This window comes from Gopherus flavomarginatus, chromosome 3 (genome assembly GCF_025201925.1).
Source record: "Gopherus flavomarginatus isolate rGopFla2 chromosome 3, rGopFla2.mat.asm, whole genome shotgun sequence".
Classification (NCBI taxonomy): Eukaryota; Metazoa; Chordata; order Testudines; family Testudinidae; genus Gopherus; species Gopherus flavomarginatus.
In genome coordinates, this window is record NC_066619.1 from 197,700,217 (window position 1) to 197,963,035 (window position 262,819).

At 42.0% G+C, this 262,819-nt stretch overlaps 3 protein-coding genes across 12 annotated transcripts; 2 read left to right on the forward strand and 1 right to left on the reverse strand.

Annotated features, from left to right (window-relative positions):
* Positions 1–3,262: 3,262 nt before the first annotated feature.
* On the forward strand, positions 3,263–20,641 carry MMAA (metabolism of cobalamin associated A). 6 transcript variants are annotated; one of them, XM_050946562.1, is made up of 8 exons: positions 3,263–3,333; positions 9,355–9,837; positions 11,344–11,466; positions 12,896–13,066; positions 13,445–13,530; positions 14,172–14,321; positions 16,371–16,458; positions 18,250–20,641. In XM_050946562.1, the coding sequence occupies exons 2-8, from the start codon at positions 9,411–9,413 to the stop codon at positions 18,267–18,269; spliced, it is 1,065 nt and encodes a 354-aa protein (XP_050802519.1). In that variant the 5' UTR covers positions 3,263–3,333; positions 9,355–9,410; the 3' UTR covers positions 18,270–20,641. The 6 variants fall into 6 exon arrangements, with proteins under 6 accessions (XP_050802519.1, XP_050802517.1, XP_050802518.1 ...); XM_050946560.1 differs by lacking the exon at positions 18,250–20,641 and having other exon boundaries at positions 16,371–16,731; XM_050946561.1 differs by lacking the exons at positions 12,896–13,066; positions 18,250–20,641 and having other exon boundaries at positions 16,371–16,731.
* A 1,197-nt stretch (positions 20,642–21,838) lies between these two features.
* On the forward strand, positions 21,839–48,499 carry C3H4orf51 (chromosome 3 C4orf51 homolog). Its single transcript, XM_050946691.1, has 6 exons — positions 21,839–22,124; positions 25,239–25,315; positions 29,102–29,160; positions 33,894–33,972; positions 34,093–34,163; positions 46,591–48,499. The coding sequence occupies exons 1-6, from the start codon at positions 21,889–21,891 to the stop codon at positions 46,684–46,686; spliced, it is 618 nt and encodes a 205-aa protein (XP_050802648.1). The 5' UTR covers positions 21,839–21,888; the 3' UTR covers positions 46,687–48,499.
* Positions 48,500–48,919: 420 nt separating this feature from the next.
* ZNF827 (zinc finger protein 827) lies at positions 48,920–184,321 on the reverse strand. 5 transcript variants are annotated; one of them, XM_050946223.1, is made up of 14 exons: positions 183,934–184,314; positions 159,167–160,177; positions 153,974–154,140; positions 138,235–138,715; positions 127,110–127,343; positions 105,766–106,005; positions 104,989–105,046; positions 96,930–97,033; positions 71,073–71,210; positions 69,309–69,477; positions 67,679–67,845; positions 57,904–58,095; positions 57,634–57,811; positions 48,920–52,455 (listed from the first exon to the last, which is right to left on the reverse strand). In XM_050946223.1, exons 1-14 carry the CDS (start codon positions 183,974–183,976, stop codon positions 51,648–51,650), a joined length of 3,990 nt encoding a protein of 1,329 aa, XP_050802180.1. In that variant the 5' UTR covers positions 183,977–184,314; the 3' UTR covers positions 48,920–51,647. The 5 variants fall into 5 exon arrangements, with proteins under 5 accessions (XP_050802180.1, XP_050802179.1, XP_050802182.1 ...); XM_050946222.1 differs by having other exon boundaries at positions 153,974–154,146; XM_050946226.1 differs by having other exon boundaries at positions 52,382–52,455; positions 57,621–57,811; positions 153,974–154,146; positions 183,934–184,321.
* Between the last annotated feature and the right edge of the window lie 78,498 nt (positions 184,322–262,819).

Genomic DNA, 262,819 nt, shown 5'->3' on the forward strand with positions numbered 1-262,819 from the left:
CTGGTTGAACAGTACAGATTTATGATCATGATGTAATTTATAAAAATTCCAAATGAAATCAGGGTACATTCAAGCTGTATTAACAAAGATATAGCACTAGCTTCCCCTTCTGGCCAAAGGGAGCAGCACCAGTCTTTCAATGCCAGCACAGCCCCAATAGAGACGGAGTGAACTGGATTTTATTTCTTCATGTACATCATCATTCTTCCTACCTTGCCCCCATTCCCTCTTATTGTTGTTCGCACCTATTTATTGTATCTTGTCTTTGCCCAGGAGATCTTGGTTTTCTAACCTGGTGAACATGTCAATAAACCCATCATTTTTCCTGACTCTAGGTGTGGATTTGTTATTGTATGGACCAGTTCTTCTGCAAGTTAAATCTAGCAGCTTGGCATTTGAAAAGAAGTTTGTTGTGCTCACTGCAGGGAAGACGGCAAGACACACGATAATGGTTTTAATAGGCAGCAGCTTTATTAGTTAAATTATATCCAAGGTTCCTGTTGAGGGACAGCCTCGTCACTTGCACCCCATTGATTCTCTGACAATTCTTGGGGGCTTCCACTGCCGGGGAAGTCCATCACATTATGAGGGTCTCTGGGCACCTTTCACTCCCCCACTAGCATCTCTCCCCCTTTTAGGGTGTTGAGGTCAGAGAGGACCTTGACCCTCAGCTTGCACCGCCACCAAGTACGTTGGCTGGGTGTCCCCATGCCTCTGGTTTGCACTTTCCCCCAGGAGGTTAGTCATAATGTCCTAATGAGATGGAGGCATCACCTTGGGATGCCTGCTACATTATCTGTTTGTATCTGGAGTCTAAATCATTGATTTCCTGCATTGGGAATCTGCTACAAGTAGGCACCAGCATCAGGTTGACTGCCTTCATCCCCATGTCCCTGCAGCAAGTTACCTAGAAATTCAGCCAACCCACTACTGAGATTCATCCAGGAACAAATCTGTACCTGTATCAGAAAAAGTTCAGGTACAGGCTGGGCGTATGATAACTAAGCTGCCTCAGGACTCCAGCCATGTTAGTACTTTCCAGCTGGCCCACCTCCAGGCCCTATCTACATTTTTTGTGAGTGGATTGCAGTCTGCCAAACCCTGCAGACTAGTATCTCCAACTATATTATCCCCACGCTAGGAAACATGTTCAGCAGCCATCCAATATCCTGCTTAGCCTTCCAAATCAGTTGGAGCCGGGAGCACGTTCCCAGGTCATTCTTCCCTAGGGGATTAATAACTTGTGGTATATCCTTACAGGGCACCAGTCAATGCAAAAGAGGCATTCCTCCCACCCCTTGGCCTTGCAAATGGAAGAAAAGCTAGGGTGTGTGGGTAAAGCAGCCAAGGGGGAATCTCAGGCTTTTCAGTTTTCCATTATAAACAGGTATTCACACATTCTTGTCTTTTTTCACAGGGGGACAGCATGTTGGTGAATGAGTGATTTGTTGTGGGGGTGAAGTTGTCAGGGGAAGGTAGAAATCCCACTGTTTGGAGTCTAACTGAGGGTTATTTAGCAGTGGTCAGGATAGTATGCTCTCTTCACCCTACCTGCTCTTCTTTGTGGCTGTTCCCATGAGATATGCTGGCCAGGACTAGAATGTAATAGCAGAACAGTACGGGGGGTGGAGGGAAAAGGCTGTGGTTGTTGGGGTGTCTGGGTATAAGTTGTCTATATGTGTGTGTATGGGGAAGTCTGTGGGTGTTGGGAGGGGTGTGTGTGGAGGTGTCTGTTGGAGGTGTTGGGAGAGGAGTGTATATACAGGGAGGGGTGTAGGTGCATGTGTGTATGGGGGATGTCTGTGTGTGCTGAGAGGTGTGTCTGTCGGGAAATTGAGACAGTTATTTGAGTGGTGGTGTGGCTAGGGGTGTTGGGAAAAGTGTGTGTTGGTATTGGGAGAGGTGTGTGTACAGGGGTGTTTGTTGGGGGGTGTAGGAAGAGGTGTGTGTTGGGAGAGGGGTGTGTACAGGGTAGGATTGCCAACTTTCTAATTGCACAAAACCAAACATCCTAGCCCCGCCCCGACGCTCATTATATTTCCTCTCCCTCTGTGGCTTGCTCTCCCCTCATTTTCACTGGGCTGGGGCAGTGGGTTGGGGTGTGGGAGGTGTTAAGGGCTCTAACTGGGGTGCGGGATCCAGGATGGGACCAGAAATGAGGGGTGCAGGAGGGGGCTCTGGGCTGGGGCAGGGAGTTGGGATGTGGGAGGGGGTGGCTCTGGCTGGGGTGTGGGCTCAAGGGTGGGGCTGAGGGCTTTGGAGTACAGGAGGGGGTTCCAGGCTGGGTCGTGGGGCCAAGGGATTTGGTGTGGGGGGGAGGGGGCTGTAGGTTGAGGCAGAGGCTTGGGATGCAGTAGGGGGTGTGGGCTCTGTGGTGGGGCCAGAGATGAGGGGTTCAGTGAGTGTGTGTGGGGGGAGTTGGGGTGAAGGGGTGACCCCTACAGCGGTGGCTGCCGGTGTTGGGGTGTCTGCTGAGAGAGGTGTGTGTACAGGGGGTGTAGGTAGTGCTGAGCTGCCAAAACCTTAACAACTGGTTCCCTATAAAGAGTTCTGATTTAAGGGAGGGAGCAGGGGAGGGGCCAGGGGAGACATCCTCGTGGGGCCGGGGGCCCCTGCAGGGCCTGGGCCAATTGCTCCACTTGCCCCTTCCCCTCTGCTCTGGCCAGCCCTGGAGCTTGCAGCAGCCCCCCCCCCCCACCTTGCTGGGCCATTCAAAAAGAGGCAGCAGGAGGACTCCAAAGCTCAGCTGAGCTGCCCAGCTGGTGCCCAGGGGAGCCTCAGCCTCCCCAGCTGGGAATCCTAGGAGCAACAGGATGGTCCGGCCTGCGGGCCGGAGTTCTTTGGCCACCCCCTGGCCCTTTAACAACTGGTTCTCCACCGAGGTCTAATTTTAGCAAGGGGTTCTTGGAAGCCTGTGGGAACCTGCTCCAGCTCACCACTAGGTGTAGGAAGAGGTGTGTGTACAGGAAGTGGCTGGGGGATGTCTCTTAGGGGTATAGGCAGAGGAGTGTGTGTTACAGGGCGAGTAGGGAGAGGGGTGTGTGTGTGTCCAGGGGGTGGCTGGGGGTGCACGGAGAGGGGTTTGTCCAGGGGGTGGCTGGGGGTGTTGGAGGACATGAGGGAGCGGAGGGAGAGCGGGCTCTGCTTGTGGGGGCGGGATTGTTCTGTTCTTTGTGCACACGAGCTCCAGAAACCTGCAAACATTGCTCTCTAATGCACACTGCGCATGCCTGGAGCTAACCCCCCCCCCCCCCCCCCCGGTGTCCTTTGCCCCGGATGTCCAGCTCGCCCTTGTCGAGAGGCGGGGAGGAGCCGGAACCTGCTGCTGGGCGGGTAAGGCTGGACCTTGGGGGGGTCCATGGGTGGTGCGCGGGGGGCTGTGTAGAGTGACGCATCGGGATTGTTCTAGGGCGGCGGGTGAGGTGTGTGGTGCGTTACACACGTCAGTGTTCACCCCTGTGGAACTAATGGGCGCGGCTACACAAGTAGCCCCCTAGAGACCAGCGGTTCTTTACCGTCCTTGTGTTGCGCGGCGCGAGTGCAGCGGGCTCCTGGGCGCTGTGGTGGTGCAAATAATGGTACGTTCTGACCTGCGAGCGCTGAGGGAGCAGAGATCTCTGGACGCGATGGGGGTGGGCTTGATAAATGGTGGGACCGTCACACAGTCATGGAACAGGCTGATGAATTAAACAGTAGGAAGTCCCCAGGCCAGATGGGATTCACCCAGGAGCGCTGCAGGAGCTCCCATCTGAAATGCAGAACTACTGACTGTGATACGTAACTTATCACCTAAATTGGCCTCTGTACGGGATGACTGGGGGATTGCTAATGAGTAAGGCTAAGATTCGGTCACAGATATTTTTAGTAAAGTCAGGGATGAGTCATGGGCAATCAACAAAAATTCAAAGAGTCCCTTGACCCATCCCTTTTCCTGAAAATACTGAGGGGGGAGCAGAAACAGTCAGAGCGCTGTTAGGGCCTGACCTCTGGCAGCTGCTCCAGTCCTGCCACTGCTCCAGCCCCCAGGGGGCTGACCCAGCCCCTTCCACTGCCTGACCCCTGGGGTTGCTGGTCTGCGGGGGCATCCTGCCAGCAACCCTGGGGCTGACCCTTGGTTGTTGCTCCAGTGTCCTGGGGACTGCTCTGGTGGCCTCTGCTCTGGAACCAGGGGCCTGACCCAACCCTGACTGGCTTCTGCTTCAATGCCAGGGGCGGGGCTGACCCAACCTCGGCCACTGCTCCACCCTGGGCCACTACTCCGGCAGTCTGGGGCTGCTAGCTGTTCATCCTTGCCCCTGAAGAAGTCATGGAGGTCCCAGCAATATGCATCTGTGACCTCTGACAGAATTGTATCCTTATGAATGTGTTGCCAACTTTTAGAAAAGGCTCCAGACGCATTCCTGGCAATTACAGGCCAGTAAGCCCAACTTCAGTACCAAGCAAATTGCAATTATAGTGAAGAACAGAATTATCAGGCACATAGATGACTCTTCCCAAACAAATCATGTTCAGCATGGCTTTTGTAAGGGAAATCATGCCTCATTAACTTACTAGAATTATTTGAGGGGATCAACAAATGTGGACAAAGGTGATCCAGTGGATACAGTGTACTTGGATTTTCAGAAAGCCTTTGACAAGGTTCCTTACCAAAGACTGTTTAAGCAAAGTAAGCAGTCATGGGATAAGAGGGGAAGGTCCTCTCATGGGTCATGGTTAAAAGACAGGAAACAAAGAGTAGGAGTAAATAGTCAGTTTTCTGAATGGTGGGAAGTAAATAGTGGTGTCCCACCGGAATCTGAACATGGACCAGTGCTGGTCAACATATTCATAAGTGATCTCGTAAAGGGGCGAACAGAGGTGCGGCAAAGTTTGCAGATGATATACAGTTACTCAAGATAGTTAAGTCCAAAGCAGACTGCAGAGAGTCACAAAAGGATCTCATGATACTGGGTGCCTGGGCAACAAAACAGCAGCTGGAATTCAGTTTTGATAAATGTGAAGTAATGCATATTAGAAAACATAATCCTACCTATCATACAAAATAGAGTATAAATTAGCTGTGACCACTCAAAAAAGAGATCGTGGAGTCGTGCATCAGTCTCTGAAAACATGCACTCAATGTGCACTGGAAGTCAAAAAAGCTAACGGAATCAGGGCCAGCTTTAGGAAGTGCGGGGCCCAATTCATACATTTTCGGCAGGGCCCTGGCAGGGATGACTTAAAAAAAAAAGTGGAAAAAAAAGCCTTTCATTTCTTTCATGTATTATTTACTTTTCATAACTATATGAATAATAAAATTATATATTATATACATTACATCATATATGCTGTTGATTGGCTATTAATGACCGCCATTTCACATGTGTGGGTCCCTGCCACTCCCTGGGGGTTTGCACATGTGTTGGTCCCAGCTGCTCCTTGCCCCCCTCATTGAAGCAGGTGTGCAGGGTTACTGCCCTGGGAACTGCAGGGCAGCAGTGGACATGGGGCTGGCTGGAGGCAGGGCAGGGGCTGACTGGAGGTAGGGTCTGGCTGCAGGCAGGGCAAGGGGTGTGGGGCTGGTTGGAGACGGGGTGTGGGGCGAGCTGGCTTCAGGCAGGGCCACAGAGGGGTGCAGCAGGGGTTTGCAGGTCTGGAGACAGTGGAGTGTGGAACTGGCTGGCTTCAGGTAGTGGGGTGCAGCAGGGGTTGACTGGAGACAGGGCAGAGGGTGCGGGCTGGGCAGGGTGTGCAGGGCTGGTGCGGGCAGCAGTGTGTGTGGGGCTGGCTGGCTTTGGGCAGGGCTGCAGGGGTGTGTGGCAGGGGTTGGCTGGAGACAGGGGGTTTGGCAGAGGCTGGCTGTGGGCATGGGGTGCAGAGCTGGCTGCAGGAAGGGGGGGCCGGACTGGTGTGGGCAGGTCAGAGGGTACAGCAGAGGCAGCTGGAATCCCAGCCCTGTAAGTAGCCCCCAAACCCCCTTCTACCCCGCCCCAGACCTTTTATATAGCCACGGGAGCGCTGGGGAATGCATGGGGGAGGCGGGGCTCCGGCGGCTATTTAAAGGACCTGGGTGGCAAAGGCAGCTGGAGCCCCGGCCCTTTAAATAGCCCCCGGAGCCCCTCACTGCCCCAGGGCTCTGGGGGCTATTTAAAGGGCCCAGAGCTCCAGCCGGGGTCACGGGGATTGCCGCGCTGCAGCCGGAGCCGCCAGGCTTGCCGCACTCCGGCCGGAGCGCGGCAAGCCCTGCCGCCCCGCTCTCCCGGCTGGAGCCCCGGCCGGAGCGCGGCAAGCCCTGCCGCCCCGCTCTCCCGGCTGGAGCCCCGGCCGGAGCGCGGCAAGCCCTGCCGCCCCGCTCTCCCGGCTGGAGCCCCGGCCGGAGCGCGGCAAGCCCTGCCGCCCCGCTCTCCCGGCTGGAGCCCCGGCCGGAGCGCGGCAAGCCCTGCCGCCCCGCACTCCCGGCTGGAGCCCCGGCCGGAGCGCGGCAAGCCCTTCCATCCCGCACTCCCGGCTGGAGCCCCGGCCGGAGCGCGGCAAGCCCTGCCGCCCCGCACTCCCGGCTGGAGCTCCGGCCAGAGCGCGGCAAGCCCCTCCACCCCGCACTCCCGGCTGGAGCCCCGGCAGGAGCGCGGCAAGCCCCTCCACCCCGCACTCCCGGCTGAAGCTCCGGCCAGAGCGCGGCAAGTTCCGCCGCCCCGGCTGGAGCTCTAGCTGGGAGAGCGGGGCCGCGCCGCGCTCCCGCCACCGCTTCACTCAAAGGAGCGGGACCATGGAAGACCCCGGAGCAGACCGCAGCCGGGGACCGGGGTAAGTTTAAAAAAAAAAATTAAAAAGGTGCCTAAGGCGCGGGGCCCTCTTAAGCGCGGGGCCCGATTCCCCGGAATCGGTCGAATCGGCCTAAAGCTGGCCCTGAACGGAATGTTAGGAATAATTGGGAAAGGGATAGATATAATACCACTATATAAATCCATGGTACACCACGGGTCTGGTTCGGTGTGCAGTTCTGGTCACCCCATCTAAAAATATTAGAGTTGGCAAAGGTACAGAGAAGGGTGACAAAAATGATTAAGATTATGTAACAGCTTCCATATGAGGAGAGATTAAAAAGACTGGAACTATTCAGCTCAGAGAAGGGACTAATGGGGGATATGATAGAAGTCTATAAAATCATGAATGGTGTGGAGAAAGTGAATAAAGAAGTTCTGTTTAACCCTTCACATAACGCAAAACCCAGGGCCACCCAACAAAATTAGGTTTAAAACACAAGGAAGTATTTTTTCACACAGTGCACAGTCAACCCGTGGAACTCATTGCCAGGGATAATGTGAAGGCCAAAACTATAACGGGGTTCAAAAAAGAATTAGATAAGTTCATGGAGGACAGATCCATCAGTGGCTGTTAGCCAAGGTGGTCAGAGATGCAACCTCATGCTCTGGGTTTCCCAAAGCCTCTGACTGCCAGATGCTGGGGGACTGAATGATGGGATAGATCACTTGGTGATTGCCCTGTCCTGTTCATTCGCTTGGAAGTACCTGGCATTGGCTGCTGTCAGAAGACAGGATACTGGGCTAGATGGACCATTGGTTTGACGCAGATTGGCCATTCCCATGTTCTTATTTTCTAAATTTCCATTGTCAGAATAAGTTAACAATGGTCACTTGGTGGTTCAGTTTCCTTATGTCATCTGTTAACAAACTGGATGTTTTGCAGAATCCAGGAATTCAGAATGGCCACCATTTTTGAATTTGTCTGCCCAAAAGTTAGGTTCCTAAATCCATGTCAAGGCCCCGATTCTGCAATGACATCTGTGCGAGTTCAGAGATCAACCTGCACAGATGTCATTGCAAGACCTGGGCTGTACGCCTCTAAATAGAAGTGGACTGATTTTTCAGAAGTGTTGAGCAAACCAGCTTCCATTTAAGTCAATGAGAATGTCAGATGCTCAGTCCCTCAGAATAAGGGCTACTTTGCTTAGATGCCTAAATATTGATTTAGGAGTCTAACTTTAATCCCATAGATTTGAAAACTTTGGTCAATGTGTTTCCCAATCACAGTGAACTAGTTGTACAGTTTTGTCTCTGGGTTTTTAAATGAAGATTTGCTGCAGTAAAAATAAGCAGAATACATAGTACACTGTATAAAGTAAGTGTGCATGCTATGGAGTGTAGTCAAATCTTGTCTTATTGCTAAAGCATCTAATTTTGTCTGAAGCTACTAGAGTTACAGTAGCCCAGTTAAAAGACAACCCAGGTGCCTTGGAAAAGGCACGTTAATACAGTTCTAAGCAGGGGGAGCCTGTTTGCTGAAACTCACTGACTGTAGATGTGTTTGGAGCCCTATGCGGATACACATCTGATCGGGAATCTGCAAACATGGTCTGGGGATACTGCAGATTTGCAGGGCTCTAGAAGTGTGCTGCTTGTGAAATTTACAGGGAAGTGAAAATAGGATTATAGAATGGAATGTCTTCTGTATTGCGAGGCTATTTCTACATTAGACTTCTTTCTGAGACAGTTCCCATCATTGCTAATTTTGGCATAACTCCACTGAACGGAGCAGTAGTATAGATGCAGCTTCAGGTGGTTGCCAGCATTTTAACCAGTGTCTAAACCTGAGTAGGTGTTGTAGTGCTTCTGGCAACTTGTCTATGAGAGTGCAGTTATGGGACCTTCCCCTCCCTCCCCCTGAAAATAACCTTCATGTAGATGAGACCTAAAAGGCTCCATCTTAAATCCTCAGAGTTATTAAATTATTTCCAAGTTCCCCACATTTATTTAGTGCATCTAACTACATCTACTTCTGGAGAAGAGGTACAAAAGTTAAATTCCAGAGGGTTGTTTTATTTGATTTTTTTATGGGCTTCAGAGCAGAACAGATCTGAGGAAACTGTTGGATAAACAAAAGGTGTGTTGTGCCAAGAGCACAGAAGGGGAATGTGCATGAGAGCTTTCTTACCTGCTGAGGTGAACTTTTTTCGTGGTTCTTGTTTTTTTGTAAAAAAAAAGCTTTCTGGCTCTCAAGAGGATAGTGTTATGATTTTTTTTCTCCCTATAGCTAGAGTACAAACGTTTTTTAAACAAATGGTTTAGTTTATTAACTTTCGCTTTAAAAATGAACAATTGTGTGTCTTCCTAAATCCACCTAATGGGAGATTTCACATGGTGATATTTCTCCAACAAGAATGAAATGCCATCTTTTAGCGAGAGTACTTAACACAACTATTTTATGTGCAAATCTCCTTTGTACATGTTATGGACACAGGTGTGGATAAAGTAAAATCTAATGATTTGACTGAAAAGATTGATCATCTACATCTGTTAATTTCAATATTTAGAGGTATTTTGAAGAAACTAAAGTGTGTGTTTTCTCTCCCCTTAGGCTGGCTGCAAACACAGTTGAACAGATACCACTGATACTCTCTGATTCCAGACAAGATGAACACAATGTCATTGCTGCTAAGATTCCCTCACTACCGTTTTCTTAGAAAGATTTCTTTCAAAAGCTTCCACTCAAATTTCACTCCGGGATCATTATTTCCATATATTCAGTCTTTCAATTCAGTATGCTTGAATTGTACAAAGTGGATGTTGCCAGCAAGTGATTTGAAAAGAGGGATGTGCTATCAAGCAACCGTAGACCAACAAACACAGGGACTTTGTGACAAGGAACAGAGACTTGTAGACAAACTTTATAGTGGATTAATCCAAGGGCACAGAGCCTGCTTGGCAGAGGCCATTACTCTTGTAGAATCAACTCAGAGCAGGAAAAAGGAGATAGCCCAGGTGCTCATTCAGAAGGTATTATCCTACCACAGAGAACAAGAAAAGTTAAATAAAGGAAAACCACTAGCCTTTAGAGTGGGTCAGTCCTCTTTTGTCTGTCCAGTAACTGTTGTGATCTTATAATGATATCACCTCTTGTTTCTGATATTTAGCATTTTTAAGCAAATATGGAGTTTAGTCAGAAATCATTGGGCTATTAATAGTTTGTAACCATCTTTGAGTCACTTGTATTGCTCATAAGAAAAGTTTCTCCACAATGCTGGAAAATTCTCTTGTGGAGACTTTAAGAATGGCCCCTCAATTTCTGGGAAGAATAAAGGGGAATTTCTCATGGATGATAGGGTTAGTTTTGTTGAGCTGAAGAATGTGGGGGGGGGGGAGGCTAGAAGGCATAGCTGCACCAGCTATTCAAAGTTTAGACGAGCATTGCCAAATCCTTTTTCTTGAGGTGCATGTGTTTCCCCCAAAAAGGGAGGAGAAAAAATTGTTTCAATTGTTTTATCATTAGTAAAGGCCCCACCTTAAAGCAACCTACCTTATAGCTGAGGAGAGGTGGGTGACATTCCCTTTACAATCTATCAGATGCTTCAATATCAACTGGAAGGATCGCTGTAGAGTGATGTAGTGCACAATTGCCTTATGCATTTGTATGCCCAAAGGAAGCAAGAACTGGAGCCATGGCATCTTAAAGTTAGTGAAGAGCACAAACCCCAAAGCAATAGGCCAGTCCTAGTTTAGTTGTCTTAAGTTAGCATGCAAGTCACCCATCTTCTTATCTGAAACAGCAACTCTAAATACTGAATTTCTGAAAACTGTAGATTTGACATGTTGCATTTTTAAATTTCTGCAGTGCAAACCAATATGGAGAAACCTCTGTTTAGGGAGGGGAGAAGAGGATAAAGAAATCAATCTTATGTTGCTTTGAGCAAAATGAATAAGTGTTAGAGAAGTGAATGATCCCCTCCGGAGTAGACTCATATAATACACTGCAAATCCAAAATGAGAAGGTTTGGATTTCTTCATTAGACAAAAGCAGCAAAGAGTCCTGTGGCACCTTATAGACTAAAAGACGTATTGAAGCATGAGCTTTCATGGGTGAATAACGTGGCTACCCCTCTGATACTTCATTAGACAATTCAATATTAACATGTAATTCTAATTGCCTTAAGAGGAAGATGAAATCCACCAGTATGTGGTGATTAATTGTAGCAATTGGTTGCATTTTGTGATATATCTGGAGGCGGGAAAGGGGGAAGTTACTTTTTCAAACAAATATAAATAAATAAAAAAAACCCCCACCCTTCTATTAGTAGGGGGTTTTGTGTGGAGTTGAGGGTGTTTGCAAAAGAGGAGGGTTAATTTACTAGCAGTGACAGGCCTCAGATTATTTGTAGTAAATAACTGGAATAGGGTCTCATACTATTTTTCTTAAATATATTTTTAAGACAAATTATTTCCTTCACATTATTGTCAAAGGAATGTGTTGGGGATTAGTTCATAACGTGAAGGTCATTAAGAAGGAAAGATTAGTAGAGGCTATTGCCTATTTCATTAAACTAGAGTTTTTTGTCCCTCTACTATTTAGGATTGTCTGGTCCCCCTGGTGCCGGGAAATCAACATTTATAGAATGCTTTGGGAAAATGCTTACAGAGAGGGGACACAAAGTGTCTGTGCTGGCTGTGGATCCGTCCTCTAGCACAACTGGTGGTGAGTATATCTTAAGTTTTTTGTCAGCTCTCTAGCATTTAATCTTGACAATATCTGGAGCTTCTGGTGTGTATGGTTGAAATTTTATCCTATAAAGTTACGTCAATGAACTATATATTGCTTTTTAGTCATTTTTGGTGTGCTATGGAATTAGGCATAATAGTCCCAGTGTTGTGAGGTCCCCAAACTTGTGCTGTCTTCTGGTGGCTTGTATAGTCTGTCTCTCTCCTGTGTGAAATTACTTTCTTGGTATTGTAAGGGGAAAAGGAAGACTTCCTTTTCTGTGATCAGTACTGTTGTTGTTAAAACTTTGCAATGTAGACTGAAAGTGATGCCAAATCTCTTCATTTAGAGGCCATCAGAATACACTTGCAACTCAGTCCTCCTCCCCCCTTCCCCCCCATCCCCAAATTCCTGCTTTGCCTTGGATCTTGGAAAAATACACTATCATCCTTGAATGGGAACAAATTGTTTAACTTCTGTGGGACTATCTTGATTCCAAGATAGACTCTTCTGTGTAGTAAGTCATGGTGATGTTGCAATGTCACTGAACTTGACTAACTTTTGTTGGCCACCTGCTCTTCAGTATCAGGCTCTCCAAACCCATGTTGCTTTCATCTGCAAAACCCTACCCCTCCCAAAATTTATGTTCTGTGGGGCAATGCTGACTAAGCTTGATTTAGAAAACTTACCTGGGACCTAACCAGCAGTAACTAAGATTTTAATCCTTTTGTCATATATGGCTGTATCTGACTAATACGTTATCATTTTCTGTATATCTGTCCTCTTGAAACTTGTTATAATTCTACTACATGGAGATGTTACAAGTTAACTATGAATAACAACTGCAATTAGTTGTGGCTAGAAGGAATATTCCTTGAATGTGTAGTGGAGACAAAGACTTATAGGTCACCAGAGAAAGGGGTCAGGATAAGGAACAAAGAGGACTGAGAGGGTCTGTCTCTTTTTAAACTTTAGCAACACTTGTCATACTAATAAATTCTCATTAAATTCAAATAAAAATTGACTATCGGAGAATTTCTTCTTGGGAGGACACTGCTTATCTTTGGGCAGTTTGCTTTGGGAGAGGAGACTTTGTTTTCAGGGAGGGATAACAGATAGGTAAGAGTTTGCTGATGCAGCTGTGCTCAGGTTACACAAAGGGGTTTGGGACTTGCAGAGTCCGTGCTGGCATAGAGGAAGCCCTCTGAGTTTAGGGACAGTGGGCTGCAGTATCTTGCTGTTATGCTTCTGTGATATTCTCACATCTTGCAAGCTAAAAGAGCCACACAGGAACTTGCTAGCACACAACACTGGGAAATTCTCATTTGATTCTTCATCAGAGACACTCACCTGCACCTATGTTACTGACTATTGAAAATAACTGACTACTTGCCCTTTTTGAAATTGTTAATGTTAAATGTTTAAGGCTCACTCTTGGGTGATAAAACACGGATGACTGAGTTGTCAAGGGACATGAATGCTTACATCAGGCCATCTCCAACCAGGGGAACGTTAGGAGGTGTGACCAGGACCACAAATGAAGCTATTCTGCTATGTGAGGGAGGAGGCTATGACATCATTCTTGTGGAAACAGTAGGTATGTGATTTAAATGTAAAAATCCAAAATTTAGCACTTGCACCCCACTGTACTGTCCAGGCCAACTTATAGCACTAATGATGCATATTTCCTCTGGCAGCTTTTTTTCTTCTTTGTCTGTTTCTGGTACTTCATCTTTTCTGTTCCATTTGGTCCATTCCTTTCATAAGTGTGTGTTGACTTCACCAAATGGGGCCTTACTGTTATGTCTTTAAGCCTTGAAAGTTCTGAGAGACAATTTTCTAAAACTAGATTTCTTACTGACCTTCATTGTATCCAGCTCTGTTCAGCCCAGAAAGAGAGGGAGCCACAGTAGGACCTCCTTAGTACTGTTGTTAGAATGGCTGTGAAAGGTCAATTCTGGTTTCAATTTTTCAGGTGTGGGGCAATCAGAGTTTGCAGTTGCTGATATGGTTGATATGTTTGTTTTGCTGCTACCTCCAGCAGGAGGAGATGAGTTACAGGTATTTATCTTTTTGAAATGCTAATTGTGACCTAAAAGTTAAGTCTGAATTTGGAATATGTGTGTGCATTAAATCTGAGTAATCAAGTATTAGAGCTTGGCGTTGTCCTAGCTCTTCTCCCACTGAAGTCAGAATCTTACCAACTTGATCCACAAAATTTGGATCAGAATTTCCCAAATGTTACAGGTGTTAGGATTTAAAGTTTTGGGTCTGGCCAGTCTCTTATGATTCATATTACTCATTAGATATGATTAACTTTTTCTCACTTTGAATGCTAGTATAGGTACATGGCAACAACAATCAGTTGTGTAATAACTGATTAGTTTAGCAAACTCAGTTATGCTCCTTTCAAGTAATATATGCCAACGCATGCTACACGTACATGAAGGATGTTAGTTTCTCATGGTAGAGGAATAAATATGTGAATTAATGGTTCAGAGAGTCATCATAACTGCCTATCTACTAATGAAACCTCGGACATTCCTAATATTAGGAAATTCCTGGTGCCTAAAGATTAAGAAGAAAGCCAGGGGGTAAGATAATGCAACAAACAAGCCTCATTAGTTTATCCGGGTTTTATGACTGACCATTAACAGTTTTTCTAAGCATTCATTATTTTCCCTTTTCCTTGTTTCATTCAGGGTATTAAACGGGGTATAATTGAGATGGCAGACCTAGTTGCTATAACTAAAGCTGATGGAGATTTAGTTGTGCCTGCACGGCGGATACAAGCAGAATATGTTAGTGCTATGAAACTACTTCGCAAGCGCTCTAAGGTTTGGAGACCAAAGGTTTGTATGTTTTCACAATTTTCTTCTCTTTATTTCAGAAGAGGTGGTGTGTAGGTTACAGGACCTAACTTCATCCTAACTACTAACAACCACCTGGACATTTACGTAAACATCTCTCCTGCCCCACTTGTGCCTGAAACATCTGTGCTGCTTCTTTCACACATCCCTTATTTATTGGGTACCCTCCTTGAATTAGTTTGGAAAGGCATTACTCTCTCTCTCCTCCAAATCCTTCCTCAAAACTCACATCTACTATGATGTCTACAGCAAACTGATAATGGGTAGACCGAGGGTCAGTGGGGCTTCCTGATTTGTAATAATTTCTATACATTTTTAAGAAGTTTGGGAACTATCTTGCTGTAAACCATACTAATCTATGTAACTACTATGATCCATGTTTTTTTCCTCCTTGTTATACCCACTTGTGATGTCTCATGGGATTTTAGTGCAATGACGTTGTCTTCCTGTGTGTGTACAGCACCTAGCACAATGGGTCCCTGATCCTGTTAGCCTTTAGGTGGTACTGCAATACAAATAATTAGAATTTATAATTGAGGCGAAGAGACAGTAGTAAAATGCTTTTTATATATAAACGAGGCTTCTTGAACACTGGATAAAATGGACTGTCAGACAATTTGATCCAGCTGGACTGCCTGAGGCTTGGTCATGGCTTTCTGTTCCCATTCTCCCCTCTACACTTACAGTGCCTCAACTTCCAGTCATGTGAAACCCAATTAGTGATTGGATGTCACTGCAGAAGGCAGGACAACTGCTATTTTGCTTCCTGATCAGATTTTTCAGCCCTCTGGCTTATCCCTTTGAAACAAAAATCAGGAAGTTCTGCAAACTGACCTGAATGTGCCCTTCTACCAAGCAGTGGTGTTGCTTTTTTTATGACTGTATTGACTGCTTTTAACATATTTACATAGGTGGCACATACATTTGTGCTTTGCAGTGTCTAGTGATGAATTTGTTCAAGCGGCAGAGCAATTTACACAGAGCTGAAATCTTTACCCCATAAATTTTAGTAGGGAACGTAGCCTTTCCCTGTCTAGTTCAGTTCTGCTCCATATAAACACAAAGCAAGAGGGCTGACAGGTGACTTATATCAACTGGCAGAAGCCACTCTCTCCCTTCAGCATTGCTGAGCATAAGTTTAGATCTAGATGCTATAGAGAGACATTCTTTTTTATGTAGGAAATGTTAAAGAGTTTACAAATCCTTGCCCTGGAAATATCAGCAGCAAAACAATTCTTACAACAGTAAGCCTCAGTTTTTAAAGAAAGAAATAATATACAGGAGTAGAGTTAAGAGTATTACTATATTACAGAGTGAACATCATTACAACATCTATTTCTAGAGATTTTATTACATTGTGTGAAAGCTCTCTATACACATTTAACAGACCAGGCATCTCGGGCAAGTGTTAATAGTAAAAGAAAAAAAATTGGACAGGTGTGGGGTTTTTGGCTGAATATTGAATAAAAACACTTCTCTAACTGGGCTGTTTTTAGAATTTGTTTCAAATGGCTTTGATGTTTGCTTTCTAGCCTACAATCACTCTTCCAGGGTATGAAGGGAAGTTAATACTGTTCTTACTATAATACTGAAACCACGCAGGGTTTCATATTAATGTTATACTGGCTTTAAATGTGGTTATGCAAATATCCAATTGACTTTCCGTTTAAGTAGTAATATTGTATATTTTACCTTTAATTTGATAGGATCCTAAAACCTTATATTACTGAACTGCAGCAACTACTTGGGTGTAAGCCATCAGATAGTACGGGGGGGAACTTTGTTCAAGAATATTTAGGCAAACCCTCTTTGTCACAAGTAGTATAAGATGAGAATATCATTTTGGAGGTGGCAGAAGGACACACAACATAAGCTGTGGGGGTCGGGAGGGGAGGAGTTTACGGTAGCACTTAAGGATGAGTTTGCCTTACTAGGATTGGAACTTGTGATTTTAATAGAATCTAGCTGATGCAGAACCCTCCCCAACCCACTTAGTTTCTTTTAAAATGTCCGTCCTCCTTAATCCAACAGGTAATGCGCATGTCTGCTAAAACTGGAGAAGGCATTTCAGATATGTGGGATAAGATGACAGAATTTCATGATCTCATGCTTACAAGTGGTGAGTTGATCACCAAACGACAGAAACAGCAGAAAGTGTGGATGTGGAATCTAATCCAAGAAAATATGCTGGACCATTTTCGGAGTCATTTAGCAGTGAGGGATAAGATTCCACTTTTAGAAGAAAAGGTTCTCAGTGGTGTCTTGGCTCCAGGGCTGGCAGCAGACCTATTACTGAAAGCATTCAAAGACAGACCTTAAGATACTATGTTCTACTGTGTCATTGATCAATTTGCACAAATTATTTAAAGATTAAATAAAATTTTCCAAAGCATGGCTTCAAATCTTTATTACTGCAGCATACTTGAATGTAGCCCTAGACTAAATTTATTTTCTGACTCGGGCAAAGATAACACACATGACGAACAAAGCTAATTTCTGGGACTACCACAGATTATATTCAAAAAGAAAAATGTACGCTTCTAAAACTGTTATTTGAGTACAGCATAGTTAAGGATGGTGGTTGTTTTAAAGCTTTTAATGAGATTGTAATAGAAATTATTAAAACAAAATAACTTTGTGGTACAGTAAGCTAGTTATTTGTTTGCCTGTGTTCCAGATATTTCAGCACTTGTCCTGCTATATTTACCAACAACCCCCCCCATACAAAACAAGGATAGGTGTAACTAAAAGTGCTCTTGGGCTCACCTAAATGTCTTTTACTGGAGGGGTCATCTGTTTACATAACTGTTAAATTTTACAGTGCATACATGACCTATCAGTATAACTTACCAAAAACCTGATTCAGTCAACACTTACAGCAGTAAGCACATTAAAGGATGAGTCTCCAAAGTCTAATTTACACAACAAAAATAATTGTTTAAACATGGCTATGGTACAACACAGTTTACTGCTGTTGGAGCCTACTGTGATTTAAGCACAGTTAGGGCCACAATTAGATTGTGTCCATGCTACAGATTTCAGCTCTGATATAGCAGTAGATGCTGCAAGGGGAGCTGTTGCCCCTCTCCTCACTGTGAGTGACAGCAAAAGCATTGAGTGATGCATAATCATCTAAGCAGAACCTGTTATTTGTGTTACAAACAAACAGAGCATTGAAGCAGCCCTGCCTGGGAGCTATATTTATCCAAGGAAACAAACACCCTACTGGTGCCTCCTGAACAGAAATTTTTTAAAACAAAAAGGTGAAGTTACATTAGGTATCTTTTCTTTAATATAGCTAATGATAAAATACTTCAAGTGGAAGCCGCATCAGAGTTATGGAAATGGCTATCTTTATAATTAACACACAACTTTGTCTGTAGCGGTTTAAGGCCATTTGGCTGGATGAAAGAGCTTCAGTTTCTAAACAAAATGACTTTCTCCTGTTAAATTCAACTTAAATACTTCAACTATCCAGGAGCTATATGTACATTTTGGTATCCTTTAATAATGAATTGGAGGGTCTTCTAAAATATTATTTGGAAAACATGGTCTATTTGGCAGAAATTTATTATTATAGAAAAAAATGCCAATTTTGGAGACTGCAGAAAAGCAATAAAACAATAAGTGGAGTTCTATGAAGAATTCTTTGTATCTTGTATAGGTAAATTGAATTTTTGAATTACGTTAAAAGCTGTGATATTTGTTTTCTTGGCTTCCCTGACAAACTTGATTTTGCATCTATATTTCTCTAGATCTTCAGGGTTTTTTTTTTAAACTTCTAGCTAAATTGTAATACATCAGAAAAGTTACCTTTAGCTTTTGAAGACCCTAGGAGGCTTTTTTATCCTTATCTAACAAGGATTCTTCTTCTTTGTCTAACTCATGCTACTTTAATTCTTATTACCAGGATTAAAGTTAGTTCTCTGACAGTTGTTGCCTTATTTTCCTGTACACTTCATTACGGTTAAAAAAAAAAAGGATAAAATTGGATGGAAGAACCCCATCCTGCAAATGTGCATGTGAGTAATCTGTTCACAGGACTAGCCCTACTAAAGTACATTTTCAGGGATGTATTATAGTACTGAATAGCAGGACAACCATGGTTTGGCAGGTGAGGGGCAAAAAGCAGTTTCTGTATGTAACTGATTTTAGTTATACTGGTGCAAACCACTAATGTAGTTTGACTGCACCCGTGTAAAATGATGCTTAAACCACTGCTGGTAACACATGAAATAAGTTACCACTGCCTAAGAGTAACCATCTACACTGGAGCTAGAGCCTTAATTTCCAGCTTGAGTAGACATCTTCACAGTAGCTCTGCTCAAGCTAAGGTGCTAGACATATCCAGGGCACAACAGCTAGCTGCCCTCTGTATGATCCTGTCAGAAACCCTAGGTATGTATTTAGGTGGCTAACCCCTACTGCTGCTCATGCCATTGCTACTATTCGTAGCGTGTAGGCTCTATCAGAGTTAGCATGGGTCTGCTGGAGCTGGAAATTGTACCTTCTAGCTCCAGTCTAGATGTACCCATGCTAAGTCTGAGAGGAGGAGGAGGAGGGCAGAAACACAAGTGCTTTACTATGACATCATCATTGGTCACAGTATAATGCTCAGTTGCACCCATGTGAGAGGAAGCCGCATCAGCTAGAGCATGCCCCAGATCAAAAGCCAGGGCTTTAAACCCCCTGAAATGCAGTGAAGTTTGCAGCTGAACTTCATTCTTTGGGTTCATCTCTAACATACACTGTTCATTTACTAAATATGCTGTTTTGATCACACTTTTGTGATTATGTACATACTTACAACATTAAAATCTAAATTTCAGGCTGGCTGAAGGCACCTACCTTGTGGATGGACTAATATGCTATGTAACTTTCAGTTGGAAACCGGCTTGATCTAGAAAGTGATGAGAACAGCATTTAGAGTGGTTTTCTCAATATTTTTCTAGACCATCTATGTGATGAAAAATAGTGGAGTTCATCCATGCTAATCTATTAAAACAAAACTTTACCCTTTTGACTTCTTGTTTGAGTGCTCCAGGGGTTCCATTTTCCATCTCCTGGGAAAATCTGAAACTATTCTACTTAAAAAGTCAAACCTGCTAAAAGGAATCTGCAGCTGAAGTGCCCTCAGCAAATTCAATCCCCTTCTCCTAGCATGGATAATTCTTTTCGTATCTAATCTTTGTTTTCAATGATAGGGCCAAGTGACCCATGCTTGGTTGGCTGCTCCACTGTCAAAATTGTTGCATTTGTAAATTTATTACCTCCCGTTTTACATGCTCCTCAGCCTTTAATAAGTCTTCTCTTCATGTATGTTTCTTATTTGTGTAGCACTGACTCGCTTCCTTTTTGCTGAGGCTACTGCATGTAAATAAAATTTTTTTTTTAACCTTGGAGAACTCCCTTCCTAATGTTTGCTTTTAAACAGTAGCCAACTCTTGCTATGGTATCAGCTCCCTCCACGCTGCAGTAAACATGATCACTTCCTCAGTTTTCTCCATAATACCACATTTTTTATTCTATTTTTCATGGATGTTCAGAGAAAATCTGTATCATCCCTTTTCTGTTTTTTTCCAGGTTTTGGAATAAGAAATAGCTCTTCACATAGTTTAAGACTCTGATAGCAATACTTTTCCTTGGATACATATTTTCCCTAGCAGATAATAGATTTCATACAAAACATTGGCAAAGCAATCACTTAAATCAGGAAATTACAAAATTGAGTGTGAATGTATAACTTTAACTCCAGCCTCTTTAGCAAATACATTATAATTCAGTATTATGATGTCTCATACCATTTCTCAAATAACACCTATCAGTCCATTTTGAAGCTCTGAATACACATGAAGCATGTTGCAGCCTTTCTGATCTTTTTGTGCAATGGGGCTATGATCTCAGTTGGGGCATCTGCGTACTACTGTAATATAAATAACAATGAATAATAAACTATTTTTTGTAAAAAATACAATTGAACATGATGTGCCACTATTTGCTAGGCAGCAGAACAAGGCTTTTACACACACAAGCACTCAGTGAGGGAGAAGCCCTGCCTTTTTCCTATGCACCTTCACATAGAGGAAAGTGGACAGCATTCCTCATGAACTCTCCTAACATAGAATGTATGTGCAATGTTGATAGAGCGGGGGCAGACTGCTACATGAGCATGTTTATTTAATAAAATCAGAGTGCAGGCACAAAGTATGTTTTTAAACCTTTATAGCTTTGACAGTTCACAGCCAATTTTCACCAAACTACCAACAGATAGACAACTCTGTCCCTGCCCAATGTTCAGATTCTAAATCTACAATTCAAAAGATGTTGCAAAAATATTTTTAAATCATGTTCCTAGTTCCTTTAAAAAGTTGATAACATTTTTTAGAAAAGAAAAAAGTTGTAAACAACTGAAAATAACATTTTAGAGGAGAAATGCACTATACCTAAAATGTTCCTTGTTACCTTTACAATTTAAGATCTTGCTAAACAACAAATAGGAAGAAAAAGACAAATAAGGAGAAACATGACATGCACAGTAGCCTGAAACAAGGGAATGTTGTGTAACCAAATATGAAAATCTCTGTTTATGGTGGTGGTAGGTTTTTTTTTGTTTTTTTTTTAAATGGGACTCTAGTATTTGTGAAAGATGCCTGATTGCCAACACTTAGAGAGTGATGTAGTTTACTGTGAACATGCTTCAGTTCTGGGCTGCATGGACTACATTAAAGATTGAAGGTTATTTCAGTTTCCACACCTAGTTAGTCCTTATTTCAGCTTACCTAGCGGCACAGTTGCGAAGAAAATATTTGTCCTTTAGGAACCAAATGGAGATTAAAAATCACGATCTTGCTAGAAAGAGACCGAAGTTCTCACAGATCTTAGATGTTTGAGTAAATGATGTCTATTCACTTGTAACAAAAATGAGAAACTTTACAATGTGTGTGTTACACACTAGTTGACACTGAAAAGTAAATACTTCCCTTATTGCAATACTGTTGTAAAGTAATTAGCTAAGGCTTTATTCTTATTTACATAAGCTCACTTTAAGGCCCTTACTTTTTTTTATCAGTCACTGTATACATTCCTACTACATAGCTTTATTTGCTATTTTACCACCACCTTCTGCATTTTTGCTATGAAAAAATAAACAATTAAAAGGAAGTGCCAAAGGGGAGACTATTCAGCTGACCTGTCCTTTGACTGATTGTGATGCTAGTACACATAAGAATAAAAAATTGTCACTGCACGCATAGACAGTGTCCTAACATAAGTCATATGTCTAAATATTTCCTCCCAGCGGGTATATAAATATATACAAAAATCCAGTTCGTAGTTTGCTAATTACTTTTTCTTCTTTTGCTGGTTGTAGTGCTGGTAGAGGTTTTTATGACTTGTTGCTTAGCAACTTTTATCAACAGCAGCAAAGCACTTTCCCTTTCCTTAACCTTGTTAAAGTTAGGCTTGGTCACCTCTAGCACTCATCAGCAGAGGAAAATTATTTCTAAAGTAAGGTAAAGTTGCTGCTCAGAATCTATGAGCTGCATCCAGGATGAGCTATTTCTTCTTAGCTCCTGAATTGCCTTTGCCCTTTAGTCCTCTCTCTTCTCAAGCTTTTGAAGAAATTCAACGCCATGCCGAGGAAGCCTGGAGACGGGAGGCTCAAAGAGAGGCCAACTGTGCAACAACATATTCTGCTGGTTATGGAAAAAAGGAGCTGGCTGAATCCGCAAGGTGCAGAACCAAACCCTCCTCTCCTACCAGGATAAATAGACCTCATCCACCAGAGTAAGGTTTATTCCTATTGAGTGGAGCCTAAAATATGTAGTTTTTTGAGTGGAAAAATAAATTCCTCTTAGAGGTAGAGGCTAGGAGAGGCTTATTATACTAGGTCTGTCTTATTTTTCATCTCTTCTAAGAGGAATCTGAACATACTGAACTGGAATGAAACCTGACTGCTATAGAAAATGAGTAGGATGAGTTTAGAAATCAAGAATACCCTATAAAAAGATCAGGTAATCAAATTTGGCAGGTTCTGTTTAAGACCCAGGATTAAGCTAGCCACCCTTCATGTTCAATCCTGGAATGGGAACAGCTAGTAAATAACTGCAACAAGGATTTCTAATGAGATCATAAACTACAAGGGCTCATATTCTTTATGATGTCATCAGAATCCTAACCTAGAATCATTTTATCATTGCCTTGCCACTCAGTTTTGAGTACTTTAACTTATAAAACAGAGCTAGATCTAGACTCAGAGATACATGTGTATATATACACTACAGCTTGTCTATCCATTTAATGATGAAGACAACTTTCACATTTCAGGCATTACATTCAAGAATTGATGGGGCAGGCTGTAGCTTCTCCCTATTCCTTTCTGCTTTTTTGGCTCCTGTCCTCTAGCAGAGTCTCTGGACCTGTTTGTTAGTAGAACTGCAATTAGCAGCAGTGCTATACTGAAGAACAGTTGGTGATACCACTCACACATCTTAGCGTACTAAAGTTTACACAATGCTAGAAGATGGAAACATTTGCAGTGTTCATGCTTATTATAAAAATCCATTTTTGATGAAATCCTTATTCAAGTCTAACAAGAAACAGGAACCATCCATCAAGAAATCTCAAGAAGTACTTGAAGGTAAAAAGAAAAAATTGCCTCCTTTGGTTCAGTATCCCTACTTCTTGGTGGAAGCAAACTTAGTTTGCCACAGCAGCATGCTTTTGCAAGCTGTTGAGAGAATGTGATGTCATTGTTTATCCTGATTAATATTAGGTCTGATGGAAAACATCTGTTAGTATTTGTTGTCTGATAGAGCCAAAACATATATATGACTCATGTCGTTAATCAAAAATACAGTATAGAAAGACATTCAGTAACTTTGCAATTGCCTAAAGTCTGAGTTTGTGATAAGGGAGTTGACACCTCAGGTGTCACAAGGTTGCAACCATCTTGGCCTTCCCATATTGTTAAGTCAGAAGGGGGATCCCAGCTAGATGGGACCAAGATCTTGGTATGAAAAAGGGGTCCCAGTCTGGAACCACTGGCCTAAGTATAAGATCTAAAATATATACAGTGTTGTTCCTTTTAAAAAACAAGCAAAAAACCCCTTATTATGCAGGTTAAAAGTAAAAATATATTGCCTTACAAAAAAACTAAGGGTGAAATCCTAGCCACACTGAAATCAATGGGAATTTTACCACTGTCTTCAGTGGGCCTAGGATTTCACCCTAAAATATGCTACATTGTTATAGGTGAGACTTTAAATGCCTAAATGTTATGAATTCTCAAGTACAGCTGTAACACCAACCTAATTTTTGCTGCTCTTGAGTCTCACCTGCCATACATGGCATATGCAGGCCCTCTCCCTACTCATTGTAAAAACAACCATAATTGTGCTCCACATATCATGGACTGTTCTCCACCCTGCATCCTCCTGTCACTCAATATATGGGCCCAAAACACTCTACATACATATATGAGCAGTTGTTTCTTCAACTCTGGACTCCATCCCCTACATTCCCAATATAACTTCGTTCTAACTGAGGCTTTTCTCTAGTTCCCATCCTGGAAGTATCTAGATGCTTCCCGAATAAATTAAATTTGTGTTAGATCGGGAGAGCAGGCAGGGATATGTCTGCACATAGGTGAAGAATGCATCAGAATGGAGTACCAATGGGGAAGAGTTTGGACTGCATGCAGGGGGTGGGTTGGAGTAGTACAGGGTTTGGAAATGAAGTAGGTTCTGGAACATTAATTGAAAGTTTTCTGACTTTACGATGTGTATATTCCTTCCTTGCATAATGTTGTAACATATTTGGGGTCTGTCTTCTCCTGTACTAGTTCCCAAGAGGAGGAGGCAGAAGATGTAGTGAACAACTTTCCCTCACCCAAGCAGCAGAGCAGGATCTTTGAGAGAGTGAGGAGGAAGGCTTGCTGGCCTGTGCACCATGTCTCTAAGGGAAAGAAGTTTACCATTTGGTTAATGGGGGTGTCTTTCCAACATACCAGGCAGCTAGTGCTTTCAGTACCATGCACTGAGCTCCCATTACTCCCATTCACACACTGACATTATCCCTTCTGGCAGCTGAGAATCTTGCCCTGGCTGGCAGGGTTTTGTAGTAGATCACTATTCAATCTCACAATGCCAGACACAGCAGGATTTAGGGTATTCCAAAACACCTCAGTGATTTAGGCATTTAAGTCCCATTTTCATATTCCTTGGGGATAGTTAAGCACTTAAAAAGAGGTTTTTCACAAGTCAGCCACCTACACTAGCCAGGAATGATATGCTGAGAAGAGAGGTGGGGAGAAAGGGGCGGGAGGCAAGTCTAAGGTGCCTAAGAAGCTGACCTCCTATGACTGGCTGATGAGCCACAGATAGATTCCTTCTTCCACTCGGGATCCTTAGCTGCAAATGGTCTTCAGGAGTTAAGAATTGTCTCCTGCAGTCCTGCTCCTAGAGACATACAAATCCTGTAAAACAACTATAGAACTAGAATGGCATCTCCCATGTGACATTTTGAAAAGCTATGCCTTATTGACCAGCTAGAGCATAACAAATGTTCTAAGTGCCAGGGGAAAAGAACAGGCCTGTTTTGGTGCCTAGTTCCCTAATGTTTCTTCCTCTGAAGCAGCTTGTACTGGGCACTGTCAGAGACCGGATACCCAACCAGATGGCCCATTGGGCTCTTGTTCTTGTGTTGATGGGCACGGCATAAGAACCTAAGTAAAACAGATTTTTAAAAACACCTGCATAACTTACTGTAAATAAAGAAAACCGACCAATGACAAGGTAAAGATTCTGCAAATTTATCACATTGCGCAAGCTTATAGAAATAAAACAGCCTTTTGTTTGATCTAAAAGACTTAAATGTTCTCTCTCCATGTGTGTTCTCTAGAGTGTTTATGGTAAACCAGCTTCATTATATACCTGGATATTACAACAGTGATAAACAAACTGCTGCAGATGACAAAGGTAAATCTAACATACTTGGTTATTCCGAGGATGATTCCTTAGCCAATCTGGTAACCTCTGTGATTTCTAGATTCTTGTTACTGATGGAGCAATGACAATGATTTAGAGGTAGGGAGAGACTTAGGTTTGGGGCGGGGGGCGGGGAGTGAAAACACTTGGAAGGTTTCATCTAGGTGGGAGGCAAAGAGTAGGAGACATAATAGAGTGACTGAGAGCTGGCCAGAGCAGCTGCAGGATGACTGACCCCGGGCTATGTGGTGCTGTGGAGCAGCGTTCCTTTGCCCTGCAGCACCAGCTAGCCAGTGTTTGGGCTGGTCTACACTACAGGGGGAAATCGATCTTAGATATGCAACTTCAGCTACGTGAATAATGTAGCTGAAGTCGAATATCTAAGATCGGATTACTCACCCGTCCTCACCGCACAGGGTCGATGTCCGTGACTCCCCCTGTTGATTCCGCAACTCCGTTGGGGTTGGAGTTCCGGAATCGATATAAGCGTGCTCGGGGATCAATATATCGCATCTAGATGAGACGCAATATATCGATCCCCGAGGAATCGATTTTAACCCGCCGATACGGCGGATAGTCTAGACGTAGCCTCTGAGGCAGTGACAGCTCAGCCTTCTCAGTATGTCTGTGCACCTGCTGGGGGTGCTCCCTCTAGCTAGTCTGGTCAAATGGGCCAGGCAACCAGGCAGTTACCAAGTAGGCCAACAGTCCAGGACTGCCACAGAAAGATAAACATTTGTTTCAGGGAACTGTCAGGTGAAAGACAAGCAGTTGCAAAATGGCCCCTGGACAACAGATACAAACAGGGGTTGACTGAAACTCAAAGGAACCTGGATCTGATCCAACCGAAGTCCCTCCTCCTCAACCTCCCCAATCAAAACTTTTCCCTGGAAAATACCTGGTTCCTGGCCCAGCCAATGCTACCTCCAGCACTTTCTGGGTAATGTCCCCCCATAGATCCAAAGTTTGTGGGTCCATAGGCCCCCTCTGATCCCAAGTCCCAAATCCATGGAGGCTACGTTAATTCACCCATGGGAACAAAGAAGCAGTAGCTGCAGACACCGTTTATTAAGGTCACTAAATGTCACCTGTCATTAGACACATTTTAATATTACATTTGAACATAGACTGCAATAATTGCTAGAATTTATTCCTCCAACTAAACAAACCATGGTATGTTTTAGTATGTCTGTCTATACATGTGTAAGCAGCATTACTTTTGAATAAAACACTCACAGCAGTTCATTAATAGCAGCATAAGATTTGGGGATCACAATTACAGAAGTATAGTATTAACTCCTGGAGCTTCCTCACATAATTATAGTGTAGTATCATCACTTTTAACATCAGTCTTTCTCACTGTATAACACAATTTATTTCTGAAGTTAGAGTTCATGGATTGGGGATCTAGACTGGGGACTGGAGACATGCCAACAAATTAGGGCTATATTAAATGACCTTAATTAAAACTATATTAAAACTAAGATCTTTTTCAGCAAGACAGAGTTCAAGCTGTAGTTGTTATATAAGTATATTTTGAAGCTGTTGGTGAACTTGTGAAAGGCAATTGTACTCACCGTCTACATTATCAGTAGTTCATAAATACCAAATACCTGGCTGTCACTTCTGTAATGAGGATGAGGAAAAATGAGCTACAATAAAAGGTGGAGATTTTTCTTTGTGAGAAGGTAAAAATTAAGTTTGTTATGGTTAGGGAATGTGACTCACTACAGTATAATAGGGTGTTCTTCCTGGTTTCTAACATGTTGAGATATTTCAAATTCTTTCTAAACTTGCCCAATTCAACAAGATACATAAGCACAAGTACTCTGACTGAAGCTAATTATATTGATCTAATATTTAAAAAACACCTTATTGTTGTCTCAATCATTTTGTGTGCAATAGTTAATATTAAAATACTAGTTAAAACCTTCAACATTCTTTGTGATTTCCTATAACCATAGTAACAACAATTGAAAGGTAAAGACTATGTAACTCGGAGATGTACCGTAAGTTCTCCTCCTCCCAAAGCCTGCATACAGGGAAGAAGGGATAGCTCAGTGGTTTGAGCATTGGCCTGCTAAACCCAGGGTTGTGAGCTCAATCCTTGAGGGTGCCATTTGGGGATTGGTCCTGCTTTGAGCAGGGGGTTGGACTAGATGATCTCCTGAGGTCCCTTCCAACCCTAATAATCTATGATTCTTTATTTTTATATGGGCCACATTATTATTGCCCTCATTCACTTGAATGAGAGGTGCCAGCACGTAGCTGGGAACAAAATTTATCTGTCTTTTGTCTCTCTCTACCTTGAGAAACTGTATTGCCAAAGTCTCTGACTGACAAAGTGTTAAATTACTAGGTTAGTCTCCTTCATTCGTCTCCTCCTGAATTTTTTTTTAAAAATTACCAAAGAAACCTTCATGATGTTTTTCCACCATACCAATGAAAAGTGCCACATCAATGGTCCGTCAACGACTGGGAAGTCCCACTTCTACACTGGCCGTTTACCTCTAGCTATATCTGAGTGTTGCAGAATTAAAATCCTTAAACAACAGTAACAATATTTTGCACTGATCTAGCACTTTGCATCTTCCTCATGCTGTTCAAATCTTTAACTCAGTAATTGTCTACATACCACTGTGAGGGAGGCAAGTATCACCTTGATTTTACAGGGGAGGAAACAGCCAAGGAGAGGTTAAAGTGACTTGCCCAATAGTACACAGCAAGTCAGTAGTACAGCTGGGATTACAGCTCAGAAGGTTCCGGGCTCTCACTAGACTGCACTGCTGTTTAAAAAGGTCATATCCCAGAACAGTGCATAAAGTTAGTTTTTTATTGATAATGATCTAATAAAGGGCTCTAGCTGTATTAATGAGTCATTGTATAGCATCTTTAATAATCCAGAATTAGCAACTCAATAAAAGAATTCTAATCTTCCATTGTTATGGGGCAGCAATGCATCCATAGTTATTTCTCATTGCTCCATATATGCATTTTTTGTGCTGGCTGTTTCAATAGAGTTTTAATTAAAATAAAGTACATTCAAAAAGTAGATGTAAATATTTGCAACTAACATGTATATTAGATATACTTAGCTCTCAGATCTTGTTTAACTATTTTAACCCAGACTGTGCTTCTTGGACCCACCACTGCAGCGGCCACCTGGCATGGTCCATGCTCTGCACAGGTGGAGTGGGAGGGACTGGCCAGGTTAGGGGAAGGATGCACATTGCCCCCCATCTGACCAAGTGGACATTTCTCTGACAATTTAAAAAATACAAGCCCAGGTTGTAGTATTTTTCTGCTGGAGTGTGCTGGAGACAGCCATGGTCAGAGGAGAACCTGGTATTACAGTTCCAATGGACTTGTCGCTGGGGAGCCAGTGAGTGGGTTGGGAGAAGGTGGCTGCTGATGAGACACAAAGCCTCCATGCAGATGGACCTCATCTCCTTCAGATCCCTGGAGAGTTGCCAAGTTTGGGAACAGGCCTTGGGCCTTTCATTCAGGGAGGAAAAGCTGCTCCTCACATGGCAAAATGTGGCAGGGGAAGTAAATAACTGCAAGGAGATCACCTCCTCTGTGGCCTCATCCCGCAAATATTCCCCAGGAGGATGTGCTGGGCAGACAGTGTTTAATTTGGTAGCCTAATTTTCCTCTCTGTATATATATGTGTATTGTAAAATTCAACACATTATCAACTTGATTATCATTTTTATCAAGAAATTGAACTGAACATTGTACTTGCTATAAGGCTTCCATTTCTTGTTTTCCTTCCAGGCAAATACTATGAACATCCAGGTTACAGAGAAGATTCTAAATATGTCAGACAACAAGTAGTAAGTACAGAATTTGAAGTTAATTTGTACCTGATCATTTAAATCTATTGATCTTGTGTTGACAATAGAGGGCACCAGCATTTTATCCTAGTCAAAAGATTTATTAAAAAATGGTTACCTGCCTGTAACTGTTGTTCTTCGAGATGTGATGCAGATGTGTATTCTGTGTGGGCATGTGCACGCCCCACTCACTTGAGCCAGAGAACTTTGCCTAGCAGTACCCGGGGGGGGGGGCAATAGTGCCCTGCAGCCGTAACCCCTCTCCTGCTCATATAAGGATGGCACTGCCCCAAACCCCTCAGTTCCTTTGCACTGAATATCAGGAGTATAGACTCTGATGCAGACGGGATGGAGGGTGGGTCGTGGAGTACATGTCTGCATCGCATTTCGAAGAATAAAAGCAACAAGTGGGTGTTTTTTCTTCTTCGAGGAGATGCAGCTGTGCATTCCATGTGAGCGACTTGCAACCATACTAACAGGAGGTAGGGCTCTGAGTGTACTTACGGAAGGACCATAGGACTGCCTTCTCAAAGTTTGGGTTTCCTCTGGATGCAACTGTAATGGCATAGTGGTTTGCAAATGTATGCACAGAGGACCAAGTCTGGGCTACTTCATGCTGTCATGATACAGTTATCCACCTGCAGAGTGTCTGTGAAGAGACTGCTTGACCCTTCATTCAGTCTGCATATGAAACAAACAGAGGAGGTGAGGAACGGAAAGGTTTAGTTCTATCCAGATAAAAAGCTAAACATTACTTGACATCCAATGTGCAAAGATGCTGCTTCTCTGGGATTGAATGCAGCTGAGGGAAGAACACTGGTAGATATTAAACTTGGTTCAAGTGAAATTGGGAAATCACCTTAGATAAAAACTTTAGGGTGTGGCTGCAGGGGTCCTGTGTCTCTGCAAAACTGCATGTAAGGAGGCTCTGCCATCAAAGCCTGCAACTCACGCACTCTCCTTGCAGGTGTTATCGCCACAAGGAAGGCATTTCTCTGACACAGAAGGGGGAAAGAAGAAATTGCCAGAGGCTCAAATGGAGGTCTCATAAGAGCCTCTAAAACTGAATTAAGGCCCTACAAAGGAACCAGCTCTTTAACTGATGTATGGAGATGAGCGACTCCTTTCAAGAATCTCACTGCCATGGAATTTGAAAACACCAACTCTGACGCATAGCTGGATGAAATGCCAAAATTCCCACCAGGTGGACTTTCAATGAACTAAATATAAGACTGGAAGAATGAAGGTATAACAGATTCTGGCTTGTATCCAGGATATCTTGAAGTGTCGGTTGAACTCCCTGGGCTAACCATCATACCGAGAATCACTTCCATTTGGCTGAATAGTTTGATCAGTCGAGAGCTTCCCCCTGTTAAGCAAGACCTGCTGGACACACTCCGAACATCAGTTCTCCTCCTCATTTAGTCATGCAGTCACTACCAGGGAATTAGGGGCCTGGTGAGAGTAGAAACCCTCAAACCCTTGCATGGGAATGAAGTATTGTTTCTCCGAACGCTTTGCCAAAAGTCAATGAAGTGGGGGTATTCCAGAGGACATTTGCAGACCTTTCATTTATTAGGAGGGCTACTATCTCTGGAGCTGATAATTGGAGAATATCCAGCAGTTTATATATAATCTCCTGCAGGAATTCCCTGTGGATGCCCAAAGTAGTGGTCATATTCCTCAAGAGGTCCTGAAACATGTTAAAGTCCCCGGGCACCGAGGAAGAGGAAGATTCTGGCATGGTAGAGTCATACAGGGAGGATGAGGAGGCGGTTCACTGTGCCAACAATGGATCATAGGATCGGGTCAGAAGAGCCCTATGGGTTCCGAGGGAATGAACTCAGTGGTCACTTGCAGTTGAGACAGTATGGGAGCAGGAGTCATTGTTGGGACCAGTGATATCTCTCTCGATTAGGTCAAGGAGTAGGACACTAGGGACTGTGGAATGTCCCAGGGATTTCAAAGAAACACTAGGCATACAGATAAGGCACTGGTGGTCAGTAAGCACCAGACCAAGAGCCCTTATCCTGATCTCAGTATCGATAGTGATCCAAGGGCAATCTGGCGAGGACGACAACACTGAACTGGATCTTGAGGAATCTTGGAGGTTCTGTGGTGACAAATGGGGGAGCCAGCACTGATGGGCCAAACAACTGATAAGACTTATCTGAAGCCCAATATGGAGGCAGCATCAGTGCTGAAGAGGAGTGGGGAACTAGCACCAGTGGCACCAAATGGGACCCACTCCTGCTTGATACTGGGAGAGGCGCTGGCACTGAGGCCAGTACTAAACTGGATGATGGGATCTGCCACTATGACAATGACAAGACCCAAGGATGCACGACATTAAGTGGGCCTTCGGTGCCAGACCCAGTCTCGATGCCACAGTCTGCAGCCCGGGTAGTCTGCAAACCTTCTTTAGAGGTCTTTAAGCTCAGGCTTGACAAAACCCTGGCTGGGATGATTTAGTTGGGAATTGGTCCTGCTTTGAGCAGGGGGTTGGACTGGATGACCTCCTGAGGTCCCTTCCAACCCTGATATTCTATGATTCTATGATTAATGCAAGCTGTGGTGCTGACAGACCTGGCAGCTCTGCAACATGGCCAGAAGGTGCTGGAGGCACAATGGAGGAAGAGCCGGTTGAAGTCATAGCACTGGAGAACTAGAGTCCAGGACTGAGAGGCAAAGAAGGTCTGCTGCTGCCTGGTATGCTGTTGGCATGGAGATGGTTGGCTCTGGTGCCAATGTCATCGGTACTGGACTCAATGGATGCCCCATGGCTGGAATCGCCGGGGACCGCTGTCTGGAACCGCAGACTGCGGCTGCTCTGGCTGGTCCGGGACTGGTGCCTGGGGCTGCCCGAGTAGTGGCTGGTGTGGCTGTCCCCAGGGCGACCTAAGTATCTGCACTGGAGCATTTGCTTGGGTGGCCCTGGGGTCAGCCACACTGGCCGCTGCAGAAGTCACGGAGGTTGCAGAAAGTCACGGAATCTGTGACTTCTGTGACCTTCATGACAGACACAGAGTCCTTCTCACAGCCTGCTCCAGAAGGTGCTGCTTCAACCACAAATCTCTTGTCCCGAGTCCTCTTTGTGAATGACTTGCAGATGGAGCACCACTCTTTAATGTGTCCCTCATTAAGACACAACAAGCACTTTGGGTGCGGATTGCTGTTGGGGATGGCCCCCCTACATGATGTACAATGTTTGAACCCCGTGAGGGCATCTCACAGGGAAGTCAGCTGCTCTACTAACAGTAAACTAACATTTAAACTACATCTAAGCTACTATTACTATATACAAGCAAAGTTCTCAGAAGACTGAGGATGGAAGTATGAGGTGAAGACACCACACTGCTCTTACTCTAGCCATGGGCAGTGACAAGGAACAGAGGGGTTTGGGATGGCACCACCCTTATTTGGCCAAGGGAGGGGATACATGGGCAGGGTGAGAGCGCTTTCCCTACATGGGCTGCTAGGCAAAGTTCTCCGGCTCTGGTGCAAAGCATGTGCACATGCCCACATAGAATATGCGGCTGCAACTACTTGAAGATGATTATAAGTTATGATGGGAGAAACACACATAAAGCAAACAGGGGTAATTAAATCAATCTACTCAGCATCAATTTCGCTTCAGTTAGGCAAATGTGTTCATTTTGGGACAGCCCATTTTGGCAATCTGGAAAGAGAAGTTAGGAGAAAGCAACAAAGATACAGAGGTTTGGAAAATAAAACCTGTGAGGAAAGAGTTAAAGACTAGAGCATGTGTAGTCTGCAGAAAAGACAAGCGAAGGGGTAAGAATGCTGTGCTCTTGCCTTTATTGTAATATCTGCAGATATATGTATCTGAATTAACAAAGCAATAAAGGCTTTTGGTGCTGCATTTTCTTTTTAATGCTTATTGGTTGAAGTAATTGGATCTGTTATTGTGTTCATTAGGAATACCAGCTGGGCTTCTATGGCCAATGACTTGTGAACAAGACCTATTGGAGGTCAAAACATTGGAGGGCCTGCTCTGAATAGCTCCCAGTGGGCAATACATTTAAAATGGGTATAATGTTTTACCACTTTTAAATACTGTTGTGTTTTTCCCCTCTATCGGGCCTGCCTTAGTATTGCATTTTTGATTGTTTGGAGTCTAACTAGCCATTTGGAGATGGACTTGGAAGATGTACACTCGTTAATTTAATTTGTGACTTCTTTTTAAAGGCAAGTTATTGCACCACTGAAGGCAATGGAAATTTTGACATTGACTTAATTTGGAGGAAGAGTGATCCCTAAATGCTAGCCTGTATTTTTTTGAATGGCACTGAGGCATTTGCTCAACCATCCTATCCTCATTCTGTATGCTGAACTACACACACACACACACATTCTCTCTCTCTCTCTCTCAGAAGCTATACCTGCTAATCATAGATGATACCCAGAGACAGTGGGCCTGATTTTCAGAAGTGCTGGCCATCCATAGCTCCTACTGATGTCAGCAGGCGTTGCGAGTAGGCAGCTCTTCTTAAAATCAAGCCCATATAATAAAACATGATTGGTTACAGCAGGTCTGCTTGTTTTCACATTCACTGCAGTGCTCTCATTTCCGTTTGCTGCTGCTCTGTGGAACTGTTAGGACAGCATCACACAGTAGATCTGAATATAGACACTTGCTAGCGATTTATTGTGATGTGCTCAGATTGGCAGCCTGGAATAAGGAGCAATGATTTGTTACTATCTTTTTACAGGTGTATCAAAATATGTACTCTGGTGGTTCAAAGTCACATCAGGCAGCTCAGAACTGGATAAAACATGCCAGTGAAAATGGTGAGTGTAACCCTAAATCACTCCCCCGAGCCTCATTTGCTTCCCTAAAATATAAATCTTCCATGTTTCAAATTCTTTGCTGGTTTTCAGCCTATTTTTTTTTCCACCACTTCATGACAGAGGGCAGAAATATTGAGAAAATGAAAAATTTTGCAGCAGAAAGTCAGAAGATGCAGACTATACCACACAAGGTAAAGACCTATAGCTGTTACGTAAGTAGCTTTCATTGTATAACTTTTCTAGAACAGGCCCCTTGTGTGGCCTAGGCAGAAGACCTGGGTTCTAGAGCTACTCAAAACCAGCCATCTTCTCTGAAGGCAGAAATTCAGATCCCTCTTTATAACACCTCTGTGCCTTCTTCCAGGCAGCCTCCAGTACACAGTATGCCTAGGAGCTGGGCAAATTTTCTGATCAAAACTTTTTTCAGCAACAAATGCAGATTTGGGTGAACTGAAACATTTTACAATTTCATGCAGAATTCACCAAACTGTCAGAAATTTTTTTTTCCCCAAAAATCCAACTGTTTCACTTTAACATTTAAAAACTGAAACATTTTTAAAAATTTCCTTTAATTAAAAAATGCCTTAAAAAAAGCTCAACATCAAAATGAAACATTTAGAAACAAAGTGTTTATTTCCACTCCAGACAATTTTTTTGGAATTGCCATTAAACCAAATAATATCAGTTATTTGCACAACTCTAGGTATGACCTTCCTGAACTCATCCACAGAGCCTCCACCCTGTCCATATTTAAGTCCCTCTTAAAGACCCATTTTTGTCATGTTATTTACAGTGAATCAAGTTGATTTGTATAGCAATTGCCTATTGTTCCCATTTTCTTAGCCTATTTACTTGTCTATCTGTCTTTATATTGTGATCTCCTCTGAGCAGGGACCATCCTTCTCAAGTATTTAGAAAGTGCCTAGCAATGCCCATTATGTGCTATAAATAAACAACAAATAATCCCATTTTTACAAAGCCCTTTCGTGCCAATTTCTTCACTGACCATATCTTTGCACCTTCTTTGAGGTGAGCCATCTACCTCTTACTAACATTGCAGTTGCTTCAACTTTATTGTGTGTTGGAATCTCCTACCTTGTAAATTCTGACAGATCTTTCTCCAGTGCTAGAATTGCCAGGCAAGATAGTGATCTTGACGGAAAGACACACCTGTCCGATGTTGTAATCTTCTGTACCACTGCTGAAGATGGTAAGCAGGGCTGGCTCCAGGCCACAGCGCGCCAAGTGCGTGCTTGGGGTGGCACACCGCAGGGGGTGCTCTGCAGGTTGCTGGGAGGGCGGCAGGTGGCTCTGGTGGAGCTGCCGCAGGCGTGGCGGCAGACGGTCCACTGGTCCTCCGGCTCCGATGGAGCTCCCGCAGACACGCCTGTGGCAGCTCCACCGGAGCCGCGGGACCATTGGACCCTCTGCAGAAACGCCTGCGGCAGGTCCACCGGAGCCACGGGACCAGCTGACCGTCCGCAGAAACGCCTGCGGGAAGTCCACCAGAGCCGCGGGACCGGCGAGCGGCAGAGCACCCCCCGCGGCATGCCGCCGTGCTTGGGGCGGTGACATTGCTAGAGCCGGCCCTGATGATAAGGGAAATAATGACGCATCACCTACCACTTAAAATCATGTTGTTGGATAAGGTTTCCCTACCAGTCCACTGTCAAAATGCTTGTGGCTTCTCCAGCATACATAGAACTTCCTTCACAAGTGTGAGTGATACTTCAGTATAAAGTCCTAGCTTAGAATCCCAGGACTTCCTGATTCACACTATGTTTTTGGGGTCTGTCTCATCACAATGAGGCTAAATTATGTTGATCCAGATGTAAAGACACAAAGAGATTAAAAGCACCCACATAGTATGGTGATTGGTGCCCTAAAGATACAAGATATAGGTCTTTGGCACTAATAGAACTTCAATATCACCAGATAGGTAAATCTGTTCTATAGAGTCACGAAACAAACTTTCAATCAACTTAATATTAAACTTGAAGAAAAATCTCTTTTTTTCATATCTGATGTAGAAGCAATTAAAATATAAAAAGCAAATCAAACATCTACTCTCTAAAATATATTCCATTATATACACACATTTCTCAGAAACTTAGAGTCCAGCAAACACCGAGAGACTAAAATACCAAGAGTTAAAAATTCACAGAATCCATAGAAGGTTCACCTTTGTGGTTCAGAAGAGACACCACTTTATTCTGTTTTGCCTTCTGATCTGGGTTTTTTGAAGCCATCTTCCTGCAGAGAAGAAGAAGAAAAAGATGTTGCCACTAAAATAAAAAAGCAAAGTGATTTACTGCTATATGGTATTTAACTATAATCTGGTATTTGCATTATTTCATATGCTAAATAAAGGAAACAATGTAGTATAGTAAACTTATGTGTCTTGGCAACCTAAACAAAGCAGGAAGAGTAGATGTATTTGATCAAAGGATGGGAAGGGACAATTAGTTACCTATAATTTATCTTCTCTGAAGATAAAATTTGACTGAATTCCTGCTTTTGAGTCTTGTGCTTTTAGTGTGAGAGGGAGAGCTAGTGGAGTTCTTTGCTTAAGTTTTTTTGCTGCAGGTACGTGAGCATCATGAACAGACTCTCAGGGCTTGTCTACATCAGAAAGTTGCAGCGCTGGTGAGGGAGTTACAGCGCTGCAACTTAGGAGGTGTACACATCTGCAGGGCACCACCAGCGCTGCAACTCCCTGTTTGCAGCGCTGGCCGTACTCCCGTTTTGTCTCGGGTGTAGAGGATCCAGCGCTGGTGATCCAGCGCTGGTAATCAAGTATAGACACTTACCAGCGCTTTTCTTGACCTCCGTGGAATAAGCAGGTATCCCAGCATACCTGAGGAAGCCTCTGGTAATCAAGCTGGTCTCCTTCCCCGGCTTGCTCTCGCGTTCCCCGAACCCCGAGCAAGCAGGTCTCCTTCCCTGCGGTTTGCAGGGTGGTTCCGGGAACGCGAGAGCAAACCGGGGAAGGAGACCAGCTTCGCCGCGGTTTGCTCTCGCGTTCCGCGAACCACCCTGCAAACCGCAGGGAAGGAGACCTGCTTGCTCGGCGGTTCGGGGAACGCGAGAGCAAACCGGGGAAGGAGACCAGCTTCGCCGCGGTTTGCTCTCGCGTTCCCCGAACAAGCAGGTCTCCTTCCCTGCGGTTTGCACGGTGGTTCGCGGAACGCGAGAGCAAACCGCGGCGAAGCTGGTCTCCTTTCCCGGTTTGCTCTCGCGTTCCCCGAACCCGAGCAAGCAGGTCTCCTTCCCTGCGGTTTGCAGGGTGGTTCGCGGAACGCGAGAGCAAACCGCGGCGAAGTTGGTCTCCTTTCCCGGTTTGCTCTCGCGTTCCCCGAAACCCCTTGAAGCCGCCCAACAGCGCTGCAGTGTGGCCACATCTAACACCACTTGCAGCGCTGGTTGCTGTAAGTGTGGCCACTCTGCAGCGCTGGCCCTATACAGCTGTACTAATACAGCTGTAACAACCAGCGCTGCAAAATTTTAGATGTAGACATGGCCTCAGTGTCTCAGCAGCAAAGTGCTTCTAATCCCCTCTGAATAGTTTATGCCAGAAATATACATTTATGTGATAGTATGATCAGAAAGAAAGTAATCAAAATCTTTTACTTCCCAAGTCTCAGTAGAAGTTGAGTGGGCAAGCAGGGAAGCAAGTCAAATGATGATAATTGCAGAGAAGCTAACTTGCAGGTTAATTTTCCCTTCTTTGAACATACTAAATTGACTGGATTTCTACTCTTAAGCCTGGTCTACACGGGGGGAGGGGTAGGGGGGAGAGGGAGGGAGAGGAGAGATTGATCAATCGATCGATCTAAGTTGACATACTTAGACCTACTCACTGTGGTGTCTTCACTGTAGTGAGTCAACTGCTGCTGCTCCCCCGTCGACTCCGCCTGCGCCTCTCATGGCGGAGGAGTACAGGAGTCGACAGGAGAGCACTCTCATTCCCGTAACAGAAAAACTGTTGGAAAAGGAACACCTCAGTAAAGAATCTGCAAGGACTCTTCCCTGTGGAAACTACTTTGGGGATTTGATTCAAAGCCCATTGGTCAGATGTATTGTTGGTAGTATTGGCCAGGAACCAAAATTTCTCTTCCATGTGAAATTCTGACATTTTTTGGGGGAAAATTTAATTCAGAATCTGAACAAAAAAGTTTGCTTTAGTTCAGCGAACCTGTTTTATTTCATTTCTATGTTAACTTATTTTAATTCTATTTTAAACTGTATTATTTTATACATAATATAAACTAATTTCAATACAAAGTCATTTCAAAATTAAAAATCAAAATGTTGCATTCTTACAAGCTTGAATTTGAATGTTTCACCTTTATCAAAATACTCTATTTTTTTTCAAAACGAAATTTCAGCAAAATTGATGTGTTCCTGTAGAACATTTTGATGTCAATGGACTGGCATTTTTTGCTTGAAAAACACTGTCAGAAAATTTTCAGTCAGCTCTAATTGCTGGCTTTTATTTTTGCTTTCTTCTGAGTCATCAGAAGGCATTTAGTGGAGCAGGATACCAAAACTGAAGAACCAATGATGTGATCCTGGCAGGACAAATCCTGTTTCTGCATAAGGTACAGAAGATACTCATGTATGAATGCCAATTATTTCACTGGATACAGCCTATGAGGAAACACAATTGTAGACTGTTCCATAAACTACCTGTCATATGAGTTGGAATTTGGCTAGAATACTGGAAAGTGCCAAGTGATTTTTAATCAATACAAGTAGCCATGATGCTGACTGCAAAGATGGAACCTCCAGCAGCTGTGTTCAGCACCACACAAGGCAATGGTTCATTACTAAAAGTATGTCCATAATGAAGTCACAGGGTGTGATTGGAGCCTGAGCAGACATACTGGAGAGCTAGATTTAATCTAGTTAGCTCAGGTACTGGCAGGATGCACTGACACATAGGATAGCCTCATGAGTAATTATCCAGGGTCCTGCATGGCTTCACTGCTTTGCTACCTAAGCTAGCTAAATTAAAGGTAGCTTGGGTATGTCTATGGGAGCTGCAGTCACATCCCATGACTGCAGTACAGACTAGTGGGAGGAGTGCCTCCCATTGAAATACCTGCATCAGCTACCACTGGAGGTTCTTGTGAGATCTTCTATTCAAAAATTAACCTGGCCTCATACTGTTGAGTTTTATGAGAGTGGACAGGATAACACCACAAGGTGATATGGCTGCAGTCATGTTACTGAAGTGTTAAAGCAATTCATACATATATAAGCTTTTATAATGCACTTAGAATTCTCTTCTACTAATAATTAGATGTGATTTAAATTTTATTATAAAATTACTCACCGTATCAGACAGACCACTGAAAAACAACAACAATCTCAAAAGGACTTTTATGCGTAAAACATGATATCGAGAGATGTCTGAACTTTGGGAATGTGATCTGTTTGTGGACCCTTAATTATGTACAGCTGCATGGTTTGAATGGAAAGAGAAGATTGCTGCTTCTAGTTCTCTCAAGAGAAATCTGTCACTTTTTGAATAAGAATACACTTTGACTGATGAAAATGAGATCTTTGCACTGTATCACCATGTAATGGGTTTTATTTATTTTTAATTGAAATGCCCACATAAAAGATAGTGCATATTCCTTAATTACATTAACATTTTGTTTGTCTTTTTCATTAGGTTCTACTTACATAATCACATTAGAAATAGCTAGCTAGATATACAAAACTCTTAAAGATTATTATGTAATAACTATTTAGAGTGCAAACAGGCATCAGTCTAGTTACACAAGAAAAAAGAGCTATTCAGTTACATTTAAGAAATGTCTCTTGTATGAGTGATAGAGGTCAATACATGTCTAGTGCTTTATTCCACAGCATCATGTTTGTAGAGCAATAACTCCTGCAAATATTGGTCCATATTTACACTCCCATACCAATTTAAAAAAAATATTATTCAGCAAGAGATACTAATGGTTTATAATTAGCAGGACAACTGTTCCTAGTTATAATGCACTACAATTTTATGTTGAATATTGTAATAGAATTTTTTCAAATATAAGAGATTTTAGTCATATGAATTAATCTGTTCCTAATAATAATCTATTCTGCTGGATCTACCAGGAGATTCTGCATTAGCTTTTCAGCTTGTTTTAGAGTGATTTTTATAGGAATCCCAGATTGCTTTTTGCCTTACATCCATCCAAGAGCAGCTCTAGGTCTCCAATGTAGATTCCCTTGGAACTTACTGTTCACTTAGATTGTTTTTTTTCACATGAATGAAGGGCAGAAAGTTGTGTTTTTTTTGTTTTTTTTGTTTTTTTTAACTAGGACGCAATCACTGTCAGTACTTCAATATCTCAGCTGATGGGCTATGGTATAGTGAAATGGCCTTTCCTCTAAGGCCTACACTCACCTGAAGTCAGGATTTGCCGTTAAAATGTGGGTCTCCCAAATCACACCAGAATATCCTGGCCACCTTCAAAACTGTAATTACAGAAGTGAGCACAAGGATGAATGGGAAGTAATAGAAAATATGCCCCACTTTTTGGCATCTTTAAACACTGAAATATGTGATAGGTTCTCAAACCCAAGTCAATTGCCACTGACTGAGGCAAATGTTTCTGTGAAACTCCCAATTGGATATTCTATTAAACCCTTTTAAAAATCAAATATTTTGTTCCAGCCCTTGGCTGAAGATTCCAGGCTTCAATCAAAAATAGCAAACAACTTCAGAAGTCCTTACCTATGGTCTAGTCAGCCACAAAATGAGACCTTTTTAGTGTTCCTGGTCACATCAGGCCAGAAAGAACATCAGTGTGGGGAGTATGAGCACAGTAATCAGAGCTAAAGAGCACTTTGTTGCGCTTTATTAAAACAGGCAACTTCCCAGCAGAGTAACAAGCCCACGTTTGTCATTTCAATGAATCATTGGTTGAAGAAAGCTGGAAAAGAAGGTACATGACAGAAATTACCTTTATAGATTTTAAAACTAAAGCTTAGTGGGAACACCAGGTTTCTGTACTGCAGAGGACAATACAGGAACATGGGCCACCATTTCAGTAACTCCGTCCTTAGTCCATATTTTTCATATTTTCGAAGGGGCATCTTCAAATATTAGACACAATTGGGGGAAGTTGTCACGAATTATTTGAAAGTAGGCAAGCAGACTGAAGAATCAGATAGTTCAGTAACTGCTGCATCTCATCAGTATTGTTACTGTACAGTAGGCACTCATGGAATTCAGTCCCTCTTATAGATATTCTCACATCCAACTTGTAAAAATCAGCTGCTGTGCACATGCATGCAAGCACAATAGCTGGATTTACGTGCAGCATAGCCATATCTCTAGCCTATGTAGTATTAGTATTCCAAGAGCTGTGCAACATGTTTGTAACAAGACCACAAGCCAAGTAAAACCATGCTCTTACAGGGTTCAGATACAAGCTCTAAACTTAGCTTAGATTTGTCAAAACATTTGTGATTTGAGCACATTTTTGGTTTCATACAAAAAATCCACCTGATTTTCATGAGAAGCCAGTTGAAAGTTAGTAATCTCAACTGAACTTTGCATTGAATTTTTAGGCACAGGAGGTGCAAACCCATAGAAAGTAAAACTGACGGAAAGGTTTTCATATGAAACAACTGTGAACTGAAGCTACTGAGTTTCAACACAGCTCCTAGGGCATGATCCAATTCCCATTCTAGTCAATGGAAATCTTTTCCCTGACTTGAATAGGAATTGATGTGACTCTAAACCACCTTAGTACAGCAAGTAGTGGAAGATTATTTACACTGATCCCTCTGCAGAGGGATGAGAGTATGTGACAAACTTGAGTTTTATTTATACTGCTGTAGAAAAATGACAGTAGTTGCTATTAAAATCTTTACAGATGTTTGGCAAGTAAATATTACTGTTACTCCCTAGGTATTTCCTATACTAAGTAGAAGGGTTATTTCTGTATTATGATCTTTTTTTTTTTTTAATATTACAATGGTGATGACTTTATGTGTATTTAAAAGATTCATCCTGACAAAAAATCACAAGGCACAGGCCAGACGGCATCCCAGCTGAGGTTTTTAAAGCTGGTGGAACAATATTTCAGCACAAACTTTGCCAACTTCTCGACAAAATCTGGACCTGCAAAGAAATTCCACCTGACTTTAAGAACACCAACATTGTTACAATATTCAAGAAAGGAGACAAATCTTTGTGCAGGAACTACAGAGGTATTGCCTCCTCTCCATCACAGGAAAGGTCCTTGCCCAGATCCTACTAAACCGCCTTCTCCCCCTTGCTGAGGAACTCCTCCCTGAATCACAATGTGGCTTCACAAATGACATTATCTTCGTGGCACAACAGATTCAGGAGAAGTGAAGAGAGCAACACCCGGAACTGTTCATGGCATTCATCGACCTAACCAAGGCCTTTGACTATCAATCATGATGCCCTATGGAAGGTGCTGCGTAGGTTTGGCTGTCTGCAGAAATTTATTTCCATCATCAGACTACTCCACGATGAAATGACTGCCACCACTCTGTGCAATGTCTCAGAGACCAAACCATTCATCATTTGCACTGGTGTCAAGCAGGGCGGTATCACTGCTCCAACACTCTTCTCCATTTACTTTGCCGTGATCCTGATTCTCATCCATGACTGCCTTCCTGATGGAATGAGGATTGAGTATCGTATGGATGGTCAACGCCTCAATCTCTGACAACTCCAAACAAAATCTAAGATCACAAAAATTGGCATCACTGACCTTCAGTATGCAGATGACTGCGTCATTCTTGCACACAGAGAGGCTGATCTGCAAAGTACCCTAAATCTTTTTGCAGATGCCTATGTCTCTCTCTCAACATTGGGAAAACTAAAGTACTCTTCCAGCCCTTACCTGCACAAACTACTCTTCATACTCCACAAATCACTATCAGCGGAGAACCCCTGGAAAATGTGGACCATTTTCCATACCTTGGCATTCACTTCTGCCAAACAGCCAGTATTGACACAGAAATTGAATACAGAAATTGAAAATGTGTGGTGCCAGCACATCCTTTGGAAGACTACTGAAACGAGTTTTCAATTATAAGGATCTGCAAACAGGCACCAAGATCTTGGTTCACATGGCAGTTATCATCCCCACCCTTCTCTATGGATGAGAGACCTGGGTAACCTATAGATGACATCTCAAGCAGCTGGAGTGGTTCCAACAGCACTGCCTCAGGAGGTTTCTCAGGATCAGCTGAGAAGACCGATGAACTAACATCAGCGTTCTCTCTGCAGCCAACATCAGCAGCATAGAAGTGCAGGTCATGAAACACCAACTCCGCTGGACTGGTCACTGTGCACATATGCCTGACACTCGCCTCCTGAAGCAAGTACTCTTCTCTCGGTTAAGTCAGGGAAGAAGGGCTCGCCGAGGGCAGTGGAAGCACTTCAAAGACATACTGAAAGTACATCTTAAAAGTGAGGCATCAACCCAACAAACCAGGAGGACTTGGCGAGGAACAGAACACAGTGGCACCACACATTACGCCGAGCCACAGCTCACTTTGAGGAGAACAGACATGCTCATGAGACAGAGAAGCAATGAAGGAGGAAAGAAATGGCACAACAGTCCAGCCAACAACTATGTCTCCTCCAAGATCACAACTGCCACTTCTGTGGGAAAATCCACAGGTCATGTATTGGGCTTCTCAGCCACTTAAAAACCTATCAGCTAACCGAACCCCCTTGACAGACATCATCCTCACATCAAGGGACAGATGAAGAGAAGAGATTTAAAAGATATTATAGTAATTTTCCAAGAAGGTTGTTTCTACTCTATCATTGACCTTTTGCAGCATTTTCATAGCTGTGTTGGTCCCAGCAAAGTAGCTGAGGTAGTATCTTTTACTGGACCAACTTCTGTTGGTGGAAGTTACAAGTTTTCGAGAGAGCTTTTTCTCAGGTCTGCAGAAAGAAGACAGACACTCTGCTTCTTTCCCAAAATCTGAACAAGAGCTATGTGTAGTTCAGAAACTTGTACTTTCCAATAGAAGATGGCCCATTCAAATATATTACCTCATCCACCATGCCTCTCTCATTGGCTTGCTGTGTGATTTACAGCAAGTTATGTCACTCTATGGGCTTCAGCTTCTCCCATACTTAACCTGGGTATTAGAATACTGACCCCATTTTTGTCACGTTTTTTGCGTTCTGTGGATGACAAGGGCTGTATACAAACCAAGTATTAATAAAATACTGAATAAAACATTCCGGCCAGCTTGGGAAGCTGAAAAATGAACATGGGTCAAAAAATGGGATTCCTGCCTCATGGGAGCATATTGTTACTAGACAGCCAATCAAGTGTGTGGAGTAGAGTTGACTTTAAAAAAAAAAAGTGAATTAAGTGTTTGCAAAAGGTACTGAATTGACAGCCCTGGAGAATACATCCTTTATTAGCCCACAGAACAGGTACTGTTTGAAAGGTACAGTGCAACCTTCTGCACACTGGGCCTTGGTCCTGACCTGGGAGAAGGACCTTTTCTTTTGTGTAACCATAATAATGGTTTGTGCCACTACATTTTCATTGAGTTTGCAAATATTGTTGCATAACTGACTTTCAGATGTTTGACTAAAATATGTAGTTACTTCATCAAGACTGTTTAGTTTTTACCTTTTCTGATAATGTTTGACTTGAGGAAATATTTTTTATACTTAGTCAAATTTCTTTGAGAGGACAAAAACAGTTCAACAGTCTACAATATCTCACTGGAAAGTTAAGACCCTTGGCCTTCCTCATGTTCATCATGTGATCAAAGGTTTTAAACACAGTTTTTTGATCTGCTAGCACTAAGTCATGATGGGGGTCTCTATTTTAAGTTAGTGTCATTCTTCAAAACCACAATACAGCAAAGTATAAGGAAACCTAGTTTTTGTAATTTGGGAAATTACAAAATTTGATGGGAGGGATAACTCAGTGGTTTGAGCACTGGCTTGCTAAACCCAGGGTGGTGAGTTCAGTCCTTGAGGGGGCCATTTAGGGAACTGGGGTAAAAATCTGTCTGGGGATTGGTCCTGCTTTGAGCAGGGGGTTGGACTAGATGACCTCTTGAGGTCCCTTCCAACCCTGATATTCTATGATTCTATGAAGGGGCCATTTCTAGGGGTGAGATAGTAGCTTACTTTCACTACCAGTCTTTAACTTCTCTGCTGAGACTTGCCAAAAAGGAAGCTAATTAGCACCAAATATGATTGCAATTGTTGTAATGTGGACACTTGTTCACTCTAGGAACAAATGATATATTAAAACCAAAACACACACACACACACACACATATATATGTGTGTGTGTTTTGGTTTTAATATATCATTTGTTCCTAGAGTGAACAGGTGTCCACATTACAACAATAATTTTTATATATATATATATATATATATATATGAGAGAGAGAGAGATATGCGCAACTGATATGATCTATGACAAAAATCTCTACAATTAGCATCAATTTATATATGGATATAGAGAAGCTGTCCTAGGCAACTGTTATAGGTTTTTAATGTCTCCTTTGGAGCCCTGTACTGTTGGATTCCTCGTGACTAAGGCACTTGGCTTTACAGTCTGATAGGTAGAGGATTACAAGAAATAGTGCCAATTCAAATGTTTAAAACTCTCTACAACTTTTCTAAAATAGCTTCTCTGTAATATATGAGGCATATGCAGTATACTCAAAATCTTTGTACTATACCGTCAGGTATTTGCTCCCTCTAATTTTAAATGAGGGAATCATCCCATCTGTGTACCACTAGCCTTTATATCACCACACAAACATATTCCGTACATGTCAGAAAAACTAATTCAATAAAGTTTTAATAACCTAAATCAAACCATGCAGGGTTCCAAGGGAGACAGAGATCTTTAAAAAGTGATCTAGCTTTTCTAGATATGCAAATATCATATTTTGATCTCTCTCTTTCCCCATACCAAACTTTTATTAATTTTAGTCTTACTATTTGAGTATTTACTGTTCTCATAGACTTTAAGGCCAGAAAGGACCATCATGATCATCTAGTCTGACCTGCACCCACTCTCCTGTAATAGACCTATGTTCTGTATGTATGTATGTTCTGATCAATGTGTGGCTTGGTAAGATATAGACTCTGCTGTTAGTCATCTATAAAACCCTTTTGTCACAAATTTGAGTCCAGAGGGACCATAAGATTTGTGAAACTTTGGCCTTGTTTGGTGGGTTTAGTTCCATCTCTAATTAGGAATAAATGTTGTCATTTTAGTTAATATGTCAAATCTGGCAAACAGGACTTTTTCTTTCTGTCTTTAAATTACACAAAATGACCAGATCCTCAGCTAATGTAAATTGTGACAGCTCCACCGACTTCAACTGAGCTATGATAATTTACGAAAGCTGATGATCTGGCCAAAATGTTTATTGTAAGGGAGGGATTAAGACATAATGAGGGTCTGACAGATCAGTCTCTGGTATTGTATATGAAAGATATTACAGAAGCTTCCCAGGGTCTAGCTTACCCTCCATCTTTACACGCTTGATGAAGATTTATTAATATTTGTAATTCAAAGTATAAGAAGAAGAACAACATTTTACCTTTCTTTGTTATAGAAACAGCTGAGGTGGAAACTGCGAGGCAATCTTTTCTCAAACGTAACTGATTATGCAGCCAGGGCCATGGAAAAAACAGAAGTACCTTTCCTATAACATAACCAGTTACCAATTGATGCAGGAGCAGGATTAAACACAAGACTGAGAAAGCATGATACAGCATTGTCGTATTCACTACGAGGTGCTCAAGGATTAGAATATTTGTTCTAGGAATACAACCAAGAATTCTTCAGCTAATTAGAAGTTTATACCAGGGCTTGATTTGCACTGAAGATTGCTTTGAATAAGATAATTCCTTCATTACAGTGGTTCAATATTCTATTCTAACTTCATTTCAAAGTGTCAAGCTCTTGTTTTGATAAGTAGTGCCCTCACCTCCATGACTCTTGGCAATTTGTCTGACCTTGGAGCTGTGTAGATGTTTCCTCTCTCTCCATCTCTCCTGTGCATCTGAATGTCTTAATGGCATTATCGTTTTTTTATGCTGATCTTTACAAGACGTTGACAAAACATACACGCTGTGTTGGATGACAGAAAAATTCACATTATTTCACCAAAATGTACTAAATGGGAATTAAAGGCCAGATTCTACCACCTTTACTCACACAAAGTAGCACCTTACTCCACAATTAGTTCCACTGGTTTCAGCTGGGCTATCTGTGGAGTCAGATACTACTCAATATGAGTAAGGGTGGCAGAATCTGGTTGTAAATGAGAATTTCATAGCTCTTAAAGGGATTATGATAATCTAATCTGATCTAATCTCCTTATCATTGACACTATTTCTTTATAATTTACCTAAAGGCTATCATGAATAATTAGTCAGACTTTTACAAGGAATGCTAGGAGGGACCTTTATTAAATTCTGTGTTGTGGCTGTCACAACAAGGCTTTCATTTATACACCCAACCTACAGTCTGAAGGATCTCAAAGTACTTTATAAGGAAAATCATACAAGGATATTTAGGGATCACTACTAAAATACCTGTGGTGGAACACAGCAACTTTTTAACAGTACACAACAACGCTACACATTAGCTTTAGGAAAGGAAGTGAAGAATGCTGTATTCAATTAAAATACAGGGGGAATATTTGGAAGGTAGATAGAATGTAGTTACATAAAGTTCCATTTGGCTAGCAAGTACAGATTCTATTTTTGCTCTTACAATGCCTCAGAAGGTCAAGACCATGCATATATCTCAGCTGAAAGACAGCACTTTCAGCCGCACAGTATGCCCCTGAAAAATATACTGGCGCATTGGTCATTATTGAATCAAAGGAAAAAGTGCCACATCCTGAATCATGCAGCACCACTTCAAACAGTATATAAGTGCTTTGGAGGTCTCGCATCCCAGTACTGAGCAGGTCCCACTCTGCTTAGCTTGTGAGATTAGAAAAGATTCCAACACAAGGCAGTATGGCTGAAGGCCAAATAGTCAATTATTAATTTCCTTACATTTTCCTACTTTTGATCAAGAAAGACGTAAAATGTAACAACAACTGGAATTACAAAAAAATCGCAGAATTTTCTCCTGGTTAAAACTGAATAAAATGTCTGTCTTACCTTTTTATGTCTGTTACTCCTGTTGGGAAAACTTCCCTATCCGCATTTTTTAAAAATCCTTAAAGTTAGATAGATTAGTTAACAAACCAATGGAGGGGGAGAGGAAAAAAGAAAAGAAACCAGAGTATAGCCAACCATTTTTAATTAGAGTATATTGTACTTCCAAACTGGATACACTAGAAATTGGCAATGCAACATAAGATGCAAAAGAATATACCAGTTACTGTCAAAATGACCCTGTACAGCCTTATAATGCAAAAAGCTTTATACAATACAAATTTTTATTAATGTACACAAACCTTGACAGTGTGATATTTGAACATAATACAAGTAAAAAAGGACAGGAGAAAGAAAGAAAGTGCTGAGAACTTTAACTGAATGGAAAACCAAGTCAACCTTCATTTAAGAATGCATAGTGAAAACGGCTATGAAATCAGCTTTGGGGTGGTGGACATTTACCAGAACTTTTAGTCTTTAACAGATCAGAGATATCTATGGAGAACATTCCTTTCCTTAGCTTTGAACTGCAAACCAATTATTGTATATGCCAGAGCTCTGATAAGTACTGTATATTTTTCTTAACAAAAATAAAACACCTCCAAATACATCTTTTCTCCCTCACCAGAAAGAAGTAAATGGTTTTTTTTTCCCAAAGTGCTAAACAAAGTTGCTCAGTTATATCAAACGTTATTGTAATTCAAATAAAGGTTTGGCAGAAAACCTAAACACAGGGGATTAATATGCTGACAGCTTCATAACACTCATTCTTGGGAGTTCCAGCTTCTTATAGTGCAATTTGGTTTACAGAAAATATTCTTTAAACATTCCTACTTCTTTGCTCTTATACATCGGTAGTTTATTCACTGATGCACATGTGGGCTTTTTTCTTTTCTTTTTTTTTTTTTTAAAGTGTCTGCTCTATTGTAGTAGGGTCAGCCAGAAACACTGGGAATGTATTTTTGTAACAGTTGTATTAACTGAAATGTAGATTGCATAATTCAGGGGGTAAAGAAACTCACCTTTTAATAGCTCTTATTCTGAATGAGTTATTAATGGAGAGCCCTACTCGGCACTCTCTGTTTTTGTCAATACTCTCAAAGAAGGCAAAGAGGGTTTTGATGACGTAGGTGCAATAATATGATAAACAGGGCTTGAATTGTTTGCCTTGCCTATTAATAGATTTAGACAGAGATTTAGAACAGATGACTTATATTAATAGCTTAGCTAGAATAGCCACATGCTCACAGGACCAAAAATATCTGATGGAACTTAAACAATTAGGTGGGAAATACATCCTCATTATTACTTTACTTTTAAATTGGTATATTACAGCCTGCTAACATGTTAGGTTCTCCTCATTCAGTGTTTTCTCATTGCAGACAGTTTCCAATATTTTAACATGTATTAAAAGGTGTGGAAACTTACAAATGAGCTTAATGACTTAATGTCTTAGGTCCTGGCTCAGGAAAGCATTTCACCATATGCTTAACTTTAAGTACAACAGAACTTAAGAATATGTTAAAAGTTAAATATATGACTAAAAGCCTTCCTTGAACAAGGAAGCTTTTCTGAATTGGGGCCTTACTTTGGTACAGTCCTAGACAGCAGGCCTGATTCAGAGCCACTGAAGTTGTTATGAGTCTCCCCACTGATTTCAAGGAGATTTGGATTAGATCCGTAACCCTGTGTGTGAGAGGATGCTTTCAGATAGGGAAGATGTGGGGGTAGAAAATTAAATTTGATTAGGGCCACTTCTTTTAAAGCTTGATTGGGGGAAACCCTGATGAACACATGATGAAACAAAGATCTAGCCCAAATGCCAATACCATGGAAAACAATAACACAATAAGAAAGCATTCTAGTACATCCACTAATTTTAAGAGAGAAATAATTGTTAAAGGTTCAATACTTTATACTTCAAATTTCAATAGAAAGACTCTTTTACTCCTGACCTTTCTGTCTATTTTGCACTGGAAACTGTTATCTTAAGAAATAGAGATCTATTAACAGGCAGCCAACATTTTTTCCTCTCTCTTTAAGATCACTGTTTGCTTTTTAAGATTAACAAAGGTTATACAACCAATCCACTTTTGCTTCTTACTGCAATAAAGTGCTACATATAAATTTGTCATTTTAATGACCACAAAATAAGAGCATTAAATAAGTATAAAGTTAGCCTTCTAGCAGTGTACACTCTATCAGCCATTAACAAAAAGGAATAAAATAGTATTAATAACATGGAGGTTAATATTGATAGGACCACGTAATTTGCAGATACAACCAAAAAGCTGAGGGTATAAAAAGAGAACTGTATGATTGAACAGCACCTTTTCATATCTTTCTCTTTCAAAGAAGTTGCCGGTACCTTATCAAACATACAATCTGATATTACTTCATCCTGTAAAAGAAATGTTTTCTTCCTTTTTTTTTTTTTTTTTTTTGCAAGTGAGGAACAAACTAGTGCAAGACTAAAGCACTGTGCAAAACTGCCTTTTTTAGTCTGAGCATTTATACCCAGAATTTATCCATATCCTTTTTTTTTTAATCCCCTTTGCTGGATTTAACCACCATAGAATTCTAGTTATACAAGTTGTTCCTGCAAACTAAAGGTAACCACTGCATTAATACAGTATAGATATATCTATATATATATGCCCTTTTAAAACAAAAGATGTACACTATGGGCCAGACTCTGATCTTAGTTACACCAGCGTAACTGTAAAGGATCTGGCCCTTTAAATGTGTGTATATATAATGCACACACTACAGGCATGTATATGTATACACACACACACTTCAATTTCACACTCTCATTTTACAGTGCTGAAAGTAATTTCTTCCAGACCTGTTCCACCTTAATCCTCAAATCTTTACAACTGATGATCTGAGGACAAGGCACCAAACACACTATAGAAAACTGCAAACAGCACTGAGCCAATATACCAATCCTCACTGAACCAAGCATTGCTCTTCTTAACAATCACAGAGTTACAAAATTCTAAAATGAAAATGAGGGTTGGGGGAGGCAGAAGGAAGGAGGAAAGTAAATGAAAAGGGAATTTAAAAAAAATAATTATTAAATAAGCCAATACAAAGGATGTGCAAAAGCAATGTCATGGCACACTACAGACAGGTTCTCTTTCACACATTCTCACTCACACACAAACCAAAAATAAAATGCATCAATATGTAATCTTACAAGTGCTGATTGCCATTAAGGACACTCTTGTTCAGCTTAACAAGACAAAATTGTTTCTTAGATAAGAGTATTGGGAACATGCCTCTGAAGGTAGAAGTATGCAGTAGGTTCACCTCTCTGAAGATTTAATAAAGCAGCTTTCAGGTCAATGCAATAAGTATACACACAGAGCCATTTTCTAAATCTTACTAATGATATATAGTACAAGTGTTCATACCTCTTCAGTCTAGGTTTTGCAGCAATGTATACCTGCTGGGTTTGTTGGGGTATTTTTGGTACAGAATGTAATTGTCCTCAGACAGTTTCTGCCCTTTCTGTTAGTCCAAGGTAGGCGAGGAAGGAGTGTTTAGGTGAGGTGCCACCTAGAGGTGCAGTCTGAGGTCTGGGTGGATGGAATGTGATATCAAAGTGGTTCTTGGGGAAAAACATTGTTAAGGGAATGAGATGGGCAAAATCAGAGTTCCAGTATTTATCAAAACACAAAGAGGTGCCATTTATGGCCAAGGCCTTCACTCCCAAGTTTGGCTCTGCTCCACTGCTGTGTGCAGCTGACATGGCCACCGTTTGCAGAGCCTGGGAGGCAGACATGACTGAGAGGGGTGACAAGAGGTTCCTAGAGCTATTGACTGTTAGGAGAGGGCTGGCGTGCTTAGAGGTTGAATACTGGCCCTTCTTCTCTTCTTCGGGGCAGTCCCCATTCTGGTGCTTCTTCACGTGGCGGCTGAAGACAAAAGGGTGGGTGGTCTTGAACAGGCACTCATCACAGCTGAAAGTCTGGCGTGGAGCATGCTTCAGTTTCTTGTGCAAGTTGAGATTGTCTTTGCGTTTGCAGCTGTAGCTGCACTGGTCACAGTGAAAAGGGCGCTCCCCAGTGTGGACACGCACATGCTCTATCAGCTTGTTGGCTGTCTTTGAAAGATAGCCACACTGGTCACACTTGTAATGGTTGCCAAGACGATGTTCCCGGATGTGCATTTCTAGCTCCAGCTGATTTGCTTTTACTGTCTGGCAGATCCGACACTTGTACTCCATCTTGTAGTGGGTCTTCAGGTGGCATTCCATTGCTGCAGGGCGATTAGTGGAGTAAATGCAGAATGGGCACCTATCAAAAGAACAAAACCAAAGAAAAGACTGACAGTCAGTTCAGAATAGAATTTTTTCACCTTTTTCTATCCATTGACATTCTTGATTTAGCTTCTCATTCAATCCATTTGAGTCTAAATACAGGGCAAACAAAATTATTTTTCAGTTCATTTTAGTATATTTTGCTCTTCTTAGCCTATGCCTCTAGAATAAAAATGTATGAGCAGGATGATTTACTACAGCAGGGCTAACTTAATCCTAGGAAAACATTGATTCATCCCACAAAAGTGCATGTCTAATCTTACTTCATCTCTTAATGGAAAGGGAGTTTGTGCAGAAATGTATGAATGTCCACTTGTGTAAAGTAAGAATAAACTTGCCATGCACAAAACCAAACACATACAGAAAGAGAATGTCGGGAATTCCTTTAAAATAGCTTTCAAGGATAAACTGACAGTGTACCAAAAGAAACAACAGAAAGTTGGTTTGTTAGTGGGAAGTTCAGTCAGTACCTACTCTGTTTACCACACAAACGAAAAGATAATTTACTAGTAACTGTAGTTTTTTTTTTCAAGTAGATTGTACTGATCCCCATTCTTGGCACTGAAGACAAAACTCAATGCAGAACACACTGAAGTCAGTAACTACTCCCTTGTGAAACTGAATGTCACAGCTCCACTCCCTTCACTTCCTTCCACTTACTCAAAATCTTTGATAATAGGACTAAAAAGAAGTGGGGTAGAAGGTAGGTCTATACAATCTATGCAAAGAACTACAATTTCTGGTAAGTAAGCTCTCTCATTTGTGTAGTGTCTGTAATTGGGAAATTAATTAGCAGCACTAACTCAAAAGAGATGGGTAAAAGTGGCTGGCAGTGTTTGCCTGAAATACTCCTTGTTGGCAGATCTTGATACTGCTGGGGAAAATTGAGTGGGTTCTGCTGACTCATTGAAGCAAGTGACTCATTAGTCCACCTGGATATTAGGGAGGTGGTGGTGGTTCACTATAAAGGGAAGATCTAGGTTGTGGGCTGAGTAAATCAGGAGAGAGGAACCCTGAGGAACAACCCTATGTGGCTGAAGGTTGGTTTAAACATTGCGATAGTTAATTTCTTCATCAATAAAACCAAACCAAAGGAAGTGGATGAGTTTTGACTCTATTTAGCATGTGTACTGTATTTGAGAGGAGGCTGGAGAAGGTAGCTGTTTGCAGTGGCTCTGAAGTATATTAATTAAATAAAGATTGCAGAACTATTCTCCCAAACTTGTCTTAGATCTACCTGCCAAGCTAAAAAGAGTAATGCTAAGTAAAAGTATGACTAGAGCTCCAGGTAGCAGCCTTACAGATACACAGAAAATGTATTCCATTTAGCACAATCGCTGAGCAGATACCATCTCTCCCATAGACTTGTTAAATCTACAATAAAAAATCTAGGAGACATACACAAGTTTAATTTTATCTAACCAAGTCACCTTTAAACATAGGGAGGAAGATGATGACTAATAAAAAGACAGATGGATAGTAGCAACCAATCAATATTCTTGGTCCATAAAAATATGCTGATCCAAAAAAGCAGCCTTGCAATGACGATGCCAAAGCAATTAACTGTATTAGAACCAAGGATTCTGATGTCAAGGCAGCACTCATATTTACCTCTCTTGGTGCTGACTTCTCTTTGGATCAGAATCTTAAGATTTCTTTCTGGATAAAAACTGGAGGAATAATGGTTTTCCTCATCTTTCGCTCCATCCTCGGTGTTGAACAGGAAGCAGAAAAGTACAAACCTATTTGATATTTAGACCTCTTTGGGTTTCTTGAATGCCTTCAGAACAAAGCTTTTTATCAGATTCAGCTCTCAACTTGCCTCTATATTGTGTAACTGAAGAAGGACAAGGAGATAACTTAGCTGGACTGCCAGAGCTAGCCTCAGGTATGCAGTATGTAGCTTGTCTCTTTCACTATCAGAAGTTGGTCCAATAAAAGATATTACCTCGCCCACCTCATATGTCAGAGCTAACCTGAGAAACCTTCAAAGCTCCTTACATCAGGAACACTTGAGTCAAGATTCGCGATCTTTCCTGGCACAGAGAATAGATTCAGCATAGATTACACCCAGGGACAAAAGGCAACTGGTATGTGCAGCCGAGACAGACGTCGTGTTCTTGCAAGATGCATACTGTCTAAATCTGGTTTTCTTCCCAGATTCAGTCATCACATCAGAATCAAATACAGACCCCTGATTGATGGAACTACTGAGCTTGATACAATAGTTTGATTGGCAGATGGAACCAATCCACCAAAATGCGCAATGCACAGATTTAGCTAAACTAAAAATGGTTTACCTTATTGCTAATGAAAACTAAACCAGAAAAGTATTAATGTAACATTTACAATACACTAACATTAATTTGGTCAACAAATACAACAAAAGGAGAGATGCAGGGAGTGCTTGTGTGTTGAACCTTACAGTTGAAACAGTTCTAACCTTACTGCCTGAAGCGGCTAGAACAAACAGAGGACTGGGACGTGAGTCCTTATATAACATCACATTGAATGTTTAGCTCCAGGAGGAGCATGCATGCATACCCAACAGTCACTATTTGCCTGAGCGTTCCAGCTTTGACACAAAGGTTTGTGTGCACTCTAGAAATAGGGGTCTATACAGACAATTCTCAAAGGACAATGCTTATTTCTTAAAACTAATGAAGGTTCTTAAAAGGAAGATTGGTAAAAGGAACAGACAAATTGCAATTTAATGCAGTAACCTATGACCAACTCAGACACGCCTACATAAATCTGTACTTTTCCTGGACAATTCTGAAACTCTTTCAATGTCCTCAGCTATGCACACAAATTGTATTATCTACATTATGAACAGGAAAAACAGCACAAGTAGTTCTATCACAGAAAAGTAATTTAGACACTTACAGTCTGTTACATTGTAAGGACATTTCTGTGACCACTGCTTGGTCTCTCAATTGCAGCTCAGGCAAAGACAAAGTTTTTTTTCTGACTCATTACCAATATCTTTTCAAGCAAGTTAATCCACTTAAATGGTTAAAGAAAATGCTGTATTAGCAGAGGATATCAGAATATTTTGAAAGTACTGTATATACTCGTTCAAAAGCCAATTTTTTTTAGTAAAAAAGGGACGCACCAGAGAAGGGGGTCGGCTTATGAACAGGTATAGAGAGGGAGACGTGGGACACCGCCCCTGCCCCCAACAGAGGGAGCAAGGAGAGGCAGCACAGCCAAAAAGGAAGAGGCGGGGCCAGAGTCTCTCCGCTTCTGGCCACGCTGCTCTCCCTGCAGCCTCCGAAGCAGCTGCAACTCCGGGGCTGGCAGGCTGCAGCCATGCCCCTTGGCCCCACCCACCAGAGCAGGCTGCGGCTGTGCTGCCTGGCCCAGCCTGCTGGAACATGCTGCGGCCGCGCCGCCCAGTCTGGCCCGCCAGAGCAGGCTGTGGCCGCGCTGCCCAGCCTGCCAGAGCAGCTCCAAGCAGGCCAGAGATATCCTCCCCTGGTCCTCCCCAGATAAGGTGGGAAGGGATGGGAGGGGGAGAGTGTGGGGGTCCCCAGCTAGGGGTGGGGTCATGTGGGGGTGGTGGTCACAGGGGTTACTCCCCTGACCCCCAGCTTCTCTTCCCCGCAAAAATTTCTGCACCAGTTGCTGTCCCAGCCCGTCGGGGTAAGCAGCTGGCGTGCTGGGACACTTTGTTTACTTAGATTTACCTCTGTGCCTGCAGATGCTTGAGGTAAACAAACCAACTCGTCCATCAGCGGCTTATCCTGATGGCCTGGGAGCCAAAGTTTGCTGACCCCTGAATTATAGGGTCGGCTTACGAACGGGTCATAAAAATTTTCCATTTTTATTTATCCATCTTGTGAGGGTTGGCTTATAATCGAACCAGCTTATAACTGAGTAGATACAGTATTTGTTAGTGGTTACCTTATAATTTATAAATTAATTATTAAAGCCTGTGACTAGCCTATAATTGAAAAACAATATTATAATCTAAGAAATGACTGAGGGAATATGTATACAAATGTACAGCTAAACTACTTCCTTCCTTGTTACATTTACAGAATCTGTATTTTTACAACAGAGAACACAAAATTAATAATATGAAATAAAAAATACTGACACATCAATGCATTCAATACTCATGCAGCTAGAGAGGACAACAAAAATTACCCAGAACTGAAAAGATACTTGGAGAGGGAAAAAAAACCAAACCAAAACACTGGAGAATATCTGCTTATGTTATTCACCTGCATTTGTAAAGAGGACATTTCTTCAGGTATTAACAGGGAAAAAAACAGGGGTTCTGTGTATTCACTATGAGAACATCACTTCTTCCCACTCCCCCAAAAAACCTTTAAAAAGGAACAAAAATTAGGGATACAGAGTCTTGGGATACAAAAATCTTTTCCACTTTGAAAACAAAAATATGCATGATTACTGGTGAAGATTGCCTTTGCATTAGGAACTGAAAAAGGCAGTAGATAATTGGGAAAGTTAGAATGACTTTATACTTTGTTACATAAACAAAAGCTTGCAGACTGTATCTGAGCTAGCCTCAGTGTAAGCGCCTTTGATTTTTAGTTTATTTTTCTTTTTCACTTTTCCTTTGAAAGGCAGGCTGCAAACTAAGTGGAATAATTTTGTCTCCCATTACATTTGTGGCATCCACTGACCACTGCTTTCAAACCCAGTGGTTGGTTCTAAATTATCCTTTGCCTCATACCTACAATACACTTGGCAACAATTAGGCTGCTGGTGTGTGAGACCACAGCCTACCATCATGTCCAACACTGGTTCACTGTTTCCTTGTACTCCTCTGTCTGTCTTGTCTTTCTCCAGTTGTTGTCTCTTGTCTTATATTTATATTGTAAGCTCTGCAGGGCAGGGACTGTGTTTGCACAATGCCTACCACATTGGGGTCCTGGTCCATGACTAGGGCTTTTAGGCATTATGGTAACACACATAAATAAATAAATAAATAATATAATAAATTAACTACATTCAACCGAGAGGGCTGGGGCTATGTTACCCAATTAAAGATAAAAATGGTAGCCCTGACTTTGGATCATCAGACATTAACTAACCCCTTCTAAATTACTTCCTTTATTACCTATCCCCACATAGTACTGGAGGTGCTTAACACAGTAAAAGTTTGTGTACTTGCTTTCCTTACTTGAGCCCACCGGTGGGGACAGTGTGGCATTTCTTGTGCTCCAATAATTGCTCAGGTGTCTTCATGAACTTATGGCACACGTCACATTCAAACATCCGTGTAATCAGGTGGATTTGCAAATGGCGCTCAAACATGTTTTTTGTTTTGCAGACAAAGTTACAGAAAACACATTCAAAACCTGAAAAATGAAAATACGGACACATATTACCCAAGTTCCATCCAGTTCCCTTGCTTGGAAGAAAGGAGTCTGTCTGTTTAACCAGCTTTTACCTTTCTCCGATTTCTCTTCAGTGTTCAATAAGGTCTGGCTACCAGGCACTACGGAAATTACTAGTAGGTTATTTGAACCCTTGGTTTTTTGGGTAACATCTGCATCTTCTTTGCTATTGGCAGAATCACTAAGTGCTGACAGAGATGATGAAGAAGGGCTGTTTGATTCACTGAGTGTTTTCCGCTCTTCACCTGAAAAACAAGAATAAAGTCCACTTGCTCATTAGTATAAGGGGAAAAACTCAACCTCTGTGATAAATTTCCAGTTATCCTATCCTATGTATTCATAGGTTCAAAAAAAGTGACTTGTGTTAAAAAGAGATGCAAAGTTATTTTGAACTCACAGGTGAGCTTGTTTAGTATAAATCAATTTGTTCTTAAGCATCATGGCTACATTGCCTCCCTTCTGCAGGGTCCTTACATATTCAGATAAGCACCTTTCCATTTCCAGAAGTGCTTAGGTGTCTTACTCCTATTGATTTCATCTTCATCTTTAGGTGCCTACATATCTGTAAAAATTCGGTCCTCTCTGCTTAGGTGCTAGTGCACTTAAAACTAAAAGTACCATTGCCATCTATTACATAGCACAACAAACTACATTTGAGATAAATTTGGGTTGTTGACAGCTGTGTAATAGTTTGTGTTATAAAGATGGAATTTATAGAAGACTTCTGTGTTGCTGGATGCATGAAGTTAGTAGTCTTCTCTTAAGGATTGGTTATCATTAGAATCTTTTAATGAGGAAAAACTAATTTTAGGAAAAAGCACACACACACACAGACTTCACTCAACTGGATATAGAGTTTGAATCAATCAAGGATTTCATGTGTGTACAATAAGCACATAACATTCCAAAGGGTGCCAATTCAGAAGAGCAATACATGCTAGGTTAGTATGGAGATTAGGTTGTCTAGATGTTATAGCATTGGACTGGGAGCAAGGAGGATTTGGGTAATAATCTGCAATGAATCTTATTTGGCAATAGGCAAATTATTGAACCTGTTTATGCCTCAGTCTAATCAGTTGCATAAAAAGCAGAACCTAACTAAAATCCTAATCCTAATATGTGATAAGATTTCTTAACTAAAGTCTGCATCCTGCAAACAGTAATGGACAGGCTTAACTCTAAACAGATGAGTAGTTTCATTAAGTCAGAGTTAGGTTACATACAAGGATCAGAGTTTTCTTAATCAGCAGCTAAATAGCTGAATTCAATATGATGAATGGAAAATATTTTAAGATAAAGAGTCATCAGAAGACAACAAAATACACAAATATTTGTAAAACTGGATTTGATATCCAATACTTGAAATATTTAAAACAAAAAATCAAAGAACCAGACAGAAAAACTCATGGTTTGGTCCTGTCCAAAGTTTTATTCTTTGCCTTTTCAACTGCTTTATTATCTTTTATATCTGTCTAAAACAAACTGTTCAATTTACACCATGTTTCTCTTAGGGGTAAAATGGTGATTCCATTTAACTGGAAATCAAGCCCAGAATAAAGCACATCTGTGTAAAATGAAAGCCTTCTTAACATCTGTGCCATAAGCATCACTTACTGAACCCAAAACAGAAAGTTCAAAGCACAATGACTCCATAAAGAAAAGTGCTTCATTTTCACACAGAACAAAGACCTGCAGAATGCAGAGATGCCAAATTCTGACTCTTGGATACGCACTCTGGAAACGTAATTCATGGATGAGATCTGAAATTATTTTTTAAAACAGGGTACGTTAGAGAGGCCATCCTTAGGGTGTGAGTTTCCCCTGAAACCCTCCCACATTTAAATTTACTAGGAGACTCCTCTCCAGCTTTACCCAGTACAGATTAAGTTTTCGATGAAATGCTGCAGTGATTGACCATAAAATATATAACTAAAAATAAGTACCTATAACCAGTGTTCACAGAGAACAGTCAGAGATGCATATGGATGCATAAAGCAATTTCTAAGTTTGGATTTCTTAAGCTCTACAAAGGTTTGCAGAAACACCACGTTGGATTTTTTTTATGGGCTTCATTTTAAAAAATGGAAGCCCTTAGTTCTTCTTCAAGTGATTGCTCATATCCATTCCAGTTAGGTGTGTGCGCCGCGCGTGCACATTCGTCGGAAAACTTTTACCCTAGCAACTCAGTGGGCCGGCAGGTTGCCCCCTAGAGTGGCGCCGTCATGGTGCTCGATATATACTCCTGCCGGCCCACCCGCTCCTCAGTTCCTTCTTACCGCCCGTGTCGGTCGTTGGAACAGTGGAGCGCGGCTTAGCTGACCTCCACTTCCCTAGCTACTCGTAGTTCTCGTATATAGTCATGCAGTTATAATCCTTTTATATATATATTTGTATAGTTATACGTTTTTTCTTTGCTAACATAGTTAGTTTAGTAATAGTTAGCGGGGTTCAGGAAGTAGCCCCTTCCCTGCACCCGGTGCCGGAGCCCATGCACGGCTCACCGGGTTTTAAAATGGGCTCGGCCTGCCAGAAGCCGATGCCGAAGGGAGATCCACACGACTCCTGTTTGAAGTGCCTCAGGGAATCACACTTGACAGCTAAGTGCCCCATTTGCAAGGCTTTTAAGCCGAGAACAAAAAGGAGCGGGACTTTCACTTACCCCTCCACCTTTGGCACCAAGCGATGATCAAGCGGCTGGCAGAAGCGCCTCCTCGGCACCGGACCCCGCCGGTACCGCCAAGGCCTTTCGGCACCGGACGTCGCCGGCACCGAAGTCGACTCGGCACCGCTCCCTTCCTCCGAGGTCGAGAAAGCCTACAATTCCTGCTGGTGCCTGACGGCTCCCCGGCACGCGCCGTGGTTGAGCCCCCTGCTCCTGCTGCTTCCGTGCCACCTGCATCGCAGCCAGAGAGCTCGTCTAAGTCGGATTGCCCGGCACCGACACCTGAAGAGGCACCGATGACATCGGCACCGTCGATTCCAGTCCCCCAGGGCCATTGAATCCAGTGCCTGACAGCTCCCCGGCACGCGCCATGGTAGAGCTTACTGCTCCCGCTGCTTCTGTGCCAACTGCACCGCAGCCAGAGAGCTCGTCTAAGTCGGATCGCCCGGCACCGACACCTGCTGAGGTACCAACGACGTCGGCACCGTCGATCCCGGTCCCACAAGGGCCGTCGAATCCGGTGCCTGACGGCTCCCCGGCACGCGCCGTGGTTGAGCTTACTGCTCCTGCTGCTTCCGTGCCAACTGCACCGCAGCCAGAGAGCTCGTCTAAGTCGGATCGCCCGGCACCGACACCTGCTGAGGCACCGACGACGTCGGCACCGTCGATCCCGGTCCCACAAGGGCCGTCGAATCCAGTGCCTGACGGCTCCCCAGAACGCGCCGTGGTTGAGCTTACTGCTCCTGCTGCTTCTGTACCAACTGCACCGCAGCCAGAGAGCTCGTCTAAGTCGGATCGCCCAGCACCGACACCTACCGAAGCTCTGACGACCTCAGTACCGTCGATCCCGGTCCCACGAGGGCCGTCGAATCCGGTGCCTGACAGCTCCCCAGTATGCACTGTGGTTGAGCCTGCTGTTCCCTCCACGCTGGAGACATTACCAACGGCGAGGGATCTCATTGCCATGACAGAGTCGATGCTGCCTGACCCCGGCACCGCCGGTGTGGGTAATACAGTCTCTTCATATGACCGTCCTCTGCCAGCACAGCAGAGCGGCACCGTTCATGATCACGGTCCCGCAGACGCTCCAGGTCCCGTCGGCACACTCGACATCACTTGCAGTCCCGGTGCTGTTTTCCTCATCGGTACTGGTCGCACTCGCCGCACCGGTCGGTATCCCGTTCGCCGACCCGCTACTATCGGCACCGTTCCGACTCCTGGCACCGCGACAGGTACCGTGACTCCCATAGCCTCTCCCCGAGCCTCGAGATCTCGGTCGACCTCCCAGCACCGTTCTGGTTGCAGGTCTGGATCTCGTTCCAGGTACCGGTACGCCTCCCGGTGCCGATCCCCGGTGCCGAGTTGGGCAAGGTCCGATAGAGTCAGAGACTCTGCCCATGCCTTTTTTTTTTTTAGTACCTCCACAACCTGAGGTGGAGGAGGTCCCAGAGGTAGAGGACCTGGTGTGGGGCCCTCTAAGGGGTACGACTACTCGTCTGTCTGCTCTCCTCTCTGCTCACTAGTCTTTCAGTCGGTTAAGGAGAGGTATTGGCATGGCCAGCGGGCGCCAGCCCCGAAACCAAAGGAGGTTTGGCGAATGAACCTACTTGACCGCCAGGTGTACTCTGCAGAGGCCCTGCAGCTTTGGGTAGCAAAGCAACAAGCCTTGCTTAGCTGCTATAATTATAGCACCTGAGTGAAGGTAGTTTAGTTTATGGAGTTTCTCCCTCAAAACTCCCGCCAAGAGTTCGCTGCCGTCTTGGAGGACGGGGGAAAAAGGTACCCAGAGCGTCCCTCCAGGCCTCGTTGGACGCAGCAGACTCAGCAGCCAGGACTCTGGCCTTTGGTGTCGCCATGAGGTGCATCTCATGGCTTCAGGTTTCAAACCTCCAGCCGGAGCTGCAGTATGCCATTCAGGATTTACCCTTTGTTGGTAAAGGCCTCTTCGCGGCAAAGACAGCCCCAGGCTGCGAAGCCTATGGTCAATAGGGTCCTAATGCGCTCTCTCAGCATGCATATGCCAGCGACCAAACGCAGGCCTTTCTGTCCCCAGCCACCATACTCTGTGCCTAGCCAAAGACAGGGCTTTGGCAAACGGTGAGGCCAAGGTGGTCGCAGACGAACGTCAGGACCCCTAAAGAGCCAAGGTCAAGGTCCCTCGCAATTACTACTGGGACCAAAGACGAACCTTCCAAGGTGCGCCTGAGGGCGGTGTACCAGTCACAGGCTGGGATCCCAATCCCGCTTTCTCCTGGCGTGGCCCCAGTTAATTTCAGATCGCTGGGTCCTGCGCACGGTGGAGCATAGGTACCACCTCTAATTTGTTCCAGCCCTGTCCCCCTTCAGGGACCCCTCTCATGAGCAATTCCTCGTACAAGAGGTGCAGACGCCAACTGACGAAAGGGGCAAGGGGGTCTACTCCTGTTATGCCCTAGTCCTCCACTCGAACGGAGGTCTCAGACCTTCCTAGTCCTGCGCGGACTCAACCAGTTTAGGATAAGGTTGAAGTTCCGCATGGTATCCCTGGGAACCATTATTCCATCCTTGCCTCCTGGGGGCTACTATGCCGCCCTCGATATGAAGGACGCATACTTTCGCAACGCCATCTTCCCTCCGCACAGGAGATACCTCCGCTTTCTAGCCAACCGTCAGTACTTCTGGTTTACAGCCATAGTCGCCGCCTACCTTTGGTGATGTCGGATATGCGTTTTTCCGTATCTGGACGATCCGCTTATCCGAGGAGACTCCGAGACACAAACCACTCAGCACGTGGGCATGGTCACGGTCTTATTCACAGGTCTAGGCCTGATGATTACTATAGAGCAATCCACTCTGGTTCCCACGCAGAGGTTGGACTTACTAGGGGCTATCCTGGTCTCTAACCTAGCCGGAGCCTGCTTATCACAACTGCGGTTTTAGGAGATGGCAACAATCATCCGAGGTCTGCAGACTTTCCCAACGACCTCGGCTCGCACTTGTTTCAGTCTCCTGGGTCCATGGCTGCCCGCAAGTTTGTAACCAAACACGCCAAGCTCCGCCTCCGTCCTCTCCAAGTCCGGCTCACCTCGGCGTACCACCCGGACAGGGAGCCAATGGTCATGGTAGTCACCGTTCCCTCGAGCACCTTAGGCTCCCTAGAGTGGTGGCAAACTCCCTCCCTGGTGTGGGCAGGGATGCGGTTCCATCCGCCCCAGCCCTCACTGCCTCTGACGACGGACGCATCATCTCTCTGCTCAAGTGCTCATGGTCACCTCCGAGCTTAAGGCCTTTGGTCTTCTCGGGAGCTGGCATTCCACATCAATGCCCCAAAAATGAGAGTAGTCCACCTGGCGTGCCAGGGGTTCCAGCGGCAGCTGCGAGGCCGTTGTATCTCGGTGTTTACAGCCAACACAACGGCCATGTGCTTCATAAATAACCAGGGAGGGACATGGTCCTCCCCCCTTTTGTCAGGAGGCCATCCATTTCTGGGACTTTTGCATGGCCCACTCGATGGAGCTGGTGACGTCCTTTCTCCCAGGCGTTCGGAACGCCTTGGCGCTTTGACTCAGCAGGTCTTTCCTGTCTTACGACTGGTCACTCTGCCCCATGTGAGGCGTTCTGCTTTCCAGAAGTGGAGATTTTTCCTCACATAGACCTGTTCGCTTACTGCGAGAGCAGAAAATGCCAGATGTTCTGCTCCTTCCAAGGTCTCTCCTCGGGATCGATCTTGGACGCATTCCTGATGCCGTGGAAAGGCCAACTCCTTTATGCCTTCCCACTGTTCCCACTGGTTCATTAGGTCCTACTCAAACTCCGCAGGGGCAGCGCGCGCATCATCATGATCACTCCAGCGTGGTCCAGGCAGCACTGACATACCACGTTGCTCGGCCTGTCAATAACCGACCCAATTACCCTGCCAACCCACCCAGACCTCATCACTCAGGGCCACGACAGGCTTCGTCACCCGGACCTGCAGCCTCTTCGCCTCACGGTGTGGCTGCTGCGTAACTGAGCCGGGGTGACAGGAAGCCTTCCACCTGGTCGACATACCGGGCCGTGCGGAAGCGCTTCTTCTACAGGTGCAATACACTCGATCTTGCTCCTACTGAGGTCTCGATCCCCTCTATTTGGCCTGCCTCTGGCCTTCAGCGGCAGGGCCTGGCGGTATCATCGCTGAGGGTACACTCGGCAGCCATCTCTACCTTCCAGCCAGGCTAAGGTGGACGTTCCGTGTTCTCACACTCTATGGGTTCGAGGTCCCTCAAGGGCTTGGAGCGCTTGCACCCTCGGGTGCGCCGCCCAGCCCCAACCTGGGACCTCAACCTAGTTTTAACCAGACTTGTGTCTCCCCCATTCGAGCCGTTCGCGACCGGCCCTCTGCTATACCTGTCTTGGACGACAACTTTCCTCGTAGCTGTTACATCGGCCAGACGAGTCTCCGAGCTCAGAGCTCTTACGGTGGTTCCGCCGTACACTAGGTTTCACAAAGACAAGGTGCAGCTATGACTGCACCCGGCTTTCCTCCCTAAGGTGGTTTCGGCCTTTCATGTTACCCACAGCTCAACGCAATGGGCGCAACAATTGCACTCCCTGGACATCTGTAGAGTGCTCGCATTTATATTGCGCTGACAGAACCATTTCGTAAGGTGCCCCAGCTCTGTCACGGTAGCAGACCAAAGGGAAGGCTTGCTTGTTTTCCTCTCAGAGGATCTCATCTTGGGTGATGGCGTGCATCCGCACTTGTTATGATTTGGCTCATATTTCCCCAAGCCACATCACCGTGCATTCTACCAGGGCTCAGGCGTCATCTGCCGCCTTGCTGGCTCGTGTTCCTACCCACGAGATCTGTCGCGTAGCTCCATTGGTCCTCGGTCCATACCTTTGCTTCGCAGTATGCCCTGGTTCAACAGTCAAGAGATGCTGTAGCCTCTGGCTCAGCAGTTTTCATTCTGCCACATTTCACTCCGACCCCACCGCCTACGTAAGGCTTGGGATTCACCTAACTGGAATGGATATGAGCAATCACTCGAAGAAGAAAAGACGGTTACTCACCTTTGTAACTGTTGTTCTTCGAGATGTGTTGCTCATATCCATTCCACACCCGCCCTCCTTCCCCACTGTCGGAGTAGCCGGCAAGAAGGAACTGAGGAGCGGGTGGGCCGGCAGGAGTATATATCGAGCACCATGATGGCGCCACTCTAGGGGGCGACCTGCCGGCCCACTGAGTTGCTAGGGTAAAAGTTTTCCGACGAATGTGCACGCGCGAAGCACACACCTAACTGGAATGGATATGAGCAACACATCTCGAAGAACAACAGTTACAAAGGTGAGTAACCGTCTTTTCTCATACAAAAATGCAGGTGTAATTTGTCATCTGCATATTGCAGAAATTATATGCACAAATTGGGCAAATATGCCAAAATGGCTAATTACCTATCTATCTGCATTTACCCGAACCTATTTGCACACCGGTCTTGGGCCTCAAGTTTTTAAAATATGGGTCCAAATGGCTACAGTATTATTGGAAACATAGAGGAAGCAGGGGGAAGGAAGACGTGAAAGAGTGAAAACTTGCTCTATGAGTCATTGATCTCCTTAGAGAACAAAAAATGTGTAACAGAGGCATTTCCTAATTCTGACTCTAAAATGATATGAGCTTTTAACACAAAGACTACTGCACAGGATAGCTGATTCCAGAAGGTGCAGAAGCATATAAATCTCCAGAAAGTCTTTGCTGATGTCTAAATTGAGAATGCTACACTCCTACCATTTATGACATCAGCAGTAAAGCCCTAGGAATAAATGCAGGCTTATATAGAAGAATAATGGATACAAGCAAAGTTACTTGTGCTTACTGCATGCATATATTTTAAATACAGCTTTTCAATATTTAACATTTTTAAAGTATATTTTTCAGCACTGGACACAGCACACCAGGAACTCATCTCCCACTAATTAATGAAGGTTTCACACATCACTTGTGTAGAGCTAAAACTGTACACGTTACGGGTTGTCTGGTCAGAACAGTGAGTGTTTGAAGGCACTTTCTTCATCAACAATATATATGCTTTCAGCATACTTTCAAGTCATAGTGTTTAATTTCATCAACAAAGGCTCCAATCCTTAAGACACTAGAATGGGACTCAGCAGATCTGGATTCAATTCCCAGCTCTGCTACAGACTTTCCATGTGACCTTGGATGACAATCTCCATTTGCCTCACCTGTAAAAGGGGGATAATTATAAGGGTTTTGTGAGGATAAATTCATAATGTTTGTGAGGTGTTCAGATACTATGAAGATGGGAATCATATCAGTACTTTGCACCAGCACAGAACCCGCTGTGGACTTTCATTGACTTAATGCAACAATAGAAATATGAAGTGCATCTATTTGCAAGTTGAGGGGAAAAAAATCCAATTGTATTCCTCGTAGAACTGCAAAGCCAATACAGTGATGGAAGAGACAGCTGAATTCATTCTCCCTAATATAACTGTCTACAAAATTGTCAGCTAGTTTCTGATGACAAAATCCTTATGATGGGTGATACTGAGAGAGAAATTAAGAGTTTTCTAATTTTCCTCTCCTTATATTATGCCAGGCTTCATTAGTTGGAATAAATATATGTGGTTTATTTGAAAATTGTCATTAATCAGAGGTAATGTATAAGTTCTTTTCTTCTGCTGGTAAGTGAACAGAACCAGAGAAACACAGAAGTCAAAATCACGACCTGTTCAATTATTTAATATGATGTCGGGACAGTAAAACAACAGCTGATCAGAGCTCTAGCAACAAAGTGGGGAGTGGGGAACAAACTCCAAATATTGGCACAACTCAGTACAATTTTAGTATATTAACTACATGCCCCAGATTGCAAGAGTGTAACACCCAGAAATCACCATACAGCTACTGAAGTCAAATTACATTTTAATAAACCAGCAAACAAATAAATAATAAGTAAACCAATAACCTGTGATCTTGACAACTTTAACTTCATAGAAGTCCTTTATTTATGGCCCCTGACTGCAAAGTGATCTCCCCAAGCAGACTTCTCAACTTTGTGGGGTCATGACCATAATTAGTAAGAATTTCAGCTGAGGAAAGGAGTGTTGATATAAGTGTGAATGATTGCACTGAAAAATGGGGGGGAGAAGAGAGATCACAGGAGCAGAAAGTGTTGTATTGTCACCTGTGTGCTTGGTGCTGACATGAGCCTTCATATCTGACTCTTCCATGGTGACAAAATCGCAAGCTGTGCAGCAAATAGAAAACATCCACTGCTCTTTATCCACGTGAAGGGACATATGACTGACAAACTGGACATTCATCTCTGTCTCAAATCCACACACATGACAGCTGCAGACAGAAGGGAATTAAAGAGAAAAAGAGTAAGAAACATTAAAAAAAAACCCATAACAAATGTACAAAGCTTTTACTCATTTTCATAAGAAAGCTCTTGCTTCACTAATCTCTTCTCCACTGTTGAATTTTCAATGGGAAATTCTTTTGCCGGCTGAACTGAGGGCCATGCCAACCCGATTAAAGGGAGGCCCAATGCAACAATCCCAAACATGCTATAATGATGCTAAATAATCATAAAGTTAATTAAAAACTACGGATTCCAGATGCTGCACATCACCTAGCTGAATCCTTCGGGCAATAAGATGCGCTGCAGTCTTGCCAAGATGTTTAGGAGGGCTGGTACACTGACAAACTGAGAGCTTGCTGCACTCTCCAGGAGCCATTCTCAAGCCCTGGAAACAGTTCCATGTCAGATCAGGATCTCCTGCAGAACTGCCTGACTTTCAGAATACAAGCAAGCAAAAATGGGATCAGGGATTCCTTCTACTTGACTGGACAAAAGCAATTATCATCTATGCAAATAATGAGCACTGATGCAAATTTTACAACCAGCAGATAACAACAATGATGTTCAGAGGTAATAGAAAGGAACTTATAGTTTAACTTTCTTTACTGTCTTCCTCTTGTTTTAATTAAGGCATTAATATTTTAAACAAAGCCAGAACACTGAAAACAGTCTTGTACTTGCAGAGGGAGGGACGAGATAATCTAACAGGGCTTGTGTATTTCTGATTTCTGTGACTGTAATTAAATCTGTTCCCACCACTTAGATTGAAATAAGACTGATTTTGTAATCTATATGTACACTAGGGTTCATATCAAAGCTTGAAGAACATGTGATAGTGCTTACGTCAATAATAAATGCTTGAGCAACACAATTGTATCTGTACCATTCTTTTATCACTAATGCTCCTATTCTCGCCTCCATAATTTTGGCCTTCTTTATTATACAGAAACATTCCTTCACAAGTAGTTGAATTATAAAACATACCTGCTTAAGGCAATCAAAGAGAGAAATCAAATAGAGGAAATGTTTATATGTATTACAGAAATTTTAGTTGCAATGATTGAACTAATTGCATCAAGTAGAAGGCACTATAAATTACTGCAAATGTGTGTATACACCAGTAAATTCACATACGTAAAAGGGAACTTATTAGAAGTATGTTGAACATGCAATAAAAGTTCATGAGGTATTTAAAGGCCTATCTGCCTTTCAAAGCCATTTAAAAAGTGCACAATCTTTCAAAGTGCCTACCAAGGCCTGGAAGCATGACATAGCCAGCTGGGTTTTGTTGCTGAACATAAAGTCAAATGTGGCTAAGCCAAATACTTCAGTCACATTCTATCTTAGAACAAAAAAGGATCATCCTCATAATCTGTCTTTAGCATGCAGACAGGCATATAAGACATTTGGATTCTGGTCTCTCGTGTATGGCCCTCTACTGGGTCCTCACCTGTAATAATAAGGGTGCTTCTTTCCACTGCCTTCAGAAGTGACAGCGCTGACAATGTCCTCAGTGTCTGTACTCACTAACTTCACAGAATGGACAGTCAGGTGCTGGTTCAGATTAGCACGGCACTTAGCAGCATAGGGGCACAAATGGCATTTGTATTTTCTCTCTTCTGAAAAACAAACAAATCATCTCGAGCGTGTGTATCAGTCTTAAGTGAGGTATTTTAAAAACCTCATTTCAAATATGCAAATATGCTTGGGTTAAAAAGTCTGAACAGCTGTTAGAATCATCCAGGCTGACACATTTAGAAGGTTAGAAAAGAGTTATCAGGCTTCACAATAGTAATTTATATAGATAACTCATTTTCAGCTAATTTAAGGGTATTTTTGAAATTTGGTCTAAGGATTGTATGAAGTTTAATACAAAACTTTTTATGTTGTGGAAAACCGGTGTAACTGCAGGTCTGAGAATTTCCCCTCAGCCACTATAGATTCAGGTCAGTAATGTGCAACTCATTTCTTCACCTAGCACTTTTTTTTCTGTAGGGTTGAAGTTCTTGAAGGTGGTTGTGTGCATATTATCTATCTTTCTATCTATAGAGTTTGATGCTTATTTACCAAAACTTGGAGAAAAGCATCTGTATAGGTAGTCAAGTTCGGAACGCAAGTTAGCCAAAACTCCTCGAAGAACAGTAAAACTAAATCCAAACCAAACTCCTCAGCAGTTTCTGATGCTTCATAATGTTTAAATTAACATCTCTAAATCTTGGCGACAAAGTCATCACACACAGCAGGTCTTATTTTGTATTTACTTGATTAAAAAAAACAACCAAACATTAAATTGCCCTTAAAACCTTTCCTCTTTAAGAAAAGCTGCTTCACTTTTGGAATACAATAATACAATGTGCAAGCACTAACAGAGAGAAATTCAGAATCTGGCTAAGATAAAAAATCACAAAACCACAGAAAACACCATTTGGGGGTTTTCTAGCATGGTCATACTAAGTGGTACTATATATACCAGCATTATATGAACAATATTTTTCAGCACTATGTTTGACATTCTTGTTTCCTAATCTTATTTATCTGTGCATTGCATCTCAACACATTTGTCCTTTGGCCTGAGCTTGAGACATTCTCCGAAAAAAGCGTGCACCATACACTGGCTGCAACATCTGATTAGACAAATCCTCTGTATAAAACTAGTGGGCACTGAGTCAGACCTTCAGCTGATTTTAATAGATCTTGCTCCACTGATGTTATGGAAAAGAGTGTTGTAGAAAAGAGTCATCCTCTACTCCCTTCACTTGAGCTAAAAGTTCATGAAGGTGAACATCCCAGAAGCTAACTAATATTTGAAACACTACGGGCTGTCTCTTCTGCTGGTCACTAATATTTAAAGAGCCGTTCATATAAACAAAACCAAAACAAAATACAAACTTTCTTCCTCTCTTTAGAGCCCTGTTTACAGGCTTGCTTAATTGGTGGTAACCAAAAGGTAGTTTGATATTGTCAGAATCTGGCAACTGGACAAATTCCCATTTGACCATTTGTTTTCTAAAATGGATGATGGTTGGGCCATAATGAATTAGGTTAGCCCTTTGAATTTTTAGCCCAGTTCTACTTGTCTTCATCCCAAGTGAAGGGAACAGAGGACGTCTCTTTCCACACCATTGTGTTTCCTTGCAGTGAAACTTGCCTCATGTTTTTCTTGCAACAAACTTGCGTGACACTGAAAATGAGAACACCAAAGTGTTTGATTTACCTGTGTGCAGTGAGAGATGTCGGGACAATGTCTGCTGTCGGCCAAACACTTTTCCACACACGTCACAGGGAAAGAGTTGGTCATTAAATTTCCAAGATGGCAATCCGTTTCCTGCATCCAACCCTATCCTTTCTGTGTCTATACCAAAAAATGCATAAATACAAAGTCTTATTTTAACTTAAAGAACTCTTAGATTTCACGCCATGGACTACTTTCATGTGTCATGTAAAAGACAACATTCTTAACCCTACTTTGCTGTCCATGGTGCATGAGTTCACATGAACTCTGAAGCAGAGATTAATTTAATCTGTAACCTAAACTGCAAATATTCCTCTGTTCCACAATCCATAGCAATTTCAGCTTCTGATACAAAATCCCAAAGCAGGGCTTGCACAGAACGAGAACATCCTTGGGGACCCTGGCAGAACACGAAAAAAGCAAAGTTACAGATGACTATAAAAGAATAGTATAGACGGTAGCAATAATCTGATAAAACCTCAAATCCATCCTAAAACTACGAAAACAAAAAGGTAACAAAAGATGCATTTTCGTTTTGTTTTTATCCCTACAAAGTCAATAAACTGGCTGCTGTACAGACTATCCTAAGGCAACTGAGGTTCCACCACACCAATGTTACTCCTCTCAGCTAGTATACAAGGAATTTCACACCACAATAGGTACTATATTTTTCCCCATCAAAAGCCTACTGTAGCTCTGACTATTTTGTATGGCATCTTTCCAACAAACTGTATTGCAAAACACTTTAGAGTTACTATAAAGTTGAAGAGGCAAACCATAAACAGTAGAGAAAGAGGTACAGGCAAGAGAGAGCAGAGAAAAGCACTGTAATTCTGTTTTTCTAAATAGATCATTTCACTGGCCTTTTCACTTCCCCTCAGTGCTTGGGGGGTCTCTCCTTTGAGGCATTGGTAAGTTTTACACTAATTTTTATTATTCACTTTCTCAGGCAATGTTTTCAAACATTTTCATTTTTATTGGCTTACTTCTTTGGGGAACTTTTGACAACTGGTCAGTTCAAAACTGATTGCAATGTTGCAAAGGCAGCAGCTAAACTAAGACAGCAAAGCGTGATCATCAGTTGATGAAGGTTGAATTGTGGTCCATCCTGCTCCCAGGGCCCTTAGGAATCAAAAACTTTCAACAGCTTGAGGAGTTCTGCTAGTCTTGCACTAAGAAGCTAGGGACCAGGAGTGAATCCTCTTTAGAGAAGAGCGAGTTTTAACTACTTTAAGACTAGATGGAATCTCCATTAGTGAAAGTGTGTTCCAGATGACAGAAAATGCAGAGGTGAAGGCTCTCAAACCACCAGACTGAGGGGAGGCATAGAGAAAAGAGCAGTGTTAGATCTTAGGGAATGAGGGGGAGTAGAAATAGATAATGTTCACAAGATAAGTTGGAGCAGCAAGGCTACAGAGGGAAATTTTGAACTGGATCCTGAAACAAATGGAGAGCCAGTGAAGTTTGAGGACAGTGGTGATGTCATCTTGCTTCTTCGTACTAGGGTTTCCCGGTTGAAAAGGGACCCTGGTGGCTCCAGTCAGCATCACTGATCGGGCTTTTAAAAGTCCGGTTGGTGGCACAGCAGGGTCCATGAGGGGAGGGATAGCTCAGTGGTTTGAGCATTGGCCTGCTAAACTCAGGGCTGTGAGTTCAAGCCTTGAGGGGGCCATTAGGAATCTGGGGCAAAAATCTGTCTGGGGATTGGTCCTGCTTTGAGCAGGGGGTTGGACTAGATGACTTCCTGAGGCCCCTTCCAACCCTGATATTCAATGATTCTAAGACAGGCTCCCTGCCTGCTGTGGCTCTGTGTGGCTCCCAGAAGCAGCGGCATGTCTGTTCTCCAGCTCCCACGCATAGGGTCAGCCATGGGGATTCCGCATGCTGCTCTCATTGGCCAGGAACCACAGCCAAAGGGAGCTACGGGGGGGGGGGGGTGCCTGTGGATGGGGCAGCACGCAGACCCACCTGGCTTCACCTCTGCATAGGAGCTGGAGTGGAGAGATGCCGCTGCTTCCAGGAGCTGCTTCAGGTAAGTTTCAGCCAGATGCTGCATCTCTGACCCCCTCCCACACCCTGCCCCAGCCCTGATCTCCCTCTCACCCTCCAAACTCCTTGGTCTCAACCCAGAGCACTCTCCTACATCCCAGAGCCTTCACCCCCAGTCACAGCCCTCACTCCCAGTTCCCTGGCCCAGTCCAGAGCCCCCTCCCACACCCTGAACCCCTCATTTCTGGTCCCACCCTGGAACCCACACCACCAGCCCAGAGCCCATACCCTCTCCCACACTCCAGCCCCCGAGTCAGCCCGGTGAAAATGAGCAAGTGATTGAGGGTGGAGAGAGCGAGCAACAGAGGGAAGGGGGATGGAGTGAGTGGGGGCAGAGCCTCAGATAAGGGGTGTGACAATGGTGTCCCGTTTTGTGGGAGTAGAAAGTTTGCAACCCCACTTCATACATGTCAGAAGCCAAGCATCAGCATGCTATGTCAGAGGAGATGCTTTTACACAATACCTCTTTAAGCAGGAGGAATTCTACACTTAGAAGTACACAAGATCAAATAAGGAAAATGTATTGGGTAATGTATTCGGCAATATTTTGTTTGTTTTGTTTAAGAGCCATCATTTCCAGTCAGCGTCCCTTTGACTAAAAGGCCAAGATTCAGTGGGACTTTCTACTCTATTCTACACCATCTGTGGGATTCTAGATGTACTATGTGAATAGCTAACACGTCAAAGACTATAGAACCGGTGTGTGTTTATTTAGAGCAATAGAGGAAATCTGGGTTGGGATTTCCTGTTAAATGGGTGCAGGGGGAGGAAAATACAGTATGACTCACCCAGGAGCTGAGATGAGACACAAAGGCTGAGACATTGTAATGTCCTGTAGGGCTCAAGTTATCACTGCAAGTCCCTGTCTGCACAAAGCAATGAGGCACTGAACCATGAGCAGTAAACATCACACTAGCATTGGCAAAGCTCCCATGAACCAGGACTCCCTGCAGTTGCAGGTTTGGTCTCCTTGTCTGTGCCAATTCTGCTTCCGTTTATAGAACAGAGCTGGCTGGGCAGCTTTTCAGTTGAATGAAAAATTCCAATACTTGACAAGTTAAGTAATAACAGAAAGGCTCTCTAGTTGGGAGTGGGGAATTTATGTAGTTATTATAGCATGTTTTATTGGCGGTCACACCTATCAGCACCACCACAGTTACATTTTATTGGTTTGGGGAGTTTTTTGTTTTTGTTTTTGCTGTGATACCATATCTATTTGTACAACAGGGACTTGACATTTGATAGAGGCCTTTGGATGCTACTATAATATAAATAAATAATAATAAATTTTTCTAGTGAGATGACTCATACATCTGTGAAATCAGTCGTCATTTTGTAAAAATTAATATGAAAAAGAATGCAGACCATATATGTCACAACTTCCAAGAACATCAATAAACAACTCATTTGGGTTTGTAAGATATCTACCATAATACTGTGGTATCTGAGTTGAGCTCAAAACAATGAACATTTTGACTCTGCAGCAATGCTATGGAAATTTTAGTAGAGCTTTCAGAGTACATAATTAAAACAGTGCTTCAAAGGGGTAATATGGTCATAATTATAAGAAAAGGTCAAGAGTGTGCAGGTTTCTTCAATAGCATCACAACAAAAACAAATTAATTGGGACACATACTAAACAAGCAGACTCAAATAGAAGTAAATACATCTCTTAACAATTCCTTCCAGTATTAGTCATTGGCCTTCTTTTATCTCTCAAGAAGCTGAAATATAAATCCAGCATAGGGAACAGGATATTGTATCTATCAGAGTTGTAGGAAACTCATAGAAAGCTTGAAAAAAAATATCCATTTTCAGATTATCCAGAGCTGTTAAAAACTAGTTCCATTATGTAGAATAGGATACTTCTGATGCTTTTAATTATTTAGTTTTATTTTAAAACTGTGCTGCTGGGTTGCAACCTTCAGTGATTTTTCTCCATTAACTGCTGAATCACTTTCCTGGCTGGGATACTGCAAAGTATTCTAGTCAGCGTGCCCCTTACTTTAGCTATCATGACCAAAGTAAGCATCTGGTGCAATGAGGTGCTGACCACCTCCCACAAGGTTCTTTGAGCTCTTCACTCTCATAGAAATCAATCACTTTGAGTGATTTCATGCTGTGAAAGGACACTATTTTGTCATCCATGGTAACCAAAGCTCTTTGTCCAAAGAACAGGTACAGCAAACTTTCCCACACCCACACCTCACCAATGACTTGAAGTATCAGAGGGGTAGCTGTGTTAGTCTGGATCTGTAAAAGCAGCAAAGAGTCCTGTGGCGCCTTATGGACTAACAGATGTCTGTTAGTCTATAAGGTGCCACAGGAGTCTTTGCTGCTTTCAATGACCTGAAGAGTCACTTCTGGTGGCGAGTGGATAGTTCAGTCATCATATCTACTCAATTCTTGGTTCCTCTGTTGGGATGGCAAATAGGGGTGCTGATTAGTGCCAGTTGTGATGGTGATTTTTCTGAAGTGGGTAGTATTTACCAACTCAGATATCACAGTATTATGGTAGATATCTTACAAAAACTTTAGACGGAGGATCAGTCAGTCAGTCAGACAGGAAGGAACTGGGTTGATATCAACTGATGTTGCATAATAAATCACCATTACATGGTAGCCTTCCCACAGAAATCCATCTTTTATCAAATTTTGTGTTACAAACTGTTCCTTCACTAAACACCAAAAGAGATTTTTCCCACATTGTGTACAAAATACTGATAATGTACTATAGATAGGGAGAAAGACAGGTTCATCTGTTAATTGAAAAGGTACTATAGACACTGGATGAGTAAAGAACCTGATCTAACAGGCATCTTTCTTCTGCAATTTCTTTGAATCCATAATTGTTTTGTATGCCAAGAAATCCTTACCTTTTTAAAAACAGGTAAGCGTGTTTGATGAAAGATTTCCGATTTAAACCCGTATTTAATAGCAAAAATACTGCTGGAAAAAGAGCAAAGTGAAAGGCAAATTTCAAAGCTTTAAGTGTAAAATACTGATGTTCCCAAATAAGAATATACTGTTATGTGTTGACTTAAGAGTTTAAAATGTTTTAAAACAAAGTACTTTTGGTGAAATGCAAGGTGTCTCAGTGCTACTGGAATGCAGAATTTTAAAAAGTAATAATATATAGTGTTCTGAACTCATGGATTTAAAACGGTTTGAAATGTTAATTTATGGAATTATGACTACACTCTGTGTACCACATTAAAGAGTTAATGTGTTACTTAAAAAATCCTGAATTTGAATCTTCAATAAATTTCTTGATAAAAAAGTAGTAAAATTTGTTAGCAACGTTTCTGTCCTTTATGCTACACCCAGATGTCATTTTGCTACCAATCCTACTAATTTCATATTGACAAGCAGCGTAAGACTGATGGCTTGAAAAAGGGCTAGAGGAAGGTGGGAGAAAGCCCGAGTCAGTATTATAACTGCAAAAATTTGCCACATTATACTGAATATTTCATGTCAATTCAATGGATGTTTCACGTATATTGGCAAGTTTGATTTTGTATCCTCAAATTAGTGACATCGGTATGGATAGCATATTCCACCATCCCTTATAAAAAGCCTTTAAGATGACTTTTGCTTGAGAAATGCTGAGAAAGGAAGCTTTATTTGGTTGAAAGTAAAAGCAAAGAAGAGAACAAAGTGTGATCTGAGTACATAAATAACTGAAAAATAGATTCACTAAATCAGCATTGTACATCACTGCTGGTAGTTCACAAAAGGGAATATTCCGACTCTAGTTTTAGACTATGAGACATGATAGTTTGATTATTTTCTTTATCGCTTTATTTAGCTGTTTTTACATTATCGCTTCACAATGTTTTAACTGTATTGTATTTTAAGCTATCATATAGCATCAGGATTACCTTGATGGGGGAGACAGTGAGAATGATTTATAAATAAAATTATTATAAAAGAATAAAGCTATGGGTCACCAAAAAAAAAAGTCACATGAAGGAGAAATTAATGTTTATACTTTTGGTTCTTTCACTAGCTATACCATCTCTCATCCTATAAACCACATAAATTGCTGCTTCAATGGGGTTCCATTTCAAACCTCCACACAGTCACAAGTAATCAAAGGTTCCCTGTTCTGCAAGCAGTGGTCCTAGCGGGACAAAGCAACCTGCATGGGCAGATCCTTATGTCCATGTAGAGTCCCACTTGAAAGAATTATAAAGATTTTCCTGTGCTACAAATACCCCCTGAAAAGGCTGAAATTAAAGATGCTGATGAAGCCTAAACAGGCACTTTTAGCATTTACAATATCATCATTCCTCTGAAAATGTGTATCATTTTTTATATTTAAGAAACATTTGGAGTTGTTGATGTAAGGTTAGAACTTCAGGATGGGTTCCACACAAGCAGACTTACTTCACATGGTCAAGTGGAAGCCAGGGCAGTGATTTTGAAGATGCGGTGAAGGTCAGAAAGAGAAAACTGATGGAGAGATCAGAGACAGAGCAGTGCTTAGTGAAAACAAGATTGAGTGGCCATTTTGATCAGTCCTGGGTTGAAGGTTAAATGGGGAGGTGAGAGTAGGTCAACATGCATGTTGAAGTAACCAAGAATGAGACAGAGAGGGAGAGATGCATATCAAACTCTGAACAGAAGGCACAAGATGGAGGGAAAAGGCAGGAAAAAGAGTAGGAAGTGGGGAGAAGATGGAAATGGCAGATGTGGGGGGGGGAGAAAATCAACAGTAGAGCTATGCGAATAACATTTTTCAGTTCACTGGCAATTATGAAAAATTGAAGACATTTCATTGTGGGCCAAACAAACAATATTTTTTTAAAATGTTCAGTGAATCAAAAAATAATAAAAAAATTAAAATGTTGTTTTGAGTCGACCCAAAACAAAACGTTTCAATTTTTGAGAATTTTTTAACTTTCAATTTTATTTTTCAATAATTTTAAAGGAAATTTTGAAACAAAAAGTCATTTTGAATTAAAAACTCAAAATTCAGTTTACAAAATATTGAAACTAAAAGTTTAGGTTTTTTGGAAATTTATCATTTTTTTAAAAACAATTTGGCAAAATTGATGCAAATTTACCAAAGGTTTTAGTGTCACCAAATTTGCGTTTTTCACCAAAAAACTTTTGGTCAAAATTTTTTGCCCACACCCATCACATTTCTTAGGGAACAACTCAGGGCAATGTCAGTGAAAGAGAAGCCACTTTGGGAGAAAGCAGCTGAAGAGGCAGTGTCAAATTGAGTAACCAGGTTTCTGTGACTGCAAGGAGATAGAGGCCTGAAAACAGGTGTAGCACAGGTAGCTGCTGTGCACGCTTCCCATGCAAGTATGATTCAACTCCGATCTGAAGAACCACTTTGGATCAAGAACAAATATTTCACAGAGGTCACTTGAAAAGCCATCAGATAACTTTTGGTTCCTTCAAGTGCCTCATATTTACCATTCAAAGAGGACAGAATACTCTGTACATAGCGTTGCATTTGTACCACCAAGGCTTGTACCACTTGAAAGCCTAGTTCTCTTTATTTTTTAAAGATGAAAAGTTTAATAAAAGTTTTATTCAGAAAAAAGTTGTTGTAATATTCAACCAGTCAAGCCAAAATTGCTTTAAAAACATGCATTTGGGAAATCTCCTCTCCACTCTTATCATTGCACTCAACTAAGATATTTCATTGGCTCTCCGTTTTTGTGCAGTGCCTCATTTGAGATTTTTTTTTTTTTTGCTTTAGAAATTTCCACTTACATGCTCATCCATCTTTTGTGCCAATAGCATAGCACATAAAAACTGACTAGAGAACGCCTTTACTGAACTATGCAATTAAAGTACTACTGCAAATTTGGTCTCTAAAAGCCCACAAACCACTTACAAACTTAATAATATATTGACTGTATGAAGTTTCATCTTCTCCAAACACAGTATTTCTTACTCTCATTCCCCTACTCACTTTCAAAGTGATTCTACCTGCACTGCCAAAAGTTATGTTGCTAGTAATCCAGTTAAAATAAATTGTGGATTCTTTCCAGATATTGTAGTTCCTTTATAAAATATGCTTTCCTATTTACCTACTGTAATTGTGGGCCTGGGTGAATACCGTTTTCATTTATCATTGTCACTACCCCACTGAACTATTTAGTCCTTTATTTTTGGATAATATTTTAAATTGTGAACAGAATCATTTGTGGAATCTTGTTTTATATGAGCAACTTTGATTCTTTTTTTACTTTACATTCCCATATGCATCTCCTTAATATTTTTTTAAGAGATCCTATTTCTTAACCTCACTTCAGGTGAAACACTATAAGTTTGTTTGTCTCCTTAATATTTTTGTTACGCTTTTTCTAGCTATAAAAATGTTCAGTATTGTCACCTGCAATATTTTTTAGTCACAATGCATGTCAGATAAGAATGGTTGTTAAGCGGATGTCAAGTTTCCTTTTTTACTAATTTATCGTCCAAATATAATAATCTTTGTTCCATCTGGTAGAAGGAACATGAGTTTTATTTTATGAAACCTGAAACAATGATACACATTGTGCAATCCATGCTACAATATGTAGAAAAAAACTCATTGCTAAATAAAACAATTTAATTAAACTAAACCTTAGTGGATACTCAAGGTTTTTCAAATGTTTTTGCAAATAATTATCATTACTATGGAAATACAGTGAATATCAAAATAACGTTTATGGTAGTCTGACTTACTGACCATAAAGATCCTTATTTGATAAAGATGACTATTTGTATATGCATAGTGTCATACTTCTAAGTTGTACATATGCTATTTCTAAAATTGCCTGGTACTAGGTTTGGAAGTATTGGACTAAGGAGCCCACATTCCCCTTACAAGGAAGCATTAACTTTGTACACCGAGGTAGTCCAAATGAACAACAGAATTGCCCAAAAGTGATAGAGAAAGATGTCTGTTTCCATGAAGGGAGATAATGAGGAGATGGGGCTTTAATGAGGCTCAGACAGGAGTCAGGAAAAACATCCAACCAACCATCTGCTCAAGCAAAGTGGATGGATGAGACAATGAAAGGTGAGAGCAGGAGTCCACCACCACAGACACCAGGGATGGGCCAGGTTGCTAAAAAATGGAAGTTCACAAAGATGGTGACAAACATAAGAGCTGGAATCTGAATAAAACAGGAGGCAGACTAGGAAAGGAGACAGGAGGCAGAGGAAATTACAGCAACATAGGTGAGCCCAAGATGAGAGGACTTATTTTCTCTTGTCCTTAAAAAGCATTTCTACATAAACTTCACTTGTAATACAAATAATTTTCCACCTAAGCAGCAAGGTTTATAGTAACCTTAAACTGTATACCAAAACTTTGAGATTTCCTTTTATTTTAATTGATTCTCTCTTTTTTCCATATTGGATAAATATGTTTGATTTACGCAATATAAAGTTACTAGTTGTTATCTATGCAGAGGCAAACAATCCTTTGACTTCTGAGGAGAGGCAGGGGGATATCTGATCCTAAACCGAGCTTGAGTTTCAGTTGCCAAAAATTAAACACAAGTTGCTTTTGGTGCTTTGCCAATGTGACCATTGTAAAACCATTGAACAGACCTACGAGTCTCATGGTACATCATATCACATCCTGTGAAACGGACCAAAGTGACAAACAAAAACCTAGGAAGTACTTTTCAAATTTTGATATTTTATTTTTTAAACTGAGTTTTCAAAAACAAATACACAACTATTTGCCCCATCTTTCTCTCTTCAAAACTTGTTTTTAAAGAGAGTAATTTAAAATCCAATATGAACAAATATGGGATGAAGTGAAACTTTTTTCCAGTTTGCTTCTCATACTGATGTGAGTTTCAAATGATCCCAGGAATATGAAGTGAAGCCATCAAGGGGTTTTTTTTGGTTTGAAGATAAATCATGAAAAAAAACACTCATTTTAGAGAGGTTTCCCACCCAGACCTTAAATCAGTCCATGTTTGTGAATCTTGGTGAAGCTAGTCTCAGTTGCATATTTTAAACAAACCCTGAAACATAGATAATTCTGCTGTAGTTCCTTTACAGAAACTAGTTTTTACAACAAACATAACTTTTTTCGTCAACATCAGACTGCATATAACATGGAAGAGGCCCCAACTTCCACCATATATTGTACTGCCCTCTTCAATGTGAGTCATAAACAGGACTGCCTTCTCAGAAACTTCAGTCTTTACCAAGACAAAAGAAAAAGGCAATGTAAAAATGCATAACATATGCTAAAAAGTCAGATGGGCACTGGTCATGAAATGTAGCACTGATAGCAAAAACATCATCAATCAGAAGTCCTTTCAGATCTGCATTGGCTTCAGGAGTTTATCTAACACCTTTACCATCTTTAATGATGGTCACGATGTGGAAGATCAATCAGTCTGACATTTAGTTTTCTAACTGTAGCAGAAACAATTCCCCCCGGGTGGGAGGGGAGAGATGGAAATTGAATTATTTTTTCACTGAGGGAATTGTGACATTATAAAATCAGGAAAGTGGGTGAAACTGATAAATCCTCTTTTCCTTCCGACATATATGCTTTTAAAAGCTTAACCGATCACTACTGACAAATAGCACAATCATCTGAGTAACAAAAAACGTCATTCTCTTTGCCTTGTTCTAAAAAAATCCTTATTGTATGTTTTTAAAAAGAGAGTATGTATCCATTCGCAACACAGAACCTGAAAGTGTCTCCCAAGATCTATGAGAATAAGAGATCGTCCTTCAGGACTGGTTGTAGATCCTTGATGATGCGCTGGAGAGGTTTTAGTTGGGGCTGAAGGTGACGGCTAGTGGCGTTCTGTTACTTTCTTTGTTGGGCCTGTCCTGTAGTAGGATGACTTCTGACTCTGTCAATCAGTTTCTTCACTTCAGCAGGTGGGTATTGTAGTTTTAAGAATGCTTGATAAAGATCTTGTAGGTGTTTGTCTGAGGGATTGGAGCAAATGTGGTTGTATCTCAGAGCCTGGCTGTAGATAACGGATCGTGTGATGTGTTCTGGATGAAAACTGGAGGCATGTAGGTAAGTATAGTGGTCAGTAGGTTTCTGGTATAGGGTGGTGTTTATGTGACCATCGCTTATTAGCACTGTAGTGTCCAGGAAGTGGATCTCTTGTGTGGACTGGTCCAGGCGGAGGCTGATAGTGGGATGGAAATTGTTGAAATCATAGTGGAATTCCTCAAGGGCTTCTTTTCCACGGGTCCAAATAATGATGTCATTAATGTAGTGCAAGTAGAGTAGGGGCGTTAGGGGATGAGAGCTGAGGAAGAGTTCTATGTCAGCCATGAAAATGTTGGCATACTGTGGGGCCATGGGTACCCATAGCAGTGCCGCTGACTTAAAGGTATAAATTGTCCCCAAATGTGAAATAGTTGTGGGTGAGGACAAAGTCACAAAGTTCAGCCACCAGGTTTGTCGTGACATTATTGGAGATACTGTTCCTAACAGCTTGTAGTCCATCTTTGTGTGGAATGTTAGGCTTGAATAAAGACTGGTAGTGGATAGGTCATTACACAGACTAAAAACCATTTCCCCATGCTAATTTCCCCCCTACTGTTACTCATACCTTCTTGTCAACTGTTTGAAATAGGTCATCCTGATTATCACTACAAAAGTTTTTATTCCTTCTGCTGATAATAGCCCACTTTAATTGACTAGTCAGCCTTGTTAGAGTTAGTATGGCACCTCCATTTTTTCATGTTCTCTGTGTGTATATATATATATCTTCCTACTGTACTTTCCACTGCATGCATCTGATGAAGTAGGTTTTAGCCCACGAAAGCTTATGCCCAAATAAATTTATTAGTCTCTATGGTGCCACAAGTACTCCTCGTTCTCTCCTAATTCAGTTCCATGCAGCTCACCAACATTTTTAGTTCATTTATATTGCTTGTTACATTTATTTTGGGTGCTATGAAATCCAATCTGTATCTATTTCTGTATGTCTGAGTGACTACTGTATTTGGAAAATAGAATGCACTTATTTTCTAATAAAAGTCAGTGCAGGTTTATTTGTCCGTTGCAATTCAGTTTGTTATGATAAACTTCAGAGAAAATCCTACTCAAAATTAATCTAGGCTACTTATACACACCATTTGGACCATTCTGGTCTGTGTACATAATGAATGCTTGCTTTATCTGTCAATATGCCACTTTCATTTATGAGTCCTGTTGAAATGGCGACCTCTCTTTCACAGAAAGAAGGCAATAATACAATTAGGGATTTGCACAGACACTAATATGCATATTCTCCATCCAGAAGTTTGATGTTAATAAAAATGAATTTGCCTTAAGGTTACAATTTTCACTCTGGGCTTCAGCATCCCTTTCCATTTTCCAGCCAAAAAGCTACACAAAAAATAATATACAAACTGTTTAAGCCAGTGGGCAGATACACCAGCGGAGGGATGTAAAAATACAGCCCAAAGCAGCTCAGATCAAGTCCTTTTCCTCAGGGCTAGCTTTATTGATACAAAAAGATTCAAACAAGAGCAAAGCAACTCAGAACACTTGGTTACAGCCACCTTTTCAGCTTTCAGCAAGCTGGTAGAGGGGAGGCCACACCCTTTCTCCTAGACAGCTGCAGCCCCTTCCCCTCTGCACCTCATTGCAGCTCACTTACATGATAGACAGTGAACCTCGGCTGTGCTTGAAACCCCTTACATACTGGGACTTAAAGAGAGCTTTATACCTCATCTCTCACACACAAATAAGAGTTGTAGAGCTCCTACATGGAATCTTTTCCTGTTTTATCTTTTATCCAGTAGCATTTTGTGACATCAGTCTAGTCAGCATATTGGGCTGCCCGTGATGGAGTGGACTATAACTCCCAAAAACCAGTGTGGCAAATTTTAACTGAGGTCTAACTTGGAAGCCATTAAAAGAAAGATATGAAAGTCTTCTGCCCACCCTCTCCTAAGGTACCATTAAAAAAAAAAATAGTCTTCTGCTGGCCCACCCTCACTAGTGGCTGATGGGATTTGTAATTAACTTCCTCCTAGGCAGACTGATGTAGAAGATAGCTGTGCACAAGATAGATGATGAGGTGAGGAGGCGAGAGTCCCAAATTAACTTTTAAAAGAAATGTCTGGTACAGGTCTCCATTCGTTAATAAAAGGAAAAGGTGTTTTAAAAATCTCTCTTACTACTTTATGTTCAGCTTGTATTCAGATAAATTTCATATTTAGGAAGGAGTACAACTCAATCCTGATATTAAATTTCCACAAATATTCAGATATAGAAAAATCAATACAAAATTTGGGCTTATTTATATGTGGGTCTAAATATGACGAAGAGCCCAATACAGTACAATGCGTATTTGTAAACCAGTGGTTCCTTCCATCAAGAGCCATACAACTGGTAATTTAATATGACATCTTTATCATTCAAATTAATGACAGCTTAGAAAGTTCCATTTGCAGTATCTCCATTCATTTTATGTATTTATTTTAAAATCCTAATGACAGTAAAACATTTGTGACTCTAATTCTTTTACTCCTTGCAAAGTTGTTTTTGGTGGAGTAAGTGCCAGGTTTCTTACTGTGTCTACGACATGGACTTTGGAGAGAGAAAAATGTTACCATGTGTGAAAAGTGCATCCAGTATGAAAGAGTGAAAAAGTCATTGCCCACGTGCTTTGTTTCCCACACGTAAGGAAAGTTACCTTTCGCTGTTTTGCTTTGGATTTGGTGTTTGTGTAATTTATTAACACAGTTGTTGTCTTGCTGGGTTTAATGATTTGGATCCAGAGTGGGTTATTTTGAATGAAACTGGAAGGTATTTGTTGCAAGTGAATTTACTTTGTTCTTGTGTTGGTTACCCAATGCTGATTTTGCTTTAAAAAGGAACAGATGCAAAAAGAGATATTATACAAAATGAAAATATACATTTTTGCTTGTGTGGGAGGAATGTACAGCATGAGAGGAGAAAGGCTGTGCCAATTAAAATTAGCCCATAATAAAACAAGAGTCACAATGTTTCAGTTATAAAACAAGTACTCTTCCACACAGTCATTAAACATAGACCAGACTTCGGGTTTCTATAGCATCTTTCATCCTGATGGTCCCTTGAAGTGTTTACAAAGTAATTAGTGAGTGCAGTGACTTTGCAGTCAAAGAGAGTAGCCATTGTGTGCTCAACATTAGTTCCAGGCATTCGCATCTGTTATACTGAGGAAAGGAGTAATAGCCAGAATACTACGAGTTTCACATATACTTCAAAGAGATCTTTAAATTCTGCCTGGAAGGCCACTGAACAGTGACTGGTAAACAACAAAAAAAGGGCTTGGTTTTGGTTTTGTTATTTTACCCAAAGGACGACATTGCCACTGTCTGAATTAGAGATGGGCTTGGGCTGCACAGCTTTGATCCAGACCTGAATGTTCTCAAAGAACATGGGATGTTCAGAACTAGGGTTTTGTCCAATCTCCTACAAGAAAAATGGTTAACTTGAATCCATGAAATTACAGGCCAGAGGTGAGAAAACTACCTTATAATCCACATCATTATTATTTTCTCCCTCTTTTGTGGACTGCTACAAGTGCTGTAAATAGAGAATCTAGGCCATATATAGACTATTAATTTCATACACACTCTCATGCTGTGAGTTTCTCTTTTGTGAGATCATTTTGAAGTGGTTTGTTCTGCTCAGTTACACATTACCATGCCCTGAAAATTCTTTCAAAATGGAAAGAATGACTGCTAAGATCATGTTAGTTATAGTGACTATAATGGATAACAGGAGACGGTCATTATTACAATATTAGAAACCTGCAACACATGGAATTTCTTAGTGACAGTTCCTTCTAGGGAACACACATGCATTACATGCAAACCCATCTGGCAGCAGCCCTAGAAAAAGTGACAAAGGAAATGTACTATAGAGATAGAATATAACAGAATAAGTTAGAATCATATGCATCCCAGCTGGTTATAGCCCCAGAAAGGGAGCCAGGGATCTGGAATACCATTCCATCTGCTCACTATATGCAATTCAAGCTGTCTATCAAGGCAGTTGGAGAATGCGTGTCCAGCAACGTAAGTGTCTATGCTGCAGTTAGGCACGTGATAATGAGAATTTAAAGATATGATGCAATAAAGAACAATGTGATGCAATGTGCTTAAGCCAGAACCACTGAAACATAGTTCAGTGCTAAATTAAGTTGAACAAATGCTGTTAAATCTGTCTCTCTAGGAAGAAATATGCCAAATGTGCCCGCTGCTACAGCATTCCAAGTGAACTGGCTTTCCAAAAACAGCTTTCTACAAGCTGTAATGAGTCATCTGTCTCCTGCTATCAGAGAGTAACAAGACTAGCTGACAAATCCTCTCTCTTCTAAGGGCAGCAATGTAGAGAAAGCATACCACATAAGAGAACTTAAATTAGTTTTCTGTTTATGAAAAATCAAGCTGCATATAAAGATGATAAGGAATCAAGAGCCATTATAACTGATTGACTACTCTGCCATAGGGAATTTCCTGCAAATCCTGGGCTTGTCACAGAGGTAGGTTATGTCTGATTGATTAAGTCAATATATTTTATTTTACCTATTTGGATGTATAGAAAAAATAAAGAGGGACCTGCAGAAATCTCTAGGCAATCTCTGACACTGTGGTGCAGAACATGCCTTTGCACTTGCTTCCATAGGGAATATCCATAGGGATAGGCACTCGAAGAAAGGAATATTACTTACCTCACAGTAACTGGAGTTCTTTGAGATGTGATCCCTATGGGTATTTGCTGTGGATGCACATGTGCTCTATGCATCTGGGACTGGAAATGTTTCCAACAGCAGTATCCATTGATTTACGCCTGTGCTCTTCATGTCGTTGTGCTCTCAACTGAGGGCATAAAGGGTGACACAGACTGATTCTCCAGTTCTCACTCTACTGCAAATCTGAGAGGATCTGAGCAGAGGGGAAGGAGGACAGGACACGAATACCCATAGAGACCACACATCTTGAAGAACTCCAATTACTGAAATGTAAGTAACCTTCCTTTCTTCTATGAGTGCTGGTCCCTAAGGGTATTTCAGTATGAGTGACTCCCAAGCAGTGTTCATTGAGGACATGAGTGCAAGGATGTCTTCTGTATCAGTTCTCACGAGTGCTGAACCAAATGAAGCATCCCCAGTTGAGTCTCGAACCAGGGCATAGTTCCCAATAAATGTGTGAATGAAGCCCCAGATTAGGCGAGAGCCCTGTGTACCTCCAGGAAGTGGTGTTTCCTGTCCTCTCTAGAATTATGAGGTTACCCGTAGGTGAACTGTCTGGTTCAAGTGAAAGTCAGAAGGAACTTCGCGAATAAATTTGGAATGCAACACTCAGAAATACTTTATGTCTGTGGAAGATCATATAAGGTGGGTCCGCCCTAAGGGTCCTGAGCTCACCTACTCTTCTGGCCAAGGTGATAGCTGTTAGGAAGGCCACCTTCACTGATAAGCGCAAGAGGAAGCAGGAGGCTAAGTGTTAAAATGGCAGGTTCATAAGCGCTGACAGTACAAGGTTCAGATCTCAAGCAGGAATAGGTCTCGATACTGACAGGAACATCCTGACAGTGCCTTTTTAGAACTTTACTGTGAGGCAGAGGTGGGGGAGAAAACTGAACAGTTCTCCACTAGAGGATGAAATGCACTAATAACTGCTAACGTACCTATAATGAACTGATGGGTAGGCCCAAGGACTTCAAGGAGAGGAGACAGTACAAAGTAAGAGGAATCCAGAACTCCTTAGGAAACAATAATGCTTTTGTCAGATGGAGAACCTATTCCATTTGGCAACATAAAACTTTCTTGTAGAGTTTCCTGCTATTGAGAAGGATGTACACCTCTACCCTGATATAACACAACCTGATATAACACAAATTCGAATATAACATGGTAATGCAGTGCTGTATGGGGGTGGGGCTGCACACTGTGGTGGATCAAAGCAAGTTCAATATAACACAGTTTCACCTATAATGCGGTAAGATTTTTTGGCTCCCGAGGACACCATTATATAGGGGTAGAGGTGTATTGGACCTCCTCTGAGCACAATCTCTCTTAAGTCTCCGGCCCAGGCAAAAACCAGGCTGCCAGGTGGGGATGGTTGGTTTTGTCTCCATTCTTTGATAGTTGGTCCAGAAATGGCTGTAGGTGAATGCACAGGAAGGAGGTCAGCTGCAAAGCCATGGTGAATCAGAACTGTTGCAGCCACCATGACTAATAGCAAAGGGTAAGGTAAAAAAGAGGAAAGATCTGAACACTCCACACAAAACTGAGCTTTTGAAAACAAAATTAATCAAGGAACCAAAGGACATGAAGAGAAGAAATTCTTGAATTGCCTATATACTAATGCTAGGAGTCTGGGGAACAAACAGAGGAATTGGAATTGCTCATTTATGAGAATAAATTCAATCGAGCTGATATTACTGAAATGTTGTGGGACAGTTCACACTACTGGAATGTTAAAATCAATGGTTATAATCTATTTAGGAAGGATAGAGTGGGCAAAAGGGGAAAGGGAATAGAACTCTGTCAAAAATGGCATTACCTGTTCCAAAGTCACTGATAACTCAGAAGAAAATGATCTTGAATGCTTATGGATCAATATCCTAACCAATAAGACTCAAAATGGGGTATTAGTTGATTTCTGTTACAGATCACCATAGCACACTAAGGAAAAGGACAACAGCATCTTTATGCACTTAACTATAAGGTGTAGGGGAAAAAAATTGATGTAATCAAGTGACATATGAAGGTCTACCAGTACTATAACATCCTTGGAATTTCTAAAAACTATAGATGCAATTTCCTAACTCAAAGTGTAGCAATCAACACAGGGGAATTCTTTATTAGACCTTATTTTAACAGAGAGGAACCGATCACAGAACTGAAAATTAATGGTAGCTTAGGTACACGTGATCATGACTTGATCACATTTATAGTGTACAAGCTGAATATACACACACTCACATCTATACACACACCCACACCTGGTGCTTTAATAGTACCAATTCCACAAAAGTGAAAACAATTAGGAGCCAAATCAGTTGGGAGGAAGAATTTAATCAGAAAAATGTGAATGATAATTGGGAATCATTGAAGAACACCTTTTTAGATACCCCAAAAGCCACAATCAAGGAAGAAGGCCATATGAGCTAAAAAACTAAGTGAAAGCAGCTATACCAAATAGAAAAATTATATTTACCAAATGGAAGGAAGGGGAAATTGATAGTAATGAATATAAACCGAAAGTTGGTAATTGTAGAAAACTGACAAGGAAAGCAAAAAGACACAAGGAAAAAATTTATGGCCAGCACAATTGAGGACAGTAAGGAGGAATTTTTAAAATACTTTAAGAACAGAAAGAATTCTGACGATGTTCTTTGTCCAATACTAGATGGAAATGGTAGAATTATCAATAATATTGCAGAAAAGGCAGAAGTGTTTAATACATTTTTCCGTTCTGTAGGGGGGTGGGGAATATGACAGTCTTCTCATACGGTGATAAAGCTCTTTCCATTTCACTAGAATCTCTGGAGGATGTTAAACAGAAGCTGCTAACGCTAGACATTTTTACATCAGCAGCTCCAGATAATAGTTTTAAAAGAACTGGCTGAGGAGCTTGCAGGACTGTTAATGTTGATTTTTAATAAGTCCTGGAGCACTGGGGAAGTTCCAGAAGACTGAAAAAAAGCTAATGTTGTGCTAATTTTCAAAATGGGTAAATGAGATGACCTGGGTAATTATATGCCTGTTAGCCTGACATCAATCCCAGGCAAAACAATAAAGAGGCTGATAGGAGGCTCAATGACTCAATTAATAAACAGCTAAAGGAGAACAATGTAATTAACGCATATCAACATGAGTTTATGGAAAATAGTTCCTGTCAAGCGATTTTGATTTTTTTTTTTTTTTTTGGCTGAGATTACAAGTTTGGTTGATAAAGGCATTAGTGTTACTAGACTTCTATATGGCATTTGACCCTGTGCCACATGACATTTTGATTAAAAAAACTAGAAAAATAAAAATTAACATGGCACGCATGTTACATGGATTAAAATCTGGCTAACTGATGGGTCTCAAAGAGTAACTGCAATGGTGACTCATCATCAAATGGATATATTTCTAGTGGGGTCCCAGAGGGATCTGTTCTTGGCCCTGTGCTATTTAAAATAAATAGAATCATCACTGATAAAATCTGCAAATGACACAAAAACTGTAGTAGTAGTAAATAATGAAGAGGACAGAGTGATAATGATTCAGGGAAATCTGGATTGCTTGGTAAACAGGGCCCAAATAAACAATATGTGTTTTCATACAGCTAAATGTAAATGCACATATCTAGGAACAAAGAACATAGGCCATACTTACAGAATGGGGGCTCTGTTACGGGGGAAGCAGTGACTCTACAAAAGATTTGTGGATTATGGTAGATAATGATCTAAACATGAACTCCCAATATAATGCTGTGGCCAAACTATGCATAAACAAGGAAATCTTGAGAGTAGTAGCGAGATTATTTTACCTCTGTATTTGGCACTTGTGCGACCTCTGCTAGAATCCTTTGTTCAGTTCTAGTGCCCACAATTCAAGAAGAATGTTGATATTTTGGAGAGGGTTCACAGAAGAGCCACAAGAATGTTCAAAGGGTTAGAAAATATGCTTTACAGTGACAGACTCAAAGAGCTCATTTTATTTAGTTTAACAAAGATGAGGTGACATGACTTGTGTACAAACAAAGGCATGACTTGCTTACAGTCCAAGTATCTTCATGGGGTGCAAATATTTAACAGTGAGTTCTTTAATCTAGCAGAGAAATGTAAAATACTATCCAATGACTGGAAGTTGAAGCTAGACAAATTCAGGCTGGAAATAAGGCATCCATTTTTTTTTAATTAATTTCTTTTTTTTTTTTTTTGGACACCGAGAGCAGTTATCTACTGGAATAATTTACCAAGAGTTGTAGTGGAGTCTCCATCATGGACCATTTTAAAATTAAAATTGGACAAATTTCTAAAAGATACACTCTATGAATAATTTAGGGAAGTTCAAAGGTCCCTTCTGATCCTGGAATCTATGAATGTCTGCATCTTTCACAGTTATACAAATATCAAGACTCCGTGACATGGAAGAGTTTAATTGAGAACCGAGTTTCATCTTCCTCCTACCTATTACTCTTCTCATTTCCAAATCAAGTACAATAGAATCTGTTTACAATTCTCTGCTTATTGTTAAATAAAATGAGATTCTCTCTCAGATAGGTTCAACGAACTGCAATGTGAAAAGTGGAGTCTCTTTACAGTAATTCTGTGCAAAACACAGGGTGGCTTTTTGGTTCTTAAAATTTATTTTGTGTGTGACTAGTACTAATTTTTGTGAAAACTGTGTGATATTGGATTGATAGCTCTTAACAATAAAGTTCTCAATGTACACAGAACAGTTGCTGACGACAGGTCATTATTTTCTTGATCAAAAATGATTTTATTTGGCTGATAACACCACAGGAAGAGATGGGAAATTACATCAGAATGTTCAATAAACAAAGGGAAAAGGGGAAGAAAAAAAGTCCCCCAAATGTATCAAACATTAGAATATAAGAATAGCCATACTGGGTCGGACCAATCATCCACCTCAGCCAGTATCCTGTCTTCCAACAGTGGCCAGTGTCAGATATGTCAGGGGAATGAACACAACAGGGCAATTATCAAATAATCCCCTGTTGTTCAGTCCTGGCTTCTGGATGCCCAGAACAGGAGGTTGCATCCCTGACCATCCTGGCTAATAGGCACTGATGGATCTATTTTTCATGAACTCATCTAATTCTTTTTTTAATCCAGTTATAATGTTTGGCCTTCACAACACCCCCTGGCAGCAAGTTCCATGGGTTGACTGTATGTTGGGTGGGGAAATATTTCCTTATGTTTGTTTTAAACATGGTGACTATTAGTTTCATTGGTTGACCCCTTGTGGTATGTGATGGGGTAAATGACACTTCACTATTCACTTTCCCCATACCATTCGTAATTTTATAGACCTCCATCATATCTCCCTTTAGTCATCTCTTCTCTTGAGCTGAACCAGTCCTTTAAATCTTTCCTTATATAGAATTTGTTCCATGCCATACTAATCATTTCTGTTGCCCTTCTCTGTACGTTTTCCAACTTTAATATACCTTTTTTGAGATGTGGTATTGAAGGTGTGCATGTATCATGGATTTGCATATTGACATTATAATATTTTCTGTCTTATTATCTATCTCTTTCCTAACAGTTCCCAACATGGTTAGCTTTTTTGACTTCCGCTGCACACTGAGTAGATGTTTTCAGAGAACTATCCATGATGACTCCAAGATCTCTTTCTTGAGTAGTAACAGCTAATTTAGACCCCAGAATTTTATGTATAGTTGAGATTATTTTTTTCCACTGAGCATTACTTTACACTTATCAACACTGAATTTTATCTCCATTTTGTTGCCCAATAACCCAGTATGGAGAGATCCCTTTGTAACTTTTTGCAGTCAGTTTTGGACTTTTCATTGCTACAGACTAGGGACCAAGTGGCTAGGCAGTAGTTCTGCAGAAAAGGATCTAGGGCTTACAGTGGACGAGAAGCTGGATATGAGTCAACTGTGTGCCCTTGTTGCCAAGAAGGCTAACAGCATTTTGGGCTGTATAAGCAGGGACATTGCAAGCAGATCGAGGGATGTGATCATTCCCTTCTATTTGACATTGGTAAGGCCTCATCTGGAGTATTGTGTCCAGTTTTGGGCCCTACACTACAAGAAGGATGTGGAAAAATTGGAAAGAGTCCAGCGGAGGGCAACAAAAATGATTAGGGACCTGGAGCACAAGACTTATGAGGAGAGGCTGAGGGAACTGCGGAAGAGAAGAATGAAGGGGGGATTTGATAGCTGCTTTCAACTACCTGAACGGGGGTTCCAAAGAGGATGGATCTAGACTGTTCTCAGTGGTAGCAGATGACAGAACAAGGAGTAATGGTCTCAAGTTGCAGTGGGGGAGGTTTAGGTTGAATATTAGGAAAAACTTTTTCACTCAGAGAGTGGTGAAGTACTGGAATGGGTTACCGAGGGAGGTGGTGGAATCTCCTTCCTTAGAGGTTTTTAAGGTCAGGCTTGACAAAGCCCTGGCTGGGATGATTTAGTTGGGAATTGGTCCTGCTTTGAGTGGGGGGTTGGACTGGATGACCTCCTGAGGTCCCTTCCAACCCTGATATTCTATGATTCTATGACTTAACTATCATGAGTAATTTTGTATTGCCTGCAAATTTTGCCATCTCACTATTCACTCCCCTTTCCAGATAATTTATTAATATGATGAACAGCACAGGTCCCAGTAAAGATCCTTGAGGGACCCCACTTTTTACCTCTTTCCATTGTGAAAACTGACCATTTAATTCATACCCTTTGTTTCCTATCTTTAAACCAGTTACTAATTCATAAGAGGACCTTCCCTATTATCCCGTGACTGCTTATTTTGCTCAAGAACCTTTGGCGTGGGGCCTTCTCAAAGATTATTTAGTTTAGGTATTACTTCCAAAGGATACTACATTGTCCCCTCAAAATAATGACTCATCACAAATTATTAGTATGTTGACTGAGTTGCAGTTCAGGGAGCTATTGCAATTTCAGTCTTATTTCCTTGGTTGCCCAGCCACAGCTCTTCTTTCATGTGATGTGGCAGCTGGTCTATCTTCTCTGAAGTGAATTCATTTCACTATTAATTCTCAGGGCTTACCTACATGAACATTTAGTTTGTGAAAAGCTTGGGTGTAAACTTCCCCAACGTTAGCCTGCCACAACTATGTATTCACATGGACCCTGCTGCTGCCAATTAAGGGTATGTCTACACAGCATTTTGGAGTGAGCATCCCAGCCCAGGTCAAGAAACTTAGCCCTGGTCTACACGGGGAGGGGAGGATTGATCTAAGTTACGCAACTTCAGCTACGTGAATAACATAGCTGAACTCGACGTACTTAGATCAACTTACCGGGGTGTTTTCACCATGGTGAGTCGACTGCTAGCGCTCCCCCGTCGACTCTGCCTGCGTCTCTCATGGCGCTGGAGTACAGGAATTGACGGGAGAGCACTCAGGGGTTGATTTATTGAGTCTAGACTAGACATGATAAATCGATACCCGCTGGATCGATTGCTGCCCGCTGATTCGGTGGGTAGTGTAGACATACCCTTAGGCTCGTGGGGCTTGTGCTACTGCCCTAAAAAAAGCGATATAAGCAATGCTTATAAGTTACACTTCAGTGCACTGCTGTCTCCTGTGCACTGCAGAATAAGAGGCGCTTCAACTCCTTGGCACACTCACTTCACAACATAGAGCATAGCAAGGTGGTGACGGCAAGCAGGTGCAGGGTACCCAGCTGCTGCTCCACTGACCCCCATAGGCAGGTGGAGGAGAGCTGATCCAATCTGAGAGGGTCCAGTTGTTTTCATACCTGACACAACCTGGACCTTAATTCTTGTAGTTGGTTTGTGAGAGTTCATTCCACAGACTCAGACCAACCTTCAAGAAAACTGTCTTCTGCACAGACTTGGACATAAAAATTTAAACAGTTCCTTCCATGTGTATTTTACTTACCTGTAATAAATTATACTGCACTCACATTGCCTAATTGCTGAATTTTCTTAGATCCTTCTGGATTTCTTCACAATCCTTCTGAGTCTTGACTAACCTAAATAATGTTGTGTTCTCAGCAAGTTTCATTATCCAGTTACTCTTCCAACTCATTAATATATGGCACAGCCTTGTTTGTAAGTACATCTTTTTACTACAGCATCTCTTTCCATACTAATTAGCCTTTTTACTTCTTGTACCCTATCTCTTGATCAGCTTCTACTCCATGAAATGACTCTATTCCTCACTCTATAGTAGCAAGCTCTCTTAGATCTATTTTCAGAGGGACTTTATCCAAAGCTTTTTGAAAACACACGGAAACACATACAGCAGCAGTTCTCAGCTGGGGATCCAGGGCCCTCTGGAGGGCTGTGAGCAAGTTTCAGGGGGTTCACCAAGCAGGCATGGAGTTAGACTCAATGGAGCCCAGGGCAGAAAGCCCAAACCTGAGCCCCGCCGTGTGGGGATGAAGCCAAAGTCTGAGCAGCTTAGCTTTACAGGGCATCCTGTGGCATAGGGCTCTGAGCAACTGTCCTGCTTGATACCCTCTAATGCTGGCCTGGCCTCTTATATGCAGAAAAACAGTTGTTGTGGTGCAGGTGGGTCCTGGAGTTTTGTAGCATGGGGTGAGGGGTGGGCTCAGAGAGAAAAAGGTAGAGAACTTCTGACGTACTGGACACAACTCTTATTAGGCAACATCCTATCTTAAGAGACCAACCTAAAGTATTCCCGAAATACTGAGTACAATTCTGATCTGTCATTAGAACATTTTATTTGATCAATTTGTCCATTTCTTGAGTGGTTGCTTAAAACAGGTTTTGTTTAGAAGGAAGCTCCTGAGGGTAGATTTGACAATTTCCACAAGAAACAGAGAAGGACTAGGACCTTCTACTAACAGAGAATGAATTCTCAGCTCTCTGAGATTATACATTATATATAATTATAATTTTTATTTTTTTTAAATCACCACCACATTGCTACTGTAAAACTGTTTTAACACTTCGGTTCCAAACCTCACTTATCAAAGGGTTATTATTCGCTTGTGAAAAGTAACGAAAAATCTCATCAGATAAGAGTTGTTTCAAAAGTAGGAAGTAGACAATGAAAAGGAAACTAGTATTTATGCATACTTATCCATACAAATTACATATTGATCCAACATATGGTCTCCTCACAATATGATCAGTAAACAATGTGCACTGTCTAACCAATATATTATATATAACTAACTAAATAAGTAGCAGTTATATGCTACATGTAAATGGTAAAAATAAGGGACAAACCAATAGTTAAAAATGATTCCTAAGCAATCACTCTCTGGATAACAACTTTTTTTTGACTATTCAAACTTATCTGATACAAAAACATACACTATAGTTCCAATTACCTCAGTTAAAACACTGACTCTTGAGAATAATCATAATTTCATTGCAATAATTCTGATAATATAAATCAAGATTTCATGCTGAGGGTTGATGCTTCTAGTATGGTACAAGAGTGTTGGCTCTACAGGCTATGTCTTCTGCAGTTCTGAGCACATCTTGAAAGAAGCTGAGAGTTCCTATCTCCTAATGGGTATTGACAACACTCAGCATGCTGTAGGAGGTGCTTACCACCTTTCAGGGAAGGGACCTAAATGAATGATATGGGTAAGAGAATTGTATTGGAAAGCTGAGCCGTTCAGGCACATGAACTGCATATTTGGAAATTACAGGGAGTTTTCCTGTATTTTATAAGTTGGAAGGGTGGGCTTGGCCACCAGTGAGGGAGCCAGAGGGCAATAATTATTTCTTATCAGACAGCTTTATACTTCCCTTAAACATAGGATGTGAAAAGAAATACACTCAATTTATAATATTGAGGTACATCCTTTTTTGGTTCTTGCTTTGGATTTTTTTTTTTTTGAGACAGTTATTTAAAGACTCATAAGTACTCAGGTAATTATGAAGAAACTTATCTTAGTCTTTTTCTTTTAAAAAATATTCATTTTTCTGGTGGTTGAGTTGTTTGTTTTCACATAGCAAACCAAGTTTTATTAAGGGGAGATATAGATGATTAATGTACTGAATAAATATAGTACAGAGAGTACTATATCTAGAAAATCTAGTAAATATAGCACAGATCTTTTTATGCTAAACAAATTAAAAGTAATTAAATAGAAAAAAGGCCATACCTGGTGCTGATATCCTTCCATGAAGAGCAGTTTCATTGGGCAGGAGATCTTTTGAGTTGGAAGTGAATGGCGATTGTCTAAATGTATCTTCAGAAAAGAAAGGGCTGAGGGGGAAAAAGATTTCTTTTAGTAAACAAAACACTGACTAGCTAAAGTAGTAAGTGTGACACCTGATCCTAACACTTTTACAATTCACGTTCAAGTAAGTTTTTTGGTATACAGGACTCCTACTGAAACAAATGCAGTATGTGATGCTGCATACAGTGGTCTTACTTCAGTGGCACCTCTACATCAAATTTCCTATCAAAGCGAAAACTGTCTCTCTAAAATGTTTCAGGATAATTTAGTGACAACTCAACATCAAGCTATGTATTAGTGACTAAAAATTGATTTTTAAAAAAAATTTGTACTCTTCTGTCCAATCTGAACTTTTTTGTGGGCGGGGAGGAAAGAGCAGGATTGTTTTGATTACATCTCTTAATAAGAGCATTTAACTATTTAACCAGTTAAGATAATTAGGAATGGAGTTCTAAACAAGGCAAGAAATACTCTGTGTGGTTCTCTTTTGATGTGGTATTCTGCAACCCAGCTAAAGTTTAGTTGGCTTTCCTTGTATACTTCCCTATCCTGGACAGTATTATAAAATAATCAAATGTAAGAGCAGAAAAAAATTGCTGTAACTGACCAAAATGGTGCCTTCTCAAAGACTGCAGAATACAAACACTTTTTTGAATTGACTTTGATCTGACTTTGAAAGTATATCTTTATTAACTGTAACAGTTAATAAGAAGTTAGGTTTGATATCGATTGTCATATGTCATAGAGCAGTTTTGTTTTGCATTCAACTAAAGACATGAACAGAAACAAGACTTGCCTACAATACAGATACCAAGAAGTACACCAAAATTAAAATAGAAAAGAATAGTCTATTTGTTGGAAAGTCATTCTTTTCCCCTTGCATGTTCAATATGATTTCACCCAGAACAAAATAAAAATTACATTTAAACCTGATATCTGCTAAATTGAGAATATATAATAGATAGGGATAACTGTATTTTAAAAGGCATCATGAAGCAGGATGGAGGAAGTGATTGTTTCCAAAATAGGATTAACCACATCTCCATTGTACCATCACAAGTAATTAGTAATTATGTACAGAACAAACCCACCATACTTTGGGGTCGGGGTGGGGAAGTTTGGGGATAGCTAAACATTGTCATAGAAGCAGTAAAGAATCCTGTGGCATCTTACAGACTAACAGATGTTTTGGAGCATGAGCTTTCGTGAGTGAATACCCACTTCTCATAGAGTTGATATGGCCAACTTAAAAAAATATTGATTAAATAGAAATTGTAAAGAAACACATTGCTTCTGTAAAGAACTGGGAACCTTTTCAGACCAAGGAACAAAGTATTGGCTTTTATGAAGTGTTACACTGCGAGGAGTCCAGACTCAGAGCATATGTGCCAGCAGCATGCCCAAGCAAGTTACTCCTGCTGGTCTGAATACAATAATTGTCAATCTGAAGACTGACACAGATATATATCTTCTGTCATAATCTTCTCCTATAGAGAGAGGACAATGTGATTTCTACTGATGTGGTCTGAGTGAGAGGCTTGCATTCACAATGACAGAGTATTTGCCATTGGGAAGCTCACTGATAATTACAGTTAAACTGATCTAGTAAACCTTTCTCTACTTTCCCCATTCACTCTCTTTACTCTCCTTATTGTACTGCGTGGACATTACCCAGACAGAAGTCAAAGAAATCTAATACTCATAGTTGCCAAATTTTGTACATCACATTTAATCAGCCAATTTTTATATTTACTAAGGCTGTCAAGCGATTAAAAAATATAATTGCGATTAATTGTGCTATTAAACAATAACTAGAATACTATTTATATAAATATTTGCGGATGTTTTCCACATTTTCAAATATATTCATTTCAATTACAACACAGAATACAAAGTATACATGCTCACTTTACATTTATTTTTATTATAAATATTTGCACTGTAAAGATAAAAGAAATAGTATTTTTCAATTCACTTAATATAAGTATAGTAGTGCAATCACTTTATCATGGAAATTGAACTTACAAATGTAGAACTATGTGCAAAAATAAACTGCATTCAAATATATAACAATGTAAAATTTTAGAGCCTACAAGTCCACTCAGTCCTACTTCCTGTTCAGCCAATTGCTCAGACAAACAAGTGTGTTTACATTTGCAGGAGATAATGCTGCCCACTTCTTCAACGTCACTTGAAAGTGAGAACAGGAATTCTCATGGCACTGCTGTAGATGGCATAGCAAGATATTTATGTGCCAGATATGCTAAAGATTCATATGTCCCTTCATGCTTCAACCACCATTCCAGAGGACATGCGTCCATGCTGATGATGGGTTCTGCTCAATAACGATCCAAAGCAGTGCAGACCAACACATGTTCACTTTCATCATCTGAGTCAGATGCCACCAGCAGAAGGTTCATTTTCTTTTTTGGTGGTTCGGGTTCTGTAGTTTCCACATCGGAGTGTTGCTCTTTTAAGACTTCTGAAAGCACGCTCCACACCCTGTCCCGATCAGATTTTGGAAGGCACTTCAGATTCTTAAACCTTGGGTTGAGTGCTGTAGCTATCTTTAGAAACCTCACATTGGTACCTTCTTTGTGTTTTGTCAAAACAGCAGTGAAAGAGTTCTTAAAATGAACAACATGTGCTGGGTCATCATCCGAGACTGCTATAACATGAAATATATGGCAGAATGCGGGTAAAACAGAACAGGAGACATACAATTCTCCCCCAAGGAGTTCAGTCACAGATGTAATTAATGCATTATTTTTTAACAAGCATCATCAGCATGGAAGCATGTCCTCTGGAATGGTGGCCAAAGCATGAAGGGGCATACAAATGTTTAGCAGATCTTGCATGTAAATACCTTGTAAGGACCGCTACAAAAGTGCCATGAGAACCATCTGTTCTCACTTTCAGGTGACACTGTAAATAAGAAGCAGGCAGCATTATCTTCTGTAAACGTAAACAAACTTGTTTGTCTTAGCGATTGGCCAAACAAGAAGTAGGACTGAGTGGACTTGTAGGTGCTAAAGTTTTACAGTAACTCCTCACTTAACGTCATCCCGAATAACATTATTTTGTTATGTTGCTGATTAGAGAACACGCTTGTTTAAAGTTACACAATGCTCCCATATAATGTTGTTTGGCAGCTGCCTGCTTTGTCCACTGCTTGCAGAAAGAGCAGCCTGTTGGAGCTAGCCGGTGGGGGCTTGGAACCAGGGGGGCCGGCAGGCCCCCAATCAGCTCCCCTAAGTTCTCTGTGCAGCAGCCACCCAGCAGGTTATCAATTATCAATTGATGGCAGTTCAGCTGTCCCTCCCGCTACTGCTGTGTGCTGCTCCTGCCCTCTGCCTTCGAGCTGCTCCTGGGAGCCTCCTGCTTACTATGCGGTGGAGACGGGGGGAAGAAAAGAAGGGTGCCGGCTTTAGGATGTGCAGGGCCCGATTCGAAAGAGCTGTCGCTGAAGACAGTGACAGCAATTTGGCAGCAGCTCAGTCGGTTGCCGCTGTTTCCAGTGGCATTTCGGCAGAGGGTCCTTCCTCAGCAGCAGTTATCTTCCGGAGCCTTACTTTGCGGGGCCCCTCTTCCGGACACTGTGGGGCCCTCTGAGGCACGGGGCCCGATTCACGGGAATCGGGGGAATCAGCCTAAAGCTGGCCCTGCCTGTACCCCACCTCCACAGAGCAGGGGGAGGGGCATGACAGGGCTCAGGACAGACGGAGCTTGCTGGCAGCAGCTGCTGTCTCAACTTGCTGATCTCCTTAAAAAGGCAATTTACTTAGAGTGAGGTCAGCATAAAGGGGCAATGCATGTCCCCCTCTCACACACACGGTGTATGTCTCTGTCTCGCAAAAAAAATTTCTCTGGAACCTAACCCCCCTTATTTACATTAGTTTTTATGGGGAAATTGGATTTGCTTAACATCATTTCACTTAAACTAGCAATTTTCAGGAACATAATTACAATGTTAAGTGAGGAGTTACTGTACATTGTTTTTGAGTGCAGTTATGCAACAAAAAAAATCTACATTTGTAAGTTGCGCTTTCTTGATAAAAACATTGCACTACAGTACTTGTATGAGGTGAACTGAAAAATACTATTTCTTTTGCTTATCATTTTTACAGTGCAAATATTTGTAATAAAAATAAACTGTACACTCTGTATTCTGTGTTGTAATTGAAATAAATATATTTGGAAATGTAGAAAAACATCCAAAAATATTTAATAAATTTTAATTGGTATTCTATTTTTTAACAGTGCGATTAGAACTGCGATTAATTGCAATTAATTTTTTATCACAATATTTTTGAGTTAAACGCATTTGTTAATTGTGATTAATCGACAACCCTGATATTTACAAATAATTTGCATGTAACCATAAACAAGCTTATGGTCAACACTAGGCAGTAGCTGAAGTAGGGCGTGGAGCTGCACAAAACGTGACAGCTGAGGCATGTACACATGCAGCCCACTAAACAGTGTACATTACACATTCCCCTCTGTGCCCAAGCCTTAGACAATGTGAGTCTGTTACAGCTGTCAGCCTGTCTGTTTAGCTCAACCTCACAAATTTTAACTCTGTAGGTCAGTGGTTCTCAAACTGTTGTACTGGTGACTCCTTTCACACAGCAAGCCTCTGAGTGTGACTCCCTTAATAAATTAAAAACACTTTTTTATATATTTAACACCATTATAAATGCTGGAGGCAAAGCGGAGCTTGGGATGGAGGCTGTCAGCTCGCGACCCCCTAGGTAGTAACTGAGGGGTCCCGACTGCCAGTTTAAGAACCCCTGCTGTAGGTCCTCTGTTAAACCTCCAGGGTCCTGGCCAAGACGGTGGCCATCATATAAGCAGGGGCACATATAGGAATCAAAGGGTTGTGAGCCTCAGATGCCCAGGATAAGCTATACTTTGTCCAGAGAAAGTAATCCACTGGTCGGTAAATATTGCAAGCCCCCCTTTTGCCTTATCTACAAAGAATGAATCAGTTATAGCTTCCAACTATAAAGACTAGCTCTTTGTTTCAAGCTCTGGAGGCCACTGGTTTAATCCTGAATGTACTGGTCAAGATGGCAGCCATCATATATGCTAAGGATGTCTGGGGTGCTAGGTAGATGGGTGGGTACTGGAAGTTGTCCGGAAAATGCTAGTGTGTTTAGAATGGGTGGGTGCAGGAGGCTATCTGCAGGTCTGAGGAGCAGCTAAGTGTTAGTGGGTGGAGTTTGCTTTGGCCGAGGTGGCGGTGGGGAGGCTGAGGGAAGGTGCCTGTAGATGTCTGAAAGAAACTGATGGGGACTGAGTGTGGGTGTCGATTGTGACTGGATGGTGGGGGAAGCTGGCTGAGAATGGGTGGAAGTATATAGGGATGTTACTGGAAGGAAGTAGCCAGAGACTGAGTGTGGATGAGTGAAGGGGAAGCTGTGTGGTTGTGTCTGGAGGATGACAGGAGGAAAGCTGGGGAAGTTTGGAGTCTGTAATGGGCCCCTCAACTTCTGTCTCTGCCACTGCTTCCTCTTCTTGCTCTTGCTGCTGCTGCCATCATCAGCACCTCTTCCTGGCTGCTCCTACCCTGCTCAGATCCAGCAGGGGGAGCAGCAAAGGAAGGCAGAGAAACTGCCTGTTCAGCAGGCACTACAGCAGCCCCTGGTGAACAGCAGCAGCAATTACAGGTCATTCCTACAGCCCAGCTAAATGCATGACATGTGACAGGGCTGCCAAAGATGTTTCATGCAAGATGCATAACACTGGGCAGTCCTGAGTATTAATTATAAGCTCAACTGATAAGAATCAGGAGCACTAGAACACTTCACTTGGTCATACTAGTCCTTACTTGGTGGTGACTAAATTACAGTAGTCCCTAAAATGTGTTAGGTGTTTGTAATGGGATTGGAACCCACTTCTCGCGTGTGCCACCTTCTGGTTGAGCGTGTCTGTGTTCTTTAGTTCTGGTGACCCCTTTCGGTGGTTCTCAGGCAGGTCTTCAGTGACTCAGCGCTCTGGCCGAGTCACTGTCTTCATGTTAAACAGCACAAACCCCGTCCAGTGTATACGGTCCACCTACCGGTGCCTATCTCAGTACCTCTCTGGTGGTGTCTCTCTCTCTAGCTCTCCCTGGGCTTTGGTCTTTAAGTAGTCCAGCCCTGGTATGCAGCTGTATCCCCAGGGCTTCCTCCCTGGAGACACTATCTTCATGCAGCCCTCCCAGCCTCAGTCCCTACTCAGTCCTAGCAACCAGCCAGGAGCTTCCTCAATGCTCCCACAGTCCCTGCTAGCAAACTGTATGGGGCCCTGCTTCTCTTCCAGGCAGCCAGGCCTGTAGTCCTTTCTTCTCCTGCTCCAAGCAGCAAATAACTACAGGCAGTCCTCAACTTCACAACGTTAAACTTACAACGAACGGCACTTACGACATTTATAAATTATCATGTTTCAACTTTATGATGTCGGTTTCGACTTTACGGCGCTTGATCCGACATTGGTCCTATGGCCCTGATTGGCTGCTTTGCCTGCAGCCACTCTAGCCTGCTTGGAGGACCTCTCCACTGCTCCTTTCCTGGGATGGGTGTGGCAGAACCCTGAGGCCTCCAACAGGGGGCCTTTGGGCCTAGTCCACCCCAACTCAGTGTTGTATAAGTATTTGTGAGCTAATACACTCCAAGGCTGGCTGAAGAATGGTAAAAAGTTCCTGTCCATTAAACGTTACAAACTTACTTCCCCTCTAATTGAGCACAGGTATGAGAACATTATGGAAAATAGATTCAAAATAGATGTGAAAATGGCCAGAGAAGTGAAACTTCTTGAGGCAAGCAAATTCTCTCTGGATACCTACACTTCTCTGCATACCTTATGCAGTTTAGCTTGCAACATGAATTTGGAATTTCTAGGCTCACAGAGCAAAGTATTCATTTGACATGCTGAGATCCCAGCTAGTCTTATCTTAAATATAAGCATAATTAAAATACAAAGTCCTGAAGTTAAGTTAGGTACCAGCTCCCAGGTCATTATTAATTCAATGTGCCCTTTTGTTTACTTTCTTAAAAAGATTTACAAAAACGTGCTATTCATATACTCCTTTGGATATATATTGTACATAATGTATAACATTCATTCAAACTGAATGGCAGAGTTAGAAGAGGAGGTTTGGCAATACAGTTTTTAAAAAGGTTTCCCAGCCTCCATTTACTGAAGAGATCAGGAAGCTCCTTATATCAGGGACACCATTCCTCATTTAAACATAAATGCCTTATGGGCTTGTTCTCATGCAACACACTGTACATCAGCCCTCTAAGAACATATAGGCTGGTTGAATCATATGTTAGTTGTCTTAATACTCTGCCAATTTTGCCCCATTTTCCTAACCCTGACAGTTAGTCTACATCAAATATTTCATAACCTTTTACCTCTCACAATCTGAATAGACTTTTAAAATTCATACCTGAAATAAACTACAAGGGTTCATCTCAGTGGGACCAAATCACAAAATTGAACTGTTATTTGAGAAGTCTGAGTTTGTCAGGAAAATGAATCACAAGACATGGGCCAATACAAAAAAGGTGTTAAAAACTGTACTGTCAGATAATTCCTCACTCACCAATTGTAACAGATATTCTTTTAAATTATAATTTACTGAAATAACATTTTGTTTTGCACTTGAAATTGATTTTCCTAGATTATTTTTTCTGCAAATGTCTACATTTGGTCAGGGAAAGGAAGAATCATTCCCACAGGTAACTCTGGTATGGAGTTTCCCTTGCCAGGGTCCCATCTTGTCTCATTGTATGGCTTCATAACATGCACTGATTTATAGGCCTACTTTTTTCAGTCATATGTTACCTTGGGCACAGAAAACTGTCTTACATGTAGAATATGATATTACAATTGTGAAATGGTGTCATTTTAAAGTATGAACTGCAATGTAAAGTATGAACTGCAAAGTATGAACATGCAATTTATGCTGCAGCACTAAATGGATGCTACTTACCTGGTTGTGGTTCTGATGGTGTTATCTTTAGTGTGATTGTGCTCTTTGCTCACCTTTTCTGCAGAAGAACAAAGATAATGTAAATTAGCACGGGAAACCCATTTTTTCATATTTTTAATTATTTTATATGCTTGCTGATTTATACTACAATACAGGAAAACTTTTATCCAATAATTAGAATGAGCTAAAAACATTAGAATCATTTTTATTTTAAACTGTAACTATCCCAATATTTATCTTGCTTCATATTTTAGCATCACTATCACAAATCTTGCATTCATTCAATTTATGGCAATGATAACCTTTCTGTGTTCTCCACTGCTTGCCCCCTCTGTGAGTGGGAATCTGTAAAGCAGGCAGAAGAACGATTGATGCTGCAGCCATCAGGTGCTTATTCCAATAGATGTCGTGCACAGAAACCCTCCTTTACTTTATTTTCAGATCTGTATCTACCAGCTGTCAGGAATTATTTAATTAGCTTTCAAGACACAGGAGTTGAACTCTGGCTTTTCCAAAACAGTTAAAATGTTATGAAACTGCCCTGACTGACAACTTGCAAAACCATATTCTAAATAGCTAAAGAATTCTTGGCCAATACTATGGGGAAGCTTTTGAATTTCAAATGTAAGGCGTAGAAGAAAGTTTCACATTTCTATTATTTTCTATACCATACTAGACTTAACTTTGTGTAAAATCAGAAAAATGTTAGCTATCTTCTTTTGTTCTTTAAATTCCGCTTCCAAATAGCACTGTGGCAGCTATATCTACTGTCTTTACCTGACAATTGGAAGAGGAGCTCTGAAGCCATCTTCACTGATATATCCTGGCTGAAGAGGTTTCTCTCCGGGAGCATTCGGCCCTCTGGTAGCTTTTGTATGTGTTCAGTAATCCCTCTCCCTAATAAAGTGCTGTAACCAACAGTCTGGCTGGGTGAAATTGAGGGCTGGGACTCATGAATGTCAACTTCCATTGGTTCTTCTTTAATCTTTACCACCTGGGTTTCCTTGTAACTTTCAGCTGCAAATATGTTTTAAAATAAACAAAAACAACAAACAAAATTGTTTAATTCAATTAAAAATTGTCAAAGCAAGTAAGGAGGAATAACAAATATTAGTTTTACATGTTACTAGGGTATCAGCATAAAACAGGACTGAAAGCAAGTAGCAGAGTATAGTGGTACTGGCCTGGTTTAGATTTCTGGAGTGGAGAGGGGGAATTATTATCTACCACATCCATTTTGATTGAATTGGCCTCGTTAGCACTACAAAAAGTAATTTTCCCTCTGCTGATATTCAGCCCCTCTTATCAACTGTCGGGAATGGACTGCACCCACCCTGATTGAATTGGCCTTGTTAGCATTGCCCCCCTGCTCACACACACACACTTGGTAAGGTAACTCCCATCTTTTCATGTGCTGTATATTTATGCCCTGCTTACTGTATTTTCCACTCCATGCATCTGATGAAGTGGGTTATATCCCATGAAAGCTTATGCCCAAATAAATTTGTTAATCTCTAAGGTGCCACAAGGACTCCTTGTTGTTTTTACTGATACAGACTAACACGGCTACCCACTCTGAAAGCTATCCGAATTATATTCATGAGACTATTTTTCTAAACAGAAATGGGAAGATAGCCCAAAAATGTATTTTTGTTTTTAAAAAACTATAGTTATTTAATTTACTGTCTGTGGGCACAGTCATATTCTAATTGGCCAACGTTTTTGGTTTTTTTAAATGATGTCACAGCTGTACACCAATTCCCAAAGGCACACAGTTGAAATCTCATCAGATACACAAAGTTATCCTACGCACATGTTAAGAACAAATATATTAGGAGGAACATTATTGTGCCTCCTCTCTTTCTTAAAACCCATTTTCTATAACAGGCATAGGAATTTTCTCTTAAAACACGACAAAACCATAGTACCCTTCCTGCTCAACTCGCCAAGTCCAATTTTCTCCTCTTCTGTCTTCTTCCCCAGTGCCCTAAAACATGGCCTTCTAAATTAAGAAAATGAGGTGATAATCTAAAAACCAACTCTCAGTTCAGTTTTCTACAGTGTAGGTACACCTAGATTATTCTTGAGTGCTGTGATGCAGCTGCAGGATGAAGTGACCATATTCCCTTGAAATACTGGCTCCCCTCTACTTCAAAAGGACCTCAATTGTTCTTCTCATTGACTTACAGTATCCACTAAACCATATCTAAAGGAACTTTTCTGATTTGTAAGTTAACCAATAAGAATGCTTTTTCTCCACAGACCTAACAACCTCCCTCCTACTTTGCTCTGAAAACTGAGAGCTGAACAGAAGCAAAACAATGTTGATGCTCTTTGATGTGAGTTGCTTTTGACACAATCCACCATGAGGTGCTGCTTCACCTATATGTCCTGGCAGGAGTGGATTTAAATTGTGCTTAGCTAACTGTGCTTTTTCCTTTCCTTATGATCACCTTGAGTGATGACAGGCAGCTGTTACTCCATCCTTAGACCTCTGACATATAGTTTCACAAGCCTTAGTTCTGTCACCCTTCTTGTTTAGTATTAGAGGACATCATGAGATAAATATTAGCTATGATGACAGCAATAGATTTGATAATATGTCTCTCTACCTATTTAGATATTTATACAGTCCTCATCACCATGGTATCTGAGAATCTCACAATCATTAACGGATTTGTATCTTCACAATACCCTGGAGCAGGGAAGTATTATTTCCATTTTACAGATGTGGAACTGAGGCACAGGGTAGATAAGCGAATTGTCGAAGTTCACACAGGAAGTCCGTGGCTGAGCCAAGGACTGAATCCTGGTCTCAAGTGTCCTATCTACTAGGCCAGTCTTCTTTCATAAATGCAGCTCTGCAGCTCTTTTACTTAGCACAAAGTGGCCCAGATATTTTAGCATATGTAGGAAATTAGAGCCTGGATAAAGAACAGCTGGCTCAAATTGACCCCTGAACAAAGAGAAGTAATACTAATAAGAAGAGAGAAGCTCTCCAAGAAACTAGTAAATTCTGCTTCCTTACCATCTGAAGTCTGGTAGCTAACATTTTGTAACATTTAGTCATGCTAGATTCATGACTAACCCTGGACATCCAAACAGCGGCAGTAACCAAAAATGCTGCCTTCCTTCTCTGGCTAGCATGCAGCCTTTGTCCATTCCTTTCAGATGATGGAATCTGTCTCAGCAGTCCATGCATTTGTCAGCTTCAGTCTAGAATACTATAACTCCCTATGTGGCTCTAGACAAAAATTCAATCTGCACTGGCTTTTGTTCACTCCAGATTTACTTCACAGTCTGATGCTGATCTATAAAGCCCTTAATAGGACAGGGCCACACTATCTCAGTTATTTGCATTCCAAAACTGGTCAAGGCAGCTATAATTGTCCAGCACACGGTACTGGGAGAGCCCTGGTCTACATCAGCATTCCAGCCTTTCAAAGATTCATAGAGTTTAAGGCAAAAAGGGACCATTAGCTCATCTATTCTGACTTCTTGTGTATTGCAGGCCATTAAATTTCATGCAGTTATCCCTAACTTGTAATCACCTCAAAGAATGAAATCAAGTTTATTTGATGTGACCTATTTTCCATAAAACCATGTTGACTAGCATCAATTATATTACTATAACTTAATTATTTACCAATTGAACCTATCGCCTTTTCCATTAAATTTGCCTGTGATTGAGATCACACTAAACCAGTCTATAGTTACTTGGATCATCCCACTTGCTCTTTTTGAATATTGGAAAAACATTAGCTCTCTTCCAGCCTCTGTTAAGAATTAACAGCAGCAGCTCAGAAATCTCCTCAGCCAACTCTTTTTAGACTCCTGAGTGCAAGTTATCTGGGCCTGCTGATTCAAAATGTTTATCCCTAGGAGATGTTGTTTAACATCCTCCTTAGTTACAAATGGACTGAAAAGTACTTCATCTTCCTCATGTGATAGGCGTACATCAAACTGCTTCTTTCTGAACACAAAACAGAAATATGTGTTGAACACTTCCTGCCTTTTCTGCATCAAACATTTTACTGTCCCCATCTAGTAATGAGCCTGTACCATTGTTTGGATTTCTTTTGCCCCCATTGTACTTAAGCTCCTTCTTACAGTCCTTACTGCCAGCTATGGATTTTTCCCTGTTATTAGCTTCCTTTATCAATTTTCCTCATCCTGAATTCTAATTTATGCTATTTCCTATTTGTTTCCTCCTTTTTCCATTTGTTAAAATAAATATTCCTAATTGTTGCTTTCACTTTGCCACTGACTAGGGTAGGCTTTTAGCCAAAGTTGTCCTCTCCTTTTTCTTGATTGTGGAATCATGGCTTTTTGATCTAATAAACTCTTCTTACAGAACTTCCAATTTTTGTTGAAATTCTCCTGTCTCAATCTCAATTTTACCTCCCAATCAATTTCATTCATAATTTTCCTCAGTCTTTCCTCATTGTCTGAGTTCACCAGAGCACCATGGTGAGTTGTGTGCGTAGTGTGGCACTAATAGGCATTTGTGGGTCAGAATATGAATTGGTGTAGACTGTTGGAAATCATCGCTGCCACTAATCTGTTCCCAGGGAGGAGGAGGATACAGCCTACTAGTGAGGTTTGGAAGGGTAGGCAGTTCCTCTTTGCCAATCTTTTCTTCGAAGTGTAAGGATATTAGGGATGTTTTTAAAAATAAAAACAACTACCTTATAGCTGTTTCAACTTCAGTTCACCAACAAAAGTTCACTGGTTCAACTAACTTCACTTGGTAGTTACTCTGATTCTGCCTTCCCTGCTTCCCTCTGTGCTAATGAAGGACGTGTTTACATAGTACCTTCCTTGATTTCCATTTTTCTCTAATCTTGGCCATCAAATCTTCAAGCTGTCATGCATTTTGTCCTGAATTCCTAAACATTTACAGAATATTGTAAGGTAGAATAACATGGTTCAGCCATTCACAATGTCATGTAACCCCAATATAATCCTAGTGTTTTTATGTGGCTTTAGTACAAACATTAAGTTTTCATAGATGAACCTTTTTCTTGCAACATCAAGTTGACTTATTCACCGATTCCTTTGAATAAGATTGTGGAACTGGAAGCGGAACTGGGTTTTTTCTGTTGTTAAATGGAGAAAAGAGGCTTTATTATTTGCAGCACTAATAGAAATGAAGCCAGCAGTTAACAGCTATTTGGGAATGTTCCAAGAATGATTTACATGAAGTGTTTTCTTTCCTTTCTTATGACAACCTTTGTGCGTTTTTTGAAAAAAGGCCAAACTGATAAAAATTTCCACCATTCATGATCTACCTGATTTATTTCAGACTTAAGAACATTTTATATTGAGTTCTCAATGGAAAGCCAGGCAGAAATACTATAATTCAATACTATTTTTTGCTCTATCAAGCATATTTCTTCTCTTTCCCTAAAGCTTCTCTCTGCCTCTTATTATAAGCCATAGAAAATTGTATCAATGGTGAAGGGTAAAGAATAAAATATAGTGTCTTGAAAGTGAACTTGGAAGGTCTACATCAGTTATTATTAATCAAAATTTCAGGTATCTTGGAAAACAAATATGTTCCTCAGATGTGTGACATCCAGAGTTCTAGCACCAGCCTCCAAAGTTAGGTGAAGAGAGACGGGCTAACCTTTGCTGCTCTGCATCTCTTTCAAAATATTCTATTTCTGTTTCCATTCCATACAGTTTAATCCCCTGTCCTGCTTACTCTTTTGACTGAGAGACACCGACATAAGCCGGGTAGAGGCAAGCATGGAATAATACAAGCGCTTTCTTTCTCTCATGATCAGGGGAGACTTCCACAGCTCAAACTAACTTTACACATTTGAAATATTTCTCTCTTCCTTCCCTATCTTATTCTAGGCCCCATTCCAACCTGTCAGAAAAAAACAAACAAACAAAAAACCCCACGAGTCATACCTTAGCCTCTTTCCTAACAACAAAGCAAAGAAAAAGTGATACATAGCTAGACTAATTTTATCACAAGACCTGAGTAAGAGGAAGCACATAGTCACGTTGTCCGAGCAGACTATCAGGGACCATGCTGTCACGCTGAGTCACAACATGGTCTCTGGTTCATTCTTGCCCAGGGGTTAGGTGGTGAAGCAGTATGAGTCAGTCCTACTTCTGGCACAGATTACTACTACTTCTGCACCTGCTCACCTTTGCTGGCCCACATGGTGAGGGAGGAAATGATATTGATTCCCTGCCCACTCCCTACCCACTTGCACAGGTGGGAGAGTAGTACTGTGTGGAAGTGGTTTTCCCCTGCATGCAAGGGAGTAAGAGGCCCCTTGCACCACTGCATACCTTTACACCTGGTCAGAATTGGGCCCAGTATTATTAGGAATGAAGCTGGCACATTGAAAAGACTAAAATTGAATATGTAACAGAATGACTACTTTGATTTTCCTTTTCTTTTGCATTACACCTGGGTAGCTGGGCAGGGCTAAATTACCATCACGGTTTATGCACTATTCAAATAAACTTTGATGGCCAAATTAACTTGTAGCATGACAGAGCTGTTCTCCTGGTCTCCAAAATATAGTCTGTTGTTCACTTAAAAATACACTGGATGAAGCACCATAAAAATACTGCAGAGAACAACTGTCTATGGGCAGTGGATGGACTAGATCAGTGGTTCTCAAACTTTTTGTACCTGCAACTCCTTTCACACAGCAAGCCTCTGAGTGCAACCCTGCCTCCTTATAAATTAAAAATGGGGGGAGGTAATTTTAATTTAATTCAACTGGGGCTGTCAGCTCCACGCATGTCAGGGCTGACAGCTGGAACCCTGCCTGGTATGGGGCTGACAGCTTGTCACCCCCAAGAAATAACCTGGTGACCTCCTGAGGGGTTGCAAGCCTGCAGTTTGAGAACCCCTGGACTGGATCGGGGTGGCCAACCTGTGGCTCCGGAGCCATATGCGGCTCCTCAGAAATTAATATGCGGCTCCCAGTATAGGCACCGACTCCGAGGCTGGAGCTACAGGCACCAACTTTCCAATGTGCTGGGGGCTGCTCACTGCTCAACCCCAGGCTCTGCCCCCACTCCATCCCTTCCCATGCCCTCGCTCCTCCGTACCCTCCACGCAACCTCCTGCCTGCCACAAAACAGCTGATCAGGTGGTGTGGGGAGGGAGGGGGAGGCGCTGATTGGTGGGGCTGCCTGTGGGTGGGAGGCACTTGGAGCTGGGGGTGGGGTGCTGATGGGGGGCTGCTGTCATATTACTGTGGCTTTTTAGCAATGTACATTAGTAAATTCAGGCTCCTTCTCAGGCTCAGGTTGGCCACCCCTGGACTAGATGATCTAATTTTGGACTGATTTTCTGTTGCTAACTTACATGATGCCCAACTAGTTTAACGAAATAAGGGAAACTTACTGTGTCTATGAAAGCACTAACAGCAAACCACCAAAGAGTTGTTACTTTACACAGCAGTAAGCCTTTGAATCAGGTGACCCATAAAACCTTCATGTACAGCTATTCATATCAAGAGACGCTATTTTCCACCTCACTCATGAAAATAGAGTACTGCATATGGTTTATTTTGGTCTGAAGTGCATTCATTATAGGTTACACCGTTACAGGCTCTTTTGTGTTCATGAACACATGAAACTAAAGTAGTAACGTTGAAAAAAACCAAACCAAACCATAAGCGAGATCCTAACAGTCTAATTGCAGCACAATGCACTGTCATGGTGAGAGTACACAGACCAGCATTCAGCTCCAGAGATTTATCCCAATCCCCCAGGCAGGAGGGCCTGAGAGTTGTGCAGAACTACACTCTAAAGCAACGCCCCCTCTGCTCTCTTCAGAACTAATACTGACTAACTTCAGAAAGACCATGTCCAAGTTTCTTCCATCAAAAGGTTGGGATGCCACAATGAAGAGCCATTAAGGTAGAAATAAAGTGGAAAAGAGGAAGACAAGTAAAAATGATCACATAAGATTTCATTCCAACAAAATAAGCCTTTACTATGAGTTCATTGCTTCCATAGTATCTTAAAATAGAAACAGAAATGGAGCTAACTCATGAACTGTCAGCTCATACGAAGTGTAAAACGCCCACCAATGTTAAATTACTGAGATTACACTGCCTCCATGCAAAATAAAGTTAGTATCAATATACCCATAAACCTATTTTGCATACCATCTTTCATTTGATGATCTCTAAGCATTTTACATATGGTGGGGAAAATAATACCCACCAATGGCTATTTCTTTCAGGTTATACTTTATAAAAATACATTTTATTTACATAGAGAAAAAAATTAATCACAATCGCAGTTTTAATCGCACTGTTAAACAATAGAATACCAATTTAAATTTATTAAATATTTTATGTTTTTCTACATTTTCAAATATACTGATTTCAGTTACAACAGAGAATACCAAGTGTGCAGTATTATTTTTATTACAAATATTTGCACTGTAAAAATGATAAACAAAAGAAATAGTATTTTTCAATTTACCTCAAAAAATACCGTAATGCAATCTCTTTATCGTGAAAGTGAAACTTACAAAGGTAGATTTTTTTTGTAATGTAACTGCACTCAAAACCAAAACAATGTAAAACTTTAGAGCCTACAAGTCCACCCAGTCCTACTTCTTGTTCAGCCAATCGCTAAGACAAACAAGTTTATTTACATTTACAAGAGATAATGCTGCCAGCTTCTTGTTTACCATATCACCTGAAAGTGAGAACAAGCGTTCGCATGGCATTTTTGTAGCCAGCATTGCAAGGTATTTACGTGACAGATACATTTGTATGCCTCTTCATGCTTCAGCCACCATTCCAAAGGACATGCTTCCATGCCGATGACGCTTGTTTAAAAAAATATTACATTAATTAAATTTTTGACTGAACTCCTTGGGAGAGAATAGTATGTCTCCTGCTCTGTTTTACCTGCATTCTGCCATATATTTCACGTTACAGCAGCCAGTCTCAGATAATAACCAAGCACATGTTGTTGACTTCTAAAGATAGCTACATCACTCCACCCAAGGTTTATGAATCTGAAGTGCCTTTCAAAATCTGAGAGGGATGAGGTGTGGAGCATACTTTCAGCAATCTTAAAATAGCAACACTAGGATGTGGAAATTAGAGAACCTGAACCATCAAAAAAGAAAATCAACCTTTTGCTGGTGGCATTTAACTCAGATGATGAAAGTGAACATGCGTTGGTCTGCACTGCTTTGGATTGTTATCAGACAGAACCCCTCATTAGCATGGATGCATGTCCTCTAAAATGGTGGTTGAAGCATGAGGGACATGTGAATCTTTAGTGCATCTGGTACATAAATACCTTGCAATGCCATCTACAACAGTGCTATGAGAACGCCTGTTCTCACTTTCAGGTGACATTGTAAACAAGAAGTGGGCAGCATTATCCCCTGCAAATGTAAACAAACTTGTTTGTCTGAACAAGAAGTAGGACTGAGTGGACTTGTAGGTTCTAAAGTTTTCCATTGTTTTATTTTTGAATGCAGTTGTTTTTTGCACATTATTCTACATTTGTAAGTTCAACTTTCATGATAAAGAGATTGTATTACAGTACTTGTATGAGGTGAATTGAAAAATACCATTTCTTTTGGTTTTTATAGCACAAATATTTGTAATAAAAATATAAAGTGAGCATGCACATTTTGTATTGTGTTGTAATTGAAATCAATATATTTGAAAATGTAGAAAATATCCAAAAATATTTAAATACATGATGTTCTATTATTGTTTAACAGTGAGATTAATCGTGATTAATTTTTTTAATCGCTTGACAGCCCTACTATATAGTTATTTAAAACGTCATGACTCAGGTAGCAAAGGCTGATGTTCGCAATACCATAAGTCTCCAAAAATTTGGTTTCCAGAATAATTTCAGATATTATACCTCAGACCTAGAATCTTTGTGTCTGATAACCAAGAGCCTGAATTACCAGATTATTAGCTGGGATGCCAGTCAGGTTCCCATGCCAACTGGCAATTTTGGGGGAAAAATCTTCCTTGAATGTCTGATAAATTGGATTTATGCATTAGTTTTCACAGTCAAGTGGACAGGGGTAACTAGTGGGTCAACTTGTACTGACTCTTCAAAAGTATTCAATATGGTGAATCAAGCATTTTGTTATGCTAATTGTTCTGATTTGCTAGAAATAAACATGCTCTAAAACAGCTTAAATAAACCCTTAATGGTAGGAAACAGTTGGTGAGCCTCAGAGGTTCAGCTTCAGAGCCACAACAAGTAACATCTGATGTTCCCTAGGGCTCTGTGCTTGATGCTTTATTCTGCTGTAACTTTTTTTTTATTACTGATATTTTATGTAAGGCAATGTTGATAAGGCTGAAATCAATGCAACAGGGTTTTGCATAAAACAACAAAATTGGAAAATGGCTAATGTTTTGAGTTTCCACTTTAACAAAATCCCATGCTGTAGCATTTTATAACTAAAAGATCCAATTTAGTAACAACTAGAACTAGAAAAAACTGGCAAAGGGAAGTAAACTACCAACATCAGGCTACATCAGATTCACATAATACACATTTCACTTCCTTTTTAAAATTATAAAACTGTGGATGCTAATTTTAGAGATTCTGATTACAGGATTATCATCCCTTTAAGATTAAAAAAATATAACTGAAAAGCAGGTGCAGCTCTAGCTTTTTTGCGCCCCAAGCACGGCAGGCAGGCTGCCTTTGGTGGCTTGCCTGCAGGAGGTCCGCCAGTCCCACGGCTTTGGCGTACCTGCCGCTGAATTGCCGCCAAAACCGTGGGACCGGCGGACCTCCCACAGGCACGCCGCTGAAGGCTGCCTGAAAGCTGCCCTCACAGGGACCAGCAGGGTGCCCCCCACGGCTTTTCGCCCCAGGCACGCACTTGAAGCGCTGGTGCCCGGAGCCGCCGCTGCTGAAAAGTGTTTTAAAGTCTACACATGCATTGAGCAATGTTGTTGCTCACACAACACATTCTAATAAATATAGTTCTCTCTTATTTCAAGATTCATCTACTGAACTTCTAGAATTTCTGTGGCTACTTACAGATTTGCAAACACTTTGGCTCTTATTCCCCTATCTGACTGCGCTGTGTTCTATGCAGGAATAAGCAAAGAGGGGGACACAAAGGTGGCTTCATGTGAACTTTGCATCTCCTGGATTCTGGGAGCACACAGGGACTGTATGGCTTCCTGGCAACAGTCAGAGCATCTTCAGAGGCTGCTCTAGTTTGCAGTCTTCTTCAAAGGTTCTGTATGGGTTTCACAGCAGCTCATAACAGCTTGAGTGTGACAATCTTGGGTACATTCCTTCTTCACCCAGCATACTACTATGCTAGGAAAGCATAGAGCCATTCCAATGGCCCTATACATCCAGGGAATCCTTTACTCCGGGCAATTCCCCATATCCATAAGCCCAGTTTTATCAACTTTGGCTTCTGTATGGTGGTTGAACACTATAGAGGGACAACAGCAGCGCTAAGAATCAGGGCTCCTGCTTTTTGTTTAAACTTTTCTTTGAAAGTTAACAAAGAAGGTACACTTAAACTGTGGACATTAGCATTTGATATTCCAAATGACCTCATCTTTTAAATGAATATGCTTTTCAGAGATGTCAAGATTATAATTACATTAAAAAAAGGAAGGTCAGTTATAATCTTGGATCCAACCTATTTTAAAGATCTATTATCCATTAACATCTACTAAACTTTAAGCTCTGTCCAGTTGTGATTAACATGCTTGTACATCTCTATGCACACAAACTTTTCCAACTAGTGCCTTTTGCATTTTGTAGAAAAACTGTGATCTCACAGGACTTCAGATACACATTAGAAAAGTGCCACTTTTGCCAGATGCTGCTGCAGCTCGTGTTTTGCACTGCTGTGTGGAATTCAGCTCAGCTGTCCTTCTTGGCCTCTCTGCTCTCCACATAGGCTAACAAGGTGACATAAAGGTGGCTGGGTTTGCTAAGCGATTCCCTAGAGGGATGCCTGGAGCTGCTTGGTCCTCATAACCAACAACAGTCTGGCCTGCTAGCTGATTGTGCCAAAAGTCATTCCCCTTGCTCTAAGAAGCCCTCTACTGGCCAAGAGGGAGCTTCACCCATTAGGTTTAGCCGGGCAAGGAGTAAAGGATATTCAGATTCTCCTCTTGTTGTACCACTTAATAACAGAGCTTCAGGTAAGTTACTGGTTCTTATTCTTGCGAAACTGTATTGGTGTAGAATAGCTGAATGTATGTTATTATACTGACTAACCATTGCATTCTGGTTTCTGTTTGCATCAAGCCACCACTGTGTTCAGGTTTCCATATGTTCCACAATATGTCACAATTTTAGGAGCAGACAGTCTTCGCAGGAAGGTAAATTTATCTGGCTGGTTAGGCCAGACTGGTAAGGAGGAGATTTGTAAGATTTGTGGGTAGCTGGGACCAAAAGACATGCCAGCAGAGACTGTGTGGAGTCTCCATAGGCAGACTTTAGGGCGGCAAGGGAGGGTATTGCCCCCCCCCCCAAAAAAAAACTGAAAGCCTCAGGGGCAGGCAGTCTGAAGCCTTGTCTACATTGCCACTTTACAGAGCTGAAACTTTTTTGCTTAGGAGTGTGAAAAACACCTCTCTGAGGCAGCAAGTGTAGACAGTGCACCAGGGCTACGCCCCTTGTGGGTTTTTTTAGAACACTGGGAGATCTCTCTCCCAGTGCTGCGCCGCGACCACACGTCACATTAAAACACTGCCGAGGCAGCGCTTTAGCATTGCCAGTGTAGACTAGCCCTAAATGATAGAAAGTGTAGATTTTTCTACAGTTGTTTTAGTTGTTGTATTCAAGAGGTGGTAACAAAGTTACTAATATCTCTCTTTGAGAAGATAACTGGAGTTTTTTAGACAAAGGAAATGCAGTAGGTCTGATCTACCTTGATGTCAGTAAGGCACTTGATACAGTTCCATATGAGAAATTATTAGTTAAATTGGAGAAGATGGGGATTAATAATGAGAACTGAAAGGTGGATAAGGAACTGGTTAAAGGGAAGACAACAACAGGTCGTACTGAAAGATGAACTCTCAGGTAGAGGAAGGTTACTAGTGGAATTTCTCAGGGATCAGTTTTGGGACCAACATTTTTATTGCTGACCTTGGCACAAAAAATGGGAGTCTGCTAACAACACTTGCAGATGACACAAAGTTGGGAGGCATTTCAATACGAAGGAGGACCAGAATACCATACAAGAAGATTTGTAAACTGGAGTAATAGAAATGGGATGATATTTAATAGTGCAAAGTCATGCATTTAGGGACTAACAACAAGCATTAATTGTGGACCTATCAGTTGGAAGTGACAGTGGAGGAGAAAGAGCTGATCACAGGATAACTATAAGCCATCAATGTGATGCAGCTATGAAAAGGCTAACACAGTCCTGGGGTGCATCAGGCAAGGAATTTCCAGTAGAGACAGGGAAGCGTTAATACCATTATGCAAGGCACTGGTGAGACCTGATCTGGAATACTGTGTGCAGTTCTGGTCGCCCATGTCTAAGAAAGATGAATTCAAACTGGAACAGGTGCAGAGAGCTACTAGGATGATCTGAGGAATGGAAAATCTGTCTTATGAGAAGAGACTCAAAGAACTTGGCTTGTTTAGTCTAACTAATAGAAAGCTGAATGGAGATATGATTACTCTGTATAAATACATCAAAGAGATGAATACCAGGGAGAGACAGGAGTTATTTAAGTTAAGCATCAATGTGGACCCCAGAACAAATACATATAAACTGGTCATCAATAAGTTTAGACTTGAAATTAGGTGAAGGCTTCTAACCATCAGAAAGGTGAAGTTCTGGAGCAGCCTCCCAAGTGGAGCAGTAAGGGCAAAAAACTTAACTGGCTTCAAGACTGAGCTTGATAAGTTTATAGAGGGGATGGTATGACAGACTGCCTACAATGGCATGTAGCCCATCGGTGATTGCCTGTAGCAAAAAACCCCAACAGCTGGAGATGGGACACTAGATGGGGATTGCTCTGAGTTACTATAGAGAATTCTTTCCCACGTATCTGCCTGGTGGGTCTTGCCCACATGCTCAAGTTCTAGCTGATCATCACATTTGGGGCCGGAAAGGAAGTTTCCCTTGGGTCAGATTGGCAGACACTCTGGGGGTTTTTGCCATCCTCTGCAGCATGGGGAATGGGTCACTTGCAGGTTTAAACTAGTGTAAATGGTGAATTCTCTGTAACTTGAAGTCTTTAAATCATGATTTGAGGACTTCAGTAACTCAGCAAGAGGTTAGGGGTCTATTATATGAATGATTGGGTGAGGTTCTGTGACCTGCAAGATGCAGGAGGTCAGACTAGATGATCATGATGGTCCTTTCCAACTTTAGTAAAAGTATCTGAGTAAGAATATACATTACAATTTTAAACCTAACCAGTGTTCTATAAGTGACTTGCCACAAGATGTCAGAATATGTTAATATTAGAGCTGAGTGGGCCTAATATTTATTTAATTTTCTTTCTTGCTATAGGAATTAGGTAGAAATATCTGACAGCATTGTAAGTTATGCAAAAACACTAGAGTTTTCAGTTGCCTAAGTAATCCGTGGAATCACGGTTAAGGTGATGCACCCTCCTCCCCTGCATCTGAAATGGCACTCTGTGGGCAGGCAGGGGAATTTGTCTCCACCCTGCCGACACGCAGCCCCGTTGGCCTGACTGGAGCCGCCGCCTCCCCACATATAGAAGTCAAACTACACCTACGGGAATCTGTCTCAATGATGGCTCTAACCTTCTCTACAGAGGTGGAGCATGGCTTAGTGTAAGTTGTGTCCAGGCCAGGGGGGTCCGGATGGTAGCTCTGGTTGGGTAGCTATTTTGACATTGAGGTCTGTCATCCAGGATATCAAAAAAAAAGGAAGCTCATGCTTGGGCTCAGCTATTAGAAACCCTTTGTTACAAAGACTCCTGCCGTTTGTTTGCATTCTTCATGGTGGTTTATTTAATAAAGACAAACACGAGAAACAGACATACCCAAACTTACTGTTACTTGCACCTTAGTGGCACCTTAATTAGTGGCCTTATCCAAAACCTACTGAATGCAATGAACAGCATCCCTTTGACTCAGCGGGCTTTGAAAGGACCTGCAGACCTTCACTCAGGGGATTTATTCTCACTTCCATGCACAAACGATTTAATTCAAACAGTGAAAGTCAACAGCTATGTAAGAAGTGAAGAATGTCCTTGTTAATCATTTCAAACTTTAAAAAGCAGCAAAGACTCCTGTGGCACCTTATAGACTAATAGACATATTGGAGCATGAGCTTTCATGGGTGAATACCCACTTCGTCGGATGCATATGCTGGTAAAATGTGCCTTGTGCTCCTCCTGAGTCCTCTGGCCCGTGTTCGCAGCACTCCTGCCACCTGCACCTCCCAACTGCTCCCCTGAGGCTGCGGGTGAGCTTCCCTCTCTGCTCTCCTGCTCCTCACAGCTTCTACCTCTGCAGCCCGGTCCCATGGAGCAGCCCCTCCACAGGGGGTGCACTGGTGCTGAGCTGCCTGAGTGGCCAGCCCTGGGGCCCTCTGTTGCTGGGGGGGGCCCCATGCCAGGGCACTATGTGTTTCATGGTAAATCCGCCCTTGATGATGATTCCTTCTGGCCTTAAAGTATATAAGTGGAGGCGCCGGGGATGAGGGAAGGGGGACGAAGATTGTAGAGAGCAAGCCTGCCCAGCACTCACCCACATCAGTGGTTCCTGGGCCCAGCCCCCTGCTCCATGTGTTGCACTGGTTACAGCACCACCCAGGTTTGGCCTGGCCATCCCCTGGCAATTGACCACCCTCCATCATCACCGCTCACTAAAACTGGGTCACATTTGAGTGGTACTGCAACCCCCTGTGCCAGGTTGCAACACCCATAATGGGGAGCCAGGCTCAGCCCCAGGGAATGGGAGCAGCTGCTGCAGGGTGAGTTGGGGTGGGCTTACTCTCCAATACCTCCACCCAAAGGACCTCCTCTCCTAACCGGGCCCACAATCCATTTAGAACCTTCCTGTGACCCACTGAGCTGCCATTTGGGAAACACTGTATTAGACCTTGATGTGCTGAAAGAGAATTCTAGGTATTAACATGCAATCAGCTTGCCATGCATCTCTTTTTCCATACTCAGTATCCTGAAAACAGTGATTTTTTTCCACCAGAAACTAAATTTGCAATCAAATGAGTTTTTCTCCCCTGCAATTAGGCACTATATTTCCACCATTGCCTGCTCTTTGGCTGAGTCATTAAGGGTGTTATGAAACATGACAAGTCCCGTCCCCAGATAGAAGTCCATTACTATTCATGTTCTTTTGGGGCTACATATTTATGCAATTGCCACGGAAAAGCCTATTAAGTTAAATGAATGTACCATGGCCTGATATGAACTTTTAACTGCAGTGTAGACATTCTGGTTTGAGCTGAGCTCTGGGAGTCTCCCTCCTTGCATGGTCCTAGAGTCCAGGCTCCATCTCGAGCCCAAACTTCTACACTGCATTTAAAGAGCTCCTTAGCTCACACCCCACGAGCCTAGTCACCAGGCACGGGCCACCCGTGGGTGTCTAATTGAGTAGACATATCCTTCCTTTTCTATTGCTTCTTAAGTCAAGGGGTTTATTTTAATATAAACAAATTCTCTTATCGGGGTGAGGCGGCCTGTCACAAACAAAAAAACAACCATAATACATCATTGATTGCAGGTATATAACTCACACTGAAGCCTGTATTTATAAGTCTGTCTCAGACACTGTATGTTACATAATACCCCTCTATTTCTGATGCTTCTGTTTCTTGTTATTTATCTGCTAAAAACACTGGAAGTTTGTTTTGGGCAATTAAAGGTTTAGCAGAAAAGCTAGCCCTTTTATTTCAGGATAATTTTGTGCCATGCGCTCCCAAAGAGTTTTCTTCAAACACCCACGTGCTGCTTCTTTGTATAAAAATGTCAGCCTTGCACTGTTTCAAATCACTTCGTCAATGGAAGATAAATAACTAATACTTAGGACTTTTCAGTAATAGAGCTGAAAGTGCTTTACCATGATGGCTTTAATTAGCCCCATTTTATATATGGGGAAACGGAAGCAGAGAGAGGTTAGGTGACTTGCCCAAGGTCACGCTGGAAGTTACTGGCAAAGATAGGAATTTACTGACACTTCCAGTCAGGTTCCCAATCCACTAAATCATGCTGTCTCAGAAAGAGAAAGAAAATCATGATTATTTTTTTTAGCATAAGATCCAGATTTTCTGCTAAAAATATTTTTGACTTCATCTGGGTTTGAGTGGCAAATAACCCTGTTAAACAACGAGCAGACTTTCTCTATGTGTACCACAACAATTAAGAATTTGACCAAATCATGTTTCAGCTCACACACTTTCAAGGCAGAGTTGACTCAGTGGAATTGATAATTTCCTTACTATCTGAATGATTCTAAGACGGTATAAAGGAGAAAAAGTTTTACATATTTCCAGGTCCGTGATAGTCTTTGTGCAAGACGAAAAAGCATACAATGATTCTGAAAGATAATACATATAGAAAACATAATCTCTATTGTTTCAGTAGAAAGGAGTATTTTGAGTGTAACATTAGTGTGTAAATGAAAGTTAACAAGACAAGTTGCATTGGTTACTGAAATTTACAAGAAATGCCCGCAGCGAGACTGGATGCATTAAACTTAGGCTACGTCTTCACTACCGCCGTATCGGCAGGTAGCAATCGATTTCTTGGGGATCGATATATCGCATCTCATCTAGACGCGACATATCAATCCCCGAACGTGCTCCTGTCAACTCCGGAACTCCACCGGAGCAAGCGGTGGTAGCGGAGTCGAAAGGGGGAGCCGCGGACATCGATCCCGCGCCGTGAGGACGGTAGGTAATTTGATCTAAGATACTTCGACTGCAGCTACATTATTCACGTAGCTGAAGTTGCTTATCTTAGATCGATCCCCTCCCCTAGTGCAGACCAGCCCTTAGATGAGTACAGTGCAGTGCTTGAATAATCTACTTCAACATTTTGGGGATAAACTGTTGCTTTTTTGTATTAGAGAATGGATAAAATTGTAGAAAAAACAGTTTAGCTACATTTGAAAAAACAGATTTCTGGCAAGACTTTTTGGAATGTTGTGAAATTATCGGATTAAAATATGACTATATAGATCATTGTTGCAACCACTATTATATATTTGCAATAAATCTTGTACAAAATGTGGCTTGTAAGATATCTGTGAAAAGGTTATGATTTGCTGATTATGATTATGCTATCTGTATGCATGTATCATTTTTGTATTTGAAGTTATAGGTACTGGCTCTATACCTGGATTTCAAAATGTTTGCTCCTGGGGTAATGCTAACGAAGTTGTTAGGCAGCATATCTTGGAGGGACTATTCAAATTGAGTGGCCCATCAAAAGGACACAACTCACAATGGGAGATGCCCATCTACACTGAGCGGATTGTCTTATAAATGTGTTGTCTGGAATATAGGTAATGGCTTCCTGCAATGACTGAGCGAAATTGGGCACGAACATGTGACTTGCCCATGTGACTCCAAACATTCTGTAAAAAGCTCTAATGTGCTACACTTTAACTGTCCTATGTAGACCTTGCTGACACATTCTAAATGATACCTAGTTTGTACTGATATAGTCTCATTTGAAATCACACCCCTCTAGTGCACTTTGCTGGTGCTGTGTAGACAAGCCCCAAGAAAAAATTAAAAAGGGCTTTTCATTCGTGAAATATTTTTCAACACGACCCACATGACCTCTATCCTTACGCCCCTCGAAAGCTGTCACAGACTATAAAACTGAAATGTTTAACCACCAACACAGTATAACCTCATCCACAGGATAATTTAGGAATATCAACTGTTACAATGCAGTATGTGTAAATAAATCTCAATTAATTCCTTACTTTTGAAACTATTGATCAGTCAGAAATACCATCAGCAAGTTTTGCTGAATCACTGAAATGATCACAGGAGAAACATTTTCTTAATGCATTGCTTACTTGGAACGTTCAGTCAGTTTCCAACTGAAAATGTGTAAGATTTTATATAGTCTCTGAAAATTCCTTTTGAGTACCAGATGTGGAGGGGCCAACATGATTTCATCCGATTTGAATAGATATTTCAAAAAGGAATATTCTAACCTACTATAATAAAAACCAACAAAACTGTATTTTACAATAAGACAAAGAGATTCCATGTTAGCACTGTTATTACTCAGATGTCACTGTCATGATTTATAGTATCTCCAGAACACTGGAGGAATTCTATTAAAATACAGAGCTATTACTTTATTGAGTATAAACACATTTGTAAGTATGAAGAAAAATAGAAAACCACCATTTAATATCCATCAGATTGGAGGGTTTTATCACTAGAACACCATGATTGGAATTCTGTCTATTTCTATTCAAAACACCGCCTACGAGTAATGATAGCATGCTATCTCAATACAAAACATATTTTATAATGTTCGGTATTCTATGGGAAATTCCCACCCCAACACTCAAGTCAGTAATTTTTACATTATATATAATAAATCATTCATTCAAAGTGGATACTTCCAGACTAAAGCATTTCTACAAGTGTGCATGTATCTTTGTGTCTCTCTCACTTTCTACCGCCATTGGTTCTAACCCTGAGGCATCCACACTGAAAGGATGAATTGAAAACAAGAGATAACAGACATTGCTTAGCTGCAGGAGTTTAAGTAGGGATCTCAATTTAGGTTCAGATTTGACAATTTGAAAATCTTGTCAAAGAATTTTAGACAGAAATGGCAGAGATCAAAAAAGTCTGCTGGTGTTTCTTGCGAGTCTTTGACATAGCCAAACTACAAGAAAAACCTCTTCCAATTTTTGATATGGAGATGTGAATCCTAGATTTCAGACTGGAAATAAGGCACACATTTTTAACAGTGAGGGTAATTAATCATTGGAACAATTTGCCAAGGGTCATGGTAGATTCTCCATCATGGACAAATTTTAAATAAAAATTAAATGTTTTCCTAAAATATATGCTCTAGAAATTATTCTGGGGAAGTTCTATGGCTCGTATTATACAGGACGTCAGACCATATGATCACAATGGTCTGTTCTGGCTTGGAATCTATGAAAATTACCACTCTCCTTTCTCCTGCCCCTTCCCCTCACCCCACCTGTTCATAGGTTCAATTCAAGGTTCTAATGTTCACTGACCTGTGCTAAAAACTGAAGTTTATTATAAGGGCATCAAGGTCCCATCATCACTAACTCAAATACCAAAAAAGTCATCAAATTAATCCGCTATCTCACAAACCTCACACCCAAAATATGTACAGTAACTTCTCATTTAACGTCCTCCAGCTTAACGTTGTTTCAGAGTTACGTCGCTGCTCATTTAGGGAATAAGCTCATTTAAAGTTGTACAATGCTCCCTTATGTCATTTGGCTGCTGGCTGTGTCCATTGCTTGTAAGATTCTGTGGAAGAGCAGCAACTTTACAAGGGGGCATTGCACAAGTTCCGTGCCGCCGCCGCCTCCTCCCCCCTCCCTCCCAGTGCTTCCCCCACTGCCAAACAGCTTAGGACTTTGGCGGCGCTTAGGACTTTCTGGGAGGGAGGGGGAGAAGCGGGGAAGTGCCACATCTCCACTCCTCTCCCTCCCTCCCAGGAAGTCCTAAGTGCTGCTAAACAGCTGTTTGGAGATGGGCGGGGGAAGGAGCGGGGATGCGGCTGCTCCGGAGAGGAGGTGGAGTGAGGGTGGGAAGAGGTGGGCCTGGAGTGGAGCAGGGACAGGAAGAGGCGGTCCTGGAGCATCCCAGGGCTCAACCCTCAGCCCACCCACTTCCCCTTTTCCCCCAGTCCCCATTCATGACCTGTCTCTTCTCTCCCCCACACCTCTTCCCCCTTCCCACGCTGCATCCTCGCTCTTCCCCCCTCCCTCCCTTCCCTTCTAAACACCACAAGCCAGCTGATTGTCCTGGGTAGGAGGCAGGGGAGGGAGGGGGAGCCTGCATGCACAGTCCTTGCTCTTCCCCCCTCCCTCCTGCCTGGGGCAATCAGCTGATTGCCGCGACTGGGAGGCAGGGAGGGAAGAGGAGGCTGCACCCGAGTCCCAGCGCCTCCCTGCTCCCTCCTGCCCGCAAAACACCGCAAGTCAGCTGACTGCCGCGGGCAGGTGGCAGGGGAAGGAGTGGGGAGGCGCGCCGAGTCCTCGCTCCTTCCCCATCCCTCCTGCCTGGGGCAATCAGCTGGCTTGCGGCGTTCAGGAGGTAGGGGAGTGAGGGGGAGCCTGCACGCCGAGTCCTCGCTCCTGCCCCCTCCCTCCTGCTCCCAAAACAGCACAAGCCAGTTGACTGCTGCAGGCAGGAGGCAGGGGAGGAGGGGGAAGGCACTGATGCGCGGGGTCTGCCAGCGGGCGGGATGCACTGGGGGCAGCATAGGGAGGCTGCCAGTTGTGGAGAAAGCAGGCAGTCAAACAACGTAAGAGTGGAGCATTGCACAACTTTAAATGAGTATGTTCCCTAATTGATCAGCAACGTAACAACGAAACAATGTTAACTGGGATGACTTAAAGTGAGGAGTTACTGTATTTCTACTGGGGATATACAGAGAAAAAGGAAAGCGATGGAGTCAAGTTCAAGTGGTTTGTAACTCACTACAAAGCCTGTTCAATCTGCAGTATCTACTTTATAATGCGTTCTTACAGTTTAGGATACTGCACTCAAACGAAAGGCTCTAAAGCCCGTAACGTGTAAGGTTATGGCAGATACCTACACCATGTGTACAATACAGATACACACTCTGATGGTGTTGATGAAGAGAGAGACAGACATAAATAAATTAGGTATGGAAGTGTTTTGGCACATTATAAAACTATTTCAACATTTGCAAATTTTAAGTGATCAGTTCTGTTGACTGATTTTATAGTCATTAACCTGAAGACCACTGAAATCTGTGCACTGCAATAATTAGACACCAGGTTGATAGGCACCTTATATCTGCCTATCTGAGGGTGGGTAGAGGTATCTTCGCTGCTCCTTCAATTGTAACTGATACCATATGCCTTTTCTTCAGCTAGCACACAGGTGAACATTTAAGAAGCTGAATATTTTTAAAGTAATCAATTACCTGATAGCTTCATGAGGAGCTCAGATGCTGCCTTGACGGACGTGTCCTGCCTTAACACATTTGTCTGCACTTCCTGTGGCTTGACAGTCTCCTCAGGGATGCTTGGAGCTGAGGCTTCGGGTCCCTGGTTGAACACATAGCTGGACTGAGACAAGGTTGAGCTTGCAGCTTCTTCATCCTGAGGCTCGTCTTTCACTTTAAATGTAGCAGTCAAGGGCTCTTTTTGATTTGCAGCTGTCAAGGGAGTTAAAAGGCTGGACTTAATAAGATGTGTAATGCATAATCTCACAGCAGCAAGAAACAGGAATGAACTGCAATCCAAGAACAGCTGGAGCAGGTATTGGGCGCTAGAACACGACACACCATTTAGAAATGGCTGGTGGGTTAGGTACGTATCTGCACCTTTGGTACACAAGAGCTCAGAGTGCTGAATCTCAAGGAAACGTGCATTTCCCACTCTTCCCTTTCTTCTTCTGCCCCTGCCCCCACAACAGCTTTCCCATTGCTTGTGCTGTCTTGTATGTCTGCCACAAGCCTCATGGACACCTAAGGATACCACTTCACATAATAGCCAATTTGGCACAACCCATAACCATTTAAATAAAAAATAAAAAAAGAACAATAAAAGATAGCAAAAGAGAAGGCAAAAGAGGGGAGCAAAGAGAAATGAAGAGAAGAGCAAATTAGTTACCCAAATGGTTTGTTGTAATAATCTTACGCATGTGAATAGAAGGATTTTTAGCGGTCCCAAACACTTCTTGGGGAAAACAGCCCTGCATTATCAAAATATTTGGAGATTTTGTTAAAATATCCTTTTAACTCCAGTTCCCACCCTGAAGAAAAACCAAAACAAAGCAAACAGGTTTTCTTTTTAAATAGCTTTTTAAATGCCTCATGTAAGCAACTACTGCTTCTAGGAGCAAGGTCCATAGATCTTGGTGCTGCTTATGTTGGCTGGGCACAGAACCACTTTGGCAAATAGCTCTTCAGTTAGTAGTTGCTAGTGTTGGATCCGTGGCACTGGATTTATTCAACTTGGTGAAACCAGGGACCTGGATACCACTTCAACAATATTGCCAACCCCAAACATTTTAAACTCATGAGTCAGGGCCCCTAAAATTACGAGAATGCCTTAAATCATTAGATTTATTTTAAAAACTGTCATATTATTTTCCCCCTGCCTTTTAATTTTTTAACCTTTAGGCAAAGCCACCTTCCCCCAATTTGCTCGTAACTATCTCTTGTTCAAAATTCCACTTCATGTGCACTCAAAAATGCAGGGCACTGGGGAGCTGCCATTCTATCCCTCTCTAATCCCATACCTACCTAGGAACAGAGTAAGCAGCACCCCCACAACATTCAATCCTGCTACTGGGGCAGTCTCTTCAGCCTTAGTCGACTAAGTCTGGTGCTCTGTGGCCAGCACTGACTCAATAAGTCACTCGTTGAGTTTTGGTAGTGTTGTCTTGCAACATTCGTGACTTTGTCATGAGTCTTGCAATATTTGCTTTAAGGATTCTCATGCCTTCCATCTCATGAAATTTGTCCCTTAGGCAAAATGGGTGTCCTCTCTCATTTCTGTCTGGGTACCTGCCAGTTATTATAATTAAATGAAAAAAGAACCAACTATTATGTTGGTATCACCACAACAGCTCCATTTAACATTCCCTGTCACTCTAACTTGAAAGATAACAAAGAGCATTCCATGCTAAACCAAGCCTATATAGAAGAGTAGATAAACATAAAGAAGGTTTCCAGAGTGATGGATCTGCACTAGAATAAATTAAAATTACAGGTAAGAAAACTAATCTGGTCCCTCTTCAGTCCTGGTTTCACTGCTCGAGACAAAATTCATCATAACACGTGGGAAGTAGCACGCAGTGACCAATCACCAACCACACTGGGAGAAATAGTGAACAGATGTCATAGTCATTACAAATAAAGAAATCAGAAAGTTTTCAATAGAAGCTGCTGACCAAACCAATTCACTTACTGTGTATTTTTCAGTGCTCACAACACTTATGATTGAAAAAAAGAAAAGGAATGATCTGCTTCAAGTGAAGCTTGGCGTTATAAGTTGGGCACAGTGAAAGTCTGGTCTGTGGTCCAGCTACGAGAGGGTTGAAGGTATGAATTTAAGAAAATAAAAGAATCCCCACTCAACCTTGCTACTGAAGGGAAGGCTGCAAGAAATGAGATCTACAGAGCCAGCAAATAGACACACCATGGTTGAAAGTGACTCTAATGAAAGGCTCTAGTACCAAACAGCAAAAACCTCGGGCCCCAGGATGCCTTATAAGTGGTCCTTGTGAGCCGCAGCTACAAAGGCATGAGATAGCAGGATGCAACCAAAGACAGCAGTGGGAGATGTGAGGATCAACAGCATGAAGTGCTGAGACTGGCAGCTAAGTAAGCTAAGAAAGGAAAACTTTCTGTACGGAACCCTAGAGTTTATGGAAAGAAAATAAAGGAATAATTTTTTAGCTGGAATCCCATAGAGGCTAGAATGCCCGAGTGACTCAATAAGTGAATACTAACTAAGATTCCAGGTGGAAAGTTGCGGGCACTGGGGATCAGGAAGAACCAAGGAATTCTGATTATTCAAATTCACTATATTTGGAAGGATCCATTGTTTGACTTTGAACATTCACACCCTAAAGGGAAGCTGTGATGAGTAAAGGGCTAACAGTATGACTGATAAGTATTCCTCGCTATTTTTGCTACCGGGAAAGTTGCGGCGGGGGGGGGGGGGGAGGGACGGACGTATCTAGAGGTGAACTTCAGCAAACTATATCTGAGACCCTAGTTCACACTTGCAGATAGCCAGGAAGTTTGTAAAATCTGCAAACTCTCAAAAAGGAGCAAGTGGTGAACAGATCTCTTTGCAGGAAGAAACTACATGGCTGAGATCTGTTATTGACTTTTCAGAATAAGATCCCATTTGCCTGATAGTTTCTGTTTGACTTATTAGAAAAAGACTGTTCATGGCTTGGAAAGAGAAATACCATTCTCCTGACAGGATAGAATCTAGCTGGGTCTCCGGTGGCCTCTCCTCAAAGGATCTGATATATTACAGAACATCAGTTGTCACTCACCATACATGAGGTGCTGTAACACAATTCTGTTCAGTTTCCAACTCCTTGTGTACTCAATCTCTGCCTCAGGAAAACCAAATAGACTACCATCCAGGCTCCCCACTCCAAAGATATTTGCCTCTATGGGAACTATTGCCAGTAAATTCTCTGTGTTTGTTTGAGATCCTCAACAAGGATCTGAATTGAAATATACATTGTCAAAGTGAAACCCTAGTTCCATATGAACTAGGGTGGTGAAACTGTAGTGTAGGCATGCTCAAAGGGAAGGGATATGAGTGTTAAGACTTACCCCTGAGCAACAACCAATCAGGTGCAACACTCTATTTAAATTCATGGTTATCCAAATCATCTTGTTTAGGAACATTAAGGCAAATTGGAAGTAATAGTAGAAGTGAAAGGTTCAAAAAAAGTTTGCTAATTCGTCCCACTTTCTCTTAAACTGTTTTGAATCTAAGTGCTTGGGGGGGACCTTTAAGGAAACCATAGAGTGCTAGTTCACACACAAGTATTGCCAGAAGAAATCCCTTCCCTCACCACTACTGGCTGAATTACAGCTAGTTCTGAACAGTGAATCCAGAAAAGAAACCATGCAGAGTAGGAGTGTGACTGCCCATAGGGACAGATGCACAGAAAAATGTGGGCTGCTTGTCTGTGTGGAGCCCGCTGAATGAGTTTTCCTTCCCTTACTGGGAACCTGCTTGCAGGCTCCTTGGTGTGATGCAGGTTCTGGTAGGGTGAAGACAGGAAAATTTTGGTTTAAAAACACCTCTACTACTGTCTTCAGAGCCATCTCCCTGTTTGCCAGCAACATGGATCATGGCCCATTGCAACAGAGGCATGATCCTGAAGAGAAAGCAGGTCAGTACCAAGTGCCAAAACCATCCTGCTGAACCCACTGATACGCCCCTAGTCTGTTGTGCAGCAAAATGAGACCCTCTGCGAGGGCCCTTTCCACCCTACCAGATGAAGACTAAGCTAGAGGAAGAGGGAGGGAAATGACTTCTTTTCCATGGGAAAGTCTTTCTTGCAGAAGGCTCTCTCACAGGGAACAGCAGACAAAACATCTGCTCTCCTCCATGAAAGCAGAGATACACCTCTACCCTGATATAACGCTGTCCTTGGGAGTCAAAAAATCTTACCGCGTTATAGGTGAAACCGCATTATATTGAACTTGCTTTGATCCACGCGCACAGCCCCGCCCCAATGGGGCACTGCTTTACCACATTATATTTGAATGTGTTATATTTGGTCGCATTATATCGGGGTAGAGGTGTATTAGGGAAGGGGCAGTTTGGCTTAGCAAAAATGCTGGTAGAAGGAGGTTTCAAAGAACAAGCGAATGAAACTCTGACTTTTTGCCAGTGGATCTGACTGAAAGGCCCATGAGTTATGACTTCTGCTCAGAAAAGTAGATTCCATCACAGAACAAGCAGAATTATCATTATATTTGTTTCTGGGAATAATAGTTTGTGCACATTTTAAATCTAGGTTGAAAATATACACTTTCTAGAAGCACAGGTTTGTATATTCCTTGCTGTGTCTTGCGGAAATGCACTGGGAAGCACTTTGTTTTACTGAAGTTCAAATCACCCTTCATTAGCTCAGACTTTGCATTCCTATATACTGTTAAATTCTGTGCATTTCTGGGAGGTGTAAAATATGAGAGATTTGATTTTGATGATGCCAAGAAATTCTTGGATGTAAAACAGCAATCTATTGGAGAAAGGAAGATGAAGCTGGTGATATATCAGAAGCAGAGGTTATTAAAAGCTTTTATTTGTCCAACTTTTAATTAACTGTGCTATTGCCCTTTTTGGGTTTTATTTTCAATTAAAGATCTAGACGGAAATTATGAAAATGTGAATTTGAAGAGACACTTCAAAGAGCTATCTTGATATCAGGAATATCTACACTGACAGCAGCATTATGGAATTTACAATGTTTTTAACTTAAGGACATGACCAAATATTTGCCAGCCATGTGTGCTTACATATTCTATTTGAAATCTCTGATTTGGGCATAAACTATGAACTTTAAACATATGCAGTATATTCTTTTCCTTGGAATTGCTAAAGAAATATATCAGTTATGACAATTTAATTGGGCGTACTTTTTATTATTTTAAAAATAACCTTTTGAAGAGTCTCCAAACCAGCCAATTCATCACTGTTGATCGGAAACTTTGCCGGGAGATTTTGCTTGACATCACATAAGCACAAAGGTTTTCAAGAACCCACACAGTATGGATAATCTTTCTAATTAATAATGCAAATTACTTAATTATGTACTCTATGTAGCAGTCAGCTGATTTAGTAGTTTATTATTCTATCAATGGATTCAGCTGAGAAAACATGAGTACAGAGTTTAGTGTTTTGCAGTCATCAGAATCCCAAGACAGTATTATTTCCTAAAATGTGTATCTTCATGTGGCTATGATAACAGTTATGAATTAAAAGGGATTTTCCCTCCTCCTTAAATACAGACTGTAGTTTCTTTAACAAGCAAGGCTGGCCAATCTTTATATATTGATGAGTGCTCCCGTTAGCTTTTCCCCCATATTAGAGTGTTTTTACATGTGCAATTTGAACAACATAAAAAGAACTGTAGAAGCAAAGTACATCCTAAGATAAAACGAGATGTTGTCTAGGGCAATGCAACTGGGTGAACACAAGGAGGAGAAAGGGAATGAAGTATGCTTTACAATTACTGTTTCTACACAAAGTCCCTTTGAAATCAGTAGATCAAGAATGACATTTATTTCAATGGGACTCGTTTATTTTAAAATATGATGAAAAGTAAACACCGCACAGAAAACTAGCACAGTAAGGATGTTGTTATACTACGTTAGCCATGGCAATGTGGCTTATTGTGAGAAAACACTGTTTTATAACAATAGGAAACAAAATTTTAAAAATGAGTGAAAGGGCAAAAATTTTCCACACAGATACATACTTTGAATCGGCTAAAATTTAAACCATAAAAATAGAAACTAACATTCTGCAAATTAAGTTACAAATGCAGTTACAAGGTTTCTGTATGGAATTGATGTACAGAAAACTAAAACAAAATGAAAAAACATGTTGGCCCTGATTCAACAAAGCACTTAAGCACGTGTTTAACTTTAGGCCTGTTTGCACTAAGTAAATGCAAAAAAGTAAAACCCATGCTTAATTGATTTGCTGGATTGGGGTCATTACACAGAGTCAAACAGACTACATGATCATAATCAGTAGCTAACAAGCTAAAGGGAAATTATTAAACTGGAGAAGATGGGGATTAGTAGAAGAATTATAAAGTGGGTACGAAACTGGCACCAGGTTGTGCTGAAAGGAGAACTATCAAGCTAGAGGGAGGTTACTGGTGGGGTTTCTCAAGGATCAGGTCTTGGGACCAATCTTATTTTATATTTTAATTACTGACCATTAATGAAATCGGCTGATGATAAAAAGTTGGGAGGTACCATCAAAACAAAGGAAGGTTGGGATATTATAAAGGAAGAATTGGATAATCTTGAGGACTGGAGCAATAGAAATGGGTTGAAAACATGAATACAGAGTTTAGTGTTTTGCAGTCTTCAGAATCCCAAGACAGTATTATTTCCTAAAATGTGTATCTTCATGTGGCTGTGATATCAGTTATGAATTAAAAGGGATTTGCCTCCCTCCTTAAATACAGACTGTAGTTTCTTTAACAAGCAAGGCTGGCCAATTTTTATATATTGATGAGTGCTCCTGTTAGCTTTTCCCCCATATTAGAGGGGGAATCAAAGTCATGCACACAGGGACAAATAAGAGCTTCTGCTATCAACTGGAAACAACACAATAGGAGAAAGACCTGGGTGTATTAGTCGATTACAAGATAACTATGACCAATGTGATGCGGCTGTGAAAAAGGCAAATAGAATCCTAGGATGTATCAAGCAAGGCATTGCCAGTAGAAGTATTAATACCATTGTACAAGGTACAGCAAAAGACCTCATGTAATAGAGTGGGAATTTTCTGTAATATTTTGTATGAATACTGTAAGTCCCGCAATTTCCCTTATATGCTGCATGGTCATCATGGGGATGGAAAAGGGCTATTTACTTTCAGGCAGGCTACCACATAGTATGGATGAAGTCTCACTGTCTCAAGTTTGTGGCCCATGTCACTGGAGAGTCCATGAAGACAATGGCAAACCTGACCCCGGAACATTTCCTTCCTAGCAACTAACCACCATGGATGGTCAAGAAGCCAGTCATGTTTCGCCAGCTGGAGAACAAAGGACTGAGGAGGGGCCAGGTGTGACTCACTTGTGAATTTGCACAGAGGACAGAAGGGGACAGAGCAGGAGCCAAGGAGGGACACACTGCTTGGCTGGCACTCTGGGCTAACCAGAATGGACCAAGGTATAACTTTCTTCTCTCTGTGCTAACCAAGATCTTTCTATGTTGTATTCCACACATCTAATAAACCAGGGATTCTCATCCTTTTTCTTTCAGCACCTCCCCCCCCCCCCCCCCCGCAACATGCTATAAAAACTCCATGGCCCACCTGTGCCACAATGACCGATTTTCTGCTTATAAAAGCCAAGGCTGGCATTAGAGGGTAGCAAGCAGGGCAATTGCCCAGGGCCCCACATCACAGGGGGCCCCGTGAAGCTAAGTTGCTCAGGCTGTGGCTTCAGCCCCGGGTAGCAGGGCTCGGGGCACTGGGCTTCAGCCCCACGCAGAGGGGCTTCGGCTTTCTTCCCTAGGTACCAGTGAGTCTAATGCCAGCCCTGCTTGGGGTTCCCTCTGAAAACTGCTCACGCCCCCTCTCCCAACCCCAAGAGGGCCCTGGACCCCCTGGTTGAGAAATGCTGTAATAAACCATACTTTTTTACAACACTGGCTGAGTCTCACTGCAGATGCTCAAGGTAGGGGTGCATTACCTCCTTTGGGTGTATAAGTCTCCCTCAGATGCCCACCTCGGGTGGACTCGCTGAAGGGAGCTCATGGTGTGAATCAGGGTGCTGAAGGCTCTGAGGTTCAGTTCAAGGAGGCGGTGAAGCTGAATGGCTTAACCCTAATGAAAGAGTGAGGCCCTAAGAGGGTCTGGCACACTGAAGGAGTCCTCCCAGGGATTGCTCCAAAGCAGTTCCAGAGCACTGGGCTTGCAGATCTGTGACACCTCACTTTAAATATTGTGTACAATTCTGCTCACCGTGTTCCAGGAAGTTGAATTGGAACTGGAACAGGTGCAGGATGATCAGGAAATAGGGAGCCTATTTTCTGATGGGAGATTAAAAGGGCTTAGTTAATTTAACCTAGCAAAAAAGATGGCTCAGAGGGGACATGATTGCTTTCTATAAATACATTACGGGGAGGAGTAATCACCAGGGAGGGAAATGAGCTATTTCAGCTAACGGACAATGTTGGCACAAGAACAAATGGACATAAACAAGAACAAATAAATTTAGGCTAGAAATGAGAGGAAGGTTCCTAACCATAAGAGGAGCAAGGTTCTAGTACAATACTTCAATAGGAGTAGTCAGGGCAAACAACCTTAGTTTGAAGATAGAGCTTGCTAAATTTGTGAACAGGATTATGACCAGGTTCCCTGCAATAGCTGGGGACAAGACTTGATGACCCAGCAGGTCTCTTCCAGTCCTATGCCCCTAACCAAACAAAATCTGTAGACCAGCCTCATTTAAACTAGAACACTACGAAGCACTAGCACACACAGCTTGCAAGTATCTTTCTAAATTAAACTGTTTTGACTCTACATGATAAAATCTGGAAAGTATTTCAGGTTTTTTTTTAGGTTTTGGACTTTAAAATTGCTGAATCGGTTTACATCTTCTATTTCAGAAAAGGTGAAACAAACTAAAAAGTCACATCTAGCCGGACATTTCTCTGGAAAGAGTCTGTCACATGCCATCTGAGAAGTCAAAAGATTTATATTCTTGAAAAGTTAAGAGCTGAGAGTTAATAGTGTCATTATAAGAAACTAATCAAAGGGACTGGATTCAGTACACTAACTGAAACAGAAAAAATACAGCTAATATTTATCAGACCTGTTAAATAAAAGACCACTGCTACTGTTATATAGCCACGCATTTTGCATAGGTAATAGCACCAACTAAGCATATAGTATTTCGAATTATGTTTCAAAATATCAACCCCTCTGGAAAATACATTCCTTCCCTTTTAACATAGCTTTTCTTGTATAGTAAACTTGGTGATGGTGGCAGTACATTTTCATCCAAATATGCGCGCACACAAAATTACAGATACATCTCACTCCCCGAGTGACTTTACAGCATGTTGCTAGGTAACAGTGCATACAAGTCAGGTTTCAGGACCTTTAGTAAGTCACCATAAAATAACTGCATGGGTCTTCTTGCATGAATAATGTACATTTGTATCCTTTTTCTGATGCCAACAGATCAGTCATTGAAAACATGATTGTCTGCCAAACTGTAAACAGCACCCCATGAACTGTTACATGAAAAACAACAGATCAAAATGTTGTAGGGTTTGTTTTTTTTTCCTCCAGTTATCAGGCTTTTTCACCTCTTGCTTTCTGCTCTCAATTTATGCTCTAAGCAGCCATCATGAACTCTATTATCTACAGTGCAGTACAGTCTAGAGAGCCACTTACTGCATAACATGCTCTTAAGCAACACTAATCTAAACTAGTTGTCAGAACCACAACAAAAATCGGACTTCTTCTAGGGGTTAAGTTTGAAATTCAACAGCAACAAAATAAGGTGCAAACAAAAAATGTTTTTCCATAACAAAAAAGGGGAAAAAAGTCAACATGTACTTCTAAAATCCAGAAGTTTCCATAGCTTCTTTTGAAACTTAATGAGAGCTGTTTGCTGTTCCCTGACTTCTCACTCGTCTTTTCCTCTCCCTTTTGCTTTGTGTCGGGTTGGCTCTATGAACCCTGAGACTTATTTTCCATCTCTCCTTGTTCCATCCTGTGTTCTCAGGTAAGAGTCTCTGTACTCCCAGAGGTACAAAGATCTGGGGCAGATGAGGACACTAGGCCATTCCAAAAGACAAGACTGAAGTGTGACTGAGCAAAGGGACATTAGACCAGCGCTTGATCCTCTGGTTCACCTGGCAAAAACATTTACTAAAATGCAAGTCACAGTCCATTTAAAGGAATGCAGTGACCAGTTATTCTCCATTTAAAAGGGTATTGTAAACTTCCAAAGGGCAGAAATGGCATATGGAAAGCACCTTGGGGACTGCCATCACCATGTAAGGCAGAACTGATTCCCTACCAACCATTTTTTCCCTTCCTCTGTTTTACATTTTCAAGCCCAAACTTTGAAGATGCTTAGCTAATAATGCCTTACCCCCACCTCTGGCATATTCCCAAAACTGAAATGTTCAGTAAAACCAACAATAGAAGACAGAAAATACAACAGATTCTCCCTAGGCACATACACTCAATTTCATAAAATTATTCTGCAGGCAACACTCCGGGAAGGGGAAAAAAAATAGAAGCGTGGTCTACATTAAATAGGGATTTCAGTTAAAAACAAAGGTTTTCAGAAGTTCTTCATGTGCCTCTTAGGCTACCAACATTTTGATGATAATAATCAAGAAAATGAAGTAACATCTTCCATTCTTTATTAGCATAGATTAACTAGGCCTCACACACCCCTGTGAAGTGGGGTCAAGCATTATAAGCCCCATTTAAGAGACGGTAAAGGGCTGAGGAAGGTTAAAGGCTAGATTTTCAGATATGCTGAGCAACAATAGCTCTGACTTCAGCTGCAATTGTGGATGCTCAGCATTTCTGAAAATGGTACCCAAAAGGACTAGTCTGTCGCCACATTGACTCAATAACAGAATCTGGAGTTCCTATTCCCAGCCTTCTAATACAATAATTAGGTGTGACCTTCCAAAAAAAAAAAAAACCAACCAACAATTTCCTGTTTTAAAGTCAGGTGAAAAAAATAAACGTATGGCAATTCCACGAATTAGTGGATGCACATCAAAGGGGGTTTTTAAGGTGAGAAGGAGCAGCAGCTGCCGCCTGCCGTTCAGTTACCTGACAGCTTCATGAGAAAGTCTGATGCCATCTTGACGGAGATGTCCTGGCTGAATAGTGATGAAGCTGTATTGGCCATGTAGTCAGAGGAGTCTTTCAGCTTTGTGTTGTTCATGGCTCTGTCAACAGTGCTGAAAGCAAAGGATTTAGCTGAGATGCTGTTGTCATCTTTGGGTTCTTCCTTTACTACTAAAGGTGGGACACCAGCACTGGCCTGCCCAGCCACCTCAAGTGTTTTAGACACAGATGCTGTCCCTGTAAGCTCAGATCCTCTTTCCCTCTGTTGCCCAGCGCAGGAATCATTATTTAGCTGCGGCGAACCCTTGACTTCAGTTTCTGGGATTTCCTCCTTCACTTTGGCTTCTGTCCTGAGGAAGTGCTGATGGCAACGCATGTGGAGTTTCAGGCTGAAGTGGCGTGAAGAAGTGAAAGGGCATAGCTGGCATTGAAATGTTTCTCCCCTGTCTTGGTGCTGATGAACCTGATTATGTGGTTGAAAACAAACACATACATTTAAAGACAATGATATAAAAATATCTTAATGGTCTCTCCCATATATCTGTCTCACACACAATTTTATAAATACGTCAATTCATTAGTGAATATGTCATTACAAGACTCTTGCTAAAAAGATCAATTTCTAATAAACATAGTATGGCACCGCCTAGGCAGCAAAGAACATAAGTTCTGGACCCAGTTCAAAAACCAGATATGTCCTGTTTCTGCACCATAGAAATCGGAAGTTCTTTTTATATGAATAAACCTTTATGATCTGGCTGTAATGGCTATCATTGTATAAAATTCTGACTCCTCAATTCAGACAGGCAGCTGGTTCTCGGACAAGAACCTTATTTATTGTGTATTTTGTTAAGTGTTATACCTATACCATTCTGTAAATAATGATATTTCAGTGCAAACTTTGAAAATGCTAACTTGTATAACAAATACTGTAATCAATTTAGGTCCCATATTAATTCTCCATTATGAGAAAAACACAGTTCTTGTTTATATCAAATAGTCACTGAAATAGTTTGTTGAGAACTAATTCTAGCAGAAAATGAAAGAGTCTGTTATAACAGGATATGATAAAGTGTTTGCATCACATTCTGATTTATCAAGTGTTACCTGGTGAACATTTTCTTTTATCTTCTATATTTTAGACTATAAGTTCTTCCACACAGGGACCATATCTTCCTGTGTGTTTTGTACACTGCCCATTACAATGGGACTCCAACCCCACCATGGCCTTTGGGAACTACCACTTGGGTATGTATACACACACACACACACACACACACACACACACACACACTCTCTGTTTCTAATTTGTAGATTAATTTAGTATTCATGATAGGGAAGGAACAAGCATAATTAGGGCCCTACCAAATTTGTGGCCATGAAAATTGTGTTCCAAACCATGAAATCTGGTGTCTCCCCTCCCCACACCCTGTGAAATCTGGTCTTTTGTGTGCTTTTACCCTATACTATAGAGATTTCACAAATTGAGGGACCTGACCCAAAAGGGAGTTGCAGGAGGTGGTCACAAAGTTATTTTAGAAGGTTCACATTATTGTCACCCTTACTTCTGCACTGCCTTCAGATCAGGGCAACTGGAGAGTGGCAGCTGTTAGCTGGGCACCCAGCTCTGAGGGCAGCACCCCGCCAGCAGCAGTGCGAAAGTAAGGGTGACAATACCATACCATGCCACCCTTACTTCTGTGCTGCTACCTTCAGAACTGGGCGACTGAAGAGTGGCAGCTGCTGACTCAGGGCCCAGCTCTGCAGGCCGCATCACAGAAGTGTGTCAATACCATACCATGCCATTCTTACTTCTGTGCTGCTGTTTGCGGCAGCTCTGCCTTCAGAGCTGGGCTCCTGGCCAACAGCTGCTGCTCTCCAGCAGCAGCGCAGAAGTAAGGGTAGCAGTACTGCAACCCCCCCTCCCCTTACAATAACCTTGCAATCCCCACACCCACAATTCCTTTATGGATCAGGACCCCTAAATTACAACACCTTGAGATTTCTGATGATAATAGCTGAAATCATGAAATTTACAATTTAAAAAAATCTTATGACCGTGAAATTGACCAAAATGGACCATGAATTTGGTAGGGCCCTAAGCATAATGATAGCAAACTTTCCCAATGTACTTTAAATTCAGACTCTAGCAGCCATGCTATTCAAGCCCTGGGTATTCCTTTTACAAATACTGCTAAAGATGTAAATTTGTTCCATTCTATTTGGTGATTGTATAATCTGGACAAAAGGGCACTCAACTGAGATCAACACACTCATTTACACTTGTGACCTAAACAGGATTTGAACTCAGGCCTGCATAGATGTACGGTTAGCAAAGCAATCAAATCTTGCATGCCATTTAGCCCTTCTGCATTCAGTGAAAGTACATTTCATTGATGTTGCTAAGATTTATACTGCAGCAGCACCCAAATGCCCCAAACAGGATCAGGCCTCGTTGTATATGTGCTGTACAAACACACAGTACGAGATAATCCCCCGCTTACAGCAGAACATCTGTATAATATATCATAAATAATAAGAATTTGTAATGAAAACATAAACAAAATTAGTTATCTGTACTACTGGAAATATTGTGATATAGAAGTGACTTTTTTCTTTATCAAGAGACACTGAGATGTACTAACAGTTGCAAGCTCCTTCAGTATAGCAACTTTATCTCCTACACCCACTAAATTCATGTGTGCCTGGCTGAATCTTTAGGATCCCCATCAATCAGTGTCTCCCTGCGCCCACATTTAACCACTTCCGCCAGAGGACCCATGTCATAAATATGACTCCTTAAGAAGGCTGTCAAAGTCACTGCTGCTGTCAGGTGGCAAAGTTTGTGTGGAAGCCCAGTTTCTTCTCCCAGGGGCTCAGAATGCCACCTCTGCAGTTTCCAGAGTTCAGAGAGAGGTGACGGGTCTGTCTGTTTTGGATTTCTCTTGTGACAGGTCACAACAGCAACATCGCCAAGCTGACCATGACTTGCTTTATTTTGAAACAAAATGCACGTTAGGTGACAATTTTGTGGATTATACAATAAATAAAAAAGGAAAAATTCTTGCTCACTGGACCCAAATTCAGGGATTCCTGTTTAAACCATAGGAAATGGATGAAACAAGTTTCCAGAGCAGTGACTAGCACGCCTATAGTAGTATTTTAAAAATTCCAATAAATTAATTGGTTTGAAAAATATAAATACTGATAAAAAACAGAAAATGATAATTTTCATTTAAAGGGATTTTAATTGTCATTCACTTCCTGGTCCTGGACTGCAGGAAAGAACGTAGTTATTGACATATTGGATGGTCCATCTACAGTTGTCCAGTCTCCTCTCTCTGATAACGACTACTTCCAGATGTTTCACAAGGAGAAACAATAAACCCTGGAATGGATAGCTATAGGGCAAGTTTCTTCCTAAATCCTATTCAGCTTATACCTTGGAGCAGGGGTAGGCAACCCATGGCATGCGTGCCAAAGGTGGCACACAAGCTGATTTTCAGTGGCACTCACACTGCCCGGGTCCTGGCCACCAGTCTGGGGGGCTCTGCACTTTAATTTAATTTTAAATGAAGTTTCTTAAACATTTTTTAAATCGTATTTACTTTACATACAACAATAGTTTAGTTATATATTATAGACTTATAGAAAGAGACCTTCTAAAAACATTAAAATGTATCACCGGCATGTGAAACCTTAAATTAGAGTGAATAAATGAAGACTCGGCACACCACTGCTGAAAGGTTACCGAGCCCTGCCTTGGAGCATGAGGACCTTATTTTATCCTATTTAATATAACGGTGGATGTTCTCCTTGTCTGTATAATTGTCTAAACTTTGTTTTAATGCTGCAGTGTTCTTGGTCTGAAATGAGATCCTGTGGACAATGGGTTATAAAGGCTCAGGCCCTGATCCTGAAATGACTTTTGCATCAATTAACCTGAAGCATGCTAGTAGTCCCATTGACTTCAAAGGATCTATTCACTTAAACTTCAGCTTGTGCATGTTTGCAGAATTGGTTCCAGTTAGGTGGGGATTAAAATATTTCCTTTTCATCAGTTTTAAATTTGTTTCTGGCAGCTGAATTCAGTGTCCTCTTGTTCTCATATTACAAAAAAGAATAAAAAGAAGTTCGATTTACCTTCTCCATCACATTCATTACTTCAGTCTTGCCACCTCCTCTCTAATCTAAGCAATTAAATTCTTTTCAGTTCCTTTCTTCATAGGAAGTTCTTATCATGCTGCTAATCATTTTGTTGCCTGTTTTTGAACCTCTTGTATCTGTATATAGTTTTTTGATTGAGCAGAACTGAATACAGAATTACAGGCGAGAGCATGCCATCTATTTATATAGTGGCATTATAGTATTTTCAGTATTATTGCTGTCCCAGTCTACATACATTCAAACATTTTGTTTGCTCTTTTAACCACTTCTGCACAATGAGAAGATGTTTTCATTCAGCTGTGTACAGTGATACTCAGGTATTTTTCCTGAATGAGCATGATTAGTTTAAACTGTTCCTTCTAATAAGCATGCCCTTGCATTTGTCAACAATAATTTCATTTGCCATTGTGCTGACTAATCACTTAGCTTTTTTAGGCCTTCTGAAGATCTTCTCAATTCCTCCTAGTCTTGACTCTCCTAAGTAATGTTGCATCATCTGCAATTTTGCCAGTTCACTATTCACTCCTTTTTCTAGACCATTACTAAATAGATCAAACAATACTAGTCCTAGCATAGAGAAATCTGCAGTTAACCTCGTCATACTTCACAGATTAATATATTCCTAACTGTTGTTTTACTGTCTCTAAACCAATTTCTAATCTGTGATAGTACTTTACCTCTCACTCCACAACTACTTAATTTTCTTGACAGCCTCTTGGTGAGGGATTTTGCCAAAGGCTTTTTTAAAGGCCAAATTAATTATCTCAACTGAATCTCCATTATCCATTATTTTGATGACACACTCAAAGTTTTCCAGTATATGAGAATATGATTTTCCTTTACAGAAGCCATGTACCCCTATCATATCATGTTATTCAAGATGTTCTATTCTATTTTTGTCATTTTAACCAGTTTTCCTTGTATCGGTCTGTGTCTTTTTTAAAAACAGGTTTAAGATTTGCAATCTTCCAGTCTACTGGCTGATTTTAATAAGTGACATTTTTCTCAGCAGCTTGGTCACTTTATTTTTAAATTCCTTCAGAGCTTTTGGGTGTACATCACCTGGTGCAGGTCACTCATTTTTCTATACATTTACCTACTTGTTCCCGAACTACTTTTTTTGGCACCTCAGCCTCCAACAGTGTCTCACCTTTATTACTTGTAAAGAGTAGCTTTGAAGCATCTTCCCAATGTGATGAATTCTGATGCAAAGACAACCTTCAGTTTCTGTGAAACATCATTATCCTCCTTAATTGTTCCCTTAACTCCTTGGCAGTCAAGTGGACCCACCACTTCTCTCGTAAACATCCTGAGTCTAATACACTTAGAATTTAAAGAGTAAATAAACAAAAACAATTTTTTTCTGACCTACTTACTATCTGACAATTTAGCTGCCATAGTTTATTCTCTTTACTTACTACTGGTTTTGTTTGGGATGGATATCCATTTTCTGGAGGACATAACTGGCTAAAACACCTTCTTGAACCTTGCAATTTAACCATATTTCTCCCCTGCCCCACTTTGCCTTCCTGTTTCCATTTCTGTTTAGTGATATGCATGCTTTTGAGGCCTTGTTAGGATATGACTGAGAAGTCACTATGCTAAGACCAAAAATTATAATTTTCTCTTTTCATTTAGGGTATTTTTCCTCTCTTAAAACAAAAACAACTGTCCTTTCTAAAGTTCAGTATTACCATGTGTGAACTGGTTTAAAGACTGTGGACACACCCAATCAGAGGGGCACTCACGAGAGGTGGATGCAACCCTATTGCACCATAGACTCATAGACTTTAAAGTCCGAAGGGACCATTATGATCTTCTAGTCTGACCTCCTGCACAACGCAGGCCACAGCATCTCACCACCCACTCCTGTAACAAACCCCTGACCTATGTCTCAGCTATTAAAGTCCTCAACTTGTGGTTTAAAGACTTCAAGCTGCAGAGAATCCTCCAGTGAGTGACCCACGCTGCAGAGGAAGGCAAAAAATCTCGAGGGCCTCTACCAATCTGGCTGGAGGAAAATTCCTTCCCGACCCCAAATATGGGGATCAGTTAAACCCTGAGCATGTGGGCAAGACTCACCAGCCAGAAACCCAGGAAAGAATTCTCTGTAGTAACTCAGATCCCACCCTATCTAGTGTCCCATCACAAGCCATTGGGCATATTTACCGCTAATAGTCAAAGATCAATTAATTGCCAAAATTAGGCTATCCCATCATACCATCCCTTCCATAAACTTATCAAGCTTAGTCTTGAAGCCAGATATGTCTTTCCTCCACTGGCAAATGGCTGGAAGGATGTTCCAGAACTTCACTCCTCTGATGGTTAGAAACCTTCATCTAATTTCAAGTCTAAACTTCCTGATGCTAGTTTTGGTATGATCCCTCCCCTAAGGATGTTGAACTTACTTACATTCTTCATTAATCTAAATAATACAAAGAGGCTGAATTGCTAAATTGAGAATAGCCTCTCCCCATACGTGCTCTAGGACTAGATGTTCCAGAAAAACAATAATTTGAAGCGTCAAATTTCTTCTTTTTATCTTGTCCTAATGTGAAAATTGACCAGTTTACATACAGATCTTTGAAGTCACCCATTATTATTATAATAGACTTAGCTGCTGCTTTGCTATTCCTCAATGTTGTGCATTCAGTATCCATTTTCTAATCAGGAGGGTAATATATTTGTATTCCTATGGCATGGAATTTTTGCAGATTCCATATTATTGTCCTCTTCACACAGAATCTTTGGTTGGGTATAATTCTACTTATCCCCAAACAATTTATGTTTTCTGAATAGTTTATACCCATGTAATACGGATTCTTGTTTTTTGTTATTCCACAGTGATTCAGCAATGCTTGCTATGTCAAGGAGCACTTCAGTTACTAGGCAATCGAGTTCACCCCTATTTTTGCTTTAAGGTTCTAGTATTGTTATATAGACACACACTTATTTTTGGCCATATGCTTATTCTTAAGTCCTTATGTGGATACCCCATTGCTCTTCTGGAATATAATTTTGTGATCTTAACCAACCCCTCTGCAAATAGTGTTGGAAGTCGAGCAGAAAGCTGTGTCTTAGCACGTGCATGCTCCATAGATACGGAGTGGTTCAAAGCTGGGTGCCTGAAGCCTACAGCAGTGTTCTGAGGTGAATTTCCATCCATACCTACCTATCAGGGGAAATTGAAAAAACTGAGATTTTATTCCCAAATTATCACTCTCTCTTATGTTATTTTTTGTCATTTCAAAATAAGTACATAACAATCTTTTTTTGAATTAGGAAAATAAATTCCAGTTGTATATTAAACCCAGACAGGGAAGGGCTTACAAACTGTCGTCTTTGTTGCCTTTTTTTTTCCCTTCGGAAATCCTCTTTGTTCCATCCTTATGCCAGTCAACTTCACTTTCCTCAGGTGTAGCACCAGTTTAAATCATGTTGCAGTACCAGAAATGAGTCCTGAGTTCCTGGGAGCAGACCAGATAGGCCTTCCATGCATAAGGACTGAAACTTCAGGTTATGAATGTTTTTTGTCTCAACCCAGGTGAATAAAAACTAATTTTAGTGTACATTTCTGTACTGAATATATTTTAGGTTTTTCTATAGGTATCATTATGGAATCCAAATGTCATACAACTATTAAACATAAAAATGTGCATGCCCTAAATGACACTATTCTTACAGCCTCCCTTGTTTATGAAAGGCACCTGTGGGTATTTTTCCTTCCTGCCTTTCACTTCCTTGCCTCCAGTTGCAAGTAGGTGGTGGAAAGAGGTCCTTGGATAAAACTTTATCAAAAAGGTAGGTATAAAGCTGAACACGGTCAGGGTTAGAATCAGTCCAGTACCCTATAGTTACATGTTCTATAGCTGGAGTCAAGACACCAGAAGTGCTCTGCTCCTTGCAATGTTGTACTCTAGTCCAAACTCATTGGCATGACAGTTAACATAAAGCTATCAAAACTGATTTTCTAAGAAATGAAAAAGGCAAAGAAGATGCCCTAAGCAAACACCTACAAGTCACTAATAAAAATCAAAACTCAGATTCCCGAATTATAATAGAAAGGTGCACAACATCTAGAATTCTAGAGGAAGGTAAAGGTACTGTGACCCAAGGCTGTGCTGCCGTAAGAAAATTAAGAAAAGGCTCCTAGATTTTGATGACAGTGGGTGAAGACTGCAATAGATTAATGCTTTGAACAATCCTGTCTGCCATCCTGCTCTACTGAACATAAAACATGACACAAATCTCTCAACACACTTATACAAAAAAAGGGTTGGATTTTGATGGAATCCTGTCTGAGCAAGATGGTGCAGATTGACAAACAAATCCATTCCATTAAAGACTTCATTTTTGAGTCATTCTTTTGTTCTACAAAAAGAACAGGAATACTTGTGGCACCTTAGAGACTAACAAATTTATTGTAGCATAAGCTTTCGTGGGCTACAGCTAGAAACCATAGGCCCTGGAGATGGTATACAATCTCGGCTGCAGCCAGGGATTTAGCCTGAATTTATGGTAGACTCAGTGGGTGTGGCTAGTGGCAACACTTTGTGTAGGATAAAGAGGAGAGACTCCTATCTGCCAGAGTAAGATAAAGTAGTTTCAGAGGAATGGTAGGACACTGAAAGGCTGTGAAATCTCCAGCAAGAGAAAGTATACTGTGCCTCTGATTAACTGCTTTAGTTTTTGTTTTACCCTATTCTATTTAATTTTTCTTTTGGTTTTGTTTCTAGTTTTTGGTTCGTATTTTATGTCTGTGTACTTTTGTTTTTGGAAACACTTTTTTTTTCTTTAAATAGAGAGAGTTAAGGAAATATTTTATATTGTGGTAAAATAAATCTGTGCCTCTTTTGTCATCAGCTTACCCCATCACCAAAGAAAACTCATGTCATTCTGGCAGGGTGTCAGTGACTTTATCAAACACATATTCTCTATCCCCCTCACCAACCACACATGCATTTTGGATTCATCTTGATTTTGTCCTCCCTGATGCACCACATTGTTACCAGGGGCCTACTCAAAAGGGAATATAAATAAATATATCTCAAGCCCCAATGTCACTATACTATCAACAAAAAATATTTTCCAAACTCTTATACTGTAATTCTGATCATTTGAATGTGCCCGTAAACCAGAGACTACCAAAGTGAGCATGTGAGACCAAATGTGGCCCATACAATCCTTGTATGCCCTTATCTCTAACAGAGTGGTATGACCAGTGAAGGCCACAGTTCCCACTATGTAATGGTCCATTTTGGCCTGTGGCATCACACTGTGTTGAGTGCTGATATTTGAAGTCTGCAGGCCTCATCTCTATATCATGGATAATTTGCTCCAGTTTATTTTACTTGTTGATTCATTTATAAAATCTCATCTCTTACAATTGACTCAGGGTGTATGAATATTGCTTTTTTAAAACCTCACCAAGTTAATCAATATTAATCCCTAGTAGATGCACTTCATCCTACAAACCAGGAGTAAACTTAACACAATGTCCCTATACTCACCCACTTAAAATAAAGAGAAAACCAGTGGGCTTTTACTTCATATTGATATGCAGACTCTGTTAGAACAAAGGAGGAATGAACGACAGAGTTGAGGGCCCTCCACTCAGAACACTCTGTCACCAACCTGCAGAGGTTTAAATCTGGGAACACTTTGTTCAAGTACATGTCAGTTGATCTCACACATTATGGTGAAATGGGGTGAGAATACAGGCTTACAGATACAAGTTATCTGAGACATAAAGGGTTTTAAAGGTCACTATCAACACTTTGAATCACATCTGGACATACAACAGCCTCACACACACATGAGCAGAAGGAGTGTCAGAGTGAGACCTTGTGGGACTATCCATGAGACCAGCCTCAGGGCAGATTAGTGGCTACTCAACACCACCATCTAGTGCAGGGGTAGGCAAACTTTTTGGCTTGAGGTCCACATCTGGGTGAGGAAATTGCATGCAGGGCCATGAATGTAGGGCTGAGGAAAGGGGTTGAGGGTGCAGGAGGGACTGCAGGGTGTGAGAGGGGGTGTGGTAAGCAGGAAGGGGTTCAGGGCAAGGGGGTTGAAATGTAGGAGGGGTGTAGAGTGTGGCAGAGGGCTCGGGTGCAGGAGGGGGTGCGGCATGTGGGAGGGGGCTCAGGGCAAGGGTTCGGGGTGTGGGCTCTAGTCCAGCACTGCTTAACTTGAGCAGCTCCAGGGTGGCAGTGAGGCTAAGGCAGGCTCCCTGCCTACTCTGGGTCTGCACTGCTCCCGGAAGCAGCCAGCACCACGTCCCTGCGGCCCCTGGGGGAGAAGGGGCAGAGGACTCCGTGTGCTGCCTTCGCCTATGGGTAACTTCCCCTGAAGCTCCCATTGGCCACCCCGCCCCCCCACAGGGATGTGGTGCCGGTCGCTTCTGGGAGCGGCGCGGGGCCAGGACAGGCAGGGAGCCTGCCTTAGCCCTGCGGCGCCATGAGGATGGCAATCCCACAGGCTGGATCCAAAGCCCTGACGGTCCAGATCCAGCCCACGGGCCATAGTTTGCCCACCCCTGCTCTACTGTCATTATGAACTAAAGTAATTTTATATCTAAGTGGCCCTTGGTTTGGGCAGCATGGATGCTTCCCATATGTAAACATATTAGAGAAAGCAATGATGTTACCAAGTCTTCTTCAAAATGTTGTTAGCGCTGGAGAAGAGTGTGTGCATATAGTGGTGGTGACAGGGTTAATCATATTTATAAAAATTCTAATTCGGGGTTTATATTTTATTTTACTCCTAACCCACCACACAGAAATATAAATACTTGTCTCAATGGTTATGATCAAGAATTTAAATTTACTCCTTGCATTCATATGTCCTTTACTGTACTGGTTATCGATTTGTCCTGAAAGCATTATAAGACAATATAACCTATATGAACCTTGCAACTCTCAGTTGTGATACTGTCACAAGCTAGGGTCTGTATCATAAAGGGGCATACAGCCAGGATCAGCTGTAATTTCTATTACAGTTTTGCTCTTATGGATTTATAAAAACATTGTTTTAACTGATATTGGGATAAAACTGGCATACTAGTTGTCAACATAATTGCAATTTTTCTGCTCATGAATAGCTTGCCTTGGTTAAACACTGTTTCTCAATATAGAAGAATTTAGTACTCAATTTAGTAGAACAACTAAAAATAATTTTTGGTGCTGTCGGATTTCTTTTCAGGACTCTGCTTTATCTAATTAATTCCTTGGTATTTTTGTTACTTTGAAAATTTTTGTTGAAGACAAATTTTGAAAAATGGCAATTGGACAGTTTGATGTTTTTATCTGTGTTACAGAGAAGTTTCCATAAAATCATCATCACCTTATTGCATAGAATACTATATGATCTGTATATCTGTCTGATTGTTGTAAGGGAGTTTACTGTATGAAGACAGAGATAATTCAAGGAGAGGCTGATACCCTGTAGGTAGGAAAGAGTAGCATGGCTTCAAATAGCCATCCAGCAACCAACAATTAAGAGACAGTGCAAGAACCATTTATTCACTTTGATGTTCTACCTCTGACCCTCTGCTAAAATCGCCAGAAGAGCTTGTCAAGACAGGGGACCCATCTGGTAAACAAAGGAGAACCTAAGGCCCCGGAAACTGAAACAGAGGACTTCTCAGAGGGATTAAAAGTGACTCTCTCTAGGGAAGGGAGAACTGTTTGCAGGAGACCGTAAAGAAAGGCCTGCCTAGGGTTTTTAAGAAGGGATGACAAGCCTCTAGGTAAGACAGATCTGCATATAGGCTGTTTATTGTTTAACCCCCCCCTTTTTTTTCTTATGCTATGCTTTGTTTCTACGCTTAAGATTAAACAATATTTTTGTTTGAGAAGGCCTGTCTGGTCACTGACTCCCAAAGAACTACAGGTACTGAATCCAGTCAGACCCACCAGGTAAGCACAATCGATCCACGGGGTACTGTAGCCCAGGACTCTAAAGCCTGGTCTACTCTATGCGTTTAAACGGATTTTAGCAGCGTTAAACCGATTTAATGCTGTACCCGTCCACACTACGAGGCCCTTTATATTGATATAGGGCTCTTTAAATCGGTTTCTGTACTCCTCCCCAACGAGAGGAGTAGCGCTAAAATCGGTATTACCATATCGGATTAGGGTTAGTGTGGCCGCAAACTGACAGTATTGGCCTCAGGGCAGTATCCCACAGTGCACCACTGTGACCGCTCTGGACAGCAATCTGAACTCAGATGCAGTGGCCAGGTAAACAGGAAAAGCCCCGCGAAATTTTGATTTTCATTTCCTGTTTGCCCAGCATGGAGCTCTGATCAGCACGGTGGCAATGCAGTCCCAAATCCAAAAAAGAGCTCCAGCATGGACTGTATGGGAGATACTGGATCTGATCGCTGTGTGGGGAAACAAATCTGTTCTATCAAAGTTCTGTTACAGAAGATGAAATGCCAAAGCGTTTGAAAAAAAAAATCTACAGGCTACACAGTGCTGTGTGACAAGCGTAACGGAAAGCCAGAGACTCAAATGGATGCTCATGGAGAGAGGGAGGGGGGTACTGAGGACTCCAGCTATCCCACAGTCCCCAGCAGTCTCCGAAAAGTATTTGCATTCTTGGCTGAGCTCCCAATGCCTGTAGGTTCAAACACATTGTCCGGCGTGGTTCAGGGAATAGATCGTCAATTTACTTCCCCTGCCCCATGTGAAAGAAAAGGGAAAGAAATTGTTTCTTGACTTCTTTCAATGTCACCCTATGTCTACTGAATGCTGATGGTAGACGCGATGCTGCAGCAGTGAAGAGCAGTATCCACTCCTCTCCCCTGCCCGGTGGCAGATGATGCAATAGGACTGGTAGCCGTCCTTGTTATCAACCCATGAGTGCTCCTGGCTGGCTTCAGGTTAGGCTGGCCAGGGGCGCCTGGGTGAAAATAGGAATGATTCTCGGTCATTCCCAGTAGATGGTACAGAACGGCTGGTAACCGTCCTCATCATAGCAACTGGGGGCTGAGCTCCATCAGCCCCCTCGCTTTCCTGTGTAAAGAAAAGATTCTGTCCTGCCTGGACTGTCATAGTAGCGGCACGCTGGGCTTCTCTCCCCCGCACCGCTTAATGTCCTGCCTGGACTGTCACAGCACAGAGAGGCTGCCTCCCCCTCATTTTATCTCACTAACAAGTCACTGCTTCTTATTCCTGCATTCTTTATAACTTCATGACACAAACGGGGGGGACACTGCCACGGTAGCCAAGGAAGATTGGGGGAGGAGGGAAGCAACGGGTGGGGTTGTTGCAGGGGCACCCCCCGTGAATGGCATGCAGCTCATCATTTCTGCAGGATCTGACACGGAGCAGCTGTGCTCTCTGATACACTGGTTCTCTAGTACACTTGCCCATATTCTAGGCAGGACTGACTATTTTTAGAAACCATAAAGGAGGGATTGACTCGGGGAGTTATTCCCAGTTTTGCCTTTGCGCCCCCGGCCGATCTCAGCCAGGGGCACCCATGATAGCAGCAGACAGTACAGAAGGACAGATAACCGTCATCTCATTGCCAATTTACACCGGCAGCAGACGGTACAGAACGACTGATAACCGTCTCTGCTATCATGCAAAAGCAAATGAATGCTGCTGTGTAGCGCTGGAGTATCGCCTCTGTCCGCGGCATCCAGTACACATATGGTGACTGTAAAAAAAGAAAGCTGAACAGGCTCCATGGTTGCCATGCTATGGCGTCTGCCAGGGCAATCCAGGGAAAAAGGGCGCGAAATGATTGTCTGCCGTTGCTTTCCCGGAGGAAGGAATGACTGACGACATTTACCCAGAACCACCCGCGACAATGATTTTTGCCCCATCAGCCACTGGGCTCTCAACCCAGAATTCTAAGGGGCGGGGGAGACTGCAGGAACTATGGGATAGCTACGGAATAGCTACCCACAGTGCAACGCTCTGGAAATCGACGCTAGCCTCGGACCATGGACGCACACCGCCACATTAATGTGCTTAGTGTGGCCACGTGCACTCAACTTTATACAATCTGTTTTATAAAACCGGTTTATGTAAAATCGGAATAATCCCGCAGTGTAGACGTACCCTAAGAGTGGGAGAATTGCTCGGTTCCACCTCAGGAGAGGTAGAGGCACAAAGTCGGAGACCTGAGGTGGTGCACTCAGAGATTGGAGAGGGAAGAGAGATGCAGCTAGCCCTGTAACCATGACAAGTATAAATCAAGATGACTACACTTAAGTAAATAGTTGTTCTGGTGTAAGTGAGATCAGAATCTGGCCCAGTGTTCTAAAACGTTTTAACGTAACAAATGCTGTAACATATCATGCCTAAAAGTCTAATATTTCCCTGTGTACTTTAAACATATTTATCTGTGTTAATAACTGTAAACAAATAATTCAGACAAACAAAAAATTGTACTCTTACTATAACAGGTCAAATATGCCAGTGAAGGAAACTTAGCAGTTCTGTTCAGTAACTTTATACAGAGACAGGGCCGGTGCAACCCTTTAGGCGACCTAGGGCGCTAGGATTTGGGGGGCGGCATTTCCTTTGGCAGCAACCGCGGTAGCCAGATCTTTGGCCGCCCTGGTTGCCGCCGGCATTTAGGCAGAGGGAGCTGAGGCAGGGGAGCGCAGGGAGGGCCGCCTGCAGCAAGTGGGGGGGGGGCGACACGCAGGGGAACTTCCTGCCCCAGCTCACATTTGCCCTGCCTCCTCTCTTACCTAAGCTGATTGGCGACGCAAGCCTGGGAGGCGGGAGAAGTGAAGCAGCGACAGGCGTGCTCGGGGTGGAAGCGGAGCAGGGATGAGCTGGGGGGGGTGGGGGTTGCCTCAGTTGGAGGGTGGAGGGTGGGTAGCTGCCGCAGGGGAGGTGCCTCAGGGCGGAGGGAGGGGGACAGGAGAGGGCGCAAGGTGGAAGTTTCGCCTAGGGCACAAAACATCCTTGCACCAGCCCTGTATAGAGACTGGATGAGCCAAAGCCCATCTTCACTTCACCGGTGTCCATGCATCGAAGCACACATTATGGTACACGAGAACCATCATACCATATTCTTTAACCCCTGCAACACTTTACTGCCTTTCCATTAAGTTTCTTTGTTGTATTTGTTCATTTTTGCCAGTTTAACATGGACATTTAACCTTCAGGTAGGTTAGGCTTGAAATATAAATTGTGTATAATAAATAAAACCTAAAGTTAATAAAAACATTCTTTACAAAAGCATATTACAGTGAAAACAGTTATTGTTTCGGTTTTGAACATTCCCCTGAAATGCCTGCAAACCAAACTTTACAGCATTGTAGTGCCCATACAGGAGAGCCAGAAGGTGAAACTGACTAGACTGTTTTCACTGTTTAATTATACCAAATCCAAAAGGCAAACAAATTGAAATTTTAAAAATCTAAAACTTTTTGTGCTTTCCTTTTTAACAACATGTTATTAGTAGCACAGGTACGGAAATCAATTTAAAAAAAAATTATGTGATTTTTAACCAGATAGTTTCTTTTCTATATATTTTTGCTCACTGAGCCAGTCTCTTCATTGTCAGTAAACACTGCCCTTACCTTCATGTGTGATTTGAGATTGTCCTTGCGTGCACAGCGAAATGGACAGAGTGGGCACTGATGACTTTTTAAACCTGTATGAATCACCATGTGTCGTTTCCAGTAACTCTTCCTCTTTATAACCAACCCACAGATTGGACACTGAAAGGGTTTTCCTCCTTCTTCTTCTGAGGCTTAGTGGAGGGAGAAAAGAAAAAGAGAAGATCCTTTACAGCCACTGGTAGAAAACTTTCCCCTCATAAACATACCCAAATATCATTTTACAACTTTAGATTTTCATCTGCAAAGACAGACACAGTACTGGTTAAACACCAACACCCACCAAAGGTTTCAGTTCCTCTTCTTCCATATTCAAACCTCCCTAATCTAGTTAAATTCCCTCTTGACATCTGTAATTTAAGATTCATTCATCAAGTTAAAGTCTCAAAAACATTATTTGATAGATAATGAAAACAGAAGATATTAAATACAGAATTCTTCACACTTCTTAACCAAAAACCATACTGGCGTCATAAACTTGGCCTGAAGTATGTCAGAACGGACTGATTTCAGAATCCCTGCTGTTGAACTTGTTTACTTATGGCTCAGCAGATGCTGCTGCCACTTCAGTCATCAGGTGTCTTAGGGTCTTGGGATTTTTTTCTTCTTCTATCCTGTCTCTCTGGTTGCCAGTGCATTAAACCTACTGCCTTTTTCTAGACATTTGGACACTATTTTGCACAGTATCGTCCATTGTAAGAGGGAATGGCAACCAAAGCTCAGGAAAGATGTTTGTGTTTGTCAAGCAAATATAATTTATCTACTAAATATGGAATAATCACCAGGCTAAGGGGAAGGGAGTTCTTTGTTGTTGACGTGACACAATAAAACATTCTGACATCTCACTACAAATGCCTCTGCCCATGAGGAGGAAGTTTGTAGTGTTGTCGTTGAACTAGAAGATAATTTTGTGATTGCTAAAAGGCAGTTTGATTATTTCTGAAAATCCAGAAGTTAGTAGTGTCTATCCTGCTATTTCGAATTATTTCCAGACTATTTCAGGTCATTAGATAATGTATTCATCAGCTATTTTCTGCCTGCAAGAATTCATGAAATTTAACATTTCCTGTGATTGGAAACCAACCAATAAAACCTCCAGAATGATTTTGTAATATGTTTCAGTATAATTCCTACTAGCTAGTAGGAGACAAAAATATAATTCGTCTGATTACGCAGCCCTTCTGACCTAATCAACAAGCCTGAGAGAAAGAGTACATTTTCAATGTGTGTTTGGCAGCTTCAGAACACTTCATGAGTAGAATTTCTATAACGCTCAATATATTATTAAATTGCTCCGTCATTGCATCTTTGAAAAGTCAATGGAAACCAACACTATAATTGCTAGTGTTTCACTTTTTTCATGGTCTTTCCTTATTTCTTTATAGAAGGTAAGAGACAAACTACAGAAATATATATTAGTAGCATTTTTTATTCAAGTCATTTCCTTCTATCATGTCTCCTTTTCAGCAACTGGTTATCATCAGAAGTGAATCAGAAATAAATGTAGCAAGTTCTGTCACCTATTTTCTAACCCATTAATAATAGGTCTATAAACAAGGTGGCTTACCAGCAATTTTGCACATTGCTTTAGGCCAAACCCAGAACTGGAGTGAGCGAGTACAGCTCCACTGATAACAGTGAGAATTCCCAATATACAGGAATTGTGTGATTCACCACAACAATGCAGCCATCGCTGGGGTGGAACACAAGAGTTGCTTATACTACTACATAATGCTTTAGCATAAGCAAAGAATACCAGGTCTGTGTTGCCTCTCACTTATACTGATGTAAAATTAGGAACAACTCCAATTCATTCTATGGAGCTACATGACTGTAAAACTGCTATGAGAGGAGTATCAGACTCACTGAATCCAACTGAAAATCAGGAAGAATGTTGTATGTGTTCCACGCAAAGTGTTTATTACTCAAATGGGAATTTGATCCAGGCATAGGGGCTAACACTCACATTCTTGCAAAAGTGGCATGGGATCTTAAACAGGCAGTCAGGGCCAATGTTCCCTCTAATTTTTCCCATCCATGCATGGAATGAATTTTGTTATGTGCAGTGGGGGTGGGGCTGAAGGTTTCAGAGTATGTGGGAGGGGGCTCAGGGGTGGGGCAGAAGGTTGGAGTGCAAGGAGTGAGGGCTCCGGCTTGGGGTGCGGGCTCTGGGGTGGGGCTGGGGATGAGGGGTTTGAGGTGCAGGCTGCCCCAGGAGTGCAGTGGGGGGAGAGGACTCCCCACATCCCTCTCCCCTAACAGCAGCCCCAGGGGGGAAGAGGCGCCTCACCCCGCCGCAGCAGGCCCGGGGAAGGTGTCTAGTCCCGCCGCAGCAGCCCCGCAGCTGGGAGGGAGGGAGAGGTGTCTGGCCTTGCCACAGCCCCGCATGCCCCAAGCTCCCCCATTACCACCCTCCACCTCACCCCACTGCCTCCACATACCCCCTATTTCCCACTGCCATCTTCCAGGCCCACCTGTGGCCATGCCTTTGAGTGCAGTGTGCACTGTGTGCCTCTACTAAGTACACGGTCCTTGGTGGCCTCCTGCGTGGCTGCGCATGCGCGCACTTTAGAGGGAACGTAGGTCAGGACTTCATTTTACATTTCATCCAAAAGACAGCAATACCAACTTTAAAATGTTTCATAACACCACTGGTACAGCGATTTAGGGAGTGCCACTTCAGTCTCTTCCTGAACCTCCTTGAGCTTTACTGAGCATCTCCCATCCAAGTAATGATCAGGCCTAACTAAGGTTAGCACGTGAGATCTGACAAGACCACAATCTGATGTGCTATTGCTCTTTATATACTAAAAAAAGTTTATGAACTCAGAGCTTAATGCATGCTGTAGGCCTGTTAAGAGCGCCTTTTTTTTTAAAAAAAAAATTTAAACAAACATATTTCCCCCTTTACTGCCTCCTTATTTTTTCCAATATCTAGTAAATGATCTCAGTGATCATTGCCTATCATGGCTATCTTCATTGCTGATGAAAGAAGCTGACTCATAATAACTGGAAGCAGACTTTCTTCAACTATAAAATATATGGGAAAATCTTCCAATCAGTGCCTTCAGGGAAAATGTTTATTTTACTGGCAAAACAAGCATGTCCTCAAGAGAAGGCCCACACAAACAGACAAAAAACTTTATAAAATGAAATATTATATTATGGTTTCAGTGCCATAAAAACGTGGCTGCAAAAAGAATTACTTCCATAAAACCATGGCTGCAAAAAGAATCAAAAGAATGTGTGACATTTATTTTCATAGCAAATACACATGATCAAGTGCCCAACTCAATATTTTAGAGGAGTACTGTAATGTCTACTTCTCAAAAATCACACAACAGTGACCTCTTTCTGTAAGTTGTACGTTTCTACAGCAGAAAGAATGATTACAGAGAACCAAATTCCTTCAAAATCCAAATACCCTACCTCATAGCTTTTCTTGGTCTCTTATTTTCATTCGGTTAATTCCTTTCAAGTGAAAAACTAATGAACATGTCAGAAAGGGAGCTAAAATTCAACAAAAATCTTTGTTATTAAAATATCATGATAAAGTTTGTTTAGATGCCAACTGAGGTTGGTGAAGGCCCAGTACATATAAACTGATCATATTTTTATATATAAAACAAAGGAAAATGATTGTTTCATGGTTACCAAGGCCCTGAGGTATCATGCTCCCATTACGGCCTTTCAGCATTCCTGTGTTTTAAGCAGAGTAGACGCTAGAGATTTCACTGCATCAGAGCCAGATTATGAATTGCCAGCACTGCGTATACACTTAGACTGCACTTCTCTTTTCCAAGGTGTACAGATAAGATTCCACAATTAGCTAGCCAAACATATAGAAGTTGGATTTTACTACAATAAAAACATTTCTCTTCTGCATTACTCTTCCTTATCAAGTAACAAATCATGTGAAAGCCTTTTGCACATGCAGTAAATAAACAGATATTAAGAATATTTTTAGAATGGTGTATTATATTAAACGTAACTGAATCCTTGCTATCCCTACTCTTTAAAGGCTCGTCTGCGTGAGAAAGTTATACCAGTGTAACATTAAGGTGTGAATTTAAACCAATACATTTACACTAGTATAATTTAACATAAACCCCTTCCGAAGCAACATAAACTTATCTGAAAAAAACCTCTTTTATGCAGGAACAAAAGTGTCCAAAAAGCTATATCAGTTTAACGATACCGCTAAAACTTTGCCACGTAGATAATCCCTAACAAACTAACACCCAAGCCTTTTATCTTGTGAAGGCTTTTGACCAGCTTCCTCATCCTATTGATCAGAGTATCACTGTTAGCAAGTTAACACCTAAATTCCGTGGAGATGTCCATGGAAACACGAACATGTGATGCATACAATTTTTTAAAAAAGAAATGTCAGTATGTATATAAGAAAATATTGCTTATTTTGATAATTGAAATAATGCAATTCCCCACATTCTTTCCTGATTTCTTTTGTTAGCAGTACAGTTCGCAATAGGCCTGTATCTTAGAATGCTGACAGAACTAGGGAAGGAAGAGGGAGGGGGTTGGCCAAGAAGTATAAAGTGGGTTTTGTGGAGCAGAATTAGGAAAAAGCAGTTCATTTTCTTCTATTTCTTATGACAAAGAATTGTGAAAGAATGAACATGAGAGATTTGTTCGTGCTTCTGCAGAAAATTTTAATAAAAAGTGGCAACATAATAATATACTCCGGTAAATTAGGACAGGATAGTAAGCGATTATACAAAAGTCCATTTGTGACAGAGACAGCAGGAGGGAAAATTCTCCCTTGTCCAATATTTCAAAAGCACTGATTTTGTACATGTTCCCTGATACCATGAGCTCCCTGACAGGGATTCTTTGATCTTCCCCATTAAATATTTCTTGTGTGGACCTATTCTGAACTTGGTGAGGAAAAAATACATTTGTATGGAATAAAAAAAAAAATGTATTGAACTGTACACTCATTACCTTTCAAATATGGAAACATTTGTGATGGTTTGATCTTCAAATGGCAGTTTAAAAGCTATCCTTTTGTTTATTCTGTTCTTATTTTCATAATAGGTGGAAACAATACAAAGCAGACCAGGGAAGAAGAGTTGAATAAATCTAGAGCAAAACAAACATGCCTTACTTGATGGTTAAGATAAGGGTCCGTACCTGTATTAGTGGGCTTAGAAATTCTTCCTTTAGGGACTGGAAGTAGCAATAATTCCAAAGACTGTGGTGGAGTTACTTTCTCTTGCTTCATCTCTGAAAGCTGCAGGGGATCCTCTGCAACTAGTGACTTTTTCTTCTCAGCCAACAGGCTGCCTGCAGCCCTTGCAGCCACCTCCTTGAGTAGGGCAGCTGAGGAAGTCATTGAGGCCAGGGAAAGGAAAGAACTGGCTGGAGGTGGGTGGTCCTGCCCAGGAGTCATGCTTCTTTCGCTAACTTTCTTTGATAAAGCCGCTAAGGTTGAGCTGGCAGACTGAGAATTAAAAGGCGAAGAAAAGGATTCAAATCTTATAGTATCTTCAGTCCTTGAAAGTGATTTGTCCTGAAGAACTGCATTGGCTGCGGCTTTCAATTTCAGGATAGCTGAATCTGGGGACAAACCACAGGTGGTGCTTGAGTCTGGCAACCACTTACCTTGATTCCATATAAACCGATTACTTGCATTGTATTGGTCATTTTGTTCCTGTTTCTCAGCAAGCTTTCTGGCAAGAACACTTAGCTGCTGGGCATGATGAGAAGGTGGAGAAAAGGAGAGATTTGAACCAACATTTACAGGGGACTCGACCTTGCCATTGACTGTAACAGCAGTGTCCAGCTTGAGAGAACCGGCCTCCAGAAGCCTTCTCAGGTTACTGCTCAGTGGCTTATTTGGGCCAGGAGATTCATCTTCACACAAAGATGACACATCAGGAGAAAGGCGTTCTTTGCTCTGTAATGTGTCTCTTAAAGCCTCATTGTCAATAGCTATCAGCTCCAGCGTGTTGCTGCTAGGAGTTGCACTTCCCAGAGAAGTATCCGGGGAAGTGGACTGCGCCTGGATTCTATCCTCAAGAGACAACTTGAAGTTTTCCTGGACTTCTCCATATGATGCTTCCGATGGGGTCTCTGAAGAGTTTCCAAACCAGTGTTCTTCTTCACTAAGTTCACCTTCCACTTCCTCCTGTCTAGTACCATCTGTGGGATACCAAGAACAAGAAGTTTATTTCCAAAATATTAACGTGTCCTTAATGCTAAGTGTGTGAAGTTCTCTTAATACCTCTAGTTCTCGTCTCACCTCAACAAGATTCTAATGAATGCTAGAGACAATTGCATCAGGTGAACCCTAAAGCAGGAGCATTTTGAACAGTTACTAAACATTTGTCTCAAGTGCTTTCGTTTGGCATCTGGACTAGTCAGAAGAAGTAGCTGTCCAAAAAAACAGAAAGAATGAAAGAGTGGAATAAAAAAAGAAAACAGTAGGATAAAAATGAAAACATGATGGACTTGTTATCAGTAAGTCCTTAAAAACTTGCTAAGTCAGTGTAATTGTATAATTGCAGTAATGTATTTGCATGACCAGAGCATGGGCATCATTTTTATAGTGCTATTATTTAAACCAACATAGGCCGCTAATTTCTCAAAATCTTATAATTTCAGTGATGTTAAAGCAGTGATGTATTTGACTCATTGAATATTATAGACTGTACCCAAAACTCTATAAGCTTAGTGCAGAGATGTCTTCAAAAGACAGACCAGGTGTTGAATCACTGATATTAAAAGTAGTTGCCTACAGTTACTTTAATCTTAGTCCATTCTGCACTGTGCACTATTTTGGGGGCGGGGGGGGAAATGAAAATTTGTTGCTGTAATACATGATGTTTCTTTTCTGAATAGTGAGAGCAGTAACCCTTGAACTGCAAGCTAAGGTATTGACCTCGCCACCTATTTAGAGCGGAAACGTAACATACAAATTTTCTTGCAATGGAGACATGCCTTAACAAAAAATCTTACAGAAGAGCTAAAAGTTAAAACAAAGAATATACTAAATGGCATTTTGTTTTATCTTGAAAAGTGTTTCCTTCTTACAGTTAGCCACATTTCTTCCTGACAGGTGATTCCAGCATATCTAGTCTCTCTCCCCAGAGTTGACTGGCAGTGTTTAAAGTGTGGTGACCCTGGATTGCTCTTCTTCACAACGGTTATTCAGAGAGAGATAGATGTGACTAAAGATTTTTGTCCATCTAGCTGGCCAATCAGAATATAGTCAAGAACAATAGCAATGTTAGAATTAAATTTATGTTATCTTCTCTTGCCAGATACCTTTCTCACATATCTTGCTTTTAGACTGAATGCCCCACAGTATGAAAGAGTCATAGGAATCATACTACAGCAAATCAACAAAAGGATTTTTTTTTTAAATATGGACACTGCTATTACGATTTTATGGTACATACTGTATATTCCCATATTCCTTATTCATTTCCAACGAGCTGAAAAACTTTAGATAGCAACTGATGACTAATAATCAACATTTAGCACTATATTGCACCTTTCATCCACACATGCAGCCTCAGCCAACAAATATTTAAATAAAACTTGCCATAGAAAAATGTATGAAGACAGATGTCTTCATATTCAGTTGTTCTCTCAATAACCTTTCCTGGGAAAATTTCACCAAAATTTGGAGAGGATACTACAGACAATAATAACTTAGCCCATGCTTTAAAGTGAGAGAAGTCCAGAAACTTTTTAATTAAAAATATCATATACAATTATTTTGACATTATCTAGGATCAAATAAAAGGTTAGAATGGGTCTCTGAAAAATGAATGAATCATCAGGATTAAGGAAAAGGTGTATGGCAGGGCCAATACCCTGTAGATATGTATAGAGATGAATGACGCTAGTCAGCCATTAAAGTTCCAGCCTAGGTTGTGGAAGCCATTGCTTCAAGTCCCTGCTCTATCATACGTGTCCTGCGTGACATTGGGCAAGTCAAAGTCTCTCTGTGCCTCAGTTTCCCATCTGTAAGATAGGGCTAATAGTTCTTCACAACTTCACAAATATGTTGGGATGCACTTAGATTCCAGTGATGGTGGCCATATAATTATCTTATGACTGAGAGAAATCTGTGCCTTTGTGTAAAAATGTAATTTTCTCCCTATTATGTTCCTCTATTTTTGTTACAGACCCTATATTTCCTAGTTACAACCAGCCTTTTACAATATGAATTAAATAACACATCTTACCAATCTGTAACACAACTCTTCCTTCTCACTTATGACTTTTTTTTTCCTAACCACAGAGATGAATGCCTTGAATAAATTTTCACAATCCAACCCTCCTCTTTAGTTTTCACTTGTCAGAGAAAATTTGCAATGTCTGAGAAATGGGACACCAGCACGTACAGGATTGTCCAAGTCAGAGTCCCTTATTTAAAACAAAAAGGGATAGGGAAGGACCTGTATCTGTCATCACAGAACCATAATGAAGCCTTTCAGGGCTAGCAACAGTTGTACTATGTGTGTCTGAGATGACAGTGAATGAGAGAAATGGAGTAAAGAGCAACTCCTGAAGTATTACCCCCTCTTCCACCCAGCACACATTGCGATGGGTTGGATCACAGAAACCCCCTTGGGACTCCTACCTGACGTGCTGAGACTACCTCTGAGCCTGTTCTCTCTGCCAGCTTGGGACTTCAGTACCCTGCCTTGTTTGAGCCAGACACGCTTGCCTGCTGCAAACTCAGACCCAAGTCTGAATCACATCCCCCACAAGCCGCAGGCTTAACTGAAAACAGCTTAAGAAGTGCTCCTGTCTCCAACTCTCAGATACCCAGCTCCAATGGGGTCCAAACCTCAAATAAATCCGTTTTACCCTGTATAAAGCTTATACAGGGTAAACTCATAAACTGTTCTCCCTCTATAACATTGATAGAGCGATATGCACAGCTGTTTGCTCCCTCAGGTATTAATACATACTCTCGGTTAATTAATAAGTATAAAGTAATTAGATACAAAAAGTAGGATTTGAGTGGTTCCAAGTAATAACAGACAGAACAAAGTAACTTACTAAACAAAATAAAATTAAACACGCAAGTCTAAGCCTAAGACAGTAGAAAACTGAATACGGATAAAATCTCACCCTCAGAGATGTTTCAATAAGCTGCTTTCACAGACTGGACGCCTTCCTAGTCTGGGTCCAATTCTTTTCCCTGGTACAGTCCTTGTTCCAGCTCAGGCGGTAGCGAGGGGATTTCTCATGACTGCTGCCCCTTTTGTTCTGTTCCACTCCTTTATATAGCTTTGGCATAAGGTGGGAATCTTTTGTCTCTTTGGGTCCCCAGCCCTCCTTCTAAATGGAAAAGCCCCAGGTTTAAGGTTGATTTCAGTACCAGGTGACATGGTCACGTCTTGTGAGACCCCAAGCCTTCATTCTTCTCAGCCTGATTCACAAGAAGGCTTGCAAGTAAACAGAGCCGTCTACAGTCAATTGTCCTAGTTGATGGGAGCCATCAAGATTCCAAACCACCATTAATGGCATAATTACAATAGGATCTCAGAGTTATATTTCATATTTCTAGTTTCAGATACAAGAGTGGTACATTTATACAAATAGGATGATCACACTCAGTAGATTATAAGCTTTGTAATGATACCTTACAAGAGACCTTCTGCATGCAGCATAAGCCAGTTACATTATATTCACACTCATTAGCATATTTTCATAAAATCATATGGAGTGCAACGTCACAAACACATTCTCCATTGACTCCACCCATTAGGAAGACACACCTGCAGAGATTCAAGTGAGGGGAGACCAGAAGGGAGTGCAGCACTCCTTCCTATACTAAAGGGGAACTCCCCCTCTGCCTCAGGTGTGTTGCAATGAGCACTTCCTATTTGGCTGGAGCAGCGAGAATTCCTCCACCTGTTTCACTCTACTTGAACTACTGCAATGTGGCTGCCTCCAGATCCCAAACTTGTCTCTGACTGTGGAAAGTTAGTTCTTCCCCAGCATCTCTACCCTCAACACCAACTAGGATTTTTTACCCATCAGCTCCTTCAGTGCACTGAAACCGGATCTCTTCTAACTGCTGACACTGTTCTAGTTCTCCACTTCTCAGTACTTCCCTCAGTCTCTGCAGCATCAAGTCCTCCTTACGTTAAAGCTAATGTTGAGAGCTGGCATCCAAATCCTACCGTGAACAGAGTTCAACTTCCTTTTAAACATTAGTGTTTTGGTTTTAAAGAAGCACTTTGAAGCCTGATGGTTTTGTATCACAGGGGGGCAGATGCATGTTTGGGAGGAGTTTCGTTCATATGGATTCATGCCCCTCTGAGCTCAAGCAAACCTGAAAACTCAAAGTAACGCACTTGAACCCACCAACTTTCCTACAGTTTCAAATCAAATCATAATTCCCGCCCCAGAATCCAGGATGTCATTGGGCAGTTGGAGATGGCCTGCTTGAACTATGCTATCCTCAGGGAGTCTATCAACAAACTCTGGCTGTATTTTGAGTTTGTGTTGGACAATTTGCACAGCACCATTTGAAAAGACACAAGATTTTTTCATAATCACATCTGACTCACTGCTTATGATGAGTCCTGGAATACTTGGAAGGAAAATATATTTCCTTACTGAATTTTTCCGTCTCTATCATATACACGCTATACGTTATTACTGTAGGGATATTTATGAGCACAAGAGTTGGTATTGAACTATTTTTAATTAGAAAATTAAGTTCTGGTCTTGGGGGTATAAATCGCCTGGACTTTGCAAATGGATATGTTACATTAAATTTTGGGCCAAATTCTCATTAACTTCAGTTGGAGCAGAACTAACTTTAGGTAAACTATCCAACAATCATTCAAGTTTCTCTCCTTGTCAAAGATTAAGGGGCTGATCCTGTAAAGATTCTTCTTTGCTGACTCCCATGGGAGCTCTGTACACACAGAGCATTTGTAGGATTGGTCCTTGAATTGTTTGTCAATATTTGACACCAGTGGAAGTTGTAAGTGCTCAGCGTGTCTCAGGATTACACCATTAGAGGACAAAAATGAGCCACTCAAAAGTACATCCTAAACTTGCTAACAGTGTTAAAAATCCAAATACTTCGACAATTGTTGCCACTGATTTAGCTCAGTATGAGGCATATTTCGATAGAACCCCAAATATGTGCAACAGTAAAAGTGCCAAACCCTCTTTACTAACTTATTCATCTTGTAAAAAATACAGTGACACTCTACTTTGAGGGGAAATCAGATTCAAAGGCAAATCCTAATGACCAGAAATAATGACTAGACAAGTTCATGGAGAGAGTTAAAAAAAAAAATTAGATATGTTCATGGAGGAAAGGTGCATCAATGACTATTAGCCAGGATGAGTAGGGATGGTGTCCCTAGCCTCTGTCTGCCAGAAGCTGGGAATGGGCGACAGGGGATGGATCACTTGATGATTACCTGTTCTGTTCATTCCCTGGAGCACCTGGCATAGGCCACTGTTGGTAGACAGGATACTGGGCTAGATGGACCTTTGGTCTGACCCATTATGGCCATTCTTATGTTCTTACAAAATTATATTTTATGATTGTACCCTATGGGTACTTTTTATTTAAAAGTATCAGCACATTAGAATTTGCTGTGGAATTACACAAGCTTCAATTAAAAAAAAAAGAAGACTTGTTTCTGAAAACTGAAAAAAAACCAGTCAGTTATGCCTTGGACACATCTACCCTAAATCAACTGCTGGAACGCAAAAACGTTAGAGGCAGAATGGGAAAACCTAGACAGTTAGAAAAAAGGAAGCACTCAAGATGACTTCCAAATTATCAGCTTGAAGATGATCTGGGAGGAAAACTAAGGAGAGAGGGAAAGGAAAAGAAATGGAATCAGGAGAACATGGTGTCATGGAAGACAAGGAAGGTCAGGATTTTGAGAAGGCAAGTACTGTCAATCAGTGTCAAATGCAGCCAGGGGCTAAGGATGAAGGAGCAGAGAGCTTGAAATTTAGCCAGTAAAAAGTCACTGGAAACCTTGGACAGAACAGTGTCAGTGGAGTGGAGAGGATAGAAACCAGATTGGAGGGAATCCAGCATGAAATGAGAGGAGAGAAACTCAAAGCAGTGCTTGTAAACAGCACATTCAGTGGGCACTGTATCAATAAACAAGGAAATTGTATCTCAGAATTTAATACAAACCTGAAAATTAGGACTGCCAACTTTCAAATCACACAAAACACCAAACACCCTTGCCCGGCCCCTGCCCCTTCTCTGAGTCCCTGCCCCTGCTCACTCACTCCCCCCTCCTTCTGTCATTCGCTCTCATCTACCCTCACGCACTCGCCCATTTTCACTGGGCTGGGGAAAGTGGTTGGGGTGCGGGCTCTGGCTGGGGCCAGAAATGCAGGGTTCAGGATGCTGTTCCTGGCCAGTGGGAGTTGCAGAGCCAGCGCTCAGGGTGGGGAGCAGCACGTGGAGCCTCCCTGGCCGCCCCTGCGCCTACAGCTGCAGGGACATGTCGCCCTTCCTGGCAGCTGTGTGGAGCCAGGTAGGGAGCCTGCCAACCCCTCCAACCGGACTTTTAACGGTCCGGTCAGTGGTGCTGACTGGAACCGCCAGGGTCCCTTTTAAATTGGGTGTTACAATTGAAAACCAGACATCTGGCAACCCTATTGGAAATAAATGGAAGAAAATAATGGATATCTCAGCTTTCCTAAGACAATACATATCTTCACAATGTAAATACAAATTATGTATTTGCAGGTAAGTTAACTCAAACCCTTCCCTCCCCCAAAAGATCACATGCTAATTTTGCGTCATTTTTATCTGTGTGCCTTTGGCTCTCAACTCCACATGAATCTTTGTTAATTTCACACCAAGGTGCGATAGAAAGTCAGCAACCAGAGGGCTAAAGAATAGTAGTTGTGCAACTGCATGATAAAAAATACCTGGGAAGTTAATTTTATGGAATCCTATAAAAGTTGTCCAACCCAGCTCAAAAAACTGCCTACCAACTTTTTATCATCTGAAATGCTGACAAAGGCTGCCTTTTGACCAGTTAGAATAATAAAAGCCAGTAGGCAGTTTTGGGAGCTGGGGAACTTTTACAGGTTTCTACACTGACTGGACTGTACCAATCTTGCAGATACTGCTATGGAGTGGGCGATACCTTCCTCACTGAAGTTCCAGAAACTCCCCTCCACAGAATGGCATTTACAGTAGTCTCGGAATAGACTATACATTCAGAGCAGTAGAATGTTGATTTTCCCACAGGGATGCTGAAGAAAAATCATGATTTTAATAAAGGCCTGCCTTAGCTTCTGTATTACATTCACAGCACCAAATAAAACTGAAAAGACCCAGTTGCATAAACAGCACATGAATGCTGGAGTGCACACCATCCCCCATAGTTCCCTCATGATATTGGTGACCTATAATAGGTAAGAAGCACAGAAGTCTGTTTCTTCTCTCAGTGGAACTTTTGGTTCACTGATGATTCATCTAAGGACCATTTAACTCCTGGCCTCATCACAAAATGATTTATCAATGTGGCTGGTACCCTAACCAGTAGGAGCGGCACGAGGGTTTTTGGTGCCCTAGGCGCAGGGCCAGCTCGCTGGTCCCGCGGCTCCGTTGGACCTGCCGCAGGTGTCCCTGCAGACGGTCCGCTGGTCCTGCGGCTCCGGTGGACCTGCCGCAGGCGTCCCTGTGGGAGGTCCACCGGAGCAGTCTGCCGCCCTCCCAAATCCTGGTGCCTTAGGCGATCGCCTAGGTTGCCTAAATGGAAACACCGGCCCTGCTAATCAGGGGTTTAACATGAAATGTCTCCATTGCAGACTGACCTAGAGAATAGCACAGTTGTAACAGGAAAAAGACAGAAAACAACTGCTCCTACATTCTTGTCTTTCCTCCCCATATTTAAAATATGTACAAATATAAACACAATTAGATAGCAAGAAAAGCCCTGGGAGAGAGACTATATTTCATCTCCATGTCTTCTAAAATAAACGATTTCCCCAAAGAGAAAAAACACACCCCAATTTTAAGGAAAGACACAGCAGCTTTATTTCCATTCTTTGTTTAAATTGTCATTATCAACCTCAAAGAAACCACTAGGTTGAATACTCTACGATAGAACTTTTTTAATCAGAACACTCTGAGATCAGTCAGATGCCATAAGAATATTTTCAAAGGAGACTATTTTGAGGATATAGCACGTCGTACAAGAGCAGGCTACAGAAAGTGCTACCAATACCTGCTTAGACCACTATCCACCTGATAGACTGGACAATGATAGCTGATGTTTATAAAATGAGAAAAAGACCGTATCTCCTTTTTGAGAAAGTCAAAAGGAAATAAACTTCCCTTAGTACTGCTGAGGTCAACCAACTACACAGAGGAGCAGTTCATAGACCTAAAATGCAACAAAAAATTCCACTTCTCCGACAACATCTCTCATGGTATCTCATGCTTTTAGGTTTAATGGGAAATGAGTAAACTACAGTAGCCAACTTCGCTGAACGATAACTAAGGCCCTATGAAGTAACATCCCATAATAGATATTTAGATTGGGACACACCTTTTACAACCTTGCCACCAGATGGCTACCTCACTGACTTACCTTTAAAGGAACATGCCTACCTGAGAGAGCTAACCTGTCTGTACATTAATAGATCAAAAGAGTTCACCTTGTTTATATGAAGAGAGAGATCAACTGTGACTGGGATCCAAATACCTTTGCTGGCATCAACCACCTAGACCTTTTTCGAACCTGAGACTAAATGACTAGGAAGCCCTTTACCAAGGGCCTGGGTTTTCGCTGAGTCCCCTTAAATTAGCCAAGCTGTCAAATAGAGATTTTGATGAAGCCCGATGAAGCTCACCAAATGAGGGAGATCAATTACTACTCCTATACTTCCCAATGAAACTGCAGTCAGCACTAGTGATTTGATGGTCCACCTGGCCCATGAAGTTGTCTGGAAGGTGACCGTACTTGAGGACATGGATTCTCTCCTGATGGTCTCTCCATGCTGAAGTGGCAATGCACCACATTCCTCACTGTACACTTAAAATGGCAGATATATTTACACAACAAGGCGCTCAGGTGGACCATTGAAATCTTCACCTTCCTTTGGCTACTAGGAAAAGAGAACTTTTAAATTTGATTCGATTCTCTTGAGTTACACAAAATATTGTTTACTTTTTTGGGGAGGAAGGGGGTTTGCTTTGACATCTTCTGAACATCTTTCTACAGTGACAAGTTGTTCCAAACAGGAAGTGTCAGATCCCAGGGTTGGCAGAGAAGCTGGCTTTCCTGAAATGCAAATAACGTCAGCTGCCATCTCAACACTTCTGCCATCTCTAGCACACAAGAAAGCCTTGTCATCTGTTTCCATTTGGGGAAGGAGGAGAAACTGGAGTCTTGCTACTAACAGAAGTTGTCTGGGAAAAACCATTTAAGCTCCCCCATAGAGCACATCAATATGGGTATTGACCTGTACACCAGTCTAGGTAGCCATCTGGAAAAGCTGGTTCTGTATCCAAAAGGATCCCTAGATATATGATGTTGACATCTGCAGCCTATACAAGATCTTCGCAGTGTCTGTTCTGAGTCAAATTGTTTAAGTGATGGCCAAGTGAATGATCCTTCCTGCTTGCCCCTGAGGGACCTGCAATGGATTGGGGACATTTTTGAACAAGAATTTGGCCCTGTGGATACTGAAAGAACTTTAGCTGCTCATTAATGAAGTTCACATTAAAAAGTTTCACATTAGTCACAGAACCAAAGTCCAGATTGGTGCATTTTGAGCAGAAATACAGGAGAGCTGAATATGGCTATCTGCAGATGGCAGATTCAGTTACCTGGCAGCCACCTTTCAAATGGATCAGAACCTTGCACAATGGCCAGATTCTAAGGAATGGTCTGCCATCTCAGAGACCCTAGCCTATAGACAAGTCATAACCACAAATTTGTTCAAAGAAGATCCCATGGTGCTATCAGTACGTTGTCCTCCCTAGACACAGCAAATGACGAAAATAGGGTCTAGTGAAGGTATCACCATAGTGTCGACCAGCAAAGCAACATGCAGTTTTATCTAAGGCTTGTGGAATGTGAAATCTAGTTAGGGGATACTTCTATTTGAGGAAATGGGGAGAACCACACCACATGCTTAGGGTATGTGAGAGTAAAGGGATGGAACAATGACCTTTGTTCTTAGAGATTTCTTTTATCCCCTGAAGGACAATGCACTGGAGGGAGGGAGGAAGGAGCTCAGAGATTTAAATGAGGAATGCTCATGAGACCAGACAAGACTTAAATATAGCAGTCTGAGTCAGAGGGCTCAGAAAAATGGATCATCCACAGTTTTGAAGAGGAAAGAACGGTGACAGGTAGGCCCCTGCCTTGAACAGCCCAAGTAATAATAGCAACGTTTCCCTCCTGTTTTTAAAAAATCTGTAAGCCATTTTTGTAAATGGTACTGTGGCGTTGTCATGCTCACTCCCTAAGCCTAACACATGTTTTGGAGGATGTATCTGCCAACGGGATAGATCAAGGCATCTATCTTAAGGTTACTATAGTCTTCCTTCCTGTCAAGGCTGTGAGAAATGACAATTGAAGAGGGAGAGTTCCTATGTAGCTTAGTTTTTATGGAGTGGCCATTCACGAGAAATGGACCTTCTGAGAAGAGACTGGAGAGGAGTGTTTAGTCTACGTGCTATTTATGCAAAATGTGTCTTCTAAGTTCTGATTTTAATAAAAAAGCAAGAACCTCTTGCCTTCTAATCCTGACTTAACTGAATAGCCACATCAGATAAAAACTGGTGGTCCAATCATTTTGCACAATATCTATATTTCTACTATTGATTTCACCAAAATCTTACTCTCCAGAACCTCCTGCCTTCTCTCTCAGTGCCTTCAATTGTCCCTGACTCATCTAAATTAGAGTCTTGCCAATGCTCCATAAATGGGTGCACAAAAAGCTGTTTTCACTGCGTCTTGAAACAAAGTGCATCTTCCATCACCAGAAATGTATTGCAATCCTTGCCACACCTTCAGGTCCTACAGCCAAAAGTAGGACTAAGCATACTTCTATGTACTGGGCAATTTAAAACAGCCAAGACTAAAGTGATTTGTTTAGGTTATAGATTATTAAAACTTCAATGCACCTCGATGCACGCAACTTATTTGAGTGCAGCCAGTCATTTAAACCTGCCAGGGTCGTCAAGACAACTAGATTGCAGTCTCCCTTCCAGTTGAAAAAGCGGGTGGACAAGAGGAAGTTATGAGTGTCAGTTCAGATAGCACAAAGGACTGACTAAAAGTAAGAAAAGTATGTAAGCATGCCTTGTTGCACACAAACACTTTGCAATGAAGCTAAGAGTTCTCTGATCATAACTGCAACTTATTATCAAGGTCTACCAAACGCACTTCAGTTATCACAATAATTTTGACAGCCACTGAAAGCCTGAAAGACTATTGGAAAAGGCAGTAAAGCACTGGAGTTATTAACTGAGCAGAGCAGGATCATTTTAAATTTTCCTCAAAGGACACACCCAGCAGTGCTGGAACAATTTTTATAGTGGGGGTGCAGAAAGCCATTGAACAAAACTGTAAATCCTGTACATGATGGAAACCACTTCAAACCAGAAGTGCTCTGCTGCACCCTCAGCAGCCCTAGTTCCAGCACCTATGGACACACCATTGCCAAAAGGCCAATCTAGGAACCAAAATTGCACAGCCTGATTACCTGCTCCTTTACCCATTCATTTGAAGGGGCTGCTGTTATGTATTGTTCACACCATATAGAATCTGTCCCCTTAAGCAATCAGAAGTAAATTTACCAGAGCTGCCACAATGTTATCAGAAAAAAGTGTCTGCTAAGATTGATAAATTGGTCAATTATCTGCTTGATTGACTTTTATTCTTCTTGTATAAATGTTTTCATTCTTACATTACCAATACCTGTTACAAAGTGATGTGTGCATTGACAAAACAACTGTTTAAATTACCAGGGGATCCTTAGCTGAGCTAAACAGAATTACAATTTGCTTATTAAAAAAGGATTCTAAAAACAAAGCTGTAGCCTTGAAAAATAAAGATTATTCACAAGTATTCTTTGAAAATGTTGTCTATGCATATTTACATTTTTGTCATCTGCACCTTTCCTGCCCATAGCACCAGTGGGTTACAAGAATCTTCCAGAGAAGTGGTGCCTACTGGTTCTGCATCAGTGCCCCATTGTGCAGCCAATGATATATAAAAGGGCCACGCAGTCCCACGCCATCTCAGTTCCTTGTACTACATCCCAAAGTCCTATGTGAGGGTAGAACTCTGAGGCAACACTCTCAAAGAACTGTAGTCACTGGTTTCTTTTCCAGGGGAAACTCTGCATATGTGGGAGTCTAAAGAACAGTACAATTCCAAAGGTGTAATGTAGGGGCACTTGAAGATCAGGGCTCCATTGTGCGGGATGCTGCACAAATGAGACAAAGATATGGACCCAGACTGGAAGTGGAGAACACATCTAGGTTTCAGGGTGAATTGTCAAATTTCTGTCTGAACAGATGCAGAAGATGAGTGAGCTGAAAGCTGAAAAGAACTTCATCTTTGAAATGAACTTCCCTCTACCCTATCTCCTCAGTTGCGGGTGAATCTAGAACTCCTGGAAAGTGTCTGTACTGACTCTGGGAACTGAAAGAAGATGAAATAATGCTCTTCTTCTTTTAAATATAATGAATCAGTCCCAGAGACTTGGCAATGTATCTAGTTTCTTTTATCTTTCAAACGAATCATATGTTTTAGAACTGAGAAGACTCTCTCCTTTCAAGGGGAGAACTTCAAGCTCGGCCGCACTCCAGCTGAAAGACTGGATGATTTAAGCCAGAAAGATCTTTGGAGAGTGACACCTGAGGAAACGCCCTTGAAGAGATTTAAAAACATTGTAAAATGTTCATCAAACAAGTCTAGAAACCATTTGATCCTGTTATGTCAATGCCCTTCACTACTTACCCCTGCTCCTCAAAGAGATGATCATGAAGAGAAACATCCAGATCCATAAGTACTGGTTATCTAGCTGTGATGGGCTGATAATTAGCAACTTGAATTCCCAGAGTAAGCGTGGAGTATATCTTTCTGCCTAAGAAATCATTCTTCTGAGCCTCTTTCTCAGATGACATAGTACTTGACAGCCCTTCGAGATAGATAGGTGGATGAGTGAAGAAAGCTGAAGAAGGACCTGGTATAAGTGATCGATCTTCTTGATGACCACAGATGCCAGAGTCAACCAGATATCCCAAGCAGGGTTTTACATGCCTTCATTCATGGGAAGGGTAATCTTCACCTTTTCCTTAGTCTCCAAGACATTAAAGAAACAATGTGTCTTCTCTTGAACCACAGTAGTGTCCAGATCCAAATAATCTCTCATCCGAACCATCAATTCCTGAAACAGGTTGTAGTCATCAGGAAATGACACTGATGATAAAATATTATCAAGAGGAGAAAAGGATGATGAAGCAGCTTCCTTATCTGTAGGGAAAGACTGGTCAATATCACATGCCATGTCTGCTCCATCTGGTCTAGAAAAGATATCATGAACATTGGCCAGAGATGGAAACAGAACAAGATTTATAATCAGTTGCAGGAATGAAGCAAGTGGTTATTATACTCTAACTCCTTTAGGAGAGGCAGAAAAGGAAAACAGGGGAGCACATGTCTCCTGACCCCCACTGTATTCAAAGAGATTCTTGTCAGTATAGCAATATCAACCAAAGATTAAGTCAGGGCAAATAAAAGACGACTGCAACATGTTAGCCCCATGAGCATGGGTAGCCTCTCAACAGAAGTTCCTAGTTGATCCAGAGGAAAAACAGGAACCCTGAAAGCTAAAGCTCCCTTGTCTTGTGAGCTGTCCAGGTAAACCTTAAAGTTCATCTTAGCTGGTACTGCGTCTGACCCAGAAAGCTCCCAAAACTGAAGTATCATTTTATATTCTGTTTAGGCCCAGGGACTGCTCTAACCTATGCCAGCTGGCAATGGCTTACTAGCTGCGGATAGCTGGAATGCTGAGTGCTCTAACCACACCCTCCTCTCTACCACTTTCCAGCCCTGACACACTCCCTACACTGGACTGTAGAAGGATGGAGGAATAAAAGACAGTTATGGTGAATCTCAACCCACTGGGAACTCCCCAATGCCATCTCCAGCTAGGAACACACAAGCAGCTTCCACTGCATCATCTTAGCATTGCAAAGGGAGCAGAGTAAGCCTGTGAATCTGTCCCATAGCTGACAATGCTGTTGGTTTTAAGTTGTAATTTAAAAATGAAGTTAATTTGAATTCAGTGAAATTATATTATTCAAACATTTAATGTTGTAATTATTTGTTTCCTTTTTATAAAAAGCACCACAGTTTTCTACAGTAATAGTTCAAAACACTAAATTTGACTAGTGCTACAACAGTATTTGGAACTATTGCTAGAGACTAGCTTCATAATGGTTGTTCAAGTGATTAGTCTAATAAAACAAACAAGGAAATCAATTAAAAAACCTTGTTACCATAGTGTTTAGGCAGAGACAAACAAAACAAGCTCAAGCTGCTACCATGTCCTTAATTATCCCTATTGTGCTCACGTCCTCTATCAAGGGGTCACAAAGTAAAAGGTGATCTCATATACGATATGCACTGCAATACTCAAGCATACAGGTGACATCAGGACAGCATGCCAGCTCTAACAGACATTTTTATTTTCAATTGGTTTGTATTTCATTTTGCTATATTTAATTTCTACTGCTATATTTCTTGTAAATAATATGAATCTGCTTTACCATTTAAAATACTTACTTTTGTTCTCTCCTGCTCACTCATGGTACTTTAAGTCTGGTAGCATTCCCATGAGTTCAGAGACAAAGGTTTCAGGTTGTTGTGTTCCTGCCTCTTGATGGTGAAATTACTCCTCTATGCTATAAATGTCACAGAAATCTAGCTCACTGTAATTTGACTTTTCTCTTTCCTAAAGTCAGATTAGAACATGGTAAATTATACTCTTTGTGTTTTTAATTTTTCCCACAGAAAAGGCATTCTGGTAGGTATCTATGGGAAATTTCAAGAAGTGTTTGTTTTGTCGTGCTGTGTTTTCTACCAAAGACAGCTGCTTTTTGTGCCCCTGAGAGGATTGCTTGGGGTTAACAAGCAGAGCCAAACAAGAGAGGATTAGGAAGCTACTCATAGTTATAGGCTAAAACAGTGAAGCAGTCCTCTCCATGCGGAATAGGCACTGCTCACTCTTCAACATGTTGTTTAAGACACTGCCCCAGCTTTCGACCCTGGACAGAGGTCAGAGATCATATAAATCAACATTTTAGGACTCAATAAAAGACCTTCTTGCCTCAAACCTTGTTTTATTTTAAAGAGAATGTAGATTTCATCCCAATTTGTTGGTACAGGAAAATAAAGTCTTGTAATTACCCACAGAACAGGTACCGCATAAACAGCAGCAATGCATTTCTCCATCTTGCCCTAACAATGCATCTAAACTCTGACTTGGAGGGACTACATCAAGGAGCAAGGGAAGTTTCCTCTCTGTGCCAGTCTTTGGCTTCTCTGCTGAGATAGTCAACAAGTGTGCCAAGTGTGATCTTTTAAAAAATATATATGCACACTTCTCCTTTAGGAACACTACCGAATTTACCAACTCATTTCATACAGGCTGCTACACTGCCTTCAAATGCAATGATTTCAAGAGTCTGATTCACACTTTTGCAAAGGCCCTTTTACATCAGTGTAAAGAGACATGAAAAGTGGACAGATGCCCCCTCAGAATAGCCCCTGTGCAGAGGGTTTCCCTTTTCAGTGTAGTAGGGGCAAAAGGGTTCTCTGTCAGTTCCCAGGAAAGGGGATGAATCAGGGTAAGCTTAGAATCCACTGGGTCTGGGCCCATGGGAAGGAGAGTATAAATTAAAGCAACCCTAAGGTTGCTCTGCCTTACACTGGGGACTGGTAAGGGACTCAGAATATGAGAAATGTAAAGGTGAAAGAAGTGACATTACAAGTGGAATGGGTAGCACAGTAGAACCTCAGAGTTAAGAACTGATCTGTAGACCACATACCTAATTTGGAACCGGAGGTACACAATCAGGCAGCAGCAGAGACAAAAAAAAATAAGCAAATACAGTACGGTACTGTGTTAAATGTAAGCGACTAAAAAAAATAAAGGGAAATTTTAAAAAAAGGATTTGACAAGGTAAGGAAACTCTTTCTGTGCTTGTTTCATTTAAATTAAGATGGTTAAACGCAGCATTTTTCTTCCTTATAATAAAGTTTCAAAGCTGTACTAAGTCAATGTTCAGTTGTAAACTTAAGAACCACCATAACGTTTTGTTCAGAGTTACAAACAACCTTCATTCCCGAGGTGTTTGTAACTCTGAAGTTCTACTGCAAGTGGTAAATGTTCTTGTAAGTTGGCAGGCTGATCCACCAGCCAGAAGAGTAAAATAGCGGTCCAAACAACTGCATTGGTGCACTGTTCCAGTTCCTTTGATCTGGGCTTTTCTTTTTTAACGTAGAAACAAAGATTCAGAACAGCTCAAAGCAACCCATTCTCAAAGTCTTGTCTAGCCTTTGTCTCCAGGGCTTTGCCATCCTTATACCCCTTCCTCCAGGGCTAGAGCCCTGCTCAGCTGAGGCTTCCCTTCACCTGGCTCCTGCTTCCTACAGGTGTCTCCGTCCCAGGCCTCCTGACAAGTGTGAAGAGCCTCTCCCAGCTCCTTCCTTGACCTTGAATTTGCTCCTGTTTCAGATACTGGGAATGGGAGCCTAGGTACAAGTTCCAGTGTTTTCTCTGGCTTTTGAATTACAGGTAGAACATTTCACATCTAGGTCACTATCTCAAAGGCAGACCTGGCAACTAGTGACTGAGAGCCTGATTCTTACTCTTTTTCTGCACTTGAGACAGGGATGGAGGGAGCAAAGGAAAAGAGAATTTGGTTTCCTCATAGGTCTTGTAAACAGTTTGTCCTTACACCTAACTTCTCTTCTTGAGCTTTTGTCTGCTACATAAATTAGTATTCCTCAGTTCTACCCACTCTCCCTCTCCATTTGTGCTGCCAAAGTGTCGGTGCAAAAGGAGAAAAGGCCCCGCTTCATGAAGTCTGCTTTTTCCCCTTCTTTGGTTCTCAGTCTGGAGTCTTAAAATTCAACTTGTCCTGCAGAAAAGGAGTAAGTATTTTGTTTATTTTAACCAGGGCATCTATTGTTCAATGGAATCACCTTGCACAGCAGGAAATCCTCTGTAGGGTAGGAAGAACTTTAAGGGCCAGGACTGCACCTCTCAAGCTGACTGAGATTGGAATTAAGCACCCAAAAAACTTTAGTGTCTTGACCCAAGAAGAAGTCAGACTATTCATGCTGACACAGATACATCTGGAAAAGAAAAACTGCCTCTTGGGAGCATAACACTTACTGCATTTAACTATGACTCTCAGTCAATCTGTGAAAAGAAAGCTACTAAAGGACATGTTCTTATCTCAGAACTCTGGATGTGAATCACTGAACATTTTGTAAAATCAGCTACATTGCAATGCATGTGTGTAGATCCAGTAGCTGATTTTACAAGATAGTCAGCAACATGTACCCATGTATCTAAGATCAGACTCAAGCCTAAGTTTTATTATTTTAATTTATGAAACTATTTTCTAGTAGAAAAAATTCCCTCTAAAAGTAGGCTTTAGGGAATGATAATATTCACCTACTTGGGACTTTTTGCTTCAGCGTCTAATCATGTACTGTACTTTCATGCCATAAAAATGTAATTTACAAACTTGTCATGAAATTACAAGGCTTGCTTGTAGGAGAAAAAAATAAAACCCTCAAACTGGAGTTCATCATGCACTGTTAGCTACTTTGAAATCTAGGCTTTTGCAAACATTTTCTTATAAAATATATCAGTAGATCTTTCAGCCTCCTTACACCATGAAGTATTTTGTACACTTGCACCTAAATGGCCTGCATTATAGTACTACACCTGGCAAACTAGGCAGCAGAAAATGGTACATCAGAAAAGGGGCACAACATCATTATTGACAAATTACACTCAAGTATGATTCTGCAGTAGCTTAACTAAACTATAACTGTGAAGGGGTTCTAGGTATAAGTCAAATTAGCTCTTCATAGACATTGAACTGATGTCTAGATCTTGATTTCTTTCAACAGGGGTAAAACAAAAAAAGTTTCATAGATGGTACTTCATGACAAATCACATGGCTTATGAAACCTCACGCTAAAAAACCTTTTAACTTCCAAAAAGTTATTTTTTGTAGGTCACGCTCTCATTATCTCGTTCTGGGATCTGGTCTGATTAAATTATAGGAAATTACTAATACTTCATTCTGAACAGACCAGCTCCTCTTGGCTGCTCGGTTTTATTTATTTCCTTAATTCCCTCTATCCCTACCTTCTTACATATGTAAAAGAAAAAAAGAAAATCACTCTCTTTTACAAAGGGCGAGGTTAAATTAATTTCTCATATATTTAAAAGAATGCATTCTGTTCTGTCTTCTCCATACCCCACCCTGACAGTTCCTTCTGTTGGGGCTGTTAGAAGTTGCATTTGTACTTTACGCTAATTTGCATCCCCACCCTATCCCAAATGTCATTCACAAGATCCTAAAATTGTACATGGCTCAGTGAGCTCCAAAGCTGGCTCTTGGGCAGTCTAATTTATGCTCTGGCAACATGATTTATCAATGTTTTGCACTATCGCACAACACTAAGACACATACTACCATTGTCTGACTTTTGACAAGTGTCCCAGTGTAATGCTGAGAAATTATTTTTAAAAATACAATCATAAGAGGTTGATTCTTTTTGCGGTTTGAAGTATGTACCTAATTTATTTGGGTGTACTTTATTTATGTGATCTTTCTTCCTCAAGGAAAACAATAGGAGGGACCAAACAGGATCAATATTTTTTAGGTGAAGCAATGCAAACAGCACTGCATGCATCTCACGCTGCTCTTTAGGTAAAAGATGCACTACAATACTACAAGGATAACTATGATGATAGCAATGAAATTATTAACCCGAATTCACTAAGAATAATAATTTTCCCTACATGTATTCTCTTGTCAGCAATGACCGCCGCAGTGGCAAGAGGTTAAAAATAATAAATAGAAACTATGTTAAAAGCTTATTCACGTACATGTGATGTCTGCTAGTAAGGTAATAAATACTATTAAGAGAGAGAGAGAGAGACTCCTGTTGCTGATAAAAGCCCTTTTCACTGGCAGCTCTAGATTTCTGCACGAAAGCAGAAGACTGTTGTGATGTATGAAAGTCCCATCCATAATGCCTACTGTGGTCTCTACCTATCAAATCCCCAAATAAACAAAAAATAGAAAGAGGAAAGAAACTTTAAATAATATTGAATCAATCTAGCAAAATTTTCTTTACGCTCTTTGTCAATAAATTACTACAATAAAAAATGAGACGATAAAAGGCTATATGGAACACAGGGTAAATTAAGTGTAGAATATGAAGCAGCTGAAATTCAGTTTCAGAATAGTGTAAGGGAATGTTCAGGACTGTATCCTAGGCATGATGACTAACAGTTATGAGGCTCCTCCTAAAAATTCAACAATGCTGTTTGTACCAACACAGTGCCATAATTACATTTACTTAATTAGCAAAATAAATTCAACAGAGAGTTAAATTGAAGTTTGTACTTGATTAAATACATTTCTCAGACAATAGCCATTTAACACTTAGGAGGGCATTGTCCAGATCAGTCTTATCATTTAGTTTGCACTTATATAATATCAGTCTACTAGTTTGCATTCTGCACTTCTTGTAAGCCCTTGAAACTGAATTAAAGTCAAAGCAATAGTGACTGCTATAGTAAAGGTGACTTGAAAGTTTCCATTCTAATCACCTGTTTCAAGCCTCACAACTTTCTGAAACTTTCACTTTTCAGACTGCCATGTTTCCAGTAAGGCATGTTTCCACCTTCTGCCAGAAAGTGAATTTTTGTTGGAAAGTCCAAGAAAAAAACATTTCAAAATGAGGGAAGGAAGAGAGGAAGTAAACAAGCAAATATTTTCTGCATTATAAAACACACACCTACAACTTTTTTTTAATTATCTCTAAGCACTGAAGTAGATATGCTATGGAAATCTCCCTCACTGAGGAGACAGTCTTTGAGTGTTCCAGCTGAAATTGGTTGATTTATGTGAACTATGAGCATTTGGGAGAACCACACTCTCCACATGCATGGCAAAGTATTATAACTAGGTTTGTAAACTAAGAAAGACTATGCTAAACATGGCTGTGACAAACTTAGGTGTCCAGTGAAAAATTTAGTGAGGATGGATAGCGACTGAGCCAAGGGCTCCACAGCAATTTGTTAAACCTTAGCCTTATTCATTTACACCTTTAAAAGTAGGAGAGAAGCTTTCATTGTATTTTGTAAGGTCAGGGAGGCAGGCATTCTGGCATTGTCTAGCTAAAAACTTTATGGAATTTCTTATTCGTAAAAAAACAAAAACAGAAAAACCACCACCACCAAAAAATAGGCAATGCTGTTTCTCAATACAACATAATATACCTTTTATTCTGCAACCTTAAAAACACATGGCAACTATCTTGTAATTGTTTTCATTCTCCTATATTTACACTATTTTAATTGTTATAATGGTCCAGTATAACTTTGATAAACTTTTTATACACTTTTCTCTCCCAGGCATGTGTTTTAATAATTGAGGCCCCAACCTTGCAAATACTTGTAACTTTACACGTGTAAGTGGTTTCAACTGTGGTCAATTTCTGTAAGTACAGAATTGTGGCTTTTGTCAGTAACCATGTATTATTCTGCTTCAATTTCTTTTTGATGGACAATACAGCCTTCTTTAAATACAATGCAAAGAATAAAACTTAACTAAGAAGAAACTAGGACATAGGTCCTGAAAATACAGTACTTACACATGTGCTTAAATTTATGGATAAGACTAGTCCTATATGAAGTCCTATTAAAGTCAACAGGACTATTTATATGAGAAAAGTTACACCTTTAAGTATACTAGGTATGTCAGCAAATTTTCACTATATTCTCTGTTATAGTAACCTGTAGTATGTTATATGACAATGTTTTATCGTGTATTTTCCATAGAATTGACTTTAATACACTCTGTCTGGCCCATATGTCATACATACAACCGTAACTCTTCCATCCATTACGCATTTACATTATGATACAGTATTTATTTACATAATAACTTGCTAATTCTTCAGTGCAATATAATATACATATATTGTTGTGTACATTCTTAACTATTTCATTTCTAGACTTGAGTGCTTAACTATGCAACCTTAATATTCTCCTACTGCTGTTTCGGTTTTGGGGATCTTTTTGAATGAAATATGTAAATACTGTTTATCTAGGAAACATATTGCTAAAAATCAATTTGAACCTTAGAATCAAAATATATTTTACATTTAGTGTTAACATGTATTCAATGTCACAAAAGTCACTATTTATAGCATTTGCACAGTAATTGCAATTGACTCCCAAGACATTTTCTAACTCTGTAGGACCCTTTGAATCCATAACAGCATTTGTACAATTCTTACTGAATTACCTAATACATTATTTTCCAAGAATATCTTTTAATCCCAATGCAACTTGTCTATAAAAATATAAATCCCACCAAGCAAAAGTGACCTTAGTTCAGAAAAATCTAGTGCATACAGCACACATCGGCGGGAAAAAAACGACTACTTGGCTCAAAAATTAGTGTAAAAGCTCTGCAAAATTAGGCCCTATGTTTTAACACCTAGATTTGCACATTACATCAACAAAGGCAATTGCTCCTCAGTTCAGCAAATGTTATTTTACTAGAGCAGAGTGTCTGGGTGAGTGGGTAACAGCATGCAACCTGAGGGGTGAAGAAAAGCCAGTACATAAAACTGAGCATAATTACTCGCAGTCTGTGCACATGAGAGGCACACCCCAAGTGAACTAAAATGGAAACTGAATTTCATCTCAGCCCTAGAGAAACAGACACAGGGTAGTCGCACCAGGTCAGGGTCAAGGTCACCAGCAGGGCAGTCTGCAGCTGCCTGCAAAGCTGTCTGATCTGCACACCCACACAACTCAATTTCCAAACTCTGTCAATCCAGAAGCATTTTCTGCCCTCACCAGTCGTACACCCCGCTGCCCCGAACACACACAAAAGTTTAAAATTAAAATCTTGTTTTCTCAACCACTATTCTCAAAGTTATTATTTCGTGGAAGTTTGATGTCCATGCCAACACCCAAAACATACATATAAAGGAGAGATTAGCCCCCCTCCTCTCTCTTCTTTCCCTTATTAGAGATCAGTGAACTGGAAGAAAGCAGCAGTGGTGCAAACATAGACCACTGCACTTTCATGAACTCACTTGTGCAAGCTTCCAGAACTAGATAGATTTCTATATGAGGAATTCTCTCTGTGTGTGTTTCAGACTCAGGCCCTCTAGCGGGCACATGGTGAAAGGACTGTACAGGGGCAAATTAAAAAAAGCACAACCCCAAGCCCTGTGAGTCGGCTCCAGCGGAAAGAGAGAGAGAGAGAGAAATATTTGTGGAGCTGCAAGTGCCATTTCTTCCCCCACCTCTGCGTTGGCTAATGTGCCAGGTTGACAGTGTCCGGGAGGTGGTAAAGGGCTTAGAAGGGGAAGCGGTGCCTCAACCCCCTTCCCCGATAGCTAAAAATATATGGAGAGAAGTAATCGATCGCTCTCTGTCTGCAGCGGAAAAAACACAGCACACCATATACCACAACCTTAACCCTCCCCCTCCCTGGTGAACTTCAGGTGACCGACCATGGCTTTGACACATAAGCAGTTCAGCTCTCACCAGACACTGAACCCTGGGGCACAGCGAGGAGGGGCTGCAGACAGGCACTGAACATATGTGTTGGAGACAGAAAAACGACCCCTAAATCCACCCCACCCCCCCGCTCTTCTTAGACCGACCCTAACGCCACGCCGGGGCACGATATTTATAGGTTTTCTTCCTCCCCGCCGCGCTCGATAGCATCCGATCGCTTAATGGAAGGAGAGGAAGAAAAGTTAACTGTTTTGCAAAGAGGAAAAAATGGGGGAGGGGGCAGAAAAGGAGCCAGGGGAGGGTGAGCTCTGTGTCAATGCGTTGCCTGCAGGCTAGGAGGGCTGGGATGCACGTTAGTCCCAAGCTCTGCTTCTCTAGGCTGGGGCAGCAGCACTGAAGCCTGAGTCTAGCCTGGCTCGTCTGACCCTTCATTTTATTGCGGCCAGGAGCAGCCCCCATGCTGCCTCCCGCTGCTGCTGCTGCCACCGCCTCCCTTGCTCTGTAGGGACCTCGCATGCCACCATCTGCCCCCTGCCTCCCCCCAGTAGCAGCCCCGGCTCCGTGTGTGAGTCTCCCACCGCTTGTGCCCTCCTCGGCCGCTCCCCGCCTCGCCCTCCCCCGCTTCCCCTCCTCCTGCGTCCTCCCCGGCTCCGGGGCCGACAAGCCCAGCCGCAACCTTTAGCCGGAGACGGACCTCTCGATTGATTCTGCACAAGACGCCAGCAGCCGCTTCCCCTCCAATGCCACCCCCTCCCCACCCCAATAAAAGAGCCCCCGTCCGGCCCCCGGGAGAAACCCGCACTCCGGCACAAATGCACAATCAGCGGAGAGGGGAGGGAAGGGGGGAGAGGGCGAAGGAAGCAAAGCACGGGGGGAAAGGAGAGGGAGAGAGGAAAAATTAAAAGGGCACAAGGCTGTTCATCACCAACATGGCTGCCTTAGCTCAGACCTAAAAGAGGAATAACCCAGGCTGTGTCTTTGTCAGTTTCACCTCTGTAACCCTAAACTAATGCACAAAACAACGGAGGAGGCTGCAGAGGGGAAGGAGACAGAGAGAGAAGGAAGGAGAAAATGGCAAAAGAGGGGGCACTTACGTGAAGAGAGGCGCTTGGGCTGCTCCTGCTTCCTCCTGGGCATTTTCCCCCTTTTTTCACATTCTCCTCCTTGGTTTAATGGGAGATCAAATAAAACCAAAGGGGGGCAAAGGCAGGCACAAAGCCGGGGCCGGAGGTGGCCAGTAGCGGGGGGCTTCCTCTTCTGCTGGGGAATGGGCTTGAAGCTGGTTTTCCTGGAGCCAACAAGAAGGGGGGTTTCTTTTGCTTTCCCCCTTTTCTTTCTTTCGTCCCCCCGCTCCCCCTCCCCCGGTCGTGCACCTGGCTTGTCCCCGGTCGCAATATTCTTCAAAGGGAATGGATCTAATCTGTGTGAGAGTGAGTGTGTGCTATGTGCGGTGTCAATAATGAGGGCTGGTGCGGCGGTGTCTATGGCTGCTCCCTGTGTGTCTCCAAGCCCCTAACTAACACTAATGCAGGGATCAAAGGGCAGCGGCGGCGGCAGAGCTCCCAGCTCGCACACAGGCTGGAGAGAGAGAGACAGACACACACACACAGAGGCAGAGCAAAGAGGAAGGTGCCCCCAGGCTCCACTTTAGACACCGAATTGCAAGCGCTCCGTTTAGGAAGGGTTCACAAGGAGACGATGCAATTCCTAAATTATTTGCCCAGTTGTCTTCGATCTGAAGGAAGGGGGTGGGGGGAGGGAGAGAGTTTGTGTGTCGACCATTCACATTGAAATTCAGTCACGTTTCCTATACAACCAAATACAATAATTGATTACTTTTAAAAACAAATCTTATTAAAGTGTTTTGGGGGGGAGGAAAATTTTTAAAGAGAATTCTATGGGATCTCTGGAGAAAAAGAAACAGCTTGTGTAGTTAATTTCAATTTAAATTAATTGGGGAAAGGTGTGGATCGCCTCTTTCCCCCTCCTTCCTCTGAAAAATAAATTATTATATGGGAAAAGAACAAAAAGGGTGATGGATAAATAACTGTACTGATGCAATAATATAATACCAAGTTTTAGAAAACCACTAGTAGTTAAAAAATATGAAAAAATGCAGTCAGCATGCAAATCACAACTCACTGACAAAAAGAGAGGAGGGGAAAAAAATCAAGGTTAGATCACCCCCAATGGAAGGTTTAACTGCTACATAATACTCCTACAGTGCACACAGCAATCTTGACTTCTGAAATTCACTTTTTTCCTGCTGTAAAGCGGGTATATGAAGCTTTATCCTGAAACAATTCCAATGTGCATTAAGAATCCAGTATAGCAGTTTTCATTAACTGATACCTACTTTCATTACTTCACAAATCACATATCTTTCTTCAAAGAAAGACATGAAGGAGGAGAAAAAAAATAGAAAAGGGACTAGGTCTTACTAAAGCACAAAAGGTAGTTGGTGAAAGAGAAGTGTTCTCTTTGTGACTTGCAGTCATTTGGATAAAAGTTCACTTAGAGGTTGTTAATGATTTAAACTCTAAAACCTGCTACTACAATTGAAGTAAAATGGTTTGAGGCACAGCTGTTTCATATAGCTCTCTCTTTGTGAAAGGAAACTGAACTTAGCAGAATGCATAATATAAATCATGAGTCAGAGGTAGTAAAAATAAAAAAAGCATTCTGCTATGTATACCTTTTTGGATTTTTGCTTTTGACAATCTGACTCATCATTTTATCAAATTACATTTTATCCTGCTAACTTCAAAACGCTCACATATCAGATATAGTTAGAGGGATACACTGGAATAGTGAGGCACACTACATCTTTGAAGCACAGTACACTCATCTATTACTTGATATAACAATCCTATGAGGTAATTAAGTAATACCATTATACCCATTTTACATCTGGAAAAACTAAGATACAGAGAAGTTAAATTACTTGCCCAAGACCAAACCCAGTTAATGGCAGAGCAGGAATTCCTCAGTTCTTAGGTCCTAGACTCAATTCTCCAGACTGTGCTGTTTCCCTAAACATATTATATAAAATTAACATAGTGCACTAACAATGTCATAAAATACTCTTCCTTATAATCCAAATCTTGGCAGGTGATCCCTACCTTAATATTAATGCCTAAGTATGTGGGACTTTAGCTACATACCTTTTGTTAAAATTAATAGAAGTTGTGGGACTAAATCCTATTGTACTGTTTTTAAAATACTATACCCTGTATGCAGCTCTTTTTGCACTGAACTACATAGGCTTTCTGACTAGGACTGCTCTTCTGTCCAAATGTTCCCTGCAGTGAAGGAGACCATAGAGTAGTGGATTCAGGTAGGGAGGGAGTGCTGGCTCTAGGATATTGTCACTGTTCAGGAGAGGATGGGGTGTGAGGACTGTTGCTTTCTGCAATAATCACTTCTACCTCTCCCTTCTATTCCGCATGGATTTCTAGCACAAATTAACACAGACAGCATCAGCATTCATTTACAATATGCCAATTTCCTGTCCCTAGTTTGAAACCCCCTTTAGGGGAGTTTAGGTGGCTGCAGCAATCAGAGACATTTTGAGGACACGGATCCCTTGAAAGAACTGTAGGGTCATGGGGACTGGCAATCACTAACAGAGGGCCTGTGTAGATCCAAAGGTTTCTGGGGCCAAATCCTAATTCTGTTCCATGGAGGAAGAAATCCTGCATCTTGAACAAACTATTAGACAGAAATTATAAATCCGAACTTGTGAGGTTTCTAAATCTGTGTGTGTGTGAATAACCCATATAGGGACAACTTAGCTTTTTATTCTTTCTTGCCTACTTGTATTGTACATAAATATTGCATAGGTCTTAGAAGAATATAAAATACTGTATTTTCTAGGCAAAACATAAAAATCAAAGATGCAGCAACAGTCTTAACATTTGTCTATTGGCTAAGGCAAATTATATGACTAATATGCAATTTTTGTATTCAACTTCCATCATGATAGTAATGGTTGAAATATATTAAAATGTTGAAAAAATTCAATTGACCACATTTCTGAGATTTCTCAAATCCTTTGAACTTGATATATGAACACAAAACAATAACAACTCTTTTTGCTGTATAAATAATATAAATAATGAATTCCATTTGCAGGCCCAACTAATAATCAATTATAGTTAATACTTTCCATGGCTACCTCATCTTCCAAACCACAAACCTTGTTACAGACATGAATTAATACAGCTTTAGTAAATCCTTGTGACTAAAGTAAACATTTGACAGATGAGGAAACTGAGGCATGAATAGTAGATGTCTGCCTCAAAGTCATACATGATGTAACAGCGTAAATGGTATACTCTGTTGATATTACATCTTTGCAACCTTCAACTGAATATCCACTTCATTCTATCCATAGACAAAGCGTTCTAACTGCCTGGGTTCTATATTTGTGTAACATGGCTTTATTTGTATAGTGCCAACAGTATGATGGGTGCCTGAGTTTTTAATGAGACACTTAAGAATGGTAGGCTAACATTTCGGCTAGAAGCTGGAACTGGACAACAGGGGATGGATCACTGATAATTGCCCTGTTTTGTTCATTCCCTGAAACATCTGGCACCAGACACTGTTGGAAGACAGGATACTGGGCTAGATGGGCCATTGGACTGACTCAGTATGACCATTCTTATGTTCTTGTTTTTCTACCTTACACGTCCCTGATTTAAACAAAACAAACACAAAACAAAACAAAAAAAAGTGAATTCAGTAGTTATGAAAAGCAAAGGCAGTGTAGGCAAATGTGAAACCATACTACTGATAATAAGTGGACCACCCCAGTAGCAGTTTCAAGAAGTATAATCTCTTAACTTGCTCCAAACTGTTCTGTCAGGCCAGCTGAGTGTGCATACATGTATAATATGACTGCTCATCAGGTTTCCTGCACGCTCCTGAAATGGTGTCCAGTCTTGTTTTATTAAAATTGTAATTTTGCAGGGCAAAGATGATGCTATTACAGGGATCGGCAACCTTTGGCATGTGGCCTGCCAGGGTAAGCACCCTGGCGGGCCGGGCCAGTTTGTTTACCTGCCGCATCTGGAGGTTCAGCCGATTGCAGCCCCCTTGGCTGCGGTTCGCCGCTCCAGACCAGCGAGGGGGTCGGGAAGCGGCAACCAGCACATCCCTCAGCCCGCGCTGCTTCCCACAGCCCCCATTGGCCTGAGACGGTGAACTGCGGCCAGTGGGAGCCACAATCAGCCGAACCTGCGGACACGGCAGGTAAGCAAACCAGCCCGGCCCGTCATGGTGCTTACCCTAGTGGGCCGCATGCCAAGGGTTGCTGATCCCTGCAATATTACAGTCTAATCTTACCTATAGGCCTAATCCTCCTAACCCTTATTATCAAGTGTAGCATTTACCACCAATCATACATCAACTATCCCACCCACGCTAGAAGGCACATCCATCAAGCTCTGTCTCAAACTCCTCTTCTCTCTACCACTACTGATGTCAACGGCACCACACTCCCCAGTAAGGCCCAGATTCTCAAAGGTATTTAGGTGCCTAAGTCCCATTGATTTCCTATGCAAAGGAATAGCACTATGTAATTTTTTTTAAATAATGAACAATGGAAAAGTTAACAACAACTGGTGAGGCTACCCATTTGTTTCACAGAGGCCAATGAACAGCCATCAATTTTTGATCATGATCACCTAGGAACAGATTATAAATAACCACTCAAAGGTGAAAAGCTGTGTAGCACATCAGTCCTAACCCATTCAGTCCCCTGCTTTAGTTTTTAAACAGACAATTCACCCTGCTTTCCCCCAAAGACCACCGCCCTAACATCTTTAAGTACATTTATTTAACAAAAACGTGCACTGTTTGTGAGCTCACTATAACAACCCAGTACAGAGTTTTTCTCTGAAATCAGAGATATGCACGGATGCCACTTCTCTCACTCTTAAGCATCTGCACCATGCCTGTGAGCAGATAGTACATTGAAATAACTCTCTTGGAAGTGCTCAAAGATCAAAATTATTGTAAATTTCAATATATTCTTCATGCTCATAGATCTAGAGCTGAAAGCCACAAAGAAGGAAAAGCACAGTATGTCATGCTGATATCTAACATCCAAAGCACAACTGTCTCTAACAAAACCTGGCAAATGAACTAGCATGAATTGTTTTGCAGTAACAATGCCACAAGATACCGTTAGCTGCTATGCAGATGTTAGCATGTACTCTTTACAATAATGGTGGTATTTACATTTTGCTGTTGTTTGAATACTACAGTCTCTGCATATAGCAGATGATACAGAGCCCAATTTCTATTAAAAAATCAATATTAATAAGATCCATGCACGGTGGCTGATCTTAAATCTCCATGGGTATATGCCCTACAAATTTGGCAAGCCAGGAGATTTGGACTGCATTTCAAATATGTTTGTTGTTCTAAGGAAGGATTTTTTTAGTGGCAACATTTTTAAAGTAGATACTTAACTCTGGATTGCTGCAGTCACCAGTTTGGACAGATAGACAAACATAGGGCCTGATTTTGATCTTGTAAGTCAGAAGTAACTCCATTCACGTTAATGGCTCTACAACAGTGTTACTCTGGTGTTAGTTAACTCTGGGCCTAATTCTGATCTTTCACTCTTGTCATTTTGCTCTAAATTAACATTTTGTTGGCCACCAATTTGACTTCCAAACTGTGATCATTTAGGACAAGACTCTCTGCTGGGCTGTAGTTATGTTCAGTGCAGCACAGGAGGGGTGGCCTACCAGCCAGTTACAACTTCTTGCTTCTCTGGTTGATTTTGTGTCAATGCTGTGGGGCAGAGGAGCTTACCGGAGACTGCTCTAACCCCTGAGAACTGGCAATGGACCCTAAGGGACTGTCTGCCAGTTGGGGATTTTGCTCTGCTCACACACCCTCTCTGCTCTGATACCAGCCCTACACCAGGGAGTAGAGGGTAGGGGAAAGGAGGGCATAGAAAATGCCTTTGCCACCTCTTATCCCCTGGGCGGAGATGAGGCCAATTTCCATCCTATTTATACCACTCCAGTGGCACAAAGAAAGCAGAGTAGTGAAGAAAAATATTTTAAAAATGTAGATGAAGATGATATATTATGAGACAACTAGCATGGCTTCTGAGAAGGACAATCACACCACATTTACCTATTATACTTCTCTGAAACCCTGCGAAAGCCTGAGCTCCAGCCCGAGCGGGAACATCTACACTGCTATTTTTGGTGCTGTAGTGCAAGCCCGAGACCTGGGTCCTGAGACTCCCTGCTGTGAGTTGTTTAATTTTGCAGTGTAGACATATCATTTGTCCTCTCCTCTAGTTGCTCTCTGCTTTCCCCAGCATGTGGAGCAGCAGAGGGGAGGCAAGGAGTGAGGCATCATAGAATCAGTGTAACCTCTCTTTGGGAAATGCAAGGAATAAGATTCTGCCTTCCCACACCTGCTCCTGCTGATCAGTGGACATTTAATCTCTAGCCAATGCCTTTCACCACCACTAAACCCACCTAGTGTTTTTAAACTTGATGTTTCTGGCAATTTGTAAATTATTTAGATATATAAAAATTAACCAAATAATTTGCATAAAATGTCATGCGTGGAATAGCACAATACTTGGCAGCTCTGAAGAGGGGTGATATGGGGAGCAGGAGGCAGACTGAAGGGGTGCAGAAATATGAGGGGCTTGAGAAGAATTGCAGCGGGCACTGAGCAGGTGGGCAATTGAGTGGAGTGCTGGGAATATGGCATGACTTTCAGAGGAAAGGGAAGGTAATATGGACAGGGGGAGAGGGCAGGAGACTATGTAAAGGAGCACGAGTAGTGCAGCTTGCTATCTTGTGTAGTGAGGCAAGTAGATAGAAGGGAATAGAATGGCATGTCCCCACACCTCGGGGTAGAGAGGAAGGTAAATGGAGTGCCCTCCGATCAGAGAACAGGGAAGCTGCATTTTTGTATGTATTTCAGTTTGAATATTAAAATGGACACACAAAAACTGGGGGTGAGTGGCTCCCTTTTAAAAGGTAACCATAATTTATAACTGTCAGCCCTCAACTGTCATTCACAACTGCCATGGAACCTTACAGAAAACTTCCAACTTCAACATTTCACTCCTTTTCCTGTTAAAAGGGCATTACCCAAACTATCCACACTGCTCTTTGATTAGCTGTAGAGGATAAGAATAATTATTACTGCAACTTCTTTCTTTTCCCACAGCACTATCCCAACCACTGAAGAGCTTCTGTGGTGATGGCACACCTCTTATGCCAAAATTGCAGTGAAAATATCAGCAGTATGTAGTAGGGCGAGCCAAACAAAACAAGCTATCCCCTTTACCTGAATAGTTGTACTAAAGTGCACTACCCAACAAGGATCTGCTGTTTCTGAAAGAGCAGACAGTCCTAGGTATAACCTAATTCCCCTACTTTCTCTTTAAAGAAACAGTTTGAGCACTATGTATCTGAACAGTTTGAACAGTACATGCAGACTTATTGGTTTAATAAGGGAGAGATATCCCAGAGATTCTGAGTCCCAGGTCAGATATGGGATGCTTGAAAACCAGTATCTAAAACAGGGAAAAGGAAGCATATAATGCTGAATCACTGGCTTCTTCCATTCCCACATGTAATATCTGTGTATTAGGATTAGGATTAGTTTACACAAACACAGATATTCCACAGCATTTATTACTTATTACTAACAAAGGTATTTCACTGCCCATCTTCCCCTGACTCTCAACATCAAACTTCCTTTTCTTAACACAGGGCCGCTGGGGCAGGGGGGCAAATGGGGCAATTTGCCCCAGGCCCCCACAAGAACATAATATTCTATAGTTTTGCAACTTTTTTTTATGGAAGGGGCCCCCAAAATTGCTTTGCCCCAAGCTCTCTGAATCCTCTGGGCAGCCCTGTCTTAACATCAGAACATTTATCAAGTAATCCCTATTGGTTTATGATTTTCTTGATAACAAAATGTAGTAATTATTATTTAAACAGTTCCGACAGTGTGGTAGATGATTCTTCTCTGAAGAATCTACTCTAAATTAAGATGTAACATAACAAGTGAAGACAAACTGAGAAGGGAGCAGGCACAGTACTGGTATTTTATACCTGACAGACTGCAAACTCAAGATTTGATCTTTTTCCTTTTCTTCTTAACAAGAATACTTACCTCTTCTGATCCATAGATCTCAAAGTCCTTTACAAAGAAGGATAAGTATCTTTATTCCAATTTGACATATGGGGAAACCAACAGAAAAATGAAGTGACTTACCAAGGTCACACAGCATTTCCATGACAGAGCCAAGCATAGAATTCAAGGTTCCTATTCCTGACTACCATCTAATCATGTAGAAAACATCTATCACCACCTAAACTGAATTTAAATTCTCTTTCTTATTGATCCACATTTCCATGTCATCTCTGCAATTCTCTCTCTCTCTCTTTTTTTACCAATAAGTATTCAGCTTTAAACTGCCTAGAGTATATTGGCCACAATGACCTAATGGATCCTTCTTTCTTCATGGAAACAAACATTAATTGGTAAGTACATTCATCAGTTCAGTCTTTTGCTATCCTTATTTTTCCTCATTTGTTTTCTCTTATTTATTCAGGCCAGATTCTGATTCCCTTACATCTAGTCAGTAGTACCTTAAGCTGCATATATGACATATTCCAATTGATTTCAGTAGGACTACTCCTGGGCTAAAGTACAGCTCAACCTAGATAATGGTGGCTTTCAGCAAGGAGTAATATATTCTCACTTACAGACAGGAATATGGCCCCATTCAGCTTCCTCTGCTCCCATATCTGGAGCAGCAATGTGGGCAGGTTACAGAGGAGAATTGTGCAGTGAGGCTTTCTGTCCTTCTACTACCCTACAAAATCTTGCTCCAAATAGGTAGTGTACACCTAAAGGTTGGGGGAAGGTATGTAATGGAAAGCAATGTGATCAACCAGAACAATAAAGCATGCATCTGGTTTGTTCCCTTTCACATCTGCAAGAACAAATTCCTCTTCGTTTTTGTGATTTTAGAGAATGTTTCTCTGAAGAGGAAATTAGAGGACACAGAAGTGGGAAGAGTTTCTAAGGACAGGATTGCTTCTGTCTCTATCCTTTCACACATTTGGGGAAGACTTTGCATCAGTCAAATCAATGGATGGTTTGAAAGAGTATGGAGAGAAAGTACTCCCCATGCCTGTGGCCAGATTGGGGAGGAGCTACCAGCATATATTTTAAATGTCAGTGATTGGAAAGGAAGGGTCGCAGACCAGCAGAATAAGAGAGTAAATGTCTAATGAGGCAGTAAGTTGAGCAAGACAGAACTGTGTTGTTAAAGCCCTTATACACACACACACACACACACACACACACACACACACACACACACTCATTTTTGAGGGTTTTATTGGATTGTGCTACATCTAATGAGAAAACAAATAAAGCTGTTGTATTTTTTACATTTTGTATTACATTCTTGCTGTCTTCTTCTGGTCACTAAGATTAAGTGAGGTGGCCCTCTGGCTAATGCAAAACTCACATCTGCCAATTGTGTGACAAACTCTTTTGTCTCAGTCTTTTATTTTCCCCTAAGAGCACGTGTACAGACCAGGTGGCATCAAGTGAGTTTGGCAGGGTGGCAGCATGTTTATGGTGTTGGGGGTGCTTTTGTTCAAAGGAGATGAGGTCAGTGATAGATTTTCAAGGGAAATTAAAGCTGGAGAAGAGAGATGTATAGAGTGCCAAGTTGAAGGTGAATTAAGGAAGAAAAATATTCCTGGGGTTAAAGCAGGAATAGAGTGAGTTTCTTTCTGATATTTAAAAGGAAAAATATAGCACGCTACTCAGTGTTCGGCTGTGAAGGAGAAGTGTTGGAAGGAAGACTGAGGGAGTAGAAAATGAGTCCTTCAGGGCAGGGATAAAACGGTTACTCACCTTCTCATAATGGTTGTTCTTCGAGATGTGTTCTTTATGTCCATTCAAATCAGGTGTGCCCATACTGTGTGCACAACAGCCAAAAGATTTTCCCCCTATCTGTCAGGTCAGCCTGGGCACCCCCTGGAGTCACACCTTCATGGCACCCAATATAGGGCCCTGCCGACCCGACCCCCCAATCAGTTCCTTCTTGCCGGGTATTCCGACAGAAAGGAAGGAGAATGGGTATTGGAATGGACATGTATAACACATCCTGAAGAGCAACAGTTATGAGAAGGTGAGTAACCATTTTTTCTTCAAGTGCTTGTTCATGGCAATTCCAATCAGGTGAATCACAATCTTAAGTTCCAGAGATGGGTTTGGAGTTGTCCACTGATTGGAGTACTGCTCTACTAAAGGTCGCATCGTCTCTGGCCTGCTGGGTAATTACATAATATGTGATGAAAGTGTGTATGGAGGACCACATCGCTACTCTGCATATTTCCTGGGTAGGAAACCGAGCCAGGAATGTGGCTGAACAGACCTGCGCCCTGGTGGACTGCGCGGTGATCAGAGGGGCAGGTACCCCTGCCAGGTTGTAGCACTCTCAGATGTAAGACGTGGTTCACTACAAAATTCATTGAGACTGGAAGACACTTCATTCCATCTTCCACAGCCACAAATAGTTGGATGGAATTTCAGAATGGCTTTGTTTTCTCGATGTGGAAGGTTAATGCTCTGCAGACATCCAGCAAGTGAAGCCTCTGCTCCCTACCAGTCAAGTGTGGCTTAGGATAGAATACTGGGAGGAAGATGTCCTGGTTGATGTGAAATTGGGAGACAACCTTAGGGAGGAAAGTTTGATGTGGCCTAAGCTGAACCTTGTCCTTGTAGAACATGGTGAAAGGGGGCTCTGATGTTAGGGCCTTGAGCTCAGACACCCTCCTGGCTGACGTTATTGCCACCAGAAATGTCACCCAGTATGAGAGGTAGAGCAGGGAGCATGTTGCCAGTGGTTCAAAAAGGTGGACATGTCAGTCTTAAAAGGACCAGGTTGAGGTCCCAAGCTGGGACCAACTGTCTGATTTGCAGGTATAGCCTGTTGAGACCTTTGAGGAAATGGCTGACCATAGGAGTGGCAAAGACTGACTGACCCTCTGCTCCTGGACAGAAGGAAGAAATGGACGCAAGTAAACCTTTATTGATGACATGGACAGCCTCTGCTGATTGAGATGGAGAAGGTAGTCCAGTATGAGTGGCATAGAGGCGAGCATCAGGGACGAATGATGCTGCGGCGACCAGATTAAAATCTCTTCTACTTGGCAAGGTAGGTAGCCCTGATGGAAGGCTTTCTACTGCCAAGGAGGATTTGTCTAACTGGGTCCAAGCAAGAGAGCTCTGTCAGGTGCAGTCATGGAGCTTCCATGCCATAAGGTACAGCGACTCAAGGTTTGGGTGCTGGCGATGACCGTGATCCTGAGTTAATATGTCCAGGAAAAACGGCAAGGTGACTGAAGCTTCCATGGACATTTCCAGGAGTGATGTGTACCAGTGCTGGTAAGGCCAGGCTGGGGCTATCAGTATCACCAAAGCTTGTTCCCTCCGTATCTTGAGGAGCACCTTGTAAGCAAGGTGGATAGGCAGAAATGCGTATAGGAGATAGCCTCCCCATGGGGAGGTGAAATGCGTCCGTGATGGAGCCCGGGCTGTGATTCAGGAAGGAGCAAATCTGCTAGCACTTCCTGTTGAATTGCATGGCGAACTGCTCTATCTGGGGAAAACCCCACTGATAGCAGATTGAGTTCGCAGTGTCCGGGCGAAGGGACCACTCATTGCCGTGGAACAACCTGCTGAGATAATCCACCAACTAATTCTGTACTCCAGGGAGGTACGATGCTTGCAGATGTATCAAATGTTCTACACAGAAGTCCCACAGCATGAGGGCTTCCTGGCAGAGGGGAGAGGAGTGTGCACCCCCCGTTTGTTAATATAAAACATCGCTGTGGTGTTGTCTGTCATGACTGATACACATCTCCCTGTCAAGTGGGCTCGGAAAGTCTGGCATGGGAGGCACACCACTCTCAGCTCTCTGACATTGAGGTGAAGAGTGAGTTCCACCTGAGACCAGAGGCCTTGTGTCCTGAGGTCTCCCAAATGTGCTCCCTAGCCCAAGGCTGACGCATCCATCACTAGCTAGACGACTGGGGCTGGTGAAGGGGACCCCTGCACATACTATCTGTGGGTCGAGCCACCACAGGAGGGAGTCGAGTACCGGCCAAGGCAGGGTCACGATCCTGTCCAGGCTGTCCTGGATTGGCCAATATACTGACGCTAGCCACAACTGAAGAGGTCGAAGTCTGAGTCTGGCACGCTGTACTACATAGTTATAAGCTGTCACGTGACCCAGAAGTTTCAGGCAATTCCTTGCTGTGATGGTGGGGAACTGCCTAAGACCTTGTATGATGTCGCTGAGGGACCAAAACCTTGCTTCCGGGAGGTATGCCCTGGTTTGTGTTGAGTCCAGTACTGCCCTTATTAATGTATCCTCTGAATCGGGGACAGCATTGATTTGCCCTCATTCAGAAGGAGGCCTAGTTTTGTCGAATGTCATTCTTATAAAGTCAACTTGTGCCTTCACTTGTGCTCCCCAGCCCCTCTTGCCCTTCCCCCTCACTGCTCTGCTCTGCTTTGCTCTGCTCAAGGTACCCTGTGCTCCCAGGCAGCTAGGCCCTTCTCACTCCAGGACTGGAATGAGACTGACCCAGCTCTTCCCTTAGCCCTTATATCAGGGCCAGCTGTAGCCTGATTGGGTGTGGCCACAACTGTGACTGCCTCCCCATTCAGCCTACCTTTTTCCCTTGGAGTGGGGTAACTGCCCCACTAGACCCTCTCTACTGTGCGGAGCACCCAGCAGTCCAAAGTGATTCTGAACCATGCACAGTAGAAAGGGGACAGTCGGGTCAAAAAGGTGAGCCGGGATAGATCCAGTTCTTGTTCTAGTGCGTTGCTGTCGGCCACACTTTCAAAAGGCCAGTTTGGGGCCGAAGGCGCCTTGGGTTGACCAGAACTGGCCTGAGGACACGTTTGACCTCTTCCTGCTGCCCTTTTCCTCTCTGGGAACTGTCCTGTCGGTTTTCCTAGTAAAAGTGCAGAGGAGGCTGCGGCCTGAAGTGCCTGCATTGTGTAGTGGGGGTCTGTATATCCCCAGGGACTTGAGGGTGGCCCTCAAGTCTTTTAAACTGTGCAGTCTCCTGTCTGTCTTTTCAGAGAATAGGGCCTGACCTTCACAGGGTAGGTCTTGAAAGGTCTGTTGGACTTTGTGAGGGAGTATGCCTACTTTGTGAAGCCCACCAGGGGTTAGGTACCAAGCTGCTTGTTAGCATTAGGAATGAGGTGGTTTTGCACATGCCCATCAGCAGAAATTTAGGCACCTAGAGGACTTTCCTAGTGGAAACACTGACTTTTGATACCTGCAGTGTTAGGTATAGCTCAGTGGTAGTTTTGTGAATGCCACAGGGACCTCGATGTTAGATTTAGGGGTCTAAAGTGGCAGTTAGGCACCTAAATTCCCCATGTGAATTTAGCCCTTAGTCTTTATATCTTCTCCTTTATCAGCCATCCTATCCCATTTAGAAGTGCTGATCTATTTTCACTATTGAAAACAAATGTCACCTGCCCCTTCCTCACTTATTACCTGCCACTCCATGAATCTGAAGAAGTGGGTTTTTTACCCACAAAAGCTTATGCCCAAATAAATCTGTTAGTCTTTAACGTGCCACTGGACTCCTCGTTGTTTTTGTGGATACAGACTAACAGCTACCCCCTGATACTTGGTACCTGCCATCCTAGCTCCAAACTCCTGTTCCTCAGGAAAATCCTGGAACAGATGGTTGTCTTCTGACAACCTCCCTCAGCACAGACTCAATGGATATTTACAAACCTGTATTTGGCTCTTTCAAAGTACTCAGGCTGCCCTTCTCCACTAATCACTAAGTAAGAAGCCAGTGTTTCCAGTAGCACTCCCCATGCTGTTCTTACTCCCACTTTACACTACTGCTTTTTCATTTCTCATGGAGGCTTCCCTCATCCCTTGATAAGGAGTACCTCAAAACTCTTTTCTCTTGTCTTGTGAGGGAGAGGCTTCCGGAGGAAAAGGCTGAAGAAAGGAATCGGACTTCCAACTATAAAAAATCATGAATGCAGAATTATTGTTTTTAGGCCATTTCTTGTTTATTTGTGATGAAAGTAAACTGGCTTTACGAGCATAGGAATAAAATCCAACAGTACAGGAACAGTAAATGGTATTTGTTACCCTAAAAAAATTACAGCCATTTAAAAACAAATATTTTCTTCAAGATGTATTTTGCTTTAGAATAAATGGCACCAGGTTGGAAGAGATTTTGTGCCCATAGCAAAACCACAGCTTTTAAAATGCTGATTTTGTTCTTGGAGGCATTTCTCCATTCTTCTCCCTTGATTTATACATTTAAGGGAAACTTTAAAAAAAAGCGTATCTAGCTTACTTGCTAGGTGTGTTTCCCTTAGCTTTGCTCCAGTCAGGAGCCAGAGCCCATAAATGTCTGTTAGCAAAATGCTGGCAGGCATAAGCCAGACACATGTGTTTCCCTTTAAGAAAGGGCAGCTGCGGGGGTGTTGTCAGTGTTCCTCTGACAGTCTTCACCATGTGTCCATGTCAGTGTTCTCTCTGGGCATGCTCCTTTAAGTCAGTGTAACAGTTTCAGAGTGGCCTGTAGTCCATATATGGGCTGTGAAAGGGGGGCGTGCCTTCTTGCTTTGTTTTATGCCAGGGAGTGTTGATAAATTGCTGAGTGTTAGCACTGTGGGAGCAGTGTGGAAAAATGTGTGGCTCCCCAGTCAGATTTTGGCGCTGTGGCCAAAGCTAGACAGCTCACACTTTTCCTTCATTGTGCCTACTGTGCATAGAGTGGGGGATAACCAAAGGAAGAATTAAATTAAACATGTTAACTCCCACTCACTACATTTATAGTAAAAGCATTCTTAATTACAAGAATATTACATAATAAAATTATATTTTCTTTGATCTGATGATTGAAACAGTTTTTCTGCATCGTCATATTTATATAGCAAAGTTATTGGTTGGAACTACTTTCCATTAACTGAACCTAATTACATAAACTGAGTAACTCCCCCTAAAAAACCCACACCGTCTTTTTTAAAGCAACCCGAAGGGTCTGATTTAAACACAGAGGGCCAAATCCAGCTCTGAGGTAAACCTTCAGAAGACAGTGGCGTTAAACCAAAAAATGAACTTGGCATACTAAGCCAAAGTGAAATGTGCAATAAATCCTCTAATTAGCAAGCACAATAGGATGCATTTTAAGAAAGTAGATAAGGGTATGTTCCATTATCTTGAGATATAGAAGATATTGGGTGCATTCTTAAAAACAAAAGCAAAAAAAGCCTATATTAACTCAGACTCTTAAGGTCATTTTAACATGGTTTTGTTATTGAGTTTCTCTCTCTCATTTTTTTTTTAAGAGACTTGCCATATAAAAACAACTGAAGAAAGGAAATATCTTGGAAGTGTATGAAACAGTCTGTTATATTACTATTTCTGTTACTTAATGTTACATATGCTGAATTGCTAAAAATAGAGGTTTGGAAGGGAATTTCAGACAGGACTTTAACTATTGTCTCATGAAAATAGTCGTGTATGTCAGCTTTTAGCATTAATTGGAAAGTACTACCTAAAGGAATTCATCAATGCCATTAAAAAAAATATTTAAGCTTCCTGGTCATTTTCTTGCCAGGCAGGACTCATGCCTCACTGTGCACTCAAAGCTGCCACTAAGTATAGTAGCCAACTATTTCCTATTGCTTAATTAAAACACTGCTAGTCATGCTACTTTAACTGCTAGTTTTTTGGAGAAAACTATGTAAGATAGTACAGTATGTTCTATGGACAGATTTAAGGTCTTCTAATGTATTTTAATAGGCTTTTCATAATTTAAGCTTCCAACTCCCTCCCTTTTCAGGGCCCCCCTCAAAACTAAAAATAGTTTCACCAGCCACTTGTTGGCATGTTGAATCTTTAACTGGACTGATACAATAACAATAAGTGACCTAATACGTCTTTCACTTAGGCCACTTGTATACCAGAGTAACTCCATTGACTTCAGTGAAGTTCCTCCCCTTTTACATCAGCCTGCGTGAGATCAGACTCAGGCTTTTGGAGAGGTGTAAATTTTCTCCATTCATTTTAAGCCAAACTTTGAAGCCAGTCATAATTGCATAAAAGGCCAACACTGGTAACTATTTAACTGCTGCATGATGTTCTGCTGTGATCCCCACCCCAAGACTCTTCCTTACAACTTGTTTTTAGAAGTGTTGCTTGACAAACCTGCTATGTCTTAACAAGCCATAGGGAACAGTTGCTAAAACACATGAACCTTCCAATGGCAGCAGTGAGCAAAGGGGTAAAATAAAAAGCTAGAGACCTGCATTCGGTTTAGGTTCTGAATGGAAGGACTTATGCTAAAATAATGATGACAATAATAAAAAACCCAAACACTAAAGGTGCCAGCTCACTCGGTTTAAGACCCAACAATTTTTCAACTGTCATTACTTTTTTTAGCTTTAATTACCTTTTTAATGAACATATGCCAAGTGTGCAAACTTCTACTTTTAATCCTGAAAAAGGAAAAAGTGATTTCAGCAAGTTCAGACCTTCACTTTATAATTTATACTGATTAATGATTTTTCATAGCAGCACAATGTTACCAATGCACACATGTGTTAGGTAATCCACATAGAAAGGAAACACATGCACACACTTCCTTAACAATGCTGTGATGTCGTTTGGGCAGAGAGAAATGTGGGACTCACTAACCATAAACCAGCAGCTGGTCTTGCTGATTCTAAAGCCTGGTCTACACTGGAGGAGGGAGGGGGGAGAGAATCGATCTAAGATATGCAACTTCACCTATGAGAATAGCATAGCTGAAGTCGACGTATCTTAAATCGACTCAGAATCACTTACTTCGTGTCCTCACGGTGCGGGATCGACAGCCGCGGCTCCCCAGTTGACTTTGCTTCTGCCTCTCGCTGAGCTGGAATTCAGCAGTTGACGGGAGAGCAATCGGGGATCGTTTTATCGCGTTTACACTACATATGATAAATTGATCCCCGACAGATCGATCGTTATCCACCTAAGATATTGTGCTTCCACAAAGCAGAAAATATCATAATTATTCTTCCTCCATGGTCTTCTTCTAAATAGGTCTGTGTGTCCAAATGAGGTAGGGTGACCAGCTGTCCCAATTTTACAGGGACAATCACATTTTTGGGGTCTTTTTCTTATTACCCCAGACACCGTCTCCCAATTTTTCACATTAGCTGTCTGGTCACCCTAAAATGAGGTATACTGCAATGACACAGGACAGTTGCTAGCTCAAAAATGCTAGATGATTTCAAATTCCTAGTTTGCATTAACAGTCTCTAGCTCTTCTCATGTTAGCCTCTCTTTGAGTAGAACAGTCTTTAGATTTTGGATGATCAACCTCTTCTCCATTTCCTTCATCTGTTCTTTATACACTTTTAGGTCTTTAAGAATCTCTGGGAAGAGTTTTAAGTAGAGCTGATCAGAATGCACTCTCACCTCATTGACCATTTCAGCTTTTTGGTGAAGAAAAAAAAAATCAAAAGCTGAAAATATCAATTTGGAAATACCTCCATGGTGCCTCTGGGAGTTGTAGTTTGGGTGCCATATGCCCTCATTTTCCTCTGTGGGCTGGGCTTCAGCTCCAAATTTGTTTTGGCCAAAACCAAACTTTTCCAGTTTTGGCTGTTTATTTTTGTCAAAAAAAACAAATGATCTACATTTTCTGCAGAAAGCAAACTACATTTTTTGTAAAAAGTGTCTAATCAAAATCCCAATTTTCAATTGAACAGTTTTGACTGTACATTTTTGACTAGCCATTATGTCAAATCTTAACTGTTTTCAGTATTCCAGATGTAGCTACCAATTCTCTGAATTCTTATTCCAGACTTGTAAATCTTTTACTGACTATGTAGCCCTTTAGGGATCATCCAGTCTTTAAGTGGAGGATGGCTACTTTGCAAAAATCACGCCAGAAATATTTGTTAACAAATCAGGGAGGGACACCACATCAGCAATTAGAGCTGGCACTTCCTGCAATGCTACTGACAGTTCTAGCAGGTTTAAAAAAGCCTTTTGCTGCAGATCATTCTTTTCAGCATAGTAGAAAAACCTGATGAGACAGAGCACACAAATATTTTATGCAGTTATTTAATGCACTTAGGTCAGCATGCAGTGTCTGAAGGGCTAGAGGAGGAAAGCAATATCAGAACTCACTACTCATTTGCTGGAGTTATTTTTCCACGCAGCCTCTCCTTGATCAAATCCTATTTTGTAAGCCACACACCTCCAATGTAGGTGCCAAAATTGATCCATGACCATTCTTTTTCTGGCCTTGAAACCTGAAGAGACCCTATTTCTGTAAGAGACAACAAACTGGAAGTGATCAAACAAAAGCTAAGCCACTAGGGTTATCACCTCTGACTGAAGCTATTGCAGGAGATTATTTTTCCCCAACATGACGTAATGTCATTTTCTTAAAATAGCCTATTAAAATCTCCCAGATTGCTTTTAATAGTCACCAGGAAATCAATGCGATTCCGGGAGACTCCAGCCAGTCCAGGAGGGTTGGTAACACTATAAGCCACAGCACAGCTACTGTACATCTGCCATCTTGCCTAGCCCATCTGAATGTCCCTACCCCTTAAAACAAAACAATCAAAAAAAAAAAAAACCCCTCTGACATACCAAGGGTACAATCTAGACTAGTAAGTAGCTGTGTCAACCCTGCCCTCTAACCTGGGGGGTGCTTTGCTGCTGTAGCTTCCAGCCTGGATTGCTCACAAGCAGCTTCCACCATGCAAGTCACTCCCAGTTATGCCTGCATGCAATTCCAGCCTGCCACTCACACCCAGGCTTTTACCTGCCTGAATTATGCAGCAGGGTGATCCCAGCACACTCCAAGTCCCACATTTTCCCCCAGAAATGTATGTCTTGAACTACTAGGGCTGCCAACAGTCCCTTATTACAAGGGATGTCCCTTATTTTTTCATCTCTGTACAACATCAGGAGTTGCTGAGTGCTGCAAAAAAGCAGAAAGAAATATCCCATGCCAAATGTAGGCAAGTGTGACTTATTATTATATAATTAATAAATAATAATTAATAATACAATAGGGAGGAGAAGTGGGCTGGAGGTGCTAAAAACAGACATTATTTTTGAAATACAATATTGGCAAACCTATATACTGCCCTGTTCTCTCCAGGACAATATAAGCTCATATAAAGTCTGTCATTTTATTAACAGAAATAATATGCACCAATCCTGCTATCCCAAACACTTCAGTTCAAACATTGGTTTAGATCAAACAATAAAACAAGTTTATTAACCAATTAACTACAAAGAGAGATTTTAAGTGAAAACAAGTAATTAGGCATAAAAGTCAGAAATCGTTATGAGAAAAATAAAGATAAAATGTAACAATCTATGTTACTAGCCAAGCCTCTTATCCAGGACCCCTTCTTTTGTGGAATGATTGCTTCCTTTGTTCCTTATGGTGCAGTCAATCAATGGACAGAGAGTCAGAGAGGAGGAGGGATGCCTTGAGGTGGTTGTCTCATTTTTATAGTGTCAGTTCCCCTCTTAGCAAACATTTCCAACTGAGATTCAGGAGGCAAAAAGTCTACAGGGGAGGATATCTCCTGCTAGTTTTCCCACCTGTTAGAACTTCTTTTGTGCTTGATGACTCTGTTTATTGCTTAATAGCAAAATAAGCAGAGCACTCATTCTTTTGTTTGAGACAGACATGTTGGCCAATTTCTATTTGGGCAGGACTATGGTTTGGAACATGTGTTAATAACACCATAGAGTGGAATCTTATAACTTTATATACAATATTGCCACATAATTTATCAGGACGATATTGTCCAGCAAATTATGAGTTTTCAAATAATATCCCACAAAACATACTTTGCACAAAGGTCACTACAATGCTGTATGTCTGCCATCTTGCCAAGCCCATCTAAATGCCCCACCCCTTAAAAAAAAAGAGAGAGAGAGCACGAGAGAGAGAAAAAGAAACACCTTCCTCTAGAAATTAGAGTAAAATCTTGTCACCATTGGAGTCAATGGCAAAACACCTGTTGACTTCAGGGGGCCCAGGATTTCAATCTTAGGCCCAGATCCACAAAGGGATGTAGGTGCTGCAAGTTTCTACTTCTGAGCATGCATACTGCAGCCCCAAGCAGCTGTTCAGACATCTATCGTATGCCTAAACCAGTACAATCCTAAAATCAGGGAAGGTAAGGAAAGCCGACGTTGCCTGCAGGACCCAATCCGATAAATATGCTCAGAGGCCACTTATCCCCACACTGAATGTCTGGGAGTGAGGAGGACTTCCTTCTTATAATCTTTGGCCTAAATCTAGGCTAAATAACTCTTTGTATCTCTGGACCTTAGTGCCTAATTCTCCCCTCACTCATGACAGCTTCACACTAGGATATCGCCATTGACTTTGATGGAGCTCTATTGACATGCACTAGTACAAGGACCCGATTTAAAGCTCATTGAAATCAATGCACAGAGTCATTTTTTTGGATCAAGGCTGAAGTGAGGGCAGAATCTATTCCTTAAAGTTGCTAAATTTCAATATAACATAAAGTGAGACAGATATGGCAATGTCCTGCCACATCCTTAGGAGACCTTATTGAATTAAGCTTAAGTATCTTTGGGGTCCACTTTACTAAATGAATGGTTTTGTGTGGACCAGGATTGTATTACCTCTCTATGGGGCAGATGTGACAGATGTGAGACCTGGGAGTTCAAAGGACTATACTGAAAATGTGCCAGACAGGAATGGACTTCTGGCACAATAAATGTTAAATGAATTTCCTGGGGAATACTTAGGTAGAAGTTAATGAAAAGTTCCCACTTCCAGTTTTGTCAATACATTTGGAAGAAAGAGTAAATAAATCTGAATTGATACTTATGCATTAGTTAAACTACTGCTTGGTGGAAATATGGCTCTTGTGATTCTCCCCCACATGAGCATGTTTCCTTAGACTGGATCAAGGTCATTTTAGGGATGAGGAGGAGGAGGGTTTGAATTCTGAGCTTTTATAGTCTCTCACCTTTCTTAAATAGCCATACTTTTTGGGAAATAGAAACAAGAAACAGAAAAGAACAAGGACATCTTTTTTTACAATGATGTCTGGAAGTTGTTTAGAAATGTTTGTTTTGTGGATTATGCTAATTAATGTAAACCAGGCTGACTTTATCCCGCAGAGGTTAAAAAAATGCAAAAAAAAAAGCTTTGTGACAGTGGAGAAAAATCATAGAAGATTAGGATTGGAGGAGACTTCAGGAGGTCATCTAGTCCAACCCCCTACTCCAATCAGGACCAACCCCAATTAAATCATCCCAGCCATGGCTTTGTCAAGCCAGGCCTTAAAAACCTTTAAGGATGGAGATTCCGCTACTTCCCTAAATAACCCGTTCCAGTGCTTCACCATCTTCCTAGTGAAATAGTTTTTCCTAATATCCAACCTAGACCTCCCAATTTGAGACCATTGCTCCTTGTTCTGTCGTCTGATACCACTGAGAACAGCCTAGCTCCATCCTCTTTGGAATCTCCCTTCAGGTAGTTGATGGCTGCTATCAAATCCCCCCTCACTCTTTTCTTCTGCAGACTAACTAAAGCCAGTTCCCTTAGCCTCTCCTCATAAGTCATGTGCCACAGCCCCCTAATCATTTTCATTGCCTTCCGCTGGACTCTCTCCAATTTATCCACATCCTTTCTGTAGTGGGAACCCCAAAACTGGACGCAATACTCCAGATGTGGCCTCACCAGTGCCAAATAACACTGGTCTACAATTTTTTGAGAAGTCATCTGCTTCAGAGATAAAATGTGATATTTATTATGTATTATGATGTGCTGAATTCAAATATGACAATTAAAACAACTGATTGGCTACTGTTTCTAAGATATTTGAGTTTTTACATTTTATGTCTATGTATATTGTGTAGATAGTAGAGTTTTAATCATAAATTGTAAACCTAGGTCTTTTCATGTGTTTATGGTTGCTTTACATGATAATATTTCATCTGTCCTGTTTATGTAACACTTTAAAAATCAGCTAAAGGGTTATATAAATAAAATTTATTATGAAACAAAAGGCAAAAAACTATTATGTACATAGTTTAGTCCTATTCAGTGTCTACTCGGCACTTCTTGGCTTGTCTCTTGTATTCTTTAAACGGAGCATCTCTTGTCACTGTCTAGCAATAGTCTGCAAGCATTGATGGGCTCCATTTCCCCTGATAGCCTGCCAGGAGATTCCACTGCTGTAGTCTGGAGCCCAACAGCTCTGCCTTACTCTTGGGTAGTTCCAAATCCCTGACAAGGTCATTCAGTTCACCTTGTGTTATGAGGTGTGGTTCAGAGGAGGAGGATGGGAGAAAATGTGGGTCCTGTGACATTGATGGTTCAGGACCAGAAGTTTCATCCTCTTCCTCTTCCTCGTCTGACTCAAGTGAGAATGATTCTGGTGCATCAGGAACCGGCAGTCCTTCTCAGTGGGGTACTGGGCGTATAGCTGATGGAATGTTTGGATAATGCACAGTCCACTTTTTCTTCTTTGACACACCTTTCCCAACTGGAGGCACCATGCAGAAGTAACAATTGCTGCTATGATCTGTTGGCTCTCTCCAAATCATTGGCACTGCAAAAGGCATAGATTTCCTTTTCCTGTTCAACCACTGGCGAAGATTTGTTGCACAAGTGTTGCAGCGTATGTGTGGGGCCCACCTCTTGTCCTGATCTCCAATTTTGCAGGCAAAATAAAGGTGATAGGCTTTCTTAACCATAGTGGTTATACTGCGCTTTTGTGATGCAAAAGTCACTTCACCACAAACATAGCAGAAGTTATCTGCACTGTTCACACAAGTACGAGGTATCTCTGCTTACTTTGGCTAAACAGAAATGTGTCCCTTTGCAAAATCAAACACTGACAAATATGAGAGCAGGACACTGTATGATTTCTAGAGCTGATATAGGGCAATTTGTTCAGCAGAGTGATGTAAGCTTCGTTATGATTGCATCATCCATGACTTCTAGGAAAAACATGATGCAATTCATATCATGTATGACGCAATACCAGCTTCAGATTGCGTCATTCATTGTTTTGCCTAAAAAGCAAGTACTGTCCAAACCCAGTCATAGATTTATTCATAGATCCAGTCAAAGATGTATTTTAGTCATTTCTGGTTTAAATTGAGATCTCTTCCCTTTATAATTCACTTATCCTCCGCCATTCCCAAGTCAAGGGTCGTATATACTGACCCAATAGCATATCTTGAAAACTAGAGCCAATCAACAATTTTAAGCATCATTTTCGTTCTCACTGACCCAGAATTAGTAAAGTTGGACTACATTTATTTCAGAAGCATTTTGGCTGTAGAGCAGTGTAATCACTTCCCTTGATCTGCTGGCAATGCTCCTACTAATGCAGCCCAATATGCCATTAGCCTTCTTGGCAACAAGGGCACACTGTTGACTCATATTCAGCTTCGCATCCACTCTAATCCCCAGATCCTTTTCCACAGAATGGAGGTTAAGATTAAAGAGACCTACAGTTAATGATATGCTCAAATTCAATGGCCAAGCAACAGAAAATATTTGAGAATGGACAATAATTAATGAGTAAAAAAAAAACAGAGTCCAGATTATTGTAATGAGATAGCCTGAAAAGCATATATCTGGAGGTTAATGTTAGTTACCTGTAACCATATGAAATAAAGTAAGTATTGTACTACTATATAGCAAAAATGATGTAACTGTATGCTGTCTGCTTCACAATGACCCACGGTTAATGGTAGTTGTTCTTAATATATTTAAAAGGTTTATGAGATGTAACAACCACAGTTACAAATCTGGTCCTATGGCACCAGAAAATGGCACCAAAAGAGGCTAACATAATGCTGGCATTTCTCTGGTTCCAAGAAAGCATTTCCATGGTGCTGCATCCTGTCTTTTGTCTTCAAATTATGTTGAATATGCCCATGAATCCTTTCATTCCTGAATGGCATCACCTTTTAAGTAATATATCATTGGTATGCTTCACTCTGATAATATATTACACTAATATATCATTAAAGCAACAGATGTATTAGTATAATACATTACTGGAACAAAGCACTCTGATGATGATGATATATTTCTTATAAGATGGCACTATCCGAGAAGGAGGTCCAGGAGCAGATTCAGTTCAATAGGACAAAAGGTATGTGTATACCACAATGCTCCCTGACATAACCATTTGGCACTAGCTATACTGATATGGCACCACTATTAATTGCATTTCCATTTGTATTTGGGCTTTGAGAATCTTACAATCTGGAAAAATAACTGATTATGGTTCAAAGAAAAGGCATCATTAAGAAAAACCTCCCACATACCCACAGAGTAGAACAAGGCTAGATTATGTAAAATTGTGGCTGCTATACATCTGTCTGACTGGAGACTTTCCATAGCTAATGTATTATGTTTGAGTGTATATATGAATACAGAAATTTTATTTAGGGATGAGTCAAGTAAAACGCCACATATTCCTAAAAGTGGATGAGGAAGCCAAACAGTTTCTTCTATGTCATTTGCAGAAACCTCTTATTCCTATAGGCCTGGGTTGCTCCACTTACTTTCAGTTGTCTTCTGGGTAGGCAGCTTAATGGCTTCCTCCCCAGGGTCTGTACTTTATATTTAAAACAAATTCCAATGTACATATTAATTCGAGGTGTGAGCATAAGTGAAACGTTACTCTTTTTTGTTTCACCCATTTTCAGCCCATCCAGTTCTCCCCATAAATGAGGTTACATCATAGGAATATATGATTGGAAGGCACCTCCTGAGTCCTTGTTTCTAGTCCCCTGCTATTGCAAGCAACCCCATTGTATATCCAAAACATAAATTTATCCAGTTCCATCTTAAAACTAGTTATGTTGTTTGCCCCCACAGCTCCTATTGGAAGGCTATTCCAGAACCTCACTCCTCTGAGGGTTAGAAACCCTTTTTCTAATCTCCAACCTCAATTTACTCATGGCCAGTTTGTACTCATTTTTTCTTGTGTCAACATTGTCCTTTAGCTTAAACAGCTCTTCTTCCTCTCTGGAGTTTATCTACCTGATGTATTTATAGAGAGCAATCCTATCCCCTCTCATCCTTCTTTTTGCTAGGCTAAATAAGACAAGCTCTTTTAGTCTCCTCTCAGAAAAGAGGCTCTCTATTGCCCTGATCATCCTAGCAGTCCTTCTTTGCACCTGTTCCAGTTTGAATTCATCTTTCTTGAACACGGGTGACCAGAATTTCACACAGATGAGGTCTTACTTGTTAATGCCTTGTACAATGACAGTAATACTTTCCTATTTCTACTGGAAACACCTCACCTGATATATCCCATGATCTTACTTATCTATTTCATAGATTCATTACATTTGTGGCTCATAATCATCCTGTGATCAACTAATACACTCAGGTCTTTAACTTCCTCTGTTGTTTCCAACTGATGAGCCCTCAGATGGTGGCAGAAATTCTTGTTATTTTTCCCTAAGTGAGTGACTTTGCATTTTGTACTATTATATTTCATCCCATTTCTATTACTCCAGTCCTCAAGATTATCCCATTCTTTGTATGTAGTATTGCAGTCCTTCTCGGTATTGACACTGCCTCCCAACTTTGTGCCATCAGCAAATTTCATTAGTACATGGCTACTTTTTTGCCAAGGTCATTATTTAAAATACTAAATAAGATTGGTCCCAAGACCAGTCCTCGAGGAACTCCATTAGTAACCTTCCCCCAACTCAGTAAGTACCCATTCAGCAAAACCTGTTGACTCCACTTAGCCAGTTCCTTATCTACCTTACAATTCTTGTACTAAACCCTACCTTCTCCAGTTTAACTAAGTTTTCCCATGTGGTACCATACCAAATACTTGACTAAAATCCAGAGAGGTTAGATCTATTTCATTTACCTTACTTAAATATTCAGTCATTTTATAAAAAAATATCACGTTAGTCTGCCATGATTTACTTGTGTTAAAATAATGTTTGCTTTTTATCCTATTTTCTGTTTACTTCCATGGCTTTAATTATTCTTTCCTTCCAAATTTGTTCTAAAGCCTTGCTTGTACTATTGAGGTCCAACTAACATATCGGTAATTGTCCAGATCACTTCACATCACCCCTTTACGTAAAGATAGTACTACATTTGCTGATCTCCTGTCATATGGGTACCACCACCCTCATTTGATATTTTTATTAAAAATCCTTCCTGTTGGACATGCAATTCTAGAGGTCAGGTCTTTCAGTGTTCTGGGATGGAGATTATCCAATCTCTCCAGTCTTAGTGTATTAAGTTTTGAGTTTTACTTCCACCTTGGATGTAGTAATTTCCATTTCTACACACCCATTCCAATTAGTTATCCTGCCATGGCCTCCATGATCTATATTATCTTTATTGAAAACTGAGGTAACATGTTCATTTTTCCTTGTATTTTTTCTAAGGGCCATACCTAGATTATTTTAAATCTCTACCCCATACTCGTGCTGAATATTACTTTACTCTTCTATTAGTCCCCTTGATTATGATTACTCATGTTGTAAGGTAGTGTTCAATCTGACCCTAAATAAAGGGGGTTTGTTTGTTTGTTAGGTGGAAACGAGATTCCATTTTAGGAATTTTTCTGCGTGACTGGGCAGTGAAGGAGCAGGAGAAGGGCAGCAACTGGTGTTGGGGGAGAGAAGAAGAGAATGGTAAGAACAGTAGAGGAGGGGAGAGAAAAAAGAAAGAAAACTAAAGGAAGCAGAGGAAGTAAGGAAAAGGTATAGAAGGAAGGAAGAGGAGAGGGTTTTTTTCCTCTTTAAGGAGCTTATATTTACAACCTTGATTCCAAAATTTTTTTGGCCTAGAAACAGTAACCATATCAGTATATACACAAACACATGAACAATGCAATAAAACAGGCGCACTAGGCCTGATTCCCTATTGGTTTGTGCCTTGCGTAGTCATTGCCAAGTGTACAAAGTAGGTCTAAAATGTTATCAAATTGGAATGATAGCATTTGACACACTCTTTGCACAGGTGCAAATGACTATAGAAGAGATAGATCAACGGAGGATCAGGCCCACAAAGTTGCACAAAGATTCTCTCTATCAATTTGTGGTGATATTCAGATTAATAAATTTTAACTTAAATATTTGAAGGAGCTACATATTAGTATTTTCATAATTAAATTTAATCTTTTACAAATATCCTCCAATCAGGGGAAGTGCATGGCAATCATACCAGAGAAAACATGTCAGTACATTTGCAAAATAATTCACTAGTAGCATGGCTTCTTATAATATATCTACATAGGTCAGTGATCTAATCCTCTTCTTCCTCAGATGCTCTGTAACAACGTCTTTCTTCTCCCTCCCTCCCCCTCCTTCAACTTATGTGCAGCTACTAGATTACAAAAGATATAGCTCTTATAAATCCAATTCATTCCTCTATGGAAATATAAGATCAGATTCTCAGAGGCTGTAAATTGTCATAGCTCTGTTGAAGTCAATGGAGCTATGTTGATTTACATTAGGTAATGATCTGACTCACAACGTGGTATTTGATTGGTATAAGAGAAAGGAAGACAGAGGTATTTACTGTTTCTAGTACAGTAGTGCCTAAGAACTGCAAACAAGAATGAAGGACCCGTTTTACTAGATGCTGTAGAAAAAAAAAGATACAGAGGCAGTCCCTGCCCCCAGAAGGTCCATAATCTAGAATTTTGATACATTTTCTGAACTACCTTCACAAATTATGATACCCCAGTGCCTTGACAACCCTGAACTAACATACCATACTCCTCTAATGTTCAGGTGTCTCTTAATTTTTCATGATAGATAAGCGTCAATATAAAGACATAAACGAAAAAGTCAGTCATTAATTGCTCACTTCTCTAGTTTTTCCATAATAGAAATATTATGGCTGCAACCATTAGTAAGTCATATGATCAATCCTCTGTCTCAAAGCAGATTTATTCTGCCTCTCAGCAAGAATATCTAGATATAGTACACTCTCCATATCCTTAAGTTACTTTATCCATCTTAACTATTTCGTTTAGCAACTTGGTTCCTGTCATAAACAGATAGCTAAGGGTTAATGTCTCTTCCACCTGAAGCACCTGACCAGAGGACCAATCAGGAAACCGGATTTTTTCAACTTTGGGTGGAGGGAATTGTGTGTCTGAGTCTTTTGTCTGCCTGCCTGCTTTCTCTGAGCTTTGGAGAAGTAGTTCTACTTTCTAATTTTCTGTTTCTAAGTGTAAGGACAAAGAGATCAGATAGTAAGTTCTATGGTTTCTTTTCTTTGGTATTTGCATGAATATAAGTGCTGGAGTGCTTTGATTTGTCTTCTTTTTAAATAAGGCTGTTTATTCAATATTCTTTTAAGCAATTGACCCTGTGTTGTATCATCTTAATACAGAGAGCACATTTGTATGTATTTTTCTTTCTTTTTATATAAAGCTTTCTTTTAAGACCTGTTGAAGTTTTCTTTACTTCAGGGAAATTGAGTCTGTACTCACCAGGGAATTGGTGGGAGGAAGAAATCGGGGAGATCTGTGTGTTGGATTGCTAGCCTGATTTTGCATTCCCTCTGGGGGAATAGGAAAGTACTTTTTGTTTCCAGGATTGGGAACAGAGAGGGGGGAGTCTCTCTGTGTAGTTTCACAGAGCTTGTGTCTGTGTATCTCTCCAGGAGCACCTGGAGGGGGGAAGGGAAAAAGGATTATTTCCCTTTGTTGTGAGACTCAAGGGATTTGGGTCTTGGGGTCCCCAGGGAAGGTTTTTCAGAGGGACCAGAGTGCCCCAAAACACTCTAATTTTTTGGGTGGTGGCAGCAGGTACCAGGTCCAAGCTGGTAACTAAGCTTGGAGGTTTTCATACTAACCCCCATATTTTGGACGCTAAGGTCCAAAACTGGGACTAAGGTTATGATAGTTCCACATATTGATTATTCTCTATAAGAAGCCATTCCTGATATCTAACTTACCATTTTTCCTTAGCTGTGAACTGAGATTTCACCTTATAATGTTTCCTTGTAATAGGAATGAATCCTGCCTTAGATCTTTGTATGAATTCAGGGAAAAGAATTATAACAGACTATGTTATAGGCAGAGCTGGTAGTACCACTGTGACATTTCCCTAGTGTTATTTGGACCGGTGATCTGCTAGGTCACTCCAATCCTTGACTCTGGGAGCCAGCCTTACCCTGCTCCTCTGTGAGAACCCCCACTCCTGGACAGCTCACGCACAGCCTCTGGCATGTAAGTTGCTCCTTGGATTGTGCAATCAAATGACACTAGCCAATATCTCCGGTCCCAGACACAATCTTAGGAACCTCCATCTTGCAGTGTCCAGTTATGCCTGCTGAACACTGCAAGCTTATATGAGTTTGTCAATTTAACAACGAAATTGATATGTACCAGGCTTGTTATCCCAAAGGGAGTCTCTGACATGCTTCAAACCAAACACACTGCATCAGGTAGAAAAAAAAAAGATTTATTAACTACAAAGATAGATTTTAAGTGATTATAAATCAGAGCATAACAAGTAAGATTCGGTCAAATGCGATAAAAGCAAAATGCATTCTAAGCTGATCTTAACACTTTCAATAGCCTTTCAAACTTAGATACTTCTCACCACAGGCTGGCTGGTTGTTCTTCAGCCAGGCTCTCCTCTTTGATCAGCACTTCAGTCACTTGATGATGGTGGTATCTGTAGACATAGGTGGAAGAGAGAGAAAGAGCATGGCAAACATTATTTCTTCCCTCTTGGCTTTGTTCCCCCCAGGGGCAGCTCCAGGCACCAGTGCACCAAGTGCATGCCTGGAGTGGCAAGCCAAGTGGGGCAGCCTGCCGGTCACCATGAGGGCAGCAGTCAGGCTGCCTTTGGCGGCATGCCTGTAGGAGGTCTGCCAGTCCCACGGTTTCAGCGGCAATTTGACAGTGAGTACATGGAAGGCGTGGGGCTGGCGGACCTTCCGCAGGCACGCCACCAAAAGCCGCCTGACTGCTGTGCTTGGGGCAGCAAAATACATAGAACCGCCCCTGCCCCCCACCTTCAGAGTCAGGGGAGCATTACCTCATTGTAGTCCCAAACTGACCAAGGAAGGGGGGGTGACTCACTCGAGAGTCCAACAGATCCTTTGTTGTTGCTTAGTCCAGTGTCTTTTGTTCCTGTATGAGACTGAGCTGGGCTTGTTCCATACATGCCCTGATGAGATGAACTGCCTCTCTCTTCTTGGAGAGTTTTTGTCTGGGCTTGTTGTAAGCCATGAGGACACATTTTCAGCCTCATAACTATATACATGAAATTACAACCTATAATATTACTATTACAAAGCTCAGTGCATCATGAGCCTTCCAAAGACACCCAACATGACAAAATTGCATTAGATACCACACAATTTCATAAGGATGAATGTTAGGGTGCTCGGTGTCCCTCCAAGGTATAGAACCTCACAACCGCCTATTATTAGGGTTGTCCAAAACTTCCCATAACTTTGCCAAAACTTCAACCATTTGGGCTGCAGTTGTCCATGGTGGGTATCTTCCTCAGGTTGAGCGTTTTGGAGATTTTCAGCCAAAATAATTGAGCCATTTCTGAGAATAAGGTTAAAGAAAAAAATACATTGTTTCATACATACCGTATTAAAAAATAACTTCAGACCTTTTCTTTGAAATGACCTACTACCCCACTTTTTTGGAACAGGCATTTGAAATTTGGCAAAGAGGTGGCTTTGATGTCAAGGTCGTATCTTTTGTCATTCCTGTGAAAGTCTGCCCACATTTAGCCAAGTTCTAAGCTTTTGAAAAATTCCAAATCACACATGCTCAGCAGATACTTTCTAGAATTTAGCAGATAAATTATCCAAAGAGTCTGTCCTCAGTAAGCATGATTCAGCCTCTCTTAGCTCCTAGTGCTGACCAGACTGCATATGCATCATCCCCATTGACTGACTGAGCATGCTGGGTGGGGCCAGGCATTGGAATTGAGAGCAGAAAGCCTGTGTCTCCTGTCTCTCAATGACCCTGCCTGCTGGCACCTACGCAACATGAAGGAAGAATTTGATTAGAATGCAGGGGGGTCCAAAATGAGACCAAGGTGGAGGGACAGGAGTAGACTGGGAGAACTGGGAATGGGTGAATGGAGGGGGAGCAAAAGTCTGCTGGGAGAATACAGGGATGGTTGGGCAAGGAGACTGGGACTGGTCTGAGAAGCCTGAGGAGTGGAGACAGAGTGAAGGAGAATGGAATTGGGACAAAAACAGGGGTGGAGAAGAGACAGGACTGAGACAGGGACAGGGACCGCAGGTCCGGCTCCGGGCACCAGCCCAGCAAGCAGGTGCTTGGGATGGCCAACGGAGAGGGGCGGCACATCCGGCTCTTCGGCAGTGGGTCCCTCACTCCCTCTCTGAGCGAAGGTCCAGCCGCCGAATTGCCAGTGAAGACTGAAGCGGTGATGGTATAGCTGATCATGATCGCGGCTTTTTTTTTTTTTTTTTTGCAGCTTGAGGTGGCAAAAACCCTGGAGCCAGCCCTGAGGGACCAGTTGAAGATGACTATACAAAATGGGTCCAGCTTGGGGGAAAATGGGCAATAGAGATTATGCTCACTAGAGAACACATCTTTTTCAGAGCCAAGAATGGAACCCCAAATTCCTGAATCTTGCCTTTCCTCTACTGTCAACAAATATCTGTGAAACCCACAGGAAAAATGCATGTCTCATTCCCTGTGGTACTGGTCTACACAGAGGATGACAACCAGCTGGTGTTATCAGTTACTCTTAAACAAGTGGCAGCAGTCTGTGCAGGGGATTTAAAGGGTACAACCCTGCTGATGTCCCATGTAGGGCATCTCTTAGCCCTTCTTTGTTGGTCTTACTTGTCAAATCTTTTAGCATTTATTGTCATTTTGTCAATTCTCTCCAATTTACTGAAGTCATGTTCAAATATAGGGCCGACACCAGAATACGGCATTGAAAATAGAATCTAAGTTACCTTGCCTGTTTTACTATGTAATACTCACATTATACAACCAATATAGCATTAAGCTTTTAAATGGTAATGTATCATTTCCAACTCATAGTTAACCTGTACTTGACATTATCTGATTAAGCTAAGCCTAAAATATTGGGTTTTAAAAAAAAAGGGTTTTCCCTAGAGGGACAACAACTTTGAATTAAATGTTTTCATTCAAAGTTTTTCTACAAAAAAGTTTGATTTGACAAAGTTGGAAACCAAATGAAAAATTTAGTTTTGTGTTGTTTTGATTTCCTTATTGAGTCCCCGCAACCCAAACATTTTCTTTCAGTTATTTAAATATTCCCTGCTCCAAGTTTTCTTTTTTCTGCTGTTCTTATTTCAATGTAAAAATTGAGGGATGATGGTGTTATATATATATATATATATATATATATAACTATTTAGGACATTTTAGCAGGTTTGCAGATCCTTGCCATGTAAATGTTAGAGACAAAACAATCACTACAACAGTGAGATTTTGTTAAGAGGAATATACGGTAATATATTTCTCTATTTAACAGGTGTTACCATATTACCCAGTGAGCAATTTTACACTACCCATGAGATATGATTTCTTGTGATTTTATTCAGCTGAGTGAAATCTGAGTGTTACTTTCTTTAACAGGTTTTTTGAAAAAAAATTATAAAAACAAACTTTTCATGAGTTCCCAATGGCAAAAAGGTAAAAAAGGGAAATAGTTCTTTCACTTATATACGTTCCCCCCATTCAGAAAGTGTGGGGAAAAAAGCTTTTAAAAAAAAGTGTTAATGTTTGTACTTTTGTCATACTAAGTAAAAATGGACCAGAAATGTACCCTCTTCCCCACACACTTTGTTCTGTGGAAAAACAGGGTGGGGAGGGAAGGTGGGAACTTCACAGTTTCTAATACCATAAATGTTTTCAATTTCTCGTTTTCAAAAAACCAAATTCAAGCAGTTTTTTGGGTGAATGAAGGTTTTTTAAAGTCAATTTTGTTTTTGAATCAACTCAATTTTTCAATGCAAAAACTTTTCAGCAAAAAATTTCAACCTAGTCTAGTTTTTAACATTAAAAGTCAACTACAAAATGGGGAAAAAATTAGGCCCAATGCCTCTGACTTTTAAATGATATTTAAAGTAGGGCTGAATTACTTGTTGTTACTGTTGGATTTTTAGGTGGCTTTGTCATCACTTCCCCTCCCCACCACCCAACACACACACTTGCTTTTTACCTTAGATGTCAAGAATAGCAAGTCCTGTCTTCCCAGTTTTTGCTGCAGGTCTCAACCGGAAAAAAAATAAAGTGGACTGTGAGATTTCTTAGTCTTTAATTGAAGGTATAAGAATATTGAATGTTTAAGAAAGAGTCTTTGGTTACAATTGTACATAAGGTGTTTGAGTTAAATAATTAATAAAACAAACACTTACAAATTCTATCTAAAGACTACTTTGCTCCAGATCATTTCACTTCTTTGATATCTAGGATTTAATAAGTCTACTAAATCTCCACGCATCCATAGAGTCATCCACAAAAATAGTAAAGACCTATATTTGTTTTGCAAATAGCAAGTGTTGGGGTGAGGGAAGTGGGAGGAATGGGGAGGGAGAGAGGGGGGGCTTTCTTGGAGGATCATAAAGCAGCAAAAAGTGGTCGAAAAACCATAATTTTCCTTTGCTGGTCACATTTAACAAATGTTTTTGTTAATTTTGAATACAGTTTTACATTAATTTTAAATAATGCAGTATTCCCCTGCAGACGTTTGCAATCCAAGCAAAGCCAAAGTGTGCTAGTGAATGAGACGTGAAAGGGACTATCGGCAGATTCATCTAGTTTTGTTATTCAAGCTCTATGGAATGCAGAAAATAAGTAGAGAACATAAATGGTAAAAATAAATATAACATTATTTCAGTTTTAATAATCTAAGCTAGTATTAGTAAACAGCTAAAGATATATCACACACACACACATATATAAAGAAGAAGGTATAATATATATATAATAAAAATATTATTTATATATATTAACAGTGTTACTCTCCTTTATTATACCCTCTTCTTTAGAGATACTTTGTATATTATTGTCTGGCTCATTCTTCCATCCTATATTTGCATATTTTATTTTATTATTTTTTCTATGTAGTACTATGTCTTTATTGAATTTCATTTTATTTATTGTAGCCCATTTCTGCAATTTATCATGACTGTACTGTATCTTACTCCTGTTCTACAGAGTATTTACAATCCTCCCAGCTTCAGATCATTTGCACAGTCAGTGTACTTTCCATTAAATCCTCCAAGCTGTTGAAGCATTCAATCAGAAATCCCACTTGGCACTATGGTCAATGGGACTATGCATTTGACTTTACTGGGACTATTAAACCAAACAGTATTTAGCTCTAAATCCCTGATTTTTTTTTTAAAGTTAGTTGTGTATTTATCCCCCGATATAAAATTTCAATCTAATCCATATTTATTATGTTTCCCACAAGTATATGGTGAGGAACCATGTTTAATGTCACTATATACTACGTCTACTTTATTTAATCTTTCTATTGACTTTTTGTTCCAAGCAAAATTTCTCAGCTCTCAAACTTACATGGATTTTTTCAAAAGAGAAGGAAAATCATATTTAAAAAAGTTACATTAAAATAAATGTGAAGATTATGGCATTAACAACAAAAAAAAACCACAGACAAACAACCCAAAACCCAACAAGAGCCCGGATATGGGAAGTTAAGCCTTACATTTTCTCTTTAGGCAAAATCATATGAACTAAGTATTGCAGTGAATATCTTATATTAGATTATTTACTGCTCACCAAGAGAGGTTTCTCTTGGCTCCATAATAGGGTGATCAGACAGGAAGTGTGAAAAATCGGGACAGTGGGTGGAGGCATTAATAGAAGCCTATATAAGAAAAAGAAACATAAGAACAAAAGAACGGCTGTACTGGGTCAGACCAATGGCCGATCTAGCCCAGTAGCCTATCTACTGACAGTGGCCAATGCCAGGTGCCTCAGAGGGAGTGTGGCTCAGAGGGAGTGAAGCTAACAGGTAATGATCAAGTGATCTCTCTCCTGCCATCCTCACCCTCTGACAAACAGAGGCTAGTGACACCATTCCTTACCTATCCTGGCTAATAGCCATTAATGGACTTAACCTCCATGAATTTATCCAGTTCTCTTTTAAACGCTGTTATAGTCCCAGCCTTGACAACCTCCTCAGGCAAGGAGTTCCACAAGTTGACTGTACACTGTGAAGAAGAACTTCCTTTTATTTGTTTTAAACCTGCTGCCCATTAATTTCATTTGGTGGCCCCTAGTTCTTGTATTATGGGAATAAGTAAATAACTTTTCCTTATCTACTTTCTCCACATCACTCATGATTTTATACACCTCTATCATAACCCCCCTTAGTCTCTTCTTTTCCAAGCTGAAAAGTCCTAGACTCTTTAATCTCTCCTCATATGTGACCCGTTTCAAACCCCTAATCATTTTAGTTGCCCTTCTCTGAACCTTTTCTAGTGCCAGTATATCTTTTTTTATATGAGGAGATCACATCTGTATGCAGTATTCAGGATGTGGGCGTACCATCAATTTATACAAGGGCAATAATATATTCTCCGTCTTATTCTCTATCTCCTTTTTAATGATTCCTAACATCCTGTTTGCTTTTTTGACTGCCACTACACACTGCGTGGATGTCTTCAGAGAACTATCCACGATGACTCCAAGATCTTTTTCCTGATTTATTGTAGCTAAATTAACCCCCATCATATTGTATGTATAGTTGGGGTTATTGTTTCCAATATGCATTACTTTACATTTATCCACATTAAATTTCATTTGCCATTTTGTTGTCCAATCACTTAGTTTTGTGAGATCTTTTTGAAGTTCTTCATAGTCTGCTTTGGTCCTAACTATTTTGAGCAGTTTAGTATCATCTGAAAACTTTGGTACCTCACTTTTTACCCTTTTCTCCAGATCATTTATGACCCAAAAAGCAGGACTGTCTCTATAAAACCAGGACATCTGGTCATCCTACTTTGTAGTCAAAAGGAGCAAGCAAAGGACACAGGGTTTTTTCCTCCATGGAAGGTCACGGTAACTCGAGTTACCAACTGATTTCACTGAAGGGACATCAGGATATGGGAGTTTGACCAGGAGTCCAGCTTAGGGGTAAGAGCAGGAGTCAAGGCAAAGATCAGAGCTAGAGTCAGGAATCAGGAGTCTAGCCAGGGATCAGAGTCAGAGAACAAGAGCAGAATCTGTTGTACCAACAGATCATATATTGTCAGGTTGCACAGACAGCTGCCTTTAACTCCTGCCATGCTTAGACAGTGCACCTGAACCAATTAGCATTCATAGGCAGTGTGGTCAGTTGGGTCCCCCATGGCAGCACTTCCTGTGGTGCTTAGTTCCCCAGCATTTCTAGGGCATGGATTAAAGGTGTGCCATAGCTGCTGTGGCATGGACATGTTGGTCACCTACAGATCTGGGTTCCAGTCCTCTCGATCCTTACACTCTTCAGTGAATCCAAGCTAAATTAAAACTTTGAGACAAAGATTGTGGTGGCAAAAGTGGACAATCATCTACAAAAGGCTGATGATATGAATTATTCTTCTGGCAAGCTTTGGCTATTTCACAACGTACCATGAGTAAAAGGGAGCTACTATGGAATTAATGGGCAACATCTTATACTAATGTTATAGTTGTGATGTGTCACATGTTAATTTAGAAGACAACTTGTGTGTCACTGCTTAGACAAATCAGGACTAATAGAATTACATTTTAATCAGGAGCCTTAGTGCTAGCCATCTTCACTTGCACATAATGCATATCACTGCAGGCATCAGCAGACAGATCAAAAGAGACATGTAGCCTTGGAATATCTTCAATTGTTTTTCATGATGTGTGATAAGCAAAGGTTAATTGTTATACTTTTTTCAGAAGAGACCAAATAGGCTTAGAAGAGTCCAGGTATCTGTAAACGCAGAGGTAGTTGGGGGCTTGTGGGAAAGCTGGTTATTGTGCTACCCTTTATCCTTTCTGTACTGTGGTTCTCAGTGCCATTCTTTTTGCAATATCCCCTTCAGTATTCATAAAGTTATTTCACAAGGTGATGGAGTATCACAAAAGGCTAATTGACTTGTGCTGCTGTAATGATCCATGGGTGTATACACACAGACGCCATTGTTTTCAGCCAACTATATCCATGCATCTTGGAGACTGGGATTTGAATTCATAACCTTAAGCTCCCCAAACACAGGTCTTTATCCAGCAAGTTAAAAGAGCAGCTGTACCCTCAGAAAATACCATTATACATGAGCAATTTTACCATGTTGTGGTAAAGGGTAGCAGTACATTTTCCACTTGAGCCAATATATCCTAGAGTAACATAATTCTCAGGCAAATCTACTTCTAGAAAAATGCCAGCTTCACATGATTTTCAGAGTACTTATGCTTATTGTTGAGCTACTGATGAGCAGCACCTGTCAGATCTAGCCATGCATTGGATATTCTTTGAACATTTTTGCAAAATTACTGTGCCTCAGTTCCTAATCTTTTGCTTGTACTGTATATTCTATCCTTTTCTCCCACTCTTTGTCTGTCTTGTCTATTTATACAACCAACATCTGCTGCAAATGAGTTTTCAACTATATTAAAATTAACATACAAGCTTGAGGTGCAACACTTGTGATCTTGATATTTGCTTTTCATTAATACAGAGAACGTGCACAACTGTGAGATTCTGAGAGACTCCAGTGGAACCCAAACACATTGCTAGGCTTTTTCACATTCTTATCTAATCTGATACTTCAGTGTAGGGACATTTTAGAATGTAGATAAAGTATTGAAGTAGGATTTTCAGTACTTATACTCTTACTTTTATATTTAGGGAGGTGGAGGATGTGTTTGCATAAACTTTCTGAAGGATTATGTTGAGCACAATGCCTATTAGGTGAAGAAAGCCTGACTCACATCATCTGAATAAGATACAAATGTAGATACAAAAGCATCATTGTTTAGCCTGCTTATTCCATTTGAAATAGCACCAGGAACATGGACAATTATTTCTGCTAGGAGAGGAACCATTTTCAGTATGTTTCAAGTGTTCTTTGAAAATACATCCATAGCATTTATCACAATTTATACACAGCCAGCCAAAGCTCTTGCTGAATATATAATTACTTTAAAAACATCTACCAGGGCAGTCGTACCAATGTCCAGTGGAACCAGACCCTCCCAGAGCTTCATCCCATGGTCAGCTAAAACTTCATATCCAGTCACCCACTATACTTCCTAGCAGCTCTGCCCTTCCTCACTCCCATACAAAGGGAAGTTAATTGCACATTTTAAGACCTCTCACTGAAAATAACCAGCCTCCATGTCCCTGTTTGTAAACTATGAAGATGATAACTTGAGTGTCTCAGATGACTCAGCTGTTGTAGTACCACCCAAAGAGAAAGGAAATAGCCAGAGAGGAGGTATTCATTTCTTTCACTCTGAACTCATCATGGTAGTTAATGACTGAGAAAAAAAGGGGATGTAATTTGCATTTCTAGTTCAGAATATTATACCAGAATTAGACCTCTGAAGATGCTGTAAAATGGCACAAAACCTTGATAAATCAACCTAAATTTGAACAAAAGATGCTGATAGGTTTGCGATTGCCAAACGTTTTAGTGTGAACTAAAGAACAGAATAAAGAAAATTGGAAAGGTAACTACCAGAATAAATGTAAACCCAGCTAAACTAACCCCTCAATGTAATGACTTTCTATTTCCTTTTAAAGTGCTAAAGAGCAGGCTGCATTCTGATTTTTAAACTTATTTGCAACAAAGTAAAGTTCTTCTAGAATCATTCTAAGTGATGAATCAGTTATTCATTGTTTACTTATATCTTTAATAAAAATGTTACTGTATGTTTGATGTGTATATATAAGTTTTGCCTTACCATAACATATATGCAAGAATATAATTCTAAAAATAGCTTACATTTACCAGTATTTACTGCCTTTCATCTCCAAGGATCCCAAAGCACATTACAGATTATAAGGATCACCAACCCCAGAAATTCAAATACTCTTGGTGTGAAACAGCACTTGGCAGTTCAGGACTGGATGTGACGAAACATATATCCAATTGAAGCTGAAGGAGAAGTTTAGGTAGCCAGGATGTAATTATCTGCATGAGATTTGGGAATGGCTAGAGCTGCTACTCTTACACAGAATGCAATGGCATCTTTACCAAAGTCATTGTCAAGACAAATCTGGACACTTGTTTTATGCCTCATCCAAAAGGACAAGAAGTGCAGCAGCACAGTGCCCCCATTACTTAAGGGTGCCAGCAGCAGGGCCGGCTCTAGGTTTTTTGCCGCCCCAAGCAAAATAAATAAATAAACCTCCGAGAGTGCCCGAAATGCCGCTCCTGAAATTGTGCCGCCTCAAGCACATGCTTGGTTTGCTGGTGCCTAGAGCCGGTCCTGGCCAGCAGCTCATTCCCACCATCACTACCTGCTGCAAATACATGCTTCCTGGACGCTTACCATTCTAGTATTGCCTTTTCCCACCTTAGTAAAAACCAAGATAATCCAGAGCACAAAGCAGTACCAGGTCATAATTTTTTCATAAGAAAGACATAGGTTTGCGATTGCCAAAAAACAGATGATTGTATTTAGTGCTGCATTTGCTACTATAAGTAAGTATTTTCTCTAGGTATTAGCATGGCCTAACATGCTACCTGCCTGCCGTCATATAGTCTTTGTAGTTCTTGGCAGAAGCTCAGAAGAAGCAGGCTGTTATCACCAACTGAGGGCACTGGTGCTCTAGTTTAAAGAGGAATTAAATTTAGGGACATCCCAAGACTTGAGGTCAGACTAAATAATCACAATGATCCCTTCTGCTTTTATAATCTATGAATCTACAGTGTTAGGTAGTGACGCAATGGCATTGTATAGCTCATGTAAAAACAGTCATCAGCATGATTATAAAAACCAACAGTAAAACCAACTACGCACACAATAAAAGGATAAAAACCAAAAAGGGAAAAAAATTGGAAAAACTAAAAATCCTGTTTAATAAAAGCCTGCTAATTACAATTAAATAACTTAAAGCTTAAGCTGAGCATTTGTTATACACGGTATGAGTAATGTTTGTACTTTTGAACCTTTAAAATATTTAAGCAGAGAAAAAATGAAATGAACTGCAACCAGTTAAGGTCATCCTTTTAGGACAAAATTGATAAAATATTAAAATGAAAGAAATAAATTTATAAAACAGAAATACTCAAGTTTCATAGATATGTATTATTCAAAGCAGAGGAACACATATGACCTCTAGTCTATTACATAATGGAGAAAGAATACAAAAGTTCAGATGCACAGCAACTATCGGCAGAGATTGATTAGCCATTCTGCAAGCCAGTGGTTAGATTCTGGGGTACTCATGCTAAACCCCTGGATTAAACATTCCCTTTTCAGAGTCAAACAGTTGTTAGAATAAGAATGTTGCTACGCTGGTCTTAAAAGCTTTTGAGAAAGGAGAAACCAGACCCAGAAATAGCAGGATGTGGTTTGTTGTATTGAAAACTAAATTTATTTTGCCTTTGGCTGAGTTAATTCATCAGTGGTGGCTGGTTTCTCAAAGCAGAGATTGGACCAAGCTGCAAAGTTTTGATCCAGATCTGAACTTCTCCAAAGTCTGGAGGTGATTGTATTTGGGATTCTGGTTTTGTCCCATCTCTAGGCCAGATAGTGCCCTTCTCCCCCACTGCAGGCCAGTGTACAATGTGGAGCTGCCCTGACACAGTGCAGCAAACTCCCATATGCTACTTGCTGAACTCCCATATGCTACTCGCTGATGGTCCTCTCCTCTGTCTCTGATTTTTCACTCATGGGGTGTCTAGAAGAGAGCAGTCATATGCTCAGATGAAAAGTGTTTGTGCTTTGGTGCTTAAGTCCATAGTTCCTATCTCTAATAGTGATTCATGAAGGCCTTAGTACAAAATGGGGTCTCATGAGGACGTGAACTCCTGTTTGGGACAAGCTTCGACCAAAAGAGGCAAGTGTGTAACACCTAATGGCCTGATTTTCAGAAAGATTGAGCATCCTTAAATCCCACCAAAGTCCGTGGGAGATGCAGGCACTCAGATTCTTTGAAAACGAGGCCACAGTGTCAGTGATCACATAGTAGCTGGCTCACACAGAACAAAAGACTCTACCAACTATTTATAGATAACTTTTAGCTTAAGTAGTGTAAGCTTGTGCTTTTTGGTGCAAAAGGTCCTAGGTTCCATTCTAGCTGACTAGCCGTGGGAGGAGGAGTCATTATATGTACCCGATACAAAGTTGTAGAAAATGGATGCTTTTTCATTATCTGAGAAATCATCATGCAATAAAACAATATAACATATTGGCTGTATGTGAAATCTGACCTTTCACAATTCCTGACTTTTATGATGCATGGTTAAACAGCTAATATTCTCAACCTAATTTTTATATGGAATTTTAGATGGTGGGGGGAGGAGAATCGGAGGAGACGGGAGGGGAAAGGAAAGACAAATTCCATAACCTGGAATTATTTGGCTAGGCACCAAAGTACCATTTCCTACATGCCTTAAGAGATCTTATCAAGTATCCAATGATTCAGATCTAACACCATGTGCACTTTAAGTATGCAGCTTTCACTACATATATGTAGCTCATTATACCTTCACTTCCAAATTTGGGAAGAACTAAAAAAAAAACCACAAAAAAACCCATAGTGTGTTAATTGGAATTCCCAGAACTACAGTCACAACTTTTCTTTTCAATTCCCATTAACTATACAGTCTTTCAAAGCTACATCAGTGAGGTCTAGAAGATAGAGCCTAAATACCTTTGTGGAGCTGGGCCTGAACTTCTCTAGGAAGGATTTTCAAAAGTGCCTGCGGAGTTTAGTAGCACAAGGGAAGTCCCATTGAAAGTCATTGTGCTCTTAAATCCCATAAATGTTTTGAAACTATTCCCCATGTTTTAATGACCCCAACTGAAAAATAATGTTTAGCGTTTGCTGAGATGACTTTTCATTTTTAAGTCTCAAAACGCTTAATGAAAGTGAGTAAGAATTATTAGCCTGATTTTAGAGCTGTTTTAAGTAGCAAGATTAGAAGCAGTTTGTAAGAGAGGCATTCTGGTCTAGTATCTAGAATGTCAGTCTACTCCATCATTTGACCAGCTCTTGGAGTTCCCTTTCAGTTTTCAAAAGTATTTTCAAAACCACTTTGAACAACAAAAGTATTCTCTATCACATTTTTTTCTTTGTTGGCTTTTAATGACAAGAAGTTGTGGTTATTTTGAACCTATATTTACAATTTTCTAAGCAGTTTGCTCCCTGGCCCTTAAAACCTGCCTTGTGAGCCAGTGTCAGAATCTGCCAATATTTCAAATGCGATGGTAATGTTATTTCATTAGGCAGATGGAAGAACACAAAGATCTGAGACACTGTGCTCTCTTTTTAAAAATATCTGAAGTCTTAATATCTGAAGTCCTTTTTTGTATTTTAAACCTGCTGCCTATTTATTTCATTTGGTGACCCGTAGTTCTTGTGTTATGAGAAGGAGTAAATAAGACGTCCTTATTTACTTTCTCCACACCAGTCATGTTTTTATAGACCTCTATCATATCTCCCCCTTAGTCATCTCTTTTCCAAGCTGAAAAGTCCCAGTCTTATTAATCTCTCCTCATATGGCAGCCATTCCATACACTTAATCATTTTTGTTGCACTTTTCTGAACCTTTTCCAATTCCAATATATCTTTTTTGAGATGAGGCGACCACATCCGCACACAGTATTCAAGATGCGGGCATACCATGGATTTATATAGAGGCAATATGATATTGTCTGCCTTATTATCTATCCCTTTCTTAATGACTCCCAACATTCTGTTTGTTTTTTTGACTGCCGCTGCACATTGAATGGATGTTTTCAGAGAACTAGCCACAATGACTCCAAGATCTTTCTTGAGTGGTAACAGCCAGTTTAGACCCCATCATTTTGTATGTATAGTTGGGATTATGTTTTCCAATATACATTACTTTGCATTTATCAACACTGAATTTCATCTGCCATTTTGTTGCCCAGACACCCAGTTTTGAGAGATCCTTTTGTAACTCTTCACAGTCTGCCTAGGACTTAACTATCTTGAGCAATTTTGTATTGTCTGCAAATTTTACCCCTTTTCCAGCTCATTTATAAATATATTGAATGGGACTGGGCCCAGTACAGACCCCTGGGGGACACCACTATTTACCTCTCTCCATTCTGAAAATGGACCATTCATTTCTACCCTTTGTTTCCTATCTTTTAACCATTACCAATCCATGAGAGAACTTTCCCTCTTATCCCAAAACAGCTTATTTTGCTTAAGGGACCTTGGCAAGGCTTTCTGAAAATCTAAGTACTCTATATCCACTGGATCCCCCTTTGTCCACATACTTGTTGACTCCCTCAAAGAATTCTAGATTGGTGAGGCATGATTTCCCTTTACAAAACCATGTTGACTCTTCCTCAACAAACTATGGACTTTTCCCCAACAAGAGTTAGTGGTATAAGCGTTTCACTCTCTCTTTTAATTAACAGAAGATCAAAATTAGCTTGACCTATGAAGAGGATATCTCCTCTCCATAGCAAGTCAGAGACCTACAGAACTGGAACTAGAAAGCTGGCCACATAGCTCCAAAACATGTATATCTTCCCCTTGAGCTATAAGAAAGTTTCCATGAGCTACTCTCTATAGAAAAACCATTATGTTATTTTATAAAGTGCAACCAGGCAACAGAAAGAAAAACCCAGATTCAAAGGGATTTAGACACCTAAGGCACCACTGATCCACAAAACTCTTGTTCAGCTGCCACCTAACTCTGTAGATACCTACACTCACGTGGCACCGAAATTTGTGCTGTAAGAGTTCCCATAGGTACTACCTTTCTGCCTCTGGGCATCCATACTGCTGCCTCAGGCAGGCGCCCAGATGCCTCTCTTATATCTAAGCCTGTCATAAACAGATAGCTAAGGGTTAATGTCTCTTTCACCTGAAGCACCTGACCAGAGGACCAATCAGGAAACCGGATTTTTTCAACTTTGGGTGGAGGGAACTGAGTGTCTTTGTCTTTGTTTTCCGTCTGCCTGCCTTCTCTGAGCTTTGGAGAAGTAGCTCTACTTTCTAGTCTTCTGTTTCTAAGTGTAAGGACAAAGAGATCAGATAGTAAGTTCTATGGTTTTCTTTTCTTTGGTATTTGCATGAATATAAGTGCTGGAGTGCTTTGATTTGTATTCTTTTTGAATAAGGCTGTTTATTCAATATTCTTTTAAGCAATTGACCCTGTGTTGTATCATCTATATACAGAGAGAACATTTGTACTTATTTTTCTTTCTTTTTATATAAAGCTTTCTTTTAAGACCTGTTGGAGTTTTTCTTTACTTCAGGGAAATTGAGTCTGTACTCACCAGGGAATTGGTGGGAGGAAGAAATCAAGGGGAGATTTGTGTGTTGGATCGCTAGCCTGATTTTTGCATTCCCTCTGGGGGGAATAGGAAAGTACTTTTTGTTTCCAGGATTGGGAACAGAGAGGGAGATTCACTCTGTTTGGGTTCACAGAGCTTGTGTCTGTGTATCTCTCCAGGAGCACCTGGAGGGGGGAAGGGAAAAAGGATTATTTCCCTTTGTTGTGAGACTCAAGGGATTTGGGTCTTGGGGTCCCCAGGGAAGGTTTTTCAGGGGGACCAGAGTGCCCCAAAACACTCTAATTTTTTGGGTGGTGGCAGCAGGTACCAGGTCCAAGCTGGTAACTAAGCTTGGAGGTTTTCATGCTAACCCCCATATTTTGGACGCTAAGGTCCAAATCTGGGACTAAGGTTATTACAAAGCCCCTGCATGATCCTCAAACCAGGTGAAGATATGTAGAGCAATGTTTATCTTGCCTGCAGGGCCCACTCTGGTAGGTATATGCTGAGTACGTTTAACTCCACCCAAAGTGGCAGGCTGCTATTGTAATCTTTAGCCCACTGGTTAGGGCACTCACCTGGAATGTGGAAAACTCCAGTTCAATTCCCCCCTTTCCTTGCCTGATGAGAAGTTATTTAAACAGGGGTTTCCCACATTCCAGGTCAGTGCCCTAATCCCTAGGCTATAGTGCCACTCATGCACTCCATGGCCCACTTAATATTTGATACAAAGCTGAACAGTTTCAGCAAGAGAGACACAGCCCTACAGCAAAATATCTTGTATGCCAGTGGCTAGGGCGCTCACTTGAGAGGTAGGAAATCCCTGTTCAAATCCCTTCTCCTCATCAGGCAGAGAGCGGATTTGAACTGGAATCTCCCACAGGCTGCTGCCTCGCTACACCCTGTGTGGTTAGGCAGGCACCTAAGCCAGTCTTCCAAGAAACAGCATAGGGGCCCTACGCTGCCTAACTCCAGGAGAAGGGTTCCCAGCTGTGGATCACAAGTAAAGAGAGACACCTAATTTCAACCCTCATCTCTAGCTAGTTTAGGCAGCTTCCCACCTAGCACTGGCTTTTGTGGATAGTGAGCCTAGAGGCCTAATTCAGGCTTTGTAGATTCAGTGATTTTTCAAGGTGCCTAAAAGTTTGGTGTTGCAATACTCACAACCCATAAGTCCCTTTACAGATCTGAGCCAAACATTTTATGCATACAGGTCCAGATCCTATTCCTAGTTCGAAGGGTGGCAAGAACTCCTATTAACATAAATAGGATCCCAAACCATCCATCACAAAAACTTAATAAATGTTGCTTAATTACAACCTTTTTTTCAAATATAGTTGTATCTTCTTAAAAACTCCTATTTGGAAAGATTGAAGGAGTAGTAAGATATTTTTGAGTTATATGGGAAATGTCAACCTTTTAAATAATGGTAATATTTTAAATGATCTGTAACTCAAAAAATTTGGACCAATTTTCTTCAAATTTTACAGAAGCTTTCTGCTTTCCCTTTAGAGAAAATCTAGCAATTTTACAGCCAAATTAGTTTAAGGCAGAGATATAAGTAAACAAAATTAGTGCTTCCTAATAATGGAGCTGGTGAGATCCTTACTATGGACTACAGCCTCTTCATAATAATGGCTTGTAGAAGGAGAACCACTAACAGTGCTATCTAGTGGTAAGGCAAGCATGTGGCAGGTCATTTCCCTGTTACAAATACTGTCCCTAAGGGTTTCCAGTTCTCCCCTTTAGCACAGGGACTTTGAGGATCTGCACCCCTGAATGGTCAGGGTCTTCCTCAGCTGGTTTCTTCTGTGGGATGAAGACTCCTGTTGTTGATCTGTCTTCTTAGGGGAGTCCAGGTCCACCAGTCTCTGGTGCCCACTAGTGGGAAATTACTTTCTACATCTTGGAGTGATGAGCAACCACCTCCTTTGACCATTTCCTACCAAAGTCTCCTTTTCCCCACAGAGTAAAATTAAAGGATCTCAGATAAAGTCTCTCACCTGCATCTTCTTGCTAGGTTTCTTCAGGTCTTAGACAGTCAGCTCCTAGGCAGAACTTACCTCAGAACAGCAGTCTGCTCCCTGCCACCTCCTGAGCTCCTCTGCTTCCCCTTTTAACTCAGTGCCAGCTTGTGCAGGCTTTGTGGGTGTGGTTGGGCGAGGTCAGTTGGGCCCAGAACTACTCCTTAACCCCTTGCTCTCCAGTGTGGAGTTTGTAAACTTTGTTATATGGCTTGAATTATTATATAGGTCAAATAATGCCTATGTCTCAGAGTTTTACCATCCATGTGAAACATGGTATGCATATTTAGATTAAATGTATTTTCCAACAAGGTCTTTTATTGTTTGATGCAGTTAGGTTAGTAATATACTATTTTCATTTGAAACCTTAACACCCTCCACTCCCTTGCACAATGGCAGTCTTGGATAATATATAGAAAAAACACTCATTAATTGAATCTGAGGGCAAGTATACTTCTGTCATTTGACCATATGGATAGAATTTGTCTTTAAAATAAAAAAGACCAAAAAGTGACTGGAACAATGCCCAAAGGGGAGAATAAGGCCAGCAAGACAGACATTTAAAGGTGAGCTCACTTGATTTATAATAGTAGGGTACACTATCATACTTTCCAGCCAACTCTTCAGTTAACAGTATTGCTTATATCACAGGAAGGGTGTAAGAGCTTTTCCCCCTCTTTTTTAAAAAAAAGAAAATAATGGATACAGCTATTAATAAACTGCAGAAGCACAGCAATCCACTTCATGTATTGATAATAAATTGCATCTTTCAGATGTAAGATTCATAATCCAGGCAGGCAAGCAGAAAAGCATCTTTTATATGTTAATACTAAAACATTACACAGAAGAACTGCTGTAGAAAGTTTTATGAAATTAGAGTGGTTTTCTAATAGGATAGCCAACTATTTCGAAAAAAGACTAATGCTAATTATTTATGTATACTAAAAGTCTAGTGATGTAGTAACAGGGGGCTCATATGAAAGGTGCTGGCTCACATCCTAACCCAGTCCTGCTTTTATAATGGTCACTATATAAAACTACAAATAATATAATAAACATTCATGAAACCATTAAAAAATTAGGGAGCTATGGAAGAAAGCAAAATCTTGACCTATTAAGGAAAGATTACCAATTAATCGTAGACAGTACTTGATGTTATGTAAGAACATTACAATCTTTATTAATTTTTCTCTAGTGGAATTACAGCTGACCATCAGAAGGATTTGCGCGTTTAGTGTAAAAAAATAGTATTTTAGAAATTAATGGGTGTTACTGGCTCAGGGACTGCATCTACAAGGTATTTGACACAGTGTCCACAGCACTCCTCTTTGCCTCTCCAGCATCCCATTTCTGTGTCCCCATAGCCAGTGATGAGCTGCCAAAATATTAACAACGGGTACCCTCCTCCTCACCTCACCAGGGGGTCATGCCCCCCCCAGTGGGTCATACCCCATCCAACCCCCCATGTTCCTAGACAACCCCCCGAGACCCCTGACCTATCCCCCCCTTCCCTGTCCCCTGACTGCCCCTTGCCACCCCATCCAACCCTCCTCTCATTCTTGTTGGCCTCCCGGGACCCCTGCCCCATCCAACCACCCCTTCTCTCTGTCCCTGACTGCCCCCACCACCTCATCCAACCCCTGCTCCTTCCTGACTGCCCCCCAGGATCACTGCCTCCATTCAATCCCCCTGTTCCTTGCCCTCTGACTGCCCTGACCCCTATCCATCCCCCCACAACCCACCAAACACCCCCTCCCTGCTCCTTGCCCCCTTACCACACTGCCTGGGGGTGGGACCATGAGTGGCACCGTGGGGCCCGACTCCCTGGGCAGGGCCAGAGCCGCTTGGCCGGCACCAGCACCAGAGCCGCAGGGCCCGACTCCCCGGGCCGGGCTGGCCTGGGCTGGAGCTGCTCGGCCGGCACCGGGACCGGAGCCGCAGGGCCCGACTCCCCGGGCCAGGCCGGGCTGGGCTGGAGCCGCGGGGCCCGACTCCCCAGGCCGGGCTGGACTGGAGCCGCTCTTCTGGGACCAGCCCGGGCCAGGGGGGCTTGGCGGGGCCAGGGGGAGCCGGACTGGGCCACGCGCGCGCTGTCCCACGCCCTGGCTGCTTACCTGCCTGCCACTTGTTTCAGGCTTCCCGCGAACATCTGATTTGCGGGAAGCAGGTGAAGGGGAGGAGAAGGAGGGTGCAGCATTCAAGGGAGAAGGGGAGGTGAGCTGGGGCCGGGTGGACAGCTGCCCGAGCCTTTGTTAAATTTAAAAGCTTTTCAGAACCGGTTGTCCTGGAACAAATGGTTCTAAACAGGCTTCTAAATTTAACAACCGGTTCCTGCGAACCAGTGCAAACCTGCTGGAGCTCACCACTGCCCATAGCCCTCACACACTTTGTACTGTTGGTGTCCACAGTAGGCCTAAGGACGTATTCCCAGCCGGGAGCAAACTCTGTCTAGACACAGCTAGTCAGTCTCAGTAATTTGCAGAGGTGCCAGGTTACTCATGTTGTGCGGGGAGAGTGGATTTTGTTGTCCAGAAGACAGGAAGGGAGCTCTGGGATAGCAGAAAAAACTTCCATGTTTGTTGCTTTATACATTTGTTTTGCGTTGGAAAGCAAACGGACTATAAAGCTCCATGGCAGGAACATAGCCAGGGACTTCTGCCAAGTTTATCTTATTTTAGTTAAATTAGAATTGTTGAAACAAACGTGCAAGCCCAAGTAATGCCAATCCCAAATATTCAAAAATCATGAATCAGGCTTTCCCCAAATCACTTTAAAACATAATAAAATGTTAGTCTTCTTTTTTGCTTCTGGCTTTTGAGCCTTTAGGGTTCATGATGTCAAACTTTTCTCCCATCCAGTGAAAGTGAATAGTCTTGTATAATCCCAGGACTCCTGGAGTTGAGGCTTGAAGAAAAATACTAAATATCATACTGATAACAGTATGAGAATTGGCAACACCAAACCCAGTGAGATTTTTTGTCTAAATCTGAGCATCCTCTAAGCTGTCTCTGCCTTTGATCAAATCTCAGCCCGGCCAGAGTGCCAGGCACCTACTGTGAGATGACGGGCATCTTAAAGTCCCTCTGAAGCCAATGGAAAATGAAAGCACCTCACAAAAAGTGCTCAGCACTTTACAGGATCAGGCCCTAAGTGCATCCTTGTAAATTAACAGAATCTTGGTAAATCTACAAAAAAAACTGCACATTGGTTCAGCTGTAGGATGATACCTCCTGATGTAAGGCTGAATCTGAGAGAAGAGTATTATGTATTCGGTTTGAAAAATACCTACCCTCTTGTGCCACAGGCTCAAATCCCAACAGGGTCAACTGAGCGTTTTACTTTACTGAAGTAGATAAATCGGCTGATGTGACATTTAATGTGAGGTAGACAACATCAGCATTTGACTGGCTTTGGTCTTTCAGGCAAGTCCTTATAAACCTAGGTTCTTATAGTCTAATGAATATTAAAGACCCTATGGAACTTTTCTTGAGAGTAGGAATTTGCCCTGGTGTCACTGGCCAAAAATTTCACTCCCTCAGCTATTGTTCACTGTGTTGCATTCCATTTTTCCATATGCCTGCCATTCCCCAAGCCAGTGGTGAAGTGATATGTATCTCAGTGATGTGACATCTACTTTTTTGGATCTGATAGCTACAGACTACTAGCTGTTTTTCCCCCCCATCGGAGGGAGAATTTAAATAATCAGAGTTATCACAATCTTATATTACTTCACAACAGCTCAGGCTAATGTGATGCTTCATGAAGAGAATTAGATCTGTTCCAACCAATAAAGAGGGACACCACAGCATGAGGCAATTTGACTAACCTGCAAAGACTCAGAGATTTCTTGATGAGGGCTCTGTTCTTCTTAGGTTTTAGTGCATAGTTCATAAAAGCAGGTGAAGTGTGAACATTATCTAGTTCTGTTCATGTAAAAATATTACAATAAGCATGTGTGACGCTTATCTTCAACCTAACAGTGATGCTACTAATCCACTGACTGGACTAGCAAGTAACAGTAAAATATATGAAACTGTTCATGAATGAGGCTATCTATTCAAGGACATATTTCTGCGTGTGAACTACTGAAAACAAATTCAATAATAGGTTTTTAGCCAGTTGGCATTTTTTTTTTAGTATGACAACTATGACATACTTTAGGTCATGGTTTTCTTATGACTTGGAATAAGACTGCTTAAACATTTTGTTTTTCTAAATGACTTTCACATGGATGCTGTCATTCCCAAAGCTTGTATAGTGCATCTGCAGACTGGACCCTTTCGAGTCTGGATCCAAATTGGTTCAAATGTTTTCTTCAGATCCAGTTCATGCTAAGTTTGCAAACCCTGAGAGTCAAAAGGGTTGGGACCAAATTAATTTATTTCCCCCCACATATTAATCTCATTGCTAATCGGTAAGGTCTCAAATTTGCAAACACTCACATAATAGCTTTGAATATGAGGGCAGTTAGTGACTTCTGTGGGATTGTTGATGTGCTTACAGTTAAACATGCATAAGCATTTGTGGGTTTGGGGCCTCAGAGAGGTTTGCTAAACTGTTTTGCCTGCGGGTTTGTCCATCTATTCACAGGTTCCAAAATGTTTCACAGGTTTACAGATGCCTGCAAGACAAATGCATAAACTAGACTTCCCTGATCTACTGTTTGTGTCAGACTGTTGCACACAGAGATCAGGGAACCTTTGCCTTCAAAAACAATAGCTTTATTAGGCTAAAACCAGTTCCCCCAATCTGATATAATTGATAGTGTACTATTAGGAATTTATTGCCTGATAGACAAAACTGATATACCTGATGTAGGACTCATTTATATACACTGCTGCCTGTGCCAATATTTACAAAACTAACAAATTTTAAATACTGTACAGGTGAATAGTTTCTTTTCATACTAGAAGCCTGAGAACCACTTGCAGACCCTTCACTGGTTTTTTTCCAAAAATCATAGTCCTCTGTCAAATGTATTCATTAATTTTAATAAAAATAGATTTTTTCCCTTCTTTCTACCTCCACCTGAGGCTAAGGTTGCACTATTTTCCAGGGCTGGAGGCTGATGCAGAAAGTTTGGTGCAATAACGTTTGATGAACTCACATTGTATAATTTACTAAATACACTGAAGTGGTAGAAGCATAAGGAAAAGAAAGCCATGGTGGCCAGATCCCTCTGATGAAGGGAAACAGGCCACCTCTGACTGCTTTCCTTTGAGTTTCATATAGGGAGGAGACAGAGTAGTTGTGAAGCTGATATCTGGACAACCTTCAGTTCTACTCCCTTATCATATACTTCAAATGGCAAGAGGGAAAAGTTGGAGTTCGGGCTGCTAGCAAAGCTGGTGATAGAAATGTTACAGATTCCATTGACTTCACTGAGCTCTCAGCATCAGGCGCACAGATATGGCTTAGGCCACAGAACCTATTCTAAGAGCTTTTGTATTAGACCAGTGATTGGCCACTACTAAGTAAATAGGTTACCTGCCGGATTTTGCTCTGTGCTGGTTAGGACTCCCTATGTTGTCTTTCATTATTTTATTAGACCTTTTTCATTTATGAATGAGATGGTCATGGATTTTTTGCCAATGGTAAAAAATCATACAACTATGCTTCCTTCCTCTATTTTCATTAGTTTGTATGTGATCTAAAAAAGGTAAGAACATTTCCCTTATTTTAAACTGGATCAGAATGAACAGCTAAACCATAGCCTCTCTTTCAGAGAAAGAGTGACAATACCTCCTCTGACCTACTCATCACATTCATTTTAATTAGTATCTTTACAATGCTGAGCAGTGGATTAGGCATTTTACAGAATATATAAAAAGACATGATTCCTGTCCCAAAGACTTTATCATCAATACACATGAAGCAACAAATGTAGGTAGCAAACATTAGAGAAAAGATGAGGAGAGAAAAGAAGGTTCAGGGAAGACTTTCAAAGACAAAACCACAGGTTATTAGGTGTACAATTCCATCGTTCCTAGGAAGACCTCTCCCTACATCAGATAGGTCATGGAGTTAATCAATTTAAGTTGTTTGTACAGATTAATAGTTCAGTGGAATACGTAATTTATTATGGGATTTGTTTTTTAGCAAATTAGCTCTGCAGTCACAGGGTGTGATTTCAACTCATGCAGACATACTTGAGCTAGCTGTACTCTAGCTAGCTCAGGTACTAGAGCAGAGAACCTATGGCAATGCAAGTATCAGAGGGTAGCCGTGTTAGTCTGGATCTGTAAAAGCAGCAAAGAATCCTGTGGCACCTTATAGACTCTGGAAAAATTCCACCATGATTTCAACAGCTTCCACCCCACCATCAACCTCAGCCTGGACCAATCTACACGGGAGGTCCACTTTCTTGACACCACGGTGCAAATAAGTGATGGTCACATTAACACCACCCTATATCGAAAACCCACCGACCGCTATGCCTACCTTCATGCCTCCAGCTTCCATCCCGGGCACATCACACGATCCATTGTCTACAGCCAAGCACTGAGGTACAACCGCATCTGCTCTAACCCCTCAGACAGAGACCAACACCTACAAAATCTCCACCAAGCATTCTCAAAACTACAATACCCGCACGAGGAAATAAGGAAACAGATCAACAGAGCCAGACGTATACCCAGAAGCCTCCTACTGCAAGACAAACCCAAGAGAGAAACCAACAGGACTCCACTGGCCATCACATACAGCCCCCAGCTAAAACCCCTCCAACGCATCATCAAGGATCTACAACCCATCCTGGACAATGATCCCACACTTTCACAGGCCTTGGGTGGCAGGCCAATCCTTGCCCACAGACAACCTGCCAACCTGAAACATATTCTCACCAGTAACTGCACACCACACCATAATAACTCTTGCTCAGGAACCAATCCATGCAACAAACCTCGATGCCAACTCTGCCCACATATCTACACCAGCGACACCATCACAAGACCTAACCAGATCAGCCACACCATCGCTGGTTCATTCACCTGCACATCCACCAATGTAATATATGCCATCATATGCCAGCAATGCCCCTCTGCTATGTACATCGGCCAAACTGGACAGTCTCTACGGAAAAGGATAAATGGACACAAATCAGACATTAGGAATGGCAATATACAAAAACCTGTAGGAGAGCACTTCAACCTCCCTGGCCACACTATAGCAGACCTTAAGGTGGCCATCCTGCAGCAAAAAAACTTCAGGACCAGACTTCAAAGAGAAACTGCTGAGCTTCAGTTCATCTGCAAATTTGACACCATCAGCTCAGGATTGAACAAAGACTGTGAATGGCTTGCCAATTACAGAACCAGTTTCTCCTCTCTTGGTTTTCACACCTCAACTGCTAGAACAGGGCCCCATCCTCCCTGATTGAACTGACCTCGTTATCTCTAGCTTGCTTGCTAGCACACATATATATACCTGCCCCTGGATATTTCCATTACATGCATCTGAGGAAGCGGGTATTCACCCACGAAAGCGGGTATTCACCCACGAAAGCTCATGCTCCAAAACGTCTGTTAGTCTATAAGGTGCCACAGGATTCTTTGCTGCTATGGCAATGCAAGCTTCAGTCTGAGCCATACAAGCCTGCCTGGAGTCCTGGGTAATTATTCGGGGCTGGCATACCATGGAGAGTGCACGGCCATGGCTTCAGTGCTCAGGTACCAGAGCTAGCCAGATTAGCCTGAGTTTGTCTACCTGAGCTGCAGTAACTCCGACGATTGCAATATAGATGCATGCAGGCAATATGACAGGAATACATTCTGAGGAGCCATTTGGATGGGGGTAAAGGAAGTGGATTAGCAAACAGGGATAGGGAGGGCATTGCATACATAGGGGCAGCATAAAAAAAAAAAAAGCCTGGAGGTAGGCATAAAGGAGGCACCAAAAAAAGAGATAGGCTCAGCCAGTCAGGGACACAGGAGAGAGACCTGATGTAGCTTGCTCCATGTTTTCACTCTCAGTGAATAAGGTTCAAACTTGATGGGAATCCATGAACAGCAGCTTCAAACAGGGCCATCCAGAGGATTCAGAGGGCCTGGGGCAAAGCAATTTCAGGGGCCCCTTCCATAAAAAAAAGTTGTAATACTATAGAATACTATATTCTCGTGGGGGCCCCTGTGGGACCCAGGGCCTGGGGCAAATTGCCCCACTTGCCCTCTCCCCCAGGCAGCCCTGGCTTCAAAATATTTACAAACATCCAGAGGAAAAAAGGTCACATCTATAATTGACGAAAGGTTCATGGACATAAAAATATCAAAGCAAAACTCACTGCTGATTCACCAGCACAAGCTGAACTTGAACCAGGGCTGATTGCAACGGCACTTAAGGCTTGAGTCCAACATTTTGCACAGCTCTAATTAGTTAAAAAGTGATGCTACAGAACATCTTGCTTTTGCTGTTGTTCATAATCCTCTGCTCAATCATTCAATTTTGGGAAAAGCAAAATATCTACATGGTACCTTAATTTATTCTGCTGAGCTATTGATTTTATTTCGTATTCAGTATCAGACTAATTCAGGAAACATTCTACGGTTTGCCCAGGACATAGTTTGTACAGGAATCAGAGAAGTTAAAACACTTCACATTTTCAAAGCCTGATATTGACAAAAACCTCCACGATACCCTTGGGTGTGTATGTATGCATTGATAGCCCCATTTTACAGCTGGAGAAACAGAACACAACAATTAAGGCTCACATTTTCAGGTGGCCTATAACTTTTAATGCATCAGATTTTTGATTCCCATCTTTAGATGTCTATGGCTCAATTTTCAGAGGGTTTGAGCTTCCACAATTCCCATTGACTTCAGTTAGAATTATGGATGTTAAGCAACTCTGAGAATTAGGCCCTAAGTTTGACACCCGGCTGTTTTGGTCTAAGAAACTTGGCAAATGCTACATAATGCCTGATCCAAAACGCACTGAAGTCAATGAGAGTCTTCCCATTAACTTCAATTGACTTGGATCAGGCCTATAATGACTGATGGGCAGAGCTAAGATTACAGCTCAGGTGTTCCTGGATCCCAGCTGTTCTCAATCATGAATGGGGAAAAAAAGCAGGTGGGAGGTCATACATTCTTTTATGTACAGAAGAGGAGAGAGATGGAGAACATGAAAATGAATAAACAAATCAGGTATTGATATGGTGCAAAATACAGTTCCTCTCAATTCACATACAGCAAAGGACATACTGCAAGATCAGAAGCAAAAACTGACAGTTCAGTTTAGTTGTATGGTTTTCTACCATAATATGACCAACCATAAAAAGAAAATACTTAAGTTAATGTTGTAAAATAACCAGATATATAGTACTCAAGTTTTAACATAACAAGCAATTATGTTATGCAAGCATAAAAATGGATGTCATTTTATTCCTCAGCCTATGAGCCCAGCACCCAGTAGCATAACATTGCTGGTAACAAGAGACACTTTGTGATATGAGACAATCCTTTTCTGTCCTGGATTTCTTTTATTATTGATGGCTATGTTTGGGTGGCATTGATCAGAACTGAACACAATAGAAAAACTTTAACAGAAGACAGGCTTATACTGTACATGATGCCAATGACTCTGTCCCTCAGGAAACTCAAAGGCATATTCTTCCCTTGGATCTGAATGGATTAAGAAGCCTTATTTCAGATGCCCTATCACAGCTGCTGTGCTCCAGAGGTGTAATGCAACACCTGGATGCACTATAAACAATTTTATCATTATAAAAAGATAACTGAATTTACTTCAACATCTGAGATCAATCACCAGAAACAGATCTTGACTGACCAGCTATTGCTCATCCAGCCAGTATCAGAATCTTAATCAGACGTAGAGCTGTCCCTAACTGGCATCAGTGAACGGGAGGGCTAAGAGAGGAATGCTCATTTCAGCAACAACATGTTTCTGTTGCTGCTGGTGCTCACTCCACTAAGCAAAACTTCCCGAAAGTTCTGGAAATGGGCTTTCTAGTTATATGTGGAGTCACTGTAGCTCTCAAGGAAAGGAAATTCTAGAACCTACCAAAGAAACTCAGAGAATGTCTTTGTATGACTAAAATACACTGCTATTCATAATATGAAGTTACACATAATTACACTGAAATTAGATCAGTTCTGTAGGAATAGATGGACACTATAAAATCAGAGCTCCTTGTTAGTGCTGACATATTGTTACCCTACTTCTGCTCTGATTTGATTGATAGGACATGGACTGACCAATCTGCACTGAACTGTGCTCAAGGCAGTCACAGACTTGTGGTGACCGTGTTGCTGCTTTAATTTCAGACTGTCTATAAGGGATTCAGTTGATTTCAGAGGACGTAGAGCAATTCAGTCATACACCAGTCTTATTCTACTTCCAAGATACACTTGGCACACCTATTTAGTGTAATCTCTCTCTGATAATACTACTACTGATAAATAGCACTTATAATGCTTGTAATCAATTTAAAGTAATTGACAAAGGAAGATATAATTGGGCAGTATCATGATACCATTTTATAGATGGGGAAACTGAGGCACAGGGCATTTAGGTGATTCATCCAGGGTCACAAAGCACATTATAGGTAGACCTGGGGTCTAGAGCCAAAGTGTCCTGTAACTACAGGCAGTAGGCAGCATATTCCACTGGATGATACTGCTTCCCAACTATAAACTACAGTATACTGAATCAGCACATCCAGAGGAATAAGCTTCCCTGCCTCCAAGTGATGGCTAATGGAATTAATTTCTTTTATCCTTCAACATTTGAGAAAGCAAGAGAGAGAGAAATAGGTACATTTCAAATTTGTTATGAGAGAGAGCACATCTCAGAGTAGATAAAGAGGGAACGTGCACCTAGGAAACTTTCAATTATAAACCTAAAAATACTCAATTTTCTTAAATTGTGCATGTACATTTTAAAATGTAGATACCAAGAAAATATCCATGTATGCACATGAGAGTGAGTATGAGAAAATGAGAGCAAGGTGTTTAACAGGGGCCTCTAACAAATTGATTCAGTTTCATTTACCCCCCTACCACCTGTGAAAAATAGTCACTGGACTTGCAAATTAGGTACAGTTGGAAGGTATGGCTGCCTGAGGTACCCATCAGGCTTCTGAGGGCACTATTACTTCACAATGGAGCACAGACAGATGACCTCAAAAGCAGGGCAGTCAATGAAGAGGATATCTAAATTCACCAATTATTTTCCTTACAAATGGCTTGCCTGTCTACAGTTAATGCATGTGAAATGCCTTCCAATCAATCAATTTGTTAAGGTGAGGGAAGAGGACAAGGCCCAGTGTGTCATTCCTGCAATCTTTTTTGTTTATTTTCATATGTTTTTATTAATGTTGTTTAGCTCCTACAGCATCTCAATGGGAGATAAGGGAGAAAGATTATTTAGAAATTAAATGATCTGCAGTGAGAGATTGGCTTAATCTATTCTACTGTGGTTTAAATATGCCGCCTGAAATAATAGACTAGAAGAGGTTATGTTACTTTTCAGCTTGGAATGCACATGTCTAAGAAGCCCTAACATCACTCATTAAAAAGGACAGTGCATGACCTAGCACTGAGGTTAATACTAATATGTTCTACCAGAGCCATGACTGTGGTCCCTCATTACCATTATACTCAGAATATTGTTATAAACACGGGAACCCTAACTGATAGACAGATTCAGCTGGTTTCAGACCTCAGACACAGTTGACTAGAATCAAGACATCTATCCTTTGCAACAGACCATGACAGCAAGTATTTTAGCATTTGGGATACCTATAGAACCCCAATCAATATTCTTGTGATACCAATAATTTACAGATAAAACTGGAATACTTGAAGGAAATAATTTCTCTTTCCCCACCAGGAGTTGCTATTTCTGAGGAGCATTTGATATGAATCTGGATTTGAAAGGACCATTAACTAGGAAGAATTAACAAACTACATAGAAACGACTGAGCTAAAGTGACCAGTTTTCCAACTATGACCTTTAATTTGTTATAAATAGAAGATACTTAAAACATCAAACATCATTCTCACCAATCTGGATATTTAAACTGAATGTGAATGATGATATGTGGAAGGAATCCAAAAGAAGTTTGTTTGGATGGAACAATAATTGATGCAGTTTGAATCCAGACCTGTTTAAATGAGGAAATTAATATTTAAGGATATCAATTATTTGATATCAATCAATTACTCTTACCTTAATAACACAGGGCTATGTATGTAGCACTACTGAAAGTTGTGCAAACACCAGATGTGGTTTATTTTGCACTTTCAAATAATGTCTGTCCACCTTCTTAATGGGCGCATACAAACCAAGCTCTTAATCCACTACAGAATTAGCTAATCAAACTGCATATGCCAGAATCAAACCCCACAGTGAAACTGCCAGCATATCCTCTAATAGTTCTCACATGGCAAAACCATAAGGCACTTAAGCACATGATTAACTTTAAGCATGCAAGTGGTCCCACTGAAGTTAGCTAATTTTACAATGAGAATTTTATATTATATATTCCTGTTTTGGAGAAAAGGTGGGTGAGGTAATATCTTTTATCGGACCAACTTCTGTTGGTGAGAGAGACAAGCTTTCAAGCTTACACAGAGTTCTTCTTCAGGTCAGGGAAACTGAAAGCTTCTCTCTCTCACCAACAGAAGTTGGTCCAGTAAAAGATATTACCTCACTCACTTTGTCTCTCTAATATCCTGGGACTCACATGGCTACAGCAACACTGCATATGCCTATTTGCAACTTTCAGCGGAATGTGTGCTCCTTGACTAGTAATTAGTGGGATTGCTTGTGCTTAAAAGGAGTGCTTAAATGCTTCCCTGAGCATACAGATAGGTTTAACATCATGGCCTGAAATATGCAAACCAAGGCTCAAAAATAACTGGGGAATAAAATTCTAATACAGAGAGACCACTATAGAAAGTACTCTGCTTCCAGACACTATATGATCTAGATTTGACCAAACATCTGTGTTAGCCACATACTAATGGCACTACAAGTCAAACTACTCACTATCTTCTTGTATAGTTTCAGGTACACATTGAATAGGATGAGTGGTAGAATTCCCACAATAACTACTTTCAGGGTTCTTTAAGACAGGAAGACAAGAAGCTAGTTTTAATAAAGCAAGGCTCAAATCAAACATAGGCTAGACTTGAGATTCCAAAATAGTGGACCATAGATTGCTAGTGATATGCAGAACACTTGCTGAATGTTTGCAAAGACCCGACTGATCACATGATCCTGGCTCCTCCCTCATGTTTCCAGCTGCCAAATTTTGTTAAGAGACAGTTGAAGTTGCATTAAGTTCTTTCCTAATATTTTTCCATGTGAACAATTGTTGTCCTTGCCACAGAAATTTTGTGTCACCAATGAGAAAAGAGTTGGTCCACACAGTCATGATGTAATGGACTAGGGCATAGTCCATAGTCTTGCCTAGCAGTTACAGCTGGGCTGGTATCCACAAGTCAAGGACAGCCATGGGGCAGTAGTCAGTGAGCAGGGATCAGAGTAATCAGTAGAGCTGGGATCAACAAGCAAGAGTCAGGGGCAGAATCGGAGGCTGGAGATCAGAGACAGCTACCAGGCTGGAATCAGTTAGGATGCATTAAGAGACCAGAGGTAGTTACCAGGTTGAAATCAGGAGGTCAGGGCGGTGAGAGACCAGAGGTAATTATCAGGCTGGACTCAGGGTCAGACTAGAGAACAGAAAGCAAGCAGCAGCCTGGAATCACTGCAAGCCAAAAGCCTGCATGATTACACAGACAACATCTTGGGCCACTCTCCAAGTTTAAATAGTGTGCATAGCCAATCAGAAGGGTGCCAGGTTTTGTCACTCTGGACCCTTGGGACAGTACTTCCTGCAGCACCTAATCTCCACAGTGCTGTTTGTATAGAGCCCTACATGTCCATCCAATGACAACATAAGAACTCAGCTGTTCCAGGCTCTACAGATCAGGGCCGGCTCAAATTTTTTTGCCACCCCAAGCAAAAAAATTTTCCTGCACCCCCTCAGCCCCGCCCCAACTCTGCCCCTTCCCCGCCTCATTCCAACCCCATCCCCAAAACCCCGGCCCCACCTCCTCCCCTGGCTGCACTGCATTTCCCCTCCTACCTTGCATGGGAGGGAGAGGGAGAAGCGGAGCAGCAGCTTGCTCGAGGGAGGAGGCGGAGGTGAGCTCGGGGGGGAGCGGTTCCTTTGCCTCCCCAGGGTTACTTCCTGCAGCCTTCCCTGTGCCCTTCACTACTGCAGCTCACCTCTGCTCTGCCTGGTCCCCTGAGTGTGCCACGCTGCTCTGCTTCTCCCGCCTCCCTCCCAGGCTTGCCACAAAACAGCTGATTCGTGCAGCAAGCCTGGGAGGGAGGGGGGAGAAGCAGAAAAGCGGCATGCTCAGGGGAGCAGGTGGCAGTGGAGCAGAGGTGAAATGGGAGGGGAGTGGTTCCTCTCCCCTCCTCAGGTTACTTCCAGCAGCTCTCCCCACGCCTTCCACTGCCGCAGCTCACCTCCTCTTAGGGCCGGCTCCCAGCCTTTTGCGCCCCAAGCAAAAAAAAAAAAAAAAAAAAGAAAAAGGAGGCGGAGTGCCGCCCCTTGGAAAGTGCTGCCCCAAGCACATGCTTGGAGTGCTGGTGTCTAGAGCTGACTCTGCTATAGATGCAGGTTCTAGTCCCACTAATCCTTATACATAAATATATGGGGAGGTGATTTATGGGGCAGCTTTTCTTGAGAGAGGTAAGCTATACCGTGCAAGAATTTATTTAGACAAAGGCAGACTGCAGCAAATGACACGTCTTGTGCAAGAAGATCTTTCTGGTGGAAAGCTACATGAGAGCCCAGTGCTTCACTATTGGTGATCTGTTCATCTGAGCCTGAAGATGGTATTGCTAAGGTGAAGGGAGCTCATCCTGTGGACTTGGAAGCTGAATGAAGGAAATGAAACAAAGTCACTGGAAAATTTTCCATCTCTTCACTGTTTGAACTCTGACAGGGCTAGAGACACCAAACTGAAGCCAGAGATCCCCAGGGGTTACCTCCTGGGTCCATCCTGAAAGACACTTTGAATTGACAGATCACTATAACACTGTCACTCTTAGGATTTTGATGATAACTCATTTATGTGTATATGTTTGCTTGCTTTAACCTATAAATGAACTATTTCTTTTTCCTAGCTGTTAAACTTTTACATAGTTCATTATAGGATTGGCTACAGGCATTATCTTTGTGGAAGACTTAGGGACCAATTGATATGGGATAAATGACTGGTCTCTTGGGACTGGAAGCAACCTGATGTGGTGTGATTTTTTGTGTAAGTGACTACTAAGTCCAGTTTGTCAGGGTGGCAAGATAGGCTGGAAAGTCTAAGGGAACTGTCTGTGACTCCACAGTAAGACTGGTACAGTGATCCAGGAGTTCACATTTGTTACTGGCTTGGTGAAATCTAATTATCGAACACACCACCAGTTTGGGATATCTGCCCTGTGTATGACAGTCTGCCATGAGGTAGGCACTCACAGTCACGAGCAACTCCAGACAGTGTGAGAACTCTATCTTTCAAGACTGCCCTCTGCAGAGCTCCATAACGCATTTGTTGACAGAAGTATGAGGCTAGGAAAAAGGAAAGCAGTTCATGCCTTGATTGTGTCAGGTCCTGAACAAGTTCATGACTTTTCAAATCATTACCGAACCATTTAAAACTTAAATTACATTACTGGTATCTGAATGTTTGCTGATATATATGAATCAGCAGGGGAATCACAGGTTTTTTTGCAAGATATAACCGTCATATCTCCAACAACTCACAGGACTGGTCTTTGAAATGTTTAAGCGCTGTCAGAGTACATTAACAGGCTTAAAACGGAGAGAAGAAATTTCTACCAGTGCCAGCATTTCTGATATTGCCTATTATAATCTGAGTTTAATATGTTTATATGTAAACTTTATTTTGCAGCTTGTCCCCCTACATTTCAAGAGGACTGAAATGAGACAGCTTTTTCAATGGAGGGAAAAGTCTACTACTTCAGCTCTGAGAATACAAATGTATGTGAAAACTAAACTAAAAACAGTAACTCTTCAATCTTCATGGGAAGTCCATTAGACGAGTGATGATTGCTGATATCACAGGAAACCTGCACATATAGGTGTACTGGTCTTTACATTTGCTCCAGAGATAATATTATGAAAACTGGCCAACATCCTGGCTTATTCCTGGCTTTTCTGTACAAGTAGCAGGAGAAGAGAACTCTACCCCTCATGCCAACAGTATTCTATTCATTCCTCAGTATGTCTTTCAAGACTGAAGTGTCAAAATACTAGACAATGTGATATTCTGTGTTGATAACTTAGTCTTCTAGAATCTTAGTTTAAATGATTTGGATCTACTTGAGTTCCCTAACCTGGTGTATTTCCCTGGGTACTTTATTTTTCCTGACCACTGTTCATTGACCCAAATCATCAGTTATATACTATAAAAAGAGAATATACATATTGGGCATTGAGTTTTCTGGCCATCTTAAGGCCTTTTGAACCAGTTATTAAGTCTTGTATATGTGAAAGCAAGTTCAGAAGCTCTTAAGATGGCCAGAAAACTCAATTCCCAATACATATTTTCTCTTATATTAGTTACAGCTTCAGGATTACATGCTAAAAACCTATGCAGCTTAGTCAAAAGCAGTAGAAGTAGAAGCTTAAAAGAAGAACATTTGAAATCAGTTTAAGAATTTCAAGCCATCTCAGAATCAATGGCAATATAGCCTAGGCAAGATACTAAACCGTTAAGGCCTAATTTACAAATAAAAGATCCCAGGTTTTGATATTTGCTTGCTGTCCTTTCTCTTAGTGAAATAATCATGCACCTAGCTAATGACTAACTATATTGCTGTCAACATCACTTTGAAATGATTAGGCCCAGTCGATGTGGCATAAAAGCTAAAAAGATGGTCAACAGGCAATCTAGCTTTTATTTTAACACTCCCTTGAGGATTTTTATTACCCTTCCCTTTTCTGTTCTCAAGGTTAGCTCTGGCTAGACTGTTCCTGGCTTCTACTTCCTGAAGCTAATGCATATCTACAATAGACTCACTTGTCTAACCTCGGAGTGTGCCCTTCCACCTGAGTAAGAAAAGTCCCTTCTTTTTTCTATTATTTGTGACCTTTCCCTGGGTTAAAAGGTCACTCATGCAGCAGGCAGGTTTCCCTTTTTATGGTGATTGCAGTGAAAAAAGCAGCTTCTACCTTGTTAGAAGTGACATCACTGTACATTAAAGACATCATATCTCCTTTCATATTAAAATGCCTGTCAGTTCTCCTGCTCAAAGGCTGTAAATCTGCCATAGTAGCCTGTGCTTGGGGAGCTTTCATTATGAAAATATGAAGATAAGCACTCTGTTTTACTGTCAAAAGAAAAAAAGTAGCCTGCCAGTAATGAGGTTACTTTAAAAAATAAATTTACATTTTCTTAACTGTGAACTATATAAAGTGGGGGCAATATTCAAAAGAAATCCTTTTATTTCATTTTTTTTAAATCCAAGCTTAAAACCATATGAGTAAAGAATGAATATACAGTGCTGTAAAATTTATTAATGCATCTATTTTACACTTGCTCATGCAGTAAATCACTAATCTTTTCCTTTGACGTTAGCCCTCCAGCCTTGAGAGAAACGCCGTACAAGAATTTAACCTGTTTTTCATCTTTAAATCCATATACCTATGTGGTCTGTAAGAAACAGTGTAACAGTATTCAGCTATTATATACACTATTTTAGAAAATGTCTGGTAGCAAAAATCTCCTAAATAGCAAGAAAAATATAAATAATTCTTCTTCGAGTGATTGCTCATATCCATTCCAGATAGGTGTGCGCACGCCGCGTGCACGTTCGTCGGAAGACTTTTACCCTAGCAACACTCGGTGAGTCGGCTGGGCGCCCCCAGAAGTAGCGCTGCTATGGCACCGGATATATACCCCTGCCGACCCAGCCACCCCTCAGTTCCTTCTTACTGCCCATGTCAGTCATTCGAACAGTGGAGCGTGGCTTAGCTGACCTCCACTTCCCTAGCTACTCGTAGTTCTCTCGTTCATTAATATGTACATAGTTGTAAACTTTTTATATAGTTATACTTAATTTATCTGTTTATAGGCATAGTTAGTGTAATATAGTTCAGAGGGGTTTGGGGATTAGCCCCTTCCCCGCACCCAGTGCCGGGGCCCATGCCCGGTTCACTGGGTTTCAAACCGTGCTCGGCCTGTCACAAGCCGATGCCAACAGGAGAGCCACACGACTCCTGTCTGAAGTGCCTAGGGGAATCACACCTGACAGTTAAGTGCCACATTTGCAAGGCTTTCAAGCCACGAACAAAAAAGGAGCGGGACTTCAGACTTAAACAGCTCCTCATGGAGGCGGCTCTGACCCCTCCACCTTCAGCACTGAGCGCTGGTCAATCGGCAGGCAGAAGCGCCTCCTCGGCACCGGACCACACTGGTACTACCAAGGCACTTCGGCACTGGTCGTCGCTGGCACCGAAGTCGGCTCCACGCCGCTCCCTCTCCCCGAGGTCGAGAAAGACTAAGACTCCTGCTGCTTCTGTGCTGCCTGCACCGCAGCCAGAGAGCTCGTCTAAGCTGGATCACCTGGCGCCAACACCCACCGCGGCACTGACAACGTCGGCACTGTCGATTCCGGTCCCACAAGGGCCATCGAGTCCGGTGCCTGTTAGCTCCCCAGTGTGTGCTGTGGTAGAGCTCACTATCCCTTCCACGCTGGAGACATTCTCAATGGCGAGGGATCTGATTGCCATGACAGAGTCGATGCTGCCTCTACCCCCGTCACCGCTGGTGCGGGTAATACAGACTATAGGCAAGCCGGTCTTGATAAGACCACCCTCTGTCGGCACAGCGGACCGGCACCGTTCAAGATCGCGGTCCTGCAGATGCTCTAGGTCCAGATGGCGCTCCTGCTCCCAACGCCGCTTGCAGTCCCGGCACAGTTCTCCTCCTCGGTACCGGTCGCACTCGCAGCACTGGTCAGCACCCCGTTCGCCGGCACACTACTCTCGGCACCGTTCCAGCTCCTGGCACCGCTCCAGGCACCGTGACTCCCGTAGCCGCTCCCGACGTCGAGCCTCGAGATCTCGGTCAACCTCCCGGCACCGCTCCGGTTGCAGGTCCCGATCTCGTTCCCAGTACCGGTATGCCTCCCGGTACCGGTCTCTGGTGCCAAGTAGAGCAAGGTCCGCCAGGGATAGAAACTCTGCCCAGGGCTTCTCCACTCCTCCGTGGCCATCCAGACACACTTTAGTGTCATCCCACGTGGACAGCTATTATGCTCCGGACCGCGATTCGGATGTGCCCACTGGAGTCTTTCAGGAGGCTCAGATCCAGGACCAAGGCCCGCATCAGCGGTCCTTCTGGACACCTTGGGCGTACCACCAGGCCCAAGGTGCTCCAGTAGTTCCGTCTCGCTCTGCCCCATCAGAGCACAGAGTGCCAGAGGCTACAGCTAGCCGTCCCCCTCCGGCTGGTTCAGAGAAAGCACCAGTCCACCCACCGGTCTCCCCGGTCCCATTGGAGCAGGAGGTGGCCCAAGAGCAAGAGGCCACACAGGACCCGCTCGTCCCCGGCATCTCCTCTTCCGCTTCTCCGGATGAGGCGGTGGCAGGAACATTCTCCTCGGGACCTCCTCCAATTGACCTGAGAGCTCATCAGGACCTCCTCAGGAGGGTAGCACTCAATATGAACCTCCAGGTGGAGGAGGTCCCAGAGGTAGAGGACCCGGTAGTGAGCATTCTGTCGGCGGATACCCCCACCAGAGTGGCTCTACCATTTATCCGGACCATCCAAGCCAAAGCCGACACTATATGGCAATCCCCAGCCTCTATCCCTCCTGCGGCCAGGAGAGTCGAGCGTAAATACATGGTACCCTCTAGGGGGTACGAGTATTTGTATGTCCATCGTCCTCCCTGCTCACTAGTCGTTCAGTCCATGAATGAGAGGGAGTGCCATGGCCAACAGGCGCCAGCCCTGAAGTCAAAAAAGGCTAGGTGAATGGACCTGCTTGGCCGAAAAGTATATTTGGCAGGCGCCTTACAGCTCCAAGTGGCAAATCAACAAGCCCTGCTCAGCCGCTATAATTACAACACCTGGGCGGAGGTGGGTAGGTTTACGGAGCTACTCCCTCAAGACTCCCGCCAAGAGTTCGCTGCCTTCTTGGAGGAAGGGAAAAAGGTGGCCAAAACTTCCCTCCAGGCCTCGCTAGATGCAGTCGATACAGCAGCCTGGACTCTGGCCTCAGGTGTTGCCATGAGACGCATCTCATGGCTGCAGGTTTCCAACCTCCCACCGGAGCTGCAGTATACCATCCAGGACTTGCCGTTTGATGGCAAAGGTCTTTTTTTGGAAAAGACTGACCCTAGACTGCAAAGCCTGAAGGACAATAGGGTCATAATGCGTTCTCTAGGCATGCATACACCGGTGACTCAACGCAGGCCTTTCTGTCCCGAGCCTCACCGCCCGTACTTTGTGCCTAGACACAGACAAGACTTGGGCAGGCGGCGCGGACGAGGTGGGCATAGACGCCGGTCAGGACCCCAAGGGGGCCAAAACCAAGGTCCCTTGAAACCACCAGTGGGACCAAAGTCCAACTTTTGAAGATGCGCCTGAGGACGGCGTACCAGTTACAGGCCAGGATCCTTTTCCTCCCTTCTCCAACCGTCTCTCCTACTTCCTCCAGGCGTGGTCCCAGTTAACCTCAGATCTCTGGGTCCTATGCACGGTGAAATATGGATACTACCTCCAATTTGTTTCAACCCCACCATTCCATCCTCCAACCCCATCCCTCTTCAGGGACCCCCTCACGAGCAATTCCTCTTGCAAGAGGTGCGGACTCTCCTCGCCATGGGAGCGATAGAGGAGGTACCAAAGGACAAAAGGGGCAAGGGGTTTTACTCCCGTTATTTCTTAATCCCCAAGTCAAAGGGAGGTCTCAGACCTATCCTAGACCTGTGAGGACTCAACAAGTTTATGATAAAGTTGAAGTTCTGCATGGCATCCCTGGGGACCATTATCCCGTCCTTGGATCCTGGAGACTGGTATGCTGCCCTCGATATGAAGGACGTGTACTTTCACATCACCATCTTTCCTCCGCACAGGGGGTACCTTCACTTCGTAGCCGACCGTCAGCACTTCCAGTTTACGGTCCTGCCCTTTGGCCTTTCTATGGCCCCAAGGGTATTTACAAAGTGTATGGCCGTAGTCACCACATATCTCCGCCGACGTTGGATACATGTATTTCTGTATCTGGTCGATTGGCTAATCTGAGGAACCTCTGAGACACAAGTCACCCAGCATGTGGGCATCATCAGGGACCTATTCACACGTCTAGGCCTGATGATCAATATGGAGAAATCCACTCTGGTTCCCACGCAGAGGTTAGACTTCATAGGAGCTACCCTGGACTCCAATCTAGCCAAGGCCTCCTTACCACAGCCGTGGTTTCAGGCAATGGCAACAATCATCCGAGGTCTGCAGAATTTCCCGACGACCTCGGCTCGCACTTGTCTCGGTCTCCTAGGTCACATGGCTGCCTGCACATTCGTGACCAAATACGCCAGACTCCGCCTCCGTCCTTTCCAAACTTGGCTCAACTCCATATACCGCCCAGACAGGGACCCAATAGACACAATAGTCACCATTCCCCCGAGCATTCTAGGCTCCCTAGACTGGCGGCTGACTCCCTCCCTGGTGTGTGCAGGGCTGCCGTTCCATCCACCCCAACCCTCAATGTCCCTGACGACAGATGCGTCATCTTTCGACAGGGGTGCTCACCTCAGACACCTTCGTACACAAGGCCTCTGGTCATCTCAGGAACTGGCGCTTCACATAGATGTCCGAGAGCTGAAAGTAGTCCGCCTGGTGTGCCAGGCGTTCCAGCAACATCTACAAGGCCGTTGTGTCTCAGTGTTTACAGACAACACAGCGGCCATGTATTACATAAACAAACAGGGAGGGACCCGATCTTCCCCCCTTTGTCAGGAGACGATCTGACTTTGGGACTTTTGCATAGCCCGCTTGATAGATCTGGTAGCATCCTTTCTCCCAGCGGTTAGGAACACTCTAGCAGATCAACTGAGCAGGTCCTTCCTGTGCCATGAGTGGTCGATACACCCAGATGTTATTCATTCGGTCTTCCAGAAGTGGGGATTTCCCCACATAGACCTGTTCGCCTCCCGAGCGAACAGAAAATGCCAGATGTTCTGCTCCTTCCAGGGTCTTTCACCGGGGTCCATCTCGGACGCATTCCTAATGCCGTGGAAGAACCAGCTGCTCTATGCCTTCCCACTGTTCCCACTGGTTCACAAGGTCCTGCTAAAACTCCACAGGGACAGAGAGCACCTAATCATGATCGCTCCAGCATGGCCCAGGCAACACTGGTACACCACGCTGCTAGACCTGTCGATAGCCAACCCAATTACCCTGCCACTCCACCCAGACCTCATAAAGCAGGACCACGGCAGTCTTCGCCACCCAGACCTGCAGGCCCTTCACCTCACAGCATGGCTGCTGAGTGGCTAAAGCAGTCGGAATTGCGTTGCTCTGCTTCGGTACAACAAGTACTCCTGGGTAGCAGGAAGCCTTCCACTCAGTCAACATATCTGGCCAAGTGGAAGTGTTTCTCCTGCTGATGCGGAACGCAGAATGTTACTCCCACTGAGGTCGCGATCCCTACCATCTTGGACTACCTCTGGTCTCTTAAGCAGCAGGACCTGGCAGTATCTTCATTGAGGGTACACTTGGCGGCTATCTCTACCTTCCACCCAGGGGAGAGTGGCTGCTCCGTATTCTCGCACCCTATAGTTTCTAGATTTCTCAAGGGCCTGGAACACCTATACCCCCAAGTACGCCGCCCTGCCCCTACCTGGGACCTCAACCTAGTCTTAAACAGACTTATGTCTTCACCATTCAAACCGTTGGCAACTTGCTCGCTGCTATACCTGTCCTGGAAGACAGTTTTCCTCGTAGCCATTACATCGGCCAGGCGAGTCTCCAAGTTTCGAGCGCTCACGGTGGACCCACCGTATACTGTCTTTCACGGACAAGGTGCAGTTGCGACCTCACCCAGCGTTCCTCCCTAAAGTGATATCGGCCTTCCATACCAGTCAGGACATCTTCCTTCTGGTCTTCTTTCGGAAGCCACATTCATCTCGACGGGAACAACAATTGCACTACCTGGATGTCCATAGGGCACTCGCATTTTATATTGATCGGACGAAGCCCTTTCGTAAATCGCCCCAACTCTTCGTTGCAGTGGCTGACTGAATGAAAGGCCTACCTGTCTCCTCCCAGAGAATCTCCTCTTGGGTGACGGCGTGCATCCGCACTTGCTATGACTTGGCCCATGTTCTCTCGGGCCATCTCACCGCACATTCTACCAGGGCTCAGGCTTCATCAGCTGCCTTCTTGGCTCATGTACCAATCCAGGAAATATGTCGCGCAGCTACCTGGTCCTCGGTCCACACCTTTGCTTCGCATTATGCTCTGGTTCAACAATCTAGAGATAATGCAGCTTTGGCTTAGCAGTTTTGCATTCTGCCACATCTCGCTCCGACCCCACCGCCTAGGTAAGGCTTGGGAATCACCTAACTGGAATGGATATGAGCAATCACTCAAAGAAGAAAAGACGGTTACTCCCCTTTGTAACTGTTGTTCTTCGAGATGTGTTGCTCATATCCATTCCAAACCCACCCTCCTTCCCCACTGTTGGAGTAGCCGGCAAGAAGGAACTGAGGGGTGGCTGGGTTGGCAGGGGTATATATCCGGTGCCATAGCGGCGCCACTTCAGGGGGCGCCCAGCTGACCCACCGAGTGTTGCTAGGGTAAAAGTCTTCCGACGAACGTGCACGCGGCGCGCGCACACCTAACTGGAATGGATATGAGCAAGACATCTCGAAGAAGAACAGTTACAAAGGTGAATAACTGTCTTTTTTGCCTCCTTCCTGCCCTGATTCTCTGAACCATGGATTTACAACTAAAAGGAGCATTTTGAACTATGGACTGAGGACCTTCCAATCTTTTGGATGTTACCAGAGAAACGTTACAAGCTGGCAGCCTATTCCATCACTGCTACAAAACTGATACAAAGACTTTGTAATTATTTGTATGTATATGATCTCTTAATCATTCTTAACTTGCTAATTTTTTTTATTATTAAACCTTTAGTTTTAGTTACTAAAGGACTGGCATCAGCATGATTATTGGATAACATCTGAGTAATATATTGACCTGGTAAGTGGCTGATCCCTTGGGATTAGAACAGTGGCCCCCAAACTGTAGGGCACCACCCAGCCCACCCAGCTCCAGCCTAGCCCCCAGCCCTGCCTGCAGCCTTGCTCCCCGCCACAGCTCGGCTGCCTGCCTCCATCCCCAGCCCTGCTCTCAGCTGCAGCTCCAGTCCCCAGACACAGCCCTGCTCCCAGCTGCCAGCCCTCTCCAGCATCCAGACACCAGCCACTGCCCCCTGCTGTCAGCCTCCATCCTCCACTGCAACTCTGCTCTTTGCCCAGGTTGTGGGGAGGGGGGGTGAGAGGGTGAGAGGAAAAGTTTGGGGACCACTGGATTAGAAGGACCCTATTTTCAATGAAATTGGTTTTCAGTAACTACTCATCATAGAGTCCGGTGTCTGGGTGGTGAGCCAAAGGCTGGAATGCCTAAGGAGACTGCATTTTTGATTTCTTGTTAACTAGTGTGATGAGACAGAAGTTAACTTTTGTTACTCTCTTGATAATCTAATGATAGAATAACCCCAGTTTGGGATCAGTCCGGCCTATTTCTCAGCAGTTTGTCCTGAATTTGGTATCCTCAGCTGTGATCCACTGAGGCACAGTGACAGAGGTCTTGGCAGCTAAAGAGGGGGTCAAGTTGGGACATGTCACTAGAAGTGGGTAGAAATAGGGTTTGAGGTAGATATGTGTTGGAAGGAAAGAGGAAATAGATTGTGAAGCTCAGGTTAATGGGCTGGGTTAGAGGGGGAATGAAGTAGGAATAGATCACATGAATGGAGAGAAAGTGGAATGGGTACGTGGTACATGGTTGTGAAGGGAGGGATATTCATTCTTTTCCTCCTGTCTGTCAGCTTCCAACTGTAATTCTCCCACCACCATCACACCACCTTCTAGCATCACTTCACCATAGCTTCCAGCTTCCCCTTTGGTGTTCCATTACTCTCCTCTGTTCTAGCATTTCACTGTTCTTCTGTGACTTGCCCCTCACCTTCAGGCTGTCTCTTGCTCCCTGTGACTCTCTTCCTCTATGTAGAAGGTGAATGAATAGAAGATTTCATTTTCAATAAAGCAGACCAAGTAGTGAGAAGTGTAGTTTTTTTTAATGGTCCAATTCATAAGAATTTATAGCCCAGTTCAGCTGAATATATCTAACACTTTCCTAGACAGACAAGCCCCCGGAAGTTACAGATCCTGCCTTTGTGGCATCTATCCTATTTCCAGAAGAACAAAACAAACATTTTCAACTCCACAGTCATAGATCTTATCTACACTGAGCTTTTTCTCAAAATTTCCCATTGTTACTAACATCAGCATGGCTCCACCAGTGATAGCAACAGTATGATGTGTCATAACATTTTTCCCAGATCTGGACCTTAGCGTCCAAAATATGGGTGTTAGCATGAAAACCTCCAAGCTTAGTTACTAGCTTGGACCTGGTAAAGCTGCCACCAGCCAGGAATCTATACAGTGCCTGGCGCACTGTGGTCTCCCCAAAACCTTCCCTGGGGGACCCCCAGACTCAGATTCCTTGAGTCTCACAACAAAGGGGAATAAACCATTTCCCTTCCCCCCTCCGGGTGTTACCTCCCTGGGTTCCTGGAGAGATATACAGAAGCAAGCTCTGTGAATCTAAACAGAGGGACTCCACCCTCCCTGTTTCCAGTCCTGGAAACACAAGTACTTCCCCCCTCACCCAGAGGGTATGCAAAGTCAGGTTAGTAAATCTAACACAAAGAGATTTTCCCCCCTGACTTCTTCCTCCCACCAATTCCCTGGTGAGCTGCAGACTCAATTCCCTGGAGTCCCCACAAAAGAAAAAACTCCAACAAGTCTTAAAAAGAAGGCTTTATATAAAAAAGAAAGAAAAGGACATAAAAATGGTCTCTCTGTATTAAGGTGACAAATACAGGGTCATTTGCTTAAAAGAAAAAAATGAATAAACAGCCTTATCCAAAAACAATACAATTTAACACATTCCAGCAACTACACCCATGTAAATACAAAAGAAAACAATATAAACCTATGGTCTTCCTACCTTTGTACTTACAACTTGGAAACAGAAGATTAGAAAGCCAGGAGACAGAAAGATCACTCTCAGAGCCGAGAGGGTCAGACACAAGACAAAGAACTCACACCCAAAACTTCCCTCCACCCAGATTTGAAAAAGTCTTGTTTCCTGATTGGTCCTCTGGTCAGGTGTTTCAGGTTACTCCTTTCCAGGTGAAAGAGACATTAACCCTTAGCTATCTGTTTATGACAGATGTCTAATGAAAGGAATTGGTGGTTACAGGCATTTTTACCCATGTGTCACCCAGAGACTTTCTGAAAAGCATTATATGACATGATGATAAAACCTTGGCACCTTGTCTGCAACAGCACTCCCACTGTTCCTAGTGCTAGAGGAGCTGCACTGATGGGTAGTTTTATGAAAACCTCAGTGTGGACAATGGAGTAGTGAGCCACTTGCTGTTTCCCTTTCCTAGAACGTTACATTCCTATCTCTGACCATGAAGCAGAGAGACATCAATACATAATCTTTAGTGGCTGATTTTACTTTGTTTTATTTTTGATGGTTTAGGCTTTTATTTTTTAAAAAGAGAGCAAGAAATGAAGTAGGAAGGAATATTTCCCCTCATGTGCAAACCCTACTGTCATAAACAGATGGTTAAGGGTTAATGTCTCTTTTACCTGTAAAGGGTTAAGAAGCTCAGTGAACCTGGCTGACACCGGACCAGAGGACCAATAGGAGGACAAGATACTTTCAAATTTTGATGGACGAAAGTCTTTGTTTGTGTTTTTTGTTTGGTTCGTTGTTCACTCTCAAGACTGAGAGGGGACGGGACATCATTCCAGGTTCTCCAAATCTTTCTGAATCAGTCTTTCATGTTTCCAAATAGTAAGTAATAGCAGGCAAGGCGGATTAGTCTTATGTTTGTTTTCTCAACTGGTAAATGTGTCTTTTTGCTGGAAGGATTTTTACCTCTGTTTGCTGTAACTTTGACTCTCAGGCTGGGGGGGTGGGAGAGTCCCTCTAGTCTATATGAATCTGAGTACCCTGTAAAGCATTTTCCATCCTGACTTTACAGAGATAAATTTTACCTTTTCTTTCTTTAATTAAAAGCTTTCTTTTTAAGAACCTGATTGATTTTTTCTTGTTTTAGAATCCAAGGGATTGAGTCTAAACTCACCAGGGATTGGTAGGGGGAAAAGGAAAGGGGGATGGTTAATTTCTCCTTGTTTTAAGACCCCAGGGGTTTGGGTCTTGGGTTCCCCAGGGAAGTTTTTGGGGGAACAGAAGTGTGCCAGACACAGACTTCTGGCTGGTGGCAGCGTACCAAATTTAAGCTAGTAATTAAGCTTAAAAGTGATCATGCAGGTCCCCACTTCTTGAACCCTAAAGTTCAAAGTGGGGAAAAAACCTTGTCACCTACACAATCAAGTACATTATGGTTAGTTTTTCGTTTACCTCTGAAGCATCAGGTATCAGGACTGGTTCACGGACAAATGGTCTTTGGTTGATTCTATGTTTACAGATTATTAAAAATAAATGGAATACTGTACCTAGTGAAAAAGAAACAAAGTTAAAAGGAAAGACTTAGGAATGTAGAATGTCTTCTTTTTCATTAAAAACTTGAACTTATAAAAATAAAATCTTATGAAGCTTTATATAAAGTTACAAAATGTATTTTTTATTTCTAGTCATGTTTTTTGATTTTATCTATTCTTGTTATTAAACAGCAAACTTGTTTTCATATTCAGTTTCACTGCCTTAACCTCAGACATAATGATTTTGTGGTCAATGACCATCAGCTGAGTGCACTGAAAATCTCTGCTCATGAAGGTTCTAAGAGTGACCTAACAATGACACTAAATCACTTCTCCTTCCTAATGAAACTGAACTCTCCATGGCTCCAGCTAATAATGGCATAGCAAGAATAGGATGATTGCATCACAATCGCTAATATTTTAAGTACTTAACCGATTAAATTTTCAGTTTCCTAGTTTAGCAGTGGATTAAATCTTTACATTTAAAAATACTGAAACTGTTAATAATTGAGATTTTCCACATTTCAACCATATTTCCCCATCACTTTTAAAATTTATACTAATAATGTTTAGCCCTTTTATTACATCTTTCATCTAACCAAACTTCTGTCAGATATTATATTCATTTTACAAGTGGGAGAATGGAGGTACTGAGCATTTAGTATTTCACCAGAGGTGACATAGGAAGTCTATGGTAGAGCCAGGAGACAACCCAGATCTCTTTAGTTTCGGTTCCTGTGCTGTATAACCAACACCATCCTTCATTTCAGTTCATTTTCAGTTCCTCAGCCATTCTCTTTTTCCTCATGATAGTATTGTATCATTGCACTTTTGGGTGTCTGGGAAGTGGGCGGGCAAAGCCCGCCCACTGCTAAAGGATCCCCCCGCCAGCCTAAGGGGAGGATCCACAGAACTCACTGATTACGGGGGACAAATAATAAAAGAACAGGGACAGGAGTGTGGTCAAAGGGTCATAAGAAGGGAACCTGACGAGGACACCGAGCAGAGAACCTCGGACAGTGCCCACTGCTCCTCGAAAGTGTCAAGGGAGCCAGTGGACGCCGCCCAAAGGAACTCCGCCCGGATACGTAAATGGACCATGGATCGGAAACAAGCCCCACAATCACCGGAGTCTTCATCGGTCAACCTCCTCTCCCTGGTCGTGTAGATGGCCTTTTTTGCCAGGGCGAGGAGGAGGTTGACCAGGAGGTCCCAGGACTTCCTGGAGCCACGGATAAGGAGTGCGTAGAGAAGGAGGTGAGGGGAAAAGTGCAGCCAGAAACGTAATAAGATGTTGATGAGGAGCTGGTATAGGGGCTGCAACCTAAGTAAACGTGGGCCAGGGTCTCCCTTATGCCGCAGAAGGGGTAGGTGTCTGGGACAGGGGTAAACCGCGCCAAGTACACGCCTGTGCTCATGGCCCCATGAAGGAGTCGCCAACTGATATCCCCGGTGTGCCTCAGGACCAGGGTGGAGTAGAGGCTGGCCCACTGGGGCCCCTCACCCTCCAGAGGTGGCAGGAGGTTCCGCCATTTTGTATTGGGGTGGGACACGAGGATGAGGAAGTGAAGGGTGCGGAGCATGAGCGTGTAGAGTTGTTTCCTTGGCATGGTTTGAAAACGGACCAGCTACAGATCGTGCAGCCAGCTTGCGGAGAAGGGGCGGGGGGGCCGGTCGGGTCTACGGGGCAGATGCCTGATGAAAAGGTCCGGAGGGCCTCGGGTGGTGGGTGGGCGGGGTGTGCCCTCTCGCAGGACCCGGTCGAGATAGGCCTGGGCAGCGGGCGGGAAAGCGGCCTCCACCTCCTGGAGTATGCGACGGGGAGTACAAGATCTGGAGAGCCCCATGCATTGAGCAAGCGTCAGGGGATCCAGCCAGCCTCCCCGGTCATAGTTCAGGAGGTCTCCGACTCTGGTAGCTTCCGCCAGGACCAACCTCTGGTGCACTGCGGGGGACTCCGCCACCTGCACACGGAGCTGGGGATTGTGTAGCAGGGGCTCCGCAAGGAGATCTGCCCCCTCGGTGGCCGCCACGGACCTGGTCGCTGAGAACAGCTTCCAGGTCCGGAGGAGGTCCTGGTAGAAGACTGGCAGCCCGGAGAAGTCTCGCGGAAGACCCCTCGGATAGAGATAAAGGAGCTGCCGGTCGTATCGGAGCCCTCGGAAGCGGCGCAGGAAGGCGTGCGCCAGTGCTCTCCATGCTGGACTACCAGCACCATAAAGAAGCCTCTGCAGTGCCAGGAGGCGGAAGACGTGGACCTGAGTGCGCAGGCACTTCAGGCTCTGCCCTCCCTCCTCCAGGGGCAGGTGGAGTACCCCTGCAGGGACTCAGTGCAGTCCTGGCCAAAAGAACTCCAGAACCACCTTCCAGAGTTCGGCCAGGAAGCCCGGGGCCGGGACCAGGGTGTTAAGCCGGTACCAGAGCATGGACAGGACTAGTTGACTGAGCACCAGTGCCCTCCCTGTCCATTTCCGGAGCCGCTCTGCCACCCTGCCCTGCAAAACTTGCCAGTTCTCCGGCGGAGACGGATGCGTGCCGGAAAGGTAAACGCCGAGATAGAGCAGCGGACCCGCGCTCCACCGGATGGCCTGAAGTGCGAGGGGGAGGGAGCTCGCCTGCCACCCGTCCCCGACCACCAGGCCAGAGCTCTTGACCCAGTTGACCCGGGTGGAAGAGGCCGCCGAGTACACCGCCTGGCAGGCCTCCACCCGCGCCAAGTCGCCCTGGTCCTGGACCATGAGGAGCATATCGTCGGCGTATGCCGACAGGACCAGCCGCAGCTCCGGCTCCCAAAGCACCAACCCCATCAACCTCCTGCAGAGGAGACAGAGGAAAGGCTCGATGGCCAGAGCGTACAGCTGGCCCGAGAGGGGGCACCCCTGCTGCACTCCCCGCCCGAAGCTGACCGGCTCAGTCAGGGTCCAGCTGAGCCTGACCAGACACTCCGCGGAAGCGTACAGCACCTGGAGAAAACCCACAGACTGGGACCCGAAGCCTAACGCTCACAGAGTGCCCAGGAGATACCCGTGGTCCACCCTGTTGAACGCCTTCTCCTGATCCACAGACAGGAGGGCAAATGACAGACCATCCCTGCACCCAAGCTCCAAGAGATCCCGGACCAGATAGAGGTTATCAAAGATGCCACGGCCCAGGACGGTGTAGGTCTGGTCTGGGTGGATCACGTCCTCCAGCACGGCCCCCAGCCGCAGCGAGATGACCTTGACTATGATTTTGTAGTCCGTGCTGAGGAGCGAGATGGGACGCCAATTCCGTAAATCGCGGAGGTCCCCCTTCTTCAGCAATAAGGCGAGCACAGCTCGCCTGCATGAGAGAGGGCCCCGCCCTGCAAGGACTCGGCCCAGACGGTGACCAGGTCCGAGCCGAGGGCGTCCCAGAACACGCGGTAGAACTCCACGGTCAGCCCGTCCATGCCCAGGGACTTGTTGGTGAGCATGCGACGGAGGGCGTCCAAGAACTCGGCTAGAGAGAGGGGCAGCTCTAGCCGGTCCCGGTCGCCCGCGCTGAGCATCGGGAGCCCGTCCCAAAGCACTCTGCGAGCGGCAGGATCGGTCGGATCATTGTAGCTGAACAGATACTTAGCAGCTACTACCTGTGGCTGGCTAGCAAGCTGGCTGATATCCAGGAAAGTACTCCTCTCACACTAATCTACTGAATCATTTTCACATACGGTACCTATTTTCTTTCTTTTCTCTTCTAACATATGATTATGATTAACTATTTGTTTTGCAGTAGTGCCTAGAAGCTCCAGTCCCCTGGTGCTATGCCCTGTACAAACATAACAAAGAGATGGTTCCTGCTCCAAAGAGTTCACAATCTATGGTCTCAGTCCTTCATTTTCCTATCATTTTTCTTAACCTTTTCTAGCTAGGCTTTTCACATTTCACTTAGTTACTCTGTCCTTTTCTATATGATATATATTGGCCTGTGTCAATGAATTTCAGTTCACAACTTTTCAACCTATTGTATACCTAAATTTTGTTAACTACTCTATCCAGTGATTGACTTACATTTCCTGATCTCTGGAAGATATACACTTTGAGGATGGAAGGAAGCAATTCTTATCTTATTTTAGGCTTCTTCCCTCCACTCCAGCCTACCTGGCTTCACCATGTTATATTTTATTATTTAAAATCTGTCTAATCCATTTGTGAACATACATACAAATTGCCTCAACTACTGGGTTGAGAATCCATTTTACACAAATAATCATGCTCTTAGTAAATAAGTCTTCCCAAATTCTCCCTATGCTCAGTTTTGTACTTATTGGTAATTATTGGTACTCCTATTTCTTTTATTTTGTCACAAGGGAAACAGGTGACACACCAACAGTCAGATATTGCTACTTTAGCTCTGTGACAGGTTGGACCCCTTTGGAAGTCACCTGATGTGCTGAGGTACCACTGAGTCTACCTGTTCTGCCAGCATGGGCCCCCTTTAACCAGTCTTGCTGAGTCAGCACTCAGATATCCACCTCTCTTGGAGTACAGACCCAAAGATATATTATGAAATTCACCTATTCCCTCAATGTGGAAAAAAGATGTGCACACTTCTTGCCCCAC

Excerpts from the sequence above, each read along its gene's own strand:
- MMAA (XM_050946560.1), top strand. The coding sequence starts at position 9,411 with ATGAACACAATGTCATTGCTGCTAAGATTCCCTCACTACCGTTTTCTT. Across the intron at positions 13,067-13,444 it reads CATTCTTGTGGAAACAGTAG|GTGTGGGGCAATCAGAGTTT; the intron begins GTATGTGATTTA and ends TCAATTTTTCAG. Across the intron at positions 14,322-16,370 it reads CTAAGGTTTGGAGACCAAAG|GTAATGCGCATGTCTGCTAA; the intron begins GTTTGTATGTTT and ends TTAATCCAACAG.
- C3H4orf51 (XM_050946691.1), top strand. The coding sequence starts at position 21,889 with ATGAGCTATTTCTTCTTAGCTCCTGAATTGCCTTTGCCCTTTAGTCCT. Across the intron at positions 25,316-29,101 it reads AACTGCTGCAGATGACAAAG|GCAAATACTATGAACATCCA; the intron begins GTAAATCTAACA and ends TTTTCCTTCCAG. Across the intron at positions 34,164-46,590 it reads TGCAGACTATACCACACAAG|AAACAGCTGAGGTGGAAACT; the intron begins GTAAAGACCTAT and ends TCTTTGTTATAG.
- ZNF827 (XM_050946222.1), bottom strand. The coding sequence starts at position 183,976 with ATGCCCAGGAGGAAGCAGGAGCAGCCCAAGCGCCTCTCTTCAC. Across the intron at positions 127,344-138,234 it reads CTTTCTCATGAAGCTGTCAG|CTGCAAATCAAAAAGAGCCC; the intron begins GTAACTGAACGG and ends CTCCCTTGACAG. Across the intron at positions 67,846-69,308 it reads AAGCACCCTTATTATTACAG|CTGTCATGTGTGTGGATTTG; the intron begins GTGAGGACCCAG and ends TTCTGTCTGCAG.